At 38.5% G+C, this 215,435-nt stretch overlaps 4 protein-coding genes and 1 long non-coding RNA gene across 18 annotated transcripts; 3 read left to right on the forward strand and 2 right to left on the reverse strand.

The window, feature by feature from the left end:
• Nucleotides 1-12,364: 12,364 nt before the first annotated feature.
• On the forward strand, nt 12,365-53,254 carry RNF17 (ring finger protein 17). 2 transcript variants are annotated; one of them, XM_019286495.3, is made up of 37 exons: nt 12,365-12,485; nt 12,844-12,930; nt 13,519-13,610; nt 14,283-14,341; nt 15,315-15,370; nt 16,636-16,735; nt 17,830-17,910; nt 19,303-19,400; nt 20,195-20,366; nt 21,709-21,785; nt 24,031-24,105; nt 25,291-25,382; nt 26,901-27,062; nt 27,640-27,832; nt 28,269-28,434; nt 29,768-29,958; nt 30,522-30,660; nt 31,120-31,273; nt 31,998-32,113; nt 33,051-33,171; nt 33,895-34,012; nt 35,946-36,167; nt 37,107-37,257; nt 38,320-38,438; nt 39,045-39,135; nt 39,979-40,094; nt 40,412-40,719; nt 41,872-42,035; nt 42,683-42,802; nt 45,216-45,296; nt 45,931-46,056; nt 48,440-48,544; nt 49,107-49,257; nt 50,184-50,319; nt 51,598-51,787; nt 52,140-52,241; nt 53,076-53,254. In XM_019286495.3, exons 2-36 carry the CDS (start codon nt 12,854-12,856, stop codon nt 52,236-52,238), a joined length of 4,518 nt encoding a protein of 1,505 aa, XP_019142040.3. In that variant the 5' UTR covers nt 12,365-12,485; nt 12,844-12,853; the 3' UTR covers nt 52,239-52,241; nt 53,076-53,254. The 2 variants fall into 2 exon arrangements, with proteins under 2 accessions (XP_019142040.3, XP_019142041.3); XM_019286496.3 differs by lacking the exon at nt 24,031-24,105.
• A 1,223-nt stretch (nt 53,255-54,477) lies between these two features.
• CENPJ (centromere protein J) lies at nt 54,478-73,180 on the reverse strand. 4 transcript variants are annotated; one of them, XM_019286502.3, is made up of 17 exons: nt 73,135-73,180; nt 71,164-71,674; nt 70,026-70,149; nt 68,990-69,223; nt 68,194-68,338; nt 66,450-66,555; nt 64,536-66,159; nt 61,112-61,244; nt 60,098-60,263; nt 58,776-59,015; nt 58,065-58,164; nt 56,795-56,889; nt 56,064-56,162; nt 55,814-55,954; nt 55,622-55,706; nt 55,412-55,532; nt 54,478-54,813 (listed from the first exon to the last, which is right to left on the reverse strand). In XM_019286502.3, the coding sequence occupies exons 2-17, from the start codon at nt 71,539-71,541 to the stop codon at nt 54,621-54,623; spliced, it is 3,984 nt and encodes a 1,327-aa protein (XP_019142047.3). In that variant the 5' UTR covers nt 71,542-71,674; nt 73,135-73,180; the 3' UTR covers nt 54,478-54,620. The 4 variants fall into 4 exon arrangements, with proteins under 4 accessions (XP_019142047.3, XP_010398849.3, XP_019142046.3 ...); XM_010400547.4 differs by having other exon boundaries at nt 56,792-56,889; XM_019286501.3 differs by having other exon boundaries at nt 56,795-56,892.
• Nucleotides 73,181-91,238: 18,058 nt separating this feature from the next.
• MPHOSPH8 (M-phase phosphoprotein 8) lies at nt 91,239-118,039 on the forward strand. The gene is made up of 14 exons (XM_039555506.1): nt 91,239-91,423; nt 93,416-93,935; nt 97,724-97,879; nt 98,775-99,620; nt 102,506-102,602; nt 104,397-104,522; nt 104,609-104,697; nt 105,812-105,952; nt 106,757-106,843; nt 108,906-109,060; nt 112,485-112,639; nt 113,940-114,067; nt 114,706-114,789; nt 115,706-118,039. Exons 1-14 carry the CDS (start codon nt 91,239-91,241, stop codon nt 115,745-115,747), a joined length of 2,811 nt encoding a protein of 936 aa, XP_039411440.1. The 3' UTR covers nt 115,748-118,039.
• An 800-nt stretch (nt 118,040-118,839) lies between these two features.
• Nucleotides 118,840-179,092, reverse strand: PSPC1 (paraspeckle component 1). 10 transcript variants are annotated; one of them, XR_005603621.1, is made up of 12 exons: nt 178,585-179,070; nt 176,662-176,963; nt 173,866-173,961; nt 172,656-172,852; nt 168,509-168,593; nt 167,496-167,604; nt 150,293-150,350; nt 146,076-146,245; nt 124,228-124,330; nt 121,414-121,530; nt 120,885-121,160; nt 118,840-120,231 (listed from the first exon to the last, which is right to left on the reverse strand). XR_005603621.1 is itself a non-coding variant. In XM_039564759.1 (10 exons), the coding sequence occupies exons 1-9, from the start codon at nt 178,975-178,977 to the stop codon at nt 137,019-137,021; spliced, it is 1,446 nt and encodes a 481-aa protein (XP_039420693.1). In that variant the 5' UTR covers nt 178,978-179,070; the 3' UTR covers nt 130,296-135,765; nt 137,003-137,018. The 10 variants fall into 10 exon arrangements, 5 of the variants coding, with proteins under 5 accessions (XP_039420693.1, XP_039420682.1, XP_039420713.1 ...); XR_005603619.1 differs by having other exon boundaries at nt 120,885-121,164; XR_005603620.1 differs by having other exon boundaries at nt 120,885-121,164; nt 124,216-124,330.
• Nucleotides 179,093-186,426: 7,334 nt separating this feature from the next.
• On the forward strand, nt 186,427-206,475 carry LOC109144744. Its single transcript, XR_002045676.3, has 3 exons — nt 186,427-186,635; nt 199,067-199,149; nt 206,118-206,475. It is a non-coding gene; the product is annotated as an uncharacterized LOC109144744 (long non-coding RNA).
• Nucleotides 206,476-215,435: the final 8,960 nt, after the last annotated feature.

The following is a 215,435-nucleotide window of genomic DNA, read 5'->3' on the forward strand; positions in this document are numbered from 1 at the left end:
CCTGGGACTCTATCCAACCAGGCCATCTTTGTCTTCATGTGCTTCCCCAAAAACTGACATAATAGAGCAGCGAGGCCTGCCAGACAGAAAAAGTACGTTAAGGATCTTTCAGATGACACTTGCCTTGCTCACAACAACATACTATTATGTATTCCCATTTACTCTGTGACTTCTAAACTACATGATTGCAAAATCTTTCACAGAATATTTATAGGTCCAGTTTACATCTTACTTGAGGACATCCACAGTGCAATGTCTGATGGAAGAAAGTGGTATGAATGGTCTTGGGACAGAAAAACATCTGAAAAACATCTGTCACTCAGAAAACAGGTGGGTCACAGAGGAGATATGGCACAGGCAGGAGAGGACATGTTCCTTCTATACAGCAAAACATTTCTCTTTCCCAAAAACCTATTGCATCATGAAGCACTCAGCCCCAAAGAATTCCTGCCTTTCTCTGAAGTGAATCTAACTGTATCATCTTGCATGAACATAGTGTACAATATCTGATATCTTCTATGCTATTGTTGAAAAAAAAGCCCACAAGAACCACCCCTCTAAATAAAATCTGTATGTCATCTCGTGTTTGTCAGAAATTAGAGCAAGTGATTTCTCATTATGAATAACCTGGGTTTTTTCCATGACTCCTTACTGACAGAACTTACAGTTCCTCTGTTTCTTTCAAAGAGAAAATGTGTTCAGTCAGGCTACTTTCACTGGCCCAAACTCCCACTAATTCAGGCTAAGAGCAATGTGAAGCAGAGATCCTGTATCACTCAATCAGTAGTATGCAGTTTCCCAAATGGGAGAAGCCAAGGCAACTCCACTGGTACTAAAGCAGGTTCACACAAGAAGATGGATGGAAGTTGCTCTCCTGACTCCAAGGGTTTCCAAGGACAAAGGCTGATAAAAACCAATGATGTAACAACATTTCTTGAACATAGGTTAAAAAGGTTTTCAAGTTGCTTTTTTTATTAAGTAGACCCAGTTTACAAGATCAGAGGTCAAGATAAATATTTTAAAGTGTAGAAAAATATATAGCTCCATAGGAGTTGCCAAAAGCTTCTGCTTCCATAGGCATATGGGCATAGGAATCATTTCATGAGCATGCTAATGCACTGTCTTCTACTAGTCCTCTGGAAGTGCAATACTTCTGAAAACCAGACATATCCAAGCTATTTTTAATACAGTAGATTAATTACATTAAATTAGGTCACCTTGTCTTTTAATGATCATTTTCACGTTCTCCTTTGATGCAGCACATAAGTAAAACTTTCCTTCTGAGCAGAAGCTCAGATGAGCTTTAGAATTATAGTCAGAGCAAGGATAAAAGACATAAATAAAGGGGAATAACAGATATATTTGGATTCTAAAGAGAATTATGAATATTACAACGAGACTGTAGTATTCAGGCCTGGAGTATGGAACTGAGTAGCTCTGTTCCTCCTGATGATTAGGTAGGTGACCAAAGTAAGATGTTTACAAATTCAAGTTATCTTGAAGGGAAATCCTTCTATGTAATTAGGTCCTCTGTTCCAATAAGAGCTATTACAGATTGCCAAAGCCAAGTTATTTATCAGCCACCGGCAGATTTGTCTGTTATGGAGAAAAGAAGAAAGAAGAAAGAAGAAAGAAGAAAGAAGAAAGAAGAAAGAAAGAAGAAAGAAGAAAGAAGAAAGAAGAGGAGAAAAGAGAGAAGAGAAGAGAAGAGAAGAGAAGAGAAGAGAAGAGAAGAGAAGAGAAGAGAAGAGAAGAGAAGAAGGAAGAGAAGAGAAGAGAAGAGAAGAGAAGAGAAGAGAAGAGAAGAGAGAGAAGAGAGAAGAGAGAAGAGAGAAAGAGAAGAGAAGAGAAGAGAAGAGAAGAGAAGAGAAGAGAAGAGAAGAGAAGAGAAGAGAAGAGAGAAGAGAAGAAGAAAAGAAAAGAAAAAAGAAAAGAAAAGAAAAGAAAAGAAAAGAAAAGAAAAGAAAAGAAAAGAAAAGAAAAGAAAAGAAAAGAAAAGAAAAGAAAAGAAAAGAAAAGAAAAAAGAAAAGAAAAGAAAAGAAAAGACTTAATTTTTAAAGTATTACAGTTGATACTTTAGGGAGAGAAAAGACAGTGATATCCATCAGTCTTTAAATCCCCTTGTTTACTGTACCACTAGACTTTATGTAATGCTGTTTTTCTTCCTGAAATGGGTCTGCCAGTGACATGAAATGATCACAATGTAATATCCTAAATATTTTCATCATGTGTAATTATTTATTTTCATGCCATTCTGAAATCCTAGGCAGATTGCCGACTTGATGATCATGTTTTCCCCCAGAAAATTCTTAATAGACAAGAGACAAAAGCCACAGAAGGATCAGAAATAGAAATGTTTACATAACCTGCCACTTGGATCATGAGAAAGCAAATGCTATATCTTATTAGAAAAACACAAACAAGCTTTTCTTGAGCATGGCTTTTAATTAATTCTTTGCCATAAATCTTTATCGACTAATTAGAGTAATAATTACTAACAGAAAACACAATGACCCAAAGAAACAAAGAAAATAACTAAAAGCCAAGCTGACTGAATTAATTCTTACTATCTTTGAAAAACCTGGCAAAAAGTTAACATGTAATTTCAGATAATGTTATTAATTTAATTGAATGATTCTAGAACTGCAATTATAGTAATCCAATTCACAGCAATTTGCAAATAAATTTACAGTATAGGATTTTAGACTCAAAGGATAAAAATCAGTAACAGCATCACAGTCCCATCTCTTTCTCATAAAGCTATTATGTGAATATATCAAAAAATAATGTTCTGTAAATTCTCGTACCAGAAGGAGAGTTCTGAAATCTGCCATCAGAGTGGATAAAAACACATGACTTGTGGAGCATAAAGATGGTCTCTTTAATACCGCAGCATGAAAAATGCTCTTTTGTCAACTCTGCTAAAAGAAAGACACCCTATAAGTGTGCTCCCTGTGGTCAGATTATCTTACCATTTGGGTTGAATTAATTTGACTTTGGAAAGTCAGTTGCGGATAGGCATAAAATGAAAGCTTTGCTTTTTTTCCTAAGGACTGTGATTTCAGGTATGTTCAGCACCTTCTGCACACTCCTTCAAAATTTCATTTGCAGTAACCAACTGTACTTTGGTCTTTTCTCAGTTATGCTTGAAAGCATTAATAAATCCCAAACCCAGGACATAATGTGCACAGACAGAATGCAAAAGAACCTGTACATGTTGGAGAGAAGAGTGTGTCTCTTCCAGACACATTATTAGACAGCAGAATCATTTGGGCAGAATTCATATCAGAGAAAGGTTGTAAGGCAGATGTCCCAGTCTCAGCTGGTCTCTCTAAGTTACCTCTGTGAAGTCATACTGATGTTTTGCTAACTTCATTTCTTCGCAGCCGTACCAAAATAACTATTGTAATGGAGGGCAACATTAGCTTAACAGTGTTCTGTGTACGCTTTGGAACTCTTTTTGAAACTGTACCTTTAAATAATACTACAGGAAGCCCGAAAAACACACTGCTCTCACTAGCCTCAAGAACACTTAAAACTTCGGGGATCTTATCAGTCCTAGGAAGAGCTTCTATGGCTACATCAGCAGAATACAAAAAAGGTAAGTAAAACCACGTAATATTTGCAGCATACTATTTTGTGCAGGGATGAATACACTTTTTGTCAAGCTTTCTTTCCCTAAGTCCCATCCTGCCACCTACATTTTCACGAACACCACATCTCTTCTCTACATTCTCAAGTAATCTCCCTCAAGCCCACATCCAGAAGCTGCTGAAACAACCTGTCTTACCTAATGGCATTCCTCAACTGCAAACTCCATGGAGAACCATGTCTGAGATGGATGTTTTTAAAAGCACCTGGAAAAAAAACCCAACAAACCCACGCACAAAACTACACTTTCAAACCCAGGTGGAGGCTCTTTCCCAGAGTCATTAGCAACTCCAGGAGAACAACTTGATTTGAACTTCTGAACATGTGTCCAGGACTCTTAGACCTATGACCTGCTTGGAAAGACTGAAAACAACTGACCAGAGCAACTGAGCAACTTTGCCTGGAATGCAACTGAGCACTGCTTTGTAAATACATGGAAATATACTCTTAAGAATTTCTAGCATTTCTGATTATACTCTAGTATTTTCCATTATTTTAACTGAAGTCTGCTTGAAAATTTTGGATTTCTTTTTCTCATTGTTCCAGCCACTGCTCTACCACTCTAATCTGGCTGTGTATGTTGTTCAGTTTAGAAGAACAGGTTTCACATTTTCCATTTAGAACTCCAGTGATTCCTGGAACATGGGTGAGTTACAGCGAAGAGCTTCCATGCATTGTTTCAGCCTGACAAGTTTGACTGAAAAAATGGAGAAAATAACATAGAGAGAAAATCCAGCAAAGTGTTTCCTTCACAGAAGGCAGACACTGGAAAATGCTCAAGTTTTTTTAGCCCTTGATTAAGAATATGTCATAAATTTTCTCAGTATATTCTCTAAAATGCTATGAACCTCAGGCACCTTATAAGTATTTACAAAAAAGGTCTTGTCTACATGAAATAAGGGGCTAGAACAACTACCATAAGAAATGTAATCCTGTGCTTTAACTGCTCTTAATGACTCCCCAATGCATTCCAACAGCAGGCAGTCAGCCTATATTGGAAGGATTGTATCTTCATGTGAAGAAACCTTCTTCCCATTCTCAACTCAAATAGTGTCATTTTTGCTAAAGTCAATGTATTAACCAATATGTTAATTGGAATGTTTACCCAACCATGGAATACACTAAATATCACTAAATACATTTTAGTGATGATGACAAAGAGATGAGGTAACTATTTATTACTGCTAATACAAATGCACTTGTTAAAAGTGCATTTAGACCATGTATAAAAAACAAATCAAACATCTGAAGTAAGTATACGTGTTAACATTTTACTGTATGTATACTTAATACTCTTGTGCTATGCCTGAATTTAGTTCTCCTAAATCACAGTATCATTCTGTAATATTAATTTTTTTTATTAGATCTCTGTTAGATTCTTGGGATCAGAATGTATTAGCATGGAAACACAAGCAAATACATACTGGTCCATACAAAGAGACAATTAGGGAAAAGTGGTCTTATTTCTTCTGTGGCCATAAGTGGGTGTTTAGAGCAAACATATAAAAATAGACCAGTATGGAATGGTGCTCCCCTCAGTAAACTCTTTTGCTGTGAGCACTGAGAGACTAACAGAATTAGAAGATCATATGTGCACCATACCTTTTAACAGTTCTACTGGTCTGATTCACAGGCTATAAAATTGACTGATCATATCTTATTAGATTTATAATTCTGCAGGAAATAATTTTTAATGTTTAATTATGGATTGTTTAAAAAAGTGGTTTTTGCTTAATGTAAGCCTGTCAGTTTATGGTTTCATCAAGCGCCTTCTAGTTCTTACATTACTTAGAAGGAATGAACAACCATGCCTGCTCAAGTTCTTACAAAATACTTTATCCTATACTCCATTCTTCAGCAACATCCATCCTAAGAGTTATAGCCCATGTAAGCCTTCTTCTACAGCAATCTCTGTGTATTTCTAATAATTCACAGCAATTTTTACCTTTAAATACAAAGGATAAAAGTGAATACTCCTGTAATTTGGAGTAATTTTTCCTCATGTATAATTATCAACTTCAATTTTATGCTCAGCATCATATGAATGTACTAAAAGATAGCTTTTACACCAATAGAAGTTATTAACCACACATTTCAGTTATTATTCCAGAAAAAAATGAAAGATGAAGCAGACAGCTATACCAGCCAAAATAAACAAAAAATACTTTCTGTTCATGATATTTTCTTGTGTTTTTAAAGGAAGTGAAATTTAAAATACAGGTCTTTTTCTTTTTTTTTTTTTTAATTCCACAAAAGCTCTGGGCTTATTAATTCTCATGTGCTGTATACATAGCAGCAATGCTTTACACTCTTTCAAACAGCAGATGTGCACCCCAAAAAATGAACAATACAAAGATAATTTCTGGGAACAGTCGGTACAAGAGGCACATAGCCATATATTTCTCTGGGCCCACAAACATATTGTTTCTTGGATTTTTAATATTATGCCTTGTGTAGACTGAAAAGCAAAACCCTCACAACCCTGTGAATGTGCCCCACTTGCTTAGCAGTCATTTTAAACTCAGATTCTCCATTTGTCATTGATTTAATTCCTTCTTTTTTTATGCATGAATAACACAAAAACCTTAAGACACAGGGTACCTTCTAGTAAAATATTTTATCTTTCCTAGAATAGCCAGAATTAATTTGATAGTAATTACAATGACAGGGATTGGAATGGATGTGCCACAGGGTAGTAATCCTGTTCTTTCTAAACAACATCACTTTTATCAGCAAAGCAACAGAATTCAGAACCAATCCTAACAGCCATCCAACTCCTTTGTTTATACTTTTTGGAGAAACATCACAAAGAAACCAAAATAAACAAGGGGAAATGATAATCATCGTGATAATCATCATGATAATCACTAACTAACTAGCTCAAGGTCCAGCAAGGAGTTAGTGGAGGAATATTGTACTAAACTGTCATTTCAGCAGTTTCAATATTCAAGCTCATAACCATCATAGAGCCTTATTAACCATAGAAATAATCCATACTCTTCCCTCATCACTACCCATTTTCAATGCATTATGAAGAAATCTAGCTAGTAAATTCTCTAAATGCCTTCTTAAGACCAACAATTGTCTATGTGTTGGTTATAAAAGACAAAGAAACGAATGGTTTTGTCTTATGGGGAGATCGAGTAAGGGACACCAAACATGAGCAGCTCAGGGGGGATGTTGAGACATTTATACAGGTGCATGAGGTAAACATTGCAACAATCTGCTGTGAAGGGAATACTGTTGCATATTTACACCTTGAACTGCTGAAACTTTGTGCACAGGCACTGAAAAAATACTGCTGATCTTTACACTTTCATTTTGCATAGGTGATTCCAAAAAATCTTCTAATGAATTTGTTTCTTAACAAGAGAACATAATTTGTCAGGAGTACACTTTACCATATGACCAGGCAGAATTTTTATTGTGAAATCAAATCTCTTAAAGATTTTAAGAACAAAAGAGAAAGCTTGGTTTGCCTAGAGACAGAATTTAATCTTCAATGAGCCTAACAGTGGTGATCTGCAGAAAGATTTCAACATCTCTTATACCTCTCCATACAAACAAATGCAATTGCAAGACCCCCAAACCAACTTCAGTGCCCACACAGAGGCTTCAGTCAGATCCCATGGGATACAGCAATCTCTCTATTTGATATTCATGTCTGCATGGGACCTAAATCTGTGCATTGCTACAGACATACTGAATTTCAGAGACGGAAAACTGAGGTCAAAAAAAGATTTTCTGCTTGTTTAACAAGTCTTTATTTACAGATACCCCTCCTTATACTGTGTGGTCAAGGTGCATTGTAGTCTTTTCAACAGTAAATCAAAATTGGGAATGCACACTCAAATCTCACTACTGGCTGGACCTGGAGAGATGGAGCATCAATAGTCTCACTTCTGTCAGGCTACCAGACCCAGCAGCTGAATACAATGGACCAGGTTAATTCACAATTCCGTGTCTGGCTGCTACTTCCCTACATGCTAAAAAAGCATGGAATTTAAACAAATAGTACTGTGTTATGCTTACAGTAAAAAGTTTGTAAGAGGAATTTTAAAGGATGAAAGCTTGATTCATGCACTAGAAGTGTGGTAAAAATCACAATAACCCTTTAAATTAAACACTCTTATCCCTATGAATTTTGTCATATTTTTACTACTAATATATCTGAAGACAGAGCAAGCAGATTTCCTACACTGTGTTTCAGACAGACAGAAAGATTCTCTAGAGAAAAGAGGCAGTGTCATTTCAGCACCAATGCCACAGAAGTGCCTAGGACCAAACTGTCCACCATTACACTTACAGATAGTTTGTTGGTTTTAACCAACAGGATGGATGAGAAAAATATATCTGGCATACTCTGCAATTAATTTCATTCATAGAAAATTAGATAAATAATAGCTACTGAATATAAGCACCACTACTAAGTGGTTATTGGGTAGAGGTACTACTAAGCCCATGTAAGAACAGCCACTGACTGCATTGTTAAGTGCAAGGCTCCAAGGCTCTTGGTAAGAATTATGAGGGAACAAAATGCTTACTCAACAGCAACCTATACATCCAGCTCACTGATCCATCCAGTGTGGTGCCAGAAACACTAGTGGTACCACAAGGACAGGGTGAAAACACATCTGGGACAAGAAAAATGCAAGACCATTCCTTTCAGCAGCAGAACAGGTTTAGATCAACACTAACTGGTCATAAAAAGTAATTTTAGGCACAGCGATAAAAGCAATGTAGTAAATGAAGATAAGTAAGCAATAACTCTTTTACTTGAGTGACTGCTGCCAGACACTAGAGCTGTAAAAATTAACTATTTATCATGATATAAACTTCACTGAAGAAAATACCAGCTGTACTATTAGAGCAGAAATTTTGCACATTGAGTAGATATAGAAATCAAGAAAGTACATACTGGCAACGAAAAAACTGATGATCATGGAAAGTCAAATCTCTTTCACAGTATAAATTACTTAAATCTGTGATACTTCAGAAAGATAATTATAAGTACTGTGAGCCAGTAACTGTGGGCAAGGAGTTAAGATTAAGTACAAATACCAAATAACCAAGATACACACTTGCAGAACCTATCATCTAAACCACAATTTTTTAAAAAAAACTAAAACAGGACAGTTTTAGTGCATTTACTAATTAAATTTTGAAAGCAGAAATTTTTGCTGAGAAAAGGCATGACACAGACAATGAGAAAGGAAGATGCAATTACGCATTTGAAGAAATAACAGATGGCTGGAAAAATTACCAAGAAAACATAGAATCATAGAATAGAATCATAGAATCATTTAGGTTGGAAAGGACTTCCAACATTGACTCCAGCCTCAGACTAATCACCACCTTGTCAACTAGACCACAGCACTATGTGTCACATTCGGTCTCCACATCTACGGATGGTGACTCCACCACCTCCCTGGGCAGTGTGTTCTAATGTTTGACCACCCTTTTGATGCAGGAATTCTTCCTTATGTCCAACCTCAACCTCCCCAGTGCAACTTGAGGCTGTGTTCTTTTGTTCTGTCTCTTGTTACCTGGGAGAAGAGCCCCCACCTGGCTACAGCCCCCTTTCAGGCAGTTGTAGAGAGTGATAAGGTCTCTCCAAGCCTCCTTTTCTCCAGGCTAAACACCCCCAGCTCCCTCAGCTGCTCCTCACAGGACTTGTGCTCCAGACCCTTCCCCAGCTCCGGTGCCCTTCTCTGGACACGCTCCAGCCCCTCAATGTCTTTCTGGCAGTGAGGGGCCCAGAACTGAACACAGGATTGGAGGTGTGGCCTCAGCAGTGCCCAGTACAGGGGGACGGTCACTGCCCTGGTCCTGCTGGCCACACCACTGCTGATCCAGGCCAGGATGCCATCGGCCTTCTTGGCCACCTGGGCACAGCTGGATCATGTTCAGCGACTCTTGACCAGCACCCCCAGGTCCTTTTCTGCTGGGCAGCTTTCCAGCCTTCCCCCAGCCTGTAGCGCTACACGGCGTCGTTTCGACCTAATACATCTTTTCAAGCTGCATTTGACTGTGACTTTAGAATACAACTGCAGAGTTCACACCCAAGCCGCCAGTCTGTCCAGCAGCATCCTTCAATCGCAGCGTGCTTCTCACCACGCCGAGAGCGGGTGCCGCGGCCGAGGTGCCGCTGCCGCCGGCGGGCGGGCGGGCGAGCGCGGCCAGGGTTAGCCCATGCTGCCACCTCGTGGGGACACACGCGGGACACACCGGCCCTCCTGCTGACACACCGCCGCGTATGACTAGGGAACATCGGTGATGCTCTCTGAGCAGCTAATGGCACGGACACAAGGCGTTCCTTCCTGGCAGGAAACCTGCTGCTTTTTCAGGAATGATTAACCGAGCCGCCGGTTTTGTCTTCAGATTTTCAGAGTGGTGTGAGTGCAAAACTGAAGGGATGATGTGTATGTTTGTTTATTCTCTCAGATATAGGCTGACAGAGCTATAAAATCCCATAATACATCCATGATATATAACTTTTATTTATATCTTTTTAATTCTTTTTAAAGGCTTAGAGAGCAGAATGTGAAGCTGTTTTTTTAAATTTTGGCGCAATTCATAAGCAGAAAATTATAACTCGAGCATTTGTTGCTGTTGGTCACTTATTTATTAAATGGAACTAAAACTTAAATATAAGCAAGGATGAGCTGTCTTCCTACCAAAGAGCTAATTAGGCCTAATTAGCCCTCTCATAGCTAGTTGGACAATCATATTCTGCTGGTTTAGACAATTTAGGTTTCTAGACTGCTTTTTAGACAGTCATGTTCTCCTGGTTTAAAATTGCATTCAGACCTCTATTCAAGACAAACCTTCCTATCATATCCCTTTCTCTGCTACATCCACAGCAGGTCTGCCATCATCAATCCTACATTTTACTCCTCAGCTGTTATTCATTATGTTCTTAAGAAGCTGTTTATGAGTTAAATTTTAAGTGGGAATTAACACAGAATAAAGAAGGTTAAGACAAAATTTTGGGTGCACAACCCTGTCCTCACATTTGAGGCAGAGGAAGTAATTTCCACAGCTAAATACATGTTGAGGAAACACCTGAGATTTTAGCTTCATTGCAAAAAGTAGTTGGAGAATAGGAGAGGAAAGATGATGGGTATTCATAGAGCAGGAGAAGGGCATTTAGCTCTTATGGGACACAGAGAGAGAGAGATTATTAATTTGTTCCCTTCCGAGGGAAATTATTTACAAGGCAGGTCAGTTTGAGGATAATTTCTGGAAAGTTCCACCCCTCACACACTCATCAGGCTCATTCAAGTGGAGGTAAACAAAACCAAAGCAAACTTGTTTGATTTGGGTGTTTTATCAAAAAGTAGATGAGGCCCTACTCCATAGAATTGCATAATTTTTGAATTTCACTGCTTCTTTCTGCATGCTTTCTTCCTCATTACCCCTGAAATTCTTCTCCTGCCCTTTCAGCAGACAGGACTGTAGTCTCTCCTCTTTTGACTCTTTTCTGTTTGCCTTGGCCACACCAACTGCAGTACACCCTGTTATTAAGAAAACCTTGAGTAAGGTTTGTGTTTCAGCATTCCCTGTGCCCCCTATCAGTGGTACATCCTTCTTGATAAGCTTTGGTAGCCTCCCCCTGGGTCTGAGCATATCGAGCCCAAAACCTTAACAGGGCAATTCTACCAACAAGTATCTTATCTTTTTAACACCTGGACATCAGTAGGGGAAAATCAATGTATTTTTAATTTTAAAACGTAACCATATTTCACTAGAGATGCTTAAACACAAGCTGGAGAGTATCATGCTACATTTGTGACAGCCAAAACACGAGTGGCAAAACACTACAAAAACATCTCTTACTTCTTCAGAGAGTAGCGAGAATGCACGCAGAATAAAGTAACCCCAAAGCACGGACTTAATGGCTTCTAGTCCAGTATTCTGGTTTTGGCTTGGGCAGAGCTAATTTCCTTGACAGTGGCTGGTACTGGGCTGTGTTTTGGATTTGTGCTGAACAGAGTGCTGATAATACAGAGATGTTTTTGTCATTGCTGAGCAGAGCTTGCACAGAGCCAAGGCCTTTTCTGCTTCTGTACTGCCGGGCTGGGGAGGCGGCTGGGGATGCACGGGAGGTTGGGAGGAGACACAGCCAGGACAGGTGACCCCAACTGACCCAAGGGATGTTCCAGACCATGTGACATCATGCTCAGTGTAGAAACTGGGGGGAGAAGGAGAAAGGGGGGATGTTTGCAGTGATGGCGTTTGTCTTCCCAAGTCACCATTGCATGTGATGGGTCCCTGCTCTCCTGGGGATGGCTGAACACCTGCCTGCACAAGGGAAGCAGTGAATTAATCCCTTGCTTTACTTTGCTTACATGCGTGGCTTTTGCTTTCTCTATTAAACCGTCTTCACCTCAATCCATGGTTTTTCTACCTTTTACTCTCCCGATTTTCTCCCCGATCCCACTGGTGGGGTAGCGAGTGAGGGTCTGCGTGGGGCTTGACAGCTGGCTGGTGTTGCACTACAGGACCCAAAAAACACACTCCCCCCACCGCACGGCCCCTCCTCTCACGGCCCACGGCGGAGGAACCCGGCCGGGCGCGGCCGCCCCGCCCCTCGCTCCTGGCCGCCATTGGCTGCGGCCGCCTCCGCAGGCGCCCGGAGCCGGCGGCCATTTTGGCGCGCGAGGGGCTCCGTGAGGCGGCGCGAGGAGCGGGCGCGGTGCGCGAGCGGCAGGCGCGCCTCGGGCCCGCGGCAGCCGCGCGTCCCTGCGCCCGCCCGCAGCGCAGCGGGGAAAGGGCACCTCTCGGACAGTCGCCAAAAAAAACCAAAACGCAGCCCACGGAAGGTGGTGAGGTCGGTAGCAGTCCTCAAGGAATGGAGTCGGGGTCGGGATATGTGGGGGATTGCAGACAGGGCGTGATCCTACAGTATGGAGATACCACCGTACTGGGGATACGTGATCAGGAAGGAGGCTTGAGGAGCAGTAGTGGCAGGTGGGTCGGGGGGGAGCAGCTGAGCAGTGCAGAGCACGCTGCTGGTCTCTTGCATTTAGGAGATTTGCTTTTCAGGGAAGAAATAGGTGCATCCTTTATATGATATTTGTGTCTGCCGCTTTCATTTTGCTGTTCGCAAAGTGGTGTGAACCTGTAGTATTGGCTCAAGGGATGAACTGGACTGTGTTGTAAAGAATTTGTCTATTTTTTTTTTTAAGGTCAGGCACCATGAGTGGGAAGGAAGAGTTCTCCTTGTTGGCTGGTAGTAATAAAGAGCTTCCCAGAAGTAGAATGAAACACGTCAGGTGTGTGGATTTTGATGTTAATATTTTTAAGCTCTGGTAGTGCAATTGCCAGGAAATAGAAGTGAGAAAATGTAGAAAGTAATGTTTGTATTCTGCAGGGTTGCAAGTGACTCTGTTTTTATGTGTTACATATGTGAGTAAAACACGCAGGTTCTGAAAAGTTTCAGTATTTAGAGTAGGATCTTGGAAAGAGAAATTTTAAATGCAATTTGGTATGCTGTCAGATACTGTATCATATTGGTCTGTATGTATTTTTTACGAGCTGGCACTGTCAATTTATACAATATATTTTAGATAACATGAATGTGATTAAAACTAATTACATAACGATTTAGTTAGCTGAAATACGGCATACCTAACAGTTGTAGCATCACTTTTATGTATGATGAATTCAGTGTCACAGAGCTAAACTACTTTTCCAGTTAAGAGAAGGTAACAAATTTTTTGTGGTGTGTTTTGTTAATTGCAGCTTCTTCATAATGTCATTTGGTAAAAGTGGATGAGCTTCATTCTAAGAGAGCTGGAAATAAGAATCAGTTTCCTACTAATATTCCTTATGATTCTAAAACTTTGCTTTTACTTCTGAAGGCAATCTCCTAAGGTACTAGAAGAGCATTTTACAGAACCACATCAGAGAAATGGTGATTTGTGTTGTATGTCAAAAGCTCTTAGTGCAGAAGGTAAGGCTTTGGGATCTTTTTACCAGCAGTTTTATTGTGTGCACTAGCCACTGTTAATTTTTATTTTATATTGTCTGTTAAGGACAGTAGATGGACTCCTAGATTTGATTAATACATTGTTTATTTACTACTTACCCAGTAGTTAGCAAGAATAATCAGTACCTTTTGATTCCTTTCCTGCTCTTTTTCTTGACAAAGTGATTGACAAGTTTGTTCTAAAAGAAACCTTATTTTTCTGTGTTTTTCTGCATGAGTAACTTTTTCTAGGAGTTGAAAAATTGTATGGGATGCACAGTATTTATGGGTGTTTATGAAGCAATTTTCTCCTGTACTTAACTATGCTTTTTGAATGTGTGTGGGATTTTGCCTTTTTGCCTTTTGTATGTTTATCCTGTACTGAATATAGCAGCAGCATAGTATAGCTAATGATAACAGATAATGCCCTAATCAGCACACACAAGTCAGTCTTTGTAATTCTCAGCTAAGTCTTCTGTTTATCTGGACTTCTGTTCCTAGCTCTTAAATTCTCTCATTAAAAAAAGTCAGGGTTCTAATTCCTGTTGATTCAATGAATACTGTTTAGAAGACTACACTGGTGATCGTGTATTCCTATTGTCTCATGGATTAGGATGGCCCTACAGGAGTGGTTTTTTTCTTTGCTTGCTTTTACAGTGTTGCATGGTGATGGGAAAGATGAAGACACTGATTTGTTTTGTTTCTCTTCTCCAGAAGTAAGTTGATCTAAAGCTTTCAGTTCAATAGTCACTGTGGTGGTTGAAGTAGCAATATTATAGGATCTTGTGCATTTTCAGTGAGAGTGATTAAAGCAGGCTCAGGTCCCCTCTGAGCTCCAGGCCTACGCTTTATGACCACGTACATCCCCAGCAAGTGCTTGCTAGCATTTCTCATTACACAGTGTTGCTGTGTAGTGCATGTCAGATCTCCAAAGCCTCGGTTAGGAAGGTGTATTTTCACAATTCTCATTAGTGCCCCATGTTGCCAGATCTGTTCCACCCTCTTGTGTGCACACAGTGTGCAAGAAAGCATCTCATAAATACGTACATTTTCTGTCAGCTCCCACATGAAGACTAAAAGATACCAAAAAAACCAACTTCACTTTGCCCAGTAGTGCATAAGTTACGAGTTTTTTTGTTTCTGCATTTAAAAAAAATGCCTTCCATGTGACTTTTCTGTGCTTTCTGGCATGTGACACATTAATGCCATTGTTTCACAGAAACTAGTATTTTGGACAAGCATGAAATGCCTTTTTCTCTGTTACAAAATTCAGATTCAGCCTTTGTCACAAAACACAAATGAGTCAGATCTTTGGCATTTAAGCCCTGCAGTTAAGCTGTGTTGAAAAGGTACACTGTAGAATCCAGTTCAGCAATCCAGTATGTTACAAGTTTTGCATAATAATGTGGAAAATACTAAGTGCAAACAGGAAATCAGGATTCCTTTTACTTGGAATGTGTTTTATTTATCACCAAGGTGCACTTATGGCTATAGATACTCTACTTGGAAGCTCTTTCCTTGGACCTCCTCTTGTACAATTTGACAGCACTTACTTTGAAGCTTGGTCTCGTTGAAATGATGGGCAGGGGTGGGTGCTGAAGGTGAAAACAGGTTTATAGAACACCTTTTCCTGGGACTTGGTTGTAACCCTGTGTTTGAACTTGCTTTCCTTTTCACTTCTGAATTTAGACCAGGACAGACTTTAAGCTTGGGCTGTGTGGCAGCAGCTCAGAAAGACAAGCAAGGTAAACCTTTATTAAATCTTTTCATGTCTTTAAATGCCAGCCTGGGGGAAGACTTGACCAAGTAAGTGATTCCAGACATTTTCCTTGGGCTGTTGTTTTTTTAGTGTGTTCTTTAACCTTTACTAACATGTTGTTGGTATGCGTGTCTGGTACTGTGGGAACACATTGAGTACAAATACTGTTTCATTGAGAGGCAGCAAAAAACAAATTGGTTTGGCTTGAAAATGTATGAAACTGAAAGTTTTAAGCACTGTAGTAGATGGCTGATAAGGGCTCAGAGGGAGAGAGATCTGCTGAAATGCCAGGCTGTAGTAAGGAGGACTGTGCCTCCTTCCCACCACCACCTGCTGATCCCACTGCACCTTCTGTTTCGATAACCAGTCACAACTATCTAAAGATTAGATGCCAGGAGTATTGTGGTACTGTCAAATCTAAATTATGTTCACTTGTTTATTTGCCTAGGCAGTGTGAACCTGCAGGAAGTGTTCGACTGGGTGTCTTTCCCCCTGCAGTGTTACTGCTGTGGAGATTAATGTCCATGCAAATAAGGATAGTCACAGATAATTCTTTCAGATCTGTTTTATAAGGAACCTGTTCAGAAAGGAAGATGTAGGAAATTTATCTTACAAGTTTGGTGCATGTAATGTGCACTGCTAACCTTGCCCAAAGTGAAATAGAAACTCAAGATTTCATGTATGCCTGTCAGTCTCTGCAGCAGTGTTCTCCAGATCCTCTCCTGGTTGGTCAGATGCAACAAACTGAGCCAAGGAAGAACAACATAAGGCTTCTTTCCTGGAATAAGTCTGGTTTTTGCAGAGTGGTTTTGTGAGAGTCTTGTCAGCTGTTGCAGAAGAGCAGCTGTGGGTGATCATACAATAGAATTTAAGAGCCTTCTTAACTAAATGGTTTTGGTATCATTTGTCATGTATTCTAAAGATTTTAACAGCAACAAATGAATCCTGGAATATTCATAGTTGCACATTTACTCTCACTGAGGATAAGGACCACTACCAGCTACTAAGGTTTTGTTCAGCCTTGCCAAAACTGTCAAATGAAAAATAGCTACTTTTAAGGGGATTATAGTAAAAGATTTTTTTTTTTTTAAATGGGGTTTCTGCTGTATGTGTGAATTCAACTACTACAAAAATAGGTGTGTATGTACTTAATGATAGATTTTGAAATATTTGTGTGTAAAGTATTTGTAGGAAGTTGGATACTTTATTTAAAATGCATTGGTCTTGTCTTTAAAATTTTTTTGTTTGCAGGCCCTTCAATCACAATACCAAAGGAAAAAATGTTCAGCACCCGTTTTCTTCCAACAATGGGCTGAGTGATGGATCAGCTCTAGCTCCATCAGCTGACATGGTGTGTTAACATGAAATTTGCTTAAATTCTCACTTGGGTTTGTATATGCATAGTTAATAGTACACTTTGTAAAACACTAAACCCTGCAGCCTTAATAGTTGTGCTGTTGTTCTGTCTCATCACAGAACTGATGTGCAGCTACAGTGTTCATAAAATAACTTGACAAAATGAGTGCAGCTTAGACCCCCCAATGAGGTCGTAGCTGAAGACTGTTAGTTCTGTTCAGCTGCTGTGAAACTATGTATTTTGAATTTAGCTTTTCTTAAAAGATACCCCTTCACAACATTTGAGTTGGGGACTTCTTTGTTTTTAAATTTGGGGCATCTGCAAGGCTCATGCTTACCTCCTTGAAGCAGTAATTCAGGGCAACAAGGTTGTTGGATAAATGGATCTCTCTTTAAACCTTCTATTAAGTTTGCTAACCTCGTCTTTCTGCATGAGGTTTGTGAAGTTTTAGACCAGGAGATTTAAGTTGTGGATATCTTAAAGTGACTGGAAAGGAACTATACATCCAATGCCAGTTGTGTTTTCTTCTGTGGAGATTGCCCTGTATACTGACCATGAAAAAATCAGAACTTGCAAATGTCTGATGTGATTTCTTAGGTAGTTTTGTTACAGTGCCCATTAAAGTTTGAAAGTGGTTTTCTTGTATCGGTGTAATTCTGGGAGCTAGCTACATTGGGGGGGCGGGGGTTCCCCAAGTGATATTCCTAAATATTTTACTTTTGTTCTAGGCTGCAGTGTTCCCATTCTTCAATCTTCCATGTTTTCTTTTCTCTGTATCAGTAACTTTATCTTGCTTTCTCATGTACTGTTTTGATACGGCTTTTGTATGTGTGAGTATGCAATTAAATTGTTTAAAAAACCAAATTTAGAATCTGTTTCAGAAATACTACAGTGTAAATGTTCTCCGTGAAATTCAGGTGAGCCAAGTATTTTGTGCCTGATGGCCACTATGGAGCTGCTCAGAGTCTTCACATGGCTCATCAGTCACTCACATCAAATGCCTCTGTCAAAATGGCAAATGATTATAGACCATCTTCTTTTGTAGTTGTGCAAGCAACTTTTATGTTTTTTGGCAAACCTTTCCTCAGGAGAACAGCACTGGGCAAGATATTGATGAAGCTTTGGGCATAGCTGTTAGTAATCTTGGCCACTTCCATGAGGCAAGCAAGGTGGGTGAAAATCAGTTAAATCATGAAATATTAAGTCCTCTCCTAGAACTGAAGGTTTTTATTATGAGTAGTCACACGTTAACACACTATTTAAGTGTGCTTTTCCTACCTTTGTTTTGATACCTGTTCTTCAGCTGGTCATGTTACTTCTGTGAATATAGAGCTTTAAAGTCTAGGTACAGCCTGAGAAGTAGTCTGCAAAGGAGTATGTGAGCTTTTGCATAACTTAAAGTTAATAGGTCAATGCATACGTTTAGCAGAACCATATGCAAGCCAGGTTTTAAGTACTATGTTTGTGTTGCCTTAGATGAGGGTAAAATTCAGTTCTAGCTGAAACAAGCAAACTTGTTTTTGCTGTAGCAAGTACTCTAACTTTTTAATTCTGATGTGCCTCTGCATTTAAAGGTAGAAAAGATGTTACGTGGGCAACAGAAATAAAAAATGCAACAGAATATGCAGAAAACTGTAAATCAAGTAATACATTTATATGCAAACCATATAACATTGGAAGAATCCTAAAATACTGGATAGGACTGTTAATAGGTTTTATTGAGGAACTTTTTATCAGTGATAATTATTTAAACTTTAACACTTCTTAAATGTGCTGTAGAAAAGCTTGCAATTCTGTCTTTGCCGTCTATTTGCCTTTTACTTGTAAGATACACAGTACAGAAGTATTTAATATTTCAGAAGCTTTGTTCTGTTGAGTATGGCATGAAGGGTCATTAAGGCCTGTTTTCCATTCCCTTTCTAACTTGTTCTGTTGCAGTGGCCAGTCTTTCTGTTAAGCAAAGTTGTGTTAAATTCCTAATTCCTAAACTAATAGCATCTTGTAAAAACCTCTCATTTCAGCAGCTATAACGTAATAACTCATGGGTACAATTGTGGTCTTAAAACAGCTTTTCAGCTAAGACTGAGAATTGCCAAAACAATATTGTCCTATTGAGATTTTTTCCATAGTCTTTTTATTAAATGTAGCTATAGTGACAAAACAGATGCTTAGCCAGAGGAAGAATTTTTTTGTATTTTCAGTTTATGCTCACAGTGAGTTTTAAAAAACGATGGAAATCTCAGCATGCTGGGTTATGTGTGTATGGTGCTGTGTTTGAATGTCAAATAAGGAAAGTGATAGAGTGGGCCTGAGATCTGTTTCTTGACTCATAGACCTAAAGGCTTCAGGTGAGGAGGGTTCAAACAGTGCCAGCTGACTTTAAGTTAGAGAAAATAAAGGGTTATAATGAGCTTATGTAAGTGGTTTAGTGTCCTTCTGTCTGCTAGAGGATCCATCACTATCTTACTGTTTGTTGCTTCTCTTGTGAATTTTAGAAGTAGTAGTATTGTGAGAATAATAATAATGAAATAATGCATGTTATTTCATACTGAACAAAATAGGTGCTGGACTGCTTGGAGTTGAAAATAAAGCATAAAAAAGAAAAAGTTACAGAAGCTGCAGATAGAACACTTGACGAACTTATTACTCTTCTGTCAAGGTAGTAATATAGTTTTGTAGTATGGCATGGGTGAGTTATTTTTATCAAGAACATCTTTCTAATTCAGGTGGAAGATTAAAATTTTGTTTAGAATTTTCTCATAGCATTGTTTTATAGTACCTGTCATTTTTGCCCTTTCATTGTGGCATCTTGGAGCTGATGTGCATGGTTGGAAAACACTAGCTTTGCTGCCTCTGCTCTTAAAAAATAAGAAAAACTAGTCATAATGTTAGTTTTCTGAAAAAGCTCAATTTTGAGGTTTTTTAATACTGTTACTAGTGGATGATAAATTTTAACAGCAGGAATAGCAGGGTTTTTTTAATTGACTTTCTGCACATTTTCAAGCTGGTAGAAGCCCAAGGACACTGCATTTCTTGATTTTCACAAACATATCTTCAGATTGGAGGGAGAGAGGTGTTAAAGCTCAGGTTTCCAGAAGAGCCTCTGAGAGGGCAGTCTTAAGATCTTATTTTAGTAGAATGAATTGTAGAATCCAACTGTTTATTTTTCAGTTGGATGTGTTTGGAAATATCAGGAGGTTTAAATGGAAGAGTGCTCCTAATATTTAATTAATAGATGTCTTTTCAGTGTGAACTCTTTTAACTTTTGTGGTTCCTCCTATTACAGAGTGCATTTCCCATGCTTCTACTTTGCACTGTTGGGGGAAGATGGTCCTTGTGTGTGAGATGTAGTCACTTTGTATTGTGTGGCTGGCAGCTGTGTGTTACAGTTCCAGTTTGAGTGTGTGTACCCGAGTGCATATTGAATTCTGAAAAGTAATGTTTTTAATACAGGAAAAGGAAATTGTTTGCAGAATTAAAGGAGAACATCAACAACTGCAGTACTACTATTGCAAAAGCTAAGGAAGTCATCGAAGAGAAGAAAAAGCACTTGATTGGTGCCATTAGGACAGCAAAGGAATTAAAATTTTCACGTTCTCTAAGAAACTCTTGTGATCTTGCTAAGGTAGTTGCATTCTTGCACTGTGAAATAATTTATTTTTAAGGAATAAGTTCAAATTTGGATTGAAAGTTCGTGATCCCAGTTTGCTGACTTCAGTAGTGGCATTTTTGGGGCATTGTATTCTTACCCTGCCTCTTCACAGACACAGAACTTGTATTTGGTCTTGGTCACAAGTTACAGTCTGGTGACTGATGTGAAGCATAAAAGGTGGTTCTTGCCTTGAAGAGCTCAGCATCTGAAACAGGAGATGGAGGGATGGAGGATAGGAAAACTGTGACACAGTAGTGATCAGTGAAAAGGTGGTGTTTGGATCAGTTCAGTTTCTCAAACCTTTTCCATTCCAGAGCTCTCCAGCCTTCTCACTGAACTACTCCAGAATTCATAGCCACACTCACTTGATCCTCCTGGGCCCAGGCCTTTACTTTTGTTCTTCCTCCCCATCATATCTGCTGTTTGTAGAAACCCATGCTATCTGCCGTGCTGTATCAGACCAGAGGTCCATCCTGTGAAGTCTGTCTCTGGCAACAGAGAGGGAAAGATGCTTGGAGGAAGCATCCAGGAAACTGGGTATTTAGTGAGTATAGGAAGTTGAAGGTTAAGGCTTTTAGTCTCAGTAGGATACATCAGGCTCGTTACACTGAATAAACATTTCCTGATTCTGTCATAAGCTTGTGTAACACCTTTAATGTCAGTGTAAAGCTTGTGGCAGTGTGCATGTGTGTGTACAAATGTGCATTGTAGGTGCATTATATGTACATAGGCATAGGTAGTGTCAGTGAGTTCCACCTTTTACCATTTAAAATGAGGTTTATATAAAGTACTGTGCTCTGTTCTTTCAAAATGTGCTACCCAGTTATTTCATTTGGGGCCTTTGTAGTCCTTGTGTTGAGAAAAAGAATAAAGAATTGGTCTCTTCTTTCTTTGAAGAAAGGTGCTTTGCAGAATCATCCACCCTGCATCCTTCTGTTACTTTCCATATGAAGAAACTGGGTCTTCTGACCCGCAAGAGTTGAATCCTCCCCTTTTTTCTGCTGTGTACTTCCATCTTACCAGTGTGATTTTTTGGGAACTGGCAGCCACCACTCTCCTCACATAGGCCTGCCTCTTAGAGGCACTTTCTCATTCGATCTTGAAACAAAAGGAATATCTTGACTTCTGTTTATATGCTTAGATTACAGAATCCCAACCATTAGGTCTTAGCAGGGGAAGAAGACATATATGAGAATTAGCTGTTGGCTGAACTCTTTGGGTTTTTACCATAAAACGTGTCATGCTATAGATAATGGGTGTCTGTATAATCTACCTTGTGTATAATGGAAGCTAAGATTGTACTTCTTGATTTCAGATTCTTTATGACTTGAAGTTGCCAGTTGAGGCTGAGCTCTCAAGAGTGAAGAATTTAAAGGAAAAAATACTTTCAAGGTAAATTACTGGAGCGGGAGATATACAGGGAGGTAAAAGGAGGCACTGGTTATCTTAATTACAAAAACTGTTCATGTAACAGTTAAACAGAAGAAATTGAGCTTCTTCACTTTCAGTTGACTGAAAAACTACTACTTCAGACATAAGTATAAACTCACTAAAAATAGGCAATAGCCTTCATGTGAGGCATCAGGAAGAAAGCACATACAATTTGCTGCTATGTAGACAAATACACATGCATTTAAAAAATTCTTGACAGACTTCTGCCACTTCTAAACTTCTCCTTCCCTTATAAGTAGAAATAAATTGGGAGAATAAGGGCTTAATTATTTTCTTAGTGAATCAATTTCTGACCTTCAGGAAACATTAAATGCTTTTTGGAGTGCTGATGTCTGAAAAAAGTTGTGGAAAATGACTGTGGAAGTGACTGATGATTTCTGTAGCAGAAATGAGTAAAAAAGGGGGTTGTAGCTGAAATACAGCTGACCCTATGCAACTTAGTCATAAGGCTGGTCAAGAGTGCTGCAGTTCCTGGTGTATAAAGGCCACACTCAAAAATGATGAAGGGATGGAACAAAGATGGTGCTACTTTGGAACATATTGGGGATCCCGTTATATTTCAGGATGTGGAACCACTCTGGGAATAGAGTTGGGGTGTGTCATCAGATTCTGACTGTCATGGAGAAATGAAGCTTAGCAAGTTGATTTGCATGCAAAGTGTGAACAGTTTTTATAGGATCATAGAATCATTCAGGTTGGAAAAGACCATTAGGATCACTGAGTCCAGCCATCAGCTGAACTCTACTAAGTCCACCTACTGTGTATTTAAGTGTAATGTCTGCATGTCTTTTAAATCACAGTCATAGAATGGTTTGGTTTGAAAGGGACCTTTATATGTTGTGTAGTCCAAGTGTCCTCCAGCGAGAAAATGCATTCTCAACTAGATCAGGTTGCTCAGAGCCCCATCCAATCTGACCTTAAACCTTTCCAGGGGTGGGGCATTTACCACCTCTTCAGGCCACCTGTTTTGCTGTTTCACCACTCTTGCTGTAAAAAATTCCTTTTATCTAGTCTGAATCTACATTCTCTTAGGACAAGGGGTAATGATTTTAAATTATTGCAGGAGGCTGTACCAGAAAACTTGTGCCTGGCTTTCTGGAAGGTACTGTAAGGTCGCCCTGGTGCCTTGCCTTCTCCAGGTGGATCAAGCTGTAGCTCTCTTAGCCATATGCATCCAGGGATGGTGACTCAGCCAGTCCCTGGGAGGGTTTTTCCAATGCTAGACAAAAATTAGGATCTCTCCTGTAATATTAATTGAGTTATTGAGTTAGAATATGGATAAAGCAATCTATAAAATCCTCTTTTAGAAAACTTAGGCCCTACCTACCAAGTCATTATTTGAAGATACTGTCAGTGATGAATGACAGTTTCAGAGAAGCCTGTTGAAACTCTCCCCCATCTTAAAGCTGAAACATAACAAAAGCCAATTTTTTTGTAATGGAAAATTTTTTAAGAACTTCAGCTGAACGGGGGACAAAGGAGACTTGATGAAGGATAGATACAAAAGTGTTACATGCCTCGTGCCACACCAAAAGTGAAAAAAATCACAACTAGGAGGTGCACAGAAGTTAAGGCATGTGCTGTAGACATAAATGTTGTAGAAGAAAGAGTGGATGCGTTCCTGAAGTGGCAGTGGGAAAGAAGCACAGACAACTGTTCAATACTGTTTACATTTCAGTTTTCATTAATTAAAACTGGATAGAAAAGCTAAAGGCATTTATTTTAGCTATATTCACAGTTCCATTAGCCTAATGTAAAAATGCTTAACAGTTTCTGCTGGTTTTCATTGGTAAAGAAAATAGTTAATAGTGATCAATAAACAGAAGTATATATTTTGGGCTTGAGTTATACTTTTGTTCTTTACAAAGAAAAGAAAATTCTCGTTCTCTGTGCAGAATAATACATTCAACTAAATTGAGTATGGATGTGAAAAATGAGTAAGTGAATGTTACAGTACTCTGTGCATGAGGGAGAAAGCAAGAGACAAGAGTCTTTAAGTATGAACATGAAGATAAATGAGCAGCCAAATCTGTTTTTTATAGGAAGAAATAAACTGGAGTAGATAATTAATCTCTTACTCTGCGCCTCCATGAATATTGTGCTGAAAAACACCATAGATCTCAAACTGTCAAAGTGATTTAGGTATTCATGTCACCTTCTGTAATACTTGTTCTCTTCTCTTGAGATTGTTCCTGAACACTTTCGAGATTACATCTTCATTAGAAAATTTGGGCAAGATTAAATGGGGCATGACAGGGAAGTAAGTATTTTTCTATGAAAGAGAATAGGTACAGTAATTTCCCTGTTCTAGTGGTTAAGTATTTATTGGCGATCAAATTAAAAAAACTCTAGTTGCTTATGGAATTCTAAGAGTATATTGAAGCAAGGCAGATCTTTATATGCTGGTATTTCAGTCAGCATTCCAGTTAGACCAGTTTGTGTTTCCGTTCTGATGTTTTGGTTTTACTTGGGTTTTGTCCAAGTATATTTTGCTGAATCGCATAAGTTATCCAGATTTTATTTATGCTGTGTACTTTTCAACTTCAGTTGGCATTTAATGATTCAATCAAGGAACTTGTTAGGCTGGAAAAGATGACTGAGTCCAGTCATAAACTTAACACTGCCAAGGCAACGACTAAACCATGTCCCTGAGTGCTGTCTCTACTATGTAGTACATGTAATAGAGATGTTAGTCATTTCAGCACATGAAAATGCATGTAAGTGTAAATTAATCTCTAAAATGAACAGCAGATACTGCAATTGTAGTATTTCCAGTTCACAGTCTAAATACTGATTGTGTCAAATGCCAAAAGAAATTTAAGATTAACAGAAAAAACCCTTTTAAAATTACAATTGCTTTTATTTTATTAGTCACTTTTTTACTTTTTTTTTTTTTTTTTTTTTTTTTTTTTTTTTTTTTTTTTTTTTTTTTGCTGTGGTCTTCAACTAATACTTGAGAAAATGGAATGGAGTTGCTATTAGGCTGTTGTGGTTAGTACTGATTATGCTAAAAAAGGCTTATTGCGTACTGTAATATTTGAAAATCCTACATACAAGAGTGCATAGTGTCTGTTAGTACAAAAGCATCTGATATGCCTTTTGTTTTTCACATGAGCTATCTTACCATGTTATGGACATTTTTTTCAAATTGTTTGTACTTGTGGTCTCTGATCATCTAGGTGGGGGCTAGCTCTTGCATGGAACTGTGCCCAGGCATATGTGCTGTGTCTGTGACAATTCTTTGTAGGATTCAGGAGTCATGTTACTGTTTTATGTTGTCTTGGTATTAAAAAACTTGATTCATTTTATTTCTAGCAGCTCTTATGAGGTGTTCTTTTAACATAGTGATACATTCTTAATAAAACATGAGCTTTGACTCGTGCTTTTCTGGAAACAGACTGAATTATATTAATTTGTCTCCAAATAAAATTTTTCCCAAATATAGTGAAGATAATGGACAAGACACTCTCATCCTTGATGACCAGGAAGAAACACCTGATGTCATAATAGAAGAAATACTTGAAGATGACTTGGAAGGCAAGTTTCTTAATACCTCATACTTTCAGTGTTCCACTGTCAGGTGGGATCTTATTTTTGAGTCTTGTATTATGCTGTGTGTTCGGCTCATATGAATTCTTTAATGGTGTCTCTTTCAGTTCCTTTTGGATATTTTTTTGTTCTCTAGCTTACTCTCAGAGAGGGTCAAAAGCACTATCTGCTTTGATGACTTACTTTGACTCGTGGTTACTGCAGTCCCCCTCAGAGTTTGACATTGGCTCCTGGAGACTTCTTTCCTGTCAGTTAGCTCAGCTTCTCGAATCTTCTCCCAGGCCATTGTCCTGTGATATTTGGCAGTACCAGTTAGGTTCCTCAGCTTGTCAGATTCTCCCTGGATCGTACTAGTAAGAGTGTAGCTGACAGGTCCATAAAGGGATCCTTCCCCTCTGTTGGAAGTCTGAATCTGGAGTACCGTATCCAGTATTGGGCCCTGTGGTACTGAAAGTCACTGTCATGCAGGAGTCCAGCAGAGCCTGCTGAGTTGGTGTCCAGGGGGTGCTCAGGGTCTTAGAGGTGCTTTCCAGCCTTAATGATTCTATGATTTGGTATGTAAGATAAAGTAACTGACTCATCACTCATTGGGGGTGGTGGCCAGGGGTGATCCAGAAGAGGCTGTGTCCCTCTTATAGGTAAAATCTTTCAAGTCAGACTTTTTATTCAGATGCCATTTTATACGCTGGAAATGGCCAAGGGAAAGCTTGCCTCTGTTCTGGATGTGGTATTTCCTGGACTTGGAAGCACAGTGCTGCATACCTGCTCAGATTGTTTCAGATGCCAGATTGTGTTTTGTCTTTTGCCTGTGATGTGTTACAGTTTAGAGATGGCAGTGCTCAAGGATGTTGCAAATTTGCCTGTTTAGTGGGCCCTGGTCAGTCATGCAGGTGACACGGAATCTAGATGATGTTCACCCTTTGCAGGAGCTCTGTGGTGTAAAATACTCTTGTAAGAATTGGGTTGTGGGGCTTCTAAAACCCTCCGGCCTATTAACAACCTTTGTTGAGTAGCTTCAGAAAGAGAAACCTGTTTTTTGTATCCCTAATGGAGGGAAGTACCTGCAGCACAAAGGATTTGGATGCTTAGTCACAAGTCCTGTCTTACATAGGGTCATCTCTTGGCTAGTGCCTCAATCTTCATGCACTAACACTGAATAACTGTAGGAAAGTGCTTAGCTTACCTGTTCTTCAAGATAGGAGCCTTAATCTCTAATTTGCTTTCTAGAAGCTTTTTATGTCTTTGTTAGAGGGAATAAAAACTCTGAATTACCCACTTAAATTCAAGCCTTTTCGTTTGGAGGGTAGCATAAGGGAGGTAGTTCAAAAGAGCAATTTCATCAGGAAGCAAACATGGTAATAGTTTGAAACAAGTATGAACAGACTTGTGAGATTAAAATCTATTTGAGGTAATGTTATCATGATTAATGCAACATAAACTCAATCTGATAATATTTGTTGGAGTCACTTGGAGGGTGTTTGAGAATTTGTGTTATGTCTTACTCAGGTTTGACAGAATTGGTGTTTGTAAGCCATGTTATAAATCCATGCCATTTCTATATTCGGAGATACTCACAGAAGGAAGAAGCATTTGCTTTGCAGAAGAAATTGGAAAACTTCTGTTGTAATAAGAGTTCCTGTCTCTTGCCTTCAGACGTTTTGGAACTAGGTAAATGGTTAATTTCCAAAGGTCTACGCAGCTTAAAATACTAGCTTGCAATATATATTCCTTAGTATCATATTCTTTTTTTTTTCTCTCCTCCCCCCACTCCTTTACATAGTAAAGCAATCATTATAATATTCTCTGACTGAATAGAAACCATTCTAGAAATCAAAATGAAAGATAGTAATACATTCCTAAATCATTACAATTATTTCCTAACCCACATGTTGATAATCTTACCCATAATCAGTTTAGAAAACTGATGGAAAGTATGTAAACTTTATACATCAGTGGGGTTTTTTTGCCACTTGACTCAGAAGTATAGAAAAATTTGCCAGAAATGACTTCTTGATACAAGCCAAACAGCTGCTAGCCTTAATTAAAGACACTGTGTAAAGGAATGTGGGGGGAACATCTGGTGGCTACAGTGACAAGGTTTTTACTGTCTTTGTGTCTTTGTTGTAGCAGTAGCACTGTTACCCTGTGTGGAGGATGGGAACATAATGCAGAACTGTAATAGTAGTTTCAGTGTGAAATACTTCAAAATACTGAATTTAGTCCTTTTGTATTTGCTTCCATATAGGTGCTAGAACTTTCATTAAGAGTAAGGAAAGTGGAATGTGGTGCCGTGGAACTATCACTGAACTAATTCCTGTAGAAAGTAAAAATCAGAGGAAGAAGCCTTGTGGTCCAATAAGATACAAAGTGTGTGATGTTGCATTGCTGAAAGTGTTTCTGATTGATTTTGGAAGCTCTGTAGTTCTGATTTTCTCAGGGTATGTTTACGGAGAGAGGATTTTTTGTCTGCATTTGTTGTGTGTTGTTATTCAAGTTCTCTACTGAGAAACAAGTCCTTCCTTGCCTTCACACAGGCAGATAACCAGATACAAAATGACTCTGGTTTTCTTTTTGTGCATATTCCCCACGGAAAAAGTGGCATTATATTTAAGTTCACAAGTGTACAAGTCTGCATACATTAAAATATTTAACTGAGACTTGCATTGTAAAAGAGAGCATGTGAGTACTAAATGCTTAAAAAAAATGCATTTCAGTGAGACTTTAAAATTCTGTTTTATTGATGTGACATTATGCCAATTACTGCAATAATGACTTAAAATAAAAGTCTGGGGTTTGGTTTGGGGGGGTTTAGGCATTGGGTTTGGGTTTTTTTGATTTTTAAGCTCATGCTGGATTTATTCCTACTGACATTAGATGTGATCCCACTGAAAGGCCTGATCCTGCTACTCTGCTGACTATTGAAACACATGACATTTGTCTGTTTGTGAGGAAGCCTGACCAGCACATTGATGCTGAGCTTGCAGCCATTCCCCCTTTAGCAGTACAGTGCTCACTGAAGGATGTTGTTCCCAAAAATGAAGTAAGTACAAACTGCTTGAAGTATTTCAGGAACTTCTTTCTTCATAAGATTTATATTAAAGAACTTAAATATGTCATTTAAAATTATCTTATTCCAGTATAAACAGAAGGAAACTCAAGAGTACAGGGGGTATTTTTTTTTTAAAGTTAAATTCTTTTGTAAAAAGATCTGTTGCATTGCTTTCATTGGAAAGAAAACAAGAGCTTATAGCAGTCTGTCTAAAAAAGCATGTGGGATTACAGACGCATATTTCAGGCTTACATCTCACTGCTCATACTTCAGGCATGCTCTTTTGTGAAGTTCAAAAACAGATCACAAAACTGATCCTCTTATTTCATGTCTGTCTGATAACTATGCAAGTAGTAACTTTCAGAAATCATCCTAACAAAGAATAAAGGGCTTCAAAATTATTAAGCGCATCTCTTCATGGATTGTACTTGTTACTTAAAAATTTTTGCTACCTATTGAAAAATGTTATTTATTCTCTTTCAGTATAACAACAAATAAAGTACTGTCAGCCTTTATTCCATTACAAAAGTAAGGATATATATTGCAGTATTATTTTCTTCAGTATTCACTTTTCATTTGGGCTTGCTTTGTTCTTGATGCATATCACATGGGAATGAACTAAGTCCAATACAGCTGTGCATTTCTGACAGTATTAACTGTTGGTCAGTTTTTAGAGGTTTTTATCAGTGTGATGTTGACTGAAATAACTTTAGGAGATTTCTGGAACAGTTTTCACAAGTGTAGATAAAATGCCTTCCTTATTTGTGCTTTCATTTTTTTCTGTGTCTAAAAGGCACGTATTTGCAGTATCAAATGAGAAATGCATTAATTTGATCCCAGAGAAATAAATCCAGACAGGCTTTTTCAGGGTAGATAAAATGTCATACAGCAGGATGCCATGGAGAGCAGGAATGTGGAAATTGATCAAATTATGTTGTGCATTTGTGTAAAGACACAAGAAGACAAGCTTCCATTTCTGCTCTCTCAATTCATGTGAAAGTCATGAAATGAAACAGGTAAGACAATTCTGGTTTATGTTCTGGTTCTCCTCAGAACAGTCTGAGGAGATCTTCAGGTGAAAAATGGTGGAAACTGCAATCCTTCGATCTGACTTGGTTTTGTACAGTTAAATACACGTAGTAGTCCATAACAGAAATTGTATTCAGTGCTGTCCTGGCTACGGACTAGACAAGTCTGACCATGTTTAGTATTTAATCTGTTCAGATGCATCTGTGCTTTCTTCCTTTCTTCTATTTAATTACCATTTGTATTTTTTGTTGTAATGTTCTCTGACATCCTCAGTAACTCTTTCTTTCTAATACAGGATGAAGGTTGGGGGGAGGAAGCAAAGACAAAATTTTTAGAAATGGTAAATAATAAAGTTGTTTCAATGATGGTGTTTAGAGAAGAGGATGGTGTTCTCATTGTGGATTTGAGAAAACCTCCATTTAATGAAATAAGTGGTAACATACCACTGTCTGTCAAGGATGCATTAGTTTTCTTAGATTTGGCAAGGTACGTGTCTTCCTTTAGTTCATGCTCCTGTATGCCGTAACTGATAACAGAATAATGCTTACCAACTGAATTTTATCAAGCAGGTTGCTTTTGCTGTGTTCTATATATTAATGTATGATGTATTAATCTTCAGCAGTATCTGTTGATTTCCTTTTTTCACCTTCACCAATAAGCACCATGCCATACTCATTTGCACTAGTCAGGCTTCATTTAGGTAGGGAGCTTTATTTTAGAAAACGGCAAAATTTATATTTCTGTACAAATATTAAATAACAGGGGGCTAAAGGAGAAGCCCTTGGTGTCTATCACAGAATACCACACAGAAATGAGCCTGGTATCTGTTTGATTTTGGCGGTAGGTGGTGGGAGAAGCACTACAGATAATTGGCTGCACCAGCTGCAAGAAGGAAAGTTTAAGCTGTACATGTAAACATGAATCAAGTTCTTTTTGTAAGATCATTTTGTGGGGTTTTTTTATGGGAAATTTGACATTTGAATATAAAAGGGTTCCTTTTCAGTTAATGTTGACTGACTTTATTCAAAATTGTATTTTGTTCACCTTAGGTTTAAATTACAGTTTCCCAATCAGTTAGAAAACTGCACCGTCTCACACTACAGTCCGCCGAATATTCCACAAGAAGGAGAAGAGGTCTTTGTTGTTGTTTGTCACATTAATAGTCCAAGTGATTTCTATCTCTGCTTGGTAAGTTTAGAAATAAAGTCTGTTTTGGTAAAACTATGAATAAACATTTTAATGTTGAGCTGTTTGTAGTCCACACTAAATAAGCTACAACTTCTGTTAAGTTCTGTCACTTGTTACCAGTGGTAGGATTCCTAGAATTAATAGCTGAGATTAACTCCAGCAGTCATCCCAGTTAAATTCTGGGAGTTCTTAAAATCACAGAAAGTTTTGTCAGTTATGTTACATGATTAATTCCTTTGTGGGTGTGCAGTATTTTACTGTTTAGAATGGTGATTTAACAGGGCAATATTCAATAATTGTTAGGCTCTTTAATTCACTTTATGTATTCGTGACCACTTTAATTTTGGAGGGAAGACTGGAAAGTACACTACTAGGAAACAATTATCCCTTTAGAGAGGAAAAAATGACATTAAAAAAGAACATCTGCTGTGTTTATGTGGTTTGTTTCTTTTACTTCAGAGAGAGAGTGTGGAATCTTTAGCTCTTCCAGAGAAAATTCAGGAGATGTATAAACATGAGAATGGTAAAAACTTGGAAATTTTCTGCCCTGTTGAAGGCCAAGCCTGCATTGCAAAACAGGAGGATGGGAATTGGTACAGAGCACAGATTATAGGTGAAGTATTGATTATTTTGCTCTAATGCTAGGTTGCAGAATCAGATGTGCTGGTAGGTCAGAGTCACATGTTGGATATGAGCAGTAACATACAACCAGTATTTTTACTAGGAAGTCTGATGCTACCAGGTAGCTTCATAAAGTCAGTAGTACTAATTCATATTCCTCTGCTATTAATAGACTGGTTTATACACCTGTCCTTTTTTAAACAGAGATGCAATGTAGTCCATTTTCCAGAGGTTATTGAAATTCTATTACATAACTATTTAAAGTAGTACTTCTCTTACTATTACGGTTTGAACTGCAGCTTTGGCTCTTCCAGCCAAGCTGTGAGTGTATTTGGTGTTGGTTAATAATTCTCCATAGTAATTCCAAAGGGACTGGGGGGAGGGGGGTTGTGCTTGTGCTGAGTCTGTGTTGCCTATATTTGGGCAGTGTAGCATGGTTGTGTGCTTACACATTTAATTGGTGTGTATTCAGTGTGCCAGTGTCTCACTAAGTGCTCACGTGCTAGGGGGCCAAAATGCCAGTGCTGTCATTTCAGGAACCTGAAAGAGCTGCCTTCTAAAGAGCACACGTTTTGAATTGTGTTATAAAAATGCAGAAAACATTAATACTGGTTATCCTATGGCATGAATGTGGGTTTTGCTCTGAAATTCTGGTGCTTTAACCTGTATCAGATACTAATTTTTTGTTACAATAACTTGGGTTGTTTTCCTTGAAGGGCTGCCGAGTTGTCAAGAAGTTCTGGTAAAATACGTTGACTATGGCAATGTTGCTAACTTAACTAATAAAGACATACGCAGAGTAAAAGAGGAGTTTCTGAGCTTTCCAGAAAAGGTAAATGCCTGGATTAAACACTCAAAATTAACAGCATCTCAGTGAATGAGAGGGGAAAGAGAGGGTTGTTCACTTCCTGAAATACATAAAATAAAATATTAAGGAACTTCCTTTTTGCCCACCATTAGGATGTGTCTCACTTAATGTGTTTTGGGTCCATATTGAAAACTCCTTAATTTTTTTAATATCATTCAGGTGTAAATTAAATTTAATGTTGCCCTGCAGAGAAGGTATTTATACAATTTATATATACATGTGTATTTAATTCACTTAAATTAAATTTATTTCCATAATAAGCCAAATGAATTTTTGCGTTTTCCTTTTTAAATGATAATCTGATAATAGGGTGTGTTTTAATTATATTTTTGTATGGTTTTTATAATTTAAAGTTGTGTGTTTTCCTGGCTTGAGGAATGGTTGGAGTTTCCCCTTTTTGACAAGGAGGAAAACTGACTGGGAAAGAAAATGGCAAAGTATTTCTGTCAAATAAATAACACACATAAATGGATTTTTTTTTTTGTCATTGTTTGATAGTTTTGGTTACCAGTCATAATTATGCTAGATTTTGAAACTTTATTTGAAACTTTATTTGTTGATAGGGTTTTAAAAATTAGTTGTAGGCACCAGTAGACTTTCTTTATCATGTCTGTACAATAGTATTTACTGATCTCTGTACCAGTTCTATGCTTTAAAGTCAGGGAGGCAAAGAGATTTTAAGCTCTTTGTATTTCATCAAGATATCTGAATTTGAGGTCCATGCTCAGCTATGGGGAAGGGAGGGATCATTTTAAACTAAATCAGGTTGTGGTAATGTGGAACCAGAAGCCAAGGTCGTGCTGTCTTGCATGAGTGCAAAGCCAAGCCTGTGACTCAGTCGTAATGAGATTATCTGGATCTGTATGTGATGTTAGTTGCATAATCTTGAATTATTTTTCAGGCAGTCAGGTGTAGGCTGGCTTGCATTGAGCCGTTTAATGGGGCAAATGAATGGAATAGAAAAGCCAAGGAAAGATTTGAAGAAATGACTGAAGATAAGCTTATGTTGTGTTCAGTTATTGGTAAGCTATCAAGAGTGTATTGATTTCTATTTACATATTATTAAGTTGACTCAAATGTAGAAACAATCACTTCGATATTTAAAATAGTATTTATTTGAAATGGTTATGTTCATACCTGCTAGAGATAGCCTGGAGTGAGAGTATCTAAATTCTGTCCTCTAATTGGAGAAGACAAAACAGATAAAACTTGTTACAAAAGCTCTGTTCATGTCTTCTCTTACAGACGACACCAGTGTTACATGATACAAGTGTTTTATGGTTATTCAGATGGGCTTGTTTCCAGAAGTACTAGGTGTCCTTGATGTTTACTGACTTTATTGGTAGCTGGGAGTGTGATGGCTGCTGCTCTAAAATACTGCTTAAAAAAATAAAAATTTCAGATAACACTTGCAGTAGTAGGATTTTGCTCAATACCATCTATTGTTCATATGTAGCTACTTACTTTTCCCTGTGGAATGGAGGTTTGGAACCTATCTAACAAATGGAATTGTGTAGCAGTTGGGGGTATTGTACGAAAATATTTTGTGATTATTGGTGTGTTTTAAGTTAATTTTATAGATATGTGCAAAGCTAAGCCTCTACATACTGTTGATGTTGATTTTTGTACATCAAATGTAATGTTGCAGTATTCTGTCTTTCAGTACCGTTTTTCGTTCCTCTAAAACCATAACCTTCATACTGTTACTGATTGGCACTAATTATATTGATATTATTCATTCACAGAAATTTTAGATAATAACATCTTATCTGTTGAGCTCTTCAGTGCCTCTGCTGATAATGGGAGAGAATTTAGTATTAACTGCCAGCTAGTTGAGGAAGACCTAGCATCCTACATACCTGGGTAAATACACCGTGCATAACTTTTAAAGTATTTGGAAATACAGAGTTTGTGTATTGAAATTACTGGTGCTGGTATGTCACCTCCAGTGGCTGGAATTTGCCATGTCTGCGATAAATTAATTTTCAAATCACATTCATCAGCTGGTGTAATTTAGAATGTAACTCTGCAGTTTGACAGCTGAATTCTCAAATTAAATCTTGACTAATGTAATGAAGTTGTACCTGTGAAAAAATTGGAGATCAAATATTTGCGTCGTAATTTTGGTGTCCCTAAGTGCCACATCTTCCCAAAGTGATTACAAGGTTCCCATTCCCAGGTAGTAAGAAAAAGAATTTGTGTATTTAACCTGCACCTAAGGTAAGTCATCTCTTTGGAAGGTCTCTTACTAGAAAACACTTGGGTAACCAGCTATGACAGCAACAGGAGAATTGGGAGGACAGCAGTCTCGGGAAGTGTGGTGGTGGAGATGAGGCTGATGAGGATGTAACACTGCTGCTCTTAATTTGCTGGCTTTTTACCAAGATAATCCATGGGCTGTATTCATGAAAATCTGTAGTTACTCTTTGATTAATAGTTTTTGAATACTGGTGGAAATAGATCATTAGATGGGAAGTTTTCATTCCAGAAGGAAATTCCTGAATTTGCTTTTTTCAGGAGGAAGCATGTCAGTGGATTTCCTCTCTTAGCTCAGAAATGTAATTAAATCTTAGTAACATTCTTACACTGTCACAGGCACAATTTTTAGTAAGATTTTGTAAGTTAAGCAACCTGAACAGCCAGGTTGTTTTTTCCCTGTCACAAAAGGTATTCTGTTGTGTTCCATCTGTACTTGGATGCCTGCTTCCAGCCTTCAATCAGTAGGGTATATTCCTTTAACATAAGTTGGTGTGTGACACTGATCACTTGACTAAGGTGGATTTTACGGTCACTTCCTCACTGCCCCTTCTTTAGTTGGACTGGGGAGAAAATAAACATGAGCAAGGAAACTCATGGGTCAAAATAAAGGCAGAGAAATCACTTACCAAGTACTGTTGCAGGCAAAACAGACTTGATTTTACTTAGTTATTACTAATTAGCATAAACATTTAATTACTAATTCAGGCATTGGTACACAGAAGACAAACATTTATAGCACCTACCCTCCCTGTTTCCCAGGGTCACATTTATTCCAAACACCTCTCTTTCCTCTCCTGCCCTTGAGTTGCACTCAGTCCATTCAGGGAGGCAGTGAGTAGTGCAGGAAGTTGGGGTTAGGACACTTCTTTTCTTCCTGTGCTTTAGAGTGGACCCTCCACAGGCCTTTGTCCCTTATTTTGTGGGGCAAGAGGCTCACTCCAGATCTTCTGTTTTTATGATCTTGGTGTTGCCTATGCTGTTTCTTCTGTTCCCTCTTCTCTCTCCCTGAAGTTTTCTGCCCTTCCTTAAATGAGAGGTGCCATCAGCTTCACTGAAGGAGGAGCCCAGCCCTGTCCTGGGGGTGGGGGGGGTGTTGCAGAGCAGTGTCTGCTGTGGGGCAGCACCTGGGCTCTGCTGTCGCAGGTCACCCCTGCAGCCTCTGACCCCAGCTACCAACATTACGCCTGGCACACTGTGGCTTTTAGTTGGAATGGTGTTTCTTTTGGGGAGTAGAGGCAAAAGGCTCTTTGGGGGGCTTTGGCTTGCTTTATTCTAGCTCTTTAGAGCTCATATGTCACACTTTCTCATGAATGCCTGCATAAGGGCAAGATGAGAGAAGAATGTGCAGGGATACTTTATGAAGGAGAATAAGAACGTTACTATCATGAGTGTTTCCGAAGTAGCGTTTATAAATGTTTTTGTCTAAGCTACTACTCACTTCCATGTTGAATAATTCTGTCATTTTGTTATTGAGCTTCTTCACTTTGTTTAAAATCTGTTTAAACTTCGCATTCTAATTATTTTGGGCTCTTTACAGGTACACTGAAAGAACTGAAGTAAGGCCCAATGAAATATGGGATGATCCTTTAGAAGAAATTTCTAAAACCTCAGAATCTTTAATTCCTATAGACATGGAACCTGTGGATGAAGGAGATTTCAGATCACTTTGTAACAAGGAGTTACATGGGAGAATTAGTCATGTTGTGTCTCCTAGTAAAATTTTTGTCCAATTGCTGTCATCAGAAAGTATACAGAAAAGGTACTAAAATTCAAATAACTTTTCTTCAGTTTAGGTGTTCTTATTACAAAGTGGTGAAGTATAGTTAGAGCAAACTCTGATTAGAGTTGCATTTGACACTGTGTACTTCTCAAAGGCTGCTGACTTACTTGCCTTTGTTGAGGAAAGCATAGAAGAGAGGTTGGCACTACGTTGTGGCTTATTAAATAGTTCTGATTCCAAATTAAGGACATGATCTCACTCATATTTCAAATTAATTTTATTGTAGTAAGTATTGGCATCTGATGAATGCAACACTGTCCAAAAAGATTAGGCCTTTCTGCTTTTTCTTCTCTCCTTCCCATTCCTTCATTAGAAATCTGGTTAAATAAAACCTGTACCCCAAGTCGTAGAACTTACTATTAGTCGTAGTTGCAAGGGGTTTTTTCAGGATGCTTCCAGTACCGTTAGGAAGTTTGAAGGCAGTTTTTAGACATAGTGTAGCAGCCTGCCTTTGGTAGATATTTAGGTAACATTTAGGTACTTGTGCCTACTCTCTGAAGATGGTTAAAAGAATATGTCATGGTTTAGTGCAAGCTGCTTATTTTTTAGTTTATCTTTCCATCGTCTTTGGCTGTAACTACCTGGTTACATAGTCATGACATTGAGTCCCACACTCTCAAGTTGTCAAGAGAAAACAGTGAAGCTTTCAAATAGTGCCATACAAAGCACTCGGGATTGCTCACGTTAATTCCAGTGTCTAAGTTAACGTGGCAGGTTTGTGGTTTTAATCAGGATGCACGTGTGTTGTAACTCCTGCTTCATGTATTTCTAACATGTCATGAGGAAAAACTGCAGTACTGTGCATCTGTTGAAACAGTGAAACTTCACTGTGTGCTAGTTAAACAATGATTGACTGAATAAGCGCTTTATTTACTGCATTAAAGTTTATCACTAGAAAAGCAGTTTTTTGAATTGTAGTTTGCAGGAGGACATGGCTTCCATCTACAAAGAATCCCAGCCACAGTCTGTGAAGTGGAAGAGTAAGATGCACTGTGCTGTTTATGTACCTGATGTGGGACAGTGGCAAAGAGGTCAGATAAGCAGGATTGTCTCTGAAACAAGTGCAGAGGTAGAGCTCTTATCATAACGGGGTTCATACTTTTTATTTCTAAACTTGTAAGCATTCACTGATTAAAATAAGGTCAAATCTTTGTTTCTTACTTCTGTGTTAATATTTTCTCACACAGTCTTTTGTTGAGAGTTTAAGTTGCATTGTACATTGCTGCAAATTAGTTGACTGCCTCCTCAAAGCTCAGGTTCCTTTAGCATGTGTCTGGTAGTTGAGGAAGGCTCATGAGGTTGACTTCCTCTCTATTTACACTGCCCTTTGGAACATGGCAGAGATTCTCAAGCTATAGTTTAACAATTCTTTTTAGGTTCCAGAAGGTGTGTGAAACTGAGGGTCACAGTAATTCAAACTTAATGATCCTTGTTAAAAGATGGAGCCAGTTGAACCCAGTGCAACACCACAGGAACCCATGTAGTCATGCAGTTGCATGAACCCTAAACTGATGGTGATGCACTGTGCCATGAGGCTATAACATTTTCCCCGGTAGCCTCACACATGCTTGAAACATGCATTTTGTTCTACCAAATTGAAAATAATTGGGACCAGAAAAAGCATTTTGGGACTAGATACTTATGTGTCTCAAAAGTAAGAATAGCTTTTTGGTCATACAGGTAATCCAGGACTGAATTGCCATTGATTCTTCTCCACCATCATCAGGTTTTGCTCAGGGGTCTTTTTAGTAAGAAGCAGAAATGGGACTTTGTGTACTTCAAGTTTGCATCATCTGCCTCCTGAGCCTAAGAGCTTTCAAACAGCTATTTAACCCCATCAGAATAAAAAGCAAGGGGTGGAGGGGAGCTATTTCAGCTTTTTTTTGGTTTACTGAATTCAGTAAAGTTGTTTAACCCCCTTTGAGCACATTTGTGTGGTTTTTCCCGTTGTGATGCTGTGGTAATTGCTTGTATTGTGATGAAGTATTTCAGTGCAAAAGGCATTTGTTGAATCCTGGTAATGTTTGAAATGTTTTTTAACCTCCTCAGGAGTGCTTTGAATTATCATTTCTTGCAGATAACAGTAAGAGAGGGGGTTTATTTCTGTTCCATTGTTTCTTGCATGTAACAGGTACTACTCTATGATTCTGGAGCTGAAAAAACAGTGGAGGTCAGCTGTCTAAGAAAACTTGAGGAAAGTATCAAGAATATTAGGATGCTAGCTATAGAATGTTCGCTGACAGAAATAAGGTAGCCTTTCCTTTATACTGAGTAGCAGCATTAGAAGCTAGTAATGACATACCTTTGTTAGCACTGATTATCCAATATTTGGATGTGGTTTGCTTTTTGAATAAAGAAATGGGGTGGTGGCTGTGATTTATTTTATAAAGGTTTGGAGTTTTTTCTAAGGATTATACTGCATAGTAGTAAGCAAAAACTGTGCTATAGAAATAAATAAGATTTGCAGGATGAGTTATAAAATAGTGAACAGATTTATTTCTCTGAATTCTTTTTTCCTTGGCTCAGAATTTGACATGAATCGGATCACATGAAACTGTACAGAAGGTCTCTTCTAGACTGTTGTGACAGGTGTCATAACTTCTAGAACTCATAATCCTCCTCATTTTGAAGTTCTGGGGTTGTAGTTTTTAATTTTTCCTGTCATAGAGATCCAGAAATTAATGGTGATTTCACTTTACTCTTGCCTGCAATAGAGATTGTCTCTTTTTTCTGTAACAGTTTAGCAGTTAAAAAAAAAAAAACCAACAAATTTTTAGTAGAAGGAAGAGTTGGTGGTTACACTCAGGAGATGCCAACTTCTCTTGTACCTAAAGATTATAATTTGTTCTATGTTAGACCAACAGGTGGAAGCACGCAGTGGACAGCAACAGTGTGTGAATGCTTATCCTATTACCTAACTGGAGCACAAGTGAAAATAGTCATACAGGTTGGTAATCAAAACCAGTGGTATTTATAAAATTTCTGTTAGGCTGTCTATTAATTCAGGGGTTTTTCCTGAATATTTTACCTTTCAAAAAGTCCTGAGTAGAACTTTGATTGGATAGCTGTCTGCTCTAGGGAAAAAGGTGCTTTTTCTTCTTTCTGCTTTACTTTTGTTATTCACTGGAGCATTAAGGCAGTTGACTCCACCAGTTTGGAGAGAACTTCATCTTTGATATATTTAGTTACTAAGCATAGTAGCTGTATCTTTGGGATCACCAGATGCTGACAGCCTTTATGGACAGATAAGCAAGCTGCTCAGGTTCTTGATGAGAATGATTTCAGCAGCTACACTATTAGTTTTCAAGCCTCAGAGACTGAAAGAATTAATCCAGTGCTGTATGAATATCATTAGTAATTGACCTCTTGCATGGTTTAAAAAAAAAAACCAAACCAGGATTATTAGAAGGGTTTGATTTGTTCAGTATCTGTTGGCAGCTGCCAGTGGTATTCTACAGTGTGTGTGGAAATAAAAGCAGCGATGAGTGAAGTTATTTATGCATGGGTTTAAAGCTCCTGCTGGAAGACAAGTGTTTGGCACTTGATTCTATTTTAAAAGTCGAGGGGAAAAGCAAGTTTTTATTCTGCAACTTTTTTTGATGTCGTGTGAAGAACAGTTGGTAAAATGATGGGAATTGTCATATGGATTAAATAAATTTGTGTCTTCTCATGTGGGCATCAGTTGTTCAGGGATGTCTGATTGACAGTAGCAATAAAATGAAAAATATGCCTGTAGTTTAGTGGAAATGCATATTTGTAATATGTTGTTCAGCTCTCCCATTTTTTCCAGGAAAATGATGCGGGTTGTGCGTTGCCTGTGAAAATTTTTTGCAAAGATGAAACAGGAAAAATTACTGATACTTCTGAATACCTTATTGCACAGGGCTTGGCTCTTAGAAACAGAAGGTTTGGATACTTTCCTTTTATGTTCTCTCAGACTCTGGTGTTCTTATTATCAAACTAATAAGTAAATTAAAAAATCTGGATTGTGTTCTACAGTTCTAGCAACAGAACTCCGTCTTCAGTGAACTTGAGTATAACATTATTCGTTGTATCCATGGCACACTTCAGTTCTCTAAGTTTGTAGACAAGATGCTTGACAGTATTTTGAGAAGCCTTTGCCACTTTTGTGTGTTTGGTTTTCTTAGTTGTATTATTTTACGGTTTCGTACTTTGCAAGTTCTTTGTCGATTAATATATTGATATTTGATTGAATTTTCTAGAACTGGTAAAGCTGAAGGGGCTTGCTCAGTCTCCAGGGAACATCTTGAAGTACATTTTGAGCAGGAGAACACACATCTGGACGATTGCAATTCCAAAATCACATGTGCAAGAAACAGGGCTGTTCCAGAGGAAAATACCACTATTTCAGAGAGCAAACAAAAATCACTCAAAACGTACAAGCCACTGCCTCATTCAGGAATGGATGAAGTATATAAATCTCCCATTATTCCTGAAGCAAAAATTTTCCAGGCTGTAGTGAGTTGTATTGGAGGTGATGGAACTATTTATGTAATACCAAAATCATTTGGTGAGTTTACATAGAAGAAAATACATTTATGAATCTGAGTGCTCTGGGGTATCAGAATGTATGCTAGAAACCTATCTGGTACATGTTCCCTGTTCTGAGAGATTCCTATTGGGAGATGATATCCTTTGGTGTGAGGGGCAAGGATTCTCTGTCCTTAAATCAGCTTTCCTGTCCTTCCACCCTCCCAAGAAATCCGAAAACCCAAAGCACTTGGATGGACAGATTACTTGCCTTTCTTCTCTAGGCTGTAGTGGGTAAAGTAGCAAGTGCTTTATTTTGTAATGTTGACTGATAAAGTAAATGAAATAATTTACTTCAAAGTGATGAAGATAGTAATAAAGATTCTTGGAAGTTAGCTTGGTTCTCTGATACTACTGTATTTTTTTCCTTCAGTTTAAGCTCAGATTGCTTCAGGCTCTTTATTTGCATTGTGTTACATTCTGTGTCTCACAACGTTTTCTGTTTGTACTGTTTGAAAGAGGTTCATTTTCTTCTGACAGATGCAGTGTCACTCCTCAGTTCCTTGTTAGTGTATTTTGCTTTAGAGAAGTATTTACATATGAGAACACTAGTTTTCTTTTTTGCTCCACAAGTACATTTAACTACTAGATTATGGAACTATTTTTATTCATAAAACTTTAAAATTCAAGGCACAGTAACCCCACTTACACAAGACTGTGTATTTTTCCTGCAGTTATTGCTGTAGGTGGTACCTGTAGCAGAAGAGGTTCTTCTGGACGCCTTTTCTGTGCTGTTTCATGGTGTCCTGCCACTGAAACAGTGGTCTTGGGAGCTGGTGTCTTCTTCATGCTTTGTTTGGCTCTGGTATTAGTGCTGCCTGGGTGTCAGTTAAAAAACTCATAGACTCTGCTATAAGTTCTTTTGAGATTAGAATTCAGAATTACTAATGGCTTTAGAATTGGAAATGCAGTTTACTGTTTGTGTCCAGTAGTAACTCTTTTGCATATACTAGATATTGAACTGATACTATTGTATCAGTGTTGGAAAATAGATTTTGGAGTAGCACATGTTTTATGTTCATACATGTCTTCATCTGAATCTGATGAGGTTTAGTGATTGAAATATTTTGCATGAATGTTAGAGACTATTTTTAATCTTTTTTTTTTTTTTTTTTTTGGCTTCTCCCCCAAGAACCTGCACTAAATAAATTGATGGCTGAAATACAAAATACCTTCAAAGGCCTTGGCCTCCTGATACCCTACTGCTGGAAGAAGGGAGAAGCTTGTGTTGTAAGAGGACCAGATACTGTGTGGTATCGAGCCAAGATTGTAGAAGTCAGTGGTAGTACTCTCCAGGTAAGTTTGATTGTGTGGGGGAGGGAGGGTGTACGTATATCTGCATACGTATGTTTTTAAAAAAGGCAAATAAGCCAATCCTCTAAAATAACGGATTTCACATTTTTTAACTCAGCTGACCTGATTACGCAGATGTTCATTCTGCTTAAGTGTTGATTACTGTCCTCATTTTTGCATTTATTTTAAAGATCAAATCTGTCTACCTATTCCAGTTGTCACAGTTTTTTTCCTGTAGTTTTCATAGTCATAAGTTTTCTTTAAGTAAAAAGCTGCACGGGTATAGAGCTTATTCTCATTAACAGTTAATCTTACCTAAGCTCTTGAGTCTACTCATGATTTTTGAGTGCAGATTTGCAAAATCTGACCCTATCCTAGTTCACAAAATTTTTTTCTTTCAATTTTAAGCTGATACTGGTTATTCCACAAAAGGTAGGAATTCTTGCAAAAGAAGTTTATGAACTGAACTTCTAATCTGCCATTACCACTTTTTTAATCCTTCCTTTTTTTCCACTTTTTCACATCACCTACTTACCATCAAACCATTGTTTTTTCCTCCATAAAAGTAACGCTGTAAATGAACGCATTCTGTTACTAAACCTAACATAGAAACCAGGAGTTATTTCAGGAAATCTTTGCATTTCCCATAGGTACGGTACATAGATCATGGTTACATAGAGAGCATTCCTCAGTGTCACCTGTATCCAACTACATTTTACACTGGCATTCCTCCATTTTGCATCCCCTGTCAGCTCTACAAGATGCTGCCGGTGAGTAATGGCACACTTGTGTGTTAGTAGGGAGTTACCCAAATGAATACACTGCTTAGTCAGAAAGGTTGAGAGTAGTTGCTGGCATCTTCTCTCGCCTGAAAGGATTCAGAGAGGAGCTGATGAGGATTGTTGCAACAAGTCCTTATCAGGACCCAGCAGATCTGCTTTATGAGGGGAGCATGCTTCAAAGGTAGCTGTCAGTGGAGTTAAACCTTCGTGAGACAGGGCACTGCACGGGTAGCAGGGGCATACTCTGAAATGCTAATTCGTATAGCAGCAATAGAAAGTAAGGCCTGGGTTTCTTAATGTAGAATGGCCACACAATCTGACCTCTTCAAGTCCTGCAAAACTGTGCTTCTAATGTTCTGAACTTGGCTGTGTAGGAAACAATCTAAACTAATACAGGTGAATTAATTGTTATAGGGGTTTTTGTCAGTAAGTAATTGGTGTGTAAATAACATCTTCACATACCATCACACCTTGCTTACTTTGAATGGTGCACTTAGTAAAAGTGAATTACTGAAATTACCAGCTTACTTTTATTCCTGGAAACAGCTAAACTGATAGAGTAAGGAAGCAGCTCCAGTAGGGGTGGGGGGTGTCTGCAATATGTGGGGCAGGGACAGGCAGCAGACTTGCTAGCAAAAGGTAGGAAACCTCCTGCAGCAGGTGAGAGGGCTGTGTAGCATCAGGGAGGCTGAGAAGGAGCTGATTCCAAGTGCAGTCTGCAGTGGACCCACAGCCAAACAGCCAGAAGCTGTCCCAGAAGCACTTGTAGAAGAGAGAAGGGGCAATAGTGCAGAAGAATGGAAGTTTGCAATGGCAGGGACCTGCAAGAAGAAGAGATTTTCCCTGGAGTGTGAGGTGCACTTGCAGCACTGCTTTGTCACTCTGCAGGCTGATGAGGACAGAGCCATCAACATCAGGAGAGAGCCGAGGCTGAGGAGGGCAGCACCGTCTGCTCCCCGTGTAACCCCCACTGCAGCTGACAAAAGGCAGCAGGTGACAGTGGCTGCTCTCTTCTGAGAGGTTCAGAGGAATCCATGTGCTGACCTGACACTCCCTAGTGTCACCTAGGTGGTGCTGCTGCCTGCTTGTGTCAGGGACATCACTGAGAGGCTGCCAGGCCTCATACAGTGCAGCCACTGTTACCCACTGCATGAGTTATCCACTCCTCTTAGCACCAGTGAGACTCCTCAGGCTGCTCTGGCTGTGTCTGCAGGTGTTGCAGATTCCAAGAGTGTTTGTAAGGATCTGTGGACTGCCAGTAGTCTTTTCATCAGTCCTGCCTGTCAGAGGGAAGGGGTTTGAGAGGTTCAGTCCAGTCTGGTGAGTTAAGAAGTCATTACAGGAGTGTTGCCACAGCCAGTGGTTTGGCTGCTTGGGCAGTGGCACTCACTTTGAGGAACCTGGTCTGCAGGCGTCCTGCAGGGCCCACCTCTCAAAAGAGGGAGAGCGTCTTTGGTCCGTAGACAGGCCAAGCCTGGAGAGGGATCGCAAGTCAGCAGGAGAACACCTGAAGAACAGCACCTGCGGGAGCTAGTCCAGAGGAGGGCAATGAAGATCAGGGAGCTGGAGCACCTCTCCTGTGAAGACAGGCTGAGAGAGTTAGGGCTGTTCATCCTTCAGAAGAGAAGGCTCCATGGAGATCCTTCAGCACCTTTCAGTACCTGAAGGGGACTGCAAGAGAGCTGGGTAGGGACTCCTTGCAAGGTCATGGAGCGATAGGACAAGGGGGAATATCTTCAAACTGACAAGAGGGCAGGTTTACATTTGATACTAGGAAGAACTCTTCACTACAAGGGTGGTGAGACATGGGAACAGGCTGCCCAGGGATGCTGTTGATGCCCCATTGCTAAAGTGTTCAGGGCCAGGTTGGAGGGGGCTTGGAGCAACCTGGACTAGTGGAAGGTGTCCCTGCCTACAAGCAGGAGGGTTGAAACTCAATCTTTAAAAGTCCTTTCCAACCCAAACCATTCTATGATTCTATGAAAGGCTTGTAAGCCTACAGGTTGGAAAGTAAACAGAGCAAAGAATAAAAGAAGTATTTAAGGTATTTTGTGTTTTGTTGTGCATTATCTTAGATTGTGTAATTCTTTGGTTTATGCTTCAGATAATTTTGTACACATACATTATTGAGCACATAGTATCAATTAAATTTGGCAAGCAGCATCTCTTTCTAAGCCATTTCAGGATCTGAAAATTGTGGGTTGCATTGTCACATAAATTTTAGTGCACCAAATAGCAGATCATATTTAAGTGATTGTAGACAAATCAAATTAATGATGTGTGTTTTCAAGTCAGATTTTTTTCTTTAAAGGTAGTGAAGTATTTCTATCTGCCCTAAGAATAGGAAGAATATTACTTGTTAACATCTTAATGTGTGGGTTTCTTGCTTTTCTCCAAATAGATTGGAAATTTTTGGCAGCAGGATGCAGTAGATTACCTTCAAGAACTCCTCAAAAATGAAGAGGTTGAAATTCATGTCGAGGTAGCCTAATTTATTCATAGATGTGGAATGAAGCAAACTTTTTGTTGTCTTTTTGCTTTTAACTGTCATTAAGAATGGTAGATGGAGTATAGCAGTAAGTGTATTTCTTAGACAAAACAAAAATCGCAACTAAACTTATTTCTCCTGCGACTTTACCTTTATTATAGTTCTCAGGCCTCAAATATGTCCATTAGAGTTAGTGCTGCTTTTACACCCTGCTCATATTGAGTTGTCATTTGGACGAGTAACCTCTACCTATCAACAGCATAAATTGTTCTATTTTAAGTGATAAAATTCTGACGTAACTTAAGTGTGGATGTGCTTGAATATTTATTAAAATTATAGGGAAACACATCTGAATTGTCTGAAAACAAGGCATTTCAGACAGTTTAATGGTAAATTGAGAAGGAGAAGGGTTTGAGTGAGCAAACATGGGATAATGAGCAACTGGTGCTGCCATTTCAGAAAGCGAGATATTCCCATTTGTGTTATAACTGATGTTAATAGGCATCCTCGTCTTGTATCTTTGAGTGTTGTGCACATCAGCATGAGAAGTTTGAATTCTTGACCACTATTTCTAAAACTGCTAGTCCCACTACTACTATTACAATCCTGTTTTGTCCTGTATAAATAGGAATTACCAGATAACCCATGGGGCAAGTTGTCCATCAACCTGTATTTTGGGGGGATGTCACTTTCGTCCTTCATGGCATACCAGAAGTATTGTGTTGCTGAAGATTGCCAGGACATACAAAAGCTGGTGAGACACGTGTGTGTGTGTGCCTTTTGCTGTTGCTGTTCTAACACTGGAGAGATTATTCAGTTGCTTGTTGTGACCTCAGAGGATTTGTTGTTCCTTTTTTAATATTTGTGTGGTTTTGTGCTGTAAGCAGCCGCAGGACTGAGCACACAGGTCTGCAGCACAGCACAGGGAGCTGCAATGTGCTGATAAGGCTCTGTGGAATAGCGAATTGCCAAGAGTTTGTTCATGGACACTGTAATGAAAAGAGATTTTTGCACTTCTCTTTGAAGTCCAATTAGTTTTTGTGTTCCTCTAAAACCTAAAACACTAGGAAAAAGGTAATATTTTTATCACTTCAAGGTATTAGTTACCCACAGAAATACATCCAAGGATGGAGTAAATTAAGTCAAGTATTTCATCATAAACCCAGTGATTTCTAGGGGAATTACTTAGGTTCTTTATTCCAACAGTCTGGGACACTTACCTGATGTTCCTGAGGGGAGGATTAACATTTCTACCTAACTTCATTGTCTTAACACAAAAACCCTCTACATAAGTAATTTCTCTGTGTTTGTTTTAATCTACTTGTTCCTTGAAATCTGAAGATCAGGTTTATTTAAATTGCTAAGACTGTTACTGCATTTTTCTCTTAATTCTGTTTAAGTCTGCCAGTGTACTTTTCTTTCCAACATACATCATTGCTTCAGAAAATAATTTTCCAGTTCAGAGTCTGCTGCTGTCACTGCTGGTGTAAGGCTCAAATTGTATGCCAGTGGGCTTGTGATGCAGTTAGAAAAAATCTCTTGGTGTATATTAGAACTGAGTAACCATGGAAAACCTAATTGTAAATCAGTCTCTTGTTGCATTGTCATAAAGTTCAGCACATGACACACGGCTTTCAGCAAACTAAATACGGATCTGGAAATGAGATTTGTACCTTTAACATAAAAATTAAATTTGGGAATCAAAAATAAAGCTCTGTAAGAAGGTTGCAAGCAAGAAGCTTCAGTTCAGAAAGCCTGAAGTGCTTTCCTTGAGGAAAAATAGCATTAAGTAGGTTCATTCCAGGAATAAGTGACTCAGAAAAATCTGTAGGAAAATGGACATCAGAAGTGTTCAGTTGCAGACCAGAAAAGAGGCGAGGCATCCAGAACTCGAGCTGAACCTCAGGAACAGCAGAAGTGGGAAACAAGCAGCTCTGAACATGTTGAAACATAATCAACTCTGGTTTTAGCTGTAGAGACTAAGCAGCCATGCTCACAAGCCACCTGAAGTACATTGTTTTTACATAACCATGATGTATTGTTTTATTCTATAGTTTTGTAACTTCATTTCACAGCTTCAAATCTGTGATTTGGGGTAAGTTAAGCTGATAAGGACTTTATTCTATTTTGTGAGCCTTGCAACTGCTAACGGTGGCTTATGCAGAGCTCACTGCACCCATTGCTGCAGTGTGTCACTGTCTTTGAGATGCAGTTCTGTTGAGCTGCACTGATGAGTTTGGGAGCTGGTCTTCATTAGCATATGACAATCCTAGCTCAGGCATTAGCCTGAAAAATTCCTGGTAGGCAGTAGGATGTGAGAGAATGCATCAGAACCTCCAAGTGTGCTGAGCTTTACAGCAGTGACTCTCACTCCAGGTGTGTGTGTCCAGGTGTAGTCAGGTGGCTCCTGACTCACAGTGCTCCTGACAGTTTTGCAGAAATCAGGCATTCAGTTTATATATATCTATGATTTAGTTAGACATCCTTTCTTTACATGCAGGAGTACCTACTTTGAATGGAAAAAATTCTTTTTTCCTAGTTAAGTCTGAGGAACATAATGATTTTTTATACTGCATCCTCTGTCAGATTCTGCAGGGGGAAGAAAGGGTCATAATTTGTTTCATTTTCTAGTTACATATGCTGCTTCTGCTTTTCTCTTTGCTTGAGGCATAATGAAAAGTGTTGGTCAAGTAAATGTGTAAAAATGTGTTTTGGAGAAATTGTACATTTTGTTACGCGTCATGTTTTCAGTACAAGAGATAATAGGAGCTCTCTTCATGACCTGTGATCTAGCTGAGCTGTGTGCTATCTGTGTTTCTAAAAGTATAATTTAATGCACCAGGGTTTATTTTGTGATGAACCAAATGCCGTAATGGCATGTAGAATTGAAACTGTAAAATACACGGCTCTAAAAGAAGATACACTGGATAGTGCTGTGCTGCTGAGAACATCTCTGTACCTTGCAATGTCTTTTTTTTTTCATCAAGGACACGCTTCTGTTTATTTTTAATGATAAACAAAATGTGTTTATTATTATACACCTTCTTAGGTAACTCCTTTGCACCAGAAGTCACACCTAAGTTAGTTTCCATTTTGTTACTCATTATGATGTTCAGCTGAAGTCTGTCTTGGTCTAGGGGATATTTGAAGGAGAGCTTTTGTCTTCGTACCTGTTGCCACCACTACCTTTTCCAGGAGAAACCTTTCCTGTCATAGTTACCCACTTGGTGTCCCCTAAGGAGGTAAGTCGTCTTGTCAACATCTCATATGCTGCAGTCCCATTGGGCTGGTGAAAAGGAAATCACAGCTGGCAATCTTAGAGCATCAGAGGCTGCAGAATGGTCCTGAGCTATTGGTGCAGCGGGTGGTGCGGGGCAGCTCTCTGAATGAACTCTTAGTTGAAATAACCTCATAGGTGGGGGTAGTGAAACACTAATCATTTCTCTAGAAAAATTAAAGAATTACAATGTTGCGGTCTGGTACTTAGCTTTTTTAATAAGAAAAGAGGTCATTGGATTTTAATGTGGCAGAACAATAACAAATTCTGTGTAAGCCCACACAGCTTCCTGGAGTTCTGGTGGTCTCCCAGGCAAAAGGCAGAATGTTATGTGCGTTGAGAATAAAAGATTCCTGTGTGGACTTTGAATGTCGAATGATGAAATAGAGAAGAAAGGGGAGCAAGGAGGTGCCGAACCTTTCAAAGATGGGATCGAGTAATCTTTTAATAATGGTTGATCACAGTTGGAATTCCTGGTTTCTAAATTAACTGCAAAAATAGTAACATCAGAGCCTTTCTTTAAATAGGTTTATATTTGTCTTGATTCTTCTGGGAACGTTACGAAGCAGTCTGCCACAGAGAGAGCTGCTAGCCGTGACTCAGAGAGCCTTAGTAAAGCCCTGAAGTGGTGCAATAAAATTGTAAAGACTCTTCCTCATCTAACAAACTTCAAAAAAGGTACACTGTGTGTTTATTTTCCCTGTTTTTTCATGTGGATATTCCAAAAGCCTGAATTTCCTTTTGAAGAATACTATTATTTCTATTTCTATGTCTCTTTAAATAAGTTTAGAGTCAGTAAGAGAGTAAGGAGTAACATCACACTATAATTACATGATACACTGTAATATGTTTTTACTATTCATTAAACTGAGGCTCTTGTGTCATTCTGCTCCTCTGGAAAATGATGGACAGAACTCATTCCTGATGCCTGTTAGAGTTACGAACTAACTTCAGATTGCATTTGGCAGTAATAAAACTTTTCCCTAAAAGCACCTGTCACTGAAGCTGTAACTGTGAAAATCTTATTAAATATTCAAAAGACAAAAGTTATGTACAGAAAATCATGTTATAAGGGTTTGGAAGTTGTGTGAGCCCTAAAGAGCACCACTTCCATGTCCACAGCTGTTGAGACTAAACTAACACAAGTATGGCTGTCTAAAACTTGGTGAAGAAAACAGTTCTCACTTGTACTTCATTCTACCAACTAGTAAAACTCTGGGTGAGGTTTTAGGCAGCATCTGCCTCCTGTCTTCCACACTGGTATCTAGTCTCTTGGAGATCAATCTGTTTACTGACTGGATTGTGCAAATTAGTCCAAGTAGAAAAGTTTAAACTGGATCACTATCTTTTCACTGAGCAATTTGCTATTACTTCTCACCATTGCCATGTGAGGTAGAGAAACTTGACTTAAATTGTATACTAGTGATGGGATTGGAATTCAGAGAGAATTGGAGGATGCATGGAACAAAATCGTAGCATGAATTTGATAAGGAACAGGAGACTTAATCTTGCTCACAAAGTGAAGTGGATTTTTAAGGTCAGTTTGCGCTGCACTGAGGACTCTGGGGCGTTATGTGATGGGGTTTTTTTTCTTTCTTTTGTAGACCTGCCTTGCCTTGCAGAGTATGTGGATGGTTTATGGTATAGAGCAAAGCTCCTCTCTATTACACAGCTTGTCCCTGTTCAGATTCTGGTTCAGTTTGTTGACTATGGTACTTACCTAGTTGTCCCAACAAGCAGGTAAATAAATAAGAAGAAAACGCATGTAAAATGTCTGTGTGTATGTATGTATACACTTGGGTTATAAAATATGCACTTGTAAAAATACATACATTTATTTATATTTACTATTAATTTATATCTAACTGCATATATGTATTGTTTATCATAATTTACCACTGGATTTCAGTTAGAGAGAAAGTGGGGTGGCTGGTTAAACCTGTCTGCAGCGTGTGGGGTTTTGCACCTCCTTCTCTGTTTCAGGTTGTTCTGAGAAGCCCATTATTGTAATATCAGATTTCTCCATTATCTCCAGTTACTTAACCTGTGAGTGGGCTCAGGTTAATCTGCTGCTGCACCCAAGAACCTTACTCAAAACTAGGCTATACAGTTTGTGTGACTGCAGTCTGCACAGAAGGCAGCTGGGGAATAAACTAATGGATAAGGGAGCATCTGAGTGGGACACACCCTGCTCTGCCTGTGTGAGAAGTGGAAGTTCAAATCCCTGTTTGTGCAGTTCTGAGATGCTCTAAGAACAGAGATGTCAGCTGAGTGTCTCAAATATCCCAGGCTTCTAGGGTTCCCTGAGCTTGTCTGAATTTCTCATACATACACATTTATATGTATTTGGATGGTACAGAGTGCTACAGTACATACATAGTACCTGTATATGCAGTACATATGTGTGTCTGTAATAATAGGTACTTTCTATATAGGCTTGCTCTCAAGCCTGTTGGGAATGCACACTTTGTTGCTGAAGATGATGCAAAAATGGGGATTTGAATAGATTTTGTGCTTCCCAGTCTGTTAGGGTCTTGGGAGAGACAGTGTCTTCTATTTCAGAGTTGCATTTCCTGTTCTGCTTCCCCATTCCCTTGCTTCTGGGATAGAAAGGTAGAAGAATGGGGAGATGATAATGTAAACCCCACGTATCTATTCCCAGTAGTGTGTCTAGAGCACATTGAGGCGTGAAGCACTTGGGACCACAAAGGTTTGTGGAGCTGCATTGTGATTTGCACTTGGATTCCTGTGCTCAGATCTGTGTTCAGCTCTCTGACTCCTCCCCAGGCAGGGTACTGGGGGAGGGTCTCTGATGCTGGTCTGCTTTTTGATAGTTCCTGTGCAAAGTCCTTCAGAGGGCCTAGCCCTGCCTGAGTTGTTGGGTCTGATGGTGGCATGTTCCCATCAAGCAGGGAGTCCAGTCCCAGTTCCCACACCATAAATGTACTGTGTGAGCCATTCGGCCATCCTGATGTCCTTAGGACTGCTGTGGGCAAATGCTTCTCATTTCTGTTTCAGATTGCGTCACATTCCTTGTCATCTGCTGGAGTATCCAGTTCAAGCAGTACGAGTTCTGCTGGCTGGATTTAAACCTACTTCAGATGACAAAAATGTGGAAAGAATTCCTTATTCCCCAGAATGGAGCCTGAAAGCATTGTGGACCGTGATGGACTGTGTTGAAGGAAAGCGTCTCTCTGCTTCCATACTTGTAAGAAATGTGCTTTTGGGTTTTTTCCTCCTAGTTCTTGCTGAGCCTAAAATTCTTACTAGCACTCTAAGTCTTTGTTCTACTGTGAACCCTCAGTAGTTTAAATAGTTCAAAATTAAAAACCATTTACCATGAAGGAATACTAAGAGAAAATGATGCAGTGTTGTTCTTAATCCTGCAAACACAAAGTGTCTGAGCATTCCTGTTACTTTAAAACCAGTTTTCTTTGCTTAAAAACAGAAGTATTCTTTGTGTATTCACAGTTCTGCTTGGCCAGTGAGTGCAGCCAGTAAAATCTTTCAGTATCAGCTTGAGGAGTAAATTTGTAACTGTCAAAATTGTCAACTTTCAGACTGTGTCACCAGAGGTCACCATTTCTTTGTATGGAGATGACAAAAACCTGGTTCATCTGAAGCTGATAGAAATGGGACTTGCAGAGTTGGATGAGTGACATGTAAGTACAGTGACCATGAACTACAAATTCATACCATTGGGGAGGGATGATTTCAGAAGTTTTAAACAAACTGCCAGTAATGTGGACAACCAGAGTTTATTTCAAAAAAAAAAATCCCTTGTGTCCACACTTCCATTCTGTTAATGAAGTGTTAAATATCAAAAATAGCTGTTAAATTTTAACTTCTTTACATACCATTACTGAAAGCCCCAGTTTTAAGAACTTACAGGTACTGAAACAAAGAGTCCTAGAGGTGGTACAACATAAAGAGCTTCTGCTGCCAGTAACTGTAGAAGGCAAGTTGCAGATGTGTGGCAGTGTACTCTGCCCAAACAATCAAAATTAATCTTCTTTATTTTCTGCTTTTAATCTGGTTCTTGGTGGTTTCTCAGGCAAACATCCATGATAACATATTGATGTCCACGTGTCTAGACAAACATGGAACGTTTTTAATGAAGAGCTTTATACTGTGTGTTATCCATGGGGAATACCAGAGACTTGGATTTTCAGATTTCTTGGACAAGGCTGTTATGTTGTATTTTTCCTTCCCATTTAATAAGCACTCTTCTAGCAGATGTGAACAGATGATGTTCCTAACACTTTCTGATCTTGAAATAGTGAAACTATATATCCACATCTCAATCTTTTCTGGCCTTGGAGCCTTGAGTATTGTTCTGTGATACCCTTCTCATAGGAGTAGATGGAACTAATGCAGAGAGGTAAAGAATTAGATCAAAAGCTGATGCTGGGACACTTTTTCTAGTATCTTGTTAGAAAACTTGAAGGGAAGATGATAGTTTTATTATTGTGACATAACTCTTGTTTGTGTTTCAGGTTTATTTGGTGACAGACATCTCCATCCAGCACCAGATAGGGAGCAAGCAGTTGGGGATGCATTACGGTCTTTGTTGTGAAACATGTTTGCATTGTTGCTGGTTTCTGTTTTCACGTTCAGGTGTTGCTACACCTCTTTCACTTCAGAGTTTGAGAATAAACAGTTTGGTCAGCATGTACCTGAGAGGTTGTTTTCCTTTACTGCTGTAGTCTGTGAGGTTTCTTGGGGTGTCTGTCTTGTACTAAATCCTTTACACGTCTCCGAGGAGAGCATTGTGTAGATTATCAAGGAACACATTTGAGTGATGAAGACTCCACAATCTCTCCAGGCAGCCAGTTCCAGGGCTCAGCCACCCTCCCAGTAAAGCAAGCCTCTTGCTGTTCAGAGGGAACCTCCTGTGCTTCAGTCTGTGCTCATACACATCCCCTGGCACCCATTCTCCTCCCTCAAGCTCCCATGAACACAAGGGTCCAAAGTTGACCTCACTGCCCAGGCACAATGGGACAAGCAGCGGAAGGATCTTGTCAGTTTCAGTGCATATTCTGGTACTAAGCAGACATGTCCTTGGTGCTGTTGCAGATACCTTAGGTAGTTCATACTCATTTTCAAAATACTTTCCTTTAAAAAAAGACCAAAACCCCATTGTTTATCACCCATTGTAGAAGTGACTTAGCCCTGAATTACATCAGAGCTGCTGCTTTGAGATTCCCCAAAAGGCCAGGACCAACCAGGTCCTCCTCCCAACCAGGTAACTTCGGGGTGTGAGTGAGCACAGTTCTCATTGCCACTCTGAGAGTAAAAAAGAGCATAGAGTAAGGACAGAGCTTGCCTTCACTGAGGAGAAAAAGGCGAGGGGGCAGAGGAGACAAGAAGAAAGTGAGTCTGCTACTGTGTGAGAGAAGGAAACAAATTTTTCAGCATGCACAAGAATGGAGAGAGAGCAGCCAGCCCAGCAGCAACCTTTTGGTAGTAGGTACTGCAGAATTGTAATAGGCAAGTCAGTTTAAAAAACCTGTTAGGTGGGAGAACTGGATGAGATGACCTTTGTTAATTTCCTGGTGTTTCTGAGTAGCTTAGAGAATGAACCTGTCCCCACTCTCACCTGTATTAGCCCTATGAGTATAGAAGAGCAGTTGCTAGAACAGACAGTGCAGTCTGCTAATGCTGTTGCCTCCCACCTGAGACAAAGACAACAGGACAATGAAGGAAAAAAAATAGCCCAAGCCTGCCATTCCTTTAAAGTCATGCAGTAAGTAAACTGATGTCTAAAATAAGGTCTAGTCTACAGCTGTTTGAGTGTTCACTGACAGCTGATTTAAAAAACACCCTTTTAACCCCACATGACTGAATACTGAATCAATGAACTAAAATGGGAAAAAAGAATTAGCAAAAGCTCTGATGTAGTAGCACCCTCTGAAAAATAAATTTATTTAGAGAAAACTATAAATAATATATACACAACAAGCTTTAAGCGTGTTCACTTGTTTACAGAAATGTACATTATTTTTGCTGATGTGCTAACACTTCAGCAGTTTTGACATGGTCTATACCTTCGTGTCCATGATAATATTACCATCCTTGTCCTTTACTCTGACTCTTCCAGAGACATACTTGGTTTCCTGCTGTCCATTCATGTACACAGTCTTGACAGTCCCATCTGGATACTCCCGTCTCTTGAACTGTGATGTGTGGAGTTCTCTCTGGCCATTATTGAACTCTATAGTTTTGCTTCCATCTCTGCATTAAAGGGGAAAAAAACAAGAAAGGATTATGCACTGGTGTAAGATTAGTCTCATAACAAATATCAAATATGTAAGCCTAAATAAAGGAAGACTTTAAAAAAAAAAACCAGTATTTGTGGAAAATCTGTTAAATATCTCAGCTGGTTCATACTCAAAAACCTGGTTCTGCAAAACTGATCTGACCTCTTTGTACTTCAGAGCCTCTACTGCACTTTATCTGCACTAAATCACTGCTGGAGTCCAAGGGAGGTTAGCGTGGTATTTTGAGCACTATCAGTTATCAGCTGTCACTAACACCTGCTTCCCATGCCAACCACCTTCCTAGATATGTCTTGTATAATTATGTACAAATCTGAGAAGTGTCTTAGGTTAGGGTATAAGACAATACACAGTTTTTATGCCTCTTCCAAAAAAAACCAAAAACCAAACAACCAAACTCAAAGCTCAAGCAGTAAATATATGTTCACAGTATAATGAAACTAACTTTCAGGAGCTGTAGAAATGGATCTGTCACCATATAGTGCCCCTGTCACTGAGCCCCAGCTGTTCCCATCCCCTGCCCAGGCCAGGGGAGCTGAGAAGGAAAAGCTCACCGCTGCACACGAACAATGGTGCCATCAGGAAAGATACTTTCTTCTTGGCCATCCGTAAATAAATTCTTAATTGTTTGATCAGGGAAGGTTATTTCCTTCTTGCCATCAGGATAATGCTTTTCTGAAATGTATTTTGAGACAATATGCTTATTACATAAATACAGATACATGGGGAATAATTCTGATGGTTGGGTTGGATGATTTCTTTACCTATTTGTCCATTTGAAAACTGCAAGACCTCTAAGCCATCAGAGTATGTCGTGTGAGTAGTTTTGGCATCAGCATAGTAATAAATCTGCAGACAACAGTTCAGATTTAGTGTAACTAGTGAGAAATTTTAAATGAGTGTACACATGCAGATAAATAAGTATTTATTGAAAAATGCACATGTAGGATACCCACCACTGTTTGATCAGGCATAATCTGCTTCACATCCCCATTGAAGAAGGTTACAGTTACAGTCTTCCCATCAGAACCCACTTTTTTCCATGTTCCATTTGGGAAAAATACAAGGTGACAGCCATTTTTCAAAACCTTCTCAACCTAATGAAAACATGAGAGATGTCACTATCGAGCCCTCACACTCACATTCTCACTCATCTTTCCCAACAGCTGTCTTCCAGAATTTCCGAGTGCCAAGCTCTCATCTTACCTTTCCATCAGGATAAGCAGTTTCTCTCTGTATCTCTTCACTGCCTGTATATGCAGGAGCAGATGATAGTGACATGTGAGCTTCATCAGGAGAGGGGTCCTGAGACGACAAGCAAAAACTCAAATCAAGCTTTGTCTTTATACACTTGTGTTCCCTAGGCTGACAGATACTTTAGGAAACAAGGAGCAGCACCAGAAGGAAGATGAGTATGGCAAGGCATAAACACAATCAGGGGTTTAAGCAATTCCAAGTATAATTCAAGTGGTACAAGAGATGGAGACTGAGCAATCATTGGTTGTCTGTGGTCAGTTGTAGTCTGGACTGAAGAGGAATTCAGTGATGTGCTTTAGCATGGTGCTCAATTCCCTTAAGACATCACATCATGGTATGAAACAATCACGTTCTCTAAAGCCTAAGTATAACCTACAGCAATTAATGTAAGATTTAATTAAACTATTTAAAAGATCCTTGCACAGTTGCCCTCCATGGAGCATATGAACATCCATCTTTCTTTAGCCCTCCCAAAAGGTAAAACATCTTGCAAAATTCAAAAGAGCAGGAGATTATTACTGTATCTTTTCTCCTGAGCCAAAGAATAATGCAACTACTAGACAAAGATAAAAAGACGAGTCAACAGCCTCATCAGTCACCCTCCAGATACTCGTTAACTTTTCTATTTTAGGCTTTTTCCTCCCCCTTTGAAAACAAAATCAAGACACAGGCCTTACTACCATAAAAGTCTTAGAAGAATCTTCTGGTGCTATCGTTGTCTCAGAGTTGTTTCTGTCGTAAGCAGGTCCTGATGCAGGTATTCTAGGAAGTTTTCCTACTGAGATACATGTAATAGTTAAATTAGACAGAGAAATTAAAGTATGGTTTAAATGTTACAATTACATAGGAGGTCAGGCTGTACAGGACACCTACATTTCTTAACTGCAGTAGAAACTGAAAGCAGGGTATTTATTAAAAGAATAAGCACATGCCAAGAAAAGAATCAATCACTGCTAGTGCTTTGTGTGTCAGCAAGAAGCTACAACTGAAGAATCATTGCAACAGGCATTTAATGCCCTTTCTCTCCTATTTCATCTCTGTAGATTTACAAAGGATTTTCCCCTCCTAGGATTTTAGACAACATTATTAGTTACACCTTAAAATGAACAAAGGAAGATTAATATAAGCTTTTAACAGGAACTGATCAGCGTATTTTTTCCATGTCTCTCCTATCAAATTACCAAAATAAAACCACCTTCCATTCTGGAACACACTCCTCTAACAGATAACATGATGGTTGCGTGAGCTGTCAGAGGTATCAAAAAAGTATCCTGCAGTTACTTTCCATATGTGATTATCCCTTAGGAATGCAGACAGCCTTTGCTCCTAACTGTGAACAAGGAACACCTGCTACAGCATTGCCCATATGATTACAGATCCTGGTAACAGAAGGTTCTGAACAGACACAGCAGCTCTGATGCTATCAACACAGTCATCTAGACACTTGGAAGAAATTCTTCACTGTCGGGGGTGAGGCACTGGAACAGGTTGCCCAGAGAAGCTGTGGATGCTCCATTGCTGGAACTGTCCAAGGCCAGGCTGGATGGGGCTCTGAGCACCCTCATCTAGTGGAAGGTGTCCCTGCTCCTGGCAGAGGGGTTGGAACTGGATGATCTTTGAGGTCCCCTCAAACCAAACCCTTCTATTATTCCATGATCTAACCAACATCTGCAGCTTGGAGAACACCAGTGATAAACACCTGTTTTGATTACAGAAAGCAGGTTCTGCTGTGCTCCAGACCATCAAGTATGACCAGAAGCATTTTCACTCCAAAACTGGTCTCATCACAGCTTTCTCCACAATCCCACCCTGTGAGGTATTTATCCATGTGCTCAAGTCCATGACAGCTCCCGCTCTATCTCCTTTTAAGGCGGTGATGCGCTCCACAAAGCAAAACTTCACGCTCGTTTTATTTTAAAGACTTAACAGAGTCTAGACAAGTATTTTTACCTTTTGCCTGTGAATAACTTTTGCCATTTGTCTTGCTGCACTTCTGTACTGGAAGAAGGGGAGATGCAGTTCGACTTTTTGGGCCTCTGTTTGGAAGACACTAAAAGAAAGGAAGTATTTGCTATTCATGTGACATGTAATCATAACTGTTCATACAGAGTCAACAAAATTTATACACCACATGACATGAAATTTACTGGAAGCTTTCTTCACAAACTATACAATTTTGAGACTTGGTGAGCAGAAGGATTTGTGTGATGTAGCCCAAGCTGCACTTTGGAGCTCTTCCTCCATCTGTTCCCTCACTACCAACAACTCTAGAATGTTAATTTGGTGCAAGCAATCCAGAATAATAGTTACAGTTTCAAAACTTAATATAACTGCTTTAGACGATCATGAACTGCCTGGTTTGCCTGGTTGATCCTGGAGGTGCCGAGGTTCACAGGTTAGACCCCATCAATGATTTTTCTTTCATAATTGCACCATTTTTAATTTCCAAGATGAGCTCCTCTACAAAGGGATGCTGCACATTGTGAGCATTGACATTTGGAGAGAATGTGACATTAACAAAATTCTGTGTCTGTCACTAGTGTACTAATCAGTACATTAAAAGTAAACAGCTAAATTGTAGCTATTATACTCAAAGTATGTAACACAAAATTCACAAGTATTCACACAACTGTATTTAAAGCACCGAGTTTAATAACTTACAGATTCTGCTCTATTTAGGGTCATCCCAGAATTTTCTATTTTCTTCTTGCTTCCAGCAGCTTCTACTTTCTTCCAGGCTTCTAGACGAAACTTCTCCATAATTTTGATTTCTTCTTTTAGCTCCAAATTCTCATTTACTAAAGCCTCTATTTGATCTTTCAGGCGTCGATGGGTGGTTGACCATTTTGCCTCTTTTCGTTTTAAATCTTCCTGTAATTCTGCAATCTGCTGTTTTAAAGCCTTAGAAAAACGCATGTTTATAAAGAGTTTTCATTTTTAATATATTAAAATATATTTTAGTTTCTAATAGAAATACAAGTACAAGCAAAAAAGGCACAAGTGGCAAAAAAGTCAGATCAGCTTAATAGTGCAGGGGGTGAAAGGTAGGAACGGTTTTCCTCCCTGAAAGAGTGATTATTTACTTTAGACTACCATTTTTATAAGCTCTACTCCAATCACAGCAAAATTGTTTTTCTTGCTTTCTTGGCATCCTTTACACTTCATAGATTGGCCACTACAAACACACTTGGGACAGAAATACAAAATCAGTAATGCTACCCCTGGAGGGCCCTTCAAAAATCTTGGCACGGGAAAACAGGGAGGACACAATCACACAAAACACACATAAATCTGCCTAGACAGTTTAGCAAATGCCAATTCAGTTTTTTGAAGTAAGTTCATAGGGAAAGAATAGAGAAATCCCTGTGTGGTGTTTAATATGGCTTGTTTATACACCTCATATACCATACATCCTGACAATGCAGGAACAAACAGATTGGGTTCCTTACATCCCTGACAACCTAAAGACCTACAAGTGATAATAGAATGTAACTTTGAAAATTGTAAAAGATTACTACATAGACTGTACAAGAGTTATAGACACAATAAAACCCTTGTGGAGTTCTAGTTTGCACTTTGATCCACTACCATGAACAAAAACTTACAACTTAGTATTTTAACTTCAGTAATTTTGTTTCCAAGTTGAAGATCATTCTATCAGTCACAAGTCACATTTTTAGTACAGAAATGTGACAAAAAGATTTGTTCATTACGAGTTTTTGCCTTAAAACCAACAAACAGCTTTGTGAAGGTTGTAGTTCCCTTCCTCAATTAGAATAATTCAGATTGGAAAAAAACTTCAAGATCATGGAGTCCAACTGTTAATCCAGCACTGCCAAGTTCACCACTAACCCATGTCTGCTAACAGTTCCCATCTTGAAATCACTTGTAATCTTTCAACGAAATTAGAATTTAGCTCTTGACTGCCTTTAAGTGAACTTACATGTTCCTATGTGGACAAGAATAATAATACATTCTTATACCTGAATTTCATCACGTTCTTTTTTATCTGGAATTGCTCTAGCCTCTGTGGTGTATTTTTCAAAAACTTTACGCTCCTTTTGCAGTTTTTTAATTTCCTTTTTTTTATATTCTTCTATTTCAGCCAGTTCTTGGGCTTTCCTCTGTTCAAAGTCTGCAATTTCTTTCCTATAATTATGAAACAAAGTTGTTGTTTTATCCCAAATCCCCTTCACATCTCATGTTAAGAAACAAAGTGAAAACTGAGTATTTTGTGGTCACAGATTGCAGTTTAGCATCTCTTGCCCCCAGGAAGACTTACATATAAATGGTATTACTTATTTAACAAGTAAGAATTGTCACACAGTGGATGTTTGAAGTCCAACAATTTATATTTTTATATCTTCTAGCCACAAACATTATCCCAAATTTAGAAAAACTTTGGTTAAAATCTTGCTGCATTCTTCAAAACATTAGAACACCGACCCCCAAAAGCACCATAGAAAAGAATCTGCTAATAGGCGATCAAAAATTAAACATTAGCCAAAGACACAACGCTGTTCCCAAACAAAACAAAAGTGGCTGTGGTAGGAACAGATGTGCACCATTTAAGTCATCAGAGGTAATTATTCTGTTCTATATGCCACTTACAAATGCCCCAGTTCAAATTAAAATATTCTCAGTATGTACACACAAATACACAATCCAAAGCAAAAGCATCAATCATGTTAGCATGAAGACCAGTTCTGCAAGGCCAGTTTAGGATTGTGTCACCCTTCAGAACAAAAGCATACACGTTCTCCCAGACACAGCCTTTAGGGACATCATATTAACTTGGCAAGGGTTCTTAATACAATAATTTCTGTGTAATAATTACAGTTTAACTTACACACAGAGCAACAACTTGTTTCTAGACCTATCTCCACTGTAACTGAAGCACATGAATTGTTTACCTGTGCTGTTGGTAACTGGACTTCAGGAGAGTCTGCAACACACCATGTAAGTCAATGCAGCAAAATGCTGCAATTGAAAATTACCTGATACTTGCCAAGGCGTGCTCTCTTTCTTCACGGAGTTTAGTCAGAGTTGTGTTTTCAGCTCGGAATCTCTCAATTTCAGTTTCCAACTCAGCGAGTCTCTCTCTCAGTAGCTGGGATGGAACAGTGTTTCCTGTCAAAGCACAGCCACAGGCACATTATCTAAATGGCATCCATAAGACTGAAGTAAACAATTATCACACACCAGCATAAGAAATTGTTAAAAAAAAAAAAAAGACAAACCAAGTAATACTATTTTAGACAGTAGTAATATTGCCAAGAACTTCTACTATCCAAATAACACAGAAGTTATGTTTTAAAAAGCTCTGCACTGTTTACTCAAGTACTTCAAATACAGAGAAGATCTATCACTTTCGGAGTACTTTTAAGTACTGAATGCATCTTCCATCCTGGTGGAACTAAAGCTATATCTGGAAATGGAATGTGAGGGGCTTCACATCAAACCAGAGAAATAAAATGATGGTATAAGGGTATAATGAGTGCATATAGTACATGTATAGGTACATACCATATATATGTGCCAGGTATATGTATACAGTATGATGGTATGATGGTATAAGGTATATGAAACAGGAAAGTTTAAAGTTTTAAGTTTTTTCAAGTTTTGGTCACAACAAAGTCTGTTTAGACCCATCCCTGATGGGAAATCTATTGCAGAGGCTGACAATAGGGAGGGGTTTTGTGGGCTTTTCTTCCATCCCAGTTTGCTGTTCAGTCACTACTTAAGAATCCCCAGGGTTTCAGAGTCTGAGTATGCAACAGAATAGACTAAATACTGATGTTGCTGTGTAAGTGGTTGCCTTGCTCATCCTTACATACTCTCAAATGCTGGAAAAAACACCCCAACCCTACCCCTCTTCCTGCAAACTTTTAGCATCCATTTTTAGACAACCCTACACAATCAATTCTCCAAACTGCAGCTTTCATATGAATCATAGAATATCCTGAGTTGGAAGGGACCCAAAAGGATCGAGTTCAACTCCTGGCCCTGCAGAGTATATCCCCAAAAGTCACACCATGTGCTTGAGAGCATTGTCCAAACACTTCTTGGACTCTGCCAGGCTGGTGCATTGACCACTTCCTGGGGAGTCTGTTCCAGGGCCCAACCACCCTCTGGGTGAAGAACCTTTTTATAATATCCAGCCTAAACCTTCCCTGACTCAACTTCAGGCCATTCCCTTGATTCAAAGGCATGTACTCCACAGCAGGTACTGTAAAGTAAAGCACACCTTTATTGGTGGCCAGAGAACCTGCAGGGATTAGCACCTCCATGTGCATGTGTCGCTGTGGTTCATTTTACACAGGCTTTTATACTTTACAATTCTGGCATCTGCCCTTGTTTGTTTGCTTATCTAAAAGCTACAGTTTTAAGGGTTGGAGTGCACATAAGCTGTGGTTTCTTTATCCTAGGCCTACAAACACAGTACATAGTTCCTATCTAACATATTCCTCACATTCACCTAACTGCTGTTATGCTTTTCTATAACTGTACTTTACTGATTACATTCTTCTATTTTCTATCTATTAAAACAAACCCTATGACTTTGCATTGTTCCAGCCTTTTGTGACAGCTAACATGCCTCTCCCTTCTTACCACTTGAGCCCACGAGGGGTAGTTCCCTGCTTGCAGAAGTGGTTATAGTTAGATGCAGCAGTCACATTTAAGTTTTTGTTAATTGGTATTTATGCTAAGGTGCTTATGTTAAGTGAGGTCTGTGTTTCACCCTCGGGTCCTGTCACTGGGCACCACAGACAAGAGATCAGTGCCTGCCCCTCCTCTTCCCCTCACAAGGAAGCTGTAACTGCAATGAGGTCTCTCCTCAGCCTCCTCTTCTCCAGGCTGAACACACCAAGTGACCTCAGCCACTCCTTGTATGGCTTCCCCTCAGGGCCCTTCACCATCTTCGTTGCCCTCCTTTGGACACTCTCCAATAGTTTAATGTCTGTCTTACATTGTGGCACCCAAAACTGCCCCCAGCACTCGAGGTGAGGCCGCCCCAGTGCAGAGCAGAGTGGGACAATCCCCCTCCCTTGCCCAGCTGGTGATGCTGTGCCTGGTGCCCCCAGGACAGGGTTGGCCCTCCTGGCTGCCAGGGCACTGCTGACTCATGTCCAACTTGCCACTGACCAGGACCCCCAGGTCCCTTTCCACAGCTCTGCTCTCCAGCATCTCATTCCCCATCTGTCCATATATCCAGGGTTGCCCCATACCAGGTGCAGAATCTGGCAGCTGTCCTTGTTAAACTTCATCTGGTTGGCGATTGCCCAGCCCTGATTTGTCCAGGTCTCTCTGCAGGGCCTCCCAGATTTCAAGGGAGTCAACAGCTCCTCCCAACTCAAGTTGGCAAACTTACTTAGTATTCCTTCTAGTCCTGTGTCCAAGTCATTTACGAAGATGCTGAAGAGCACAGGTCCTAAGATGGAGCCCTGTGAAACCCCACTAGTGACAGATCTCTAGTCTGATGTCACCCCATTCCCTGTAACCCTCTGTGCCTGACCTGTGAGCCAGTTGCTCACCCATCACACAATGTGTTTATCCAGCTGAATGCTGGACATTCTGTCCAGAAGGGCACTAACAGAGATGAAATCAAAGGCTTTACTGAAATCCAAAAAGATTACATCAACTGGCTTACCACAAAAACCTAAACAAAATCCTAAAACATGCATTGGAACAGAGTCTGAAACCGAGATCACAACCTTAGGGACAAAAGGTTTAAATACTAGGTCTTGCCATCATGCTTTCACTGAACAACTCCAATTTTAATCACAGCAGAAGTACAACAGCTGCAGCAGGGGCTTTTAGAGGCAGTCCTCCACAGACTGCAACCATACAGACAAAATCAACTTGGGCGAAGCAGAAAAATGAATCCCCATTTCCCATATTCCACATGAACTCTGTAGACACTATACTACTCTCAGAAAACACAGACAAGTCTGCCACTCCCTTGTATTTCATAAGAGGAATGTTAACCTAGCAGTGAATAGCATTACTCTTCTGTGGTGTAAATCCACTGTGGTGGAAAGGAAGGTACCACTTCATTTTCAGCTTGCCTTTGGTATTTTCCTTCATTCAGAAACAACAATCAAGCAGCTCCAGATCAAGTTACTTCAATGAGCTGAAGCCTCCAGAGGGAAGGAAAAAAAAAACCACGCCAATTAAATAAATACATTTTTAAAAAGAAGTTTTCACCAATTAGAGTCATTCTGCAAGCTGTGTAATTGTTAGACCCGGCATCAGACATGCAACCAGAGGAGATGTAGGGGGAGAACAGGGCCATTTCTTGCAGAAGAAGTCTGTACTTAAACCCTTTGGTGTAATTTCAGGTTGGAGATTAAGCACTAGTAGGGAAGACTTGTATGATATGCCTTCTTCACCACTTCCTACCAGTTGCTGTTCTCTCACCTCCTAGCTCCGGTTCCACATTTGATTTGGTTTCACGCTCTGGATGGCAGCCTGTCTTCTGCTTTGGCTTCAGTGAAGGAAACAGTTTCATCATCAAGTTTGATACAGGAGGTCCATTTGAATCAACGTCCACTGCAGACTCTTTGGACGTTTCATCTCCTTTCTTTGAGGCAACTTTTCTCTTTATTGCTTTATCTGGGACAGTAGTATCATTCTTAAAGGAAAAGTCCATCTGCAAAGGTATTTTAGTATATTTTTCAGGTAAATCACTGCTAACATAATTTTCATCAAGATCACTCCATGTTCTTTCATCATCAAACTCAAACTTACTCCTACTAATACACAACATGCTTCTGTGATCATCTATAGCTTTTCTAATCTTTTGCTTTGACAGTACACTGCAATCTTTGTCTGACAAGCCAAGGTCAGCATCTCCATTTTTGCTCTCTTTGCTAATGTCTATAACAGAACTTCCACAATCAAAACATTCTGGATCACTTTCTCTGTGGCTTACAAAGTCTGTCTTAGCATCTTTGTTGTCATGCTTTAATGTGGCCTCAAATTCACTCTCAGAATCTGTAGAAGTACCATCATTGCCCTCACTCTTATCTTCATTTACAATCCAATGATTACTTTTTAAAGCAGGCGCTGCTTTCAGGGAAGAAGCTGAGAATATTACACCGTCTGTTTTATTCAATGGATCCTTCATTCTAAAATCTGTTCCTGAATTTGAGGCTGTATGCATAACTGGGCTACCATTTATATTTTCCCGTGCCACACAGCCTGCCCTTTTATTTCTCTCATTTGTAAGTTCGATGGCCAGCGCCTTGACTTGCTGCTGCTTTGCCTTGATAGGAGTAGATGACATCCTACGGCCTTTTAAAGTCTGCTGGTCTCGTTCCAAGATCCTTTGCACAAATGAGGAATTACTTGAGAAAGATATTTCATCTGCAGCTTGTTCCAGGAACAAAAATTCGTCTAATTCTAGGTTCTCTTTTTCTTTTTCTTTTTCCCAGTTCTCCAGTTTATTCTGAAATGAAAGTTCAAAAGACAGTTCTGAATCTTTTACAGGGTGACCTATGGGACATTTAGGATTAGAAAAGGCACTGGCCAGTTCTTGAGACAACTGAGACTTTTCTGTGCCAGGTAATTTGGTTTTGATTTTGCCAGTGTTAGACTTAGCAAATTCTACTCTGTTCTCTTTATTTTCTATTTTATTGTTAATTTCTGATGGGTAAGAATCTCTCATCTGTCCAACATGATTTCTTCCTGATTGCATTCTTGTTTCTAATGGCAAGATATTTTCTCCATTGTGATTCTTGAGAACCACTGTCTTCTGAATGGGACAACGTTTTACTTTATTGGGGTGGTCGTATTTTTTACATGGTGCGAAAGGATTTTCAGAAACCAGTTCTTTGCCAGGAGGCACAGTTTTCTTCTGTATTTGGGATCTGTCCACTTTAATAACATTTCTGTCATCTGAAGCCCTTTGCTGAAGTTTTGAGGTGCTTTCTCCAAGTTTTGTCATTTTAGACTTGGCATTAGTAAATCTTGTTAAACCTTCTCCTCTTTTCAGGAAGGGTCTCTTGATCACCGGTTTTTGAACACCTGATCCACTTGTCTCCTGAAAATGAGTAAAGAAAAGCAAACCATAAAATGTTAAAAAGCTCCTTACACAGTTTGAAGATTTCTTCAGTTAAATCCCACATACGAGTAGGAATTTAGATGGTACATTTCTACTGGATTTCTGAAGACTTAAGTAAGTGGAGTACTTGGGGTTTATTATTTTTAAGAATGCGAATGTTGCATTCAGTGTTAGCTTTCCCTGCTAGCATCTTCCTTGTACACTTCTAAAGCACCTACCACATCTCAGTACAATATATAAAGAAGATTTTTAACGTAATAATAAATAACCTGTAACTTCTGGTGTTGCTCCAGACGCTGTTCCTCTAGTTGTATCTGTTCTTCCAAGAATTCTTCAAAAGTCTGTTTCTTCTCATGTATTGCAGCTTTAATAGGTCTAGAGTAATTACAAAAATAACTCTTACAATTCTGTATAAAATAACTATGTTTAACATCACTGGTATTCAAAGTCCTAAGGTGTAATTGCATAAAAGATGGCAAATTCTGAGGTGCTTCAGGCATTAAGGTAATCTGAGAAATGCATTTTAACACTACATGTTTATCTAATCCCTGCAATAGTTAACATAAAAGACACTATATGCAAGTTTTGTTGCTTTTTCTTTCACTGCTTTTCTTAATGACCCTTTCTTTCGGACAAATCACCAAACTTCCACTCGTAGTTTAGTCACGCCGCCAATTCCTACAGTATCACCTTTCCACTCAGGAATGCTACTGAGATTATACGTTCCCTGACTCCCCCTTTGATACTCCTCCTCCTTCACAGGAGTGCTGGGTCTGGCTGGCATGGAGTGAGCTTTTTTCAGAGCTCTGTTTTGGCTTTGTGACTACAACAGCATTGGTAACATAATATTTTAGCTATTACTAAACCCTGCTTGTACAGCATCAAGGCTTTCTTTGCTTTTTCATGCTGCTGCCCACCCCAGGAAGCAGGCTGGGGATGGGCAAGACCAACCACAGGGGAGACACAGCCAGAACAACTGAGTCAAACTGACCCCAGGGCTATTCCATGCCATGCAACATCAAGTTCATCAGTAAAAACTGGGGGCTTCATCTTCCAAAAGCAGCTGTTGCTCAGAGACCAAGTGGGCACCGGTCTGCTTGTGGGACACAGAGCATGACTGCCTGTGTATCACCTGGGGCCTTTCCCCTCTTTCCTCTACTTATTAAACTGTTTTTACCTGAACTCCCAAGTTTCCTCCTCTGATACCCTCTTGCTTTCTGCTCTGGGAACAGTGAGCAGGCAACTGGGTGGGTGCTCAGTTGCTGGCTGGGCTCAACTCACCACAGCCTGCAACAAGCACTTCTTGTTTCTGTGATGACCCATCAGAGAAGGCAGAGCTCTGAAACAAAGCCAACCACTACTGCCATTCTATCAACTGCATCTACAAATCTTTTGCCATACATGAGAAGGCTTCAGCCACAAGCACTATGATTAGCCTTAGCCATATACAGACATTTCATAGAATCTTATAACCACAGAATGGTTTGGGTTGGAAACAAATGTAAAGATCATCCTGTTCCAACGTGCATCCCCCTGCCATGGGCAGAGACACCTTTCACTAGCCCAGGCTGCTCAGAGCCCCGTCCAACCTGGCCTCGGACATTTCAAATAATCATAACTCCTGGTAGTAAACTAAAGTCACAGCCTTGTCCTCCTGCCTCACGTTACTACTTTCAGCACACAACACTGGATAGGAGGTTGTAATAAATCAAACCGGGAACAGCAACCATAACTGCTTATATACCCAGCTATACTGGAAGGTGCTTCTGAGCTGTCATTACCCCAGGCTGCACACACACCTCTTCATCCAACACACAACATCTCATCTTTTACAGCACAAGCAATTCCAAGCAAGAGCCTCTCTTACCACAGGTCTCCACAGTACCTAAAAAAATCAAATCCTTTATTCAGAAATTGCACAAATTCAGAGTATCAGACTCTTTCAATCAGGACTCAGAATCCAACCAAACTCCTGTTATTTGATAAAAACTGCATAATCATGGTCTGAATTACCTTTCCTCTGTATTAGTCCATAACTGTTCACCTCCACTGGAATTTTCAGAGACATCTGCACTTCCCACACCTAAAGGATCAATGTGATTATGTTCACTCTCCATTAATAATTCCATCTTTTTTTCTGGACACCACATGTTTTTTCCTGTAAAAGCAAGAGAGGTGGGTTTTTTCATCCCAACAACAAATCAGTTCTCAGCAGATACTTTAAGCAGCATTCAGGTCAGATTAAAACCAGAAGGGAGTTTCAGGGCCATGTGATGTGAATTTGTACATAAAATAGCCATAAGATTTCCCCAAATTAATTCTTATTTGAATTTGCACTTTCTTTGTACAGGAACATGCAACTATGCATTAAAAAATTTCCACAGACCTTAAATAATCCATTCTGATTGTTCATCTTTGCTGTTGTTAATCTGTGGCTTAAAAAAATAACTGAACAAATTTTGACATCTGCTGTACTGACGAGCTTTCTTATCAAGCTTCTGTTTCCATCATATATACGCATAAATTGAGAAGAATTTGATTTTTGGCTCATGCTGATTTTAACCAAACTCAAATGGACAACAACTGGAACACTCTGAGGTCTGTAAGCTGTCAGTAAACCAACCAACATACCAAGTAAACCAACAAAAAATCATAAAACCTTCAAAATAAGTAGCAGAAAATTTTTCTCAGTAACAAGGGAGGAAAAAGTACCACACATCAAGTTATCTTTCTGTAAATGACTAAGTAGTAACATATTTGTCTTCCTTGTTTTTCAAACAATTAGGCCTTTTCAGAGGCACACACAGACCTTGCTTTTCACAAGCAGACACTTCTGAAAGACTGTTCTTCAAAGATGAGGTGCATTCTCTGTTGTTCAGCTTTTGTAAAGAATCGTTGTCTTGTGTATGGGAAGAAACAATCAGAGCACGAGCTCCATCTTCAAAGATATTCTGATATCCAGATGATGGCAATTGAGGTGAAGTTGCTAAGCCTGCTGAATGCCCAGGTCTTAGCTTTTGACTTTCAGCCATTACAGTATAACCTTGAAATGAGAAGGAACAAAATGGTCGTGTCATTGTATTTCTATTACAAAAATACTGCTCCATAGGAGAAAAGAAATGGCACTGACAGGCAAGATTGATCACCCAGCCTCCATCCTTATGTTACTGCTCAAGAACAAGTGATTAGGCAATCTTGATTTTCTTCTCCTAAAATAAGCCCTAATTCAATCTTCTCAGGTAGACCAAGTGAAAGAAAGACAATCATTTCAGTCAGGTTGGACCGACACTGCCAAGAGCAGAAAGTACCCCTGGCTCAACTCTAAAAGCTTTTCCCAGCCAAGAGCTGTCCCCTCTCCTTGCACCCAGCAAACAAGACTGGAAAACTGATACAGGTTACAGGTCTTTGTTTTTAAATCAGATCAGCTCCCCATTCTAGTTCAGTTCATCATCTGAATGTGGTATGTGTCAGCACAAACAAGGAGGGACCACTTCATTTGGCTACACTGAAAGCTTAAAGCAGTCAAAAGTACTGTGAGAAGCAGCTAATCAGAAAGGAAAACAATTGTTTTACACTTTAATACATGTACTTTGAAGCAAGGGCTCCCATCATAGCACATATTGATCAAGTCACAATTACAGTTGGCATTTTATAAAAACAGGACAGTATTCCTTCTTCAGTAGCACTCAACTTCCAGGCACTGAAGCAATGCAGCATTTACCTTTGACTAATCAAGTAATCTTAAAATGAAGAACACAAAAGACACTGTCAGATTTTAACTGGAAAATGAGATTAAATTTTTCAGTTTATAGAAAGTACATCATGTGCTTTCTTTATCAACTCACCATGAGCTGCTGGCTGGCCAGACACCATGATAAGTAGCTTCTGCTGCTCTTCCATTAGCCTTTGAAGTTGTTCCATCTGTTGTTTCTTTAACTGCTCCTGTTTCTGTTGTTGCAATTCCTTCAGCTTTTCAAACAAAAAAATAAATGTATTAGAGGCTAGATTTATTTAGAACATACCACAGAATTATTTTGTTACAGACTGTCAATAAATTCCTAAGAACACTTAATAATTCCTCTTAAGATACCAATAAACTAGCTAATATTTATTTAGCCACTGATTGATACTACTGACAATATTTTAAAAGTGGGTAAGCATTCTCCTATCATGTAAAATACAGGAGAAAACTTTCATAGCACCTGGTAATTCGTGGAATTCTAGTCTGGAGACAAATGCATTCCCTCTCTCCACTCGAGTGAACAGACATGGGGATTTATGCTGATGTAGCTGCTGGCAGAGCGGGCAAGGACTTCTTAGTCCTTAAGAGCAAGGTCTGTTAAAGTGCTGCTGAACACTTTCAGCTAACACAATTTTTTTCCAGTAATTGGGAACAGCTACTAGTGAACACACAGCCACTTACAGTGGATTGACTGACACACTTGCATTAGAAAAAAACCAGCAAGTAACATAACAGCATTACGATTCCAGGCCTTTTTGTCCTGATGACTTGGACACTTTACCAGATTCAACAGTAACATCTCTCTTCATCTAAACGGAACCAGGTATGTGAATGGTCACACCTACTTTGAGAACTAACAAAGGTGTTTCTATAGATACAAGAACATTCAACTCCACTGTGTTGTGAATCACCACTGTAGTGACCAGCACCCCATTTCCACAGCCTCAAGCAAAGAAACATTGTAAAATTGTGTGCACCCTTCCAGGTAAAATGATTTTGAGAACAATTTCATTTTAAACTGGAACTTGTGCCACCTGCAAACAACAATAGTTAGACTCTCAGTAAATTCACATCATGAGGAGGACACCAACGTTTATGTAACTGTAATTTAGGATTTGCTCTTTAAGCTTGCTGTGGCCTATACGTTACAAGGAGTTTGCTTACTTGCAGGCATGACAAATCAAATGCAAGAACAAGATAAATCTTAATGGATTCATGTCAAGGAATTCTAGAACTATTACCTGTTCAAGCTTTTGTAAGAGTGGATCACTGTGATTGGATTTTTTCTGACCATCCACTTCACCATGGACTACGTCTGATTTAGAGCTTTCTACATTTCCAGCTGCTGCTGGAAAAAGTGTTCCAGTGGTACATTGCTGAAGTGTCTGAGGGCTGCCAGACTCTTCACACAGGGAGTCATCACTTACAGAACAGCTGTCTGAAAGATGCAACACTTCTTCAGGTAAAGCTGTGATGTTTTCAGGTCCAGGTAACAAATTTCCTTTCTTGAAGTTCAAACCAGTAAAACTAGCATCTAATATGACTCCAGCACGGGAGCTATCGAATATCCAACGTGCACTGAAGTTTTGCTCACCACTCAGATTTTCAACAGTTGGCATCTTGCAAATTGTATTCCAATTTCTTTGCTGGTCAGCATTAACACAACAATCTTACGTCCTGTAGGGTTAAGACAGTATAACTTTCAAAGCTCCAGGTAGCTGGTATGGACAGTTATCTATCTACTTTTAGCACCTAGAAATTAAGCAGATAAATGAAATAAGAAATCTCTAATAACAGATTCCTAGCAAAAGAAAGTTACTCTCTTATAACCAACCTAGCACATTTATAAAAATAACCCACAACCAACAGAAACAATTTGGACAACAAGAAACAAACACTTTCTGTGCAGAAAATCAACATAATCCAATTCTTAATTGTCTTATTTATTTGAGAGCAGTTAATATCATCTCAAATATCATAAAGCTGTACATAATATTTTCTTCAGTAGTACTGAGAGGGATTCAGAATTTTTTTAAACACTTGCAACAAAAGAAGTGATTTGATGAGCTGAGAGATCTCCACCACATGACCTTCATATTAATGCAAAGTTTCAGATATGTCCATCTAAATACAAACATTTTACTGCACATATTTCAATGCAATGCTTATCATTTTCATGTCTTCCTTAGTTCCTCACAGAAACTCCACAACTGTGCTGCCTGTCATCTTCCTTCTCCCAAAAAGCTTCTTTAAAATCCATCCAAAGGAAAGTTTAAATACTGCATCAAATCCTACAAGTGCCACAAACCATGAAAGAATTCATGTAGGAAGGAGACCCAAAGTGATTGCCTCACTTAGGAAGAAAAAGAGACAAAACTGCTGCTGATGGCAGTGTGGCAGCAGGAGCCGGACCACACAGCTTCCTCAAATTAATGCCAGGGCAAGTACCTCTCTGCCTGTGCATGAGGTGTGTCAGGGGGACTACGGAGGAGAGAAGGGGCCAAGGGACCAAGGACAGACAACCACAGCAGCTCCGGTTCAACAGTCCTGCTAATCAGGAAATAACTTCTTAAAGCTTCCTCATTCCCAAGAGATCAGTTCATGCCAGCTCTCACTTAATTTTCCCGCAGTAAAAAGGCTTATGCTTCCAGACCAGAGTTTGAAACCGCGATGGAGTGAAACAGCGAAATTACATTACAGAAATGTTTTCCGGCTGCCTTCTGCTTTGAGACGCTAGGCGAAGTTTCCCAGCGAGGTGCAGATTCCCCTGAGAGGCAAATTCAAGGTTCGCGGTCTGTTTTACCCGTCACCTTTCGGAGACCCTCTGGAGGCCGCCTGCCAGTCTAAACCTCCCCATGAAATTTACGGCAGCAGCACTTTCGTGCCAACCGGAGCACCCAGCAGGGATCTGGGAAGGGAAGGAGGGACAAACGGATCCCCACAGATGTCGACCGTGGGGAGACGAGCACAGCCACGCTCCTCAGCCCAGCCGAGGCGTCGGGCCCAGCGCCCTCCTTCCCTCACCGACACGGACACCGCCCTCACAGAGCACGCCCCAAGCGCTCCCCCGGTCCCGAAGCACTCGCAGCACGACAGCTCCGACCCGCGGGCCCTCGCACATAGCGAGGCATCAGCCCCGGCCCCACTCCTCAGGCCGCTCCCTCAGCCGCGCCCGGCTCCGACTTCCACAGCCTTCTCCTTCTATTACAAACCTGCCGCCATCGCACAGCCTCCCGGCGCCACAGGCGCGCACCGCCCCGGCGCTCTGCATGCTGGGAGCTGTAGTTCGATAGCCGTCAGGCCTCCTCGCAGCTAGCCGGGGAATGCGGCGGATTAGGACTACAGCTCCCAAGAGCCTCTGCGGCGGGAAGGCCGTTGACGGGCATCCACAGGGGCGGCTGTGCCGTGGTTCGTGCCGGGGCTGTCCGGGCGGGAAGCGGCGGCGGGATCTGCTCTGGAGCCGGGATTGCTCCAGGCTCCCGAAGGCGCCCCGCAGCTCGGGGTGGGTCCCGGGGCCTCCCCGCTGGTGGTCCTTTGCAGAGATCTCCTGGGTGGGCGCCGCTCTGCTGCTGGGGCGAGGCTGAGGGCTTCCAGCGTGCTTAAGCTGCGGCTACTCACACCCTTTTAAACTTTAAATAGCAGCTTGGCGGGAGGAACGCAAAGATAAATGGGCAAAAGGCACCCCCAGGCTTTCTGACGTTTTGTGCTTTAGGCGTGCTCTTACTGAGCGAAATCAGTGTTTTCCTCTGAACTCCAGAAGGCGATAGAGTATCACGCTCCAAAGTCTTGGGGAGCGTCGCCGGCTGTGTCCTGGTCCTGCAGCTCTTGTGGGCAGGTACAACACCGAGCTCTGGGTTGTATAAGGCCAGGACAGCCTTTTCAGGTGCCTACTACTAGTTTTCATTTTCGCTGTTTGTTTCTCTAGTCCTGTAGGCCTCTTTCTGCTATATTCCCACCATTTTTCCTGGACTTCGGTTTAGCAAGTTACAAATATACTGTCTAAAGGGTAGTCCTCAGACTGGATTCTGCATTAACAGTGATGAGGTAATGTGCTAGAATACAGAAGGATTTGTACTTGTGGCTTTCTAAACCACAGCATCACATTCAGTCCCTTTGACATCTTTAGTAAGAAAATACTAGTAGAGGGATTTGGGGTTTTCTCCGATTTACTTGCACATTTATGGTCTTACACGACTACAGATTATTGATGATCTATTGTTGGGTGATAAATTTTTTTTTTTTTTGCTCCCTCCATGTGCTAAAAATAGAATCCATTACTGGCAGCGGTGTTGACTTTGTGGTTTGATCATGAAGTACAAGCTTGAGTGCTTGTGTGAAATCCTTTTGAGGCTATTGGGACCTTACAGATCTCCAGCAACATAAAATTATAAGAATTAAACCAGTGAAAATTGTCAACAGTTACACTTTGCATAACTTTCTTATTAGATGCTGCAACAACACAGTATTCCAGTTATAAAAGTGTTTATTAGCAGTTAATCAATTCTGAACACACACATTAAATATAATAGTTTTAATTCAAATACAAATTCTGATTTTGAATTTTGGAAATTTTGACATTCAAAACCAGTAAAGCCAAACACTGCTAAAATTCCTTAAGAATTTTTATTCTCCAGGGAAATAGGAAAAAAGGGGCTAGTATCTACCTTTATTGGTGTCCAGAGAACCTGCAGGAGTTAGCACCTGTGCATGTCTCACTGTGGTTCATTTTACACAGGCTTTTATACTTTACAATTCTGGCATCTGCCCTTGTTTGTTTGCTTATCTAAAAGCTACAGTTTTAAGGGTTGGAGTGCACATAAGCTGTGGTTTCTTTATCCTAGGCCTACAAACACAGTACATAGTTCCTATCTAACATATTCCTCACATTCACCTAACTGCTGTTATGCTTTTCTATAACTGTACTTTACTGATTACATTCTTCTATTTTCTATCTATTAAAACAAACCCTATGACTTTGCATTGTTCCAGCCTTTTGTGACAGCTAACATGCCTCTCCCTTCTTACCACTTGAGCCTGCTAGGGCTAGCTCCCTGCTTGCAAACATGGTTACAGTCAGACACAGCAGTCATGCTTAAATCTTTTGCTAATTCATACCTATGCTGAAGTGCTTATGTCACTTACGTCAAGTGAGGCCTGTGTTTCATCAGGACCATGCCCAACAGTCACACCATGTGCCTGAGCGCATTGACCAAATGCTCCTTGAACTCTGTCAGGCTGGTGCAGTGACCACTTCCCTGGGGAGCCTGTTCCAGTGCCCAACCACCCTCTGGGTGAAGAACCTTTTTCTAATACCCAACCTAAACCTCCCCTGACACAGCTTCAGGCCATTCCCTTGGGTCCTGTCACTGGGCACCACAGACAAGATCAGCATCTGCCCCTCCTCTTCCCCTCATGAGGAAGCTGCAGACTGCAATGGGGTCTCCCCTCAGTCTTCTCTTCTCCAGGCTGAACACACCAAGTGACCTCAGCTGCTTCTCATACGGCTTCTCTACAAGGCCCTTCACCATCCTTGTGGCCCTCCTTTGGATGCTCTCTAATAGTTTAATGTCTTTCTTATATTGTGGCACCCAAAACTGCACATGGAACTCAAGGTAAGACCACACCTTGAGAAAAAAAAGCAGAGCAGGCACAATCCCCTCCCTCAGCCGGAGAACACTGTGAGAGACAATTTTGAAAGCTTTACTGAAATCCAAAAACATTACATCAGCTGGCTTCCTTCGATCAACTAGGTGGGTTACCTTGTCATAAAAAGAAATTAAATTTGTCAAGCAGGACTTTCCCCTCATGAACCCATGCTGGCTGTGATTGAGACTGCATTATCCCATTTTGTGTGTGTGTGTGTGTGTGTGTGTGTGTGAGCAGAGAGTACTTTTATGCTAATGCACAAAAACCCAACCAAAACCAAGAGCCACAATATATAGGTATATAATGACCTGACGTGCCCTTTGATCTGTTATCTACCTGACATAAATGCACATAACTACCATTACAGAGTTGCCAGTTCCATCAGGTGTAGACATAGGTAAAATTGTGTCTCATGGTGTTGATTTTCCAGGTTTTAATGAAACCCCAAATTCAAATGGATTATGTTGCTCTCTCTCCTTGACTAAGTACTTCTTATTTTTTACCTAATAATTTATGTTATTCCACAGTAGCTGGCCATCTGATTTCCTTTTTACTGCATTGAAGAAACAGTGCATATATTGAAAATCAAATAGGTCAGAGAGTAAGAAAATAAACATATTCCTTAAATGCAGTGTAGCTAACATGCTTTCAATCTCAGCCTAAAACTACCTCAGGGTAATTTTTTTTTTGGAGTTGTTTTTTTTAATCTGAAACCTTATCCTAATCATCTTCTCTCAACCTAGCCCTTGATAAATTAATCCAACCATAACCTTATATCAGATTGTGAAGTGCTGATGTCAGTGCCATTTAAACATTTCCCCTGCATTGTCACTGTCTCTTAATTTATTCTCTTTCTGCACTACAGCAGAATCTTTCTGCAGGCTTGATGCAAAGGGGTTTTTTTATTGACCTTGTAAAGGCTTTGGCACAATTTTACCAATAATTTTAAAGCCAAAAGGACCTATTGGGTAATTAAGTTATTTGGGTTTAGTCTAAAGAAAATGTTCTAATAAATGTTTCCCCATTTGCACATACATAGGGCAGAAAAATGTGAATTAGGAAATTAACACGAGTACTTCAAACAGTATCTGCTTTCCTTTTTTTTTTTTTTTTTTTGCAGTCTTTAGTGTAGGTGTTGTTTATTTATAGAAGGATAGAAGCTTAATCAGAATTTGCAGTCTATGTGGAACTCTCATTGAGATAGAGAAAAGGCATTTTTGTTCCAAATGGCCTCTCCAACAGAGAGGGAAGTTTAACATCAGATGTTTTTGCAAAGCACAAGAACTGCATTCCTTTCACATTACCTTTGAACAAGTAGTTTCTGATTTCTTCTGCCTCATCCTGCAGGTCCAGGATGAATTTAGAGGGGCCAAGTATTCTAGAGTGTCAGCTCTGTCCAGTTATCTCACAAATAAAATTACTTGGCCTTAGGTCACTCTGGAAAATCTACATCATCAAGTAGACTTTTCAGAAATATAAATAGAGTAAAAGTCTCTACCCATGACACTGATACAAACCCTCTGGAAGAGATATGGACACGGTGTACTGGGATCCAGACATTCCTTGGAGAAAAAAATTTATGACTTGAATGTTTTGTTTTGCAAGCGTATGTTCTCCTCACACTAGCTGCTGTAGCATTAGCAGTGTGTCTGCATTTGTTTGGCTTGGAGCAGCAATGCAATTCTAAGCCAAAGGAAGAGCTGCCTAAGGTTGATTAAGTTCTCAGAGTAGTTTTGAAGTATACCCTCTGCATGCCTTTCAGAGAAAACTAAACAGTGCACTGTGCTTCAAATAAGTTGAATGGGGGCATTGTTTTTGGCTTTGTTCTGTCTGAACCCACCCAGTCATAAGACCAGCTAGCTTGCACTCAAGACTTATTTACCACTGATGGGCTCTGAAACCCTAGAGAGCCCCGTGACATGCTGAGGAGCTCATATGCTATTTAAAGAGGTCAGTGCTCTGTGCAGTGTGCTCATTTACGCAACGTTTATCATTCTTTTAAAATCAGCTTTTAAAATAACTTGACACCCATAAATGTCCAGGAAAACAAATATACATTGATGATATATTTTAATCACTTTAACCAAATACTGACATTTTGTTGTCATAAATTCTGCTCCTGTTTAAATGAAACATTCCCAGTCCCTCGTATCTTAGCATAGTTTGTCACAAACAGCATGCAGCCAATTGTCATTCAAGTTGTTTTACAGGTTATTTAGATTGACACTGCTGAGAAGAGCAGCACTCCTCTTACTTCCATCTCTCCCCTGCCTCACCCTCACTTCCACTGCTACACTAGTAATTTCTGTAAATTTTTGCTGTAGATCAGAGGTGAATTCTATCAGAAAACAGATCTGGATTAATACTGGCTTCTTGGGTCTGGGGGTTTTGTTTTAGTTGGGACATGTGTTGTGTGCTTGCTGCATTGGGTTTAGTCTCAATCAGTTTTCCAAAGTTCATTTTAGATGTTGTGCAGTAGGTTTGGGGTTTTTTTTAAATAGTTGCAGATTATAAATCAGTGAGTGGAAACATGAAATGCTATTTGCATTCTTGAAACAGAGTTATTTTATAATGGTTCTGTGTGAAAGGAGAACTGAAGGCAAGGTTGTTCCAGTTCAAATTAAGGTAATTCCACATTACTAAGAGCATGTATTAGCAGCAAGAGATTAAGACAGGAGTTTGCACTTAGTTCAAGCCATGTTTTTACTGAAAATGTAGGTCACACTAAATTTTCCACATAATTAAACAGAATGAATAAAACTGATTAAGATATGTTTGGAGTGGGTTTGATTACCGTGCTGATAAAATGGGATTTGTTTTGGAACTCCCTTAAATTGCAAGAATATGAGCGACTACTTAGGTAGATAGTGGGAACAAGGAACAGAAGTTTCCTCAGCCAAAAAAAAATATCTTTTTTCTTTTAACAGGATGGCAGTGGCAATCTTTGCAAACTGTGTGTTCTTTATTATAGTGAAATTCTTACATATTCCGGAGAAGAGTAGGCTGAAAGCATCCATAAAAGAAAACAGTAGTCAATTTTGTGCCTAATCACAAAGTAAGTGCCATACTTATTTCTGAGATTTCAGAAGGAAAATACCAAGTGATGCAAGTGTTGTAGAGTTTTACCTTCATGTAGAGAAACAAGAACTGTAGAGATCATATCTTGATTTAATATTTAAATGAAAATAGTCCATTTACATTTTTAATGCATGTGACGCTCTAGTACTTAAATGTCATATAAAGAAATGAAGAACAGTATTCTCTCTCCACAAAAGAACCAGGAAGGGTTTTTTCCTCTGGCTAAAATTGCCATGCTGTTGTTCTTCTCTCTTTGTTGGAGAGGGGAAACTCTGAATAAAGAAACACATCCCTGAATTAGCTTTTAGTTATGTTATTGTTAATTTAAGATTTTGGGGTCTGCAGACTGTTATGTCCATGTACCTGGTAGTTCAGTGAAGGGCCTGGATAGTTTACTAATTGAATCAGTAAATAACATAAGCCTAAATGATGTAAGTTAATTCTTGTTACTCTGTGAGAGTGAATATGTAAATGCTGTTAGAAGTAATTTTTTCCCAGCAAACATGTATATTCTGTTTCAGATTGGGATTCATAATTACACTTTTGTTACTTCTGTACTTCAGCAAATCCATAGAATCATAGAATTGTTTAGGTTGGAGGAGACCTTTGAGATCATCAAGTCCAACCATCCCAACTCTGCCAAGTGTCCTGCTAAACCGTGTCACTAAGTGTGACATCTACACATCTTCTAAATACTTCCAGGGATGTTGACTCAACCACTTCCCATGCAGTCTGTTCCAATCCTTGCTTCAGAGACTTTTATCTCAAATTTTGCTTTAGAGTAATGACATTAAAACCATGCTGTACCTCCCTAGGGAAGATGACTCTTTTGTTTTTCAGCAATTTACACAATTCTTAGGCTCCCTTTCATGAGATAAATCAAGTCACATAAGAAGATAATCACAGAAGGCAGTGCATGCAGCAGGTTTCAACCATCCTTCAGTCAGCCATTCTCTTGTAATGGAAAAATAGTTTTAATTATAGTCCTTTAATTATAGTTGCATTATCAGATGACATGTAACTAACACACAGCTACTGCTGAAGACCTTTGGATATTACAGCTGTTATTAAGAGTAACTGCCTATCCACCTTTCCCACATACCTCAATTCTTTTACTCTGCTATCTAAACATTGAAGAGGATAATCTTTATTCATGTAATTTGAGTTCCTGTGACCTAACAAACAGCTATGACTTAACAAGAAGAAGAAAATCACTGTTTCAGGCAAGAATGTTGTTGATCTCTGTTATAACTGAAGGCAAAATTATGTTAGTCTTAAATTGGAAGAGCTTTGCCAGTAGAGTGTCCCCAATTCTGGAATGACTTCACCTAAATCTTATTATATGAAACTCACTTTTGATGCTGTTCCTCAATTGCTATGGCAGAAGAGTATTCCTTTCACTTTTAGATGTGGAAATAATACATATTTATATGGGTTCTGGTGAGTAAGGAGTACATGAGCAATAGTGTATAAATGTACTAAGAAACCGTAATGTCTACTTTGCATAAATCAGCAAAGACACAAGGAAATGCTATTTGTGGTAAATGTTTTTTATGATGTGCATTGTTTGTATAATAAGATTCCAAACATATTTCAGGTAGGTGCAATTTGATAAATATTTGGTAAATAACATTCAATCATTGGTAGCTTTTACAAGAACTGAACCGTAGAGACATAAAAGATTCTGATTCTCAATGCATCAATCTGTAAGAATACAATAAAACAGTTTTCGCTATATAAATAATTTACAAGAGAAATAGCATTTGTATTGAAGGAAAAAAATCTCAGTAAAAAACCAAAATTTACACAATAATTAAGAAGTAGGATGTTGTTCAGTTAGATTAACCTTTCATTTTGTCCCAAAGGCATTTGAGAGACAGAGACTAGTTCTTGGATAAATACTGAACTGCAGTAAGACATTGCTATGCAGTCTCTTATGTCAGCATTTTACTAGCTGCTGCCTGTGGTTCATGTAAATTAAAGAGCATTTTGCCTTTTTCCTCTTGCCTTGAGAGGGCAAAATAATAGAGTATTCATTTCTTTCATTTCACCTGTAGGTTGCACTTTATGTGTGTTTTAGGATTATCTGGTGCACTTAAATATTTAGTAAGAAATTTATTATCTTCCTTATGTTATTTCATCAATACATTGAAGCTGACCATATGAATCAACACCATGTTACTATCTTTCAATCTGATTTATATTCCACTTTATTTCAGGGAGGTTATTTTACTGTCTCTTAGCTCTGCTTGAGATACTTTGCAAGTAGCCCAGTATGAGGGCAGAATAATATCCAACTGTTAAATAGTGTTTTCATATTCTAGCTGCAATAATATATTTCATGGATATTGCACTAATAAGACTTAAAGTTTTATTTCAGTGTGGAATTAAATGATCCATTTTCAGTATTTATTGTTTTGTGCTCTTTCTGCAATTTTGCAATAGCTTTCGGTTTAACAATCTCTTAAAGGTGAGCAAAGAAGAAGTTAATAAGTTAAAAATGTTAAATGAAGTTTAAAAAACGAAGTTAAAAGTTAAATCCAAGTTAAAAATGCACCTGGATGAGGGAACTGGTGATGAGGCACTATAAAAGATGCTGATGGAATTCTATCAAGTTGGACATCACCAAACTGACATAGACTACATCGTTTCCGAAAAGTTGTTATCTAGAAAATAGGACCTGTGGCAGGTAGCTTCCATATTGCTTGAAACCCCTGTGGTACACCAGTTTTGAACATACTCACTAGATAAATTGACAGGATGTTTTGCATAACTAGTCACAGGCTGTAAGTTTGAAAAAAAAAAAATTTATTGGAATCTTAATAGAGTAACACTCATGGGGGGAATTCAGTGCTTTCATCAGGAGGACCATTTGCTCTCCAAATGGTGACAAGAGCTTCCAATGCAGTCATTACGAGGGCATCCTCAGCTGGATCAAAGGAGAATCAGGGAACTGTTATAATCATCCTCCAGCTGGCCCTAGCAAATACTCCAGCATATACATCATCAATTTCTGTTTATTATCTTAAACTATATGCAAAATATATCTGAGCTGTTGTACCTACATGCATAGGCTGTGCTGTGTACCTTTTCCTTTCCTGCATACGCCAGAACAGTTTCCAGAGATTATTTAAAATTACCAATCCATGTACAGTTTGGTCTCCTCCTTCGCCTACAGCATAAACTGCTCAGGGGAGTTCCCTGGGCTTCCTGGATTGTCAGAGCAAGAAATTACCCAGCATATCTAAACAGGTAACACCTTCCAGTTGGCCTAAGCACAGCTGGTCTGCCTAGGGCAGTCTCCAAGGGACTGCCCCACAGCTCCCCCTCAGCTCCTGTGTCCATTCCTTCATTTTTAAGGTGGGTAGGAGTTCAGTCAGTCAGGAGATCACAGAGTTACTGTGCTGCAAATCATTCCATTGCCTTGTCTTTGCAGAAACTAGCGAGGAAACGTTCAGTCTGCTGGGGAGGACTGGCAGTGGCTCTGATCGTGCAGTACTCAAATAGGAAGAGCAGGTGGCTGTGAGTGCTAGTGATAGTAGCCAGGGTCAGTCTGTTTGGCCTCCTCATGGTGGCTCGTCTGCAGGTCCAAGATCAAACCGGGAACTTGAGTCCATGAGGATCTGGGACAGAACCAGGGAGGTGGAAGGCTGGATGCAGACATACTGGCAACATAGTTCAGCTGAGAAAGCATGGGTAAGAGCCTAAGCTCAAAGGCACGTGAACAAATGAGGGGCAGGAATTTGCAGTCCTCTCACAGCAATCTTTCAAGGCTCCACAGCTGTGCTGACAAGGCTGGCACTGAGCCCAAGCTGCCAGGCCCTCTGGAGAGGTGAGAGACAGTCAGAACTTTGACAGCTACATCATTCTTGTAAGTACAGAGCAAACACAAATTTCCCTCTTTTATTGCAATTGTAATATAAATTCCATAGATTCTGGCAGAGATACCTCTTCCTTTTGGCAAAGGATATCCAGAAGTTTTGCCTTGCTGAAGATCAAATAAAACCATTTCAGCCTGCAATTAGGATGGACACAGTCGTCGTCATTTTACATTTATAATGTAATTTACAGTATGCTAGTAAGAATTTTTTTCTGTTTGTATATTGACTTGCTCCTTGAGTTTCATAAATGCTTATCAGAACTCTTTTTTGGGTACTTGTTTGAAGCTAACATAATAAAAAATAATTTGTCGTTTGTTTGGGGATGTTACCAAATTAGTGGTTACCATGTGGCATCTGTGTAGCATCTGTTTAACAGATTTCCTACAGGCATAATTACCAACAACAGTTGCAACTCCTGCCACAGCATGTTTCAAGAGAAGCAAAGGAAGTACTTTTACATAAATCATCAGATGGTCTTTAAATAATTCAAATGAAACATTCTAAACAAAGACCTTGTAAGAGCTTAAAGAACTATCCTGAGCTCATGATCCCTTAGGCAGACAGCCTACAGCTCAGCGGTGCACAGCACAGGTTTTCATTATAGAAACTGTTACTTTTGTGTCCTGAACTGCATAAATGAATGTGAGCCATTGATATAGGATTAGTTTCAATCATCCTTCCCTAGTGTATATTTCAAAAAATAGCTTTCTAATATTTCAGAAACTTTTTATTTAGCCTATGCATTACCAAGTGCAAATCTATTGAATCCTGTAAAAAATGGTCTTCAGGAGAGACTGGGAAATCCATTCCCTCTGGAAGGTGTTTATCATGGCAAGGATAAATAGGTTTTGTAGCCCAGGTAGAGTATACTATTTGTTGTCCTTTTTCATAACTCAGCCCTGAAAAAATAATCCATTTGTTAAGCTATTTTTTAGTCAAAATGCTATTATTTGGTTAAATAAAAATTAAAAAGAAAGAAAAAGGGGGGGGGGGACGGGGGGGGGAATTCAATCTCTAAATGAAGGCAAGTCCTGAAACTGAGTAGAAATAGTTTTTATTTTTAGAGATTTATAGTCAAACAAATACCTAAAGCTCTTTGGTCAGTGAAGGGCTTGGCTTTATTTTAAGTCTGTTTTCTGCCTATGTGGAATCAAGTGACTGTTGTAGAGAAACTTTCTGCAGCAGTATATGCATTCTGTGCCCTTTGAAAGACCTCCTTGGCTGAACTGTAAACCATATGAAATACCTAGGATGATAGAAGGTTTCTGGAAATGTATTCATGTTTTGGTTTTGACTTTGGTTAGACAACTTAAGTTAGCTGTTACAAGGAAAATATCAATGACTCCAGAAGAAGTTGCTATTCTAACCTGAAAATAAGCTAATAAAAGTTAGCCAAGCAGGCTAACTTGTTTTTTAGTACATATTCCCTAAGAACACATTCTGTCAAGTCACAAGTCTTTTCCAATCCTGCAACATAATTCCACAATCTCCTCCCCTTTCAACTACATCCTGCCCCAAGCAGTCTTGATCATGCTGGAGCTATGGCTTCAACAAATCTGTCACATGTGTCTCTGCACAAGAATTTGTATTCCAGGGATTTCAGTGCCAAAGTAGCTTCACAAAGCACATACTGGTTTTTGTGCTATTATAGACATACTGCAGTGGTAATGTCTTTTGTAGGCAATAGCTTGAAACCTCCAGCTCTGCCAGTGTATCAAACAACCTTTAGGTCATGTTTTCCTCTTCTTCTGGAAGAAATTTGATTAATGATTTAGAGATTACAAGTTCTACACCTCCTTATATATTTCTGGAGATGTCTATTTGTCAAGCACTGATGAATATTATACCTTCATTTCTCAAGTACAACCAGAAGTTCTAAGTGTGGCATGCTGATTGACATTTTGTAGTGAAAAGCAATGTTACATTGAAAGTGTTGATGTTTTAATCACAATTTAAATATTGCACAAAAAATACTAATTTCAGGTAGTGATGTTACAGCCTTACACCAATTAAAACAGTAAATCAATTGAAACTAAATATATCTTTTCTTTGGATAATAAAGCTGCTGTTTGTGGATTTGAAGCTTTTATCAATGGAAAACTCATCACTGGAGCTATAAAATACTATTGTACTTTGCCTTTGATGTAGCTCCTTCGATCTCAGAATCTGAAACCACTTAATTAGCAATGAAGATGTGCAACACTAATCTTAGTTTCTCTCATGTCTTTTGTTGTGCCACTTAGCAGTATTTCAATGTAGTCATGTCATTTAAGAGAATATTGGCTAAGCTTTCAGTCTGTAGAGATTAAATTACTTAGCTTGGGAAAATCTTTCATAGGTTAAAGAAAAGTGTTGAATCAAAAGAATGGGTAATACCAAAAAGCTATCAGTCAGAGTGATGGAGCTTAACAAATGGACCGAGATGCACCAGTATGTTGAATATCGTGGCTTAGTGCCTGCCAGAAAATTTACAATTGTCCAGTTACAGACTCCTTGCTCACGTCTTTGTTGGGAAACTTCTTTTTACTAGAACTCATTTGGACCATACATTTGATACCATTCATCAAGTTTTGCCAGAAATTAAGGAATTATTAAAAGTTTGACATTTCATATTATAGTTTCATTTTTCCTTATGCTGCATCAAAAACAAATAGTAGTTTCTGTTTTAGCATTTCGTTTCAGTCCCTCTATACACTAATTAAATTACCGTTTTGGAAATCATAGGCTTTAATGAGATAATTAAAGCTAGTTTCTGTTTTGGGGTTTTCTTAGGATATTTTTGTAGTAAGTGTTGGAAATTAATCTCCATCTTCTGCAGTGGTGATCGAAATCACCTATGTCACTGCACTGAGTTTTCAGAATGGCTGTATCTCCTTTCATATGCCAGCTTCTGTTTCACTATGGCAACAGGAAAAAGCACTGAATGAAAACATGCAGATTTGTTAAAGCACAATCTTAAAATAACATCTTGTTAGGAAGCAAAAGTTCTGTGCCTGGAGGAAATGTAGTTACACAAGAGACTTCAGTAAGCTTATGATTGTTTTCCTTTTAATTTCTCCCTTTTTGTTAGAGGATAATTGTTTGTAATCATTCTTGTCATAAAGCAACTAAACCATAAACTTAGGCTTGCTGTGATTGGTAGAAGGCCTTGTAACTATCTCTGAGGATGTATTTGCTCCTGTAGGACTTAGAAAGTTGACCTGAGTTGGCACATCTCCTATTTTGAGTTATCTCTGTCTGTGCTTTGGCCTGCACATATTGACCTCTGTCTGCAAAATGGGAGGTGATTCCACATCACGTGTATCTTGGGTCATTTCTGTACCTTGTTTGTATTATTAGACCTATCAAATTGCTTTTTTAATGTCATTGCAGAAATAAACTAAGAAGCAAGGTCTGCAAATGAAAGCTAAAAAAGAGAAAAAAATACATGCAGTTTTACCAAGTGAGGTTTGGAACAGTTAGCCAGGGAAAATTATGAACTCGCCTTCTCTGAAATCCAGTCTGGCTGGCTGTTATCAAGCTTTGCTTTAGAAAATAAATGTAATGTGTTATAGAGGAGATCATGCTAAATGGCCTCTTGATCCTTTCTAACCTTTTAAGCTATGAATACCCATAATGAATCAATGTGGTTATTCTTTGGGTAGCCTAGGAACAAAAATTTGTCTAACTAGTTTGGTATTCCCCACTTCCATCTAAAGAGTTTAAAAGGAGAGAAAACATAGCTCCTTCTCATGGATATGTCATGGCATGCAGATTAAATATCAATTTCCCTGGAGTGCCATTCATGTTTTTTTCTTTTCTCTTCAGTTAGTGGATTTTCCATGGATATGTGTATTGAGATACCATCTAGTATTAAACAGTTGTACAGATAAAGATAAATGAATTTCACTGTAGCTATGCCTCTGCCTTGACAGTTCTGTGGTGTATTTAAAATGGAAGTTTTATCCTAGGAAATACTTGTGCCTCATCTCTCGCTTTGTGCACGGTTCATTCTGCAAACAGCTTGGTTCTCTGTTCTTCTCAGCTGAAAATTTCTGTTGTGCTTGCAGCCTTTCTGGTTTGTCTTCTTATCTAAAAATGCATTAGGGAAAGTCAATGATATTTTAAAGAATGTAATATATAAATGGAAACCTTGTAGACTTTCTTTAACCTCTTTGGGAATAGGCCTTGGGACTACCTCTATTAAATCTATTGTTGTCATTCTCTGTCCTTACAAAATAATTAATATTCACTATATTGTTATTAAATAAATATTTAAGTGATTTTTTTTCTCCTTCTAGAAAAAAAACTGCCAGGCTGCAATTAAATTAGTTAACAAGGTTTTGTTCTAAATATCTCGTTTTCTCAGGACTACCTACCTCAAAACCAGGTAGAGAAGCATCCCAACAAAATGAGAGACATCATGCATAACTTGTACCGTTCATGACATAATAATGAATATGCTAGAACATCATAAACAGGAACGGTTCAGTTTTGATGAGTATTTCACACCATGGAAGGCAATGCATTTTGATCCTTTTTCTTAAGCTGAGCATTCTCCAGAAATAAATTTTGTTTTCAGTTGCACAGAATATTTTGGGTTTTTTTTATCCTTTGCTTCATACACATAAAATGTTTTAACAGTGTCTAATCATTTCTGTTAAATCCCAGTTTTTTCCTAACTGTTGTGTTCCTGTTTTTATTTCCTAGAAATGTGACTAGAGCGTTCACTACAGATGTTACATTTGGAGCAGTGGATGTGAACAAACAAGTCACAGCTGAGGCTGGAACTAAGTAGCATCTATGAGTCATGTAATTGCTATATTAATTAAATATAAACAAATTATTAAACCGTTACATTTTTAGGACTGTATTTACAATTTACACACAAATATTTACAGAATCTGTCAGTATTTTATTCTAAGGCATCTGGCCTTCCTAGAAGATTTTGCGTTCTCCTGTAGCTGTTGCTGCTGCAGTGATTTTTCTCAAAGGTATTTGAATCTTTTTCACTAAAAAGTGAAAAAAACATAGCTGGCACTTCTAGCACTCTGAAGCACCCACAAACAGAATCCAGGTATGGCTGTGTCACAGAAAAGCTCATTATCACCACTGGAAAACATTAGTAAAAGGTTAGGTAGGAAAGGAAAGATCAATTCCAACCCCTTTTACTTTCACTCACAGGAACTCCTTGCCTGAGAAATACACTTAAAACTCAAGAGAATATCTTAAAATATGTGATTCCAGGTTTTTACTATCCCACATGTTTTGTGAAGTCCCTGGCACTTTTAGTTATTTTCAGCTCCTTTTTATATTTTTTCTTAGGTAAGATAAAATGCTGCAGAGGTGAAATGCAAAGTCTTCACATGACTCATCTGTCCATCCAATGTTGAAATTGATTAAAATAAGTAAGATGACAGATAATATTTTCGTTCCAGCAATGATGTCTTTTCTTATTCTTCCTTTTCATCAGTGCTGCTTAGTTTTAATGTATTCGTTTGGGGATTTCTTTCTGATGACTGCAATGATACAGCACCTCCCTCAAGGAAAGAAGGAAAGTGCTTCTTATTTGTGCAAACCTTTCTTTCCCTAGTGGAAACACTTTAACTTCTTCAGGCGTTTCATTGTTCCATTTTTGAAAACCTTTGTTTTTTATAGCATCTCTGTTCTTAGCAAGGACAGTGTGTACTTCTGGTTTACATATTCTTTTTAATTCTAGTACTTCTCACAAACTGATGGTGGCATTGATGACTCTAAAAGATTATATCTGTGATTTTTTTTTTTTTTATTTGGAATCAGTGCTGTTTGCAGAAGAGTAAATTGAATAAGAACATGAAACCACCAAATTCCTTTTTCAGTTTTTCATGTGATACCTGGGATATAGGTAAAGGACAGGGAAATTTCACTTTTCAGGCATTAAAAATAAATGACACATATATTTGTTAAAACTCTAAATTACGGCTATATTCTGCTTTTATTCCAAAAGAAGAATAATGAAGATGTTTGGGTACACGTGTAATGAAATAATATTTGTCCACTCCCCTGACGATCTTGCTTCTCCTCCTGTAAGCTTGCATGCTTCTGTTTCAACCAGAGTTTGAAACAGCATTTGAAGAGCAGCTGTCCAATGAAATTATTATTTTAATAGATTGCTCAAATTCTATGGCAGGCTCAGCTCTCCACCAAGGAAAGTCAATTGCTTTACATGTATTGGAAATTTTTTTTTTTCAGAGAAAGAATGAATATTCAAATTTGGCACTGATGAGTTCCTCTATTTCCTTTTCACCCAAGCCAGCTGTTACCTTCTTGTCATGGCTTAATTTTACACACATCTTTATTATCAAGCCAGCATAACACACTGAACCACGACCAAGAATGTGTGGCAGTATGTAATACTTCTATTCTGATAACTCATAAATCTTAAGCTTGTGTTTCCATATTGTTGCTCCATGCTTAACATTTTAGTGCTCTTAAAATCAATCTTTACTGACAGATTTCACAGAATTTTCTTCATTTTCAATGAACATCATACATGATTTGGCAACACTGAAGGGGTTTACTACAGTAAGTAAATCACTTTGGTTGTATTCTAAAGAATGCTTTCTGTGTGGAATGCTTATCATTGCAAAACTCTAACATGCAACTTTTCCTTTTTTTTTCCTTTAGGCCAGCTTTCAAGATTTTTCTGTTATTTAGTCTATTTTTAAATTTGCCCTAATAACAAGCACAATCACATCTGAATATTATTTCCCCCTAGATATACCTTTTGGAGTCTCATACCTCTCATTGCTTGCTCACAGCAGAAATTACTTCCTTCCTTCTGGAAATCTGTAATTTGTAAGTGAAGGCTGCACTTAGACCAAAGAACATCCAGTGAAAAGGAAAATGCTTTTGGCACCAAAGGATCAGCTGTAATTACTTAGGGCAAGAGGTTTTGGTTAGTGCTGTATTTAATCAGTGCCAGAAGTAGATTAGAACCCAACCAAACACAAACTGCAAAATTCCCAATAACCCATTACCAAGTTAAAGTGTGAAACCCAGGCGCATGTTTGACAAACCACTAAAGTGAATTCCCTCCCCAGTAGTGGTTCCATGGTGAAGCAATTAACTGGCATTAGGCAAATGCTGGTTTAAAGTACTTTGCAGAAAGTACCATTTTTGTTGTCAAGAAATAATTTAAATGGTAATGTTGCTTCCTTTTTCTTCTTCCTTGGTTCCAAATGGAACAAAAAAGATACTGTCATTGATTGCTACTGTTCTTGTGCTACAGTTCATACGATGCACAAAGGAATTGAAAGGGATAGTTTTCAAAACACTAATGAAATTGGAAGATTCACCTAATTGAAGGTGCGCTTTTAAAAAAAACTTTTATATAAATCTTCTCAACATACAAAGACTAATATCGTTATAGAGGTTCAATAGCTATACTAAAGGATATTATAACCAATATATAATAGATTCCTTGGGCTAAAAGGGGAAGCTTTACACACTTCGTACTTTACAGGGCATGTAGGCAAAGGATACAGAAACAAGTCAGGAGAGCCATGGAAATTTTCCTTCCTCTTTTGAGGAATTATATTATTCATCTGCATCTGATAATATTTTATACATGCTGGATCATCATACTGTAGAAAATTTTGTCTTTCAAATAATTATCATTAGAAGAATTTTTTTTTTTCCTGCTCCTTTGGTGGACTTAGAAGATTTTATTCTAATGAAACTTCATTTCCCAGTGGTGTTCATTGTGCTTTTGCATTAATCAAGAAAGCAATAGAGTTGGTAAGAAGGCAATTTCCATCTATTTGCTATCAACTTGAACTTGGGAAAGACTGTGATTCTGCTACCAAGAAGATATTGGGTATCAAGTTTATCTAACATAAATTATCCTTCTACATAAAATATTTAATGATATCATTCTTTAAGCTAATAACAGAGTTAGCTTTCCTTGCAGTTTTACAAACAATGTTTAAGTTGAGGACATGTGATCTTATAGTTACTAAATAAAAATTTTCACAGTCACACACTTTAAGGTATGGAAACAAAGGGTCTTACAGTTAGTAAGTGTTGTTTTTACATATATGTCATATTTTACTTACCTGTAACTGTTTAAAATACCTTAATATTTAATTTTTTTATTCTAAATTCTGGTTTGTTGCACATCGTAAAGTACTTTGATAACATCTTTGTTTTGATTTCTGCAAAACTCTCACGTACTTCAATGGCACAGTAAAGAAAGCATAATGTAACAATTCAGTTAATATGGCAGATGTTTTGATAGATACAAGAGTGTGATAAACAAGGAACTAATAAATATCTTTATAACATATCAGTGTTTTTAATTGGGTGGTTTTGTAATTCCTACAGTGTGCCTTGCAATGCAAACAGCAGAACAGATATTTTTCTACTGCACTGCTTTTCTTACTGATCATAGGTCAATTTGTGAATTCATAGGTCAGTTTTGTTAGGAGGAGAGTTCTCTTTTCTTCCTGCTGTTAACACTGTATTCTGATTTTATGCTGATGAAAAGCAAACAAATTAATTGTGTTTTATACCAGACCAAACACTAAAGCCTAATAACAAAACCAGACTAATTTTAATTTAATGGGCTTTTCACAGGTGTTCAATGAACACACTTGTCCTAGGGTGGACACTACATCTTCTAAATTAAGGAGCTGCACAGAGCAACACTTTGGTACTTTGTGATCTGAGGAAATGTAGTTGGAGACAGCACAATGGCTTGCACTGAGGGATCAAGTGACAAATGTTCTCAGCCTGCTCAGTCGTTCAGCTCACCCTTACGCACCTTAGACAGCCCCGAGCTGCCCAGAGAGACGGCACGGGCAATCCAGCGACTCGGTGGCTCCGAAATGCAGCAAGTGATAGCTGTAAAGCCAATGTCAATAGCAGAAGCAAAGAGGTAGAAATACAGCTCAAGCTTGTGCTTCAGTCCTGTTTGTCTTACCCCTCCCGTCCCGAGAAAGAAACAGGAGCAGTTGTTAACAGAAGGAGAGCCAAGGCTAGAGAGGGCGGAGCCTGCTCGGCTCGTCTTTTATTCGGGGGAAGGGAAAGGGCAGAACTAGGGGTGGACCCGGGATTACCAGCCAATCGGACTCTGTTTCGGGGGAGTCCGAGTTACTTTCAGTTTTACCCGCGCTTGGAACAAAGGGGTTCAGAGCACATGGTTAAAACAAGTCTGGATTTGTCTGGCCAGTCCCGGGGCGGTGCTGCACCTCCGGGGCAGACAGCAGCAATCAAGTGTGTGTGGAACATACTCCACACTTGTTTGTCCATCCCTTGAAAATATTCAGACGCAGGAGATTCCACAGTACCATAGGTAATGCCTTATACTGCCCTTGCAAATGAAGAATGCTCCCTAGCAGTTACACAGAAGTAAGAGGTTACTAAGGACAACTGCAGAATCTTTTTCATAGGGGTTTTCATGAGAATTTAAGCAAACGTGCTAAGGATGTAGTAGATACGCTTGATCATGTAGAGGACATTGCCAAGAGGGATATCCTGATGTCCTTCTGTTTCTAAGGTGATCTGAATCCTTGTTCTCAAGATGGAAGAGATTGGCTCTTTTAGTAAAAATACAAAGGAAATATTTGTATTACACTTTGAGAAGAGCTGGATATGGGTTTCTTAAGAACTAGAAAGACTCCCTCATACAGACAATGATAAACTAGCTTCCAAATCTGCTGTTTAGTCTTTTAATGGTCAATTGCTCCATTACTAGAGTTACCTTAGAAAGCAAGTGCTGGCAAAAATATGAAGACTTTTTTTTTTTTCTTCAGTACAGCTGTCACTCTTGCAACAATATATCCCGCATGGGTATGTATTCCCGCATGGGAAGGTACATATTCATGTTAAAACCCAAGTTTTGGTTCAGTGATGTGCGTTCTCTAAGGACCTGTTTCTGAGATACAATGTATTAACACACTCTGGCTCTAGCAAAAGGCAGTGGAATAAGCAAATAGTGTGTGGTTTATTTGCTTTTTCTTACAAGACTTTTTTTCTCACTCCTACATGTTACATTAAAAAAAGCTACACTTGCCAATTACTTTTACATGCAAAATACTATGAAATTAAAAGCAGTTCTTTTTCCTTAGTAAGAAACCCTATCAATGCCACAGCAGGACCTTGTCCTGAGGTGGCCATGTACATCTTCCTTGTGCATTTCCCCAAAACCTCATCCAGCTGAGGGCAAAGAATCCCTTTGATTCAGCAAGTCCAAGTGGAAGATGCTGCATTTGGTTGGGGCAATCCCAGGCATGAGTACAGATTGGGAGAAGAACTCTTTTAGAGCAGCCCTGTGAGAAGGACTTGGGGGTGCTGGTGGATGAGAGTCGGGACATGAGCTGTCAATGTGCCCTCACAGCCCAGAGAGCCAGAGGTGTCCTGGGCTGCATCCAAAGCAGCGTGGGCAGCAGGGCCAGGGAGGGAATTCTGCCCCTCTGCTCTGCTCTGGTGAGACCCCACCTGCAGGGCTGCATCCAGGTCTGGGGTCCCAGCACAGGGAGGACATGGAGCTGTTGGAGCGAGTGCAGAGGAGGGGCACCAGGATGGTTAGAGGGTTGGAGCAAACCTCTCCTATGAACACAGGCTGAGAGAGTTGGGGTTGTTCAGCCTGGAAAAGGCTTCAGGGAGAGCTTATAGCACCTTCCTGTTCCTAGAGAGGGATTGTAAAAAAGAGGAGGAGTGACAGGCAGATAGTGATAGGGCAAGGGGGAATGCTTTTAAACTACAGAGGAGAGATTTAGACTAGATGTTAGGAAGGAATTCTTCACTGTGAGGGTGGTGAGGCACTGGCACAGGCTGCCCAGAGAAGCTGCGGATGCCGCACGGCTGGAAGTGTCCAAGGCCACAGAGAAGCTGCGGCTGCCCCATCCCTGGAGGTGTCCAAGGCCAGGTCGCAGAGGCTCCGAGCAGCCCCCTCCCGAGGGAGCAGCCCCCTCCCGAGGGAGCTGTCCCCGCCCACGACCGGGAGCCGCACCGTGACGGCCCCTGCGGCCCCCTCCGAGCCCCGCCCCGCGCGCGGAGGGCACGAGGCCCCGTGCGTCACGGGCTGCCGGCGCGGCGATTGGCTGGGGCGGCCCTGCCCCGCCCCCGCGCCCGGCCGCGGGTGTCGCAGCCGCTTTGCGCCATTGTCGTTTGAAACTCGGCCCAAGATGGCGGCGGCGGGCGGTAGCGGGGCCGAGGCGGCGGCGGCCAGGCCGGAGGGGGCGGAGGGAGAGGAGGAGACGGCGGCGGCCGCTGCGGCGGAGGATGGGGAGGACGGGGAGGGAGACGGCGGCGGGGCGGGCAAAGCGGCGGGTGCTGCGGTAGCAGCCGGCGGGGAGGCTGGCGGCGGCGAGAGCGAGGAGGACGAGGAGGAGGAGGGGGAGGACGTGTTCGAGGTGGAGAAGATCCTTGACGTGAAGACCGAGGGGGTGAGTGCGCGGGTCTCTTACACTGGGCGAGGACCACGCGTAAAGAGTAATCCCGTTACAATTGCAATCTAAAATAGGCTGTGCGCAGTGGTGCAAGGAGGCTTTTTGTCCCTTACTCCAGATTCAATCTCGTCAGCCAAAGATATCTCTTTACTAAGTTGTTGGGGTTTGTCTGCATTGTTAAACTACTCTTGGCTCTTAGGGCTGAACTGCGCTGCTGTTTTGATGTGAAATGTTTTAGTGCAGAGATGGGCAGGGTTGACTATAACTGAGAACTTAGAGCTGTTTTCAAGGTATGTTGCCAGAGACTGTTCACTGGGTTACAAAACAGGGGAAGACCTCCTAAAATAAGAGTCTTCTTCTAATTAAAAGAATAAGCTCTAGTGATCTTGTATTGTTTATACTGAAATACCAAACCTTAATTTGTTTATTTGAAAGCAACTTAGACTAGTTGAAGTTCTTGAAAAATTTTCCTAAACCTCAAATAGAAAAAATAATCATTATAGGGAGTTTTTATGATGTTGTGCCTGAAAGATTTTTATTTTAACTGTTTTATGTTTTTCATTTTAGGCTTCGTTCTGGTACATGACATTATAAAGTTTGTCAATTCCATGTAAAACATCAGAGTCTTGAAACCCTTAGGCTGGAGAACCTTCAGATCAGCACTTTCTTCGATATTTGTGATGTTATTAAATTGCACTTTAGCTGAAATATGTTGATGTCTTAAAATTATGTTATGCTCTCAGGGTAATACCGTATTTATAGCTTTGCTTGTGTGAAGTGTTGGTCAACATAAGTCAGACTTGAAAACAAGAGAATTTCTTCTTGTTTAATTTCGTTTTGTTTCGTTTAGTTTCTTTTTCCACCAACGCCCCCCCCTCCCCCTCCCCCCCGCCAAGTGATGGAACCTAAAATCTGTAGGTTTAGGTGGTAGTGGTCATGGTGGTGAGACATACCAATAAAGAGTACTGGAATACATCAAGTACCATCTCTTAAAAATGTCATTGGCACGTGCTGGTAACAGGGTGTCCCTTTTCCATCCTCCTCCAAGCAGCCTGTTCTGCAGCACGTTCTGAGCTCTATGTGCTTGAGTTCTCCAGTGCAATGAGCTTCAGCACGTGGGTGTACCACCACATGTTGATTGTGGCTTTGTGGGTGAGCTCCAAATGCATCAGGTGCCCTCTCGGTTGCTCTGCAGCAGGGCCTGTGCTCCTGGGCTTCACAAGTGCAGGGCAAGGCAGGAACTTGTACCGAGTTCTAACTTCCAAAATGGCTGGGGAAAGCCATGTGTCACCACAGACTGAGTCAGCCACTGTCCAGCTGGCATGAGGCGGGTCGGGTGTTCTGTGTTACACAACAGAAGTGACAGTCCTCGCACAGGGAAGTTCTTCTCACTCACAGTACTGGTGTTGCTGGGTCTGATAGTAGCGGTAGGAGGAGAGACAGCACTCCTGGCTTGGGATTGGGCTGGGGAGTTAGACCTGTGGATAAATAAAACATTAATGCGTCCTACTTAAGAGAACAAGCAGTGAAAGTTTGGAAATGTAGTCTCTCAGTGTATCTCAAAAGCCTTTTGTACTGCACCTCAGTTATAATAAAGCAGCAGGCTCTGGTGCAAATTGTGATGTTCCCCAGTGGAAGTGGGAAACCTTAACTCTGGTGTTTAATGATGTGGTAGTACTGCTTTCCATACAAACTGGATCTAGCCCATCACTAGTTTTCACAGAAGCTAGAGCAGTATAAAAATGCTTGGAAGCATTGTATTTTTTCTAAGGGATAACAGAGGAAAAAAATAACAGTACTGAGTAAAAGTGTTGATAGGTGAGTGGAAGGCTGTGTCTCTTCAGTGTGCAAATCAGTATTTTCTGTTTTCACTTAAGCTGAAGTTTGTATAACTCTCCTAAGCTGCATCTTTCTGTCACTCTCCATGTATGGGATGTATTCATTCAACAGCCAAATGGTCTTGCATTTGCATTACACTTTATTTTATGCAGCTTTCTCAGTTAATGAAAAAAGGATTTGTAGCTCATTTTTTGCCTGAGTTACAAGGGTGCACCTAACTGCAGCTAGGAGAAGTCCTGCAGCTGAAATGGAATAATCCTGTGCCACCAGACAGGTGAGAGTCCAGCTGGCTAGGAAGTAGATTTGCAGGAAAGGAGCCGGGAGTCCCTACAGACAAGTAAGTTGAACATGAGTCAGCAGTTCTTGAGCAAAGAAGACCAGCAGCATCCAAGAGCGTAGCCAGAAGATCGAGGGAGATGCTTCTTCCTCTCTTCTCAGACTGCTGAGATGCATCCAGCGTAGTGTGTGAAGTTCTGAGCTCCCCAGGACAGAAGAGACATGCACATACCAGAGAGAAGGATAATGAAAACAGTTAGGGAGCTGAGAGCTGGATTTGCTTTGCCATAAGAAGAGAAGAATCAGGGGAGATCATTGTAATAGCTGTATCTATTTAACAGGAGGATGTAGAGAGGACAGAATTACATCCTTCTCAGGGGTGCACAGGGAAAAGGTGAGACAGACAGTGGACACAAGGTGGAACACAGGGAAACCTGCATAGGTACACTGACTGGCAGGTATGTGAGCAGCCTGATGCAGGCAGTCCTGCTTCGGGAGGGCGTTTTACTTGTTAGTTCTGGAGATCTCTTATAACCTAACACACTCTGTGACTGTAATAAGAAAGTTACTAGTTGCTTATTTCGTAAGTAACCCCTTTAGAAGAAAGAGGAGACAGGCAAATATGATTTTGAAAACTTAATTCCTAAATCAAGAGAGTAGGGCTAAGCTAAATTTTAAGAGAACTGTTAAACTAATGTGTTTGAATATAGGCTATTTATTTATTTAGATATCTGTGAAGCAAAATACAGAAGATTGTAAATAGAGTTGGTTAGTTGGTTGCTAAAGTTTAGTGGCATGTATATACACTTGGTCAAAGGTTAATTATGCTCAGGCAAAAAATTTATGCATGTACATTTAACAGTAAGTGCCAAATGCAGTTCTTCTGAAGCTTTCTTTCTCCAGGCTTGGTTAGCACTGTAAGGTCTTTCAGAGCATTATCAGTCCATGTTTGAAAGAACGTGGTACTGTTTTGCCTCTCCAGAGGTGCTTTCCTTAGTACATTTGCTTAAAAAAATTAATTTTTTAATGGTAAAGAACTTCCTAATCTAGTAGAAAAAACTAGATAGAAGCTACAAGGTGCAATTTTGTCCCTCAGTGAAGTTAAACACTGTTGAAACAATTGGTCTCAGATTTTTGTATGTAATCTTCTACCAAGATCTTTGTAACTCCACTGAGATGCACACGCAGATTTTTGTCTAGGTTTAACTTGATCTCATTGCTGGGGTTTTTTCCTAATTGTTGGTATTTCAGTTTATCAAAAATAGAATTGATTACAAATAAAGCATAAATTATGAATTCCAGTATAAAGCTTGGTGAATGGTGTTAATTCATTAGAAGTCTTAAGGGTTTATATCAAGTTATTCAGTAAAGAGAAAAAAATCAAGCTTGAAATTTTTATGGAAGAAATACCAAAACTTTTTAAAAAATAGTTTCACAAGTGTCAGAAAATCAATTTTGATAAAATGACTGGGAATTTATGATATGTACATTGCAGCTGTGGTTCTGAACAAATGTTACATACTGCAACTATTTTGGATAAAACTACTCCAACTACAGAGATACTAATTTCAATATACACAAAACTGTATATCCCCTGAGATCCTCAAGAACTGACTAGCTGATGCAATACTATGCTGTATTGTATTAAATGTTGTGGGTTTTTCTTACAGGGTAAAATTCTCTATAAAGTGCGGTGGAAAGGATACACCTCTGATGATGATACATGGGAACCAGAGGTTCACTTGGAAGACTGCAAAGAAGTGCTGCTTGAATTCAGAAAAAAGATTGTGGATAATAAGCCTAAACCTGTTAAAAAAGACATACAGGTGTGTTTCAACTTTCAGTATCTTACACTGAAGACATAATCATTATCTAGACTCCGCTAATGAGAGGAGGGGAGAAGGGAAGGCATTTGAAATGTGGAATTAAGAAGACTTAAGGAGTCTCATCTAAAACTGTTTTGTTTCTTGGGAAACTTAATTTTGTTGTGGTTCTCTGGTAGGGATTTTTTTGTTGACAAGTTTGCTTGTAGACTTAATCTATTTAAACTTCATTTCCATTTTTGATGGGACTGTATAAGTAAAGTATGGTCATTTTAGTTTGTTTTTGACAACATAAATAACCCCCTTTCCCTACCCACATGCATATTGTCTTGTCACTGAAGCTGGGCACACTGTTCTAATGACCCTCCTGCTTTCTGTAGGAGATCAGTGAGGTTTTACATGTTAAGTTTGATAAGAGAGGCATGCAGAAAGATTAGTTGCCAGAGGGCAGAATATGGCTTTTTCTTTTCTTCTTTTTAACTGCTCAGTTAGTTTGAAAAAAGCAGTGTAAGGATCCTTTTTGAAAACTGATACTTTGCTTCTGGGAAACCTGTAGATAAATACTACAAAATCAGATCAATTATTTTTGATGTAAAATTGCTAAGATTTAGTTCTGTTCTGGAATCTGGTTGTTGGATGTATAATTGGTTTAGTTGAATTGTTTGTGTACTGATTCTCATCCAAGCAGTTAGTAATGTAATTTAGGTAAGTAAGCTAGAATTGTATTATCCCATTCTGCAATTTGGCAATGATGAATGACCTTGGCAGGGATCAAAATATTAAAGTGCTTAAAAATTTACTTTCCCAAGCATGACCACTACCATTTTTGTATACTTTGTATCAAAGTGATAGTTTATTGGGGAAGGAAAAACTTTAATTTTTTTTCTTTATCTTTTAGAAACTATCTCTAAATGATGATATATTTGAAGCAGAGTCTGACAGTGACTGGCAAAGTGAAACAAAAGATGATGTTTCACCAAAGAAGAAAAAGAAGAAGTCAAAAGATGGAGAGGATAAAAGTTCAGATGACCTGAAGAAGAAGAAATCTAAGTCTGCAAAACTCAAGGAAAAACCTAAAACAGAATGTGAAAATGCCTCAGATACTTTGGTTTTAGATTCAAAGCCAAAAAAAAGGACTTTAGAAACCAAGGAGGATTCAAAGGACCCAAAGAAGCAAAGGAAAGAAGATGCTAAAGAAAACAAGAAAAAGAAGGGAGAAGTTAAAGATGTAAAAATAAAACCTAAAGAGGATTCTAAAGAAAATAAAAAAACACAGAAGGAGAAGCATGGAGATGTTCAGTTTGACTCAGAATCAAGCACTGTAGATGATACATTTTATCAAGGAACTGATAATGAAAATTCAAACTTAAATGCTGAAAATAAAGATGAGAAACAAAAGGTAGTAAGTGGAGAAGAGAGATTAGAACAAGAAATTGATGAAAAAGATCCCATTACTGATAAATGTCTTGATGGATCAGCAAGTAATGAAGATGATAGTGTTGATGCTAGGGTTAAAAGAAAGAAGAAAAAAGTTCAGAAAGCAGAAGACTATAGAGAAGAAGGTGGAAAAGCAGAAATTCAGGATAGTTATTTAGAGAAGAAGAGCATGCACAAAAAGCAAACAGGTCAAGAAAAAGTACCAGGAGAGTTGGAGAAGGTGTCACCTGCTCCTTCACCAGTGCAGAAGGGTTTGAAATTGAGCACTGATGAAAGGGTGTGTAAGCCCATTGATTCACCTGGAGAGGTAAGCACAGGGTGTTAGGGTTGGGGCTGGGGATAAAATCAGTCATCTTCGAGGTACAGATACCTCAAACCCTGACTGTTCATGATGGTAAAGAGAAAAGTAAAAATTGGAAAGGTACTGAGGTGCATGATCTTAACCCACTGCACAGTGTTTAACAGAGATTGGAAAATTTCTGGATTCTGAACATTCCTAAAGCATTCCCCCCTTTAGAGAGGAGGGCATATTTAAATGGGAAAGGATAAATTTCTTCTGTTTACTATGCCATCTTGGAATGAAATTTCTTGTTCTTCCAAGGCATGCTGTTGGTTTTAGCTCTGTTCATGCCCACCTTCAGGAGTTTCCTCATTTGGCTTTTTTCTGCTTGTGTAGTAAGACAGAACAGCATTGCTCTTGCAAAACTTGCTCTCTCAGATGGCAGCCAGTCCATTAGGGCCTACATGTGGTAGCACCTACCTGAGAACTGGAGTGCTGAAACCACTTCTAAGCCCAGGTCTCCCAGATAATTGTGCAGCAGGCTTGTCTTGTTAGAATTCCTGGAGAGCTTATAGAAAATGCTTAGTTTCATGACATGGTTTCATATTAAATAGAAATGCTGTATCTGTTGTAAGAAATGAGGTAAGCAAATACCAGCATATTTATTTTTCCTTCTTTAATGCAGTAGTGTTTTAAGAAAAGCAGTACTATAAAGGCAAAAGAAAAAAATTATGACAAAAATAAACATTTTTTGTAATGTTTCTGGGAATATAATTTCTTTCAGCTGCTTCAGACTGTTCTAATACAGTTTGCAGTTCGTAAAACATTGCTTGCTCAGAGCAACCATGTTCTGATTTAACAGAATTGCAGCCAAAACACCTTGATACTTACTGGCCTATATCCCACTTCTGAAACCATAATTCCATGGTAGAAAGTTTCTTCTGCAGGTTCAGCAGTGGTCCTCTGCTTATGATTGTTGTGTGTATGGAGTAGGTCACCTTAAATAAGTTATTTTGGGGATAGAGTATTACATGGCTTAATCTCAGAGTAGAGCTACACAAAAGAGTGTTTTTGGAGGATCTTAGTGGTGAAAGCTCTGGAAAACAAGGAATTACTCTGAGGCACAGGCCAGTGTTGGAGGCTATTTAATTAGTTGAAGTGGTATGGTCCTTTATTACCCAAATATTTTACTTATAGTTTGAGGCTATAGTGTTTGTAAGAGAGAGACAAGAATAGGAAAAATCTTTGGAATTCTGTTCTGTTTACCAGTGGTATAAAAAAATCCTGCCACCTTGACCATGAATAAATCAACAGCAGAAGAAAGTGGGTTTGCTTATGGCTCTTCAGTCAGCATTCTCAGTAATGTGTCTCTATGCTTTTTTTATGGTTGTGCTCCATGGAAGGTCGTGCTCTGAGGTACCAGGGAAGTGTAGAAGGCATTCTGCTCCTCGCTTCTTTTGAGTGTAGAAGGCTTAAACAGTGTTTTCTGTAACTGGTTAGTTATTCTCTGGAGCAGCTGTGGACTTACATGGGTGGGTTTGGTGGAGAGTTCAGCAGGGGTTTCTTTGTTCACTGAATTGTTGGCCCAAGCAGATGGTATCTTTCAAAGAAAGTCGTCATGTATATTTCAGGTAGTTGTCTTTCCCTATGCAACTCTGCTTACAGAGCAGCAACCATGTCAATTTATAACACAGTCTTTTCTGTTTGGGGTCAGTTTGCATGCTGAACCATTCCTTCCGTTTCATTTACCCCAAAAAATAAATGTGTACACTGTGCATCTGATCTGTATTAGAAATCTGAAATAGAATTCAGGATTACTGATTTTAACAGCCCACTGTAGCAAATACCTGGTAGTCCCTTTAATCAGTTATGGATTTCCTCTTAAATACTGAGCATCTGCCAGGATTGACAGCTGTCTGTGTTAGCATTAATCACGTCAGCGATCAAAAGCCGAGGTTTGTGGAGGAAAGGGAGGCGGTGAGGAAAACAATGAAATGTCTCAGCTCTGCTAAAACCTAATGATACACCCAATTAATCTGTTTTAATTAAGGTTTTTCCTGTGTCAGAGAGATGGTAGCATATATGTAAATTTTTGTGAGGACTTCTTTTGGGGCGGTTTTTCAGAGAGCCAGTGCTGTTCCCTGTGCCAGGTTAGTGTCCAACCTACTCGGCAGTAAATTTGCTGTCTGAGTGGAGAGAGAAGATTACAGGAGGAGAAAGGTAGACTTTGGTAGAGACAGTTGAATTCCATTTTGGCAAATTTGATTATATATCTACATCTACAGTAAAGTTCTTCTGTGATACTAGATATTGCTAAGCTTTGACTTCTGCATGGATATCATGAGTTTGGGTGGATTTTGCTGAATGTCTGTTTTTCACAAATTACTGTTGCCATGGCGTTCTTTGTAAGTTGGAAAGCTTGGAACCTTTTGTGTCCAAATGTCAAGTTTTTTCAGTTGAGGTTCAAGTCAATGCTGTCATAATGCTTCAAATATGGTGCCACAAAATTGTTAAATACTTTGAAATAATTACATTCTTCTTATTCAGGTTCAGTATTTGGAACAAATGAGAAGTTCATCATTTTGAATTTCCTTCAAAAGTGCTGTTTTTGGCATATCTGCAGCTCTTCCATAAAGCAACTTGAATGGCTGGGATGCAGTAAAAATATGAATTGAAGTAACTGTGTTCAGGAAATAATACCTCTTCTGTTAGGGAAGAAGCCTTCACAGACTTAACTCCTGACTCACCTGTTTAATTCTCAGGAATGTCTACAAGTCTGTTACATACAGTAGTAGTAATTGTATTGATAGTAGTTATTCATTGTAAATATACTTTGTTGTTAGAGTGGTGAAAGGAGTTTATTTTCCATTTTTTCTCTACCACTGAAATTTGATCTTTGTTCTCAATTTTAGGAAAAAGAAGTAAAGAAAACTGAAATGAAAGAAAAATCTCAAAAAAAAGAGTCTGAAAAAGAAGAAAAAAGCAGAAAAGAACAGAAGGGCCTAAAAAGTAAGTGCTAACTGCTTAAAACGGAGCAGGGAATGACTCTTCAGGGCATTCTCTTCCTATTTCTACAGGGTATTGTATAGGTTTGTAACACATACACACACACACCCACACACACCCACCCCCTGAAATAAGGAATTGTGCTTTTATTTTAGGAAGCAAAAGTCTTCTGGTTAATGGCTTTGCTAATATATGCTTCATGAGAATGTTAATATATGCTTCATGTATGAAGTATGGAAGTATATAGAAGTCTGACATTTTTGTAGACAAGTCAAGATTTCACCCTTTTTAAATTAATATTGACAACTGTGCTTCTCTGGCATGTAATAGTAACCCTTTTTTTTTTTTTTTTAGAGGAATTCGTCCAACTATTGACTATTTTCAGAAGTGTTCTGACAATATTATGCATATATAGTGTTTCTGTTCAGGAAAACTAGAGAGGTTCCCATCAGACAAACTTCTTGCCTCCTGCTCTAGCCACAAGGATGAGTTATATTATACAACCTGTAAAATATCACCAGAACTGGATTATTTGATACACAGTGAAAAATGTCTACGTTCTGTTTCTATCCCTGATAGTATAATGGATTGTTAGCATTACTGCTCTTGATCTCAGAACAAATCTGGATTACTTTCTTCAGGATAAATTCCTTCACTAGTTTGATGAGGATGAGCTGAGGAAAACTAGGTAGCTGCACCTTTGACAATTATGAATGGATATAGAAGGTGCTATGATACTTCAAACAGCTATTGCTAGAGAAACACCTTTCTCTGAAAGTGGCATAGATTGTTTATTAATCATTGTTGTTAATGATTGGTTCTCTGCAGCACTTGTCCTTTGTGTGGTCATCACAGATATACTGAACCATTTTTTAGAAGTAGTAATTTATGCATAATTCTAGGCTGCATTTCTTAAAAGGAAGATGGTACCGTGTTGAAAGCAGTCAGAACTCAGATTTGCCAGGCTAGGTGGAGGTGGACTAACTCTCCCTGACTTTTGTCTTATGTTAAGCTTGCTCCTGTGCTCCAATACTTACAGAAGGAGAACTGATCTCTTCTAGATGGATGCTGATCATTTACTTAAATTTTGTTATGTAATAGTTGTTAGTGGCTCAAGTAATCACTCTTGGTAACTGTCTTAATATTCTAGGAATTAAGGACATCAGAAGTACACTTGAGTTGTTTAATGTAGTTTCAGAAAAAAAAAGTGAATATTATGAGAATAACTGCAAAAGAGAAGACTCTTTGCTAGAATATAAATTCATAGAAGAATTAAAAGAGCAAGGTGTACAAGGAAGGAGAAATAAAAGAGATGAAACAGACACATGGAGTTGCATTACTGCAGAAGGTGATTGAGAAGTAGTGGATTTGTGTCAAATGGAGAACACTGGTAGTTGAGATTTTCTGCATTCCTTCTTGCATCTCTAGTGCTCCAGTTCTTGCCTCTGCAGGGGGTGAAATGAAGTTTTCTTTTGAAACTCACTGATACCTTTTCAGTGTGTTTCTGGTGTTTATGCTACTACAGTGATGGAGTGTTCACCTTCCCTTAATCACTTCAGCCTTATTTATTACAACAAATGAACAGTTTCTTTCAAGTAAAAGCATTTTATGTTTGTTTGTAATATAGCCTTTGTTGCTGAGAACCATTCCATGCTGGCTGCCAGAGTTCTTTTGAATGAAAAGTAGCAGCAGTAATATGTTAAGCTGCTGATCATTGAAGCAAGGGCAAGCTTGAAAATTTGCAATTTATTACTTATTTGACCTTTTTTTTCTTCCACAAAATCTAATACATAATAGATGGCAAGCAGCAAGTCCTAAGTTTGGGTATGGACATGCAGTTAGAATGGCTGACACTAGAAGAATTCCAGAAGCATCTTGATGGAGAAGATGAGAATCATGTATCAACAGAACCAATATCAAGTAGTGAGTATTTTCTGGGAAGAGGGGGTATTTCTTAGCTGACATTTCAAAGGGAAATATCCTATAATAGCATTGAATTTATTTTCTAGCTCTCCTGAGAGATGCTGTTAAAAGTGGAGACTACATGACAGTGAAAATGGCGCTTTCTTCAAATAAAGAATATAATCTGGATCAAGAGGTAAGTAGAAGTATTGGAAGACAGTAGGAGGGAAGAATACAAATTTTGATTTGTTTGAAAAGCTTTCCCCTCTTCTGTTGTAGCAGAATTCCATCTCACCTAGGTAAAAAAGCACAAGGTGTCAAAAAGTAGTAGAGACTTGGAAGTTTCAGTATTTGTTATACATTTCTTCCAAGAAAAAATGAAATTTGATAGAACCATCCGAGTAGCTTTCCAGGTATCTTGCCCGGTGTATTTAACTGACTAAATGTGGAACTATGCATGCTATAAGGAACAGTGAACATCAGTTCAAGTGGCTGAATTGCATAAAACATTATACATGGGAAACAAAACTCTAAAAACCCCCAAAAACCTGGAAGGTGTTTGACACACAGGGACCACTTCACTTTATAATTAGTTTTCTGCCAATTTGTCATCAGCTGTGTTCTTACTGGGTTTACTTTCAAGGATCTATTTTCCTGTTAAATAGTACTCTAGTTCCATTTTTGAGTTTTAAAATCTCCAGTAGCAGTATTTTCACTGGTGATCTTGGGTAGTTGTATTACGTAGTGTTTTGAGAACTCCACATTGTGCTAAGACTTATGTAGCGTAGTAGGGAAAATGGCAAATGAACTACTGAGGCTAGCATGTGTTCTGTGAGTTGTAAGGTCTGGTGAAAAATGCAGGAATGAGTGAGGAGACTGGCTGGTCACAAACTGTCTTTGCACTTACACTCTGAGAAAATCAAAAAGCAGTGTTGTGGGAGCAGCTGACTTGAGCCATAGTGGTTTTTCTGCAGGGGTGCTGACTTCTATTTTCCATGGTCTTGCTGTCTTCCCCACCCTCAAATACCTTACAGCTTTTCTTCCTGCTTCATTCTGGGTCTCCTGCTTCTTGTTCTGGTCCTCCAAATGTTACAGATTTTGCAGATAATGGAGCTCAGAGTGTGAGACCTGCAGACCAGAGAAGTGGGAGGTGATAGTTCGCTCGTATCTGGCAGCCATGTATGTGTGAATTCTTCTGCCAGGGAGGGAAATCTTTGTGAAACCTTTTGATGCGCTTATAGTTTTTGTCTTGCAGCTTTGATTTATCTTGACGTATTTGCTTTTTTTCATGGCAATGATTCTTGTTCCAGGATGCAAGTGGAATGACCCTGGTAATGCTTGCTGCTGCTGGAGGGCACGATGACCTTCTGCGGGTGCTAATCAGGAAAGGAGCTAAAGTTAATGGTAGACAGAAAAATGGAACAACTGCATTGATACATGCAGCTGAAAAGGTTGGCTTGGTTATTGTTGTATTTGGGGTTCTGGGGTCTTTTACTTACGTTTAAAGGTGGTACACATTTTTTTACCTTTGGATGATGCCTAAAAAGTAGTTAGCAACATACAACAGGGTGACCTTAAATGCATAATTTCAGCAGCTGTGGTTATTGTAGTGTAAATAAGTTCTGATCACAAACCATGCCCTGAGCGGAGAATATCATAGGAGGAAAAGTGGAGGCAGAGGGTATCTCTGAATTTTTTGTCTGTTTGTTCTTGTGCTAGAATTGCGTGTTATGGTATCTGGCTATACAGAATCCAAACTGGATAGACTTAGAAAGAAAATCTCTGATTAAACCGGGTTTGCTATTTTAAAGCAATTGGGCAGTGGATCCCACAGAGTGCAATCTCTTCCCAAACTAAGACCAGCTAAACCAGTAAGTTAGAGCAAGTCAGGGTTTCATGAGAGCACTCTTCTGTTCAGCTTGGTCCATGTGCTTCCCCACATACAGGAGATAGAAGGCCAGAAGGGAGCCTCATTCCAGTTTGGTGGCAGGTGCAAATACACTGCTTCCTTCTTGTGATGTTTGTTATTGCAAGATTTAGAAAAAAAGTAAGAATTGTAAACAATTACGGCCATCCACTTGCCTAAGTCTGAACTGCTCTTATTAGCCATGGGAGAGAACAGTGTTAATTGTGTCATGACTCATGTTTTGCATTCTATGGATGAATTTTAAGTAAATGTCATTTTACATTCTGAAACAAAATCAGAATATTTTTTATTTACTTGTGTTGTGGTTTTGGTTTGTTTTTTTCCCCAGAATTTTCTAACAACGGTAGCTATTCTTCTGGAAGCTGGAGCATATGTGAACATGCAGCAGAGCAGTGGTGAAACTGCCTTAATGAAGGTAAATTCCGTGTTTGTCCTTACATGGTTTAATAGTAATACTTTTGCCAAACTAAAAACGTCTTTGTAGAATTCATTTCAGGAACACGTACCATATTTGAAATAAAAATACTATTCATAGTTACTCTAAGCAGAGTTTTAATCCATTCCTTTAAGGTACTGTAATATCTAAACAATAAACACAGATGCCTTCAGCATGCAGTGGCTCATCATCCTCTTCCGTTGTTTGGCTCAGAGAAATGCAGATGTGGTCTTCCAGCTGAGATAATGAGATTGTCAGTAGGAAGAGAGAAATTCCAGAAAGGAAAATCTTTCACTTGTGTGTTACTGTGATTGACACTTGCTGTTTTATTGCAGGCCAGAAATAAAATAGCCAATTTGCAGTCTAATTCCCAGTGCCTGTTCTTCACCATTACTCCCCCAGTCACAAAGGAAATTTTGATTTTTTTGTTTTTAAATTTTGTTGTAACAGGAAAATTCTAATACTCTTAAAACAGTCTGTGCTTTTAATATTTTTTTCTTTATGTCAATGAATTTCACCAAAGTTCCCCTTTGGATAAACTTGCTGTATTTATTTGTAGGCTGTTAGTGTAGTTTGTTTGCCAAAGAGGTTACAGAAGCTTTCCTGCCCAGACAATGCGGTATTGTTTCTGTTCTGCCTTCTGTAAGGCTTAACAAGTGTGGGGATTTTGCATTTTCTCTGAAGACAAGAACTCACTTGTGGTTTCCTCAGCCACTTCAATCCAAAATCTCTTCATAGTTTGACTACTTCCATGAACTTCAGTCTTGACCGTCATTGTTTTTAAAGTTTTTAATAGTCTTTGATGCACAGTTATACAAACTGACTAGCAGCCTACAGTGACTTATTCCAGGTGTTTGTTTTGTGATGTAGATACAGAGAATAGGATCTTCATGTCCAGTAACTAAATGTACAGCAATTGTGAAAACTTAGAAGTGTATAAACACTGGACCATTGAATGTAAGCTCTTAGTAGGGCATGCCAAATAAAATACCTTGCTAGAAAGCATAGGAAAAAAAACCAAACAAAAGAACACCAAGTAGAAGGTTAGCTCTCTGTGGATAAACATATCAGTGTGTTTATCAAGTCACTCTTATTTAACCTTAGGAGTTTTCTCATACTTTTCTTACCAGAGAAAAAAAAATCTTAACACTCAATTCCTTTCTGTCAGGTGGTGTGAGATTTTTCTGGGTTTTTTGGTTTGAGGACAACAGGTGGGTTGTTCTATTTATGGAAGCTTATATGGATTGAAGGCACAGATCAAAGTTCAGAGCAGAGATAAATTTCAGAAGCTGACTTTTGAAAGGCCTCACAGAGATAAAAATGTTGTATCTCTTGTGCCTTTCCCTAATTTGTCTGCATGAAGTATTTGAAAACAAGTGACCAAGAGTGTGTTTGCATTCTTCAAAGTAAAACTTTTTTTAGATTTTCCTGTGCTTTTGTAAGTCTTTGGTTGATGTGCCCTGAAATTCTTGCTGTAAGTAACAGTGAACAGCCTTGAACATTTGCACAGAGGATAACAGTGGCTGTCTGACATAGCTACACACCAGTCTGGGACAGATTCTGTAAATATACTGCATACCCAGAGTACCATTTTAAACTGAGATGCATAGAAAAACAGACACTTGGAAATGTTACTTTAATAATTTCTAAATAGTTCTACAAAAACATACTTACTCAGGTAAACAATTGCAAGAAAATGTACAGTTACTGAACTCCAGCAGATCAGATGTTTTCACACAACTTTGGGGTTTGCTTTGTAATTTTTTTTTTTCTAATTATGTCTGCTTGGTAATCCTGAGTGTTGCTGCTTCTGTAGGATTGGGTCTGTAGTATTGCCTGGATAAAGATAAAATATTTATGGAGTGTGTTCCTGAGTTTCAAGTTGTGTTACCATTCACAGAGCAAATAGTTAATAGTTCTGAATTGTAACAAAGTTTGAATTTTAATTCACTTCTGCAGTTCTTCTTACTCTCACGTTATGCTCTGTTCTGATGGGTTTATCACTGTTTTCTGTCCTTGCACCTTCTCCCTTTCCACACAGGCCTGTAAAAGAGGGAATTCTGATATAGTGCGGCTCATGATTGAAAGCGGAGCTGACTGCAACATTTTGTCCAAGCATCAGAACAGTGCCATGCATTTTGCTAAACAGTGCAATAACGTACTGGTATATGAGCAGCTCAAGAGCCACTTGGAAACGTGAGTAAACTGTACTTGGAAGTTTGTTCTGCTGAAGTTTGCAATACTAGGCATGTCATAATTTTGGTTTAAGTCAAGGAAAAGAGGGGAAAATGTCAGGAAAGAAAACAGATCTGATTTGGGCAGAAAGCTAACTAACAAATCATGTGAAATCAAAATCATGTGAGCTAACAGAATTGGCATACACGTGCTCAACCACTGAGTAATAGTATGGAAAGGAGAAAAAGGTAATTCCTAGAAGTGAAAGATTCCTTTAACTAAAGGTACAGCAGTCATGAAAACTTACAAGTGTATAAACACTGGACCATTGAATGTAAGCTCTTAGTAGGGCATGCCAAATAAAATACCTTGCTAGAAAGCATAGGAAAAAAATGAAACAAAAGAACACCAAGTACAAACACCATGAAAAGTCTGTGCAGGCGGTTGTGATGTTGGTGGACCTTTAAACGTCAACTGTGAGCTGAAAGTGCTAGGGATAAAGCTTTCATGCCAGTAGATGATGGAAATCACCATCATCATCATCATGCAGAATGGCTGAAGAGCAGTGCATGGTATGTGACATGTGAAGTGTTCATGTCATATGGTCATGTGAAAATACACTGAGCTAAACTAAGACATACAGAGAAGGAGCAAGCTCTTCAGATATCCATTTGGAGGAATACTGATAGTTAATGTATTAGGGCAGAAAATGATAACCAGCAATCTTGAAATTTGGAGAAGACTCAGGGAGGGTCTCAGGGGCAGGTGAGATTCTGCCCTGAATGCATAGTTAATGCTGGAAGAACACTGTCTCAGTGCAAGATTTCTTTCTTGTTTCATCATAATTTAGTCCTAATGATTCATCTATGTAATCTAAGACAATCTATGAAGTAGTTTGTAGTCCAAGCTTATTCTCTTCCAGTGTATAGAAAGCCCTGGCTGTTTTCTACCTCAGATCTCCTGTGCTTCCCATGAGCTGACTTCTTAAATCTGTCTTTACAGAAACTGCCTTGTAATGGTCAATGTGTATCAGTCAAAAAATACCTGAAGCGACAGGGTGAAGGGGATGGAGTCAGGTTGTTTTTAGTGGTTCCCAGTGATTGGACAAGGGGCAATGGACACAAACTGGAACACAGGAGGCTACCTCTGAGTGTCAGGAAATACATTTTTCCTGTTGAGGGTGATGGAGCACTGGCACAGGTTGCTCAGAGAGGTTGTCAGGTCCTTGGAAACTTTTTAAAGATATCTGGACATCATGAGGTTTCTGTTAGCCCACTTGTCACACCTGTCAAGGTATGTTGTGGATGGCAGAAATACACCAGAGGGTCTCAGCCACCCCTCCCAGTTTTGTCTGATCTGCCAGTGTGCTGAGGGTTCGCTGCACCATCTTCCAGGTCATTAATTAAGGTGTTAAACAGGACCAGACCCAGCATTGATCGTGGGGGTGCACCAGCAGCGATTGGTTTCCAGCTAGATTTTGTGCTGCTGATTTTTGCTGAAGTAACATGTTTGGATCCAGTTTCATACCAGGAGGAAAGTATTATGATGCCAGTGTTTTTAGTGCCCTGTAAGGTTTGTTGATACTGTAGATCACTGTATCAAACTTCTGTCATGAGCAGATGAACACTTAAGGAATGTTTTTCTCTTGTAGAAGGCTAAAAGGAAAAACAAAAGTGCTAAAAGCATAAAGCCTAATAATTACTTTTCAGACACAGGAAACTTGTTAAAGTGAGCAGGGGCAGCTGAAGTGGGTGAATGGAGTATGCTCATTCTTGCTCAGGGAAGCAAATCACGACTTGTTAGTTAAGATGTTGAAGGTAACAGCAAGCATTCAGATAAGTGATCTGGTGTCTGCTGTTCAGTGTAGTGAGACTTTGTCACTCATTCACTATTTGATGCCTTTTCTGGTTTGTTTCCTATGTGACATCTGCCACCTTTAGTTTTGGCTAATCCAAATAATGAGGTTTCAGAAGATCTTGACCATGTAATTTTGCCAGTGAAGTGGCAGTTGAAATTAAATATTGATGAATGCAAATTGATGTCCAGGGGGTACCACTGTGCTGATGTGAACTATACAGGGAGTAACACAGCTCTTGCTAATTCAGGAAGCTTTTAGACTCATTACCTGAGCATACCAGTTTAGTGCTTTTTGTCAGTTGGAAAGGAGGACAATATAGTAGTAGTGGAACTGAAAATAAAATGCTTAAAAGATCAAAATCTAAAATCAGAAAACAACAACAGAAAATAACCCAAAGCCATGAGACAGGTTCTGCAGGACATTCTACTAAATGATCTAGTGATAGGTTTGAAGTGGAGGAATATTTTTGCACAGCAAAACTGAATCATGGGTCTCGTTGCAGAATGCTGTGGTCACAAATACATGGGATTTTAGAAGGGATTAAGTAGATCTAAGGAGATGTGATTTGGCTGCAGTTTCTAGTTTTGGATGGCTCTTAATCAGATTGCTGGAAAATAGGACAGTGTACCAAAAAAGGACTGTTTAATTTCTCATCTTTAATAGGGCTTTGTCAAGCATCTGGAAAATAGGCTATGTGGGCTTTGGGGCTTGCTTTGGCATGGCAGTTCTTGCTGTTTCTTTCCAGTGAAACACCAAAGTTTTAGATTCTGCAGATGATAGTCTGTTAGCAGGGCAGGGAGGTGTGCTCTGAATAAGAACTGAAAAAGCTACAAAGCTGCCACAGGTGGGACCTTTGCTGTGCTAAAACATGTAAAACCCATTTCTTACAAAACAGCTTTCTGAAGAGGATTACTGAGTAACCTGCCTGCAAAGGTGCCAGACACCAGTGGGAAATGTGGTCTCTCTTTGAAGGCTGGGCTGCTTGTTTCCCCTGCCTCCCTAACCCCCCCAAAAAACAAACAAAACCCCCACTTCGCCTGTTTTAGTTGGTAGTATTGCTACTTTTTCACCGTGTTATTCACAGAATTTAACTGGGAACTGCATTTTTCCAGTAGTATTGCCAGTAAAATTATAGAGGGATGTACTTCTTTATTTTTATGTTGTACTTGCAGGCAGATTGCTAATTCAGTCAGGCTGGGAAAGTGGTGATGTTTGTTCACCCACCAGGTATATATTGATGTTTCTGGGATATCTTTCCTTATAAAAAGCCTTCAAAATATGTGGCTAGTTAGATTCTTTTTTTTAATCTACTGTAGTGCATTTGTATTAATATTTTATTTTTTTGGACCCAGTAGTTGAATTTCACAAACAGATTGTTGATAAATTATTTTATTAACAAAATATTGGGACCTCTGGTTCATCTATGCATCAATGCTAGTGATGAAGACATTCATTCCTGAAAATCAGGAATCTAAAAGGGTCATCTGGAATCCTTTTTTTATGTGTGTGTGTGAGCTCTCACCAAGCCTATGTCTGGTAAAACAATTTACTGTGTGAACCACAGGCCTCACTTGTTTGGTCTTTCAGACTCTTAAATGTAGCAGAAGATACCATCAGGAATTATTTTGAAGCCCGCCTTGCTTTGCTGGAGCCAGTGTTCCCAATTGCGTGTCATCGTCTCTGTGAAGGGCCAGACTTTTCTATGGATTTTAACTATAAACCTCCACAAAATGTGCCAGAAGGTAGGGAAGGGTTTGTTGTGGTGGTGGGGGTTTTGTTTGTTTAAAAGAGGTAGAACAATATATTTAAAGCCTGTCTTAAATTATCTCCTATGCAAAATTATTTTTGTATGAGTTTGCAGTACATGACATTAAGAATGCCTAATTTTGGAGCATAGGGAGAGCAATTGTATTTTGATGTATTATGGGTAGGGTTTGTGTGTATTTTTTTTAAAGTTTTTTTTAATTGCCATGTACAGAGTATCAGCTTCTTTCTGTTCATGGGTTACATTAGCTCAGTGACAGGCATTACAGGAAAGGAGTGCTTTACCTTTACCTTAGAATTAATGATTCAGGAAAATCTAGGCTTACTAGATGAATAGAGAAAATCTTGTAGTGGACCCTTTTGTTTTGTAGACAGTAGGTCATGTCCTGGAGGCTTGGAATGTAGCTCCAGCACTGCCCTGAGACAAATGCAGCCTAGAAATAATAGGAAAAGGAAGCAGCTGCAATCAACTTAGTTTTGCCCACAAACCCTTTGAAAAGGCTGGGAATCAAATTCCCAAGGTATTTGGGAATGTTTCTTTATTCTTCCAGGAATTCAGATGCTATTCTCTGCTGCTTGGCTTAGCTAAAAGTCATTTTTGATGAGTATGTCAGGGAAATACCTACTGATACCGATCTTTCTTGAAGTGATAAATCAGTGTGACTATTAGAATCCACTTAAACTAAGATTGAAAGTGGTTATGTCTGCTCAGTTTTCTGGTTGTTCAGAGTTTTTGGGTAAGTCTTCCAGTTCTTGATTATAGGTATCTCATCTTACAGAATTAAGAAACTTCATGTAAGTTTATGTATTAAAATGAAGCATTTGTGGGTAGTTAAAGTTGCTGCTTATTGAATTTCAGTGCATTTCATAAAGATCTGTAATTGACTTGTCTCAGTTGTCTATTCTTGACTAGACCCAAACCACACTAAATTCCGTAAGTCTCTTTGGGTAAATCCGAGACCACAGAAATGAACTGTGCTGAGGATTGCTGTTTCTATTTTGCAGTCCTTTCTAATAGCCACATTAAATTAGTTCTGCTGCCAAAAGTCCTTAACTTGGTGGCCAAGCCAAGTTTTCTGGATCCACTGCCTTGGGAAATGGGATTTTTGCATGTTCGTTTGTTTAGATATATATATGTATATATATATATATATATATACACCATGTAACGGTTTTTATGTATACGTATGTGTACCTGTCTTCAAAGGTCCAGTGTAGGCAGTTCTAAATACTGTATCTCATTTCAAATTCATGTGACTGAACTGCCTTCCCTTTCAGGATCTGGAATTCTTCTCTTTATTTTCCATTCAAATTTCTTTGGTAAAGAAGTTATTGCTCGGCTCTGTGGACCATGCAGTGTACAAGCTGTGGTTTTAAACGACAAATTCCAGCTCCCTGTATTTTTGGTAAATCTTTTCATATAACTGATTGACGGTAAAACTGCTTCATTAAGTCTTCCTGGAGCAGCTTGGGAAATCTCAGTGCCGTAATTTGAATTTACAGTATTGTGATGAAGCATATTTTTTATCATGATAAGGTTTTTCTTAAAATGAAACTTAATTTTCTTTGTATATGGAGAGAACTATAAAGTTTGCTTGTGCTAGATTCTGTAAAAATTTATGACTTAAAAGTCAGGGGCATAGTGCTGGACAGCCTGCTTCTAGGTGGCCCTGCTTGAGCAGGGGGTTGGATTAGATGCCCTGGAGCGGTTTCCTCCAGCCTCCACCCTTCTGTGATTCTGGGACTGAGGCTTCTTCTCTTATTGACCAAGCCTCTCACATTTTTGACCCAAGTAAGTTCTTAAATATTTTCTTACCAACCTACCTCAGAGTTCTAATAATTAATTTCTGGGGTTTTTTTTAAATTTATTAAATGCATCACTGTGCACAATTTTGAAGTCCTCTTGTTTTCTCAGTGATTGCATCATACACAATGTTCTTTCAAAAAAAGCATAAGTGAAAATGTTGTGTTCTGTTAGTCCTCTTACACAGCTCTCTAAGCCATAGCCTACCATTAACTCTGTCCATTTTCTTTTTCCTTGTAGGATAGTCACTTTATTTATTCCTTCAGCCCTACTGCAGGCCTTAACAAGCTTTTCATACGGTTGACAGAAGCTCCTACTGCCAAGGTACAAAAGGTTCTCAAAATTAAATGTGCATGTTCATTTGTTGTACAGTAACTCTTCCATAGTCTGAATGCTTCTAGCTGTATGTTGCAAATGTAAAACTAAGGATTTTCCACTGTCTCCTTATCCCAGTTTCCATCAGTTACAGTTCCATCCTGTGACATTGCCAGAACTTAGGAGCATTGCCAAGGGTTAGTTCTGTCATAATTGTATGTTTTTATGCTGCAGTCAGAGTAATTCATGCACTAGGGTAAACTAATGTTCCAGCTAAACATTCATTTTCTCCATCTATGTTGTGAATTTAATGACTTAATGATTTAATAATGAATTAATGAAAGATATGTGGAGTGTCCACCTTTCTTCTTTTTTTTTCATACAGATGTTTTTGCTTGTGTGTTGGAAATACTTACTAGGGTATGCACTCTGCTTTTTAAATAGTCTGTTGCATTTTACAGGTGGTTTGGGCAATACTCCCCACTACATGTTGCAAGATGAATCCTGTTCTGGTAGCATTTATTTAATCCTAGGAAGACACACCAGTAAATTTTCTAGATCTCTAGATTTAAAAGTTGCACTGAAGTTATAGTCTTACATCTTTTATTGTACTTTCCTTTAATTTTTTTTAAGTGGAAAAAGGTGTATTCAGATGGAAGTATGTTTGTCTGGTTCAGATTTGGGGCTAACTTGTTCAAACACCACCTGATGCTGCAGTATTCTACTGGAGTCCTTTAACAAGCCATCCGTATTTCAGTAGGGCTACTGTAAACTGATTTTATTAAGGACTTTGTAATTCCCTTTTTCCTTTCTCAGTCAGTAGCAATTGTGTGCCTTTTCTTGTGCCATTCCTACATTAGGAGTGTTTAACACAGCAATTACCGGTGACCAGTGTTGATATGGAAACCTTTGTTTGCTTTTGCAGGTAAAGCTGCTCATAGGAGCTTACAGAGTGCAGCTACAGTGACCTCTGAGCATGCTGAGTGGACTGACACTTTTTTGGATATTCTTCTGATTCCTCTGTTTAGAGACTGACAAAGCAGTTTGGAACTTTTTGGCACCACACTGTGAGGACTCAGTTCCCAGCTCACTGTCGCTTGTTGGCAGTCACAGGAAGTGTGTGTTGGAGAGCAGTTGAATATGCTGCACTGGTGGGACAGGGTTGTCAGCTTTTTTTACTTTGTACAGATGTAGATGTAAGTATTTGTGCCAATACATATAATTCTGTTTTTCTTTAACTTGTGGAGTCCAGACTGCATATTGCAGCTTTTCCACAATGTGGAATGGTGCATAAAAGAACTATTTAAGGTAATTACATGGAATGTCTTTTTTAAAGATCATCTTCATTTGTAAACTAAAGTTTTCTACTTACTCTAACGTTTCTATGTGAAATGCAGAACTGTCATATTATTGGAGTCATGGGCAGAAATTACACTTTAAAATGACTGCATTAGGTTTAACTTTTAAGTTGCTGAGGGCTGTGTTCTGGTTTAAAACTGCTGCTGTTCCTTTCTCTCAATGAGACAGCAGTTATGCTTAGAGTGATTCCCTTTGAACTAACAGAGTTCAGTCTGCAGGCGTGAACAAAGACATCTGAACAGGCTCAGTTCATAGAGGGTTGCAGTCAGGTTCCCAGTTAAATCACTGGTTAAACCTGCTTTGGTAGTAGAGAAGTAACTGGTAGTTTATCAGACATCTTAACTTTTGCAGTCTTAGGTGACATCTGAAAAACAAACAAAAGCTGAAAATAGCAAACCAGAAAACTTTTAACTACCTTCAGTGTGCAGGCAGTGCTTTCTGTAGACAAGAAGATACATAGAGAATTTCAGATGCTCTCAACCTGACAGATGAGAGAACACGTGTTGTCCTTTAATTCAGAAATTCAGCTCCTCAGTGCAAAAAGCTGCTATATTTTTATGTTATTATTATTATTATTTTATTTAAGTGACCCATTTTATCAGATGACAGCAGTTTTGTAATGGTCCTGTGCTGTAAAATATAAATGTAATACTTCCGCATGGAGTATAGAATATTTTTCTTTGTAAATTAACCAACATCTTGAAAGGTAGGAAAAACCAAACCAGATCGTGCCTTTGCTGTTCTAGTTGTCATGTGTAGTTTACATGCCACTATGTGCCTATATTATTAGCAAAACTATTGTGGATAAATTCTTGATGATTTTGACGGCTCACCATCAAAATGGTGCAGATGTATGAAGTATCCTTTTAAGAACTGTGACTTTTTAATATAAAGTTCAATTAACCAGTTTTTAATTTTTTGTTCTTGGAAGTTTAAATCTTCCATATTTAAGAGATGCCAAATGAGTAGCAAAGGACACCAATTTTGTGGAATGTCACATTAAGCTATATAAAACTAGAACAGCAGCATGACATACAAATCCTCATTTCTGTTTTCATTTAGAATAGTTGCTTATGTTTTTGCACAGTATTGATGAAATCTTAACAAGTTTGGGTTTTGAACAGACTTGATACCTCCACCTCTCTGAAATATGTTAGATACCTCACTTTGCTAAGTGTGAACACCTGAGATGCATGAAAGGCACTGGCTGAGAATCAGGTATGTCACTGCCAGCACTTGGGACTTTGTGTAGCTGAAATTTTAGTCACTGTGCATAACCCTGGATGATGCATAAGGAAAGGGGACACTCGTGTTTCCTTACATTGGAGTGCCAGTTTTCATGTACGTGGCTGCTCCTTGCAGTTACTCCGGTGTAGGACGTGTGGCAGCACAGTGCGTGTGGGACAAGCTCTGTACAGCACCTGCCAGTGGGAAATGCTGGAGCTGCTCCAGGCGGGGATAAAAGGTGTTTTGAACAAATGTCCAAATGCTAGAGATGCTATTTAGAAACTGTTGTACAGTCTAACCTAAAAATGTCTAGTAATGCTCCAAGAGTTGATAGAGCAAGTAGTTTGTCAAAGGCTGCTGATTTGGGGGATTGTATTGTTTTTTATCTTGAGGCACTTGGGAGAGAGGGAGGAGTTCTACAGAACATGGGAATGAAATCTGGCTTTCATGATGCTTTATTAAGGGATGGATATTTTGCAGCCGTCTTCCTCTTTTAGTTGGCAATATAAATTCAGAATCCCCATTGAAGATGCTTAAGAAGTGTATGAAAAGCTGTTTGAAGCTGGGTTTTGTCCATTTTTATTGTATGGTTTTAATTCAATTGCTGAAAAAGGTTTTGGTGGACAAAGGATGGAGAGAAAGTAGCTACAATAAAAAACAATTCTTTAGGCACTGTGGAGAAATACCTGTGAAGTACTTGCTCAGTTTCTTCTTGCTGCCACCAGCAAGGGCTGCAGCTGCAGTTCCTATGAACTGCAGTGGTAGCAAATGGTTCTGAAGGCTCGCGGTCCTTACCTCCAGTGCTCCATCACCAGTGCTGCTGTTCCTGGCTTCTTTCACAGGTACTGAAGGTTGGTGGGTGATACAGCCAACCTTGTCACAGGTCTTCTGTGCTTTCTGCACCCATTTGCAAAAACAAGATGGGTTTTGATCAGTCTGAATTTAAGAAAGCTGTTCCAATATGGGAAAGAGACAGCACAGCATTCAGCTGCCTTCTTAGCCCCCAGGACTGCTCCAAGTACACAGGAGCTGTCCCAAAATGTTCTGCTTGTCTGTCCCTGCTGTAGTTTTGTTACCACCATGTGCCTTTCCATATGGTACTGGAAAACAGCCAGTATAACATGTCTTTCCTTCGGTCAGTCTGTCAGACTGGTGGCTGCCCAGGATCATGGGAGCACTGACAACCCTGCAGGATGCATTCCTGGAGCAGTGTGTTTAGTTTTGCTGGAGTCCATAATGGAGTCTTGTCTTTTAAAAAGGCAAGAGAACTATAAAGGCAATGTTTCTAAGCCACTGCAGCAGGGGCATGCACTGCAAGCCCATCACTGAATCCTAACACTTCAGAATTCCTGGTTTTCTATGTCCCATGTAAACAAGGACAGTATTTTTCATCTTCTGAATGTGTCTTAAAATGTTTGAGGGACAAAGAGAAGTTTGGAAAAAAATACCTGAAAAAGACACCACACACTACAAATTTGAGAACAGGCAGCAGGAAAAATTAAGGTTTAAAAGCGGTCTCTCAAATCTCAGATACCTCAAGTATAGCAGCCAGGAGGAAGGGACCAGGCAAAAGATGGTTCTTTTTGATTTCAAGTCACCTTTTTTCCACAGCAAAGTCTCACCTGTCATGCATGATAGCTACAAATGAATCTTTTTCCAAGAATTTCTGTAATACTTCCTGTATGATCTGAAGTGTCAGGAACTCCTCTGATCAGTTACTGGTGGCACTGGTGCAATTATAGTAGCGGTGTCAGACCTTCCCATTGCCTCCTTCCTCTGGTGTGCCTGTTGCTCTTAAGGGAAGACACAGCTCTGCTGCTGAGATGACCCAAATCATGTGCATGGGAACTTAAGACATTGTCACATACACAGGGAGATGAGTGCCTGCTCCAAAACTGGATTCATTGCAACTGTGTGGGCATGGGCCACCAGAGCTTGAGGGGACATGATTACCCATGTGCTGACATCTCCATCTGTATCACAGACTCCAACTTTCTCATGAGAAGTCTTGGGTCCTGGAGCTGTTACTTGTACGGACTTTCCCTAGCCAAGAACAGAGACGATGAATTAGGGGAAGAAAGCCCTGTTACAGCAGCTGCATGTCTTACACCGAATACAATCATCCAGTGGGCGTGGGGTGGGGAAGAGTGCTGTCCCAGCCCCTCCCACCTGTAAAGGCTGTGCTGACTGTTTTTCTCAAAAAGCCTTTATGAGGTTGGGTGAGACTTTCCCATCTGGAAAAACTTGCACAGGAGATTTAAAAGCTTTGAAAGCTCCCTCACCTTCCTGGATCTGTCAGCTCTGCTGTGTCAGTATCAGAATAGTTCTTTCTGTGAATAGCAGGGTTAAGATCCCTAAAAGCACAAGTGAATCCCCCAGACCGAGTCCCCTGCATCCACTCTTCCTGAAACCAAATGATTACCAGTGGTTCCACGGTGCAGGGAGTCCAGGTAAGTACAGCCACAGAGTACTGACTTGCACTGTGTTTATTAGTGGTATGGTGCCACACTTGTGCACTGAAACAGTGATCACCCAGTGGCTTCCATGGGGCTTGTTCCCACATCAGTCTTGTCTTCAAGAGCCCAGAACTGGGCACAGTGTTTCAGCTGCAGTCTCAGAAGTGCTGAACAGAGAGGAGAGATTGCTCTTCTGGCCCCTGCTCAGCCGTGATCTTTTAATGGAGCCCAGCATGTGGTTGGACACCTTAATCTTCACTTGTCCCTCAGGGCCCCAGATCAGCCTCCACAAAGCTGCTTCACCACCAGTGTGTGCCCAGGATCTACAACTGCATCAACTTAATTCAGTTCCCACTGCAGGACTTAACTGGGTGAGGTTCCTGTCAAGCCTTCAGTTCATGTCCACTGCCTTGATGATTTCCAGAAACAGAAAATAAATATCCTGTTACTCATTTACTTCGAAAACAGTTTTACAATAGCTGTAGAAACACTGAAAAAAACCCCTGGTGATACATTACAGGCCAATGTTCAAATCACACCACATAAAGGTAATTTTTCATTATTCGTTCATGTTTTTTCATCTTTTTATTGGGCTACATTAAGACAGCAGGTATTTGTAGCATAACTTCCTACTCAACTGTACAGACAGCTTGCTGCAGCTGTAATCTCCCCTTGGATTAACATTTCCTTTGAGTTCTGTTCGGTTGTCACTGGCTCATATAATTTTTCTCTAGGTAATTAATATTTTTGTGTTCTGAACTACTGCAGCATAAACACAATCCACATTACTGTTTGTTCTTTAAACCCTACCACTTTCCTAGTTTTTGTCATATATTGTATGGCTTGAAAATATTTTTGTACTTATTTAAAGGCATTTTTTAAGTCCAACAGCAATCATTTAAACCAAGGAGCAGTCATTTAATATATCATTTACTCTTATTATTCTTGTAGCATGTACAAACTCTAATCCTTTTACTGACACCCATTTATTTCCCTTAACACTGCTGTTTCTAGAAAGAAAATCTGCTTTGAGTGTAGTCTAGACAAAAAGGACATCAGTACCTCGGTTACATCAAAGTAGGCCAACATCAGCTTTACTATGAAATGCTGGACTGGCACCACCTTCTGTGTCAGAGGCTGAAGACAGTAACATCACAAAAGCTGTAACTTGTCTCCTCATGCAGGAAGAGGTCTTGGAGCTCACAAGCAGATGCTGTATTCACATTCTTCTCATGTCTTTTCCAAGCTGAGGTATTGGTGGGGGACATGTCACCTCCAGGCTGGGTCCCTTTCTATCATTTCAAACAGCCCTTTGCCCTCAGGTCTCACAGGTCCGGCCTGGCTGCAAGCAGAGAGAAAACAGCTTAAGTGAGAATGATCAGTTCACCCTTCTCCAACCTTCAGCCAGGTGTGACAGATTTAGTTACTATTTTGTTATATAATAGCATTATTTGTGTGCCCAAGAGCACAGAGAGATACCAAAGAAAAAAAGATACATGTGTCAAGCACAAAAATAGTACTAACAAACTGAAAACTGAGCACAAAATGTACCATTACAGAAGTTCTAACAGGTACACAATTACATTCTCACCCGATGGTCTGGTCCTTGTAACTCCCAAGGTGCAGAGCAGCATTTTGCACATCATCAAAATGTAACAGCCGTCTTCAGTTCTGAGGGTGTCCAGCCACCAGCGGCTTTCATTGAAACCTAATGCAGTCAGTGGAGAGGAACATATCCAAGAAGTCAGTAAGATTCAGGCTGAGGAGTTACAAGAGACACTTAAATGATAACTTCCTTGAAAGTGTACTTTTGTCATCAAAGTAGAGCACTTCAGAAGACTCAAATGGCAAATAACAGCAACACATCAGCAAATACAGTCGAATAAAGAGCTGAGAAATGTCAGCAATTTTTCAGAGAGCCCTCCCCAAGGTTACCTGGAGCTCCCTCTGTTCAGGAACCCCAGGAACAGGCAGCCTGGCATAACACTTAACACAATTTTATCAGGCCATTACACTTTGTCAGCCAGGTTCACACTGCAGTCTGAAGTCCACACACAAGTGAGGAATGTGGAAAGAGGAAGAAAGGTTTTTATCACTTCATTGAGACAAGGAGTTGTTATTTAGCCAGTGAAAGGAACACTTGTATCTCTGAGGAACCTTGACCATCACAGGAAGGAAACTGTAATTTGACAGAAAAATTCTGAGATGCCTGGGAACCTTGCCAAACACTGAGATTCCCAACTGGACAGTGGCACTCTCATGTGTAGTGACAAGCAAGACTGAATTCCCAAATGTCCTCTGGATAAAAAACATCCCATTTGAATCAAATTCTGAAAAAATTAATTCTCTGTTACTCCTACTTTTCTGATGAAGAGCTTTAGCAGCTTCTCTTTTTTAGATTTTGTGAGTAAATGCTTGTAGCTTGCTTATTTCCATAGTCTGGTTTATATTACACATTATTGTGTGATAACTTTTATACTGTGATTTTACTACAGCTAGAAAATAACAGGACTCCTTAGTAAAGGGCAAGGCAAGACCACAAAACAAGGTATGCAACCATTTTTCCACCTCCTCAGTGCCCCTCCCAGTATCAAGAAGGTGACAGGATCCAGGTTAGGGAACACAAACTGGACAAGTCACACGTGCTGAGCCTGATGGGATGCTCCCATGAGTGCTAAGGGATCTGGCTGCTGGCCTTGCGAGGCCACTCTCCATTGCTGACCGAGCATGGTGACTGGGAGAGGTGTGCAAGGACCAGGGGAAAGTGAAAGTCACTCCTGTCTTTGAGAAGGGCAGGAAAGAGGACCTGGGGAACTACAGGCCCTGGGAAGGTGATGGACCAACTGCTCTAGGAAACCATTTCCACACCAAGAAGGGCAAGAAGGTAAGTGGGCAGCAGTCAACATGGATTTACAAATAAGGTCATTTGCAAATTCTTAAGGATCCCGACCTGAGAGCCTCTCTGATGAGGTGACCAGTTCAGTAGACATGGGAAGAGCAGTGGATATTGTCTACCTTGGCTTAGGAAATCTTTTGGCACTACCATAATGTCTCCAATTACCATTTTGACCTTGCCATAATACTGAGAGACTAGTGGACCATGAGGTGGACTGAAAACTGGCTGAACAGATGGGCCTAGAAGGTTGTCAGTGGCATGAAGTTCTCTTGGACGCCAGTGACTAGCAGAGTATCCCTGTACTGAGGCCAGTCCTTTTCAAGATCTTCATTTCTGCCCTGGCTGATGGGACAGCACATCCTCAGCAAGTCTGCAGGTGACACAACGCTGAGAGGAGTGGCTGCTAAGGCTATAGTGTCATGCCACCATCCAGTGATCCCTTGACAGGCTGGAGAAATGGGCTCACAGGATCTCATGAAATTCCACAGAAGGAAATGACAAATCCTGCACCTGTGGAGACATAATCCCAGACACCAGGACAGGCTGGAGGCCAACTGGCTGGAAAGTCCCTTTGCAGGTAAGGACATGATGGTCCTGGTGAACACCAAGTCCAAGAACCACCTTGAGCAAAGAGTGCAACCTGGCCACAAAGGCAGCCAAAGGTATCCTGCTTTACAAAGAAAGTTGCCAGCACATGGAGAGGGATGATCACCTGGTCTGAACCCCTGCCATGGACAGGGGCACCTTTTACATGTGATTACAAAATAGATAAATTGTTCTTGTCCTTTATATATCCAGTTCTCTTATTTACTGTTAACACAACTACAGAGACAGCTCTCAGTCCTTTTACTAAGCCAAACAAATACAGGAGAATTAACACAAATTTCTCTTGCTTTACCATCTTGGTCAAATCCCACCAGTGTTTAAATTTACTTTTACTTTATGAAAACAACTGATATTTTGGAATTTTGGAACCACCAGAACTATTGAACTTAGCTGCATAGGACTCCCTTTAAAACCTTGCTGTCTATCAGCCCCACTGAGATGCTGCCCACAGCTAGGGCAGATGGCACTACACACCTGTGTGCATGCAAACCAAACTGTGCCCCAGGCTTCCCAGAGTGCATGGACACAGCCTTTCAGACCAGAGCCCTCTGATTAATGCCGAAGACGGTTCAGAATCAGTAACTGCTGTGTTGGTAGTACGAACAAATGGGATTCTGAATGCAATGTATCAGTAACATCCAGCAGCTCAGACATGGCATCATTAATGTGGCACTATGGGGTTTGGATGCAAGACACATGGCTGGCCAGAGTTTGAGTTGTCTGTGTACATTATGCTTCAAGTCCTTTAAAAACATGGCAGGAATTATGCCAGGAATTACATTATCTGAAATCAAGTATTAGTTGAAGCGTAGAAGCACAACTACATCAAATCACAAATCTGAATAAAAAACGGGGTACCGGTTTCAGTAATTGCTGGATAAAGCCACGTACCTTAATACGTACCTTGTACTAAAACCTGGTTTAGGATTCCCTTTGTCTGCATAAGATAGCAGAAGGATTCTGCACAAGCCAGTCTTCATCTGCATTTTAAGATTTTAATAGTAACCTAAAAAATAAAGAGACAATAAATAACTGACATTTAAAAGAGAAAATGCAGTAGCTTTTCTTTTAAAAACCCATTATATATGGAGTAATAAACCATAATAAAACTTCCGTTTACCAGAAAAAATTCATTTATTCTCTACCCATTCTTACCACTTAATTGTTTCTCCACACATCTGTCCCCAGATTTTATTTAAATTTTTACTACCTCAGCAGTTAAACAGCTGCTCCAAGAACATTAACAAGTTCCTAGATTTTCAGATTTCTGCTTGGAGTAGATTTAAGTGCAGTTCTGCTCCAAAGAGCCCCAAGTCATTTCTCTTTGGAGGTTTTCTAAAACATGCATACTTCATGTGACAGAAGACATACTACATGTTGTCTTCTAGGCCTGCCAAGGGACGTGGCCAAAGTGACATTTCATCCTTCTAATATTAGTGCCACTAAAATGATCAGGATCCCTGCACACAACACCGAGTTATTAGTTACACTTGAGAACTAACAGGTCTCACTACAGTCTCCTCCTCTTTCTGCAGCCTCTTGTTGTACAGACATTATTTATTAGGGGTGAAGTTATCTATCAAAATAATACAACTAAACTGAGCTGGAGTAAAATGTTGTCCCACTTTATAATAACACCTCACAACAGAACTGCATACAAGTATCATTAAAATAACATTTTAATACTACAAGCATTAGAAATTGATGCAAAAGTGTAGGACTCCCATAATTCTACAACTTCTGCAACAGATCTGCTTGTATTTGCAGTAAGTGCAGTTGGAAGAACAGCTAGTCAATATTATTCCTATTACTTTTACTAATTAATAATTAAAATTATTGGAATTGTATTAAAATGCCTAAATGAAAGTGTTAATAAGGGTATCCATCTTGCATGCTGTGTGTCTTCTCATAGAGTACACATGCAAAACAACTATCCAAAGTGTTTAAAATTCAACAGCTCTATGCCTCAGCCATTCAGGCTTCAAAACAGCTCTCACCTGTAGACACATTCCCTCCTCCTAGAATTAAAATCACCTCTTCTCCATAAATGTCTCCAACTTAAAATAAGATGTGAGCACTGCAATGTTTGATAGGCTTAGCATAATCCCTTACTCAGGCACAGAAACGTGTTGCAGAGCCTGAGAACCCTAATGAAATGTCTACGGAGAAGACTGCCTGGAAAGATCCTGATTACAGCAGCACAAAGGGGTGAAGAACTCCCCATACTCTCATGTAAAGACTTGTTAAAACAAATTTCCAACATTTTGAGGTCCTGCTTGATGATCATAAAACTTAGCACACCCTGCAAAGTATTTGCTACAGAGAGAATTCCTTCGGAAAGCCACACACAGGTTCCACCTTTCAGGCTGGCTTCACTTCAGGAACGGTCCCAAAAAGCAACTCAAGAAGTGACATACGTGTAAATTACAACACACAACCACAAACATTTACAATAAAGGTAACATTTACCTTATCAGACACCATTGAAAACAGGCCAATACTTGCAGCTCAGAATAAATACCGCTTTTAAGTTGGCATGATTTAATGTCTGAGACCTATTAAATGTGCTGTTAATTTGTCAGTCCTCCCATTTGGTTCCTTTCTATCTCCCCTCCCACCCCATGGTGCAGCTTGCTATCAGATCAAAAGTTTTGTTATCTATTCTGTACCAGACATGCAGCAAGATAGATACTTTCTTCCTAAAGCACAAATGACAGAGCACAGCCCACTAACCCTTTCTACCTAGAGCTATAATTTTGCAAGTGTTGATATTACAATCATTTAGCAGATCAAATGCAGTAATAGCTATAGTAATGAATTGTCAGTCATAGGGACCTGGCTGGAAGTGTCATCTGGACGAGTGTTAGTGTCCTGAGACATTACCTTGATGTGGTGAAATTAATGTAGCTATTGATAGGTATGTACCCATCTAACAGGAAGGGAAAAATTACAAACAGCACATCTTTCAGTCTGTATTTTAATATGAAAAACCCAGTGATTAGTTTCTCCCCCTTTTTCCCCCCGATCAAGAAACATCAAGGCCTAACGCAGTCTCTCCAGTTTCTTTAACTGCCAGTGTATATTACTTTCTCTTTCTTGGCCACCCAGATTTACTGAAGAGAAAGCAGTGAGACATATTCTTGGCAACCAGTAGATATTAGTAACAAAGTTGTAGCCAAATAAATATGGTATATTTTTGATGACAAGCTCTAAAACCAGCCAGTTAAGACTGCTTAGAGTGTTTAAATGTGTATGGTTTTTACTAGGAATGTGCCTCTGCACTATTTATTCAGTATTCTCTCTCTTCAAAAAATTAAAATCATTCCGACCTCTCTACCCTGTATAAACCTATACAAACTCCACTGTTTATGATTAGCAGTAATTTCTTTGTTAGAGCTGAATGTATCCAAGCAGCCAGTGATGAAAAATGTGATTTCTGAGAGTAAGTCGGAACACAACAGAAAGTTGTTTTCAAAGTAAGAGGCTGCATTTTCATTCATATGATAAAGCTCTTCTTTAAATTAAAGCTCGAAGTGGGTATGGTGCCAAGCAAAATGAATCTGAAATAGTCTCCAATGCTAACAGCATGATAAACATGCCTGTTCTGAAGAGAAGAGAGGCATCACACACAAACTGAGTGATATACTGTGCATATATTGTGCCATTATGAAGGAAAATTGAAAACCAACTCTTAAGTGCACCTATCTCAAGTAACACATATTCAGCGTAACAGGGTATCTCCAGTAGAGACCAGCTGTGTGGGACAGGCTCCAGGCCACCAGCGCTAATTCTGAGCAGGGACAGCTGTGACACTACAACACCGAAGGACACTTCACATTTACCTTGCACATGGATGCTCGGCAGCTTCACCAGCTTGACTGACAGAACAGGTTTTGTGATTTGGTTGAGGGGATTATTTTGTTTCAGTTTTTTTAATTAATAAGATTTCTGGTGGCTACTGTAACAAAGAGCTTCCCCCCTAAGTTTCCCCCTTTATTTTAGGTCTACTTTAAAATTTACCTAGCAACACACAACAGCAGTACAGGTAAATTTTGACTTCCACTGAAGTGACAATATGGCATTTTGCACCAGCAGGCACAGGTATCATTTTGAGAGTAGCAGAACCACTATCCAGCACACAGAAAGAAGAACTCCAATGCCGAGCTGTTCTCAGGAAAACACACAATCCCTTGTGGCCACTTATTTGGGGTTTCCAAAGGGAACCCGAGTTGATCCGCAGAGCTGTGTTCATGTTTGCATTTGTTCAGGCTTACCTATCAAAAGGTAACAGATAACAATGTTGGCTGCTGATACACTAACAGAAGGCACAGTGCTAGACATTCTTAAATGGTCAAGCAATCTTATCCTCCCCATTCTTCTCTTAGTTTTAACTTTAGTCTGGCCAAACCTGCTCATCTTAATTATGAGTAGTCCCTGCTGAGGACAATAAAACCATCAGAGACTAAATCAATTGTTACCTGGCATCACTGCCAGGGATTATAGAAGACAAACTGCAATGCAGTTTTTCCCAATCTTGTGTTCGTCAAATTCTCTTAAGTGCACATACTTGCAGAGAAGTAGAAGCAAGTAAACATTTATGGGAAAAAAAAATACTATTACCAAATTAGGACTCAAAAGGAGAATTAAGTTCCTAGAAACAAAAGGGCAAATACTACTTAAGCTAAGCCAACTAGGCATTCAATTTCCTTTGCAAGATTATTAAAAATATTTTACATCTATTCCACAACTTTCAAGTTATAAGGTGTAGGGTACCTGAAGTTAGCATGTTACACAGAATGAGGAATGTGAATGCAGTAATATTCCTCTTCTGGGATCAGATTTTGAAAAAGAACAAATGGTGGCAGTTACTAGTGGTAAGACAATGAACCCGTGCCAGTGACAATCTGTGATCAAGGGACATTTGTTTCTGTTTTGCTTGTATTGCAAATCTTCACCATACAGAAATCAGATAATTTCTTCAGTATTTAGGGAATGATGAGCATGTCTGAAAGTATTTAAACAGAAGACACAAAAGTTTTCATCTGTACAGCTTTAGCAAGGTCTGAATTCGAAGATACTGAAATTTGTAAGCACTTTATAAAATCAATAAAAATTGTTTGTTTGCAAGTCATTATATTCCTAGATGCAAGATAATATAATCAAAGTGGGGTTTATATATATATATATATATATACACTTATTATACTTTTTGCAAAATTTTGTGCACTGTGAGTCATTAAGATAATCCTGTATGAAACAGCAACAAAATCCTGTATTTTTTTGATACAGCCCCCTCCCATATATGACACTCCCATTTCAAGTTGAACTTGCAGCACCAGAATAGCTGGCTCATCAGTGATTTTCATAATTATCCATTTTACAGATGTTGTCACTGATGCAGCAGAAATATCTTTCAATGTTCAGAATTTTACTTTCAATGACTGAGTTCATGCTGAGCAACTTGGAAAAATGTCCAAGTAACAATATAACTTTCTCCATTCAGAACTCACATGACATGTTACACGGATGTGAAGTTCTGAGCATTTTGTGATACTTTAGCTAAAACATACAAAACTGTTAAAGGAAGAAAGGAATAACCTTTAACCCCCATCATTAGAAATAATGATGTATAGATGTGAATTCACAAAGAAAACTTAAGAAACCTGACAGATGAAAAGCATCTGAAAATGCTGCACTTGCACTGGAAGCTACAGTTAAAATTTCATGAGATAGTTTTGCCAGGTTCTGGAAACTCTGAGGTTACCTATCACAGAAACAGATTTAGAAAAGTCTGCTGTAAACAAGATATAGTTAAACCAGCACAGCTAGCGCAGAGTTAAGTAGGATCAGTACAGCTCTACAACTTCAACAGAAGTCAGGATACCATTGTGCTACACACTATGCAAACAAGTCTACACTTAGACAAGGAGTTAAGAGAGCCACTAAGATTTTAGGGATGTTTAAATAGGCATACTTCTATTAAGACTAATTTTTTATTTTAAAATAATTTAAAATTGTTTTAAAGTATCAAAAATATGTATATGCAAAGCCTAAGAGACAATTTTCTCATATCTTAGTTTTAAGACTACAGAAAATCAGCATAAGCTTTGTATTATAGAAAAATACTTATATATAGTAGTGATGACCTCTCTAGTTTGAGGACATTTCGGATCTTCCAAAAACTAAAGGGGAACCTAGTTTCATGCAAAACTTCCTATACTGTGCATAATCCAATTTTCTTCAATTTAAAAAAAACCCAGTATTCCTAAAGAATTGTGAAACTCACTAATACACAGCTTCTGAAGTGATTGCAATTCGGCTTGACAGAATGTCACACAATGCTCCCCATTCCCTCCTGTAAAGTTCCTTACCTGTCATTTTTGCAGCAGGTTGCCAAGTTAGGCCAGTGTCCTAACCTCCTCTTCCAAAATAATGACAGCAGAACTGATTATCTTTGTGGGGCTAAAATCTCTGAAGCCATAAGACTGTGCTGGGGGAAGGGCAGGGCAAGACATCACACAGTCCTTATTAACAACAACTCAAGATTCACTTAGAGCGCTTTCATCTTTGACATGCTTCATTTGAAAATGTAAAATTTAACAATACTACCAAATACATACATCTACATTGAAATGAAACCTAGTAAGGAAGGATTCAAGTACCTAAGCACGTAATACAGTTTAACTGTTCATTCATTCATATAAAGTTTAATAAATTCAAAGCTTTGCTTAGAAGACAGAATCATGGACGTGTTAATGTCAGAACGGACCTCTAGAGAACATCTGGTCCAACTTCTTGGCTCGGTAGGGCCACGTAGAGCCAGTGCCCAGGATCACATCCAGATGGCTTGTGGCATCTCCAAGAATGGAGACTCCATAACCTCTCCGGGCAGCCTGTGCTAGTGCTTGGTCACCCTCACAGTAAAACTGTGTTTCCTGATTCTCAGAAGGAATACCCTGTGTTTCTGTTTGTACCTGTTGTCTCTGGTCCTGTCAAAAGATCTGTGATTCTTTGTGCAATTAAGTAATTTCCTTCCTGTACTAACTCTACTGGGTGACAACTTCCATCTCAGATTACTTTGTAACAAATGCAGAATACCAACTTCTGGCTTCCACCATAATAAAACTGTATTTGGTAGAGAACAGAAAATCTTACATTAGATTTGAAATACACAGGAAACAGAACCTGTATTTCAAGACAAAGACAACAAACAGCATTAATAAACTGCAGGGTAACCTGCAAATGCTCTACCACATACTGCTATACTGACATAGACTTACCTGTTTATCAAAAAACCCACAAAGCAATGTTGAATAAAGGAACAATTTCTCTATTTGCAACTGTTGTACAAGCTTCATTGCTTGGCAAGCTGCGACTCAAACTTGGCTTTTTGTCCTTTCCTTGCACAACTGGACATATTGCTAAAGCTGCACTATCGGGATTTATTTCAGCTTTATAGTACCATAGAATGCTGTAAATTCTATGTACAGCATTCCTTATTTTAGTAAAGTCACTACTACCTGCAAGATAAAGCTATTCTTCCTGCCCAAAGTGAAACAGCTTTCTAAGTTAATATCAAACATTTTTTAAAAAGCTTTAAGCTCAGCAGTCATATGTAGAGCAAAAGAAATACCTACTAACATGTAACAAAGAGGACTGAAAAGCTCTATATTAGAAATAATTTCAAGTCTGAATAACAGATCAGGCATCTTAGTGAGTGTTAGGAACACTATTAACCATTCCACCATATACCCTCCCATAAAGACACTCCAGTTGGTTATCATTTTCTTCACTTGAGAGCAAAGTAAAGGCCTCAGTGGTGACACTTCTTTGCACAGGACTAGGCCAAGACCACATCGTGAGAAGTGGGGAACTCCCTTTTGATATCATCTTATATACAAAGGCAGTAACTTGGAATCATATTCAAAACTAAGTATTTTTAATTAAAGAGATTGATTGTTGGTACTGTTTTTCACCATGGCTCATTCAGATTTTGAAGTGCAAGCTCGCACTGTAACTCTCACATTAAAACCACTAATTTACAAACAAGCTATCAAAATTATCTCAGGTGCCAAATTTGTAAATATCAACACATTAATGAGAAAATGGCTACAAACACAGACTAAAACATAAAAGCTGTTACTTCAGTTACCTGTTTGTGACCTTTGATGTACACAAGTAAAAAACATCCATTCTAATACACTACAAACATTACTTGCAATGTCTTGAAAAACAAACTCCACTTAAGCAAGCAGTAGCTTCTCCAAAGAAATCTGCATTTCAAACTGAAGTTCTACATCCTGATGCATCCATTTCTTTAAAAGGTTAACAGAACATGTACTCGTTATCAGATTCTTTTGCACTACTTTTTACAGACTACCTTCAGAGCTGTTTCCTCTCCTATTCTAATCAATCTTGTTCTTGTCTTCTTGTAACTTTACTTCCATCTTATTTAACAACTTATTTTGGTCAACTTACTTTCATTCTGGGCTCTGCAAAATCTTACATCTGATCAGCACCTGACTGATCAGTATGCTCTGACAGGACACATTTATGTATAAAGTTTGAGTGACTCTAGTTTACATCAAGCTGTGAAAGCTAAAATAAATGCAGATGTCCAAACAGTTTAAAGATGAACCTCAGAAAATGGAAGTAGAACAAAATCTGAGTATCTTTATTACAAAATTAGGGAATCAGAACCATCCAAGAGATTAATTTTCTGTAACACACCTGGAATTATTAAAGGAATTTGTGTCATTGACAGTACAAATGTAACTAGACTGTATTTTCTTAAGTTTCTACTCAAACTTGCTCAGATCAATACCTCACTGAGAATACAAATTCAATTAATGAAAAGTAATGTTTGGAAGTGCACTGTAATGACTGAACAGGTATAAACTAAGGCAACTGCAGCTGATAGGAGCAAATGCTGATTTAAGCACCCCATGACGGCACCACTCTCAACCCACAACTGCAGTGGATGTCACTGTCCAAGAGAATTTGCTAAGCAGAAAAGATGAAGACTTTGAAAAGCATCCTTGTAGCCATAAATGAACTTCATTAACTGAGGCACATGAAGCAACTGCTGAAACAACCAAAGGCATATTCCAAGTCCTGGAAAGGCTGTAACAATCATGCAGCTGTACACATACCCACTCAGCAAACAAGCTTATCTGAAGATGCTGGCTGACTCTTCAACCATTCAGATTTATGACTGTGGCAAGATAATTATGTTCTTCATAAACTTACATCCTGATAATCCTATTCTTGGTTTGTCACAATCAAGGCAAAGATGACATCTTCCTGCAATAAGAGCAGGACCAGATTTGGGCAGCACCTGTTTCTAAGCAGGAGCTCTCTAAACTCGTAACAGAAGTCCTTTACTGGAAGCACTGCTATGTAAGTTATACATATTTGAACTTCAGTCCTTTCCCAGGAAATTTTGTCCTGCATATTTAGCCTTTCCCTGCATGTCATTAATTTCACTTCTGTTCCTTTAAGGTTATGCAGTTAAAAGTAAAGATACAAGAAAATACACCTAACTTTCCAAATAACATTACTCATCTTAATAAAACACAGGCTTTCAGAATTACTTTTTCCATTAAAGCATGTATTTTATTTGAATGTTTACATTGAACTAGTTTTGTTTATAGCAGAACTCTGAAACAACATTTAAGAATTTTAGATGAAGTTTATAAGAGTCATATTTGGGGGTTTTAATTCTATGGTAGTTCCCAAATTCTTAAAAGCTGCAAATTGAAACATGAGATCAAACCACATCTTCCTGCTTTTCCACAATAGTATCTCCCCCCGCTGTAAATCCATGAAGAGCACTTATCTACTTTTACTTTTCTGCATTAGTATTTGCACACATCTGTGAGTTCAGAAAGGTTAACTATCTATTAAGCTCTCGTGTACTCTCTGTCACTTAATTATTGTGTACTTAAACAAAAGTGAAACTATGAAATTGAATTAATCCAGAACAGATTCTTTCCCCCCCTGCTTAGAGAGAGACAGAAAATTCTTTTTAAATACACAACGGGTTAAGCATACATACATGATACATGCTAACAAAACACATATGAAGAGGTATGTAACAACTTGTCACATCATAGAAAGAACCGGTTTTTACTGTGCATCTAACATCTTTCCTTTCCTTTAAACCATTTCCATCATATTTAGTGTTAGAACCCCCAAATAAAGTTTCACACAGCTCATATCTTCTACATCATCAGGAAAACTTAAAAGCCTTTTACAACAAAAGAAAACCTAGAATACAGAAAAGGAAACAAAATCCTAAAAGGAATGGATTAGGGTAACCAGAGCAGGCCAGTGACAAGCGTCAAATACAAATTATTTGGCCCAATCCTACAGTATGGCACCTTAAATCCTCATTTCACTTCTAAAGCTTGGCAGAAGCTTGCACAATTTCCACCATAATTGTAGCATAAGGTTACAGTTAAGACACCATGTCCTCAGTGTCAAACTGGTAAAAGATTTAGAGCTCAAGACCTCTAGTAAAATAGTTTTCCCACATTCTTTAAAGATACACCATTTGGCTTCCTTCACACTGGACAGTTTTAAATATACAAGGCAGTTTAAAAAAATACAGTAGATTTTTAAGCAATCATATAAAGAAGATTCTACAATACCAGTTTTCCCACGCAAGACCTCAAGAATCAAGCAACATACAATAATCAATCCTTTACCCTCTCCCATATATCTAGATGAACACTTTCAAACCTGTGAGTACTTTTGCGACTACCACAGCAATAAAGCAGAAATGCAAGTGCAGCATCAGGGTTCTGGGCACTGAGTTTTAAAACATCGTTATGCTCAATATGTATCAGGTTTTATCCAACCAGGCTTAAAGGCACAACATATTATCAGTAACTACTAACACTTGAACTACCCTATTTCTGATACTTATGCTACATGCCATGACCTCCAGTAAAGCAAAACTGCCTATACTAACTTATTCTACTTTTACAATGTAACAATGAACTAATACTTATAATTGGATAAAATACAATAAATTATATTTCTTGTTTAATCTTTGTAACAAATGCTCCCAATGTAAAGAGTAAAAAATGCATGCCCAGGAACATAATGCAACTGAAAACAAGAGCATGATTTCTCCACAAATCTGTGCTTTCCCCAGCCCACCACCAGAGGACTGGCTAATTAAATATTTTAAAATTATGAAACTCAAACTAATTATTTTTCTTTATGTGGGGAATTAAGAGTACTATTCAGAGCAAACATCAAGACATTTGTGTTTCATTTACTGTCTTGTACACACACAGGATTAAAACCAGACAGAAATTCAACTTCGGGGTATTTTAACCTTGAGTAATGATTCTGAAGTGTGTGCTGTAAGCAGGACGAAGTCTAGAATAATAAAGCAGAAAGTATACCAAGTGATTTCATTCTCCTAGACAGCTGTCATTTTAGAAGCAGTAAGAAGCATCCAGGACTTCCATTTACATTCCTAAAAAAACACTTTTTCATGACTTGCTACTTTTTCCCCATATAAGTAGAAAAAGTGTATTTTGCTCAGAACACGCAGAGTAAACACAAGACAGAAAACAAGTTTAGCAATGAAAACCCCTCCTAAACAAGTTACATAATACGAAACAAATGCTCTGGTACCCCCCATCTATAGACAGTTGCATTCATCAGTGTTAATAATATATGAAACTACACAAGTGTGATGGAAGAATGATGCCAAACATGCATTAAGTGGTATTACAAAAAACTACACAAAGTATAACATGGCAATGATCAACTGACACATATCCCAAAATAATTTTAGAAGCATAGCCATCCCTGCTGCCAAGTTTACAATTTTCACCTTTAAACCATCACTTTAATATATGACAATTCTTTCATACATTTTCTTTCAAAAGTCTGAACATTCCATTTTTGAATTGCAGTAATTGCACTCTTCACACACTAAGGCAAAAACTTTATTTGTATGATTTGGCACAGCTCTGGTTCTGAAAATGTTAGATGTGGAACTGCTACCAGTACAATGCTGGAAGTTCTAGAAACACAGTGTTCCACACCGGAACAAAACTGAAGATGAACTACTGTTTCATTATTACAGGTTTCCTTCTGTGCCTTCTGGAAAAAGCTTTCTATTTGAAGTTGATTAAAACTGGAGCTGGGGCTTACCTTTCACATGCTCTCCCCCTTAAAAGCAGAACATAATATATGGAACAACACAGCGCTATCATGTCAAAGAATGAAGAATGTTAGCACTTTAAAAGACAGTATTTCCCATCTTTGTAATGGCAGTTTATATATTTTCTTCCAAGGAAAAGTACATGTGAATAGTCTTGCTTCTTTAAAGCAACTGTGTATATCATCTCTCCTGGAGAAATCACGAAGAACACTATTTTCCATATTTTACTGGCTTGCATGTAACCTTCTTGGTAACTGCAGAAAGTGAACAGACAGATCAAGCTCACATAAAATTTGGCTCAACATTTTAGTGTACATTTTTTTCTTCATGACTTGAAATACTCGCCCCTCTTGGACCAGCTATCACCAAGAATGTAAACCATAACCGTGTTATTCAGACATCCAGAGCCCTCAACATGCTTCTTACCCATTTGTTCTAGGTTATGTATTTCTTCCAAACTCACTTAATGAGAACGTAGATAAAACTACGTTCTGTGTCTACACCGCCAATTACCCTATGCCCTATGTATGCACAGTTATGAAGAGTCTTGCCCTACTGCCCCTCCTTGCTCTTCTCTCCTTCCACACTGAAATGAGCAGAATTGATTATTCTCACTGAGTCTCCTTTACCTGCTCACTGCTTGGGCACAGAGATGCAAGGAGGACACAGAGGAAGCAGGACCAAGCAGCAAGGAGGGCAAAAGGCTATTCATATCTGCAGCAATGCATATACTGGATTATTTTAAATATGCACACAAATATTTCTAATTCCCATTAGCATACAAATATTTAAAACATTTGTATGCAGCCTGAAAGATCAATTCAGCTAGCAGTTCAAAGATTGCATTCTATAGTACTGCAATAGCTGGTTTATGCAGTGGTTTTTTGTGCAATTTTACACTATATAAAAATATTTAAAATTCAGTAACAATAAATAAATTTAGTAAAATAAATCCTTTTATAGCAAATAATGAACAGTTATGGAACATGTTTTTTTAAAAAGCAACACATTAAAATGAACAGATCATCAAGAGCTAACAGATGCAAAAATAAATACAGTAAACCCTTGTGTTTTTTACATCTTTTTAGATTTATTTTGTCTTCCACCTTGCTTAAGTATATATGGTTATTTAAAGTGGGAAAACATGTTTTGCTTGGGGTTGGGTTGTACACTGAGGTATTTTGGGTTTGGGGATTTCTTTGGGAGAGGTGTTCTGTTTTAGTGGGGATTTTTTTCTTTCAAGTACTAACTGATAATAAAATTAGTTTCCCTGTCATACAAGAAATTGATTACAGTGAATTAAAGCAAAAAATTAATGAAAATACCTTCATCCCATCCCATCACTGCTAATAGATATGTACTATTTAATTTTTCTTTACCATGGTCTTCTGTTTGGCGCTTCTCTGTCTATGATGCACACAGGTGTAAGACTGGATTCTCACTGGTTTGATGAGAGGCTAATGACCTTAATACCAGCTGTTTCATACTTACATGGTGTGTACATGCTCTATACAGTTGCTGTATTCAGCGACAAAATCAAGTCCTACATAAAACAACACAGAAGAGATACAACCAACTGCAGTGATCCCACCCTACAACCCAAGAATATTAAAATTGTTTTAGAACATTGATTCATTTCAGTTTTCCTGCTATTCCTTGGCCATCTGCACAAAACTAAATTCAGTTCAAAAAATCCAAGACATGAATGTAACTGGTATTTCCACCTCTTCTATTAAAAATTAGTTGGTTTGTGGTTTTCACGTAGAACAAGACTCAAAGTTATTTTTGTGAATCTGCTGTAGATATAAAATTAAACCACACTTTTCTCACTTTTATTATGTTACTTTATTCCCTCTCTCCCATTTTTTTGTTCAATTTCCATACAGGACCCTCCACACTTTTTCCTGTTCAAGGATCCACGCAGTTTTTACTTAAAGTCAAGAACAGTATCTTTATTCTCACTGCAATTCTTTCAAGTCAAGCACTTAACGTCCCGCATACAATTAGCATGTAAATTCAATCAAATTATACAGCTATGCTTTACTCTACAGAAACTGAGATATAAAAGCACACTAATAAATCTAGGAACAATGGAAGCTCTAGACAAAGCATTTACCAACACAAATGGAAAAACCTTATCCACACGTGTATGTAGTAACACAGTCCAGTTCCTTTTGAATCTCATACCTCTTATTATAAAGTATTTTATTCTCCACTCAAGAGACCACATACAAATCACTTGAGCTTTTACACACATTTACAAAGTTGCTTTCATTCTTTCAATGTGATTTGTGTGTATAATAATCACTACATTAGAGCAGAGGGGCTTTTTAATAGTTTTACCTGTAAGTACGCTATGCTTATCTCTGAACGGTTTTCCGAATAGTTCCTTCAATTAGGAAAAAAGGGCTGATGTTCCAAACTCTTTTCTGAAGAAACTTGTCTTGTGCTGCTTTTAAAAGTCAGGCTGAGGTCATTAATAAGAATGCCTCCAAATTTCAGCTATATTAATTTTCATAGTATCTTAAGGAAGTTCAAGATGGAAAAGACCTATTAAATCTATCCCACTGGAAATGAACAATTGAGGGTTTGTTTCCACGCATTTAAAAACATAAAAAGTACTGTTTTCATGAAAATTTAATGTTCCATTTATTTATTCTACAAGTAACATTTTAGACAATTTTATAGCTAACTTCAGTATTTCATGGATTACTGAGAAAACACACCTGAAAGGCCTACAGCTATGATTTTTAAAATACTTTATGGGAAAACACCCAAAACTATTAAGAAAACACACTAAACTGGTGAGATTGCTAAGACTACTTCACAGTGTATCACTCCCTCCTTACTGTTCATGAATCAGAGAAGTTTGGACTGATACTCCCTCACTCTAGGAGCGAGGTAACAGCCCAAGGAAAGCACCAAACTTCAAGATGATTCTGCATCTTGATGACAGCACAGTGCCCATGTTAATAATTTCAGGGCTCCTGAGAAGACAAATTGCATTGGAAGTATGTGCTCTCTGAAGTCCCCCACTCTTGGCCACAAGCACAAGCTAACAAAAGATGCTGGATGCAGACTCTAAAACCACCTGTGGATATGCAACACTTCAAGTCTTGGGAATGGCATTTAGAATCCCTTCACATTTGTGGTCCAACATAAACTGACTCTAGTTGCTACCCTGCCTTCCACGCAATTTTAGTAGTTTGATTACACTTCAGTTTGACTTGTGAAGGGAAAAATCATGATACAAGTTGTTATAAGAAATATATAAATTAAGAAGTATGCAAAAAATTTGTTTCTGCAACATGCTTAAATAAAATGAACTTCATGTCACCAGAGCACACCATTAATTTGCTGAACATCTCTCTTTCAAGTATATTTTCTCCCTTCAAAAGGCCTACAGGGTTTTGGTTTTCACTTGAGAATCTGCCTTTAGATTGGTTATTTCAGAATTTTTGAGCCAAGTTATCTCAAGGTAGATTGCAACTGTTTAGCAACACATGGCTCATGAATGTCACTGTGTTTGTGCTTAGTACCTTGCAAAGAATTTGTAATAACAAATTATTCTATAGCTGAAATCAAGAGTGGAAAAGAGAGAAATGAGTTGGGTATAACATTTTAACATGTGGCAGCATACCTTAGATCAGAATGCTCCTTAAAAGAATGCATAGTATAAAATCCTTCTGGATTACAGTTAAAATTAAATTAATGCAGTATTTAGTTCATATTATCTTCTTGCCATCTATTTTAACTTCTTGTTCTAGTAAGAATCTCCAGCTTATTATATCTTTATGTACAACTGGATAAAAATTATGTGGACAATAAATAAAACAACTGCAGGTCAGGAATTTTCTTTCTAGGTAATCCACAGTAATTCATGATTTCCTTAGGAAATAAATACAGTAAAGTATATTAGGATCACCATGAAGTTTCCCAAGATATCAACATCCTTTATCTAATGAGAACACTGGTCAGGACAACCAAAATGAATTTTTTTTTATTTCTTAAACATCCAGTAGCTCCCCTTCAAGTGACTGAGGTGACAAACACAAATGTAGTTAGACAAGCTGGTACTGGCATGTTTAACTTAAATGGTATAGTAAAGCTTTGTTATCTTTAAGTACTAAAATTGTATCTCACAGGAAAATTAGGCAGATTAGGAATATGAAATTTCAGGAATAATGTAAAAACTCAGTAAGTACATTACAAAAGTAAGTGCACTGTAATTGGCAGATTCATATATATTCCAAGCCTATTTGTTTCAGCATAGCATACAGCAGAGTCAGGACTCCACTGTGCTTTCCAGTGAAACAGTGCAAAGGTAGTTGAGGACGTGTACACAGAAAAAATGATAAACTGATCAACCAGACGAGGAACAAGAAAAATCAATCACTTTAGCAAAAGGGCAGAACCTTCAAGCAAAAACACTGGCTGGCCACATCTCCACATCTTTAGGAAACAATTTGGGACCATTCCTTTTTTAACAAAATTAGGTGTTTATTGTACAGCTAGGATCAGTTACTACCACATTTGGCAAAACAAGAAGCACTGCCTTCACAGTTGAGCCAGGCAGCCCAAAGAAAGCTTTTAAGAGCTGAACTTAGCAGCGTGTCATCAGCTACAAAAGGCATTCTTCATGAAATCTTTACAACGTCCCCAAAGTCAACATTTCAGTATTTATTTGTTAGGACTTGGTTCATGGACATTTAAAAATAGATTGGATGATTTTCTGCAGTAAGGACAGCTGACAAATCCACTGCTACAATGCAGCAGAGCCATCCAAATCAGAGGTTTACAGGAAGGGCAGGTCACAACTGTGGAATGATAATCACTAAAGTTAAATAAAACCTCTAATAACTTTCAAATACATGCATACCTCCACTTGCTACCAAAACCACAGTCCAGCAAACATGCACTTTAAAATAGCATGAAGCTGGCATGGAAAGAATGAACCACTTTTGCAGATTTAGTATATTTAATGTTCTTCTGAAACATACTCAAATACTACAAGGAGGAGGGTTTACACAGCTAAACAAATATACAAGAGCTAGCTAAAAGGCCTGAACGACACAGCCTTTTCCTTTGAAGAAAATGAACCAACTTTTTGAAGCTAGTTCAATTTGTATTTAAAACATGTTCCCTGTACAGCTTTACAGTTTAGAACTACCAATTCACACCAGTACTTTCTCAATCCCCTAAAAAAAGTCATGTACAAGGGCAGAAAAGACAAGAAAAATGTAATCTCATATTTAGACACCTTACTAGATACCAATGCATACTGCATTTTCAATTGAATGAAGGACACTAGAGCAGAGAGCTTAAGTGGTTGCTATATGTAAACTCTAGTTTATAGCAGTGAAAAACCAGCAATTTTCCCAAATCTTGAGGTTTAGGACCAGTGTGTCAAGTAAAACCATTTGCAGTTTGGTTGAGGTTTATTTTAAGAATGAGTGCTATAATGTGATACATATACCAAGGGGAAAGAGTATGTCAGACTCTAAAGGTAACTCAGTATTGTATTACAAACTATAAAGTGTGGCGTGTATCAAGTCAAGCAAAAAATGGCAACATTAAAGACAATCTAAAGGCAAATGCTTAGCAAGTACAGATGTCACAAGTGAGGACCTACACACAAGGTAACTCCTGAATTGTCTGAAAACAGTATCTTAAGCCATATAAAACTGGCAATTTAAATAACAGTGTATTTCCAAAATGCCAGCAATGCTGCAATTTTCTTGTTAACTGTTTGCTCAAAATTCCATCCACTGAGACTATCACTGCTACATTAACAAGTAACACACACATGACCTCTCTGTTGCTTGCATCCCATGCTGAGCTATGTATATACCATTTGGATGTTATTAGGACACCAGGTTATTTCAAATCAGCTTTTAACCAATTTAATATAACTATTCATGCAGAAAAAATTTAGTAATTTCTACCTCTGAAAATGTGAGTGAACTGATAAAAAAGAACACTACTATTTTACAAGCATTTTGCACAGGAAAAAGAGTAACAGTAACCAATCAATATCCCTACATATTGCCATTGCAGGAATAGAACCAATAGGTCTTTTCCATCATCTTCCAAGACTGACAAAAGCAGAATCAGAATAAGCTTCCTAATAGCTTTACTATTAGTTTTATCTTAAAACTCCATCAGCAAATGTACCATGAGTTGTGCTGTAAATGGGCATTTTCCAAATTCATCATTCTGAGGAATACTCATGTGCAACCCTTCTAATTGTGTATTACTCAACTATAAGCGAACACTTACTTTCACTGGAAAACATGTATTTGCTTCCTAATTAAACAGTTACTCATTGATAACAGATGTGGTTCTAGTCAAACCAACCACTGGGGAAAATGTACTCTTATTAATAATGATGTGCAAACACAGTGGAAAGCTTTTGACCAGCTTGCAGAAATGTCTCCTTCCTTGCAATGGGAAGATACTTTAACCATCAGCAGAACACAAAGAGATCACAACCAATTTTCTCCTCTATAAATACGGTTTAGGTAAATTCACTCATACTGTTGTGAATAAAGCATACATACAGATTCCTTTCCAAAGTTTTTTTTTCCCCCCCAAGGTAAATTTTCTAATAATTTGTCTAACAGATAACCTCTGTTGTAAAGCCTACTGTTACTAAGTTTGCTATGGTGGATTGAGAAGCAAGGACACAGTATCTTTAAGAATACTTCGCATAAAATTTTACGCTCTTTGAAAGTCAAAACAAAAGCAGTTGTGTTTTAAGTTTTTCATAGTATGTACTGCACCATGCAGTTTAGCTGAACAATCACTATTAAGAATGGAACTTTCTTGACACATAGTAGAATCTATGAAAAAATGAAAATTATGCCACTTATAATTAAGCATAGAATTATTCTTACTCAGTAATAACATTCCCAAAATCCTTTCCAGTGATTTTTGTTTTATTGTAATCAGATAACTGCATGTTTTACAGCATAGTCACACATTGTATTTTGCTAGAGTCACAAACACATTGCCTTATATAATGATCCGCATCATTTCTGCTCTATACTACAAAGCCTATGACTGAATACAAAAAGAGTTTTACAAAAGAAACTGTTTTAAAGACTACAATAACAATAGAACCGTTTCCAGATAACAGTTAAAATTATAAAGGCATATCACTGTATAATTTTACTGGAATTTCTAAAACAGTAAGGAATTAATTGAGATTTAGTATCTGCGACGCTTGTTAGGTCCTTCAAAGTTGCCCCCTGGGTTTCCTCTACCAAAGCCACCAGGTCCACCACTCACGGCACCTACACCACTCATTGGTGGCTGAGGAGTTTCAGAGCCCGTTCTACTAACCAGAGGTGAACCCATCTGGGATGGGCCTCCTTGAGGGAATCTCTCATTATGCTAACACAAGTCCATTTGGAACATGCCAAATATGAGTTACAACAAAAACCACAAGTGATGTTGTCATGGAGTTCAGCAGATAGTCCAGCAGAATCAGGATCACACATAGAAGGAAGAAAGGAGCAATTCAATTAGTTATTATGGAAAAAGAGCTGGAAATTAAAGAGTGCTAATGTTATGCTCCAACTTTGTAAGTAAATTGAAACTTCAAAACAATACTTAAGACCAACTCTGGTGCTGAATGTAACTTCATCCTTACAAGCACATCTCAAGCAATGTATATTCTCTATGTAACAGAGGAGACAGCAAACAGTTTTATATCTAAGCCCTACTGTGCCTCACATACCAACTACAAAGCTTCTCCCTTAAATAAATTAGACAGAGAAACATTATCAAACTAGGCGGGGAGGAAATCAGCTTTTGTATTTCTAGACACTGAATATTTATTCTTTTAATAGCCTTAAGACTACTATACCCACATATCTATGGATATTTCAAGTCCATTCCACCTGGAGTTAGCCTTTTGTATGGCACTTCAGAAATCTTTAGTTAAGGCTTTTAAAATTCTGTCCAAACAAAAGTACATAGGGACAAAATGCGTAACTGGACTACACCTAGTTTATAAAAAACTTGTTATGTAACTAAGGCTCATTCTGAAATATCAGTGTGAGGTAAAAATCCATTTAATATTCCATATTTACTTTCCTTAGCTCTATGCTTAGTATTAGTAAAGGTATATATCCTTACACAGGATATTTATTTGCTTACACAGATTTATTTACTTAGAAATTAAGACCCGAAACAGAAAACATGCATCTGAGCACTTACAGTTCAGTATTTATGCAAGTGTTTAAAAATAGAACCCCACATGGTGAAATTTAAACTCAACATAAACCATTAAAAGCATAGATCCATGGTATAATCAGATGTGGAAACAACTCCTCATTCACCAGTTAAGGGCAGTTACGCTTTCAGAAGAAATTCCTTCTGTACGGAGATCTACACTAACTCCCCAGGTATTCAAAGTTCAACAAGAATATTCAAGACCAGCACTTTATTTATATGCTTGAACCAGAAAATAATTCTTCTGAAAGCCTAACTCCAGTAACAGCAGTAGAGCTCAGCAGTTCTGGAGTCTGCTAATTCATATATATATGTATATGTAACTAAAACCCCAGCATTCTATCTATATAGATAAAAATACATGCAACCTAGATCATGGTTGTATGTATGTGCATTGTTTCAAGTTTAACACTATATAAGAGAAAGGTTACTTCAAGAGCTGCATAAAGATCTCCTACTGAGCCAAAGTACCTTTAAATCTGTAGCACTGGGTAAAAACTGTTATGAAATTATCTTAATGCATGCCAGCTGGTTAGCCATGGATATGAATTTCTACAAGTAACTTATCACATATTCCTGATCCCTTTACCATATGATTTTTGGACAAAAAGTCAAGTCCTCTTTCCAATAAGGACCCCTCTTTCTAGCTAACAAGAAAACTGCTGTAATTAACTGACTACACTAATGTAAGTGGGGGAAGCTACTTTTAAAACGTTATGTGCAAAGACAATCCATGTTTCAAAAGACTGCAGTGAAACAAAAGGAAGATTGCTACAACTTTCCCTTCAAGTCTTCAGACAAACATCCAATTAAAAACATTAGATTTGTATTTCTGATCTATAAAGCATATTCTTCATTTCCCTCGGTGGAAAATAACTGTTACAATGTTTTAGTAGATAGCCCTCAAAGGCTCTTTAAAGTGTCTAACAACAGCAACAATACAATAAGGCTATGCCTTTCTGTAGGGGCCTGACCCCCAAGTTAAAAACCTTCAAAGTCCAAAATGAAGAAAAAAGCTAAAATCTAATTTGTCCTTCAGAAGCATGCATAAAAAAATGGAATGAAAAAGGATTTTTTTTTAAAACATGCATTTTGAAGTGTCAGTATATTTCCTACATTTCCATACCTGGAATGACTTTTTGTAGAAAAACAACAGTTTAAGCTAGATACCATGATTTATGATACCATGTTTTTTTCCATACAGCTCTTTTTCAGTGTATATAATCACAAGAGAATGTTTTCAGGTGACCAGTGGTCTCCAGCAAAAGCATTTCCAAATCCAGTATTTTGTGGATAGCATCCTCCCCACTTTGTGAGAAATGACACAACTGATAAAATGAGCTGGCTCCTATGATGTGAAGTAAGATCCTCTCCTTTTTAACTGGTAAAGACCAGACCTACAATATATTTTGTGCAAAATCGAAATCTCATTTTCCTCTGTGGAACAAAGGATTTTGTTCTAACTTCATTATACAGATTTCTCAATCGCAGACAGATACTGATGAGAAGCTATATATAAAAAAACCACAGCTACAAAATGCTTCTGTGTTCCAATAAAACTGTAACAGAGTAACTGTTAATACTACATTCTCCTTTAGGTCACACCACCACTAATCCAAGTATCTAGTAACAGAACAGTACTGAAAAAATACGTAAAAGTCAGATTTTAAATTATATAGTTGTTTCTCTACATAAGACATTACAGCTAGGAAAAATGACTGCCTATGAGAACAAAGCAAGAATGGCTAGTGCTTTAACTGCATCCCAATCGCCTATCTGCCCTTGATTAAAAATTCCAGATGTATAGAAGACATTCCCTATTACTCGTGGCAATTGCGCAATATTCTTTCTCCTGTATTGATATGACAGTTATCAATAGCTGTTGGCTACTGATTTTCTAAGTGGCATAATTACTGTCAATCTCATGCGTTTAACAGTGTTAGAAAAGAAATACAAAGAACGCTAAAGTTGCTTTAAAAAATTAAATAGTTTACACAAAGATATCTTCACACTTTGTACCTTCCAACATTTAACTGTTCATCAAAAACCCCAACAAGCTAATTCACGGAATTTAGTTTTACTAAGGAAAAGAAGAGCAAAAGTCTAAATTTACAGACTACCTTTCCTAAGGGAAGTAGGGTTTTCACAGTAATAGCAAAAAAAATATTTCCCGTATGGGTTGCAAATTATTTTCATGACAAGGTTTTATCAAATACTTTAAACAGATCATAACATATTCTTACTCAGCGTGAAAATACCTTTGGTAACAAAAATGGGCCATGAGACATGACAGCTATTCAAAGTAATTAAATATGTGATACGTTACCACTGTTCCATTATCTGGCATCATTGGTGTTCCCATATTTGCAGCTCCTTCTGGTCCCATGGAAGGACCAGGACCCATTGCAGGGCCAGGTAAAGTTCCTCTGTTGTTCATATTCATACCCATCATTGGAGGAGGGCCTTGGTTACCAGCAGGTGCTGGGCTAAACGCATCTATGCAAAACAATCTATACTTAGAGCTGTCCTATCTTAATTTTACAAGAACAAACAAACAATTTACAATACTTAAAAAGCCAAATGTACAAGATTCAAATACTGGAAAAAAATATACATATTCTTTGAGACTGTACATTTATCTCAATCATCTGCTTTTAAACAGATTTTAAATAATCTCTATTATTCTGCATAATTTGCCTCATGTGAAAATCCCAACCTTTACAGCTAAATATAGCTGTACAGTTCCGGTGCAGGAACCAAAGTGTTCATATTGCATCTATATGCAGTATGCACACCACAAATTAGCAAAAACCTCAAGTGATTTTACATACATTGGCAGCTATAAGAAAACTTTGCTATTTCAGGATCTTAACAGATGAAATGTACATTTGCAAGAAGTCTTCTACCAGTAGTATGTTAATTGATATAGTGTACAGTATATTAGCCTAAGCAATACCAGGGATGGTACTCAACTTCACAACCAACTATTAGTAATATAGCATAAATAAAATCTTGCATTTAGCTGTAATTACTTATGGTATAGGTACCAGAAAACTAAGTAGTTTTGTTAGAACTTGAAATAACAGAACGATCTTCTCCAAAATTCTGAATCCAAAAGGCCGAAGAAAATCTTGAAAACATATTCTGAGGAGATCATTAGCTGTAATATCACACTAAGAAGCATCACTCTGCCAGTCCTCATTAACATCATAACACATAGGTAAAAATGCCTTCACAGCATTTTCACATGTTGCTATAAGAAAGAAAAAGGTCTGATTATCTACCTCACATCTTACTATTATGAAATATCAACTTCAAGGCTGGTGGTGATGCATTCCCCCCGCCCCCCATAATAATCCATCCTTTTCAGCCCAAAGTATGCATTCAAAATTTGATAATGGAAGAAAGCATACCTTTTGAATTTAGTGTACACTTTAAGTACACACTTTAATAATATAAAGAAATCTGACATGTTGTTAAACTAATAAGCCTGTTGTTTATATTTTAAAAATAAACCCTCTCACTTCTCAGCACAACTGCACTTTTTTAGTAACGAATATATAAATACACATCATTGAAAGGAGGCTACTTGGCACAGATACAGCACTGCGACTATCTGCAGGTATGCAAAATTACATCTGTATTACTTGCCTTGAGTACACCATGTCACAGCAGCCAGTGAAATCATGGCATCAAGATATTGCTGCTAAAATTGAAGACCTGGGTTTGCTGCTAAAATTGAAGACCTGGTTTGCCAACCACAAACTCCTTAGCAAAAACAATGCATGCTACACAGTAGCACATGAGAAGTGCTGAGCAAGTTTATTACAAGTGACAGAAATCCTCTAATTTTGAAAAGCAGAAGTCTTTGAGCTTAGTAATGAATAACTCCCAAACCTCTCCCCATAACACTAAGTCAAAGCAAAGGTACACTCAGGTTGGATGCTTCTCACCTACCCATACACATGCTCAGTTCATGTAGCAGGTGGAAGACCGTGCTACAATTCAAGAAAATTACAGCAGCATATGCTCTAAAATGTTTTTTTACTGTCACCCATTCAGTTAGTATAGAAGGAAAAGAAGTGTAAACTGCCAGTGTAAGGAGAAACCTTTATTCTCAGAGGCTAGAGGCACTCTGCAGGACTATCATGACAGTAGCAGCACTTAGTGCAGGCAGTAGCACCATTAACTAAGTGCTAAATTACTTGCTATTGGCTTGTTTATCAGCCTAATTAAACTGAGCCAGCTGGCCACTCACAGGTACTGTCACTTATCTGTCAGCTGCAACAAAGTTCTCATGCTCCATATCATACAAATGCACCCAGGTGGCATATAGCAACCTATACTGTCAAACCTCTAGAATACTGATCCTGTTTCAGGCAGAAGCAGATCTGAAAGGAGGAAAACTATGGAGTATAATGCAAAGAGAGAGTGGGGCCCTGCATACTTGCAGCGAGAGGCCACTACAATTAGCTGTATATTATATATTAGCTGTAAGTCAGAGGTCCTCCAAAATCCTCCTACCTCCAAAGCAGACCCTAAGAGCTAACCACTTGATTGTCCTTTCTTTTTGGTGGGACACTGATGTGAGGAGTTAATTTACAGGACCATGTTCAGCAACAGATGGAAATTAGTGACTAACAGTCATTAGTGTTCGTGCCACAATGCAGACACTTAAAAGAAAAGCTTTTTCCTGCAAACTGAAGGGCTGAAAAAGTCCACTCTAAATGTCTGAAATGCACCAACATGCCAGTCATTAATCCTCATCAATGCAGAGACAGTTCCCCAAAAAAGCCTTTTCTATATTAAAGTCTATACTCTGTACTTAGCACTACGGATCCAGTTAAGTGCTCTGATGAGGCATACATATTCTCTCAGAACTTGTTTGTCACAGAAAGCTGTAAAAACGAGCAGTTCTGCACAAGTCAGCCCAAAACTTATTAAATCTGCCACAGAGGTACTCTGCTTTCTAAGGAAATTATCATGAGCTCCCTCAGTCCCACATTATAAAAAGTCACAAATGGCACAGGTAAGGTCAGTTAAAAATAAAGTTATAATTCCTACAGAAATGTTGACAAAGGATGCTACTGTCAACAACAAAAGACATACTATTTAAAGGTCTACTGCAAGGTTTTGGGAGCAACTATTTTGGTTGTACCAATGGAGTTAATATGCTGGAGAAATGAACTTAAAATCCAGGCTCTACAGAAATAAATGCTACACTTATTTGCTATGGATACTTTAAAATAGCAGTTCAGTGTTACTATAACATTTTTGGAATTATACAATTTATTTCTAAAAGTATTAAGTTTAAAATCAAGTCTTCACATAAAACTTAGAAAGCAAGACCAATAACATCATTGTTAAGAACTGCAGTAAATACACATTTAAAATCTGCATGTAAAAAGTGTATCTTTTGGATCTGGACAACTGGCACAGTATCAATATTTATGAAGTCTTCTAATTAAATGAAATTTTCAAGTATGCTGCAATAATATGCAAAAGTACAACTATAAAATAAAAAAATTAAGCTTTAATTTATGATTCAGTTTAATATTTGTAAATAACTGCACAATGTCTTTCTTCAGATTTTTTTTTTAATAATTTTCATCATCCCTGAATGCACAAGCCTATTTTTATTTTTCAGCCATAAATAAGTCTCAATAAATGCAAGGACATTGTGAATAATCCGTTTTAAAATCTGAAAAGCAGATTCATTACTCTATAAATTCACAATAATCAAAAGGTCAAGTGAAATGTTTACTAAGTTTTACATGTACTCTCAAGTTTAAAATATAGGGGAAAATAGTTTTATTACTTTTCTTTTAATTATATCTTTATTTTAAATTACCATTAGGAAGCTTCCAATAGATTAACAATTCACACAGTTTAGTTAGATTTGGTGATTTTGAAGAAATATCTTCACTCTTGTTTAAAAGCAGATATTCTGGGTAAGTAAGATTCCAAATTGTTTCAGTCTGCATATATGGAGCAAGCACTAGTTATTATACTCTTCTAGATTACACAGTAATAGTTTTTAGCAGTGACAGTATTTTAAGTTGCAAGAGCTAACTGAGAATACTTGCAAATAGAGACTTGGAGCAAACTGGTAGAACATTAAGCACATTATCCATTTATCTCACAAAGTATGTCAAGAAGAACTTGCCAATTTTAACCTCTACATCATTTCACTGCATGCAATGACAGTCACAATTTCTCTGAATAGGTAGTCACTCCAAAATAATGCCAAATATTTTTTTAACATAAAATTCCTCTTTTGTATCAGATAACTCCCAGAGCATCACCTTTCCCTGATTTTTGTTCAACTTGCACATCATTTTTTGCCACGTATAGTCAAAGCAATTAAGATACACCAGGGGTAGGAGGGAAAAGCTGTTTGAAAGCAAGATATATGTTGGGGTTTTTTTATTTCCTAATATTGCTTACTCCTTAATTACTTAATTAAGAGTGTTTGAGTAACATGTACAGTCCCAAAGAAAAAAAAATTTACATTACAGAAGCCTTTTTCCTTCAGATCCCTACCTCCCATGTTTATTGCTCCACGAGGACCCATATCACCCATTCTCATTTCCTGTTCTCTCTGAAAGTAAACATAGTTTTCATGGTCAACCTATCATTCTTAGAACTTAAAACATTCCCATTCACTCCATGAAAATAAAGATGTTAAAGTTTCAAAAGTTTCCATTGATTAAAAATAGTACAAGGAATGAAGTTAATTATACTCCTGGTTTCTATAATACCAAATGGATTAATAAGTTCAATATAACAATGCTGTACATTTTTGCATATTAAAGATTAAATATCCCAAGTTTCATTTATCAGATGCAGCAGTCTAAAGCTCCCAGTTACGTGAACAACTGCAAATGAATCCATCTTCACACAGTGTTTTTAATTAATAAATATGTTTCTATTTTACCTGTAAATAAACAGGTCTTACTACAGTACTTGCTTAAAGGCTGTGGTTCAATAATACTCTGATTTCATGACACAAAAACACTTGTGTTGATTGAAAACCAAGCCCGGATGTATTATGTTGGGGTACATAAATTCAACCTACCAATTCATTATTTTTCCAATAGTTGTGACTTAACTTGGTGGTGGCATATTTTTTTAATGAATTATACTTTGCTATTGATGTTAGTTCAGATACTAACCATCCTTTTAAAGCAGCATAAAACTGTAGTATCACCAGAAACTGTAACATGCATTTACACTAAACAGACAAATAACACATCAAATTGATCCAGATTCAATTGATGCTCAGTCACCCAACAGCAAAAGATTTCTGACATTACTAAACATAAACCAAGGCGTGCTGTTAAACAATACTCAAAGAATAGTACCCAGAGTATCACCCAAATAATCACTTATGGGAAAACAAAATGCTCTATCAGAGACAATTCCAAGGGATTTTAGGATTACTGTTTACATCAAAAAGATTAAATAGAAAAAGAATCACAGTTCAAAACAAAAACTAAGGAAATTTATTTTAAAAAATTCTCCTTAATTTTTTACAGGAATGTGAACAAGTATTCTGCTCTTGAGTAAACACACATATGCTGAGAATAAGAAAACACAAAAAAATTTACCTCATTCTGAAAAACCATTCCACTTAAGATTTAAGAGCCTACGTTCGGATGCACTTTGAAAACAAATCCACATACTAGGCAACTAAATCAGTCCATAAGCGACTTTTACATGGAAATATTAATAAATCAAAATACATTCATAGTATTTGTACAGGTTCACAAAAGTCTGGTTTGGTCAATCATATTTGGGATACCAAAAATGAGTCTTCTATCTTCAGCCACTTGAAGCAGCAGACACCACTATATGACAGAACAGAACCAATAGGTTTACAAAAATATCCTGCTATAGGAAACTGCCACAAGATATATGACAAAGAGCTCTCAGGTCAACAGTTTTGTTTGTAGTAACTCAAATTAACCTAGAAAAAGTACTTAACATCAGAAGAGCACACACTATTTTCAAAAGAATATGGCTTAATGTGGAGAGGAAAAACAAGGCCTCGTAACTAAAAGACACAGGCAGGTTTTAAGGTCTAGCTAAAAAAGGCCATTGATGGAACACTAAGGAGGATCTCTTCCTCTCAACCTAGAACCCATGCTAAAAATTTATTAGAGAACATGCAGCTACTTTGACAGACCTTTCACAGTAACAGTAATTGGCATTTTAAGTAAAATCAGCAGCCCTGCTGGGATCAGTCATACCCATAAACTGCCATGAGTTAGTCAAAAATCAGCATACGACTTTACTGATTATTAGTCTGCTTGGACACCTCAGTCTTGACATAAGAAAGTAGAAAGGAAAGTGGTGTATCATCCCTACTGTCAATCCCTAGACCAAAAGGAACACCATGGCTACCAGTTTACACTAGACAGTGTGAGCACACATGCACACCTGTATCCTTGTGTGAAAACCAGACACGTCGTGAACAGTTGTGAGAAACTCAGCTACAAAGCTAAGTACCAGACTCTACAGTAGGCACATAATTTACTTGATTCATCTCAGGTTCAACTGCAAGTTGATTGGTATTTGGGGTTTTTTTAATGTGACAAGTGCCATTAGGCAAGGCCAAGTACAATACTGGCTAGATAAGGATGTTAAGTATGGAGCTGTAAAGCTGCACTAGTTACTAGAACTTCTTTTCTTTGTAAAGGACAGAAGTATATGCAAGCTCTGATGTACACTTTTTTTAAAAAACACACTAGTCTTCCTCCTACCAATCTTTAAATGCTACCTTGAAATGCTACCACTCTTCAGTTCACTGAAGTACAGAAAAAGACGGGTAGAACCTCCCTTTTTTGGGTAGAACCTCCCTTTTTTTGGTCTAGTTTAACATTTGTAAGAAAAACCATGAAGTCATTATTTGCCATTTTTTTTAGCTTTAACTTCAGTGTTGAATTAATACAGTATAAAAAACATTTCAGCTGTAGAATCAAGATCCCTAAATGTGCCTTAAGGTCTCTGCTGCCTACTACTTTATCAACACACCTGCAAGATTAAGATGCTGCTGCTACTTCTAACTATTCTTACTGTTGCATGTTCAAAATATATCATGTTCCCTTGATTTTTCAGCACAGGAAAATTCTCCTCTACTCCTAACACAGAATTAGCAAATTTACACTTCCTGTCAGAGAAAATAGTCAATTTCAAATGTTAACCAGCAGTACATATCATTAATGTCATTAGAATCAGATATTCAAACATCTATCTGTAGGAGACCTGGGTGGTAATAAAAATTCAGTCCTGTCACACACAAATCGTGTCCTAGACAGCTCTTTACTATGTGAGCATAACCATGTTACTACAGGTAAGGTAGGTCAACTAGTCCATGGGTTTTGCCCAAAATATAACAGAAAGGAATACACAGGCAGTTTGACAGAAGAGCTGAACCAGTGCTGGTTGGTAATTCCAGCCCTCCTGAGAGGTTCATTTTCAGATACTCAAGCCTTTTGCAGATGACAGTGTTACCTTCTCAGAGCTGCTTCTCCTCACTATATGACTTCCCATGCTTCTGTTCAGTAGCAACCTGCTTCAGCCCCTTCCCCAAAGCCACCCATAACTACCCATAACAGGGAGTTAAAACTGAGCAGCACGAGAACAGGGCTAAACTCTTAAGAGAGAAACACGTGGAGTGATTAAGAACCTCTGAAGTCACCCGTACCTAGGAAAACAATCTTAACAGGAAGAGAAGAAGAAAAACAAATGATATGCTATTATAGGGGGAAAAGAAAGCCATAAGACAAAGAATGTGTAGGAAAGAGTAAGTTAAACTTTCTGAAGACCAGAAAAAAACATTATCAAAAAAACAAAGTCAGCAAACAAAAAACATCTCTCAACTCAAAACCAAAAAACACAACTCAAACCTTTCCAAATTATTTGTTGCCAGGATTCTTGTAAAATACTTCAGAATTTACTAATGCAGACAACCTTCAAAAAGGTCCAATTCATCTGAGTAATCTTTTAGAAAAACTGCTACAATGGCAACTATAGGATTATACTTGCTAATTACTTTAGAGAGAAGCATTAAAAATTGTATTTCTCACAATTCCAACTAATTTTAATGTCAAATGTAAAAAGTAGATCTACACCAAAATATTGAATACACTCCGTTTTCAAAATATGTATTTTGCATTTAATATAGTATGGATTCTCCCCTTTTTACCAAGTATTTGAAACCAGATTTCCAAAGTATTTGAGGCGTTATCATGTGATATGTTCTTACAACTCAATCACCACTGACAGAGAAGTCTAAATATACAGAGAACGGCCAAGATGATTCTTCTGAGTTTGTTAAATATATTACACTATTTTTTAATTTGTTCTACAAAACCACGAAACTAAATGTTTTGAAAAACACCTAAGAATTGATACAGGGCAATGTATCAGATGAAAATTCCTTCTCACACTGCAAGTAAAAATACAAATAGTCATAAACCTGATTTTTTTTAACTGACAAACCAGTGCTACTATTTTCCTTAAAAATAGGCCTTGCAATTGCAGCAGCCCAGAGAAAATTAATCTTGTCTCCAAGTGATGCAATATTCATGGTAACAAAGCTGTCAAAAATTATGGTATGAACTAAACATGGCATGGAAAATTTTAGAACAGCAAAAAGCACGCTATCAACAGAAATGTTAAGACAACAGTTTTCAAGGGTTTGTGGCCAGAAGATGCACTTTCCAATTAACATGCAACTATTTACTCACATTTCATAATATAGTAAACTCAATAATGCTAAGACACGGGATCCAAAAAATGCCTTAGCAAGAAAAGAACACTTGCCTCATAAACTTGAAAATTAAAATCAATAGTTTAATTAGCACTTTATCTAGGTTGTGTGTGTAGTGCAAAATGCAATCAAGAGTGCTGTTGATTCTCACTTGTCATTAACACAAAAAATGAATTTTATTCTGTAATGGACTGTATCTTTGTCAAAACAGGTATGATATTTCTGTACCTCTTACCAGAATTCATTACTCCCTTCTAGTGTGGTTTATTTCATTAAGTTCCTTCTAGAAAAGAAAAATTATTTCCAAAAACCTCTTGAGGTGGCATAAGGCCCTTAAACCTTACATAAATTGTAACTCACTGAAAGACATCTATATTTTAATGACATAAATCATACAAGTTATTAAAGCTGATAGTTAGCAATCAAAACTAGAATTTGGGGGATACTTTTGATTCTGCATTATTTGTCTTTTCCTCAGAATAATCTACTATTTCACTCCAATAACAAGTTCACTGGAAGTCAAGCTGCCGGCAAGAAGTTAAAGTAATAAAAGGCTTCTCTTCCATCCACCCCTTCTAGTCACCCTTCCCTCTTTGATTTGTTCCTCAATTAAGATCTCTATGCAAGATCCTGAAGTTGCATTATCCCCACACAGTTCATATAATAGCAGTAAGTAATTTTAAATGAAAAAAAAAAAGACCTTTCAAAATACACAATTTGTATGCGTTCCTGAGCACTGAAGTCTGTATTCAGAGCTGATCCCTACTCTGAGCTGGGCATCATACTACATGATTCCAGAAATGTCTTCCAGCCTAAACTTCTCAAAACTATGAACTGAGTGATAGCACTCACCCTAGAGTCTAGAAAAATATACGCTCTCTTACTTCACAGCTACACAAATACTTTAAACTAGATAACAACGAAAGTAAATGTAGCTATAAAGCATACAGCATGCAGTAAACTACAGAGTCCTTTTTTTAAATAGGAAGCCAAATGAAAACACACTAAGACAGCTAGAGGAGGTAAAGGCAATTTACTGCTTTCTGATTCAAGTCAGGAATAAAGCTGATGGAGATGACTCACTAAGTTACAACACTAAAAAACCCTAAAAAGTAAAAAAAGTAAAAAAGTATCACATCGGCAAAATCAGGAATACACATTGCATTAAATACAATCAGATACACATATTCCAGTAAATGCTACAAATTGGGAAAACACTCCTAATGGTAGTAAAAACTATAATTACTGAAAAAAAAATTATTACTAATCCAGTGCATTTTGTAAGTATTTCCCTTATTTCAGTAAGGTTGCAAAGGAAGTATGAATTTTACTAGAATAGGGGAATTTCTTTTAAAACTATCAGCAAAAGTATAGCAATGTATTTGTGGAAAACCTCTCTGCACTACATCTTTGCTCTCTTCTTTTAGTTCTGAGAACAAACAGTTTTCAACTTCTGTAGGGTCTCATTTTCCTTCTGCATCAGTTGCTGAGGATAGTCCTCAGCAGCTAAACCCCACAGAGAAAAAACATCCAACATTAAACAAATGTAATTAAAACTACTCCAAAGTATTTACTATTGTAAGTTGAAGTTATTCTTTAAAAATACAAAAGAACCTTGTATTACCTTGAACAATGTCTTAAAATCACAGGTATACTGTAATAAAATCTAATACTAAATTTATATTCATGTGCAAGACAGCTACCACAACATAATAAAAACATCTGTCTTAATACACCCTGTAACATATCCCCGTATATTTTACACAGATTAATAAAACATTGGGTAGGAGAGTACTCCATTATCCAACTTCATTAACTAAGTACTGAAAAGCCTTTCAGTGCATCACCTAACCCTAACACTGTAAAAGACAGAAATGGATTGCACTTTTGTCTGTGACAGAAAGAGCACACATACTCTGTTTTCACAGATTTAGGAGAAATGGTTTTCAGAAAGTTACACAGTTACATATTGTCTCACATTCACCTTTATTTTAATACCAGCCATTTCTGATCTTCACAAAATGGAATACAGTTCAAGATCTGTCTTTGTTAAGGCCGAATTAGCTTCTACTTTGCAAAATACACAAATTGCTGGTTTTGGGAGGGCTTTTTGACAGTAAAGTGTTAAACAACTGTGAACCTCCCAGAATGTTTTGGTTTTGTCACTCTCTTACAGCTGGATGCAAAACCCAACCTCAACTAAAGTTAGCTTCCTTTTAATGCATCAATCCTCACATGATGTTTAAGTCAGGTCTACACTGACAGTTTTGGAAAAGAAAGCAGTTTAATTGCACTAATATGACTCTCAATACAAAGACCTTTAGGAGATACATCTCTAACCAGCAACATTTAATAGTCCTAAAGATTAAAGAAATGGTTAATCCTAAAGGTTAAAGACAATACTATTTAACACACACCAATGCGACAGCTTTGTTTTACATAAGAACTCATACTTCTGGAATGTATTACACGTCAAAAACTCAAATTACAATCTAACTTGTTAACAAAAAAGAAGATAGTCTAAAAGAAGCCAGGATATGCCATGGAACCTATCCTGTTGATTACAGAACTTGGTTCCATATTGCAATTCACATCTTTTCTGCTTCATTATTTTGTCTTGCAGTTACTTGCTCCTTCACAATTTTAATATTGCATTTAAGCCACTGTATTAATATAATTGTGAGTTTTTCTCCCACCTCTCTTATTTCCAATTGTTAAAATACAGTATAACATTGTATATACAATATCTATAAAACTGACTAAAAATGTATTTCGTTTTCTCTGCTGTAAAAGTTATTCATCATCCCAAAAAAATAATGTACACAGAAGGTAAAATCAGGCCCTAAATAAACTGCATATATATATATATATACACAGTTGCTAGGAACAAGATCCAAACATTTTAATGCCATGCCTCCAATCATCATTGTATCATCTGTTCAGGTAAAGAAAAATCCTACCATATCCCTTCACTGTATATGAAGCACTCTCTGAGGATGTAACTGCAAAGAAGGATACTTTTCCCAAATGTCTTTGCTGTTGATGATTAAGAGAAAACAAGTATAAAGGTATTCTGGCAGATTTTCCCCTTTATTTAACAACTAAGGCTCATAAGAAAGGTAAAAATCTGCATCTCAAATATTTTAAGCTAAAATTCAGAAATAATTTTTCACAAGACAAAGGTGCTTAGAGAAGGTAACCACCTTCAACAGATTTGGAAATCCTTTGAAAAGTGAGATTATATCACTTCCCTTAATAGCAACCTTCTCAATTCTGCCAACTAATCTGCTTCTGCTGGACTTAAGAGCCACCTTAGATTCATGGAACCAACACATAAAAAACATTTCATTTCTCCCATTTCTATTAGCCTCCTCTTTTCAGTAACAGTAAAGAAATTAAAAATATAAATTAAATACAGATCAATGGCTTAACACAATACAAATGATTTTTCAAAGGCACTTTACTGTTTACTTACCCACAAAAGTACTTTCTGGAAGAAATATACATCAAATGACCAAGTTCACAACCGAGACATGTAACAATTACACTACATTCACAATACATTCACATCTTCGGAGGCATATTAGATAATTTCATGTGGCATCTTAGAATTATTCTGGTTTTATATGAGCTGAAGAAATGTCAAGAATGGATAAATATCAAAACAGACAACCTGGCAGGTTACAAATTATTCAAGATACACTCCACTATTTACCATGGTGGGTGTTGACTCGAAGTACTGCTTAACTGGCAACAAAGACTGGGCTAACTGTACCCTCACGCAGAAATGCACTAAAATATTAAACTGAAAATCAGGTTTTTATAGAACAATGCTGCATTTTAGATTTCCCAAATTGTTACATTTTCCTTGCCCAAAACCCAAATCTATACAAATATTAAAAAGAGTGAACACTGGATTGAGTCAAAAGAAGAGTTTTCCCCAAATGCAAGATTCAAGATAAGACGTAGTGAAAGTCATTGATGTTTACGTAGAAGAATTAATCAGCCAAGAATACCCTTTATCATGGAATGTTTATGTGAAAATCTACTTCTTAATTGAAGTGTCAACTATAAGACTGCAAAATCAACTTAAAAGCACCACTAGTTATAGCCACAGTGCACTAAATATGACTCTTTGCCAGACTTCTGTACTAACAATTTTTCCTCACCAAGTAGATATTATATATGCCAACTAAATTATAACATAAAAACCAGTCCAATTGTAGTTGCTATCTCATAACTAATTTAAGTAGCCAAGTAATTAGAATATGCAAGTATTTGTCAAAAAGAAACTGAAAGCCAAAGTCTTGCAATGCTACAAAGAAGTCCTGTAGGAGAAACTTCTAGCACCCATACAGTGTCTTTTATACATGTTATGGATGTTGCTTACAACCAGAATAGTACAATGTTTAAGATTTCTCCAATTAACTTATGGCCTGTCCACACATACAGCACACTAAAACATACAGAAATATAAACAGAGAAGCATCAGAGAAACTTTCTGCATGAAGCCAAGCTGCACAGTTATTTTATACAACTTGTAGGCCATTTCCGGTAAAACTGGAACAGTATGAGGCAGACTTGAATGAGGAAGATGCTTGTCATTTACATAAACAAAGTTCTGACTGATGAAAATAATATATTCTACCAGGCAATTCTAGCGTTTGCATCAAAAATTTAAGAAACTGGTCATCAGAATAAATCCAAACAGATTAAAAAACATTGCTTTCTAGCTAAATACCCTAACCCAAGTCCACACACTCTTAAGCTACAGTGTCTGGTTTCATCAAAAATATCCAACAAAAACTAGTATTTTATTTATGTACAATAGACCCAAAGGTCAGAATTATGTTAGGGACACAATGGGGACCACCCAAACAATAGGGACAAACACGAATAGCTGGTTCTCACCTAAACTCAGAAGTTCCCCTGTAGTTAAAAAGAAATGTTTAATAATTCAGACATGCTGGGAGAAACAAACATGAAGACTCTGTAAGTAAATAACATTTAAAATGTATTATAAAAACCAGAAGCATGTAAGAAGATAAACAAAGCCTGAAGAACCTAATTTCAACATCATACTGTCTTTTTTGGATCTTTCATGTAACTGCATTTGGAACAGAAAACTACCAGCTCTCCTGTCACAAGCAGATAACCCAAACTGCATTTGGGACCTGTAGTAAGAGCAGTGTGCTTCATGTCACGTATAGAACAAAACTAATACAAACGCTCTTTCAGCCCACACAATTCTAAGCCTAAACTAATGAGCCAGAAGCCACTGTAGGAAATCGTAATGGTGACAAATATTTAAGTAGGGCCCGTTGTGATAGGACATGGGGTAATGGTTTTAAACTAATAGTGGATAGACCCCCCACTAGATCCAAGGCAGAAATTTTTTACAGTGAGGGCAATGAAATACTGGAACAGGTTGCCCAGACAGGTGGTGGATCCCCCATCCCTGGAAACATTAAGGAGTGGATTGGATGGGGCTCTGAGCAACCTTAAGTAGCTTAAGATGCCCCTGCTCATTGCAGGAGGCAATGAACTAAATGGCCTTTAATGGTCCCTTCCAAACCAAACCATGCTATGATTTTAAGATTATGTTCAGGCAGAAACATCTTTGAATGGCAAACCTTAGCCATATTTAATTGACTCTTCAAGCTTTAGTTTCTATTGAACTCCCCATCATTACAGTTACAAACCAGCTCTACCGAAACTCGTCATCTTACCAGAACCCACTATTTATTAAAAGTGCTAATTAATTGGAAAGTAATACCCAACCTCTGCACAATTAAAGTGTACTTGAAGGAAGACAGAAGTATCAGATTTAAACTCCATTTTCCTCATGGAAGATTTAATAACCCAAAACAAGCACTACCTCCAATAACAAGAGAAAAACTACTTTGACAAGGAGGCTTGTGAAATATTCATGAGAAAAGTCATAAATATTTTAATTTTAAAAATAACAGCCTGGTATCAGTAGACAGGCAACAGCACTAAGTTAATTTCTATTTGCTTCTATTTTTATCGGTTTACTGCACTATCACTATTAAAATTTTCTGCTCTGTGAGAGCAACTGAAGCAAAATGTTAGAGGCTAAGCAAAAGGTCACATTAAGAAAAAAAACAACTTGGAAGGCACTAGCTTGAGAGAGAAACCAGGTCGTTAAACAGGCTTCCCTCACACTATGCTACAAACCCATTAACAGGTTTCCTCACATCCAAAAATAGTATTTCTACAGAAGTTTCATTTATTGCTTCTTGGGCATTTTATTCTTTCTTTAAACACAGATCCCTTGAGCAAAGACGAACTTTTCTAAGCAGAGGAACTTATTTTGGTTACAAGTCTCAGGGCCACCAAGCAAGATCATAGGATTTAGAGAGGTAGATGAGTCTGAAATCGGTACCAAGCAGACAACTGAAACTGAAAGTTAGTTTCTTCTTAGTCTGGGTAAATACGTGTACAAACTCCAAGTCAAACTTAACTCCAGTAGCTGAGGAAGAAAAAATGAAAATTATTAAGGCAAACATTAATTTTAGCTTCTTCAAACATATACGGCATTTATCAAACACATCAAAGAATTTTTCTAAGTTATTTATAAAAGCCTTATTCTTACTTGTCAGAATATGAAAAACTGAAGAACTCTATTCAAGTAACTTAAGTTGAATAAGTAGATTTTATTTAAATTGTGAGCAGCAACAATTTTCAAAAATTATATTAAAATACAGAATATAGACTTATTAAATCTGCTCTTGATTAGATTTTTTCATTTTTATCTGTAAAATCCATGAAACAGCAAAAGTTAAGTACGCAAATGGAGTATTCTATAAACAAGCACAGATGCATTGGAGGTCCCTCTATCAATAATTGAACAAAAATGGCATCTGCTACAGCTGAGGCCTCATGAAACACCAAGACTGACAAAGACTAATGTCATTTTGCCATTCCATAAGCAGCATCTGGAAAGTGTTATTTTAGTTTCTTCATCATCAATCTTACTGAGAGAAAGTAAGGTTATAAACAAAACCAGATATTCTAAAGAATATTAACAGAAAATTCTGTATCAATTACTGTAGAAAAGAACAAATTTGGGAAAGCTTAAAAGCAGTACCACAGCACCTAAATTCATACTGGAGGTTTATGCACATTTGACAGCACATTAAAGTATAAAAATTAATTGTGAATAGTCTCTTGTTCTATTAGCAAGTTCACATAAAGTACATATTAGTATTTTCCAAAGCACTTTGTGCAAACATTAGAAGATGACTGCAACAGAGCAAAAGATTAGTCTCCTAAACATAACACGAAAATATCACATTGCCTAAATACTCACAGTTCACACATACAGAAACATAAAGTTACAAATGAAACATAATATTGTAACAATTATTTGCTCCGTTACTGAAAAATTACTTTAAGTAGCATCCTTGACATACGTAAAAACATGACCTACAAAACCAATTATGAACCATCCTAAAATGATCATGAAATACTTACAACCAAAAGACCTTATTCCACAAATACCTTCATTTAATGTATATAGCACATAATATGTTACAAAAAGATACCTGAAGTTCTGGATTGATTTTCATGTAAAATGCTTTTTCATACTAAAAGCAGATATGACAGTTAAATAGTTTTTTCTACCTGACAGACAATGTAATTAAAGACTGAAAATAATTTATTTAGTTTCTGAAAATAATATAAATTGAGTATTTTAAGGCTTGTTAAGGAAGTTTTATTCTTGCCCAAAGCAACAACTTTAGTATCTGAAACACCAAGGAACAGAAGAAATGCATGAATCTGTCTACTGATGCATATCACTCCTGAAAAAATAAAAATAGTTTAGTGCTACTGCCAAAACTAGGACTGCCCACAAAAACACAAACTGCATATTTATAAACTACTTGCTCAAAGACCTATCCTATGTTGATTTACGCATAGGAAGAAACTTGATTGCTTAAGTAAAACCACTGCCAAGAAAAGCAGGAGTATTTTGTCAGGGTGGTGTCTTTTCGTTCTACATTTAATGATTTGTCTTTTTCCAAGCTAGTTTTACCTTAAAAAGCCTTTCAGGCATCACACAGGAGCTATGTATGCTGGACTACAGTAAGGATGCAATTCATCTCACCCAATCACGCTCTATAAAAGAGCTTCTATAAAGGAGTAAGAAATTGAGATTTTATTCATACAAACTCAAAAAACTTCACCACCATTAGCTTCATTATGTATATGAGGCTGTCAGGATAAAATAACCAACATTTATTGTTAGAAAACATATCAAATTTGAAAAGATTCTTAGAAAAGTTTTATTAATTTTTTTATTGGGCATCTGCCTTAGTTTAGTTTTGAGTAAGGTAGGAAACAATTCACCATTCAGTGAAAATTCCAACTGCTTACATTACTGGAGCTTTTGGGCACAATGCTATGAGAAGATGGGATGAAAATACAGTTCTATTCACTTAAAGAGGCAAGAAGTGCAGAAATTTACTCCTGAATTAGTGAAGTTCAAAGAAATCTAACTGATAATCTTGTTTCAAACACATCTAATGCTTAACTTGCAAGTGAATATAGAAGTGAGGGATAAGACATGCCTCAATAGGGCTCCAAACAGTAAGAAATGGAAAACTGCATTTGTAAACTGCTCCAAAGGACCAAATTCTTAGAACAAAAATGATGTTGGGATGGCGTTCCTAAAGCTATAAACTTCATTGCTGTTTTGCAATGTGCTTTTTTACTTTCTTGCTCTCATCTGTCTTACAGCGTTTGATCCAAGTCCACTACAGCCACTGCTGTTGGAGCACCTCCACTGCTTTAGCAGCTGACACTTTATGCTGATAATTACTCAACATACTTGAGAACAGTGCCTCTGCAAGAAAAACTAAAGGAAAGCAAAACAACATCTAGAAATAATTCCTGAAAAGACTATGAGATTAAAAAGAAAAGTATTTAATATACAAAGTCTTACATGAAAAAACAGCAAGCATTCAGAAGTTGAAACTGATGAATTCTCAAGGAACAGTCCCTTACACATTCAAAAAGGGGTTTTCCTTGGAGGGAGGTGGGCAAGGACATCCAGAAGTCTCAATTCCCTCTTTAAACCATCAGTTAGAAGAGCTGTAAATTTTAGGCTGGTATTGCAGCTATTGTTTCACTAAGTACAATACCCACCCAACACTATTTCACAGTGTTACTACAGAATTAAATCCGTGCACACCAAAACTAGGACTACGACTCCTATATATTTTGGTCTCTGTTTTAGACACATGGAAACTACTTTAGTATACCAAATCCAAGCCACTAAGTTGGTGACGTGAATAAAAGCATGTCTTGGAACTGGAATTGTTTTGTAAAACAGCTCTGATTGAGATTCAACAATGTAAATCTAAGCAAGCCATCCATAACTGGATAATAACCATTGCATGTTCAAATAATTAATGTATTACTGGCACTCAGAAGTATTTTCTTTTTAAAAAATATTTGTGCTGTTGAAAAATAAATCACCATCAGCAAGTTCCTCTTTCAGCCAGAAGAATGTATGCAAAATAAAAATTAGCAAAATACTACTGGAAAACAAGTTTCCCAATTAAGCCACTGTGAAATCAGAATGCATATAAATTATTGAGCTACAACAGCACATTTCAACTAACTGACTTTTAGAAAGGAAGGGAAAAACCCTATCCAGTATGAAAGTACTATATATATATAATTTATCTAGTAGAGATCACACAACTAGATTAATAAGTTGTTTAGGCATCACCAGGCTGCCCATTAGATTAACAATCAATGCAATCAAATTTGTAATGTACATCATCAGCAGCAACAAGAATGCTTCAGGAAAAGAAATCTTCTCACTGAAAATATTTTTATCATCTGTAACAAAATCAAATAACTGGTAGCTGCACTAAACTTGACTACAAGATGTTTTTCTAAAGTAGCTATATTTTTAAAAAATCCAAGTTTAGTTAGTTAGGGAAAAGAGATAGAAAGAAACTTTCAATGGGAAAGCCTAATCCTGCAGCCTTATATAAGAGGGTCCAATTCTGGTTGCCATCACACTTACCATTTATCTTCCTGTTTTAGACTGACCAGTAAAAAGTGATAGGATATAATTGAAAGAAGCTTACTTTTCAAAGCTTTTAAGAAACAAAAACAAGGATTAGAAACAATTATTATTGCCCTACTAAATAAAATGTTGTCAGAAGACTTCAATATGTTGTCAGTATTATGCCAAAAAAGCTTATCAAGACCCGAATGGTAAAAAACTATCCAACAGTATCAAAAAATTCAATTCTCACCAAGAGTCAACTTTTAACCTCTGAAAATAGACAATAACTTTCTCAGTACATGTATAGTGGTAATCTGAGAGTAGAAGTAAGTGCAAGATGGAATCTGTTCATGGCAAATAAGTATTAGTAAGAACAAATAAAAACAAATTAGTTGTATAAGAAATTCTAAGTGGAAATCAGATTTGATGTGTCATTTTGCAATCTCCAGAAAAGGTTTACAGTTTTTGTCTGCTGCAAAATGCAAAGGCTTTTTCAATTCCCATTCACACTACATAACTGCAGTTATCTAAAAACATGTAATAACAAGCATCTATAAAATGATAGGCATGCTTAGTCGGACAGCTGCCCTGATGAGAAACTGTTGCTAAAGAAAGTAAACACATCACTTGCAATTTTGTTTCAATTTTCCTCTTTTAAAGTTTAAAGAGCATTAGAAGTAAAACCTAAGGCAAGACATAACTAGAATACTAAATACTAGTCTAGAGAATACTTTTTTCATGTATTATTGTATATGCCACTTTAATTTCATATGATGTTTAAACAACACCACCTGTACTCTATATTCTTTTATATATAACTTAAAACGCTTTTGGTAGAGCTGTTACTGCAAAACTGCATCTATATATTCTTGGAGTGTATTAATTAGGTCCAGATGAACACACAATTTCAATAATGCATGAGAGTGCAAAAGCAGTCTTCCACCTTTTCCCTTTCCCCTCCAAAAAATTTGATGTATAGAAATCATAAAAGTTATGCATAGTGATTGAAGTGCTTTCCATTTGAACCACTCCTCTTCCTTTTTTATTCTACATTTTTGCCAAGTCCAGCACACCGACTTTAACAGTTTCTATTCATATACAGTTTGGAATTTAAAAATGTAGATAAGCAACAAGGATGGACAAACTGTGGCAAGCAATTTAAGCACAGAGACTAAATACTATTATCTCAAGACACCTGTAAGAAGGAAACCAGTAAAGGCTATGGTGGCCAACATTATCTAGTTTTCCCCATTCCAAGTTGCAGAACATAGGCCACAGTGTCCTAACAGCAGTAAATCTGAGGGAGCTACTGCCATCCCAGGGCTGTGGGTTGGCTCCCCAGCTTCCTATTACTGCACCTCTCTGCAGCAAGAAGTGTGAATCTCACAGATGAGCTAGGAAATTTTGACAAGTAGCTTACAGGGTCAGAAAGTCAGGCAACACCAAAAGATGCTACATTAAGATATTGAAACGAAATTTCACATTTGGCACTACAGAAGTCACTATCAGTAAGCACTATTTCTAAATTACATCAGATGACTGTTACATACTATTTACCCAAGTATGCTTAATAGTATTTGGAACACACTACAGGACAGTATGAGTTCTGAATACTTGGTCTTCATCAGCCTGAAGAAAAGATGTGCTGAAAGCAGTTTTCTTTTAGAATGAGAACACAGGGAAATAAATTACCATCTGCTTTTGAAAGCAAGTCCCTCAAAACACAGTGAGCAGAAACAAGTGGTACCTGTTAGTAAAATCAAAGGAACTATTTTGCTTCCTCCCCATCTTTACTAAAAACACTAAGGGGCAGAGGAGGGGGGAAATGTCCTGCTGAGAACAGGAAAACATTTATTTTCTAACATCTCTTAGGATGCCTCAAAACATACATAATAAATTCTTTGCAACCCTACAGAAAATTTTATGGTATAGAATATAGAACAGGTTTTTCTTTCACAGGAAGTAGCTGAGAAACCAGCAGGTCATTTCTGATTGATGTATGGAGTTGCACCTGTGAAGGGGAGCAAAATCCCCTCCTGCAGACTACAGTTGTTTTAATAATGTAAAAGAGCATTGTGTGAATTGCTTATTCATTGTTTCCTCACTAGGAATAACTGTAACAGTAAAAGGTATCCTACTCATGAGAAGGTAAAAGCATTTGTAACATGGTTTGCATTCATTTAACTGATCTCGTCGGTAGAAAAAAAAGTCATACCCTTTGACCAACATAATTTAGAAGCTGACTCCTCTGATAGCACCATTTTGTCAGTCCTGCAGGATGAGTCTTCAGAGGCAGAGCATACCTAAATTACTAATATAAATAATTTACAGATTGTAGCAGGAGGACAAATTTTCCCCCACCTTCATAATCTTTCAGTCTCCTTTAATAATGATTTGGATGTTCTCCACATCTAGTTTTACACAGGGTCAAAAAGGGAGAGTGATTTTAGGCTCCATATGAAATTAACACTGCCCTTTTTGTTCTGAAGTATATTAATCTTAGTAAGTGAAGTATAAACCAAAACCAGTAATTCAAACAAGCTTAACAGCCTGAACTGGTTTAAAATTTACACCTTCAGGCAGAGTAGCACACTTCCTGATGGAAACATCAGGATGGTGATTCCCATCACCTCCCACTTAGAAAAATTATTTTACTGTAACATTTCAATTCCCAAGTAAAAAGAATTAGTATCTGAACATCTTCACTTAACGGAAGTGTTACATCACCAGCTTGTAGGAAAAATAACAGTGATGTCATCATACAAGAGAGTAACTACACTACTGAATACGTAGCAATTCACTCAGGAGAACGATGAAATACTGAAGAGAAAACAGCCAACAAGAAGATGGCAGTTCAATAACTAGTATAAAAATAATATAATAAAATTCTTTTGCATCTTTCACCATAGAATTGTACTTACATTGTCCATGAAATTTGGCTTAAATCCTCCCTCCTGCTGTCGTCGTAATTCCTCCTGTTCCCTCTGGCGTAGCATCTCTTCTTCACGACGTCTGTGCTCTTCTTCATGTCTAGGATATTTTTCAAAATTATGTCAGCTTAGTCTCTTGACCTGTTCAGGCTTGCACTCAGTCTCAAGAGGTAAGATCAAGTACACGAACAGAGTTGGTCGTTAATTATTTTTTACATAGTGTAAGGCACTAATCTACTCAACTTCAGGAGTTTGAGTACTTTCGAAGTTTCATGGGGGTTTTTTAAACTGGAATACAAGTAATTTCAATACCAATACATTCTATACCTTCTCTTCCAGCTATATATTGGTAAACAGGTTAAAATATTCCAGTTTTTAAAAAGCCACTATGGATTAAAACATTTCAATACTGCCAAAAGACACATTTTTAATTCTGACATGTGTTTGTGCTCTTTTTTTCTTATTTATTGTGATATTTAACACAGAAAGTATAAATCAATACGATGACACTATGTCTATTTTCTTAAACTTTAGAAGAGGCATTAAAACAATTATTTGCATAAATTAGATCTCAAAAGAAAAATTGTTTGCAACATACTAGAATATCAAGTGAAAATACCTTTCAAAATCCCTTGTCAGACCTTAAGATTGCAATGCTATGACTCTATAATGCAGATCACTGCCCATAAAATTTAGAAGCATGTTCCTATCTACTACAGCTATGCTTCGGTCACGTTAAAATAAATATGAAACAAAAGAAATAGGCTAAGACATTTCTATGCTATTTATAAATCTAAGAAATTTACAACAAAACTAGCAGTGCTGAAATAAGTTATAGAAATCAGGCAGCACTTGAAACCACTCTTTTATATTAGCATTATATTAACATTATCAGAAACATCACACATTATGCTTTTGAAAAGCAAGTTTAGCCAACACATCTAAATTCACGCGGGCCTACAGTGGTTGCATGCCACACCTCCACGCAGTAGAAGACGAAATACCTCAATTGTATCTGCTTGCGTTTTTGAAGTTCTTGATTTCGAAGTTCTTCCAAACGCCTCAATTCTTCCTGACGACGCATGAGATCTAACAGGATTAAAAGTGTATTTAAATATAAAAGCTGTCAATCAATAACGTGGCAACACAAGACTTGTTATTACTGTCAGATTACAGTTCTAACATTCCATTTTTCAAACAAAATTTTCAATGCATTTAACTCATCTCTTTCCATAAAGCTAAGTCTAGTACTTGAAAGAAACACTGGATCCATGGCTTACAAACACAGAAAAGGTACAAAATGGGCAAAGCCTCCAGAGCAGATTACAGAAACAGAAATCTTAAATTCTCAAAGAAAAGGAAAAAAGCTCTCTCGATCCATTAAATCACATCCTGGTTTTACATCTAGGACAGGGCATCAATTTTCTCACAATGCTGTATACTGCTAAAATCACACTACTAAGAAAACCATCGCAATATTTATGGACTTTCATACTCTCCACTACCTATTGCGGACCACTACGTGGCACACAACAGAAAAAGAGAAGTGGTATGAACTTCAGGTGCATGAAGTCTGAACCTCCATGGACATCTATCAGGACTCTGCTTACTGCAACTTACCAATGACTGGGCTTTTAACCCCACAAAAAAGGCCCAGCCATAGCCTCTTAAGAAGCACTTTAAATGATCTTAAAAAGCAGGGCATAACTCATAGTAATTACTTTTGCTGACCAGTCACATTATTGATTTCTGCCTGGAAATTTATGCTTTCTTCAATGAATATTAATTTTATCATTTGTTAGAAAGCAGTTCTTTATTTTTTAACTTCATAGGATATTGGCCGCATATTATTTATAGAAACCACAAGTAACATTTTACCATACCGCCCATTACATGCCTTTTATGCTTTAGTTCAACTATTCTGCAGATTTTCTCTACACATTTCTTCACTATATTAATTAAAATACCTTTTTAATTATGCAAATCACTTTCCTCAAACTTGCATCAGCATAAATTATTACAACTTAAAATTTTACTTTAATATCCAAAAACTACAACGGCCAGTACATTTTGCCAAAATATCATGTATTTGTTTTCTTTTTGAACAAAGAAGATTATCAGATTTTTACTCTCACAACATCTCTGTTGACATTAGAAGTCCTTTCTCAATCACATTTTACAGGACTGCTTTTCTATTCTCTTCTGCAAAATTAACACATTTCACACTTCAATGGAATATGACTACACTGAAGAATCACTCAAATCACAAAGTCTGAGGGCTGCTTCTTTCCAGCTATGCTTGCCACAGAAGCCCTGGCCACTGGTATCCTGATCGTTGGGCAGTGTCATGAGCACACTTCTTTTTGCTTTTAAACAGCTTTTAGGTTATTTCAAGAGTACAAATGTACTTTCCTTTTAAAATAAACCTTTGGGTTGCTTCAGAGTATTACTGAGATCAAAAACTAACCCATTCTGTATGCAACACTGTCCACTGTGGGAAAAGATGTTTCCTTTTCAGTTCTTTGTTCTTTCAAATTTATGCAGCATTCCCTATTTCTTGTGCACACAGGCACAAAATTTCCTACTTTCTCTCTACCACTAATTACTACAAATTTATCATTTCCTGTCCTTTGTTCTTAAGGCATAGCACTCTACTTTCCTCAGTGTTCTTTTAATTTTTCTCCATAGCATAGTTGTGATTACTGCCTTTCCTGAAACTGGTAGTATTTTTAAAGTTCAACATAGCAAATTATGATTCAGTATCATTTGACAACTGCAAAATCTTGACAGAAAGCCTTAGTAGGCCGTGTGAAAATACAGATATAGAAGTTCAAACTCTGCCAAACAAGAGCCATTCATATTAAAAGACCTGCAGTGATGGTATTCTTGACTGACAGGCCATTTCTCTGAACAGAAAAAATCTGCACTAAAGCAGCTGTGGGAAAAAAAGAAAACAGAGAGCATTATTATTAGCCTCTGCACTTCCTTGTGCTTATACTTTTACCTTCAACCTTCTACATAGGAGAGAGCAGAAGGTGAAGGTTTTCTCACCTCAGAAGTTAATCCTACAAACTGGAATATCAATTCCACAAAGACTTGTAAGCAGTTTTAGCTGCTGATTTTTTAGGTTCTAAAGATGAAAAATAAATGCCAAATTTCCATATAATTGATAAAAAAATTAAGCTTCTGGTGAAATTCAGTCACGTTTTCCAGCATTTACATAATCTATTTAACCATCATTATGAGAGAGTATTTACAAATGTTTGATGCATACCACCAGTACATAGATCAGAAATACCATGCAATTTACTTACACATGGAAACACGTATTCTGCTTTACAAATTACTTCTGACTCAGTCTGTCAAAATATGACACTTAAAAGTGAAAAATTACACATATCAAAGAATTAAATCTACCTTCAGAATTAATACCACACAACAAGAACCTGAGTACTCAAACCAACATGTTCTAGAGTTCAAGTCCTACTAGCTCTTGTAAAGCAGTTTCAACACAACCTTCACCTGCAAGAGTATATGGACCAGTAAGCTCATCCTTCCTGCCTTCTTTCTAACTCCTACACAATTAAAACATGATATTTTATTTCCTAATGACTGCTTCAATACATCTAAGTTTGACTTTGTGCACCAGGGATACAAAACCAATAATTCTAGGTTCTGATGCCTTAGAATCTTCATTACATCTTTCTACAGAATCCTGTGATGCAATCTCATTAATATAATCAATATTCTTGGCATGGCATGAACTTAGACCCACACTGCTCAGAGCAACAAAAGGCAGCTAATCTTTGAAAATACATACAAATGAAAAAAACCACCGTATTTTCATACATACTGAAGAATTGAGAAGACTAAAACAGAACGAATACTTGCTTATCTCTAGAGCTTGGAAAATTAAATGTCGGCAGGTGACTAAGAAGAAACGTAACTATCTTAACAAAATTCTAAGTTATCTGCTACCAAAGAGGTACTCTGTTAACCAAACTGTTAGGGGGAAAAAAACTCCTCCTACACTAAAAAAAACCCACATTTCCCCACTGGAATAGCAGCACCAAATGTTTTAGTGGCTCTTTAATGGAAGGAATAATTCTCTCTTTTTTCATATAAAACTGGCATTTAACAAATATTCAAAAAGAAGAATACATTTTCCTTCATGTTCTCCTTAAAAGAAACCCTAATATCCAAAAACATACCTAAGATTTTTCCCATGTTTTACCATCAAGAGCTTTTCTATCTCAATTGAGACACCACAGTCACCTAGTCTCAGTTTAACATGTAATTAAGACATGAATTTAAGAAAAAGTAATCTCTAATCTTGCCCTCAACTACAGGCAACAGGTGAATAAATTTGAAGGAAATTAGAGAGCATGATTTCTGGAACTGGATCATTAGCACTGTTAAATATTAATAATTAGAAAGTCAACAGGAGAGTTATCCAACCTGTATCTTAAGCACTGTATCTTAACCATCATTACAAATCTCAGTCACGCATACACACAAAACTATAATGTGTCTAACTGCCAAGGGAGGGCAGTACTGTGTATTCACAGCAGTATTCTTGCATCATATTAACATGCACATTCCTCACCTGTAACATACACCTCTTAAGCTTACAAGGAAATGTAATGTGTCAACATTTTTTCTTGGAAAATAAATCAAGAAACAGTTGTCATTTCAGGTGCTGCAACAACTATCTAGCATTTCAGAACAGTTTTCTATGTTATTACACTCTAAGACTTTATGCTTTTTATATTATTACATAGTTATGTTTTCACATTATTATCTTCTGCATAAGACTTGATACTCTGTACAAGACCTTATAAAAACAGCTCTACACTGGAAGCACATGTGCCTATTCAAGAAAAACAGGCTAAGTAAACTTTTTCCTAAAGACAAATTTAGGAAGTGAAGAAAACAGACTGAGACAATCACCTCTTTTTTAGTTTCTTAAATAATTTCTGCAAATCATCAAGGAATATGTGCACAGAAAAGTATTCCTTCCTTTTTCTCAGTTACATACATTTAATTAAATAGTGGCCAGCAAATTGCCCAAGTAAACAGCTCAATACGCTACACAAAAAAAAAAAATCTGTGACAAAACAAATTTTATACTAGTAGATTATCTGGTTTTACCTTGCCTCATCAGCATTAGCTGATGCTCGTGTCTAGCTGCTTCCATTTCTGCCTCTAGCTTCTCTTTGGCTTCTCTAATGTTCCTGTCAACCTGTTCACGCTGCTGCTTTTCCATCTCATCAAGAGCCTTCCACCGTGAAGCATACTCAAACTCAAATGTTCCAGGCTGAGCAAAGCGTGGAGGCTGTTCTCTTTCCCTAATAAAAATTTTGCGGTAAAAATGTACAAAAGGACACATTTAGATCAACAGCTGTAGCAGCCAGAGAATGTATAAACAATCACTTCAAGTGTAGATCTGACTTTTTATCAACCTGTCAGATGACTACGTTCTTAACCAGACAAAGCTTAAATCAGACATTAAGACAAGTAAAAAGACTATTTTCCAAAAATTGTCCAAAAAAAGATTCTATTTAATTTTAAGATAAAAATTTGTATTGACATCAGTACAAAATACTAAGCTGCAACACTAGATTATCTGTGTTCAGCCTTCTAAAGCAAGTAGTCAATTCATAAAACCAGTTATTTAAATAAATATCAAAGCTTACTAGACAGCACAGAATATCAGCCAGAACCTGTAAACACTAAAATGAGCCTGCATTTCCCATTCTAACACTAATATTGTACCTAACAGTGACAAATTTTTAAGAAGTGGTCTTCTACAGTCTTACCAGAATAAACACTTTAGATTCAAGCAAAATGAATGACGAATTATAATATTAAAATTAGTATTTTCAGATTAGGGGACTTGTATCTCATGATCGAGATTCACTTTCTCATGTCATGCTCAAAGTTTTACCTGAACTGTGGAAGCTGCAAAGATTTACAGGCCAGGGAGGCTGTGAACAGTTAAGGGGCTATTCAGAGAACATAAAGATCTGTGGGTATTCAAAATCTCTGCAGGATTAGACCACACCCCTAATCCATAAAAGACTATAGTTTGCTGGCAACAAGCTCCCACTGACTGCAGTGTAGGCCAAGAATCTCTCTACTACAGTAAATGCACAGAATGTTAAACCAACAAGCCAAGTCTGAATTTTACTGTGATTAGGAAATTTGAGAAAGTCCTGTTTAATCCTTTGACACAAAACAGCACAACATACAAAGCACTACTTCCTGCTACACAAACTCAAAAGTAAAAATCAGTGTCTATTTACAAAGGTAACTAAGTACATAAAACACGTTTTATAAAATAAAGCTAACCAAAACTTACTTGTGGTACTGTTGTGTTTTTTGCATTAGTTTCTCTGGGAGTCCATCCTCATCATCAAATTGCTCCATTGGTTCTACAACAACTGGTCGAGGTGTTCTGGAAAACATTTTCAATTTAATAACTGAATCATTAATGAAGCAATTACAACTTATTTTAGCATTATAAAGAAACACTCCAGAAAGCTAACATGCAATTCCTGTGCCTTGTCTTAAATCACAGAATTCCAATGAATCCCGATTTTAAGACTTACCTTCGAAAAATAATTGTTTCTATGCCCAAATCCAGCTATTCCGCCTAGAAACTACAACTTACTTGATACAGTTCTGTTTGTTTTTTTTAAATACCAAAACCATCTACCAATAATTACAAAATATTGAGGAAGGAACTACCTTTTTGTTTTCATCAGTGAGGCACCAGAGGCCATGACTGTACTGGGAAAGCAACAAATCCAAAACAGAACAGGACAACCTATTCATATTTCTACTGACTTTAACAACTTAGTTTTGCAAGTTAATCTACAACTGAAAACAGCTTGATAATTTGGTATTAATATTACAGTGATAATTAGAAAAACATTTCTGCTTAAGTTATTTAAAACCCATTCTTTGAACAACCATAGGCTCACAAATCAGAATCCTAATTTATCTCTGAAAACAGTTTCCTTGAAATGTAGTAAGCAGAGGCAAGCATGAGCCGGTACTGCCAAAGAGAGCAGTGTAACAACTCTGAATTGTGTAAAAAGCTCTCTGCATCAGTCTTGGGAGCAGAGCTTACAAAACGCAGAGCACTAGAGACACGATTTTCAAAACACCAGCACTCATTTATTATATTCCATGCCTTTATTTCACTTTGCAGATGTTCCCCTACTGCCCCAGTCGCCCTCTGAAAAAAAAAAAAAAACCAAAAAAAACCAAAACACACAAACAAAAAACAAAAACACAAACAAAAAACCCCACCAAAACCAAACCAAACAAACAAATGACCCCCCAATATATTTTACTCTGGGCATCAAGTTTAGATTAAAAAGATGAAGTCTGGAATCACAGGGCACAACACAGCAGCTATTTTTTCTGATGCTATCTGCATGGCAATTGCTGACAGTTCTGCTATTTAAATACAACTGAACTGTGGTGCTAACAAGCTATGATGTAAAACAACAATGTCAAAACGCTAATGTTTTGAATGTCTAGTTTTGATACATTTATACAGGAATTGATTCTGATCAGGCAAAGAGTTTTCAGTTAAAAATGGTAAAACTTTAGACTCTGAAGGAAAATATGAAAGTAGATGGCAGCAGATTTATGCAACTTTGCATTAGGGAACATGTCACCTAAGCAAGAAAATCATCAAGTGCTTTTTATTCACTCAGGCCATTGTTAGATGGTCATTTCAATTCAACTGATCTATCCAGCTCGTAAAACAAGAAAAACCTTCCCTCATATCCCAGCTTCTTTTTCCCTGCCACATCTCTCATGCCAAGAATAGCACCCATGTAACACTGAACTACATTACTTCCCTTGTTTGGCTCACACTTCCACTCAATTACTAATGCCAAGAAAGCCAGGGAATAAGAACAAATGGCTGGCACCTCCTGATAACAGAAAAGATGTATTGAAATTAAATTTACTATGTAGCCACCAAATCAGTTCAGTAGCACACAAGATTTAAGAAATTATCACAAGAAATTTGAATCCCAGACACCTTGTTCACCTGCCATCTGCTCCTGTCAGCATTTTCTCCTGACTTATTCTCTGGTGGACCTGACATTAGAAAGCACCTTCCTGTGCTTAAACAGACTGCAATGGACCCCCATACGAATTAATGCTTTTCTGTTGTTTTAGCAAGCACAAGTGGCTTATGGAAGTATCATGAAGTTCTCAAGCAGATAGAAGAACAGCACAGTCAGGGCAGGAAAAGAACTCCAAGTTACCCCATTCAATGGCAGCGAGCTTCCATGCTGTGGAACCACAGCCTTATTTTCCCAGTGAGAATCAGAAAAATAAAAATAACCATAAATATGTATCATTTCATGCAGCTTTTAAGAAAGCATTTGAAAATGTCACTTGTAACTGTGTTACAGTACAGCAGTTAACAACCCTCTTTGGCAAGTAGAGAAATATGAGATGCAAGAGAAGTGCTGCTATTTGCAAGCTTGCTTGTCCTTGAAATAGATTGTTTTCCAAACATCACTAATATAAACCTTTTCCGAATCTCAGTCTTCATTTTAAAGCAAGGAGAAAATCCTAGCCTTACAAGCCACATAAATTTTTGAGATAGAAACACTTTCTTTAGTTTACAGAAATATCAGCAATGTCATGCACTGTTTTGTTAAGAAACAAAGGAATATTATTTTGTCACTTTGTTACTGGGATCAGGAAGAGTGCAACCAATGAAAATAAAATCTCAATAGAAAATGCCTTACTATATAGAGAAGGAAAAGTAATATTGCATATAAAGAAAAAACCCAGAACTTTGCTCTCAGATTCTCATATGGTAATCTTATAAACAGTAAGCAGAGAAAGATGGCTTTCCTTAAAACAAAACAAAAAAAAAAATCAAGCGTATTTGTGGTATTCATGTAAAACACCTGAATTTCTAACCTCATGGCTTTCAGATCTTGAAAACAAAGTAAGAAATGGGGAATACCATGAATGCAATTTCTGCTCACATTAGGAAAAGCAAAAATTATTGACACAACCGGTAGGGACCCCAGAAGGGACTTACACATCAGCAAAGCAGGGGCCATTAGAGCCCTATACAGCATTCATTGATTCAAACAAACACCTGTGAACTTACGTTGTAAGCAAGAATGCCCCATCACTGCATCTTTCCAGAGCTTTCCGTGCTGGAGGCTTTGCTGCAAATTCTACGAAACCTTTCCCTGTAGCTCTGCCACGATCATCTACTACAACGACTGCTCTTTCCACCGGCCCGAATTGCGAGAATGCTTGTTCCAGCAGCTCATTGGAAACCACAGGTGACAGATTCTTCACAGTTAAAGCAGCTCCATGGGTAGCAAATCGAATTCGAAGTGGTCTGCTCTTCAAAATAGTACCATCAAGTTCTGCCTTTGCTATTTCAGCCAGGGTCCTAGATTCCTTTATCAAGATATAAAATATTTATTATCTTTTATTTTCAAATACAACAAATATCACTTTTGAGTGCCCCCCCCTCGAAAAGTAGCAAAGTTGTTTTCCTTCACCTGTGCACATTGGCAACGGGATCATTCAACTTTTTTTTCCCCCAATCAAAAAACCAAACCAACAACAACAAAAAACCCAACAAACCAACGAAGTCTCTGCCCTCTGATTGAAAAAAAAAAACCCCATTCATTACCCTTTATGGTTTATTCTAAAAAACAACATAGGCGCAAATTTTTTGTTGTGCATTAGAGGACTTAACAAATTCTCATTATGATGGTGCTGCTCTGTAAAGGTCTTGAGTTGAAAACTTGATGCTTTTCACGTTTACCTACTCAATTCTTCATCCCTAACTCCACGCAGCAGGAAATGGTATTCAAAGATTACACTACAGGATCTAAGGTGTTTTGGGTTGGGTTTTTGTTTTGCTTTTAAATAAGTGAAAATATCGCACTTGCTCTCCATGGATGTCCACTTCAAATTTCATCAACAAATAATGAAATTACCTTCTTTGCTCATGTATTCATTCTTCTCACATTTCTGGGCTTTCTGCACCCCCATCCATGAGACAGTGTAAATCAACAACTACCTTTTTTCTCACTTCAAAAATCTTCACCAGGTTTGATACCTGCAATCCCTGACATTTAAAGAAATTCTTCTTTATATCTTTCGTCACAGTTCAACCGGCTAGGCAAGCTGTTAAATATATATATATATATATATATATTTTCCCTACACGTAATGGAAGAGGGAAGTTCACATAAAAAAAACTCTACCTAATCTCTATTACATACAAACTGAGTAACGAGATGTAAATATATCGCACTTCCTCCAGAAAATTGCTATTTCAGGCTGGGGAATTCTCAGGGTAAAAGATGCACGGCAGAATGCCATAAATATTTTAAGACGACAACCAAAAAGAGAAAAACACCCTAACCAGTAAAATATATGTAAAAATCATAACTAGACACCTAAAAGCATTCTAAAGCTATTCCCAGAATGATACAAATCGGTGCATTCTAAACAGAGCAATCATGAAAACTGAGCGCGCACACTAAATTAACATTTAAATACAGTATCATAAACTTTTCGGATGATTCCTTTTTTTGCATGTTTAACCAAATACTGTATTACCCCTAAAAATCCAGTCTTATCTGGGCACAAGTACTTTAAACAACCCGCGGTCCGCAACCTTTGAAAATCTGTGATTTTATGTTCTGTGCTCACGATGTGCGAGCAGCGGTATTTGGAAACAATCCCGTCCAGTCTTTAAAATTAGCTACATTAAGTGCCATGGGGTGAGGCGGGGACCGAAACGCCAGGGGCTGGAAAGGCTACTCTGGACGCAGGGGTCTGGCTTGGATGTGTACAGGCGAACAGGGGAGGGGGGAGAAGGAAGAAGAGGCGGGGGAACCACCGCTAGCAGCGAGGAGGAAGAGAATGAGAGGCAGATGTTGCTTTTTTTTTACACCCGCCGAAAACGAGAGGAAGGGGCGGGGGACAAGGGACCGAAGCCACCCGCTTTCAGAGACAGCCCCAGGGTGACGGGGCAGCCCCAGGGGCCGGCCCGGGTCCTCACCAGGCGGATGAAGCCGAAGCCACGGTCCCGATTGATGAAGACCTCGCTGGGCTCCCCGTAGCGCTCGAAAAGGCGCTTGAAATCCTCCTCGGTTATATCAGTAGGCAGATTCCCCACGAACAGCCGGCAACGCTGCGTGTAGCTCTTCTCGCCAGGTTTGAGAAAGCTCTTGATATCGATGGTGAACCCAACCTCCTGCTCCTCATCTCCGCCACCTTCTTTGCTCGGCGCCAGAGCCATGGCCGCCGCCGCCGCCGCCTCACTCTCCGCTTCTAGGCCGCGCAACCCTTTCAGGTTGCCGCCGCCGCCGCCGCCACCCCCCACCATGCCCAGCGGCGCCGCTGGGGAGCTGTTTTCGATCCGCACTTGCTTCAAGTTCCTATTCGCGGCCATATCCGCTCCTTCCTCGTGGGTTCTCCCTCAGGGGACGCGGAACCGTGCTCAGCAGCCGCCGCCTCCGACCCTCAGCCAGTTCAAAATGGCGCCGCCCCTAACCCCGGCGATTTGTGCCAGCCCCGCGGGAAGCCCCGCCCCCCGGCCCCGCTCCCGCTCACGGCCGCGCCTCCGCCGCTCCGCCTCAGCACCGGCGCACGGGCTAACCTGCCCCGGGCCCGTGAAGATCCGTCCTTCCCTCCTGCCTGAGGGGGCAGCCGTCTTGTATTAGAGCAGTGGTCTCCTCAGCCCCTCCCCAGGCAGAGGAGCCCCTCGCTGGGGCGTCTCCCGAGGGAAAGGCAGCCGGGTGGGATGCCCTGGGGGGTGTCTGGTCGCTGCAGGAGAGGGAGGCAGGCGTGTCACAAGAGACACTGAAGCGGCGGCGGGAATAGCCGGGGGACTCATAGAACCACAGAATCAATCAGGTAGGAAAACACCTCTTGAGATCATCGACTTCAGCCTGTGGCTGAACACCGCCATGTCAAGCAGAGCATGGCACTGAGTGCCACGTCCAGTCTTTCTTCACACACCTCCACAGACAGTGGCTCCACCACCACCCTGGACAGCCCATTCCAGTGTCTAATTACCCTTTCTGTGAAGAGATTTTTCCTGATGTCCTACCTAAACATGCCCTGCTGCAACCTGAGGCTATGTCCTCTTACCCTATCACCTGTTGTTTGGGAGAACAGGCCAACCCCAACCTGGCTACAGCCTCCTTTCAGGCATTTGTAGAGGGTGAGAAGGTCTCCCCTGAGTCTCCTTTTCCCCAGGCTAAACATCCCCAGATCCCTCAGCCGCTCCTCACAGACCCTGGTGCTCCAGACCCTCCCCCAGCTCCGTTGCCCTTCTCTGGACACGCTCCAGCTTCTCAGTGTCATTTCTGAATTCCAGGACCCAGAACCTGGCACAGCACTCGAGGCGTGGCCTCAGCAGTGCCGAGTACAGGGGCACGGTCATTGCCCTGGTCCTGCTGGCCACACCACTGCTGATGCAAGCCAGGGAAGACTGTCCGGGCACTGCGGCACAGCGTGGGAGGACCTGTGGACAGAGAGGGCAGCAAAAGCATTCACCAAGGCAGATGTGGGAGACAGATAACGAGTGAAGAGAGGCCTTATTACACTGCTTCCAGGACAATTACAGAGCAAGAGCTTTCATTATAAAGGGAATTACTTTCTTCTGAGAGAAGTGAAGTCAAACATTTCCTTCCTCGGGCACCCCTTCTTGTAGCAAAGACTGTGGATCTCCCTCATGTGCAGCACAAGACTGTGGTTTGCTCTCCTGCCAGATGCCCAGCTGCTTGGTTTGATTTGTGTGCTTCAACCAGTAGTACAACTAGTGCATGATTTCTCAGAATTATTCGTTTCATTAATACAACTCTAGCACTGAAAAAGTCCAGACCATCTTACGAGGTTAGTACTTACTTCAGCTAGTGTGTGGCATATACTGTTATTTGGAAAAAGCAATATCAAGCATGATATTCAAGAACAAATTAATTCTACAACAGGTATGAATGTGTTGCTTGGGGGTTTCTTTGTCTATTGAGGAATATTTTAAGTTCCTCTGTCTTGTTGTACCACTTGAGGTACAACAAAGATCTCAGTCCCTTTCTTCCTATCTCTGAGCTTGCTCAAGGACCTTGAGAAGACACAAGTTCTTCTCTTTCTGAAGCAGACTTGTGGGTGTAGGGCATCAAGCTAAACACAGATTTCAACCCCTGAAATTCAGAAAATACAGATGATAAGGGAAGGATATCTACTCACAGCAAAGGCAGGAAGTTGGGCAGTGTAGGAACATGATGGAAGCGTTAGAGTAGCAGTATTGGATCCCTAAAGCTTAATCATCTTGACTGTCCAAAGAACAATGTTCTTTAGTATATTTAGGATTCAATAACAAGTGTTAAGACACAAGTGTTAAAAAAGGAAGCAACTTACAGCGAACCAATAACTTTCTAAAATGGGTAAGCATGAAAAGGGAGTGAAATATATGTTAGAAATGATGTGACTATACACTGTAGATGTGTACTCATCAGTAGATGGGAAAAAGGAGATGCAAAATAGTCTGGTTGTTAAATTTTTACTAATGTAGTTTAATAAAACTGTCATGGTTTTCAAACAGAGATTTCCAAATCAGGTTAGTAGTATGAGCTGCAACCATTGAAATACATGACCACAATTTCCTGTGTACTATAAAAAGGTCAGTAGGAAGAGCAAGGAGTGTTTACAAAGTCCATGCTATTCTTACTTCTCCTTAACTGTAGCAATATCTCAATATCTCAATAAAAAATGATAGTTCAGTAAAATAGAACAATAAAATTCCACCTTCCAGAAAGAAGGAAATATATCTGAAAGTATATATATACTTAATGTGCTCATGGATCCATACATTATCTTAATTAGTCAGATTCACAGTACAACCATAATGCTTGCAGTTCTTTTAGCATTTTTGAGAAGGAGCTATTTGCACATGCCCTACAGTCAAACATTTAAGGGTAACATACAAAAAGAACCTGGTATCTGCTGTGTTCAGTCACTTCCTCACCTTCATTTACACATCCCTTCACAATTTACTCAGTCATCAGAAGAGCCCCAGACAGTTTATCTCCCTAAGTGCCCAGAGTCTTAGTGGCTTGGTGACTGCTACACCTTGCCACTGACACCAGTTAACCAATAAATATTTTCAAAGGAGAAAAGAGGGTCCCTTCAAATTCTTGTTCCAATGTTTTCCTTCTGCTATAAACATCCACTGAAATCTTTATGGCTTACTAAATCAAAGTCATATCATGGAAAGAGATATCCTAGGCTGTTCCAGACACTCTCCATAAGTTTGGTATTGTTATATTTAATATTTTGAATGCAGTTGAGCTACATGAATAATTTCAGAAGTGTGGGGGAGAAACAGTTATAATCACAGGGTAATTTGCAGTCATTCTGTAATTCTTGAGGGGTTATATGGAAGCCTGAATTTATTCAACTTGGCATTCAAAAGGCCACAACAGACAGCATTGATTTTGACTAACAAAGTTTAGTTTGACTTGGAATTTAGTTAAAGATCTTAAAACAGTCATGACTTCTTCATTTCATGAAATGAAATCTCAAGATTTCAATGAAAATAATTTCATGAAGTTACAGCCCATTTCACTGCACTTCTTTCCATTCCATTTCATTGTTTTCACTTAATTTCAGAATTTTTGGTTTTTTCAATTTCATTTCATGTCATTATATTTCCTTTCCTGTCTTTTCATTTCACTTAATTCCTTGATTTCTCATTTAATTTCCTTTCATGAAATGAAAATCCCTCATTTCATGAAAGGAAATGAAATATCAAGATTTCAAGCAATATCATTCCATGAAGTTTTGGTTCGTTTCACTGCATTTCATTGTATTCCATTTATTTGTTTTCACTTCATTTCAGAATTTTCTTTTTTTTTCACACTAAGCTTTTAACAAGCTTGGGGCTGCAGCTGATGTGGCCATCTCCGTGCATGGCCCTGAGGTGAAAGGTGTTGAGGCAGAAATGTTGTGGCCCTGCCATGATCCTCTTGGCATGTGTTTTCCAGCCCCTGTGTTCCTGGAGCTGGAGGCTCTTTACTCTCTCAACCCTAACCCTAGCCCTAACCCTAATGGCAGCTTGGCACTGTTGCAGAGGTCCTCCTCTCCATAGGTGGCACAGACTAAAAAGTGTTGAGTCGGCACTGCCTTTTCGAGTGCCAGTGTCCCTGGAGCTGTAGGCTCTGCAGTTCTCTGAACCTTAACCTGAACCCTAAGGGCGGCTAATTGCTGCTGCTGAGATCCCCACCACCACAGCTGATTCAAGAAGTGAAGAGTGAGTAATCTTGGTACCCTGCCATGATGAAAATCCTTCATTTCATGAAAGGAAATGAAATCTCAAGATTTCAATGAAAATCATTCTGTGAAGTTTCAGCTCACTTCAATGCACCTCCTGTCATCCCAATTCCATTTAATTGTTTTCACTTCATTTAAGAATTTTTGGGTTTTTACAATTTCATTTCATGTCATCATATTTCCCTTCCTGTCATTTCATTTCATTTCATTTCATTTCTGTCTTTACATGTACTGCCAGACTCTCCTTTCTTACTCGTGTATTGTTTTGGATTATCACCTCACAGATGGTTTTGTATTTAAATTTACTAGCATAAATACAATATTCTGCATATGCATGAGTACCTATAGTACAATCACTATTCCCTTATTGATAAGAACATTTATTGGCAAAAAAAGGGAACAGAATTGTGAAAATCAGCAGTATTTTTCATTTTGTCTGCTACAGAGACTGGTTATGTTTGGTGTATGCTAACATGCTCATGCTATCAGGAGTTTTGGCTGTATTTCCAAAACACACACCATCCAGTCATGTGCCATGTGAGATAGTCAGAAGGAACTCTCCTAGCCTTTAATATTCTATATCATAGCATTACTTTCCTACCAAATATCTGCATCCTGTTGAATACCAGGAGTGCATCAGACCTCTAAAAGGAAGCCATGAGAGCTTTTAATGCTGCAAAATTGAAAATGGTACACATCTTGATCTGCAAAGAAAAATCTGAAACTATTTGTAGTTACCCTTGCACAACTTCAATGTGATTGCTCAGATGCCAGCACTCCAGTGCTGAAACTCTTCTCAAAAGGCAACTGTAGCTTAGTGCTCAACACAGCTCCGGACTCCCAGGTTTATTTCCTTTTACTTCTTATAATCTGCAATGAGTCACAGTTAGGATCAGTACTTGTAATTCAAACTGCAGTGGTAGGTCATGACAGAATGTATCAGGGAGCACTAGAACTGAGAGGCAAATTAGGGCATGGAAGAGGATGCTCTGTTCGAGAAACCAAGGGAAAACACAAAATACTGCACTGAAGAAATAGGGAATGAGATATGCAGATAGGTTGACAGCCTGAGGCTGGGATCCTATCCAGAATTGCAAGGCCAGGGAACTGAGGCAAACCTCTGTGCATGACCTGACACAGGTGGGAGCTTAATCTCTTGCCGTTAAAGACAGCGTTTGCCTTCAGTGTTGCTCATGGCAATATCCGGGCAAATTAACTTTAAGGTAGGTATTGGTTCTCCACTACCGAGCTTTTCTTACAAACTCCAGTTGGCTAAGAATATTAAAAACTGTCATAGCTGTGCCAGCAAGCCTGATGGTGCAAACATAACGGAGTGGAGGAAGAGGGGCTTAATGCAATCTGAAACAGTCATGCATTCTTTGTGATTGCCTGGAGATGACCTCATTATGCCACTAATGGAGTACGAGGAGTGATTACGGGCTCATGTCGTTGCAGTGCCATCTGGTGACAAATCCTGGAATTATCACTTTAATAGAACAATTCAAGTGGAAATAAACATCACAAACTTACAATAATAACATGTCTCTGGTTCCAGATGGACAGCACGACTTGGATTTCCTATTTTTGAACCTGGTGGGAAAGCCGCCTTTCTCTGTTCTCTTTTCTTAACACTAGCAGAATTCAGCAGCATCCTTTCATTATTTTTACATTGATTGAAATGTACATGAGTCACATTTATAAAATCTGTACAACCTAACCTAATATGATTAGTAGTCACCTAAATTCATGCCATATTAATAGATTTTTTAATGTGACTGAAGACCTGTATTTTGGAATTATCCATGTTTGGCTAGGCAGTAGTATTCTTTGAAACAACATTGGTCTCAAGGAAACAAGGACAGAAAATATATGAAAATATATTTGTCTGTGAAGGTACTTGTCAGATGGACATTTAGGCTCAACAAAAGTTACCTGACTTTCTCCACTAATATAATCAATGCATACAATGCACTCCTTTTTGAATATTTTTAGCATATTGTCTTTACCTTTTCTGTAGAAGAGTGACAGTAAAGTACTAAGGCAAGCAGGAAGTCAGAGACTTAAGGAAGTATTCCCCAAATATATTCAGCCCTTAATTTATCTCTAAATGATTGTTTCATGTCCTGTCAGCACATCAGGCAGTAGAGCTTCACTTGGAGATCCCGTAGAATACAGTAGATGGCCAATGGTTGGGGTTTTTGTTCTCTTTTACTCCAAATCATCTCTTTTACAATCCGTAGCAAAATATATTTCTTGCATTTGATTATTTGTATCCTCTCCAATTAAGTTAATGCATTCTGTAAATTTTCTTACATGATTCTTATTTGTGCAGTAATTTTTTCTTTTGGTTTTCCTTTCAAATTGGGACATAAGGCTATTTCTCTGTGAATTGACGTACTCTTCCACAATGCCACTGGGGCTGAAAATGTTACTGTACATAGTCTGTACAGTGACTATGATCTGAAAAGGTATGAGACATTTCTCTGTGGTCTTTATTTTTGCTTTCCAGTTCCAGGATTGAATTTTGTACTTGTCAAGGGAAGAAATTTAAACTGAATTAGGAATGTGTGAACTCAGTTTCAGGAGTTTATCTAATACTTTTAACTAAACCTCTTGGATTTCACTCATATCTGTCAATCACTCTTACAGCTAGAGAAGAAATAGTATTTATAATCTTTGAGCATTTTCTACAGGTCAAAATATTTTACCATCCTGAAAACTCAATAACTTAAAATTTTTACCTAACAAAAAATTAGGAAACAAAAAATGAATTGGAGTATTGTTTTGACACTTTTTAAAAATATTTAACTTTGATTTTTTAATTTTTAATTTTTTTTTAATTTTTAAATTTAAAAAAAATTTTTTTAAGATGGAATGTGGTTTGTCTGTAGTGTAGCACGCAGGAATTCAGGAACTGCCATATTAGAGAAACCTCAAGGCCTGTCTTATTCATTGTACTATTTTTGACAGGTATTTCGTGCCAAATGTTTAAGAGAAAAGTGTTGACCTGTCTAGGAAGTAAATGTAGGAAGCAGATGTACAGTTTTACTGTTTAAAAAAAAACAACGAAAGTAATGCAAAATATATAATCTCAAAGTTGATTAATTAAAATTGGTATCAGAAAATTAAGTCTAATTTCACATTACATAGCATGGCATTAAGATGTTTTGAACTTGTTAATAGTTGCTATCCAGTATTTGTCAATTCAGGTGCATGTGTAAAATTATACCACACATAGATCAGATGTCAAACATTTTTAGATTTTTTCCCCCCCAAAACTCTGGGTATCTAGTTTTTGTGAGTGTGGCCATGCCCAGCAGCACCACTTACACTGCTCTGTAGTCTCCATTCCATTTTTTCACCTGACATTTTTTACTGTCCCTGTCTTGTTTCTTACTGCAGGGTTCTTTTGACACATTACACTGCTGCTTATACAGCCACATGTGAATGGGATGGGGGAACTAATCCATCTGAAAGAATAAAAGGAGGGGGAGAAGAGGAGCAAGAGAAAGGATGTTTAAGCAAGCATTGGTGCTTAATAAATGTGGTATTACCATTCCAGCCTCATCTCAAACAGCACCTGTTGGAGGCTTCCTGTTACCTGAGGGAGGGAAGAAGCACTCCCTAAAGTACTAGCTCTTTCCATGTCTGGAATTTGGAGGTATCCACCTTCATGAACATGACAGAGTCTGTTCATGTAAAAACCTCGCCTGAGGCATTTGAGGAGATCCTGCTACAACCTAAAGTTTTTCTATCCCGATGCCAGTCATCTTTCAGGTAAGTTTCAGAACAGCTTTCCAGTACACTGTTCATCAAAGTGAACTTGAGCTGAAATTGTAGGCTGGAGTAAATGAGACCTGAGCATGTATTTCGTGCTCCCAGCTCATCTTTGGATGAGCTTCCTTTGGTCAAGGAAGTAGCTCAGCTACCAAGCAGGGAGTTGACGAATGTAACGCACTGAATCACGATAGTAAAATTAACAATAAAATTTTAGCAAAATTTTTAAATATAGACCTACTTTTTTTGCCCAAAGTTGTAGTCCAAAGTTGTGTGGTATAGTCCTGATATCTATATATGTATCTTTTCAGACCGCAATAAAGAAGGCCACAGGCTCCCCAGTTAATCTCTCAAACAAGCTCTAATCCCAGAGTAAATTCAAGGACAGTTTAGCTCATTCAGCAAACAAATAGAGTAAACTGCTGTACATGCTGGAAGGTCAGGCAGCCTTGCAGTGATACAGTGGTCTCAAAGAAAACCTCTTGCACTTAAAGACAACTCTCCTCCAACCAGACAGTTACTATTCCTGTTGGAATCTCCTTTAAGCCTAGTAGCAGGGAACTGCTGCCATGAGTGCTTCCCTGCACTAGTGACTGATTAGTTAGAGGCTGGAATAAGCTGCTCCCACAGGTCCTGGTGGTGCTCCTCACACTGTATGACAGTTCCTGCACTGGTTAAATCTGTAGCGTTGCAAGATTGCTTTGTTGCTCAGCAATGAAGAAATCTGTTAGAAATTGTACTTTCCCATATAGAAATTTAAGACATAACAACACACCTTACCAGTTTCTAGATGAGACACATATGTGAGATCCTGTTTGGTTTGGGTTGTGGTGGGTTGTCTTTTTTTTCCGGGTATATTTTTTCCCAATATTAAGGACTGTAAAGGGAATTAAAGAAGGGTTTCTCTTTGAATGTCAGACCAAAGGCAGATACTTGATGTGAACACATTTAACACATCATCGTGTGATGATAGGTCAATTTATTTAAGTCAGTATTTTAAAAAGCTAGAGGCTAAAATCAGTAGAAGCCTTAAGTACGTACTACCTTCCAAAATAAGGCCACAAGACATACAGCCTACCAATCTGTAGGCTGAGACATCTCATATCTGAGATAGGATCCTCATCATATCCACCGAGGAAAATATTTACTTAGTTCACATGGGTAATGTAGTGTAATAAGAATTAACTTTTAAGCACTCTGAAATCTCAAATGAAAGAAATTCTTCAAGTATAAATTCCCAAGATTATTAGTGTATTATCACACACAGAATCCCAGTTATGCTATGGCAGAAATGTGAGTAGGACAAATCCCCAAAGCAAGTGATGTTCATTAGATGTTCCAATTCTGAGAAAAATTGGGACACTGTGGTCATTTTTTTTATAAGGCAAAGGACCAAATGTAGGAACAGGACCAGAAAGAAAAAAATAAACAACCTCAAAGCCAGATACCCATACGTTGACTCTGCAAATCTGCTCACATGATCATCTGGTGCTCACAGAGGCATCCTCCATGTAACCTACTTTGCCATGTACAAAGCAGACCACATGCAAACCCAGCAGCCCACAGTGTTTGCACAGTGGGACCCATGTGCCTGAGCCTAGCTAGGCTAGGAATGAATGCCTCTGTTATATATATGGGAAATGGCATGACATTTGAAAAACCTGTGATGATGCAGAAGCACCTGGAACCCAGGGTCTTGGAATGTCCTGTGTCCAATTCCTCTAGATATAATCAGACCTGGAACTATAAGGTCACAAAAAGTCACTAATTCAGCTTTTTGCAGATGAACTTATTTGGTGGATACTCAATGGAGAACTGCAGCCAGAACACTTGAGATACTTTTTCTTAAACTAGCCCAGTTCTGACACACTATGCTGAGTGTGATGAATGCAGAACACAGTGAGGAGAGCATCCTCAGACATGTGCACACACTTTCTAAGACATGTCAGGCTTCAGCGAAGCCCTAAAATGGAGAGGCCAGTTTGATGGGAAGAGAGAATAGACTGCCTGGGGTCCAAGTGTGAAGGGATCTCTGAGCTATCTCTGAGCCTGTGTATAGACAATAGGTCTGGTCAGAGAGGGTTGCTTATAATATCTCAATAACTTGATTACTTTTGCCTCAGCTCTCTGGGTCAAAAAATGTATTCTTTCTCAGTATTTCTCATGGCTCAAAAAAATATTAAGAAATAATCACCTCCTTGTGTTTATTTTTACTTTTGCTTTCTTATTTAACCAGGTGGGATCTTTATATGATTTAGTCCTGAACTAGGTCACCTAAACTTGGCTGGTGGCCACACTTAGGCAAGGTACTACCATGCATTGCAGTGGAATGTAAGTGGTTTTGCACTGGGAAGAATTTGAGCACAGGCAAAATTGGCCATACAGACAGCTGCAAGACAGAATATGAGAAGTTGAGACCTGGAATGCTGTTAATCAATTTTGAACCATCAGGGACTAAACTGACTAGCTTTGATTAGCTTTGGTTTGGTAACCAGTTGACTGACTAGAGAACAGATTCCCTATTTTCAATTAAGAATAGAAAAAGAGCAACGAAGATTATGTTTGAATTTATAGAAGATAAGGCAAAGGAGACTTCCTGCTATAATAAGACAAAAAGACCTGGTATTAGGTACACACAATTAAGCATTTGGTGAGTACAACCATCTCTTTCTTACACTGAAAAATAGCAACCTTTCCAAGCTGCATTGTTATACGGGTAGTATAAGGAAGCTACAGATACAGGTCAATAATAGGAACAAAAAGGAAAATAACTGGAGAACAGTGACATCCAGCCCACCCATCAAGACAAATAAAGCCAAGTCTAGAACACAGACAATAGAAAACCAAATGCAACATAATCTGCCTTTATGTGGAAGGAAAGAAGAAAGAAGATGTGTGAGCAATGTGAGGAACCAGGATGTGCCAAACGACAGAATAAGTGCATTGACAGGATGAAAGTCTTCATTCAACAGCATGGAAACATCACCATCACTGCTTCATGCTTCTGCTGTTCATGGGAGATGCCTGAGGGAGAGTGCTTGGATGGTGGGGAGATGGCTGGTCAAAATATCAAAATACACTGAGGGCTGAAGCTATTATCTCTGGCATGGGTTACACACTAGTACCCTCCACACCATTCACTTCAGTGAATGTTCCCATAAAAGACAGAAGGATGAACAGTGTTAAAAGGAAAAAATGCTTCAATCAGCACAAAAATTGGCTGTGAGTGAGCAGCAGAGCGAGCTGGGAGAAGGAGCTGGGTTATGCAAACCGCAAGAGATCTAGCTGCACTTGCCAGGTTGAAGTGGAAATTTCTTTCATGTGTGAAAACCACACATTTTTTGTTATGTATATGGCAATTCTCTCCTTTATACTACATCCCTATAGCCTCACATACCATTGCATATCTCTTATCCTCATCCCTCATCTTTTAGCAAATATGCTACTATAGGTTGCCTTTTAAAATACTTACTTAGCGCCAATAGTCAGCCTCCCTGCTGAATTACTCTATTTTCTGCTGTAACTGAAGGCTTAGCAGAGGCGGTAGATAAAGTCACCAGTGAGGAACCTAATGAATAATTAATCCCTTCCACAATGCCAGCACATCCTGTTCTTCCTGAGAGTGCGGGCTGATTTGTTCTGCCATTTTCTAGGCCCATGCTGTTGTTCCTGATGGACTGAGGTCACTGCCCTGGCACATGGGCAGGCCCAGCCCACCCACCGGCCACAGAACTGTCAAAATAGAGGCCTGGGGGCAACAGTGGCTTCATTCCCTTTGAGAAGTATGGGAATTGGATGCTATTTTTAGAGAGTGCTGGTGCACTGTGGCTTTGTCCTCTGCAGAGGGCGCTGCTTCGCCTCTGGGAGTACTGGGAAACGGTCCTTGAGGGAGCACAGCCCCGTACGGGATGCGGGAAGAATGCAGTGCTGGAGGTCCCAGTGGTTTTCAACAGTGCAGGAGTCTGAACGATCCACCTCGTTTCCATATTAGGACAAAAGTCAGGAGTCTAAGGCTACACATTGTATAGATAAGTTCCAACACAATCAGTTTTAACTTGTAGACTAAGTAATCGATTTACACAATCCTGTAACTGATTCGTACTCAAAAAGCATTTAAGTACTCAGACACATATTATCTTCTTTATATATATAGTAAAGAGGTTCAGTCTACACTGATCCATCTGTTCATGCCTGGAAGTGTCAGGGCTGAGAACTGTCTCCCAAGACATCTTGGCCCTCTTCTGCCAACAGGACTGAGCATCGCTTACCTTAATGGTGACTTGGCCAGGATTCCCCCTGGTGTATTTACTCTCACAAGACACTTATCCAACGGGCAATACATTTGAAAGATAATAATGTCATAAGAATGAGTACATTCTTTTTCAATTTATTCTTTCTTCTGGGTCACATTCTCCATATCTTCAACAGAGGAGTTGTTGTCATCCCTGCCCATCCATTGTTGCCTTGTGATACCTGGTATCTCAGTAGCTATGAGTATGTTACTCTGAAAAATTGGTGGTGGACATGGCTGTAAGACTACACATGATACTGGCTAGAAATTTATATTGTTTAGTAAGACAGCAGTTGCCAGAATATGTAGGCTGAAAAATGCTGGGTTTAATTTAAAACTTTATTGCCAGATTTCACACTTTATACTTAGCAAAAACTGTTTCTTGCCAAGTGAACTTTCAGAAGACCATACTGTGCAAAATGGGTGAAAAATACACATAAATCTGTGAACATAGACTGCAGTCTGTCCAGACAGTGTGAATGTTTAACCTAGAGAGGAGTTGCCTGCAAGAAGCACTGTATTTACTGTTATAAAACATTCTTTTTGTATTTCAAAATCACTCCAGGGAAGCCTATCCCAGCATCCTCAGATGCAAATCATTTTGAGAGTGTGATAAAGGTTTTGGTAAATCAAGAATTAAAAATATATATTCCATATTCTGGTATGAATCTGCTACTTCTTCCAACAGATATGTTTGAGGATCAGAGGAATAAATGGTACAAAAAGGAAAACTGAGCACATTGTAGAAATGTGGAAAAAGGTTACATTATACAAAGGAGTGCAGTAAGGACATCAAAGGTAGCTCTTATTCTTTCTCTAAATTTGTGGAAAGCAATAGAACTGCAAAACTTGCTCTCTGGGTAGCTTTAAATGAATGGGTGAATGGCATAGAGAGATCAAGCTTGAATGAAGTCTTCAGTGAAAAAATACCTTCAGAGATTACAGAAGCCTTCTTGATATGCAAAGTTATTTGATGTAGAATGACAGGAATTACAGTAAAAAGTGGTTTGGAAATCATCACTACGCGGTCAGCTAGTTGTGCTGCACAGTGAAATAATGATGAAGGAAGAACATTCATCAGCCTGCTTTTTCTTGGAGACTGGAGCTACTGTTGATGTTTTTGTAGGAGTATGTGTCCTGCCTTTGCATTTGTCTTGATTCAGCAAGTTTAAAGATCTGTATGGAACTGGTCACAACTGTCTACCTACCTACAAAGACACCCTGGTACATGTACCTAGTATCCCAAATACCAGGTGTTCCAGACAATGTATTTTTTAAAGTGATACATTTCTTCTTAGTTAAACAATTACAAATCCATTTCTACTCACCTTCCAGATACTGACTGTGAGTAACTGTAAAGTAAAAAGTAACTGTGGTTACTTAATTGACTGCTAAGTGGCAGAATATTATAGTTTCATTTACTCAGCTGAAGCTGGTGCATGTCTCCCAATTTTGTGATTATTTCTCTAGAATCCTGTTTTTTTACTGTAGTTAAATATGCAATCTAATTGGTTCAATCTTACCTATAGAAAATGTACTGTATTGTCAGAACAATTAAGCTTTCATCTTAAAACTTCTGGTTTTATTCCTGTATTTTTTATTTTAGTAAATTTGTTTGACTTGAAAAGTTGGGCAGACTAGTTCTGAATTCCAGATGATGGAGAAAAAATCCCAATGCTGTGCAGCACTGATATGTGTTTTAAAATTGCTTCAACCCAAAATATTCAAGTTATATAGCCACAAGTGTAATAGCCAAATACCTAGTAGTATCTAGATCCACTAGTTCAGAAGGACCTATTTCTAGCTTGTCTTCTACCCTTAAAAGTCCTGGGAAAAATAATGAAAGGGATGTTTTACCTAAACAGAGGTGTAATTAAATAAAACTATATGTAATTATAATGAGTGCAAGAAGCATCCTGGTCATTCATTGAAGTATTTCCCTGGACCAGGAGAAGCCTTAGATCTTGTTCCAAATTTGTGCATAGTGGATCACTTTTCACTTCGGATTTAATACAGATCAAGCATGAATAGAACACTGAATTTCCATCACACTACTATAGCACTTGATACAGCCTCTTTTATAATGGCTGTCATTTTTCATACTGTCTATAGGAGGCCAAAGTATGCTTCATTCTGCAAGGAGTCAAAAGTAGCTTGATAATAACCTGATCCAACATCAAATCTTCTAGGACAGAGTCAACCTTCACATTTTTACACACACTTGAAGTTTTGGAGTGGGTTTGTGTGAGCTCAGGAGTTTGCATCACCTGGCTTCAATGTTTGTGATCCAATACTCTGGTCCTCAAAGTGGAGAATCACGACAAGATACCACAAGAATGACAAGCCAAGGATGGATCACCTCCTGTCTAGTGAGACTGGGAATAAGAGGGGAAGGTTGTCCAAAGATAACTAAAGATTAATACCTTGTTTAAAATTACACCCATGAGAGGAACCTGACATGATAATGTCAGATTGCCTCTAGAGTGAACAGTTGGAGCATGTGCAGAAACGCATTGGTCAAGCTGACCAATGAGCAAGTTTTGTGCAACTTTTTTTTTGCTGTAACTTGTATAAAAGCCTGCAAACTCTCCAGAGGTGCCAACTTCAGGAAGCCTAGCACCTCTTTCTGTGCAGAATGTCTTTAAAGGTCAGAAGGTGAGTCTGGGCTCTCTGTGTCCATTGACAGTCAAGCAGTGGAAGCATGTCTTCAAAATTCACCTACTGGATTTAATTTGGACGGTTTGGTTTGGTTTTAATTAAAGCACCTGAGTAACAATTTTGGCTGTACTGTATAAAGATTGAGAAAGATTAAAGAAACCAGAATGCTTCTGAGCAAGTGCACTGTGAAAATTACTTAAATAGGGACAGTTTCAAGTAAATTTTCCTTCTCATAATAGAATGTGTTACATGGAAAGTTCATTATTTATTCTTAGGGTGCAAGGGAAGTTTGGTGTGGTAACTCATTGTATAGTTATATTATAGCTCCTTTAAAACTGTCGGTTTTCTAATGGAAATTTGAATTAGTGTCTTTTATCCATATTTATTTTTCTAAATGCATACTTTGATTTTGGGCAACAGTAATTAACAGCTGCCAGTAAGTTCATTAGGAACTATCAGGTGTCACATTTAAAAATCAGTTGATTATTCAATTCTTAGCCCAACAAATAACGTGATAGAAAATCTACCTGATCCGAATAAAGCATTCTAGAGTTCTTCTGGGACATTGAGAGCTAACTTTATCTAGGGTATGATTAAAGCGTAGATATTATATCCCAGTGCCTGCTGTATACCTCCTGCAAAAATGTTCTAAAAAAACCCTTGGATGTGTATTTAAAACTTAAAAAGCAAATTTCCAGTCATGTGGTTCTGAAGGAAATACTGCAATCATAAATTAGGTGTAACTGACTGAGGGTGTGTAGTTTCTAAGCCTAAATAAGAAATGTGAGCTGTGAGAGGAAACAACTACTTAGTGAAAGAGCTGTGTGAACAAAAGAATTCACAGATTACTTCTTTCAGACTAAGGCACATGAATAGCTTGGCTACAGAGGAGTACTATCTATGCATACCCCTTCCTGCTCCTGCTTCTGCTCTGAAGGGAGATGGGGATTCCTGTAGTCACTTCATTGTTCCTGAGTGGAGTCATCCCCTGAGGCCTGTCTGGGAGTAGATAACAGGGTGCTCAGGCACATGTGTGATTCTTGGGTGTGACCTTTTGGGGCCAGGAGTTAGACTTCAATGATTCTTTTTAGTCCCTTCCAATTCAGGATGTTCTGGAAGGCAGCTCCTGTCACCACTACGCCAGCAGAGAGCCCACAGCAAAGCTGGAATCCCCTGTCATGATATATCTGAGTCCATAGACTGCTTCAAGGGCTAGGAGATGATGCCCCAGAAATTTATGGATGTTGCACTGGGATTTATCAGACAGGTCTTTTCGGCTGAGAACTTGCTGACCCCCACTGTAGCATAAGAAGGATTAGGGAATCTGCTGAGTCTTTGCAGTATAAAAATTTACAGGATGATGAGGGTATCTTAAAATAAACAGAACCCCTGACAATTCATGCTTAGTATAAGCACTCATGAATCTTCAGTCTTCACCTGATGTTTAGAAGATGAACACCCCCTTTCCTCACTTCTCCACTTAAATATGACTGTGTCTAAAGACCTTTAAATCCCAAAACATGATTCGAATTATCATAAAATTGGAGTAACAGATCGTGTTATTTTTCAGGGAACTAGAATGGGGTAAAACCTGTTGTTAAATGACATAGATAAGGAAACAAGCAAAGGCTTATTTTTCCTATGAGCTGCAGATGGTAGAGGGACATCTTATGCTGAAGATCTCAGGACAAAGAATAAAGGAAATATGTATGGGTGTTACCACTGTGGGAACCTATCACAGACCAGCAACCCGAAAGTTGTAACTAATTGTGGGCATGTAGGCAAGTGGTTAAGAGCAACTATTTGATAATAATGTAGATTATTAATTAGGCTTGTTATTTGTTGGGAAAAGAACACAATGGGACACAGACTGTCCAGTTTTTCATGCAGCAGGAGAAAGCACCTTGAAGGAATCTTCTACAATATACATTTTTAACCAACTGAGGAACTGGTTTAAAATGTGAGATTAGGAGAAAACCTAGGAAGGAGGAAATAGAAAATAGGAATTCAAGATCTTTGGGAAGTAAAAGCAGGCAGAAATTGTGGGCAAGCTACCAGGTCCTCAATAATGTATGTACACAAATGTGAACTGTTTCATTGTGTAGGAAAGACAGTAACTGTACAAAGAGACCAACCTGGTTAAACCATTAGTTCTTCTTAAACAAGGAAACACAGAGAAAGTGCAAAATAGGTCAAATTACCAAGGAAGAAAGAAAAATATATAGCATAAATATAAAGGTACAAAAATCAGAGAGGCCAAGACACACCAAAAAAATTTAAATACATTAGCAATACCAAGCTAAGAAAATAATTAGCCCGCTGATCAATACACAAGAAAGTTATTAACAGATCTGAGAGTTCAATGCCTTTTTTTTGCATCAGCTTCTACCATCAAGATCAGTTGCAATCAGATGGTAGCACAAGACCCATAGCTAAAGGACCAAGTATTCAGCCAAGAATAAGCACGAGTAGATTAGAAAATACTTTGAATTGTGAACTCTCAAACTGTCTGCACCTAAGAAACCTCTGTTTAGGATATAGGTGAAGTAGTTAGCAGCTAGCTTTGACAAATTCTAAAAAGTAATGAGAGATTAGAAAAGGGAAAACATTTAAAATGGGGAAAGATAAATCAGGAAATGATAAACCAGTCTTTTCCTGTAAAAATACTGGAACAAACGACTTGTAAGAATCAGAAAGAACAAAAGTTACAGCCAGCATAAAACAAATCATAGCAAGGTAGCTCAATTATTTTCTGTGCCAGATTAACTGGTTTTACAGATGAAGAGCTGGTTGATGTTTTGTATACTGACTTAAGTAATGGGTTTGATATTCTGTATGTGAGAGCCTAATAAATAACCTGGAGAAAGACGACCTGAATGAAACTACTGTAATGCAAAACTGTACTAATAGAGTTGTTATTGACTGTCTGGACAGCATACACACTGGACTCCTGCAGGGCCAGGGTTCAGTATTCTTCACTATTTCAAAAACTACCTGAGTAGTTAAATAGAAACTTCAACTTTGCACAGAAATGGAAGAGATTTTAGCTGTGTTTAGTCAGGATTAGAATTCAAAAAAGTAAATCAGAGAAATTATCTGGAGACTCATCTAATGCAATGCCATGTTCAATTCGTGGCTCTGAACAAGATCATGTATCAACTAGAAAGAGTCCAGAGAAAACCAAAAGAATGACTAGAGTTGTAGAAAGTAAGGACTGAAAGAAATTAGGAATATAGTCTGTTTATATTTGTTCTGAAAAAGCAAGAAATATTCAAATTGGATGATAGAGAAAATTTTTTTCAGGAAAATTAATCCACAAACACCAGAGGTTTATGTCCAAAAAAGAGACAGAGGAGTCCTGTTACTTAATTCGAATAAAGGGAGACGCCATGGGGCATTCCCCTGGGGTCTCTCAAATTTTTGGAGGGCGCAGCCTCCTATTTATCCTAATTTCCCGACTGCCTTTCCCTCTCTCTTTCCCCATTGGCTGAGGTACTTGAGAGGTACAGGCTTCCCGATTTGCTTAATACAGACTCCCTTCTAATGTATACCCCCCCCATTTTTCTTTTCCTATGGAATTTATGGCTCCTTCCATTGCTTCTTTCATCTCTCAGCATCCATCTTTACCTATCAGCAAAATTAGTTTGTTTGTAAAGACAAATCCCTCTCACTCCTTTCATCAATCAGTGTGATGCCTTAGATTTTAACTTTCATATTTTTCAAATCCTGTACTGCCTAGTGTGTTGCTCTGAAGTTCCTTGTAGCATGTTAACTTCTGCTCTCTCATGCTAGGTAGACATAACAAAGCCTCCCCAGGCCTGCTCTCCAAGGACACTCAGACCATCCTAGGCCCAAAAGTATAAACCAAAAGCTTCAAAAAAGGGGGGGCAAGCTTGGGGAAATTACATCATTAACTGAAGCTTTAATTGGAGAATTAACCCTGATATGCAAATGAACCAAACTTATAAAAGTGTGAAGAACTCGTGACCTGTCATCCATCTTGGGGTCCATTTTGGCAGTAGCCTTTGGCTCCCCAGGGTGTACCTTTGAAGGCCCTTCAAATAAATACTTACCTTTATTCCCTTATTCTTGTCTAGTCTCTGTTTATAGATAGCCTCTCAAGGCATCAAGTGGAATTCCTCCCATTGTTCCTTTGACCTCTCAGTATCTAGCTTTTACCTATCAGCAGACCCATGGTTTGTTTGTAAAGACAAATCTCTCTTATTCCTTTCACTTTTGAATGTTGAAGGTGTTGCAATTAATGAGGCTGTAGAGGTTGTTTAAAACCAAGCTAACTTAAGTTTTAAAGAGCGGGTTGGGAATGATAAAGATATAATTCATTTTGCATTGGGTTACAGCAATGGGCTACATGACCTTGAGAGATCTCTTTCAGCCTTAACATATCTTCTTCACAACCTAATTAGTTCTATGAGATTTCAGCTTAGTGAAGCAGAGGATGGGATCAGTCTCTGTCCTAATTACTCCACCTTTCCAAATGCTTCCAAAACATCTTTTTTTGGGGGTTTTTTTGTTTCTTTTTGCAACATGAAAGCTGCTTGTTCTGATGATTTAGCTGTAACTATTCAGTCATAACATTTATTTTCAGTATCCTTCTGTACATTAAGGATTAGGACATCCCGGTGAGGTCTTAATTTAAGTCCTACAAAGGGTAGTGCCAGAGTGCCTTTCTACAGACAGAATTATTGTGTTGGTAACTAGCTTGAGCTAGCTAGCTTAATACCATGCAGGAATGGAGCACAGATTGCTTTCTCAAATGGCTGAATGAATCATTTCACTAATCCATTCATGGCAGGAGGGTAAGAGGCTGATGTGTCACTTTGATACCATTTCCTCAAAAAGCAGCTGGAACTATTCATATGTGAACTGAGCCATTGTAACTTATTGTCTGTTCAGGGAATTCTTCTTTGTGGGCCTTATTACTTTCACAATTTACAGTTCATTCCATAGAATACTTAAACATTATTTTAGACCTTTTGCACCTAAAGATACAGCACAGTAGTTGAAATGGAATTAATTATTCATTCTCTGATCAGTATCTGAAAAGTGCCAGAATATTTGTCTGATGTTCTAAACAGAGCTGGTATGGCATACTGTCACATGCTGACCCATTCTGGTCACTCAATGTGAACAGCCTGCTGCAGAGTAATTAGCCATTCCCAAAGGTGCGAGACAGTTTCTTTTACAGGCATTGCTGTTGTCATTCTCCTTGACTTTATAATTTCTATTTGCAGAAGATACTACACTACCTCTGTAGTGAGTGTCATTTTTACTACTCACAGAGGTAAGTTTGCCAGGAATAACTGTTCTGGTACTTCACACTGTCTTTGGTACATTCTAAACTGTAATTTTAAGCAAATAAAGATGGAGTACGGTTTGGTTTTTTCCCCTCAACATAATAACATCTATGTTAGCCAGCACTATCACACTTTTGATTTCATATTGCACCTCTTTGTTTCCACAGGATTCCATTTGTGCCATACACAACAGATGAATCACTTCTAGTTGTGTATCTTGATAATCTCACCTGCCATCACTGATACAAAGGTGAGAAGTCCACTCTCCGCTGCTCATTACTTTTTATCTCTTTATTATCAAGTGTTTGAAAACATTTGTTTCTCTAATGGGACACTTGCTATTTTAGGTATTCCTTTTTGCAATTACAAAGAAGGGTAGAAAGTCTGTGTTGAACCCCTCCCAACTTCTTACCCAGTCTCACATTAGCACCCCTGCTGAGGTGGACTCTTTTTATGAAGTGGTGGATAAAAGAGCCCATCTGGATGCAGCTGTCACTCTACAAAGGAGCTGTCTCCAACACTGAAAATTAAAATTTGTAGATGTTAGGTATAGGTGAAGTAAGATGCTTTCCTGGTGACACCTGGTGATACTGGTGACACTTCTGTTCTCAGAACTTCTCAATGTAAACATGGTTGTGTTCTACACAGGTAAGAGTTAAAAATATAAAAGCCTTCAATATCGTCTTAAGATATTTTAAAATATTACTTTTCTTGTCTCTAGAGGAGGATGACAAGTTATATGCAAATATGTACTATGATATTAAAGCATCATTTCAGATTACAAAAATGTAAGGGCAACTGAAAACTTTGGTCTGCTGCAACCAACTCAGTTTTCCTCTACTGTATAATGTTTCATTTGAATGTAGCTGTTCTGACCCAGTGTTAAGTAATGGAGCTGCTTCAATGACTAAAATTCCCAGAAACAAACTTTAGCAAATCATACTATATAGTCAAAGTGTCTAAAACCAGATTTTCATTATGGAATTAACCTTTCAAGTGGTATTCACAGAATCACAAAATAGGTAACGTTGAAAGGGACCACAGTGGGTCATCTGGGGCAACCTCTCTGCTCAAGCAGGGTCATCCTAGAGCACGTGGCACAGGATTGTTCTTGAATATCTGCAGTGAGGGAGGCTTCGCAACTGCTCTGAGCAATCTCTTCCAGGGCTTGGTCACATGCACAGTAAAAAAGTTCTTCCTCATATTCAGGTGGAAATATTGCCATAAGTCCACAGCAGAATTTCTACTTTGTTTGGTTTTAAACTCTTTACTCTGTTCCCTCTAAAACCATGCTCAGCTGCAAAATACATTGTGGAGCTGAGAGGTGCTGTTGCTCACTTGTGCCACTGAGAAATCCAAGTAGCATCAATGTGCTAAGGCTCACATCCTATTGTATCCGCCAGTGAAATTGCCCCGGGAGTTATTTTCTGGGCTAAACAGCTCCGTAGCTGGTTGCATCAAGTCCTGACAAGTGGACAACTTAGCAGCTGATCCTAGAGCTTTGCCTCTGTTTTTAAGGACATCTAGCCCATACATTTCATGAGCATTGCAATTCTTTGCTGCTCTTTGCATTTTAGTTGTAATCATGCTCCTGGCTTTTGTTATTGAGTCCTTACTGGTATTCTTGAGATTTGCTTTCTGCTCCTGTATTGTTTCCCCTGCCATGCCATTAGTGGCACTTGTTCTTGACCAAATCACGCCAGCCCTCGGCATGCACGAGAACTTTCTTTGGTTCTTTTTAGCTTTGTCAGTGGACATACACTTGACTGACTACTTAATGTGTTAAATCCTTTGACAGTTCTGTCTTCCTGAGTTCAGCATCTTATTTACAATGAAAACCTGTGGGTTTTGCTGTGACCTGTTTGCATGTTCTATTGCTTGTTGGGAAATAGTAGATGGAAATATTTTCAGCTGTTAATGTACATACGATTTTACGTGTTTTAATTTCAAAATTCTGCTTTCAATATCCATTGACTTTGGCTAGACTCAACTTGGAACAATGCTTATGAATAGCCAGTAAGGAAAAATATGCAGTATTTCAGGCAAAGGAAGTTGATCTCAGGACCGTATTATTAACCTTGCATATAAAATGAGTACAGTCCAAGCACTTAACTTCTATGTTTCTTTCTCTATAATGCAAAATACACTGGATTAGCAATATTGTGTTCCTGCACAAAAGTCCTGTGCTATGCAGAAATTTCATACTGATGTTTTCTAAAAGGTTAGCTAATTCCATTTTTCTCTGGAGTATTTTTTAAAATTATGAACATGGTTGAATATTTCACGATCACTTATTATCAAATAATTCCTTCATTTTATAGCAAAGAAGAGTAATCAAAGAGTAATCATGGTTTCCTTGGCCAATGCCAAGCGTACAAGAAAATCACTACCTCAGCTGGCATACAACTGAGAATATTCAGTACATCAGCTTCTAAGTGACAATTGGAAAGTGAGAACACTAAAACAGGAAAATGCCGTAATTTCTCTCTATTTTTTTTTACATGAATCACATTTAGTCTGAAATTTAAAAGTGATCATTACTTGAGAAGCACCTACTTTAGAGTTTTTAGAACTGAGGGAATTGGGAGGGGTAGCAATTCTGTGAAGCTTCTGAACCCACCTCTGAGTCAGTGAAAGAAAGAAAATTAAATCACTTTGAACTTCTATTCCATACACCAAGAAATGTTTATTACAGAAGTGCACATCTTACAATAAAAAAAAAAGGTTTTGACGTTAATTTCATTTGTGTCATATAAATTCCTGTTTACCTCTCTGCTTCTAGTTCTAGTAAAATAGTTTCATTTTAATTCCGAAATCACCACATTGTATTTATACATTTACTGTGATTATGATATTCACAGTAGTGGCAGACTTCATACAGAACTGCAGTGAATTCTTAATGCACCCATTAATCCATACAAAAATGTCTGAATCAGATTATTTTGTCTAGCAAATTTAGACATTGACAACAATGTAATTAAGTTAAAATATCTGTTTGAATTTGCATCTAGGTAACTGTAAAGAAAATTAAGCCTCTTGCTGTTTGTTGTTGGAGGAAAATTAGAATTAAGAAATGCAACCCAGTTCAGGAGAAATAACTGGTCAACTGTTTAACCGCTCTTTGTAAATAAACCACAAGTTTTTTCCTGCTATGTTTATATTAGAATTTAATCATGCTTGAAAAGCTCCAAAATTAGTAATTGCTACAAACAACAAAACAAACAACACAAAGCTGCTTAGAGGAAAATACAATACCTCTGTTTAGTCAGTGGGTTTCCCTACAATTTTGGGTGTTGATCTGTTTCCTCCAGAACAAAAACTGGTAATGAAGTCAGTTATTTCTTGACACAATCCTACTTACTTCCAAAGAAATAAAAAGATATATATTCTAAGGAATATACAAAAAATTTAATTTTTGTTTTATAGCAGAAGAACAAGAAAGTGATGGTAAGTCTTCTTTAGCAGTTCTACATTCTGAATTTTTCTACTATTCCTTGATGTGCCATCTACTTATGATAATCACATCTAAATAAAAAGTAACATGATACTCATCAGTCTTCCTCTGAAGAACTGATTAGACCATATGTATTTCAAGTGTCACAGGACATTTTTCCATTTGTCTTCTTAATTCTAGCTAAACTACCTGGGCCCTATTATTGAAAAAAGGATATCCAGGATGGCTTTACTTACAGAAGGCCAGGAAGGGCTGTTGTCTCTCCTCTGCTGATTCTAGTATAGACCCTTGGGTGCCTAAACAACATAGAATGAAGACTTTCTCTGAACTAATTCTCATGTGAGTAATAGTACAACTTTTAGGGGGAAAAAAAATCTTAAAACATTTGTAGTGATGAAGAATCCATACCAAGTCTTGAAAAGTAGTTCCAGTGCAGCCTGCGTCTTTTTTTTTTTTTTGTTCTATTACATCTGACCTCCACATTTAGGCAAGGAGCAAGGTACTCTGGTACTACCAAATATAAGTTTCCTGTAGGAGAAATGTTAAGTAAAGTCAGGATTTGTAGAAAGCTAAAATCACCTGAGCTTCTCAGTACCATGGTGTCACTACAGATTGGCTTCATGACATTGGGTGTTTAGAATTAGTAAGCATCAACTACCCTGAACAGCCAGTGGTCACTTCAGTATTAGTCCACAACTTTGCCAAGTACAGCTGTAATATAACTCCCTACCACCTCTTAATATTTTATTCTTTTTAAATTTAAGGATTGTAATGATCCTCTTGCCTACAAGACAGTGCTGAAGCATCATATTTCACTGTGACCCAGTTGGGACTAGCCAGAATAGAGCACCTGGACTCTAAAGATGGTAAAATTTCTTCCAGCTGATGAGTTTGCATGTAGAAATATTAAAATGTCTATTTATTCCTTGCACTCTCTTACTAAATGATTATATCATTTTATGTGAAGGACATGTTCACAGATTAACAGCATTAACTAAGTGGCCTACAGTCAAAACCAAGGAAGACCTCCAGTTGCATTTTATAAATGTCTTACTGGATCACATGTGCTACTCTTGTATACAGTGGAAAGTGACTTCTCATCTCTTACGTTTGGGTCCCCACAAAAGTTAAAGCAAGAGTTTCTGTAAATTATGCCATCATAAATTTTGCTGCTATTATCAGTGGCCAATCATGTATAGCGCAAGAAAACTCTGAAACTCATTTCTTTCCCATTCCCAGATTGTATGAAATACATGATTACATTAATTTTTGCTCTCTGATTCCCTAGTAATCTCCTGATGAATAGCTCTTCATAATGGAGATTTTCCACTAATTATCTCATTTTACATTGTGTGTGTTGAAGAGTATCTTTGTGGAGCAATTTCCAGCCTAGGATCTTTCCTCATAGGTGTGTTCACAGTTTTACTTGTTCCACGCTTTTACTTCTGTTTTACCAACATAACTAGAGAGTGAGTCTCATACCCAATTTCTTCAATCAGTAAAATGTGTCTGTTGACACTTATCCATTAAATTAAATTAAATTAAATTAAAGGTCTATATACTATATAAAGGTCTCTATACTGCAGAGAGTTAAAATCTGTGGCATTTGGCATTGTTATAAAGGGATTTATCAGAAACAATATTTTAAGTTCAGATGAAACTTTGTCCTGTAGGTTGTAAGCTTGTAAGCTTCCTCTTTCATGTGCTACATCAAGGTTCTACCTCCTCCTGAGACTGAGGGGAGACCTTCTCACGGTGCCGATCTCTTCTCTCTGGTGATCAGTGATAGAACCGAAGGGCACAGCATGAAGCTGTGTCAGGGAAGGTTTGGGCTGGACATAAGGAAAAGGTTGTTCACCCAGAGTGTGGTTGGGCACTAGAGGTTCTCCATGGAAGTGGTCACAGCGCCAAGCCTGACACAGTCAAATAATTGTTTGAACAATGCTCCCAGGCACATAGCATGATTCTTGGGGTTGTCCTGTGCAGAGTTACTGCAGTAAGTATATGAAATTTGGCAGAAAATAAACCCCCTTGCATTCCAACTAGTCCTTAGAGATCAGAGAGGCTTGGTGCAGCTGAGCTTAATTTCTCATTTATGACCAATTAGTCACTAAAGTCTGGTTGCATTCAGTAAGAACATTCACAAATCACAGATTCAGGAATAATGTAGTTTACCAATTCAACACTATAAGTCTGGTCACATTGAATAAGAACTTTCAAAATCACAGCTTCACAAATAGCATAGTTTACTGAAGTAATAGGTTACAGATTCTAGTTAGATTGCTGATAACTGCACTAGACCTGCAAAATATAAGTGCATACCTCTGTGTACAAGTGTTCCCAGGTAAGCTCCAACACAGAGACACAAATCTTAACGCAGAGTTATGCCTGCCTTGGGGAGGGGAGATGAGCAAGCCCATCGATTTGTCTGCAGAGTGGGGTTGTGTTCTTGTCCTTCCATAGTGGAGGAGTTCAAATATCAATTTTATACTTGGACAAATGGGTGAATGACTGTAGTCAAAAATCATTGGCTGCCTGTTGCTGCCATCATAGATGTGGGGTAGGGGGACATCTGTTTTCTTATCTTTGTATTGGTAGGTGTAGTTTTTAATATGTAAACAAGGATAATGAGGGTCGTTGATTACCTTCATCAAACTGAGCTACCTAACTTGTGGCTGAAAAAAGGCAGCACTGTGGAACTTCAGTATGCTCCTCCACACGTCTGGGGCAGCAGTGGCAGCCATCAGACCTTCACCAGATCTTTATTCCCGTTATTGTCTCCTCAGAGGAACAGATCTGAACCAAGGCTTGCTGTGCATGGTGAAGGGGCAGTGAGGCTGAGGGCTGGCACAGAGACGTGGGTGGTTTTCTGCACCTCACTGAGACAACACTGGGCTGTGGGCCCTCTGCTTCAGCCCAGACACCATTCAGTTGTTAATCCTTGCTCAAGCTCAGGTGCAAGATGAACAAGTGGCTTAGCTTGTGGTTTTGCTGAATCAGCCTCATCAATTCTCCACATCATCTCACAGCATCTCTCTATTCTGACATAACCAGCCAGTCCTTTTTCCACCAAGGCCAGGAGTTGGACTTGATGATTCTTGTGGGTCCCTTCCAACTCAAGATATTCTATGATTCTATTCTGTGGTTCTGTGATTCCTTGTCTAGCAGTTAATTGGTATCTAATTGAGAAACAAGCCACCTACCTCAGTGGATCAACTGTTCTCCAGCAGAACAGTGACTTTGGGCTGGGTGGGTTGTTTTGATAATATGGTCAAGGTTGGGCATCTTGAAATCCCAAATCTTTAAAATGTAACATAATGTTAACCAAAAGCCATGGGACAGAGCTCATAGAAATCCACAAAAATGTCCTGTTTGTTCCAAAAGAAACCTTGAAACCAATGTATTTAATGACTATGATCCATGGCAATTACGCAACCTGTTGTTTCCTACCTCTCTCCCTCCTGATTTCTATTTGCTGACCTATATTTGCAAAAGTGATAAGATGGAGGCTGAGAGAATATTTGGAAGGTATCACTCTATTGCTGTCTTCTGCTGTTCTCTAGATGTCCACCATTGGCCACTGTGAGAGATGGGATCTTGGGCTAAACAAACCTTTGGTTTGACTGCTTTTATGTTTTTATGTTCCCGTAAGTTTGAAAAGTCTCTGTTTGCACAAGTTAGCTTATGACTGATAAATTCTTAAATTACATACATACTGATATGCTCCAGTCTGAGGTCCAAACTCTGTCATTATTCCTGAACAGCTTGCCACAATGCCAAGAACTGAGAGCAGTGAAACGGCACTGGAACACATAAATGTCAGAAGATATGCTTGAAGCGACTGAATGATTACTGAGATAAGGAAAGAGTGGGAGCTGGAACAACATTTCAAAGAGACAGGAGACTATTATATAAGCCTCAAATGTGCCAGGATGTGCATCTTCAAACTGGAAGTTAAGACGTGAGAAAATGGAAGACTGAGACATGGGCTGCAGGGCAGGTAGTGATGGAGAAGAAAAAGGAATGTATGGTCCTTTTGAATGCCGCTCAGGATCCAGGATTCCTGAGTTACCTGGTAAAGAGACAACCTCTCCCAAATGATCGAGCTGCACAGAATTTATGGATTATATTTTTCTCCTGCTTTCATTTGCTATTAGCTTATGTCACCAGAATTTGTTCTACACACTTGTGAGTTTTGAACTTTTTGGAGGAGCCCCAGAGATATAAATTTGCTTCAACAAGACAGAATTTCTGATGGTTGTTTTTCTGGATTAGTTAACTCCTAAAAGTAATTTGGAAAGTTTTAAGAATACAGACATTAAAACATTCAAAAAATAGAGAGCACTCAAACTCATGTTACTTGTGAAAACTTAATTCAAACTCCTGGAAAACACAGTCTCTTATCGGTGAGATCACATTCTGTTTGTACCACAGGCCATTCCTCACTTATTTCAGTACACAGGACATCTAGTGTTCAGAGTAAGAAGATGTGATGTAGCCTGCTGATTGTATGACTCTCTGTATTTATCTTTTCTAGTACAAAAGCTACAGAGTACAGTGACTGAGGCACCTGATTTCATGAAGAAAAAGTTGTGTTCTTTGGACAGAAGAATATCTCCTGAACAACTGGATTATCTCCTTGTCTTGTTTCATAGATCCTGTGTGAGGCTGAAGCTCATTAATTCAGTTTTGGGACAGGCGATGAGAAATAAGTATTTTTCATTTTCTGGGCAGCCAGCCTCATGCTGTGAAGACTTCTCAACTGCAAACAAAGTTGACGTCAGATGTGATTGCCAAATAAAGTGTAGAAATAAATGCTATATCCTTGACAAACATAGCCATCCAAAACAGGCAGCCAAAATAACACATATTTTTGACACTAATTGTATGCTCTCTGTGTATAAAATGGGGATAAATGCATTAATGTTTGTGAAGCTGTCATGTGCTAGTGATGGATGTCAAAGGAACCATGGAATCATAGAATATCCTGAGTTGGAAGGGACCCATGAGGATCATAAAGTTCAACTCCTGACTCCACACACAACAACTTAAAAGTTAAACCATGTATCTGAGAGTATTGTTCAAACCCTTCTTGAACACCTACAGGCTTGGGGCCATGACCTTGTTCCAGTGCTTGACCACCCTCTCAGTGAAGAACTTTTTAATATCCAATCTAAATTTATCCTGATGCAGCTTGAAGCCATTCCCTTATGTCCTATTACCAGACACCAGAGGTAGCACCTCCCTCTCTGCTCCCACTCTTTAGGAAGTTGTAGATAGCAATGAGGTTACCCCTCAGTCTCCTCTAAGCTGAACAAACCCTCCACTGCACCTCCTAAGTCCTACCCTCTAGACCCTTCACCATCTTTGATGCCCTGCTTTGAATACACTGCAATATTTTTATATCCCTCCTATGTCATGGAGCCCAAAAATGCACACAGTACACAGGGTGAGGCCACACCAGCACAGAGTGGGATAATCACTTCTTTTGACCTGTTAGCATACTGTGCCTAATGCACCCCAGGATACAGCTGGCCCTTTTGGCTCTGGAGCACATTATTGACTCAATCAAAACCCCCATGTCCCTTTCTGCAGGGCTGCACTTTCACTCCACGCTCTTGTTCCCTAGCACATACATGCATCAAGCATCGCACCATCCCAAGAAAATTATTTACGCCATGGAATGGCGTTTCTCAAAAAAAGCACGAAGTTAATACCCTAAGATGGGTATAAACAAAATGCAGGAGGATATTTGTGAATGTCATTCACCTTATATACTGACTGAGACAGAGGTAATGTGAAAAAGAAGTAGTAGTGCAATTTAGGAATGTGACATAATGCATATGCTCAAATGCGCATTGTCAATTAATAATTAGTTCAAGGGGTAGAAAGCATAGGAGCAGATTTAAAGGTGGGATCACAGGGTGGGGATTTTTGAGTCTGAATCATCATAAGCTGACAAAGTGGGACAAGGAGCTGCCTGTTGAGCTGAACACAGGCAGTGGGACTCAAGGATAGGAGGAGACAGCAGCTTCAGAGAGCTGAGAGTATGGAAGGCAGTTCTTAACAGCCATGTCACAAATTCCTTGTGATTTTCACAGCTGGCTTTTTAGAACTGAATTTGCATGGGAATGTAGGGAATGTTGCACTTCCTAACCTGCAAGCATTAGACTTTGCAAAGTCTCTATTGCTTCAATTTCTTTTTCATGTATAACACATTTCTTTATGATGAACAAGAATGGTTTAGAACTAAATGAAGAAAAGTTTGTGAAGAAATTATAGTTTTAGAGTAAGAGCAAGAGATTGAAGGGAAGGTACCTTAAGAGACACTAGAAAGTTAAAAGGAATTGATGGACTTTTGAAAGATGACAAAAATGAAAAGACCACAATAGATTTAGCACTGGGGGTGGCAGTGCACTAATGAGGGGTCTAAATTTGAGGATAAAGCACTTTTAATAAAAAGAAGGAAGAAAAAACCTCTGTATGTGAAAAAGAGGCTGCGCCATGATGACAGATGTTTAAAGAGTGAGAATTTTGGTTTTCTGGTCACAAGACAAAGTCCAAGTCTGTAGTCTTTTTAAAGGAAGAAATGGTCAGGTCAGTCAGGAGTCTTATGTGAGTGTCATCTCAAAATCTTGTATTTGTGGAAGGTAGGGCTGGAGTCTTCTCATTTTGTGAGGCTCTGTGCAGGACATATTCTGAGTCTCCTGGCAATATTCTGTTTAGAATATTCACCCATCTACATTATAGTCTAACAAAGCTGTGGTGGAAAGGTGCTCTAGTAAATGCCCTGACTGTGTTCTGCCCTAACTCATTTTTCCAAATGGCCTTTTAGAATATAAAAGAGCAGTGCATTAATCCAACCTGAAGGTACTGTTGACTATGGCAGAGTCCTCATCCAACAGGAAAGGACAAGTTGCCTAAAAAAGGAACTTTGTTCATTGCTAGAACAGGCTCAGACACTAAATGAAACTGAAGAAAAATGGCTTTGCTTTGAAAATGAAAAAGTTCACCAAAAAATTACTTTTTTTTCCAGTTTTTGTCTATGAAGCACACATCAAAATAGTGCCAAACTATCATCACAGTGATTTGCAGTAAGAGAATCTTATTACGATTTTTAATAATTTGATTTTTAAATTAGATTTACTACAAGAAACATATTACAGAATGTTTTAAAAACTGACCAAATTTAAGCATTATGAAATAAAATTTACTTCACAATTTCTTATTTTGCAAGTTTGTTTTTTTCTCTCAGACAGCTCTAAACACTGCTAAGAACCAGTTAAAAACTACATTGTGGATCTTACTGGTATAAAGCAAAAGCCAGGTCACCAGCCAAAATCTACTCATTCCTTTATGTATATGTAGGATCACTTCAATTTCTGCAGGCTAGTAGTGCTGTTTCAAAAATGGGATATACATCATTCCCCTGTGCTTCCCATTGCACCCCCTTATCAGGCACTATCACTCATCTGATTGCACATGCAGAGAGATCAATGTGTTGGCCCAATTGAAAATTGGCCAATTTTTAGCTGCATGAATGCTCATGTCACCACAGAAAGGTGACATCAATTTATAGCCAGTCACTGAGGAGAGGATAGGACTGCTACTTTTGGCAACAGCTTTATCATGCAGCAACTTCCCTGTGGTAAAACCACGGAGCCTGATCAAGTTCTTCAGTATGAGAAATACAAGGATAAAAACAGGAATATTGTATGCCAGATTTAATGGAAAGAAATGAAGGTGAAGGTACACAGAAGCTCCTTCGTTCAGCACTGTTCTTACACAACCCACAGGAGATCTTCAACCTCTTAAGCAGAAAGATCTTGTTTAGCAAACCAGAAAAGGTTTAAATTACCAAATCCAGTACTTGATTAATACTTGGGATGAAACAGTTCTTGAGATCGACTAGCAGATCCACTAGTGAAAACCTAGAAAGAAATAGGATTTAGAAAGAATAGGGGATTTTCTTTATATATAGGAATATATACACAGATGCTGCTCCAAAGATAGGTTATGGTAAGATGAGAAGCTAGGTTCATGCAACAACTCCCTCTGCTGAAATGGAGTCATTCTCTCCTCCTTCAGGCTGCACACTCTTCTGTGCTGTCTTTGTGGGGGCTTTGGTACCCGGCTGACACATAAGTCACTTCAACTCACTAAAGTGGCAAAAAAGCTATTCGCCTTTTTTTTTACTTAATTGATTTAGTAGGTTGGAGAACAAATGTTATTAATGGTGGCAGGGCCCCAAATATAGATGAATGTCATAGCTGACAGCTTTTCTCAGGAAAATGTCACTAAACCAACATGAAATCATGCTATTTTAGACTTGGCCTTACAGTTTGAGAACAGGACAGTATAGAAAAACTGGTTGTAGAAAATGATCCTAAAGTTGATGTTGTGTAAATTGCATGGAAAGAAAACAAAAGCAAGTCTGTATCTAAACCCCTTGATTTCATAAGGCAAATTTGGTAAAATAAGACCTAGTTAATCAAGTCAATCGAACGGAGGAGCTCAGAAGTTTGAAATTAAAATTATTTGCCCTTTCTTAAAGGGGCAGGTGCTAAGATAGTCCATAAAAAGGATAATTAAGTAGAGAGCTTTCAAGGAAAGAGGGACTGAGTAGCAGAAGAGTTTGGGTACACACTGAGAATCACAGAGATAAGGTGATATTTTCCAGAGCATAAAGAGGGAAATGGCAGCAAGTAGTACCAAACAGGAGAGTATCCAAATGAATAGTGTCTTCTAGTAGATTTCCTTGGGAGTTATTCTTGGGATTTATCTTATTGTTTGGTGAAGAAGAGCAAATAAGTTTATTGCAGTGGCTGGTTTCACAAAACTAGGCAGCATCATCAACATAGCTGCAGTGGGATGTCATATGGAAAAACAATGAATGACCATGATGAGTGAACTAATGGAAACAAACTGCTATAATACAAAATGCAAGGTCACGCACTTGGAGGCTAAAAAAATTTTGCTATTACCAGAAAACTTTCCCAGTAACTGAGTGGTAGAAAAGAACATAGATAGCACTAGAAGAGATGGTGGTTATCTAATGTACTTATGCAAAAAGTCAAGTACACACCCAAGACTGCAATATTTCATGGAGACATGGAAATATTGATCTACTGTACAATGTAGTAATTTAGTCTAAAATGGATTATTATGGGAATTTGAGCTCACATTCAGACATGAGTTCAGACTGGGATGGCTAGCAATAAAGCCTAGTAGAATGACCAGTGGAATGAAGATCCATTGAGCAAGAAGAGACTAAAAAATCTGTATTTAGTCTAGCAAAAGGAAGGCTGAGAGGGAATATGATGACTGTCTATAAATATATCAGGGCTAAACACCAGGGAGGGAGAAGAGCTATTTAAGCCAAAGGATGAACACTGGCACAAAAACAAATGGATTCTTGAATAAGTTTAGTCTGAAAATTAGAAGGAGGTTTGTAACCACCAAAACAATGAAGTTCTGGAACAGATTTGTGAGAGAAGTAGGGGGTAAACATATCAAGCTACCACTAAGATGGAGCTTGAAAAGTTTCTGCAAGGGATTATAAGATAGAGTTTCCTGTAATAGCAAGATAGTGGACTCCGTGACCTAGCAAATGTCTTCCAGTTTGAAGATCCTACATTCTGTTTTGCAATATAATTTCTCCACTAATACAAGAAAGTTATCTAAAACCCTCAAATGTTTAAAAATTAATAAAAATTACTTTGCAAGTAAAGATTATGTTGATTATTGTAAACCCCCTTAAAATTATTTCAGAAGAACAATTTGTTGGGTACTGCATTCTTAAGTCTTTACAGTATTGGAATGTCTTCTGTGGGGAAGTTGCCTGGTTCAGAACATAAGTTGTTATTTACTGTTCCAAAACTTAAATATGCGATGTGGCATAAAGGTAATTTGAAGGCATATTATATTATGCAATGAATAATTATCTTATAGGATAGGATATATTGTCTCCTTATCTGACCTTTAGAAAGATCACTTTTGGTTAAATAAACTGCAAATTAAACAGCTGCATGCAATCTGCTTATAGATATATATTGATTTGTTTATAAATACTATGAAATGTATATGTAGTTCAACAACCATAACGAAAACCACAGGTAATGTTCCATACAAAGCATTTTTTTTTTAATTTTTACAAATTCTATGGGTTCTGTTATGTAGAGTACAAACACATACATATGGTATCATAGAATCACAGATTGATTTGGGTTGGAAGGGGACCGTGAAGACCATCTGGTTCCAACTCCTGTAGCATGGGTAGGACACCTTCCACTAGACCAGGCTGCTCAGAACCCCATCGAACCCGGCCTTGAACATGGCCAGAGATGGGGCATCCACAGCTTCCCTGGGCAACCTGTTCCAGTGCTTCGCCACCCTCACAGTGAAGAGTTTTTTCCTAAGTATCTTTTTATTAAGAGCTTTAGTCTACAAAGAATAGCTGCTATGCCTAGTGAAACTCAAAAATCAGAACACCGGTAGAGGAAGTACTATATAATGAAACCAAAATGATGAAGTTGTTACTGATGATAGGTGTTTTAAGATTCTACTTTCTTTTGTTTTGTTTGATTTTGTCTTTTTAATTTCTTTTCCATCCACAACTATTTCTTGAAGTTGTGTTGAGCAAACACTAGCAGACCAGAATTCCTTTATGCCATGACTATGAGGACACATGTTCCATCAACCTATACAGTTTGTTCACATCTTTCTTCTTTGTGATGGCCAAGAGGGACTGAGGATAAGTAGACAAAGAAGTGAGATTAAGGACAGAAAAGAAAGAGAAATACTGGAAGAAATGGTAGGGGACAAAAGTAAAGTTGTTCTAAGTCTGGAACAAATGCCACTAATCTTTATCATAGATACATAATGCTGACAGCAGGAGGTAGTTTTATACTATATTCATCCTGTTCTTACAATACAATATGCATCACTTGAAGGTTGGTTTGGTGAGTGTTTTTAATATTTCTGCTCAAACGTAAACTTTTCAAAATATATCACATTACTCCTTCTCAGTTCAAATACAGTTGACTGCTTTTTGAGACAATATTCCTCCATGACAGAGAGAAGGATGTCACTCTTCTTGTAAGCTGATGAACAAACTGTTGGCTCAGCTTTGTTGAATTTATCTACTCCCAGTCCATACATTTGACATTTTCTAGTGAGGTTACTTACATCAGGCCTGTCCATGAAAGCAGTGGTGTGGAGCCTATAAATACATATGCTTCAGTTCTCCAGTGTTCATGAAGAGATTTTGCTGCTTAGCATTTGAGCTGATGCTAACTCTTTCAAACCATAAAAAGAATTACTCTATGTGGATTATTCTTTAAAATAATCTGAATTATACATGGTTTTATAGAGGAAGAGGAATTTACATGGGTGCCTGAACTTTTTGTCCTTTTTCCTGATGTCAGTTGGAAAAATAAAGGAAAAATCATGGTGGATTTAATTATTTTTGGCTATATTTGAACATAGGAATTTAAAACTAAGGTTACATGTCTATAGGGGGACAACAGTTATCTGGAGTCATAAACTTTACTATATAAATACATTTCATACAGTTCCAAAAGTGCAAGCAAAACCATTAAATTTTGTTTGAGCTGTATAATCTAAAACATTAATGAAAATCTTCTATTGCTACATAATAGTCCTGGATAATACTGTTAGGTAATGTCTCTTGCTAGGGCAGTGGTAAGATGAAAAGGATTCTTCAGGTACGTTTTTAATGACTACTAAGAGTGATAGGTTTCTCTTAATGTGTTCTTAATTAGAAAAACACTTGTTTTCTACCATCCATTGCTGGTGCTTAAGTCCTCTTGAATTTCTTTCTGAACTTCATGAGAACTTAAATGCTTATGGATAAGAACTATTGTAGAACAAAAGACATCTTCCTGATACATATGACTAGGAATGATGGCAAATATGTAATCTGTAGGACAACTTAATATGCCTTTGAGTTTTACCAACCTAGAAGATACTCCAGGCTAATAATGAAGATGGTCAGAAGCCAGCTGACTTGATGGACTGAATGGGATTCCATGTTGAAATTTCAACAGCTCTCTGGTTACGTAATTAGTTTGACTAGTGTGATACTGCAGATCAAAGTCTATCAATTTATAGGGCATCTTTGAGACCTTCAAAATGAGTGATGATGCATCTCCATGGCACTTCCTTCCTTGGCAGTGGTTGTATTAGAGCTGTTTTGCCATCACCTCACATCTTTTTTTGCAGGCATGAGCAAGCTGCTGCCAGCCCTGAGGTAACTTTGTTCCCCCCCCCCCCCACCAAGTAGCGCTTCCAAGCTTCATCTGATGAGCAGCATGTCTTGGAAAAAAAAAAAAAAAGCCCCCAAAATCAACAAAACCAAACCCACATTAATTCCACTCAACAACATACACTAACAGTGCCGGAGAAGCTTTTGGCTTGAGTTGTTGACTGGAGCCTGTGTCTCCGGGTGGCATCATTAGGAAGAAATTAGATGTACTGTTGTGACAATGGATGATAGAAAATTTCTGGTCTCTCCCACACATGTAAATTATTAGCCAAACACATCAAAGGTGGTGGAGAAAGGAGACATCCCTTCAATGACTCCTGCGCCGCCCGAGAGGGAGGCTGTCCCTCAGGCTAATCCCGCGGGAGGCTCCAGCTCCGGGTTGGAAATGGCGCCAGCGGCTGAAACCCAGCTCCTTGCGCACGCAAGAGACTCTCTCTCCCCGGGGGACGCTGCTTTGCGTGGTTGGCACGGATTGATCCCAGCTAGAAGAGGCTGGGCGGGTATTGCGCTCTCTCTCTCCCTCTTCTGGGCAGAGGAGGATGGGTGAATGGGGCAGAGCGGGACCAGCCCCGCCAGACGGGCGGCTGTGCTCCCCTGATCCTCGAAGGAGCGGGCGCTGGTGCCATGGCCAGCGCAGGGGGAAGGAGCCGCGCAAGGGAAGCGCGCATCCTCCATTTTGGCGGAGGGCGGACGGAGAGTTGGTTCCCGGCGCCTGGCCGGAGCACTCATCCCCTACCCCAGTGCATTGCCGGGGGCACCCGGCTCCTTTTCCCGGGGGAAAGCCGGACGGAGGCTC

The sequence above is a fragment of the Corvus cornix genome, chromosome 1 (genome assembly GCF_000738735.6).
Source record: "Corvus cornix cornix isolate S_Up_H32 chromosome 1, ASM73873v5, whole genome shotgun sequence".
Taxonomy (NCBI): Eukaryota; Metazoa; Chordata; class Aves; order Passeriformes; family Corvidae; genus Corvus; species Corvus cornix.

Excerpts from the sequence above, each read along its gene's own strand:
- PSPC1 (XM_019286399.3), bottom strand. The coding sequence starts at position 178,977 with ATGGCCGCGAATAGGAACTTGAAGCAAGTGCGGATCGAAAACAGCTCC. Across the intron at positions 167,605-168,508 it reads CGCAAGCAGATACAATTGAG|ACATGAAGAAGAGCACAGAC; the intron begins GTATTTCGTCTT and ends AAAATATCCTAG. Across the intron at positions 150,351-167,495 it reads AGCCAAATTTCATGGACAAT|AGAGAACAGGAAATGAGAAT; the intron begins GTAAGTACAATT and ends GTTTACTTTCAG.
- CENPJ (XM_019286497.3), bottom strand. The coding sequence starts at position 71,541 with ATGCCAACTGTTGAAAATCTGAGTGGTGAGCAAAACTTCAGTGCACGT. Across the intron at positions 59,016-60,097 it reads AAGAACGTGATGAAATTCAG|GCTTTAAAACAGCAGATTGC; the intron begins GTATAAGAATGT and ends CGTTTTTCTAAG. Across the intron at positions 54,814-55,411 it reads ACCATTGTTCGTGTGCAGCG|AGATGGAAGCAAAACTATAG; the intron begins GTGAGCTTTTCC and ends CCTTTAATGCAG.
- RNF17 (XM_019286495.3), top strand. The coding sequence starts at position 12,854 with ATGAGTGGGAAGGAAGAGTTCTCCTTGTTGGCTGGTAGTAATAAAGAG. Across the intron at positions 15,371-16,635 it reads AGCTCAGAAAGACAAGCAAG|GCCCTTCAATCACAATACCA; the intron begins GTAAACCTTTAT and ends TTTTGTTTGCAG. Across the intron at positions 32,114-33,050 it reads TTCTGAGCTTTCCAGAAAAG|GCAGTCAGGTGTAGGCTGGC; the intron begins GTAAATGCCTGG and ends ATTATTTTTCAG.
- MPHOSPH8 (XM_039555506.1), top strand. The coding sequence starts at position 91,239 with ATGGCTTGCACTGAGGGATCAAGTGACAAATGTTCTCAGCCTGCTCAG. Across the intron at positions 91,424-93,415 it reads TCAATAGCAGAAGCAAAGAG|GTCGCAGAGGCTCCGAGCAG; the intron begins GTAGAAATACAG and ends GTCCAAGGCCAG. Across the intron at positions 114,068-114,705 it reads TCCAGCTCCCTGTATTTTTG|GATAGTCACTTTATTTATTC; the intron begins GTAAATCTTTTC and ends TTTTCCTTGTAG.